The following is a 288,358-nucleotide window of genomic DNA, read 5'->3' on the forward strand; positions in this document are numbered from 1 at the left end:
GTCACCGATTCCTGACTCATCTCGTTAATTGGCAGTGTGGCGCTCAGCCTCGAGGTCCACTTTATACCACGCTAATGATGAACTGAAACAAAGGAGGGAGAAGCTGCGTCTCGTTTCAGTCCAAGGTAATTATTTCAATCACATGAAAGGGCAAACATATATAATAATGGAAATGTTTAAGCTAAATGGTCTATAATTTGTTTCTGAAAGACATGAATAAATAAAATCTCACAGATACAGTTAATTAATAATGATATAAATACGACTCAGTATGTTCTCATATGGTGTATCCGACTGAGATTTAAGGGAAACTGATACATATTCAGCCTTTTGAGTACAGTTGTTTGTTGCCTGATGTTGTTTAAGTTGTCGTATCTTTAAGGTATGATTACAATAAAACAGGAAAATCATCTTGTTTATTTAGTCTTTGCCTTTTATTTTGTGTAGCCAAGCGCCGTTGTTCCAGAATTTTCATCATTTTCATCATTTGCAATAACTCTTTAAGCCACAGAAATAATATCATAGTATATTGAAGTGTCCGTCGCACGCTGACTATATGGCACTCGCGTGTTGATCTTACGTCTAACCTCGTGAGTCAAAATATTTCCTGTGGCAGGAGCATTTTCAGTTAGAAGTTGAAATGACTGGAATAAATTATGAGCTCGTATGAAATCTCAGGTATTTGACACCTGTACAATAAATGAAATGGTTACTGTAACATTTTCCATGTAGTTTACATGTTCATGCTGAGATGTCATGGCAGGTGACTGACTGGTTGTGGGCACACAGTTGACAGATTTGTACTCCACATGGCCGCAGGCACTAAAGGTCACATGATCTCCCAGGGGTGTGTGTGTGTGTAATCATTCACTGTGAGAGCCAAGGGACCTGGATCCCAATACTGCACTGACACTGAGCGACATCCGAGCAGACGCTTCCTGACACTGCAGGATGTACATGGAGCAGATTTTGTGTAATTATGTGATCAGTGATGGTCTTTAATTTAAAGCTTATTTTCAGTGTTTATAAATGTGTGTATTTATGATCAAGGCCGTGGTTCAACACACGGTGCACTCGTGTGTTGATTGTTGCCGTCATGGACACGTGTTCTAACACATTTAATATCTGCTGCTACTTTGTGTCCAGTCGTGTTCAATATGTTCGCACAGCAGCTCGTTGCTGCTCCATGTTAGTGTTTACATTTAAGTGTGAGCAAAATCACAGAGGTTTATGCTTTTTTTACGTTAGATTTCCAGGTTGTCGTAGATAACGACGCAACGCAGGCTTCAAGGCCTTATCCAAGTCCCCCACACTGGAAAGAGTAAAAGAAAAAATGCCCAAGACCTCTATTTGAGTTTGGTAAGTAGCTGACCGGAACTAACCTTTAATATTAACATTTTGGACTGTGGGAGGAAACTGGAGAACCGGGAGAAAAGCCACGCACACACGGGGAGAACATGCAAACTCCATTTGCATGTCGTGAACCTGGGTCTTCTTCTTTTCATATGGACTTTCATATGGTTTTGAAACAAGAGTGGAGTTTTTTTGCAAATGTAACTGTGGAACCCTTTGACGCTTTGTCCATATATATAATATATGCACCGTCTACCTATAAATATGGATGATTGCATGAAAGGTTGTGGTCTTAAGTTTGTATTTCAAGAGCTGTGATTGTGGACTGAACCCAGCAGGCACGGGAGACTCTGCCCCTCAATGAATGATTGTCTTCTCGACATGCCTGGACTTGCCCCGTCGCGTCACTTTTTAGTCACACGCACAAATGGGCCGAGTCGAGTAGTTTCGGGCGTCCTGTTTTCTTTCTCCGTCACTGTTTGAAGCGCGGGTCACAGACCACATGTGAGGCACAACACAGGTCCCAGTCAGCAGCTCTCTAAATGTCTCTTTCATGTCGAGGCACCGGTTCAGCAGCTCTTAAAAACTCCACTAGACTGATGTGGTCACAGGGAGAAAACACAACTGACAGGGTCACTTTATGTTCTTGCAGTGAAGGTGTACACATTTAGGGAACCGGCTCTGGCTGATGACACGGGCATCTTCTTTCCTGCAGACTTTCCAGTCATTCCAGTCATTTTCCAAACACAGCATCATCTATAATTATGCAAGGTACCAGTGAACACCCAAAATCAGAGCACTCTGGTGATGATAACATCAGCGTTACACTAATCTGAAGCAAATGTTTGGCTTTTTATTTATTTATTTTTTTTTTTTTTCAAACCAGCCGAGCATGCAGCACAAACTCTAAAGTAAAAGGCAGCCACTTAAATATCCAGTTTTGTTTAATGAGACACACACCAACTCAGAGCTCGGGATAAGTCGGCCTTTCTCTGTTGACAAAGTGGACAAAGTATTTCAAATTAAGTCCTGAGTGAAGCTAAAATAAACTCTCCCATTACATTAACCTCATAAACACAGGCACAGTCGGGCTCCTTTTAAGGAAGACAGAACCATGTTTGAACATACCAACGTTTCTGACACAGAACGCCCTGAAGGGTTTCTAAACTGACCTCAGACTTCAGGTTGTTAGTCATCAAGGTCATAGTAGTTAGCTGTAGGTGACACTAACAGAGCAATGTGTTTTCTGCAGTGCACTGTCATGAAGACAGTCCTTACTTCCACGTGGGGGAAACCAAACAACCACAGCTCATCTGGACAAGACTCAGCTGTCCACGTACATCTGAAGAAGGACAGGGGACACTCTTTTCATGATGAGACATTCTGGCCAGGGAAGGCACATGATCTGAAAGAGGATTGAAGGAACCCTCATATTACTTATTTGTACAAATTACTTTGTAAAGATGACGATTATTTGTGCTGCAACAACAGAGAACAAGAGAGTCAGTCCTCAGAATTATACCAATATCAAATTCGAAAAATAACTTCCATCTAATTAAGACAGTATGATTTTTGAAGTTGATTTGAAATCTGCATTTCATTTCTCGACAGAGATTAAAGGCTGTAAATCAACAGGATGTCCGTGTGTAATTTCACTACTTACCAACTACACATGGGTTCAGCTACATCTATTATTCATGTGTACGAGCTTTAATGACCACAGCGACCGTGGCCTCGTGTACAAATAGAGATAATACAAAGAGAGACTGGAAACAGATTGGATCTGTGTGTTACTATAAGACAGCCTGCCTGCTCCACCCATGTCTGGACCATTATTCACACAAACCGCTGCAGTCCTTACATACCAGACACTTTTCAACTGCATTTTTTGTCACCAATATAAAACTATTTAGTTTACTGGCCCAGTCGTCCAGGAGTCAATGGAGGACAATCCCAGTGCTCCCAATGGTCCGTCCAGTTATGGATAAAGGATATCTCACATCTCACCGCGTGTGCTGCAGGGGACCAGGCCCTATTAAGCTGTTATGATGTATTTTCTTCTAACGGTGCAGACGGTCAAAGAGCTAGTCCCTGAGCTCAGACAGAGCTCTTGTTTAAGTGCTGATTTTTTGATTTTTTTTTTATTATATCAAATGCAACGGAGACTTCTCAGAGTGTGTGCTATTGTTCTGTGAAATGTCTGATAAATGGACAGTGGAAATTTGCCATGTCCTGGGGCAAAATGTTGATCATGATTCCCCCTCACAGTTCTTCTCTCCCTCCTTCTCATCACCAACCAGCCACTCCCTCCCTCCTCGTCAGCCACTCCCTCCTCATCAGCCACTCCCTCCTCGTCAGCTCAACTCCACTCACCTGTTCACAGCAGCTGCCCCTGATCACTAATCAGCCCACTATATATACTCCTCTCCACCAGATTGTCCATCAGAAGACCCTGTAGCTTTGTCAAAGAAATCGCAAATTAAATATAATCTGAATGGCTAAATTTGCCACCATATGAAGTGGTGCAATTACTCAAACAACTGCATCATGGGTTTAGTTTTTTTGGGGTTTTTTTTATGAGAAATTAGCAGCTGTGGTAAAGACAATTTCAGTAAATTGGTGTGATCTTTTGTTTGTGACGTCGCGTTGTCCAGCAGAACCATGAGCCACAGCCCGTTGAGGGATCTGCAATCAGCTTTTCCATATGATGCTGTAATGGAATAACCTTTGATGTCGAATTTGCAAAACACACCCCTCAAATCTAAGAGTTGGCCTTGGTTTTCCGCTTCCTTCTCATGAGACTCTCTGGCATTTAGTGCCCCGAATGTTTTTTTCTCTCTTTTTTTTCCCTGCTGCCTTTGCTGCTCAAGTTTTTTTAATAAAACTGTCTTTGAAGACTGCTGCTTGAGATAAGATCAAACATTTTAATAGAAAACTGCTACAGAATTATTGAATACAGAACTTATTAAAGAAATTATCCACCTTCTTTTTGTCTGCAAAGGAATCAAAGCCCGACTCCCCCAGGTATTGGCTTGAATATGTTGAGGCAGCATGACAGGACTTGTGCGTCACTGATGTACCACTGCCGTCTAACATGGAGTCGCAGATTTTTTTTTTTACACACAAAACGTTATGTCTGTGTTAATGGCAGTGTGATTCTGAAAATATTTAACCAGTCTGAAGAGCTCGAGGTTAATGAAGTGGACAGAAACAGCGCGGCAACACATTCAAGTTTAATAACAGACAGCACAAAGGGCTTTGGTTTCCATAGAAACAGAACATTTTTTTGACGTGCTCAACCACTCGATAGTCGATAGAAACACTCAACAAATGAAACTGAAGCTCTGACTAATCATCCATCCATTTATCCATCCATCCATCATCTATAGCAGTGGTGTCAAACATACGGCCCGGGGGCCAGATCCGGCCCGCCAGAGGGTCCAATCCGGCCCACAGGATGAATTTGTTAAAATTTCACACTACGCTTACAATCTAAACGTAACGTCAAATACAATATTTTTCTCTTCCAGATACCTGTGACTAAATGTTTGCGCCTTTTTAGATCCAGTGTGATACATTTAGGCACGATATTGTTGAAATTGCACTTATATTTCTCAAGAAATGTCTTGTTTTGTAAAAATATCCTTCATTAAATGTAAAACAAAGGAGAAATTATTATTATTATGCTATTATTTTACTATTTTTACTGGTCCGGCCCACTTGAGATCAAATTGTCCTCTATGTGGCCCCTGAACAAAAATGAGTTTGACACCCCTGATCTATAGGGTCACAGAGAGACAGGGTGTACCTGCAGTTACAGTTTAGCTCACCACGGCACAGTTTGGAACGGTAAACACTGATGTGGTTGTGTGGGATAAATGGTGGCCTTGAATCCTCACAGGAAACCTCTTCATACACAACAAACTCCCCCAGAACTAGTCCGAACGCTGCAGCACATATGCCAGGCCTGCCTGTGGCGCTGTAACACTGCCACAGAACGACACACACAATGGAGGAGGAGAAGAAGAAGACGTGGAGCATGTGCCATAAATCTGGATGGCACTGCTTGGTGAAAATGGGACTATACACAGCACAACAACCACACTTATTCTCCAATAAACCTCACCCCAAATGTCTCGGGACTGTGGGAGGAAGCCGGAGGCACCCAGAGAAAACCCACAGCACAAAAAAGAAAATGCCAGGAGCCTTTTTCTGCTGTGAGGTAACTGTTATTGACCGCCACACTTCTTATTTGCACTGGCACAAAGTTGTTGAATATACTTCTAAAAGGTGACAATGGTGCTTTGAACTGAAAATTGGCATTTACACTTCACTTTAAATTTAACTACGTCTTTGCCCCAGCTTGTGCAGCACTGTATGTGAAACTGATGGAGCGGGGAGACGTCTTTCATCTCGCGCTCACTGCAGAAGATGGAGGCTGTTTTTATTGGCTCTTTAGTGCTTGGCCGAAAGGAGAGTTTGGCTTGAACAGACACAGCACGCAGTGTCTCAAGTAGCTTGTGAGGTCCGGACTTTGCTTTTAACTTCTCCATAGCGACTGGGCCGGGTTGTCATTAGCGAAACCACAAAACAATTATTTACATTCCTCCTAATTAATAATGGCTTGAGCCTCATGTGTGTTTTGGGGTTTTTACAACACTTCATGATGTAGGTTAAAGTGCTACTGACTCACACCAATGAACCAGCGAGGAACGGATCCACTGTGTATCGCCGTGGCAAATGTGATGGAGAGGCTTTATTTTCAGAAGCTGCTTCATATACAACACAGTACATCTGCAGTTACAAGTGTGTTTAATGAAGAAATAGCTTCAGGGAACGTGTCAGATGTTGTTGCTGTATGTGCAAATGATGTGAATGAGGTGCATTCACCGCGCGGCCCTTTCATCTCATACACGAGAGTGAAGTTGTCCAAAGGCAGAGAAGGTTCTTTTCACCTTGTCTCAACGCGTGACTCTCGGGTCGACCTGATAATGATTAATGATGAAGGCTTCTGTTGAGGTGTCTCATACGTGGGACATGTTTATTATACCAGAGGTTTTTTTGGCAGAGTTACATTTCCCTGTCAACAAATGTCTAGTTTAGCAATTCTGATGAGATTTTCTTTGTACTAACAAAACCATCATCGAGGTGCTCGAGGGACTCAGATGAAATCAACGTGTTTATATTGATTCATTAAGGAGAAATCAAAGAAAGGGAATGAAGGAAAGAACAGTGAGTCTTAATAGGGCATGACCAGGATTACTCATGTGTTTTATAAACTAACATTTACAGTTTTCAGCACTGATCCAAAGCTGTACACAAGGTCTCAATCAGCATTTAAAACGAATAATGTATTTTTGATGACTTTTTGACATCCTTATCGATATTATATACAGTGTAAAATGTGAAGAAGGGCCGATATAAGACACGGGAAAATCAGACAAGAGACACAACAGTCATTTGGTAAATAACTAAAGGAAAGTTTGAGTAATTTTATGAAATAATAAAACCTTTCAAATCATAGATCCCCACTAGCATGTGCCAAATATGTACAGAGCATTATGTTACTTCAAGTACAGTTTCAGTGTTATTACCATAATGACCAAAATGCCATAAAATCACAAATCAGAATCAGCTTTTTAAGCATAACCACACGTACAACAACAATGGAACAATATGTTTAAAAATAAAAAAGGATTTTTGAGGATTTTTAATAAAATGGTAGGAGCTGAATGAGTGAGAGAGACGGTTTAGGCTGCACTGTACAGTATGTATATGTATACTGTGTATATATATGTATATATAGATGAACTGTGTGCACTGTGACCTGAATGTTGCTTGGACACACTTATAGGCCTCTGGCTGATGTTGTGCTGTGGTCTGTCTGCTCCCGCCCTCTTCTGATGTTCCTTACTCCACGTGACTGCTCACACACACACACACATGCAGCCCGGTCTCCATGGAGACGACCAGACACTTTCTGTTGTTGGGTTATCTTAGGAAACACTTGTCAGGTTTTTGTGTTTATTACAGCGGAGTGTGGAATATCGTATATTGGATTACTGTGATTCTTTCCACTTGATATGGATTAGTTTATGATGTTTTTATGGTTTTCTTTCATTAATATACATTCATATACATCATGTATATAATATACACAGGCACTAACCCATGTTGTTTTGAAACTGCAGGCTGATGATGGAGCAGAGTTGATGTAAAAATGGACTCTGTGGGAGGGAGAGCATGCAGGCACTGGTCGTCTGCCACTGCTGGCACCAACTCAGAGCATTTCCACTCCAGAATCCAAATGGTCGCAGGCTGTGCCAGGAGAGAGATGGATCAAGGCGACGCGCCGTGGTATTCCCATGATCACAGAAGGTAAACTCTGCAGGGGAACCTGGGAAAATCCGGAGGTGGGAAGGGTTTTCTGATTTGCTCTCCTGTGCAGAGCTCGAACTCGCCCAGGCTGCGAGAAAACCTCTGCGGTGCGTTTTCATTTAGATCAAAGGGCCCAACCCCAATTCCAAGCATGCAAACACAGTGAAACAGCTGCAGCGGAATCAATGATATTTCCCCTGAGGATTTTTTTTCAAGTGGACATATTAAAACAAACCCCCTCCGTGCTGTCAGCCCCACCCCTGACCACTGGAGCTCTGACCACTCCGTGTCCACATCTGTGACAGTTTGAAATGAAAATAACCAAGCGTGGCCGTCTTAGTCGTGAGAAAATGAGCACCGTCGTGGTTTAGTTCATCTGAAATAAGGTAGATGATATAGATTATTATTATACTGCACCATGGAAATGTTAAGATGTGAGTCTTTTCTTCCGTTCAACACGGCAAACATTTGTTTCTCATGTATGTCGAGTGGCTTTTTTTCTCAAAGAATACTTAAGGCATGAGCTCCACTGAGCTGCCATGTGTTCAAATGTGAACCAGACATTGAAACCACTTATTCGGCACACAAACATCTGCAATTGTTTTATTTTTTTTCCCCTCAGATTTTAATTTCACGTTTCATGAAAAATATGCTTTAGATACCGACGGGTGACATCATCTTTTTCTTTCAAATCTGTTTAACCCTCACACACAATTAATATCTGCTGGATAAACATCTCCTGATTTCAACGTCTTAAAGATGAATAATGCATGAATGCGGAATAAAAATCAAAAATATGTTTGTAATCGATACAAAAGCGAGTGGAAGTGCAGCAGCCTGCTTGTCTCTGATCAAAGCTCCCCCCCACTCTGGCTTTCTCTGAGATAGCGTTGCTATGGCAATAGGCACTCCGTCCGTCCGTCCGTCTGTCTTTGTCCACAGGAGACACTTCCTCGATGAGCAGAGTTGCTGTATGCAAACATGTCCCTCGGGTGAGACGTGAATGAGACCGAACTGTCAGAGAGCTAATGAGTGAGTGAATATGAGAAATGATGTTTTTATCTCTAACACAAACACACTATAAATGACATGAAGTGCACACAACATCACTGTACATCCGCCTTACAACCAATTAAATAAGATTTACTTGAATATGATTTGATATAATCACCGTACTGTTTTACATTATTCAGTAAGAGCCTTTGCGGTCGTTAAGTGTGTTTGTGTACGTTTTTAAGCAGCGCCACTTTCTTAAAGGGCTGTTTCACCAATTTTATTCCCCCCATGGTCAAATGAAGGATAAACTAAGATCATTACGATGCTGCTGCCGTGTTTGTTTGGTAAATTTGACCAAATTTGACGTTAAAGTTTTGTAAAAGGTGACAGAATCTTGACCTTAAAGAACAGTGTCGGGGCTTTTAGTTTCTTTGAAGGAAATCACGTTGACATGGACTTTTTCTCAATTTTAGTCAGAGATATTCAATCCCAACTTCTGTTTCTGTAATCAAATAACACATTTATCTCTTGAAATGAGTAAAAAGCTGTATATTTTTTAGGTGAAGTGGCCCTTTAAATCCCACGTAACACCCTCTCTGGTATGTGTAGGCCACCGTAGTCCTCCGTTAATTGCACTCTGCCGTCTCGTTATTAGATGTCATTAATTCTCACACATTTGTCCTTTTATGGCATAAACATGTAATTATACGTACATAAGTAAACACCTGTACGAACAGGCGCCGCCATTTTTGCCCAGCGGCGTTCAAAGGATTACGTCTCGGAGCCGAGGGCCTTACTCTGTCTTGTTATTCAAGGCTGCAGATTAGCAGAAGTACTGTTTTGTAAAGATCAGCAGGTGAAGTCGGTCATTTTACATCAAACGACTCACCAGCACAAAAACACACATTTTGTAAAAAAAGGAATGCGACGGCAAAGGAAACCGATTTCCCCGGGAACCTTCATCACTTTGAAGTTGATAAATAAATAAGAGTACATAAGTATATAAAGTGTGTATAGTGTATAAATTGTAACCTTTTTGAAGTGTAAATTCACAGGGCACCAAAAAATACCAAGCTTTATACAGGTTTTTATTTCAGATTTGTTACGTTATTCACGGGACTGAAATAAGCCTTGGGTGCCAAAGACAGTGGGTGTAGCCATTTGATTGATGTTAGCTTGTAAGCATATTACGTAATATTATGTTGTTGTGTCCCATATGTCTCTCAACAGCTATACATGGAAGACGTGTAACAATGTAACGGCAACATTGGACGCCAGTTTAGTCGAGACAGAGAGAGAGAGAAGTCCCAGTTTGGTCATTTGAAAAAGAGTGGGCTTATTTTTGAGGCTGCAGCTCTGATCTGAGTCGACACAAGTGGTTGCCAGGCAACAGCACGACCAGCTCCTGGAACTGAAGTCTCTTCGGCTACACCGTTCCTGCGACATTAGCAACAAAAACACACAAACACACTTCATTTAACAATTGGCTGGATTTATTATTAAAAGGAGTGTGAGGACGGACAACACAGATATTCACATTTCTCCAGTCGTACAGTATATGATGTCTCGTGACGCCAGAGTGAATTTTACAACACACATGTAAACACCCAGTCATTCAGACACAGATCTGTCTTTGTGCTTCACAGCGACACAGTTCTCCGTTTGAATCCCAATTAAACCGCGGCTCACGTGTCCCCTGTGACCCTCGACGGATGCACAGCAGTCAGTTGTTGTTGTTGTTGTTGTTGTTGTTGTTGTTGTTGTTTGTTTTTCCCGTCTGCACTTGGCTCCGACATTACACACTTTTGTACTTCTGGGTGAATGTTGAGAGCTGGAAAATCTGCCCATTAAACTGCCCGGAGATGTTTCAAGCCTCGATGACGACCTGCCGCTGTCTGGTCAGACGAGGAATTCCACCCACACGCTCTCGTCTCTTTGTAATCACACTCTCACAGAGGTTTGAGCGAAAAGTGGATTATTTGATGGTTCAAAGGAACTTAAGGGTTTTACGTCATTTCTTCTTTGAGGCTGTGCTTGTTTAATATTTACTTATTTATTTTTAAGGTCTCTATTCAGTGCATTCACATTTTTACACAAACCTGTCATTAGTGAGGCTAAAAACAGGAAACGACGATAAAAAGAAATGTTTTATCCCTGCTACTTGGCAGCAAAACTCTGTTTATTAATTATTATTTTGGTTAATTGAAGATATGAAAGTGTATATGGAGGAGGAGGAGGAGGACGGAGAGGTGAAGAGGAGAAAAGATGATTTGCTGCGTGATTTTGACTGAAGTCTAACTGGATTAAACACCCACAGTCAGATAATTAGGAAAAACAGGGAGGTTGAAAGAGAGCGAGCGAGAGCAAGAGAGAGCTTCGTGAAACAAATGAGTCATAAAAATATTTTCTCTGATTGAATTTATGCTAAACTGCATCTATCACAACTAAATTCCACTTCTTTACTTCCTGAGCCACAGTGACAGTGACAGAGAGGGAGAAAAAAATCTGTTTTTCGTAGCGAGTTACGCAGCTCATGACTCAAATGACTCTGATCAAAGACCAGATGAACATTTTAGGCATAAAGAAAATGAAATGGCTTATACTCTCACAGCTTCTGATCTTCCATCTGGAACAACAGCAGCTACAGCTGCCTAAACAAGGAGCTATTTGACCTATTTCAATGCAAATTACAGGTGAAATGAAGGATGCTTGTCAGTGAGGAACAGCGCCGCTAAATGACTGAGGAGGAAGAACTACAATGAAGTTTCTCCATCTGTGTCGGTGGCTTGTAGTCACACTGGGAAAGCACCTGTGTGTGAGACAGAGCCCATTATACAGCAGTTACACAGCCATTGCCACAGAGGGACGACCATAAGTGGCCAATTAGGTAATTAGAGCATCATTTTTCTCCACGTTGTCCACAGTGCTCCTTCCTCCCTCACTATCTCTTTCTCGGAACCTGAAACACACAACATAAACCACGCAGCGCCGAGAAGTGCAGCCATCTTTGGTTTAGGCTGGACGCGCGCGAGGGGAAAAGCGAGCGGAGAGGTTAAGGGGTGAGGGAGGGAGTGTGTCATTTGTCTTTGTCAGCATACCACGGGACTTGTTTACTCTCTTAACCCGAGTCATTATTATTGCAGACTGCGGGGAATAATTACCTCTGGACGCATCTGGAGTGCAGGCCGCCCTCAGAAAATGCCTGTGTGTGTGTGTGTGGAATCAGATCACACATTTCTCTTGATTTCAAGTATTTACGTTCTTGCTTATTTTACCTTCTGTTGTCATGGACGAGAAATAAATCTTTAGCCTGTATGTGAGTACTTTTGCAGGATGTCTAGACTCTGGAGCAAAGGAGGAAATTCATCAGTGGGACGTCTTGTGCCACCTTGTCATCACTGAACGTTAATATTTGCGTCTTTTACAGAGTTCGTTTACTTGTAGAGAATAAATCTTCCTATCAACCCGACGCAGAGCGATACTGCAGGCAGACGACGAGCGACGCTGACACGGGCTTGAAATATGGGACTGTACAGTGCATGTATACACTGTCGCTGTATGTCTATATCAGGGGTGTCAAACATACGGCTGGCGGGCCAGAACCAGCCCGCCAGAGGGTCCAATCTGGCCCGCAGGATGAATTTGTGACATCACTTATTTTTGTCTCACAATTTAATCGTAATGTGTATTTCTCAGTGTCAGATTCCTGCACACATGTGCACATGTGATATTTTTTATGTTAATGTTAATATTGTACATTTTTAGATACCTTACACTTACATTTTTATACACTGGACACTTTATACCAAGGCATTTTAATTGTGAGTATATAATGTTATTTATTCTCTTGGTAGCAGGAACCAATATGACTGCACATTGTACTGTGTATGATCGTGTATGTGACAAATAAAACTACCTTAATCTTGATATTGTTGAAATTGCACTTATTTTTCTAAAGAAATTTCAGGTTGTTCATAGTAAGTTTTTTAAAAAGATAATTCATTAAATGTAAAACATCTGGAGCCCTTGTTGTCTATAGTTTATTATGCTATTATTTTACTGGTCTGGCACACTTGAGATCAAATTGCACTCTATGAATGTGGCCCCTGAACTAAACTGTGTTTGACCCCCTACTGAGTAAACTTCATAACTTCAAACAGAATTGTTTTAGTTCAACTTAAGTTGTTTTTTCCATAAAACAATGGACAATGAAGCCATGGCTTGTAGTGCCGAAGCGATGGCGCCTGCTGAAACAGACCAATTAAAGCACACAGTGACACTGAGCACTGTGTCACTGTGTGTGAGGGGGAGTATCAAAGGATACTGGAAGATGATCCTTATTTTTCCTTCATCTGTCTTTCCCTTCTGGGCGCCCATGACACTCAGTGATAAATAATAATAAATAAAAAAAAAGCCCGGAGGCAGCACAGCGGCTGCCCAAAAAAATAAATAAATTAAAATCAAGGCTTCAGATCCAAAGATTATCTGTGGAAATGTTTGCATTGATTACAATATGATGGCGGATAGACTTCACTCGTGTGTTCTTATCTCCCCACAGAGTGTGAGAGAGAGATGGGGAGATAAAGACCGCCTTTTAAATGGCAAATGGTCAGTGTACCTGTCACACTCGCTGAGTCACGACAACTTTCATTGTGCTGTTGTCAGTCTGTGGTCCTCTTTCATTGTAATGAGCTGATAATGTCCATGTATGATGTGTGTGTGTGTGTGTGTGTGTAATGGTGGAAAGGTCTGTCCCTTGTTTCTTTTTCTTATTCTGTATTTGTAAAGATCAAATACACTTCTAGACTTCTAGATGAATCTTTAGTTTTGTGTTCACTTAAACAATATTTAAGTGAAACGGGACAAGAGAGTGAAATTATTCAAATTTCTGATTTCTTGATCCCTAAAACCACGCCACTATAGTGTTGCTAAGAAATACTTCTCTTCCATTTAACTGCATGGATAACCAGCACATTATAATGTGCTGTGGAACAGCCCCAATTTACGCCTTCCATGATGCAATGAGGCCTAAAAGTGTGATGTATTCTTCTTTGTTTGTGTGCAATTGATGCTTTTTCAGATGCATTTCATTTGTCAAATTTTCATTTTTCGCCCAACATCAGGTTTTTAAATGTGTCATTATAATGCTCATCGACGACAAGTCACACAAAGAAATGTCACATCATTAGGGAAATAAATTCAGCGGATTCTTCAAACATTCAATCGGGAAGGAAGGAAGGTGACATATTTGGTTCTTCTAACTTTATCAGCATAATGCAGTGTCGGGGTATTTAGGTTGCCTAGGTACAGACTGCAATGAGTCACTCGCCTCAAATGAAATGAAAAATGTATTAGAATAATATTGGGTGGGAGGTTTTTCATCTGGTGACTCATGTTTGCTGCCAATGACAGCGAGAATCTGATGTAATCTGAAGTCGCCGTGATGCCAAGTCTCAGTTGAACCGGCATCACAGAGACAGTCCTTTGGATTGGAAACAATATTACAATAAATAACAACACTTCTCTGGTAAAGAGAGGAGCTTGAACTGTAAATGTTCTCGAGCTGAAACATCTTCCACGTCATGTGCTGGATAGATAGATAGATAGATAGATAGATGTCAAGAAACTAACAGAGGAACCGGTGCAACAGTTAACATTGACTCATTTACAATTGCTGAATTTCCCTTTATTCCTGATGATCGCTCCCACATGGTTTGTCAGTGTCTGCTCACAAGCACGAGCAGGACAAGCAACCAAGATGGAGAGAGGGAGATTATTCTTCATCATCTGACCAATCTGTTCGCTGCAGTCGGAAATGAACCGCTGCAAGTGCAAAGCCATGGCTTCCAAATGATTCATAACTAACACTTGTCTATTCATTCCTCTCGCTCCTTTTGTCAGGGAGCAGAAGCAAGGCCATATCAAGAGTTTGTGAAAGAGGCAGAGTTTACAATCAATAAAGATATATATTTTTATATATAGATTGTTAGATTTACTGGCTTTAAAAAAGGAATCAGTGCAGATAAAATATATTCATAAACCTCCATCGATGCCGGTCAGTTTCATACAGTGTGGAAACCCTCCTCTGCCTTGCAAGAGTAGCACTTATTTTAAATTGTAGTGAATCTAACGTTACTTGTAGGCATTAGCCAACACCAGTGCCTCACCAGCACCGCTGAAATCTCTGATGTTTAAAGTGCAAAACAAAGGCGTAACTGGTGAGATGTTCATGCTCCTTTTACATCTGTGTAAAATGGAGCCTCTTTATGGCCCCTGTCGTAAAAACAAATCCAAGATCCATCGCTGCTTAACAAGTCGTTTGCTCATTTGATCATGAAGCTTAACCATTGAGTGCTTCTTATCCAGAGACTTGCTCCCTGCAATGTCCATTACTCCAAGTGCAATAATTTTCATGTAATTAAATGTGCCATTATCTAATTAGTCTAACAGTAGACTGTGCACTATATGTGGGTAATGGAGATTGCACTGATGATGTCAACTGACAATTAAGTTTTTGCCCTGACAGCAGCAGCAGCAGCAGCAGCAGCTTAAAGAGCTGCACGTCTGCATTTAAAGTAATGTATTTATTTTGAGGCCTGATGGTGCACCACTCATCCCAGTAACAAGCATCGCCGGAGAGGGCGAAAACGAGTGCTTTCGATCAATTCCTCAGAAGAGAGTGTCACTAATCAACAAGTGAACACTGCCACCTAGAGGAGAAATATGAAAACACTGATTTTTTTTTTCTTCCTTGCAGCCATTTTGTAAGGAATACATTCTACATGTTGAAAACCAAACCAAAAGTTGGCTAACGTTAACTCGGCTTTGACAGAATTGCTGGGTGTTTACATACCGGCTGTTTTTAGACCCTTTTTTTTTGTAACCTTTCGCCCCTTTACTTCCTCCGCCATCAGCCTTTCAGCATTTCTGTGATGTGAGCTGTTTGTGTAACTGCACAGTGAAGGAGCCTTGTGAGTAGTTTCCTGTTTTGCTGGTCGTTCCATGGTTGACTCAGTGCATGACTTCACAGGTTTGGGCCTGCCCTGTTCAGCTGACCTCTCCATCTCCCAGTAGAGCTCCCACTATGAAAGGTGCTGTGTGTGTGTGTGTGTGTGACTAAGTGCAGAGAGTAAGCTGCTCTCTGGAAAACAATATTCATTATGAGTCATTCTTATCTTCGATTTAGTCTTAAAGCTAAATTCATTTTTAAATATCGAAATCCATGTTGTTTTATTTAAGGTCACGCCAGAAACCAGTTGGAGTTCTTGCCATTTTTGATACAGTATTGTTTAATTTACAACCCTTGGGTTGGGTTTATTCTGGGATTAAGAAGAAAATGATCATTTATGGACTTGTATGTGTTCAGGGTGGAGAAAAGTGATGTCGTCTTTTGGTTAACCTTTGGCCAACGTAATTTCCATCACAGCCATTAGCTTTGTCCTCTCCACCTTCACCAAGTGTTGTCTACTCTACTCTAGTTTACTGTCTGACAAATAGGTCAATAAGATTTTTAAAAACTCAATGAATCATCACATTTTTCCCTTCCATTTAGTTCAAGGTTTATATTATCTTCTTGTCTGGTATAAGCAATAAAAGCAACTGGAGTTACTAAAGTTTAGTTGAAGCCATTTCACCTGAGGCTTATTCTGACGCAGTACAGAGGCTAAATACAGAAGCTAAATAACTGGAGTTGGAATTGAAGAAGAAGCTTCATGCATGAGAGGTGAGACCTCTTCAGCTAAGCTCAAGCAAGTCCAGTTGCTTCTATTTTACACTCTTGACGACATCATCTTCTACTGACAGGAACAGAAATTAATAAATATCCCAGCTGTATTGGCAACGTTCTATGATGGATATCTGAATGTGTGCAGTACCATTAAATATTCCCGCATGGAATAATAATGTATGGTTCAACAATGCAAGATATGACCGGGAAGACAACTTCTTCAATATATATATGTAACAAAAATTAAGCAGTTTACCTCATTTCATTTGCCTAAGAATATAGAAAGTAAAGTGCTTCAAAAATAGCACTCTTAGTAGTCATCAGTTCCTACCAAGCTGGTGGAGACAGACACTGAAATGTGACCCTGGCACTGCAAGTACTTTTGAAATCCCAGTTGCATAGCAACACATCTCCATCTGCAGTTAAGCTTCTCTCCACCAAAGAAGCAACTGTCAAGTTGCTTCACGTAGACTTTTACATAATAAATCTCACATGTAAAGGTATTATTTTACATTAAATACATGCAGCACAAGACATGCCAACTCACCTATAGCTGATAATTTCATAACACAGTTAATTATGCAGCAAGTCAATGGTCAGGTCGTGCCCCATTTCCTAGCAGGTGAACAGGCTTTTTCCATACTCACCTAATGAGTGAAAACAGTTCATGTCAGACCTCATGACTTATTCATCAAACAGTCACATAGGGATCTGTTTTAAAATCCCATACAAACACACTTCATAAATTATAAATGCAGTTCACATGTGTATCCACATGCAGCCACACAATAACATGCAGTTTAATTTACAGTATATCCACCGTTTAGAGCTGATTTAAGTTGTTATTTAACAATCAGGCGTCTCATTCGGAGAACTGAGAGAAGGTTGGTGGGGTCACTGTAAGAATTTAATGATCGTCTCATAACTTTGTAGACTGAAGTACTTCAATTAGCGGGGAGATTTTTTAGCAGCAGACTTCACTTCTTTGTGTTTTCAGTCAGACTCCAACCTGTTTTCAAGGTTGATGTTGCCTCCATCTGCCTTGTACTTTCATTTATCATTAAAGTACAACAGTCTACTGCAGTTTCATTGTACCTGTACGTATGTCACTGGACGATACGAGATCTAAACCCGGGGTCTCAAACTTAAATGACCTAAGTGTTGTCTATTTTTGGGGGAAAATAATAATGAGTTTAAAATAATATTACAATATTCCATCTTATTTTCAATTATGATATTACACATTCCAAAATAAAAGTGTTTGTTTTGACGTGAAACGATATATAGTTCACTTTAAAGAAACATAGTTATGATGCCAAAATGTATCTATAAACTGTTGGCGGGCCGCGCTGGGGGCCGCATGTGGCCCACGGGCCGCATGTTTGAGACCACTGGCCTTGTGGCGCTGGAGCTTAATCTGAATTGTGTGAATCGAACCAAAGTATGTTTACGTTTAAAAGTATCACCCTTCAGTTGTGAATATTACCACGACTTCCCACCTGTCCTGAATATACAGTCAAGTGTTCCTACGTGTACATGTTCTTCTGACCACTAATATCTTTTACAATCAGCAAAAAATAATTTTCAATTATTAAGCGCGAGCGGCAGCAGAGGAGTTGTTACGCTTGGCACGCTGAACGACGACCAGATGTGATTTTATGGAAGCTATCGAATCTCTTACACAAGCACACCATCAATTAGGAAGTTGGCTTAAAGGAAATTGGTACTCATGTGTAATAAAAGTCATTTATTAGTATAACGAATAGTGGATATTGTTGGGGTTTTGTTTTTTTTTGAGATTTAACGATTTTTTTTTTTTCATTCAGTGGTAATAAAAGTCAACCCGCCAAAAAAAACATACTATAAATATATATAATCACAAAATAGTAAGGAAATGGTCATGAAAAAATGTGGGCAATAAGCATCAAGGGAGATTCAGAATCCACTTTATGTTTATGTTTGAGTGTAAAGTGTTTTATGGGCAGATTTCCTTCACCTCTGACCTCTGTACCAATGAAATAGCTGGCTTTTATACACTGTAAGTCACTACTCCCACACACATACATATGTAATGAGTCAATGTAATGGATTCCTGGATTTAGAGGACATACAGAATAGTGGTATAGCACAGCAAAGTTCACACACAAAAAAAGTATTAAACATATGTTGGCATAAAGGGAAGTGAGACTCAGCATTCCACATACAAACACACACAGATTGTGTGGATGCACAAAGTGAAGTTAATGATCCATTTGTTCTGCATGCCTCACCTGAATGTGTGCAATGTGTTTATGTTGACACACCTTGACACATTTACCCCTCCAACGCTCATCCGTGTGTCGGCCACGCCTGGACGATCGCGTAGATCCTGGAATACTGTGCATCTGTTCTGTGGAGGCGACATTTTTAGGCTGACAGAGTGCAGTGTTTGCTTCACTGATTCTGAAAGTTTGAGTTTAGACTCAGAGGTTTTTCTCACGGCAAGCAAAAAAAAAAAAAACCCCAAAAAAAACCAAAAAACAACTAATGTGATTTAAGTGTGTCCTTCCTTGTGCTTACTGAAAACAGATGTCACTGGCGTGATTTTGCAGCAAAACAGAATGAGTAAGGAAAGCCCCTTACTCACATGGCGGCCAATGGCGTCACAACTGAAAGTTTCATAGTTCAAAAGTATGTATATATACTGTGTATATATATATATATATATATATATATATATATTTCCTTTAAGTTAATTCAAAACAGTGCTTCAATGCAGACCGTGTCCATATCTGAGTCCCCTCCGTACAGTTAACTGGTCCTTTTACAGTATGTTCTGTTCATGTTCTGCTGCACTACAACAATTCGAATCAGGGTTTGTGGCCCTGGTCGTGAACAAGGGCCTTTGTGCATGGCGTTTGCATGTTCTCGCCTTGTGTGCGTGGGTTTTCTTCCAGGTTCTCAGGTTTCCTCCCACATTCCAAAAACATGCAGATTTGGAGATTTGAACACTCTAAATTGACTGTAGGTGTGAGAATGGATGGTTTGTCTCTATGTGACCGTGTGATGGACTGTGTACCCCACGACCCTCATGAGGAGGATAAAGCAGTGAAAGAGTGAGAGACCGATCAGAGTAAACGGTGATGACTTAGTGTCCTTTAATCTTTGTCTTATAGTGTGGACAGCGCAGAGACATAGCAGGAAATATATGCTTTTATTCCAGGACATCGTACAACAGGCAGCAGCGAGTTGGAGGACACAATCAGCAAACTTGGATTGAATTACATCATAATTCAGCTCAGCCTCTAAACCCACCATTAAGTGTTGAACTTCCATTAGGGCAGCTTCGGATTTTAATGCACGTTATTGCTGAGTGCTGCTTTTTAAGGGAGGGCATGGCTGCACACTTGGCTGGTCAGAGAACACAGAGTCTTATCTATTTTTATCTGGGCCAACAGAAGGGGTTCCTGGACGGCAAAAAAAGGTGCAGCGCGAACCAGTTGTTGCTATTACACAAGCAAGCCATGCACAAAATTGTTTGACAATAATGCAAATTATAATCCTTTTAATATATATATATATATATATATATATATATATATATATATTCAGCCATATGGAACTAGTTAAACAAACACCTGGGGGTTTATTTCATCTCTCTATCTATCTATCTATCTATCTATCTATCTATCTATCTATCTATCTATCTATCTATCTACCTATCTATCCATCTAAAAATTATTTTTTTTAACTTTCTTCATAAACTGTTCAAATGTACAATGTAACTGTAAAAGACAACTTACTCCAGCAATGTAAAGATGTAATAAAAATGAGGACAATGAATAATAACAGTGGTAGTTATGATCAAATAAAATTAAAGAAAAAACATAAAAATCAATTAGGGGACATTCCTGGAAATGTACATATGTGTATATGGTATGTGCTATTATACAGTGTCAGTATATTAACAACAAAGTGCTTCTCATGCTCAAAGTATAACACATTTTTACATGTAATTTTAATACTCAATCAATTAATTTACTTGTTGAGCCCAGACTTCAAATGAATAAATGCAGCTGTAAATAAAGTGTAAAGTGTACATTTGATGAATATATATTGTGTAAAATCTTAATATCCATACTCTTATCGGTAACACATAAGCACTTAGATATGAAATGTTACTAAGTCACAGATGTGTCTGTAGAGTAATGTGATAGCGCCCTCAAGTGGACAATCAACAAAACTACTCACATATGTGTCACACACATACACTATATACAGTATGTGTGTATATATATATATATATATATATATATATATACAGTATATAGATATCTATATATACATACATGTATATATAGATATATATAGGTATATATGAATAGCTTTGTCGATTATTGTTGGCACCTGCAAGTGATTTTGAAAAGGTTTTGAAAAACATGTCAAAATACAAAATGTGTTATAAAAATAAATATAATAAATATAAATATATACAAATATAATTTATATGATAGACATATTTGACATTATGTGAGGAGATATGAGCTGTGATAAAATCGTATCACAGGGGTCAAATGCCTACAAATATGAAAAAAAAATCTTTATTTGCCTTTTTACAATTCCAATAAAAACATATTTTTGTCTTCTACATTTCTTGATTGTTTGGCGGCTGAAGGGGTGGAATGGAGGGGAGTCAGGTTCAGATGAAGACGAAGATAAAGCGGTTTGACAGAAAGATGAGGAGAGAAAGGAAGTTGAGCCACTACCCTGTACAAAATTGTATACATAAAAAAAAAAAATTATGTTTAAGGGGGAAAAGACATTCTATAGCACTTCAATGAGTAATAGCAAAGGCAATGAAAGAAATGTAATAAAATTTACATAGAACTAAACAATATTACTGTAATGATGGTCAATAAAAATCTAGTAAAATAGTGATACAGACAAACAAAAAAAGAATAAATAAAAAAAAAATAATGATGGTTAAAAAAGATCTGCATATTTACATTTCAATAATATATTTTTCTGTACATGTGTAAGTGCTCTCAGGTCCTTTAGGAGAACATGCTAAATAAAACGAAAAACAACAAACTCATGTAAAGCAACTCCTGCATCGAGAAAGAAAGGTCATGTGCAGCCGTATCACTGGACACCAAAGGTTGTTGAAGTGAAGAAACCTGTTGAATCAGTGAAAGAAATCCTTGAAACCACCTGGTTCACGGTCATGACAATAAGAACCTGTAATATTATCCCAACCTGTGGGGGGCAGCAATGCGCCGCAAGCCACTCCCTTCACCGGAAACACCAGATTACACAACACATACGCAGGGTTGAATTTTGTGGCGCGGAAGCAGAACGTCCACAAACATTTTGCCACCAAAGTTGGATTATAAATTCATAGTTATATTCCAACTGAACTGGAAGATGGTTGAAGGTCCGGGCTGCACATTAAACGGAGAGAAAATACGCTCCAGAGTCCAGAGAGGACAGAAAGTGAAAGAGATAAGAGGCAGTTTGACAAAACCTACGGTAAATTATGGATTTATCTCATACTCACACACACACGTCATTAACTAGACATTAAATACATGTATTTCAGTTAATTCGTATTTGTGACTAAATGTTCAATTTCATATTAATTTTTATACACGCTCAAGTCTCTCACACGAGTAATAAACAACAATATTCTGGTTGCATTGGTAGCTTGTATACATTTGATCAATACCACCTTTGTATCCTGAACTCTACATAACTAAAACGAGATTATGAAAATGTGGTCGCCATTTGTCAGTGTGTGCTTTTGTTGAGTTATCAGTTCAGTGGATTTTATGTAACTATTCTCAGTTACTTTGCATAATTATGTCCAGAGCTGAAACAGTTAATTGATTAATTGATTACTAAATTAATCGACAACTATTCTGATAATCGATTCATCGGTTTGAAGCTTTTTTCATGATTAAATTGATTTCCGATTGTTTAAGCTTCTTAAATGTGAATATTTTCTCTGTATAACAAAGAAACCATTAAACTTTCCAGGTTTGACAAACACCGATCAATATTTTTTAAGGCTTTCTGATATTTTAGGACCAAATGATTCATCGATTAATCGAGAAAATAATCGACAGATTAATCGATTATGAAAAAAGTCGATAGTTGCAGCTCTAATTATGTCACAGTCTGTGCAATACATAATGGGACATATGTATATTATTCTTGTTTATATACATTATGGAAGTCCACTCTGGGTTTGGGATTCTTTTATTCCTCTTTGCTGCTCCCTCATCTCTGAATTATTTGCTAAAACAGTGAAGTTATTACACAGCTGGTCTCACTGCACGTTTTTAAACCTGACATGAATAACTTGGTTGTCATTGTTTTACTGCTGACAATACTCATGATGTGTGTTATGTTCATGTATTCAATTCCATTCATAGATGAATTTGTATGTGTACCATGATGCATATTTCAGTTACTTTTACTCTATTTTACTTATTATTTTATCTGTCTGAAACACTGTTGAATGTATAGTAACAGCCATGATATTTAAAAGCAATAACTATTTTTAATGCTATAGCTGATCTGTGTACAGGGTAAAGTTATGTCACATTACAACCTTTTTTGTACAGTGAGTTATCAGTATTAAACTGTGTTCAATGTCTTCTTTTAAAAAGAAAAGCAACCCTGAAGGACATGGCTTCCACAGTTTTCATGGCTGTCTGTACACTGGTGTACAAACTCTGGGGAAGGAGCTCTTCATGTACTTTGGTACAAGAGCACTGAGGTAATGAAAAATGCATCTACCAGACAGACTCTATATGTATTCAGACAAGTAACTTCTAGTCTCAGTCTTAGGTCTTATGTCAAAGTCTATCATATTGAATCATGTGTTTTTTCCACCCAGGACTGTTACTGTCAGCAGCGACGTCACACCAATTTGTGTGACACTTGACAAAACTGATTCCTTCGCACGTCTTATGTCTTATGTGTTGCCGTCGACAAAATATTCTTGGGAATCCAGACATGCGGTCCAAAAAACAAAACAGGAAACTAATGTTTAAAATAACCCACTGCAAACAGTCTCAGTGTTAGTGCTTTGATATGTATTCATAGAAAATACAGCTGCATAATGTGCTCAACTTAACGTCACATTGCTGCTTGTGTTGTTTGCTGTGGGAGGATTTGATATGATGACTTATGGATAAAATAGTTTAAAATCTTAATTGTGAGTATTGTTATATGTTGTGGTATAGTACCTTTTATGGAACTCAAGGAATTGTTATTGACCCAAATAGCCATGTCAATGTTCTCCTCGGCCGTTCCTTATTATCCATCACATTGATGCAGAAACTTCTGGTGTAGCTATAATTATAGGTATATTTCAGTCGCCAACTTGCAGCAGTGGCCATGATGATCTAATACAGCTACAGACATTAAAGGGAATGTTGCTGCTGTATAAAGGCTATTGTTATTATCTGTAACAGTTAAAACATATATAGATGTATGTTGTTTATTGTGTGTATAATGTATATAAAGTTTATAACACCCACCCCAGTTTTTAGTGTCACTTAAATCAACGTATAAAATCAATACAAGTGTAAAGGAAGGTATTATTGTCAGTGACTTCCATTAGAGTCCTCAAGCAGCACACATGGGGCTCTCACACACACACACACACACACACACACACACACACACACTGCGGGAATGGAGTCTGTGACATTTCTATTAACACAATTGAGTCTCCAACCATTAGGGCATCTTTTTGTCCTTTTACTTGGCAAGTCTTATATGGATTGAAAGACGCTATCTTTAAAGTAAATTTGTCTTCTTTCTTTTATGCTCACATCCTGTAGAGTCCACTTTGGTATGAATGGATCAATGCGTATAAACCCCGCTGAGAGGAACGCTCGTACGGGCTCTGCGCCGGTGCTGGAAATACACCTGACTAACGACATCGTGTGCTTCTTTGACAGCACTGTGGAAATAAGGTAACGGGGACGCCAGCTTGCCTAGATAGATTGAGGTGACAGAAGTTCACCTTGGGGTATGAGTCTCATACCGGGAGTATGTCCTACATTAGGCTGTCTGAAGATAGGCTGCTGTTGCATGAAAAACATCACCTATTTGGCTGGAGATTCTGTCCTGTTCATCGACTGTAAGGTCCTGGTGCACTGTTCAGTAGCTAGACACACATTTATTTCTGCTGTCTGGAAGATTTCACCTATGCTGCTCCGTTTTATCACAAACAAACTGAAAGCAAAAATGTATGAAAGAAACAATTTTGAAGCGCGTAACCTCACAAGTGCACCTGTGACCTTGTGGCACGCATGCAGTAACAGCAGCCATACGTTTTCCAAATTTGTCCTGTTCTGTGAAATTGTGTTCCCGCAGGTTGACGGAGGACTGTGAACAAAGGGTGAGGGCTATGGAGAGTCTGGACGTGTGCTCCTCTAAGTTCAGCTTCTCCCAATCTGAGGACGCAGTGCGGAGTCAAAGGAGCAGGATGCTCTGTGACGTTCTCCTCGACCAGACCATAATGCCGGGCGTCGGCAACATCATTAAAAATGAAGCCCTGTTTGACTCGGGCCTCCACCCAGCAGTGAAGGTATGGAAAGGGTGATGGATTGTGTTCAGCACAGTAACAGAAAGAAAACTTTAAGCCCCTCTATTATTGAGTAATGCATTGTAATGAGGAGGGTGAAATAGGGAAAAAAAAACAAATGCACTCTGGCGGAGATATGCCTTTTCTGTGTGGAGCGGTATTGAAATGGAAATGTTCTTTTGTCTATGAATGTATATAGGGTTTTTTGTTGTTGTTTTTTTTTTAAATGCAAATGGATTTTTTTTCTCCCTCGTTGATTAAAAACCGTCAAACCCACCATGTCATCTGCTGTTTCCAAGCCTCAGGTTTTGCAGTTTGGTCAGCACCAGCTTGGTATTTCTGAAAGTAGAAGAGACCATGGTTTTGTTGCAAATTCACTGGGTCTGAGAGAGTGAGATGAGCTGATGTGTTTCTCAGTTTTTGAGTTAATAAATAATTATAGACTATCTTTTTATTAAATCAAATTTTTAAGATTGTACATTAGCAGAACATAGTAGTAGTAGTACAACGTAGTAGCATCATGGCTGTAGCTTCTCTGTCCTCGGCCTAAGTCTCTGCACTCAAAGGACGCCTCAGCAAGCTTCACATCCAGGTTGATGTCCACCCTCTGCTGATGTACGTTGTAACTACAAAATACGTGAAGTGAAAAACAGACATTGTTCCTTAATTGTTAATCAGTTCAAAATCGGACAATTTATTGACAAAGGGTGAATTATTAACATCTGTATCTACTAATGTTATCAGTCATCATGGGTTTATGTCATCATAAATGATTTTACTGTATCACAATACATAATTATTATTATTATTATTATTATCATTATTGTTGTTGTTGTTGAATTACTGCCCAGTCTTAAGCCCAACTTATCCACAGGCCAAACCATTTAATAACACAGTATTTAGCAGTCCTGAAAGAGAGTGAAAGTCCCATCCAATACTTTACATTGGTTCTAAGAAAACAACAGAATAAAAGTGTCATTTTTCGAGAGACCTAACCATTTTAAGTAAGAGACGCTTTGCAGCTTGAATGCTTCTCCCAGTGACTCTGCTCTGCTCCCTTTCAGAAAATATCAGAGGGGTACAAGAATATAGCACACTGGACCAAAACGTTAATCTGGGACTTTTGCCCCCTTTTCTTCAGGGACTGCTGAATCTTTTCGAACATCTCCACCATTACCAAACCTCCCAGTTTCCTGAAAAGACTACAAGTGGTGTTTTTTTTAATAGCTGTCTGAGTCAGATTCTTGCTCCCTGCCTGGGCTGCTAGACTTGGGAATACCACATATGTAATTATCCTTCCTTCACATCATTCGAAATCCAGTTTTTCTATTTCATGTCTGGGCCTTTTCTTCATTGGTTATATGCTTGTATTATTGATCTCTTGACTGTGAGGCTCTTTTCATCTCTGTTTTGAAATGAAGGTTTAGACAAATATTATTTATTCACTCTGGCTGTGAACTCCATCTCACTGTGCTGTGTCATTCTCAGGTTCAGCAGCTGTCACACGAACAGATTCACCACTTGGTGAAAATGACACGTGATTTTACACTCCTGTTTTATAAGGTTAGACACTTGTTTATCTGTTGAAACTTTTTTAAACTTGCTGTAGATATTTTGTATCGTTCTCTTTACTTTTTGATGTATAGCTAACGCCTAAATCAGTGTAACTATAGAGAAAAGATTGGATTTAAATCCATGACTGCTGAGAACACAATTCAAAACTCCTCTGTGTGCAGACGGAGAGGTGGTGGTGGTGGTGGGGGGGGGGGTAAAACAAATAATCCTTTTTCTCTATTCATAATAGAATGTAAGACAATCTAAATGTTTTGCCTGGTATCTTCATCCCAATCTTTCTATTCACTTTTGTCTGTCCTCCTTGTCTCTATCAGTGTCGCAAATCTGGATCTCCCCTCTACAAACATTACAAAGTCTACAAGCGTCCTCAGTGCGGCCAGTGCTTTCATGTTATCACAGTCTGTCGTCTTGGAGACAACGGCAGGATGACTTACTTGTGCGAGCGCTGCCAGAAGGGAGATCCCAGTGGGGTTGACATCAGGTAAAAATTCTCTTCATAGACGATGGCAGTTTGACTGGAAAGGCAGTGCCTTGCATTGTTGAAAGGGTGGAGCTACTGAAGGCGGTGATGCCAATAATGTCTCAAAAATCATATTAAATGTGTTTTTTGGCAAATTTATTTCATATTTTCTCTGAATATATTTATTATTCATGTTTTTTTTTTATTTAAACTCTTTGTTCATTGAGTTACTTTAACTACGATTTCACTTTCAAAGCTTTTTCAGCTTTTTTTCCAAAAGTCTTTGCAGAAAGTTCTAAAGCCTTTGCAGAAAGCAGGTTCATATTTGGAGAGGCCATGTTTGCAGGCAGATGGGCTTGGCAGGGAGAGTGAGGAGCGTTATGAGGGTGGTGGGTATTAATGCACATGTAAGGCTGTGTTTGCCAGACAGGGCACTGGCTCAACACCTCCTGGGTTGTGTTTGAGCAAAGCTTTGCGCGGGGTTAGAGCCTTAAGCCCTTACAACACATTACTCGGCTGATAAATGCTTTCTGAGGAAAGTTTCCTAAAAGCCACTTTCCTCCTCCGTGACTGTTGGCAGTGCAGATTTGCCTTCTTGTCAAACATAGTTGAGCTAACATGTATGCTTGGAGCAAACAGATCGTCATATAATAGCAGATCTTCATCCTCTGGTTAAACCTGCAAAATGTCTGTCTTGTTAAAGTTTTCTGTTGTTAGGGTAATACCTCCTGTTTCTTATTTTAAAGATTAGTTTAGGGATTATTATGTCTTTGTTTAATATTCAGTACAGAGTGGCATGTCACATAGGGATGGGAGATACCAAGCTGGTGCCGTGGGGGTTGAATGTGCCCTTTAAACATCAGCCATTTTGAAATGTTTTAGCAGAAAAAGCAGAGAAGTCACATTTACAATGACTCTGTTCAGTCGGTTCAGTGACAGTGAACCAACATGCACCCTGAAACTGAGGTAGCTTAATGGAACCCAGACAAAATAAACTGCATCATTTACACCAGACCTGTGATTTTCATACTGTAACCTGCCAAAATGGCTGCTGTGCAAAGGTGTGTTTTACGTTCATTCTAAAAAGTTAAAAAAATGTATTCCAATTTATTAGGAACATTTAGATAACACTAATGTGGTCAAATATAGAGCTGCAACTAATAATTATTTTCATAATCGATTAATCTGTTTGATTATTTTGTCGAATAATCAAGCAATTGTTTGGTCGGAGAATGTAGCTCAGTGTTTTTCAAACCTGGAAATGATGATATTCTCAAATGTTTCTTTTTGTCCAAAAAGAATTATTCAGTTCTAGTGATGTCTTTGTTTTATGAAGCAAAGAAACCAGATAATTCTGAAAAATCTTTTAAAAAAACACTCAAACTGATTAATCAATTATAAAAGTAATTGACGGTGTATTTAGTAATTGAGTATTTGTTTTTCAGCCCTTGTACAGATGTTTTCTGATTAAGTCAATCCTCATGTTAACATAGTATTATTATTATTATTATTATTATTATCATTATTATTATCATAGTCATTTTGTGGCTTATGAAAAGTACTGTGTAATCTGACTATAAGACAGCATCTCGCACACATGAGTTGCTATAATAGAATGTTTCATATTCCTGTTTCCATGTGACTGAATTTACTCACTGCCATGTATACAGCATTTTCTGATTACCTTAACCTGATTAATGTCAAACTCAGAATAATGAATTAAGACATGCAAACATCTTAATGGGATTAAGGTTTCCTGTTGGAGTTTTCACAGCAGTGGATGTAATGTAATGTAATGTAGTCCTGGTGTCATAATCAAATATGAGTGGAATATTCTACTCGTGTGCACATTTTAATGTCTATAACATCTAGATATCTAAACATTTTAATGTTGTAGTATTCAGAATAAGGCCAATAATAATAATCAAATTATTGGTGTCCAAAATAAAGTCTTTCATAATCGGGTTAATACCGCTGTGCTGTAAACACTTTGACAGATAATGTGAGGAATGTAGAGTCTTTCAAAAACATTTTGTGTGTGTGTGTGTGTGTGTTTACAAAGGATCCATAGTTGTGTTTACACAGTAATACGATTCTGCCTCAGCACATGTTTTCAACATTAAAGCCCGTTTCTAGTCGGAAAGATTTATTTTTGTCACTCCTGTTTTCTGTATCCAGTCAGCTCCCCGTCAGAAACAGTCTGATTGACTGGGCCTACAATAAGAGAACCAGTGATGATGTGGCTAAGAAGGAGGAAGAGGACTGGGCCTGTCATCTCTGCACACTCATCAACCAGCCTGCAGCAACAGCCTGTGATGCCTGCCTTACTCCCAGACCTGAGGGTGAGTAAAATATCGTGGCATCACTGTCACTGAATTTAATGGGGCGACAGAACCTTCTTGTAAGAAAACGATGTAACACGAGTAGCTACAGTTTACTACTGTTAAGCTGAACGATGCCACAGAACGCTTGCCGTCGGTGTTCAAGCACTTCTGGAGCGAGGCACCAAGCTGTTGCAGTGACACCGCCGACAAGTGAGCCGATGTTGCTGCAAAAGTAATGAGCGTGTCTGTCAACTGGCCATTTCTCTCTGTTTTCAGGCAACAGTGAAGGAGTGTTTGACGGAAACCTTTGCTTGTCTGTCTGTTTCAACTGCCAAACCGCAGCTAAATGATTTACAGTGGTTTTATTTGTTGTGTTTTAAAGTTTCTGGAGGCTTTTGAGATCGTACTGACTCATTTTCCAATCGTTTTTTTCCAGTATTTCATTGCTGATTGGAAGAAAAGCTAATAGCTACACAAGTGTCACTGACCCCAGTCCAGACTACACTTTGCCCATGGCTCATTATTTATGCTGAGCTTCTCGAGCACTGGTTATTTGCCAAGGATCATATGTCAGATGTCCACTTTGGTGCAAGCTCCTGCAGTTGCTTCAGATGTTCTCAAATAAGCCACATTTTTGGACGTGGTAGAGGGCCATCTGGGTGCATTAAGGGTGCTTAGAAAGAGCCATTTATAATTTACATTTGGAAAAAAAAAACATACTTGTAGAAGTCTTTAAAAGTTTAACATTCAAGCTTCCAAAGGAGACTCATACTTTTGTGAAAGACTTCTTCTAACCGCCTGAGAGTCGACTATATACAAAAGCACAGAGTTCACCTGCATTTTTTTGAACTAACATGAATAAAAGTAAGGACAATATTTGCATGTACACATGAATTATTCCTTAAAAATGTGGTAGTGAATAATAGACTCTAATTTCTCACAGAACAGTGTCCTGATTAGCATTTGCAGGGTTATATATTAGTTGACCACAATGCAGCAACACTAAAGCAGTTGGGGGCTAAGTATTTTTGCTTAAGGGGAAATTGAGAGTAGTCATCTGGACATTGTAGTTTACAATTACTTGAGTCATTTACGTTTTATGGGGTTACATTTCATGTTATTTTGCATACAAGCATTATCAGGATGACAGATATTCTCTGAATACAGAGTGTAGCAGTCTTTTATTGCACGCTAACCATTTAAATGTAACAGCAACCTCCTCCATTGCAGTGCAGCCAGTGTACTTGGAGTAAGCCACAGCTTATTTTGCTTAAATGTTTTTATTTTTTCTCACTGTGGCTTTTGTCTCTACAGTCCATAAAGGCGACGTTACCGCTGAGGCATCGCCCGTCACTACTGATTTGATTAAGTACCCCTGCACTGCCTTCAAGAAACCACAAGAGGAGCTCAAAGTCAACTGGAGGTCTGCATTTGGGACTTCCACGCTTGTTTTCTCTGACTTGAACATGAAGCCAAAGCCTGTAAACTCCCCACTCTCCCCAGCCGGCAGTCATTTGAATTCCTTGGCGGCAGAGGGAAGTTTATATAAATACAGCCCCTGCCAGGGGACAACAAGCCCCAATTATGCCTCTGGTGGCTGGCAGAAGCAAAGTGCCGAGCTCTCCAATGGGAAGTCACTGGCCTCCTACAGTCACCCATCCAAGAAAATGAGAATTGATCACAGTCCTTTTCCCGGTAACAATGCTCAAAATGGAACCCCCAACTCCGGGTGAGTGAATCCCTCGCTTGGCTATTCGGGAATAACTTTATAATAAGAGAAGTTTTTTGCAAATTCAGGGAGATAAGGAGGATAAAAAAGCATCTGACCATGGAATTTTTAATGCAGCATTGTTAAGAAAGCCCAGATTGATGTGAAGCCGTGGGGTTACCATGCAAATACAATTATTACCCTCACATGCCATCACACACTGTTGAGGAGTGGTTGTTTGCTCACTAATAAGAGTTGATGTGACAGGTAGTTCTGTGTGTTATTTAGAATTTATTTCACACTAATAAGACTCTTTCTTCACTTTTGTCAGCGTGCGCAAAATGGGAGCGACAAGCGGCGGCTCCTTTATCTCCCCCGGTCCCAGCGTCCCTCGCTGTACATCCCACCGCCGTCCAGCCGTCCTCAGAGTGGTCCACAAGGACGGGGAGAATAAGGGACGGCAGTTCTACGCCTGCTCGCTGCCCAGAGAGACCAAGTGCAACTTCTTTGAGGTGAAAATGGAAAGCAACTCGCCACCATAGCATTGTTTTGCCTGTAAAATGGATAACTTACAATCTTTCTAAGGATTTTCAGTGTTGGCAGACACACATATCTTTTATTTTTTTGCATCACATTTAAACGACTGAAATAAAGCCTTATTTTCTCTGTTGCAGTGGGCAGACACACACTTCCCCTCTTGTCACCATGGGAAACGCTGTTTAATGAGGACTGTACTGAAAATAGGGCCCAACAATGGTCGGAATTTCTACACCTGCAGTTTTCAAAAGGGTAAACAGTGTGACTTTTTTCAGTGGGCAGAGAATGGACCAGGAATGGCCATCCTTCCTGGGTGTTAATGTGTTGTTTTTTTAACTGTTCACTAACTTTATAAATAAATAATGTAAAACTAATAAATACATAATGTGACCATGTATCAAATATTCAAATATGACTGTCCTGCAGTGTAATTTATACAATAACATCTATCCAATATATTCAGATCATGCCCAATCACTCTTTTATGCAGTGCATCTAATCAAGTGTCTATTTGCATCTGATTTGCCAAGTTCAACATTTAAAGATGTAAATTGAGAAAAAATTATTACAACGCATGTCATGAAATTTAATAAAGTGTAAAAAGAGTAATCAAGGTTGGAGCAATTAAACTTACAAGTGTATTTTACACCAAAATCTTCAGCATTAAAATACAACGTGAAGGCTGTTAATGAATTTTAATATATAATCAATCATAACCTCGTCAGAAGCAGTCCACAGACTTCAGGACTGGTGCGTCCGACTCGGAGTTAGACACCATGTAGTGGAACTGGGAGAAACCGGGGACTTTGTTGCAGGCTGCACCTGGGGATGGCAAAGGCAGACAGATAAAAAAGTTATTCATAAAAATCACATTAAAAACAGATATTTTAATGTGATTTTGAATTTTGTGTTTCTGTTTTAAATCATGGCAAAACACTGGCATCTGTATGTGAGCTGAGGTTTGCAGTTTATACCATTATTTATATGAAAGGGAGGAGCTGGGGAAGAGGTGAGGGGGGGTTGACATTGGCTGTCAATCACACTGTAGCCACGCCTCTAGCCATGGATATCATGCTGTATTGAAGAAGACCTGACTCTAGCAATTATTATTATATGTACATTATAAATTAAGTGAGCATATGCACTCCCCTTTCTTTACTTTTTTTATTCTTTATGGAGTCGGCCCCCCGATGGCCATTCAGGAGAATACAGGTCTCAGGACCTTTCTTCTCTCCAGACTCACAGACAGTAGATTATTTATGTGTTTATGTTTAACCTCTCTTTAACCTCTTGCACGGCTGTTATCAGCGCCATTGATGTGACTTGGTTCGTTAGTGCTCCGAGCTGAGATACGACAGTAACGAGACGGTGAGAAAACTGGCATCCATGGATGTCGTAATGACGGTCATTAGAGTCGGGAATCACCTGAGGCCGCGTATAAACACTGTGTCCTCTTAGAGTCGCGCGAGGCCAAATGTGAGCGCTAGTTAAATCCCTCACACTTGGCCTCGCGTGACACTAACGACCGTGGACAACATCCTTGGACGTCTTCATCTCGCTGCGTTCATCCTCTCATCTTTCATGCCTATGGTGCATACTGTGCTGTGTGCAGGTGGCAACACCAATAGTAGACAGATGCACTGCAACTCTGGTACAACTCTAGCCTTTATGTAAAGGAAAAGGTTACCCAAGGACTTTTCTGAAGGAGGTAAGAAACTGTATGCTGCTGCAGCTGCTACAATTATTTTCAACTCTGTTGTCATGAGAACAAACCTATCACAAGACAGACAGGGTTGTGCTACAGTAAGTGTGGACGATATACTTTTAGAAGATGTCCTTAAAAGGTCTAGCGTGTACCATTTAGTGAAATTATTATTTGACAGCTCAAAGGTAAAATAATACTGAGTTTTTCTTTATAAATGTACCATCACCTCTTTGTATGAATTGTTCTTAATCACCCTAGAATGAGCCTTTTATCTACTGACGCCACCATTTTGGATCACAATGTTTTTATAACAGCCCACAATGGACAAACGAAAAATGTATTTAAATGTCTTGAACTCTTTGCCCCTCAATGTGGAAAGTGACATTAGCAGACACATTCAATATGGAAATAAGGGACGTTTGTGTATGGGTAATTGCTTATGTATTGTGCATATGTTGATATGTATTTATATTTATTTAGATTTCAATTTAATACAGGTCATAGGTCACTGAATGTTAATTTGAAATAGAGGCAAAACATTTCTGATATGTCAGGGACTCCTGGGTGTGGGTGGTGTACTGAGTTTGATTTCAAATGCAGTATAGAATTATATACAATAACTTAAAGCTACACTCGTGTTTGCATTTCTTTAACGGAGAGAAAAGCAGAGCTTTTTGTGTCAATACTGCCACAGTATTAACACAGATAGAAATATGATTTATTTATTCATCTAAATGACAAGATTAGTATAGCTCTGAAGTCAGATCCTGACTCTCCCCTTGTTTTCAGGAGACATATCAGGATATATAAGGTTCAGTATATTGCTTTTCAGCCAAAATATTGCAGGATAAGTTTTTTTATTATCATTTATTTGTCCTTATCGCCCAAATTACATATTTTAAGCATCATTCACACTGGGTTTTGGGAATAGATGAATCATTTTCAAGAATTTATCAGGGAATTTAAATTGTCATCTGTGACATTCAGAATTAGAGAGATTTCTGTCAAATGGGGGTGTCAGCAGGGAGCAGTGGAGTCTGTGTTTGTGAACCCAAACACTCACCATAATGCCCTGTGGTGTTAGCACAGATGATGGCTCCGAAGAACTCTGAGTAATGCCTCTTGATTCTGGAAATGGCCATCTTGCAGGCTGTTGAGGGATCTGCCCCGGTCCTCATCAGCTCCACGGCCAAGTAACTGTTGGCAGAATAAAACGCAGCACACATGAGGAAACCCAGAGCGACTGTCAAGGCCACCAACCAGGATGATGATAGGGATGTGCACTCGCGATTGTGGTGGGAGATGAATCTGATACATAGAAATGTTCAAAAACAGTGATTTGAAAATAGCAGTTGGCAAAAATGGTGGTTGTTTGTATCGTCACTCCATATTAAACTGCAGGTGTTAACAGGTGCACGGAATAGTGCTAATTACTCGCGCTGCAGAAACAAAACGGGTGCCGTTCCCTCCAGCACGTTTATAAAACAAATACTGATGTAATGTAAATTGTAAAAACAAGACTTCATCATTTAAATACACAAATGAAGGAGCACTGTTCTAAAAGAGGTTCTTTACATTCGAATGCACCTAATGACACAGTTTAATGGAAACACTCGGGACGTTGGCGCTGCGGTTTGTAGTAGATATATTTCTCATTTGCGACACAACACGTTTTAAAATGGCCAATCGCTGGCGATGATGCGACACTTCTGAGGCAGCTCTGTAACCACAGTTATCAAGTCAAAACAGACTGCTGTGAAGCTGGTGGGCATGATGAGTAAAATACACACGTCCCTCTGTAGTTGTGAGACCACTCAGACATAATGCAATCCCTTGTCCCCTATTCAGTCCCTACATTAAAAGCCTAAGCCCAGGTTAATTCTAATGTTGAAATCCTTCCATTTCATTTTATTATAATGCAGGAAAACATTAAAAGTAACTGTTTTAAAACAAACAAAACTGATTTGCAGCAGTTTACCTTTCAGCAGCACGTGTAAAACTTTAACACAACCAACAGACAAGTAAACAAGAAAGAAGCTAACTAAACACAGACAAAACACACAAAGACCTAAAGCCAGATTATGGTGCCACGGATCAGATGTGCTCAGAATGTCGCACCAGAACTGAATAGTAAAAAAAAAAAAACGCACATAGATGGACACCACTTTGAAAATGCTGCCTCAATCAACACGGTGGCACGCTGTGTGAGAGATGGGTGTGACGCAGGCATGGGCCGATGACCGGTTTCAAACTCTGTATTTAAAAGTCAAAGTATCAACACCTCTAGAATGTGCAGTCGTACTGTGTCCAAGGCACGAGGAATTTTTAATGAAAGAAAAACAGCAGTGCGGGAATCAATCGGGTAATCTCATACCATCCCATGCCGACTTTACGTTCCTCAAGGGACAAAGAGGACTAGCTACTAACCATAAAATGAAGTCACTCTAAAACCCCTGTGAAGACAAAGGTGTTCTGTGCCTTCCATTCATATAAACAGTTAATGCCAAACCCTAACTACAATTTAAATATTAGCCCTAAACTTCTTAGTTCTGCCTCATCCAGACCAAGTTTTTGGTCTGCCTGACGAATGCTAGTCCTGACAAGGTCGACGTTCATGCCAGAAATGGTCCTGTGTGTGTATATATACACACACAGTAGTTCCAGGATGTGCATCAAACATCCCTCAGGTGTTTCTGTGAATGTACAGCTGAGTGCAACTTGAAAAAGAAAGTGCATGTGTGCTCACCAAGCTACTTCGGGATAAATAAACCCAAAGATAAATAGATAAATTGTCAGCGACTGCCATATTCTCAGGGTTTGAAAACAAACAGCAGCTTAAATGAAATCTTGCCTCTTGTGGAATGAACAAATGACAGTTTGGGGGCAACACAGTCCATTCCTTTATTTATAATGCTATTGTTGCACAAACACCTCAAAGCTCACACCAGGAATTGGCTGTTTAAAATCTGCACATGCCACACATGTCAATATTCTCCAAAACATAATTCTTTTGTCACAAAAACACCAGGCGAGCAGCTCTGTTGAAAGAAAAGGGGAGCAGAGAATAAATCCTTGTTAGGATGTGAGTTGAGATGCAGTACTTTTGCATTGTTTTTACACACTGGAAAACTCAATATTGACTCGCGCATAAAGACGGCTGTAGTAATGAAAGCATTCCTGAGATGAGGTGGAATTTTAGTCTCACTTTTAACTTTCATTAACTGCTGGAAGCAATCTATTAGAAAACGGAGCACACTTCTTTATTCTCTGAAAACACTTTCACATGACTTCCATGCCTTTAACGTCTGAGACGAAAGCAAAAAAATATTTTGTGACCTTCCATTTTTTTAAATGTTCTATTTGATGCCTCTGCGTAATTTGCTTCCATGCAGTGGAACGCACAGTCATGCAAGGTAACTGTTTTCTTTTCTTTTCTCCCTCTTCCTGACATTGCTGTTATCACAGGGGCTGTGGTGCCGTACCTCGGTAGAAAGCGCATCATAATATCTCCATCTCCGGTAGCGGCAGCGCCACCAACTGAGCTGTCTGCATAAGCCCCTGCTCCAGCTATAGGAGAGTCCCCAACACGGCTGCAGGAAAGAAAAGGGACAGGGTTTAAACACAGACTAGTGTCTAGTTGAACTGATTAACTATCAATGCTTATGTTTGTCTTTTCAGATGCGTTCAATGTCTTTAACTGTACTTTAAAATGCAGATTTAGAGCTTCTTTCAGTTTAAGTTTATGAGCAAACTGATTTTGTAACACTGATTGTCTTGAACCCCCAAAGAAAATACTAGTCATCTTCGTACCCCGGAACTTTGTGAGTCATTCCATTGGTCGATGTACCGGCAGCCACGTGGCCATTTTGATCAAGAGCCAGCATCCCTGTTACAAAACAAAGGAAAGAAGGAAGAGGAACCGCTAGAACATCCGGGGCAAACATCAGAGTGAGGAGGTTAGCCAGTTAGCCTACGAGTTAGCCATTCCCCTGATTCCACGCTGCTTCATGACGTCCTCAAACTAGGTCTTATGTCATTATTTTGACTGAGAGACGCCTCGCGGCAGAAATGACTTACTGTGAGTTTAAATGCTAAACTTCTAAACTGCCTGAGGAAAGGTGACTTCACTTTCAGCTGTAACTGATGATACCTACCTATGGTGTCGTGGGAGTGAATATCAGCATGCTGTGCCCTCCTCGTCTCCTTCAGTATCGCCTTGGGCTTGTAGGGTCCACAGGACTTGGAAGGATCTGGAAAAACATTCTTTTGACAAGAGAGAAAGCATCATTAACACTTCCGATGACATTACCCTGAGATTCTGTAGCACACAGAGAAGAAATGCTCACGTGTAGATGTTTAATAACTGAAAAATCGGCACAATTGCTGACGATTGGGTTTTGTACTTTATACTAAACAGATGGCAGTCTTGCTTGGTTTGGAATATCACAAAGGAAACATGTTTCCATTGGCCTGGTACATTACGTGAACAAAAATGTCCCCATTTAAAGTCCTGCTGCTTCTACAAATGTGTCCTTTGGCAGTCAAAAGCCATTTACTTGGATGGGGGGGTCAGCACAGAGCACTAGATGTGAATATTTGTCAGGGTGCACTGTAGTTTGACAAAAGGTTTCTCTATCTCTCTACCTCAAGGCGTCTGCTCTGCTCCTGTGAATGACTGACTGCACCCAGTTGACCTGCAGGGAGCGCGGATGGTTTATTCAGCTTTTTTCTGCTCCTTTGATCTCAAAGGTGAGTGAGATTCCTCTAAAAATATCTTTTTTTTTTCTTTTTTTTTCATGTGAATGAACAGTCCCAAAATGCAGACCTGGGCCCATGAGCAGTTAACTTACAATATGAAAAACAAAGATCATTTTATGTAGAGTACCGCGTCTGTATCGGCGTTACTCTTCTACAGGCTTTTCATCAAGCCATCAGTGGAGGAAAAGTTGGTCTCAGCAGCGTGTCTGTGTTTTGTGAAAGTGCTCGTGCATTATTTATAATACCAAGTCTGTTACGTTCCATTTCATGAAGGCGAAGGTAAAACCCTTGAAAAACTGTCTCTTTAGTTATAAATAATGCAAGTACAGTTGTTCTCCCGTGACCTCAGCAACAATCTGCAACTTTTTCAAAAAAAGGACTGATTTGTTTCCAAGGCAAAGATGGAAAGAGAAATCACACCTTTCTCTGCACACCACACCTCACCACATTTTTACATTGAACTGTCACTGTCTTTTATTATTCAAAAATGACAAGGATTATTCAATGTCTAGTAGCTCTTAACGCATACTGCACAGTTTCCACTGCCTTTACCTTCTTTAGCGATTCACGTTTGCCAAGCTTTGCAGCGAAAGTGTTTATACATTTTTTTTAGTGTGAGTACCTGTTAAACAAAATGATTAATGCTGTGAGTGCATTAAAAAAAGCTTTGGTGACAGAAATAATCTGCTTTCCTCCTTTTCCTCAGCCACTGTTGAGTCACTTATATCTTAAGTTTTGTTGTGAAGCTGCTCAGGGGCCATCAATAAAAGGACTGTACTTGTACTTGGCAGCCCCAAGTGTAAATATTGTAAATTTGATCAATAGGACACCACATAATCTCTCTGGAATGGAAACGGCTGAGTTGAAACGGAAAAACAACTGTTAGTGTTTGAGGTTTGGGCTTGTTATTGGAGGAGTGAAGAGGATGTAGAGATTGTAAACAAGGAGGGCATTACCGCGAGCACAGAAACTGACTGTTATGAACAATGCGCGAATAGACACACACCTTGCGATAATTGGGTTGGCAGTTGCCGCTCAGCCAGCGCGAGAACATGCTCGTGGATTTGTTGGTTGCCAGGTCCTCCGCAGTGAAGCCCATGTTTTCAGCAAACACAGAAGCTATCGGGAGAGAAGTTGTTTTTGTCAGATGCCCGCTCTGGTTTACACTGACCTTGGCTTTCAAAAGGTCACAAACAAAGAAGTGCCCGGAGGCAATCTGATCTTCCACACCACGGCATATACTTGTAGTTTATGTAGCTTGTGGGAGTGGAGGTGCAGTAGCAGTGACCTTACCAGTCCGTGAGAATGATGGTTCAATTTAAGGTGAATGAAGCCATATGAATTGAATTTCCCTTAAATAAAAATAAAATCAGTTGGTGTTGACATATAGGCAAGACACATGTCATGTAGAAGTAAACTGCTTATAATTGACCTTCACTTCATCTGCAGGAAGGTGTGATCCTTGTCTTTTATTCGATTTACGCGTTCTCCATACCTCTCATGAGAAAAGTATAGAAACTTGTTTTTCCGGTCTTCGGCATCATTCAGTTAACATTAAAGGTGTGTGCATTAAAGTGCTAAGTAATGTCCGTAGGTTTCAAATCCCTATAAAAGACCTGTGTGGGAGATATAGGTCCTTTCAAAGATAGTTTCTGATTTTAAAGAGCTCAGACACATTTGTAGTCAAACAAAATCACCAAAGTTACTATTTTGTGGAAAAGCCTCTTTCCAATCAATGTCTGCCTGATGTCTCTGACCCCACAAACACCAGCAGACACTTTGTATCTGCCCTGGTGATGCTCTCTCTTCAGGTTTCAGTGCAACCTGTTTCATCTTTTGCTGCGTTGCGGTAACTCTGCCTCCGGTTGTTGATTTTTGCAACGTTTTTTTTCTGCACCTAAAAGCACTTTGGTTGCTATCTTTAGTATTATATTCCTGCTGAATGTCATCCACTATTTTTTTTTCATGTATTTGGCTCAATCAAAGCTCACAATATGCTCGTGTATACCAGTGCATTCATCCTGCTGCTTCCATTTGCAGTGGAATTATCAAAAATAAATGTCATTTCTGGATGCTTAAGCTCCAAGAGAACTGGCACCACATTGGACAGTTGAGGTGGCAGCTGCAGGTCATGGCCTCTTCCTTTTTCTTCCATCTTTTTGTGTCTTTTTGCAAACAGCACCCTGGCTGTTTGTTTTCCCTTTTGACTGTTGAAGAAAGCAAATTATTTTGCAGTCTACTTGACTCAGGACTTGTGTCCGACTGGTGATTTAGTCAAACAACTGTGGAACGTCTGTCTCTCTGTCTGTCCGTTAATTGCATAACTGTCCAACGGGTCAATCTACAGGCTTCAAACTTGGCAGGTGACACCAGTGTTGGCACGGTTTGTTTGATAAGAAATACAAGACATTACTGCATTAGTGTGTTAAAAGCACATCTCACACCACAGAACAAGAAACAGAACAAACAAATGTATAGCTTTCAATAATATACTTTCAGTATGGAGCATGCGTTGACTTCTTTAGACACCTGAACGTTATACAATCATTCCTCTTATGTTCAGAGCATTATCCTGTAGCTCTGACACACGCATTCATCGCCGACTGCTTATGTTGCTGATGTAGGGATTACAGCGCATTCAAAGTGCTGTAAAAAAAAAACAGTGTGAAAGGCTTTGGCCCTTATGTGACAGCTGCTTGATGGAGATAACTAAAGTGAATTCAACTGCCAATGTCTGCTTAGAAACAAATTTCATTCATTGTTCTTCAAATCCACAAAACCCATTTCAAAGTACTCTGGATAAAAGGCTGGGTCTCTGTTGATGAGTCATTTGAATGTATGGACCCAGTTGTTTGAATAATGACTAGATTTCAAAGTGTCTCCATTACTTTTACAGCAATTCCAGCCATTGCAATTAAAACCATACCCGGTGACATGCAGCCACATGTACCTGACTCTCCCACCAGCAGCGTGTGTTCAGTGCGTTCCATCACGGCCCTTGCTACTCCGATGGCATTCTTGATTCTTCTCAGGTTTGCGACTGAACCCACCTCCATTGTATCCCTGCACAGAGAGGATAGAATTAGAATAAACACTGCTGCTGCTGCTGCTGCTGCGATTCTGTCTGTGGAGACAGAAAACAACCTGTCTAGCCCTCCTGCTACCTCCAAATCCCACAGCCAGGGTGGAACAGTGTCACTCTGAACTGAGCGGGTCAAACTGACCCACACAAGGGAGCAGGAGGGCTAGAAGCTTTATATTCGTGACTCGTACAAATCACGACGGTTGTAATAGAAATAAATGAATAAACTTCAATTACATAACCGTGTTACAATGTGCTTCACGGTTAAATACAAATCAAGTAGTAAAACAAAACTAAACGTGCAATATGTGCAAATCAAGACGTGATATAAAAGAAGCTGGAGATGTAATTTGTCCAAGATCAGCAGGGACAGAGAGACAGAGTGTTGGGCAAAGGCTTGATCTCCTTTTGTCACATATTAAGACTTTGGAATAACCAGCAGGGCTCCATCAGTTGACTTATGATTGCATCAGTTCCACATCTCTGATGCCATCTTCTCCCATCGAACCACCTGCTTCCTGAATCAACTAACTGGCCAGAAAAATAATCACCAAAACGAGAGGTGATTAAGCAAATTAGAACAAAGGTGTGCTCGTCTGTGTATTGATTCCACTAAGCCATTAGCAAAATGAGTGTAAACACTGACACATTTAAGTGTTGCTATCAATTCTTCAAGTAAACTTTCTTGACATATTTTACTTATTATAAGTGATATTTATAAATTGGCTAATTAAAAGGTACTTTGAATGTACATTTAAATACCCAGAAATTATACTGCACTTGAGTAATTTTTGATACTGCAGATTATGGTGGCGATACCTTGATATTGCATTATATCGACTCATGCGACATTTAAATCATCACAACATGCTAAAACCCTTAAGAATTGCCGTAGGGTTGAGTCACCTCCCCCTCGTAACACAATATCAAAAACTGTGACTCGTTCTCTAACATGTATGTTGTATTAGATTGCATGGAAATGTACAGGTATTCCGAATCATTGTCTATGTGTCTGCTAGTGATAAATACTGTGTTTATACTGCAGTTATAATGGATTGTGTGTGGGGAAACTATCACGTTCATTCAAAATGTGTTTTCCTTAAAACAACGTAGGAAGGAGAATTTAACAGAGTAACGACAAACCGCTCGCTGAACACCTGAGTGTGTAAATGTTTAGGGAACCAATTTATGGAAAAGCTTTCAGCTCATAGAGACTCTAAATTAGTAGTTTATTAAAACAAACTTCTCACTAAAAAGGTCAGCCGGTTAATTGTGTAGATGTTAAAGATGCACAGATGGCAGCATATATTGAAACCTGCAGGTGTAAAGCAAGATCATTTAGGATTCATAAAACGCCGCTCTTCTCATTTGGACCTACTTACAACTTACATTTTTTAATATTGTGTCAATGTTATTTCATATGTTAATGAAAGTACAGTTTATGAATGCATTTATTTACCCATTCATTATCATGGCATCCAGCGTGGTCTCTCCAGACTCGTCGGGGCTCCCGCCGTAGCCGACGCTGCCGTCACACTGCTCCACCTCACAGCGGGCGCAGCCCTGCTCCACTGCGTCCAGCACCGAGCCACCTGACTGCAGAGTACGCCACGCTACAGCGGGACACAGAAGACAGTGAGTCACTAAATTTAAAATATACTACGAAATAGAAAAAAAAAAACATTCGCAGATGAGATGATTCCAGTGAAAAGAGAATTTCTACAGTCAGGATAACAAATATTCGAGCATCTTAACCTTAACTATGAGAGTGGAAGGGTCGCTCTGACCTACAAGTCTATTATTTTTACAAACAATAATTGAGTCTGGCATCAACTCAAGGTCGAACGATGCGGGGGTTTTCTATGGCTAGTGCCAAGCTTTATAAATCAACTCAATTGCTAAGATATAATGCAGATTTTTCTGGCCTACATGTTTGGCTCGTTTTCTTTGTACCTCTATCTGATAATAACAGTTAATAACAACAAGTGATAGGCAACAACCCATCTGCACTTTGTGTCTCCACTGCAAGTGCAATCGTACTTGTGTAATAATGTATAAATGTGTGAAACTCTGCAAATTAATCAAAATCAAAATACAAGAAAATGCAATCTCAAAATTCAAAGACATGATTAATAGCATTGCAATATGATTGATTTTACAATACTGTGAAGTGCTACATAAAAAAGGGAAAATGGAAAACCATCAACTTTGTCAAATGAACTTTTGGATGAAATAAAATGTTTGGTGCAGTTAGCAGCATTTATTAACTTCCCGAGAACAAAATTGTGCAACTGAATAATGTTTAGTTGCAGACTTTTTGAAGTAGATCAATCTTTTATAGTCAATTCTTCTGTTGATTATATTTTTGATGGATTGTTTAGTCCATAAAAGGTCAGAAACTGTTGAAAAACGTTAATTGGTGTTTCCCAAAGCTTGTAATGTTAATTTTCTCTAAGACGCCAGAAAATATTCACGTTTAAAAGCTGAAAATAAGAGAGTTGTTTTAATTATTACAAAAAAAACATGCAGTTTGTTGTTGACAAAGACAGTTGACATCCTGCTCTCTCTCCCATTGTTTATCTACAGCAATTTTTTTGATTGTACTGTCTAATAATGGTGCTTTCTTGAGCTGCTTTAAACATTTGCACAGTAAATGACGTTAATTCAATCGAAAGTTCACATGATGCATGATGTGTCCACTCCAGCAAATTTGTAATAAACAAGCATTTGGCCACTGATCCCCACTGATCCACGAGTGCCCATGGGGGATCAAAATACCAACTGCTATCACTGTCACCAGCTTGCCACTAAATTCTCCGTCCATTACTCTGTTCGACGGGATACGACCACAAATTCCGCCTCTTATCAGTGATGATTTCACCATCTATAAATTCTACCGTCTTTGGTAAGTACTCTTGTCTGAGAATGATTGTCGTTTTTGTTTTTTTTTCACAGTAGTAGTACATTCATCATATTCAATCCTTTTTATATAAAAAAAAGAAGTGCGGCAGAGTGGGGGAGAGGAGATTAGCCTGTTATTGTCGGCTGCTTTTGTAAGCCCCCAAAGCATAAGAGATCTGCATGGGTGGATCAATCACAGTGGCTCACAGATGACACCTTCAAATATCCACCTGCAGGATAGATGTGTGTGCACCTTTTCCACTTTCACTGCTGCCTCTGGGAAAAGATGTGACGTACATCTATCTCTTAATTCAAGGAACGTCTGTCCTTCTGTCTGTTAATTACTGCCCGACGGTTCGCTTGACGGGCTTCAAACTTGTCATGTGACTTATGGAGGACGCCAGTGTGTGCAGTGTCAACGTCGATGGTGTTTGGATGAGAAATGCAAGAGATGCTGGTGGAAATGTGACAGATATACGGCTAAACAAACCGCTTCCACCCTGTCTCACATGGAGGAATGAACGGAGACAAGACGCCACCCTCACCTTCCTGTGATCCGTAGCAACCATGGTAGTAAAATTACACACTTGATTGTACTCTGTTAAACTTGGCAGGTGACTTTCTAAGGGCACCAGTGTGTGCAGCGCTGACTTTGACATTGTTAGGATGAGAAACACAACGGGAACGTGTGCTGTTTTACTCGTCTCCCAAATCTTATTTGTTGCTTTGTGAGGACCAAAAAACCTATAAACCATACAGAATGAGGACATTTTGGAAAAGAGAGGACATTTGTGTATCTTTAAAGGGCTTCTTCAGGGTTAAAATCTGGTTTTAGGGTTAATTTGGTTTTAGGTTAAGGTTATAGGGTAAGATGTTTAGTTGTGAAAGTTCAGGTTAGGGTAGGGTGTACTTGTTTTTATATCTTGGCGAGGTCCAAGAAACATAAAAAACAATCTTTGTGGAAACATTTTGTCTGGTGCTCACATCTTGAAAGGGCTTTTTCAGGGTTAAAACCTGGTTTTAGGGTTAAGCACTTAGTTAAAGTTAGGATAAGGAGCTAAGAAACACATTATGTGAATGATGTGTCCTCACTAAGATATAAAGAAAATAGTTTGTGTGTGTTAAGCCATGCATCTGGTGGAAATCCACTTGACTGCTAATTGAAAGCGATGCTGAAATATTTTCAGTTTCAATTTAAACACATCCAATGTGTCATCCTGAAGGAAATCAAATAGAGAAAGGGTAGCGCTGGCAGAGGCAGTTACGAGCTGAGTGGGTTCTGCCAATTTCCTGTTGGCATGTGAGACTCGATGGGCTTACACACCTGTACAGTTAAGCTGCACTGGAGTCACACAAGTAAACTGCTAAAAAAGCATTTTATTACAATGCAGGGAGGCAAATCCTTAAAATTCTGGTTTCGGAGCCTTTGGGGTTTGTGCTAAATTATACATAAGCACACAAAATTGCAGACAAACATACAGTCTGTCCTTTTCTGCCTCCTTTCATGAATTAAAAATGTCAGAGTGAATATTTTTTTCTCCCCCATTGTGAATTAATCCTCTTTCTTTGATGAATAAATTATTTCATCTATGAAATGTCTGAAAATATTGAACACTGCCTTTCACATTTTCCTGAAGCCCAAGGTGATGTTTTGAAATGTTTTTTTCTTTTTTTCCTCTAAACCAGCAATCTAAATCCAAAGGAGATTTAATTTGCTCCCAGTTATGACAGGGATACATCTGAGAGGGAGAACGACTAACATATTTCATTTCATTTTTCTTTTATTACAATCATGCAGTGCACAACTCCATTACATTTCTGAAGCAAAATCAAACATCACTTCTTTTCTTTCTTTTTGCTTTTTTCTGCACACTCCATGATCGAAAAGGTGCAAATAGTTTCCCAACACCATCAAGTGCAGACAGGACATTGTGCACCAAACATGAACTGAATTATTTACTGGTGAAAAAAACAGTTGGCAACCTAAACAATTGTAGCATGTACAGCTACATTTACAGCTTTGTCACAACATCTAATATTTTAATAAATATCTTCAAATACATTGCTCATTTTCCTGCTCACATAAAATAGTTAAGACAGTAGAAAAAAGGTGGAAATATTTTAATATGCACAAATTTGCAATTGCCACAAGCTATGTTTATGTATGTGAATTTGGTTATAATATTAGTCATCTTTTAAAAGCTGTAACACTGTAATAGCACAATATCCTGGAACTGATGTAGGGCTACAGTTGTTTTAATTATGGATCAATCTGTTTATTATTTTCTCGATTAGTCGATTTTATTAAAATGTGAATGTGTTTCTTCCCGAAACCTCAAAAGACAACATACTCAAAATGTCTGTTATTGTCTTTGGAACAAGAGTGTGTATGTTTGTAATATTTTTTTCTCGGTGATCAGTGACCTCAAAAAAAGCAACACTTACTTTTTTTCCACTTCACATTATTTTGTCCACAAACCAACGATACTCAATATAGAGGAAATATTGACATTTAAGAAGCTGAGATCACTGAATCAGCTGTTGTTGTTTTTTTAAAAAAGAATCTCAGAAATAAGTGAGTAGTTGATTAATAATCAATGAATTGATTAAATGTCACTGTTCAGTTAGTGCTGTTACTTCTATAATAGTAGTATAAGTCACAGAAAAATCAAACAGAGGTGCATTTATTTACAGTTTGTCTGCATATTTTGACCACAAATTCACTCTGGACACGAGTATAATAAATAGAACCGTAGCGTAAATCAATGGCCCTGGACTTTGGGAAACTTTTTGAGAGTCGCTTCCGTGTTGTTAAATAATGTAAATATCTACCTGAAGCCGTCGCATCCTTGAATGGCCACGTATTGATGATGAGAGGGAGTGATGTATGAACAGGGGGAAACAGTAGCGTTGACGTGCACACGAGGAACGACGTAAATACTTTGCCCGGACAAACCGTGGCACGGGCGTTGTTATAACTGTGGCGCGGTCCGATATTTCCAGTATTCATGACTCTTTTTAACACGAGAATATGGTGTTAAAACCGGGACACGACAGAGGTTTTACAGCGGTGTAAACGTCCTATTGTTTACCGCGTTCACGCACATAACCAGAGTCTAATAACTACACCGTTAAACTGAAAGGAGCGTTACTTCCTTGTTGTGTCACGTGCATAGTGGGCGGGATTGTAATTAAAGGGCCAGTGACACCATTTTATTTGAGGTCAGCAGGGAATATTATTTTGTGATGTAAAGTTTCAGGAACTGGATTGGAATTCTTATAAATAAAATAATGAATAAAATTTGAATTTGAAAAATGTCAAATAAAACTGAATGCATTGGTTTAAAGGTGTATTGCAATAAATTTGAATTCATCTCTCGAATTCATTCTCTAAGTTTAGAGCTGAAACAATTACTTGATGAATCGATTATTAATCGATAACTAAATTGATTCATTGGTTTAAAGCTTTTTTCATTATTATTTTTTTCCTTTGTTTCTTTGCTCCATATGACAAAGAAATCAGTGAATCATTTTGGTTTGTGGACAAAAACAAGACATTTGAGAATCTCATTATTTCCATTTTTTTACCATCTTCTGACATTTTATGGACCAAACGATTACTCGATTAATGGAGAAAATAATTGGCAGATTAATAGATTATGAAAATAATCCTTAGTTGCAGCTCTGTCTAAGTTTACTTTCATTTCTCTCAATTCAAGGTCAGTTCTTCAAAATCAATTATTGCGCCACATCTGGGTTTGGAAAGAAATGATTTAGAGTTGATTATGCAAGTAAAGAGAATGACTCACACTGTCATCCGTATTGTCCTTATTGTGATGATTTAAAGGTCCAGTGAAGGGTTTATTGACCAATTAAAAATCCATAATTTAAACTAAAATCACAAATAGTACTACTACTACTACTGCTGTTTTTTTTCTGTCCTGCCATTGATACGTGGCAAGGGTATTTTTATTCTCGGTGTAGTTGACATTGATGTGAAGGGTTTGTTTTGATTGTTGCAAATCAGCTGGGTAGGATTATAGGCTGTGTTTGTCTCAAAAGATAAGTAACTGTCTTTATTTCTTTGTGCTTTTGGCTTTGTGTAATATCCTAGATCTTTATAGGTAACTGCTCATTTTTGTGTTTCAGGGAGTACAGATGAACTTCAAGGACACAATGCATAGTGCCTTGTTTTATGCAATCTCATCATTTTCCAGATTTAATTTAGTTGCAGTTACTGAGCCAAATGTTTACATCTTTACTGCTCAGATTGTGTAACAACCCACATGTCTGACTGGACTGATGTTAATAGAATACAGCAATCACAGACGAGAGCTCTTTCAAACACTGTGTTCAACAAAGATTGCTGTTTAAAGAGATGTGAAATTTAGACTGAGCCCACAACTCCTTCCAAAAAATGAAATGGTTTGGCCAGAGAGTCAGAGACCAAAGCAAATGGTGTAGCAGACAGCGGCTCTCACGCACATGCAGGGAAATCTTTGCAGAATAATTAGGACATTATTACATAATATTGTAACAACTTTGATAGGAGAAAAGATGTGCTTTATTGCAATTGTTTGGTCTAAAATATGTGGATCAATTGCTTTGTCAGGAAGTGAAATAAATAAATGAAGCTGCAGCTGAGAGATAATGGGGAATACCAGTGCATTCATTTGCACAGTCCTAAAACACAGCCTGTATGGAGCAAAGATACCAGCTAAATTAGACATTGTGTTAGCACAAGCTTGTTGCACTTTTTTAAAATTCAAATGAATCATAAATGGAAAAAAAAAAAAGAAATCTAAAAGTCTAGTTCGTAAAGTAACTTTCTTTGCATTAATTTGATTCCCAATCATACACTGGCAGGAGCTACTTTAAAATGATTTATATGGACTTTATACGTTACATTTTGTAAAATTTTAAACGCGTGATAAAAAACGTGTTTCAACGCGGCTAGCTATTGAACTTTTTAAGAAAGGAATTATCATTTGACTGCTCTTGTAAATGACTCAAAAACATAAAACACTGAAATATATGGAGGCAAGTATCGCAAAAAAAAGATTTCTCTTATGTCACTTTCAAAGTCCAAAAGGTACATTTACTGTGTGACACATTTCCCGCCAATTTTACATTATGCCTGAATTATATGCATCATCTCCTGGCTAAAATGTCATTTCTGAAGGAGCCATATAGCAAAAGGTTTTGTTTCTTGTAAAGTAATGCAGGAAATGGAATATTCTTCCTTTGCAGTGCATGGAATACAGTATACTGTAGTCCAAATGTAGCAGGATTGATTTCTTTATTTTACATGAGGAACAAACAATCAATACAGAGTCCCAGAAAAGTCTCCCACACTCACATATTGTTTTTTTTCTTCTTCCTGTGAACATATCATACTGTGGCAGTTTAAAAAGCTGTGAGAAAGTGTGTTCTTCTGCTCCCTTTCCTTCTCTTTCTCCCACTGAATGACAATCTTATAGCGTATTCATATTTGCTGCTCTATGGAGATATTATTGGCCCATCAAAGAGCTAACAAATGGTGAATGTAAACCTTTAGATTTTATGGTTTGCAGTTTGATTACAAGCCACATATCAAGCTACAATTCCCTTGGTGAACAGTTTTTGGCATGAAGCCATTCCATCTTTAATCATTTGAGCAGTTAAGTCCTTTCTTTATCTCCTTCCATTCACCCACTGGTAGGAAGTTGTTGATTATGGCAGTGGAGGAAGCTGGTTGTAGTAAAAGGTTTTTGGAATATGCTCCTATAACTCACAGCATACTTGACACATAACCTCATGCTGGGTCTGGATTTCTTTTTCCCTTTCATGTCCCAGGAATAATATGTTGTAGTAGAGGAAGCAACGTGTCCCCGAGAACAGGAAACTTGATAGAACTGGATCCTCTTATTTTACACCAAAGAAGAACAAAGCTCGGGCTAGGCAGGGGAACGAACAATATAGTCTAACCTTGAGACGTGGACACCAACAGGATGCCCCCCTCTTCCATTATTCATATGAAAATACAATTTTCGCTTATATTTTATTCATTGTTTTTTTGTTTTTTTTGCCTTAAACAACGGGACGTCCTGCTGTGATTTTTTTGACAGGGAGATCTCACGGACGGAAAAATGGATGAGATGGAGTGGGGAAGGGAGAGAGAGCGTATCATTACTTTCACCTGTGTTATTGATCAAAATTAAAGGAATAATAACTTCATCCATCAACAATGCCCTTTCAAGTCGTTCAGGTCCTTCGTTACAGAGGGCACGCTCAGTGTGGCGTGGGTGAGAACTATTGAATCCGAAAAGAAGTCCTGCCACAGTCCCGCCAAACCAGAGTCTGACGGTGTTTACTAACTGACAGCTGCTCACAAACTGTGTAGGAGTAGGTGAGTCATATGTTATTCTTTTTATATATGTATGTATTTATACATTTCAGCATATGATTTGCTCGGAAAGTTTCCAGCGGAAAAACAAACTTTGATGAGGAGACACTTCACCTAACTGATGTTTAATGTAACAAAAATATAGAACTTTACTGGTAATGTTTAGTGCCGATTAAGCACATAGTGAGCGGTGAACTAGAAGTGGTAAATGATGATAGCATCCTTCACTGACCTTGATTACATTGCAGGATCATCTAGCCTCACCTTAACCACATGCATGCATGTGTAATTTGTGGGTGTTGTTATAGATTAAATATTAAATATTCCTAATTAATCTTGTTTGTTTTTGCAGATTCATTCAACTGCAGCACAGTATTTCTTCAGTGTTGTTTGACTGGCGCGGCTATTAAGCAAATCTGAGTCGTTAATGAAACAGTAACACATTACTCTGCTTGAATTGGTTTCAGCTCAGACGTAGTTTCTCAAAAATAATAGCTGTTATTGAAGTTTGTCTAATGAATTAGGATAATACTTATGTTTTATACTAAACTGCTTCCGTGTAAGAACTAACATTAGGCAACGTCATCCTTCAGAAATCCCCACTCTTGATTTGTAAAAATGTTGACAATGTCAGCAACATTAGAGACTTTGAAATAGAGGATGTTATTTAGATTTAAGTGCTGAGGAAAACAAAAGTTAATTAATCAAAGTGTTATTCATTTTCCTTTTGCTCTTGAACGTCTTCACAATGAATGGTTCTATTTATTTATTTGATGGAATACATCTCAGCTAAATCATTTCTACAGAACTTATCAAGTCGGCCTTTTTCTTTTTTAAAGTCCATTGAAATTCCAAGTTTTGAATGCCAGCTAAGTCAATTAGCTATTTTTACGTTCTCCTATAGAGTCCAAAACAGATGGTGCGAAGGTTTGTCCTCAGACCTTCCCTTGTACCAAAGTTGCAAATTGGGAAAGTTCAGATGGTGGCATTTATTGGTCTGTTAAAAGACAACTTGACATTCAAAGGCAGTAAATGGGGTAAAATGCCAGCTAGGTAAGCTGCAATACCAGCTGTCAGACCCAAGAACAAAAAAAGAAAAAAGAAAAGGGAAAAACTCTCAGTTGATGGCTGGCACACAGGACAAAATATTCCATGAACAGATTTGTCCTCAGAGAAAACAGCCAAAATCTAGAAACTACATCAATTAATAATGTGCTCCTTCCAGGAAAGTGTTTTTTCTCATGAAGTTAAACCCCCCCCCTCCCAACTCACCTTTAAGGCATAGCCAAGAAATACCAATCACCAAGTTGATTGCTTATGTTCTACAGTATATACACTTTTAACCTCTTTTTGTTGTGTTACAAATTGTGTAACTTCATATGCATTTAAAAAAAACTATTGAGATCAAGGTTAGTTATTACTGCTGGAGTTTTGTGAGTTTATATGCACCATTGTGAACACTCTAGTATGAAATACTATCTTTCTTTCATTTTAGTTTTCTCGAGTTTAAGATGGAAAAAAGACAGATGATATACAGTAGACTTCTCTCGGACAACGTTATTAGGGATTGTGTTGTCACCTTACACAGTCTTGCATATCATTTTCTCTTTTGGTCTTTGTGTGTGGGAATGATGTAACATTAATTGTGTCCTTCCTCTTGAAACTGGCTTTGTCAAGCAATACTATCAGACACGAGGGAGCGTGTGTGTGTATGCAGTGGCAGCACAGGTTGAGGCGGGGTCAAGAATCATTTATCCTGTCAAAGTGCTGAAGGAAATGTTTTCTTCTCAGCAGTTGAATTCTCTGCTGAAACTTCATCGTGGGCACGTTCCTTGAGTTTTATTTTAGTCTTGTCACAACCTGTTTGCAACCGTCTGTCCGTCTCTCTGACAGAACCAATCACTTCCTGTGTGCAGTGCAGGAATGCTGCCAGGCAACAGGAGATCTAAATACAACAACTATGTTGAGAAACGCAGCGAGAGTCACACGGAGCTAATTAATCAGAATTGTGTGAAATTGTTTGAATCTCAGTTTTGTTTATATCTAAAAGTTACATACTGCAGTTTTACATCAGGTAACAAAGGTATGAACTACAAAGGAAACAGTTGGTTTAAATATATATACGTGTGTGTATGTGTATATATATCTATATTCAAATATTGTTGTTTTTTTTAGCAGCAAGTGAAAAAGTGGTCATGAATGTCTTTTACTCAGCAGGGCTGGTTTTATTCTTCAGAATGGTCAAGTTTACAGGCAGCTATGAAACGGCACGTTGCATTTTACTGCATAAAATCACTCTCAATATAGCGTTTTACAGAGTGTTGCATGTCATGCACATATATTATAATGTAATGCCATTCAATGCGAGACTTCATTGGACCAGTCAATTGTATAAACATTGAACCATCCAGTCATGTCAGCTCTTGAGATCATGTTAGCAAATCTGCATACCCAGTCAGCCGTCCACAGAGGCTTCCGGAGCTTAGATACAGCTGTATTATTTGTGATTGAATGTTTGAGTCTCCTGCAAAACTATATAGGATTTGATCCCTTTCAATATTTGCTTTTTCATTTAGAAGAAGCCTGCTCAACAGACTGTCAGACATGCCGGATTAAAGATAAATCCATGCATGTGCTTCTAACTAGCAGTCAGTCTTATACCTTGCAGGAGAATGGTGCCCAGCTGGATGTCATGTGCATTTTGTGCTACAGCTCCAGGGAAGAAATGGGCAAGTTTTTACAGCAGTGAATATCCTACGGTGTGGAACAAACTGTATAATGGATTATTGTCATGATAGTCCAGTGCTGTCTGTATGCGGATGATTGCTGGGGAGAAAACGTAAAAACTGTCCTTCCCATCTGTTACAAAACCTGGACACAGGCACGATATAGAGCTTTGTATCTACTGTAGATCCAAGTTAATTGTAGTATGACATACCCTTGAGTTTCTTTTCTTTGTCGTTCTTCTTGTCCTCAATAATTGGAAGAATTTGAGAAACACTCCGTTAATGGCATGCAGTCCAGCCATATGTCTTACTTACAGTTATTTTTGTGCAAAACATGAGGAATTATTTTCAATAAAATCACCAGAATCCATCTTAGGAAAATAACTATGCTGACTTCCTGAAGTCCTGGCTTGTCTGCTAAATATATGACTGATGGCAACAGGAAAGGAGCGCAAAGGAGCTCCTTCTCTCAGAAATCAGTTTTGAATAAGACCTCCCAACCACATCACTGTGTGGGGGAAAAACTGCACTTCAGGATTAGAAAAATACATTAAAAGAAACAAAAAACTTGCAAAGTTACATCTGGGACAAAGCTCCTCAATTTTATTACCTACATTTCTGTGCTGCACTTTCCATTTATGGCAATCAGTCTTCATTGCCCTTCCCTATTTTGTTGTCACTAGTGATGAATTCAACGACGCTGGTAAAAGGATTCACATGCAGTGCACATATTGCGGGTGTGCTGAAATCACTCTGCTGGGAGGCTGGGTAAAAAATGACTGTTTAGACAAAGGGAAGCAACAGACCTGTGCTCATCAGTAGCTTTAACTAGGTAAGTCAATCACAATGTAATTGTGCCTCTGATCCAGAGGATGGGGCTGAAGCATTAACCACACAGTGTTATTCTGCTCCTCTGTTTATGACACAGCTTGTGTCTAATAATAAAGCTGCCGCCTGGGCTTGCATGATGAGGGGCATTTAAATTGAACTGCTGCGCACAAGAAGAGCACCGTATTTAAAATCATATTTCCAAGTGGCTAAGGTCTAGTTGACAGCTTACTGGTGTATCTGAGTGCTTGGAATAATGGCAAAAGCCGCAGTTTAATAAAAGAGGGGGGGGAAAAAAAGGCGAGACAATGAGGTGAGATGTTAAATTATTCTCCCGATAACGCACTCTTTCCACATGGAAAAGCCCAGGATTCTTCCACTACACTAGAAACAAATGCTGCAACAACCTGATCCCCAAACATCTTCAAACGATGTTTTAAGAGAGTTTGAGATGTGTTGGAGAAAAGAAAAAAAATGTATCACAAAAACCACAGGTATTACTCTGGAGATTTAAACTCCTCTTCACGCATAAGAGAGCAAGAAGAGGCACTTTTTCCAGCAGTTGGCAGTGGCACGTTTTGTCTTTTCTTTTCCTCTCAGTTTTCCCTGCTGCCTGAGAAGTCCTGATAAGACACTCACACACATATCTGGGGAGAAGTAACCTCAGCATGCTGAGGTGGGATTCAAATTGTTTGATGGACTGAGTGATTACCTGTTTTCATTTTTAACTCCCTGATGTTGCTATGGGACACCTTTTTAGCTTTTTCTTTCTTTTTTTTTTCCAGGTGGCAACAGTGGTGCCTGTGTATGCTGGTAGGGATTAAAAAAATAAATAATTCTCTGTCTTTGTATTACACTCAGACAAGTCATTTGCTCTGAAGTGCTACTATAGTGCAAAAGCTAATTTGAGAAAGTATTTCTGTAAAAATCTTGCGTTTATTCCTTATTTGTAATCTGAATGGTGGTAGTGTTTAGTGTTCTATAATAAAAAGGTGTTTTTTTTTGTCTGACACTGTTTCACTGTATATGTTTGTTATTGTCTGCAGAGCCCACACAATGACAGAAACCAACAATGCGATATCGTCTGACTCTTATTACATTCTGACTTCTCACTGTGTGTGACACCCATGCAGCACCAAGCCCATTAGTTCCACTTGGTTTCCATTGGTCACAAATATGTCCTTTTGTTAAAGATTCTTTAAAAAGCACCACCATTTTATGAAAACCGCTGCAGACTGTAATTTCTGTAACAGTGGCTGCTCACGTGGCAGTAAATAGTGCTTTTTTGCTGGGGATTATTGTCAGTCACATATTAGATACACAAGTCAGTACACCAGAATATGGAAAAAATATGTCACTCAGAGCAGCGGTGTGGGTTCACTGATGTATTTTTTAATAGTTTTTTGGGCACCAGTGTAGGCTTGTGTCACAGAGGGATGAGCTCTGCCTGCAATAACAATACTTTGTGAGATGACAGCACAAGAATTTCTTAACAGCCAAAGCCCAAACTTTGATGGCCAGAGATAGTGTAGATACTGTGTTATGCTACCTGGCGTCAGCGCAATGTTCTGACATCACGCGCTTACCCAACCGTAGCCCTGCGTGTAATCATGGTGCATTTCCACTTGCATTCAAAAGCTTTATGCTTAAAGAGTTGGGGGTCAAGGGCCTTTGTCATTGACTTTGTATCAGTGTTGTTAAGAACTAAACACTTCCAAGCCCTCACTCACCGGCACGCAGTGGGAATACAGCCTCCCATTAGGGATTGAGTCAACTACCTTATTAATTAGCCTATGCAGCTTTAGGCCAACCTGTTAACCCATTTAATGAGTAAATAATTGCTTCTCAGGTCTTATGTCATCATGTCTTTTATTATTATGGGACGTTATCTCAGAATTACTCTTGAACCCTCGGAGAGCCAAAACAAATTTGGAGCAGAGGGGAATTTGGCCCCAAGATCTTTCTTTGGGCTATAAATCTTGAAGGATTGGATCCAAAATAAGAAATCCTGATATGATTCCTCCTGGATTTTTTAAATTGTCAAAAGACTTTTTGACAAGGGATTGTTATCAAATAATTGGAAAAGTACATCCAATTTAAATCTTTGTCAAACTAGTACAGAGTAATGAAATATTCAGCTGCTTTACACGTTGTTTGCTGTTATTACCTTGTTTTTTTTGTTTTTTTTAACTCACTTGTACACCACTGAGGGTAATAGTTAATTAATTTCAAAAACAAGTTTACATAATTGTGTTACATGAATAATAATGATCATACAAAGTACAGAAAGTCAATTGCAGAGTGATAAATAGGTGTTTCGATCCCGGGGGCCACACTATCATGAGGAACAGAGGTAATTCTAGTAGCTGGTATCGTTTTACATATCGACTCAACTGTGGACAATTCTCTGAGGCTTCAGTGGCTCCATGCTAAGTGACTAACAGCCATTCCTCTTTCCACTAAAAATCATTAGCCTGTCTTTCTCAGTCTATAGCTTGCTTGTGATTGATATATTACAAATCAATGACGTTTTTCTTTTTTTCTGGAAATTGATATCTTCATTGCATTACGCAGTTATGAATTTATTTAGTACTGTATGTCAGGGCTGAGCTGCATTCATCTATGAAATGAGGCTGCAATATTTTTGCTATGTGGACTTTATATGGGGAAGGTATGTCATTTTAGGAAAGCTATTTATTTATTGTTCATTTCAAAACGTATAAATCAGGGTTTTTTTGCATTGATACAATGACCTATTGTTAATTCTGTAATATTGGTGGTAAGATGTTAAAGCTGCACTGGTTAACGTTTGGTCTTTGGTATTTTTTTGTTGTTATTTGTCCTCCTCTAGTCTCCATGAACATAAATTCTGTAACATTATTTGTATGCTCAGTTGTTCCTGCTCAGGCAAGCAATACTATCAGACCTGACTGTATATATACAGTACGCCGGCAGTGCAGGGGCAGGGTCAAACTGTATAATAACTGTGTATTTTGAGCAGTACTTTTCCCTTTCAAAACTTTTTGTGGACATTTCTTTGCGCTTGCAGTGCGACTGAAAGCGCAAAGAAATTTTGTTTGTGGCCATCTCACTTTACTAGTGTTGCTGTTGCCTCTGTCTGTCTTTCACATAAAACAAATCAATTTTATGTTGCAGCAGAAATGTTGCCGAGCGACATGAGATAATATACTGAAAAAACACAGAGTCCTCACAAGATGGCTGACCTCTGTAAGGCATATAAAAGGATTCTTTTAAGGCTACTAAAAACAAATGATTTTTTATTTTAAACCAATTATACACTTATTACTTGCCAATAAACCCTCCTACATGTTACTCACTAGACCTCTGTTCAACAACAAGCAAATGCCTGATGTGTATATAAGTGTTTCCACTTTACAACTGCAAGTACATAACACCCGTTCTCGAAATAGAAAAAATGCCAGAGGTTATTGAAAGTCCCTCTGTTCCTATACCTTCTCACCTTCTGATGCCTTCTAATGCCCATCAGTGGATTTAACTTCAGCTGCTTCTCGTACTTTATGGTCTGTTCACCAACAACAGACACTACAGAAACATGAATGTAGTTTATGCAATGAATCGCGAGAAAGTTAAACAGCAAGTGCATCTGCTCCACTTAAGTTTCCTTGTGGATTTAATTCAGATGTTAAGATTATGAAAAAAAGAGGGAAAAAAAAGTGTGACAGAGAGTGATGGAATCTATATTTTTAACAAGTCCTGATGTCCTATGGAACAATAGTTCATACATACGTCGAGAGAAAGACACTTTGAAATGTAAATTTTGATCGACTCTGACAGAACTTTTCAGGAGTAGCTCTGTATTCTGACCCCTGTGAACATATGACAGCTTGCAGTTAGTGATAATAATTCAAGGGGAATGCTGTTGGCAAGCTGCAGTGTGTCTGTGGACAGTTCTGAAGCAGTTGAAAAAAGCTCTATTTCTGTGGTCGGTGCTGATGTCTCACAGCTATGACAACAGCTGCTTTTTTGACTGGCTGGTTATGAACCAATTTGTCAAGACTCTTGACAACTTAGACTAGAAATCCTGCGGTGGAGGAATGGAAGTGTCAATGCGGGCTTTGTAACGCAGATAGACAGCAACAAGTCGAGGCGGGTGGCAAAAACAAAAAAAAATGAATTCTTGAATTGTCCTGAAGGGCTGGATCTTGTGAATGTTAAACTGTTTTGCACTTTGCAAGAGCACATGAGTGATGACAATGGAGTGGGTCATTTCTCTTTTAGGAGAGGATTCTCTTGTAGAGCTACATGCTTTCAGACAGCAAGCGAAGTTCATCCAGAGGCTGCGTGTGACATGTTCACAAAAGTCACTCTGGACGTTTTAAAGGCCACATAGACCGGAAGCTCCAATTAACGCTGCGTTTGTGTGTGTGTATCTGCGTCATGACCTCGTTTATGAAACCCTAGAGTTTCAGAACAAACAGTTCAGCCACTGCTGAGAAAATAGCGGCCGTTTCTCAATATCCATACTTATGCGTACTTGTGCGTACTTGCGTACTCCCGTACTTGTGAAAACGTCATCAGCCTCAGTCCAAGTTCTGTTCCAATTCTCAAGTAAGCGAACAGCGAGGACGGTTCTCAAACCCGGAAGTGTTCTCGCTCCGCCCATGTTTACCAAGTATGCATCGGAGGTGACTTAAGCGTACTTGGGATGGCCATGTATCCCAGAATACATTTCGGCGGAGCATAGCAGCAGATAATAGAAATATAAATCTGAAATAAATATTTTTCTGTGTCCCGGAACAAAGTTTTAAGATCATTTGAGGCGAGAAATGAGTCTTTTAGAATTCAAATATGTGGTTTGTGTATGAAGATATGACGTATTTATAGTTTGGCAGCGACGTTTGTCGGAGGTGATCAGCTCCGCCTCTGCGGGCGCTAGGCGCTCACTGTGCCCGGCACTGTCCTGATGAAATGATCCGCTGGCTCAGACGTCGCTGTCATTACATGCTCGGTGTGATCCATAGATTTGTTGTTGACGTGTTATTTTGATTTTAATGGAAACGTTTTGAAAGTTTGTATATTATTAATTTTTTTTAAATTTCAACTTTCAAAGTTAGATTTATATTAAAGTCGCACGGTCATTGTATCTGTACTTATATATCTGTACTATATAATATGTAAATATTAGCTATGTAGAGTAGTATATATTTGTACACGTCATATATATATATATATATATATATATATATATATATATATATATATACACTACACTATTCAATGCTGTACTCTATCTATTTTCCACGTTGTATTATTTGTATTGTATATTTTAATAGAAATAAATTAATAAATGAAGTTAAATATTTAAAATGTAAAATAATAACAACATATATATGCATTTATTAAAAGTATTTCATATGTTCATTGATCAACACCGTAGGTGGCGGTAATGAGGCTGCAGCACTTGGCGCCAGCCACCATTCAAACAGCAGAACAATACATACATACTTGCATACTTGAGTATTGAGAAACAACCACATACTTGTGTACTCCCGTACTTGGCAAGTATATACTCCCAGCGTACTTCTCAAGTAAGCAAGTACATACTTGCTAACTTGAGTATTGAGAAACGGCCAGAGTTTTCCTCACCACTCCTCTCACCACCGTAGCGCCTCCTGGTGCGGGCACTAGTCCGGGCACATCCGGTTGCGTACATTCAACCGCAGAAGAAGAAGAACTACTCTCGTTGTAGCTGCTGAGATGCAGAGCATCCACCGTGCCAGAGGGGGAGCTGTGTATCTGAGAGCTGGCCTATCTATTACTTCACTTCCAGGTACCTGGCCAATCACAGGACAGTGGGAAAGCTCTCGTTGGCTGGCCAATCACAACACAGTCCACGTTCTGGGGTTGTGGTTTTGGTCTGAAACAGCGCGGCTGACGAGAGTGTCAGTGAGGAGATATTTTGATCGGCTCGTTTGCAGCGATTAGGAGGTTTTTAACCATGAAAACAAGTTCATATATGTAAGTAGACCTCCATAACTAACATAAATGTGTGATACAAGCATTCTATGTCGCCTTTAAAGAACTTCTCCTATGTGGTGTATTGTGTAAGTTTTGATGAGGAGTTCTTCACCAGCAGGTGCAGCTGCTGCAGGTGTGGTGGAAATGTCAGTGAGACCTGAAATGTCTTTCAAAGTGTTTTGAATGTTTCTGCAGCACTGGCTGTCATACAGTCAGCACAAGCTGAGAGGATGAGAGTCCCAAACCAAAGGTTCTTAGGACGTATTGAAGCAGCACAAGCATGTGATCATTGAGTCAGGTGTTTCTGGTTATCTGCAATGTGGTGTTGTTCGTGTAGGTGACATTGCACCTGCTCCTGCAGTGAAGCTAAGACTGTGACTTCCTGTTTTCTGCAGAAATGAGATGCCCCTACGGTATGTGCTCTCTGTCATGCAGGCATAGATAGCATTTAAATGAAGTATAGCATTAAGAAGGCATCCCAAGATTTTCCATTACACAGGCATGTTTTGCTTTTGTTGAAGAAGGCGTGGTCCAATGTTACCTCCACACAACATATCCATACATACATACATACATACATATAAAATAGTACAAATATGTAAAAGACAGGAAGCGGCGCTGAAGGTGGCAGAACTGAAGATGCTGACATTTTCATTGTGAGTGACCAGGATGGAGACAGGGTAAGAAATGAGCATATTTGAGGGACAGCTCAGATTGAACTGTCTTCTGAGCTGCAGGACGGAGACCACAGAGAAGGTTCATGGATGTTGTGAGGGAGGACATGAGGACAGAAGAAGACACAAGGGAGAGGGCAAGATGGAGGCAGATGATCCGCTGTGGTGACCCCTAAAAGGAGAAAATTTACAAATATGATACATAATGCATTTTAGAAATGTAGTTTAGTAAAAAAGAACTTGTATTTGTTATTATTTAGTCATATTTAAGTTTAATTACTCACATATTCTCATAACCAGACCATAAAATTACGATAAGACAAAAACTAGGCACCTTTCAAGGTTCCCTCCCGAGATATCAAGGCGCCAGACATCTGGACCGGAGACTGTATCTCAAGGCTTACTAACCATATGCATCAGACCTGGCACACTGCTCGCCAGAATCTGAGATGATGCCTCGCTGTTCACATGTCAGGCATTGTCTCAGTTCTCCCCGGATCTGAGCTGTCTTCAATAAAATCTTCCAATTTAACTCATCCCTGACTCCAGAGGTTCCATCATAACTCATCTCACCTGATAATAAAGCAATCTCTGAAACAATCATAAGTAAATAGTACACAAAAGTAACTCCTCGTTAAGTACAGATACGTGAACAATGTAGTTATACAATAGCAAATGTAATCTGTTACATTCCACCACTGCCTAACAGCTCTCTTGTCAAAGTTCTGGATAATGTCTTAGTAAAAAAACTCATTCAAACACAGTAGGAAGTTCCAATAATTCACAGTGAGCAGGTGGGCAAGTGTTGTCAATTAATCAAGAGACACTTGAACGAAGCAATTATGTATCAGACCTTCTGTTCTCTACCTTCCTGTTTAAATAAACAAAGTGACTTTCATCATATGCTTTTGCTTTTTAAAAGCAGTACCAGTATTGTAAAGTGTAATGTCCGTAGAGCAGATGTATGTATACTGTATATAGCTGGCTAAATGTGCACAACGGCAATGCTGCCTGTGTATGAATGTAAACTGCTATAAACACTGTTAAAGGTCACTGATTTAACTATTTACATCTCATTTGTTTTAATGTGAACAAATACCAAGACATAAAAATGGCATTAATTCGCTTCCCGTTTGCGTTTATGAGACACTTTCAGTGGAAAATCGAGCTGCCTCCTTGGCTTTGCAGAGAGTTCAATTTCAATGAACTTTGATGCATGAAATAGCAAGGGTTATCAATGCAACGCTTTACTGGTTGTTTATATTCTGGAATTACACCTGCAGGTAAAATAAAGAGTGTGAGAGAGGTTGTTAAGTTGTCTCTGGGAAAACAACTGTATACTTCCCACTTGAAATATAATACCAGTTATCCATTGCCTGAGGAGTTGATGTTCTCAATCACTAGTTTCAGGTCCTCCTCAGTATTGCATGTTGTTCAATTTGTAAATTATGTTCCCATTTGAAAAGAAATGTGATGACTGATGAAGTGCGGCACATGTGAGAGGACACCAGTGTGACTGACAGCTGGTGTCGTCCAATAGAAGCCTGGTTGCAGGTGACCCCTGTGAACTTCTGTGGGCAAAATGTCAGAAATACACAAATAATAAAAAATTCCACTTTATGTCCAACAAGGAAATTTACAGTTTTGTATTTGGAAAATTGAAGGTCCGAAATTACTAGACTAATTTCTCTGCATTTTTGTTTTACTCACTATCTCTGTGCACCTGGCAAATAGAAGCATCGATAAAATGATGGTAACGGTTGATATTACAGTACAGTACAGTAATGACACTATAGTTGTGTGTTACTTGTATTGTAATAATTGGGAGGTAATATTAATGTAATAATATAATATTGCAGTAATATAATTTTCCTGTTTATGCAATTTGCAACTTGTAATAGTCGTGACAAGGAGATAGTAACTGTTCTTTTGCTATTTGCGTCATATCACTGACCTACTGACCTGAGTTCAAGTCAATTTATTCACTGTGCCGTTTATATCCACTTGCAAGTTAACACTTTGCTTCTGTTCTGGGCATTTTCTCATTTTATAAATGTTTAAAACTGCTTTTTATTGTATGTTGTATCATTTTAAAGCTTGTGGGTGTTGTAAAGGCCTATATAAATAAACACCGATTTAATAATATATGTTTTTGGTAGATCATCTTGGCCGACAGTACCGTGTGCCACTTTCCTCTTTTATTTAAAGAAAGTGTTACTTTCATCCCCAAGTCTCTTAGATTAGATTCATTAAGTTTGCGTTGTGGATATTTTTTGGTTTACTAATGCCATTTGACCGTGAAGAACCACTCAGAGAAAAGAGGAAGGACAAATAGATGTTGCTGTGATGAACACTAAACTCTGGATATTTCAACGCTACTTACACATAATGAGTCAAATGCCATATTTTGCCAAAAGTAATTTTTCACTTTGGATGGTAAATGAAATACAATCAGCCTCCGTATCGTTTGAGTGCTGACCACTGTTACCGCAGCTTCCTAGAACACAGCCGGTTCAATTGAAGGTAATTAGAATCAATGAAGGAGGGAATTATTTGGAAGATTAAGACAAACAGCTAATCTGCGCACCACAATTGAATTGTTTTGTTGGCAATAGACCATCCAATCAGGGGCGGACACCTCTTCTCTCTGTGCTGCCTTCAGGTACCAAAAAGACAATGCATGCTCATTTACTTAGTAAAGATTTTTTTTTAGCCATGTTGATTTTCAAATTCAATTTAAGGCCAATTTCTTGCCTAGAGAAAGAAAAGGTCTTCGGAGTGCCAAGTGCCTGTTTTGAGCATTGTTTTCTTTCAGGTTGGAGAGAGAATTATTGATTTGGATTCAAATGAAGCTGTTGTGAAGGCAGGAGGTCCATTTGTCGAAACCCGCTGGCGTGCATCACTCCAGATAATGAGGAAGCATAATGAGGCATGTTAACTCTGTGTTGCATCACCATCAAAGTTGTCAGTGGCAACAATTTGATTGGCACCTGTCGCGGGAATCGATGGCATCGACGACCATTTGTACTCCTCCGTCTGTTTTGTTGTCGCGTGCAGTGATCGTTTTCTTCCTTTTTGTCATTTTTTCCTGACAGTGGGGAAGTCCACAAAGGTGAAATATTGTATGATATCAAGTTGTGGCATGTACAGAATCGTCTGCTGCGCTTTAATCTCATTTACACTATAGTGGGAGTGTCCGCCCGTCAACCTGCCAAATATAGAAACGCTCCATGATCAAACCGTAGTGCGTTCGGTTACACAAAGGCTCCATAAGCACGTACATCTATAGGTAAAAAGAGGAGGTGTGCTGTTGTTGCATGAAACGGGATGACGTCGCATGGAGATGAAACAGATGAGTTAGTCCTCCCATGAGGAACTATCCCTTAGATCTTTAATTAGGCCAAGAGAAGACCGGAAAATGTAATCAATCCTCTTACCTCTGAGGATTCTGTAATGGGAATATGCAATAATATATATTCTCAGGGGGCAGTATTTTCATCAATATTCTGTTTAATAAAGATCCTTTGTAATCATTAATATTAGTGGCAATTTAAAAGCTCATCACCAAATGTGAAATTTCTATGTGAAAAGTCTATCTGCAGCTACGCGACTGCTTAATTACTGTTAATTGTGAGCAAAGTGATGATGATAGCGCACAATAATAGTCATGTAACGGCTTTGACCTACAAGCGGCAGATCTCTTTTGTTCCGCACATTTTTTCGTACAGTTCAACTGAGGTTGACACATTTTTTTTGGTAAAAAAGAAAAAAAAAAAAGAATCCAAAGTTGTCACAAAACCTCTTACAGTTTATGAGGATACGTCAAGGTTGTGTTGTAGTCCTAATGAATGCATTCCGGGGGAATGAAGCCTCCATTTGTGCCACAAGACATTTGGGATATCTTTAATTTATGGAGTACAGAGAGAACTGGTGCTCTGACACAAGCAGCAGGGGGTCTTTGAAAACGGGAGGCATTTTGCTGTGGAAGAGCTTTGAACATCTCTCCCTGAAGCGGGACAGGAATCAAAAGCAAAGGCTAATGCGCCTCCTGCAACACAGTGTTCCACATCCAAATTTGTCTCCAACTTTTATTATCCATAACAAATCCTTGTTAGGTGAGATGCACATCTTGCTCGGCAATAGGTGGCTCTTTGTGGTTCCCTTGTAAAAAAATCTGCGTTATTTATTACAGGGAGAAATGTCATTCCACGACTGAAGTCCTTCAGATTTGCATGAATTAAGCTGTGAAGTTAATCTTGTCTGTTAAGCCCGTGAGTGTTGCTGTTGTGCTGTTTTCAGCTCGGTGCAGTTTGACCCCCCCCGCTGCCCCCCCGCAGTGCAACAAAGATGTTGTTGTTCTTGTCAGATGCTCACAACAGCTAATTAGAGGGGAACTAAAATTGGTGATACCAATGCCATAGGTAGTTAAATGTGTGGGGGGAGAATTGGTTTTGCTTCCAGTCGACATGTAAACAATATGCACTTCAAAGGATTTCCACAAGTATAAACCAAAGAAGCTGACGTGCGAGGCGCAGTGTGTGCAGCAGAACTTTGTGCGAAGGTGGGGTAATTTGATAGAGATGGAGGATTGCGATGCTGAGCTATTTCTGCTAATGTCAATACTGATTGAGGGAGCAGCAACTTGGAGGATAAAAGTTTGGATTACTCATGTAAACACTTGGCTAACTGAACTATCAGGGACTGCATCTCCAGTAATTGCTCTGGAACAAGATGTAATGAAGAAGGACACACACACACACACACACACACACACAGACCCTCTGTTTGGGTGCCAAATGCTGTGTTTTGACACTGCAGGCAGTACAACGGCTGTTATTAATGGGGGCCAGTGCTGCTTGCAGCACATCCATTCAGCTTGTAATTACATGAACTTAAGACAAAACCTGTGTCATCATTCTTTCTCATCACACGAAGGACAAAATGACCGCTGATGGCATCAGCTCCAGTTATCTGCGTGGTTTTGTAATGGAGAGAAACAAATTGAATGGCTGTGTAAATGAAACTGCAAGCAAACCTTATGATCTGTGAAATTTCAAATGTATCCTTGTGGGGTGCAGCTGGTAACTGTTTTCATCTCGATAAGCCCGAGGAGTTAAACACATTTCATTATGCCTTTTTTTACTTCTACTAGAGTTGAATACAACCAAATGCTGCTCTGTCTTTCTGCATTTTACCCCGTCCATAAAAAACAGTGCCTCAGCTGATGTAAAACAACCCCAGTCTTTATTAAAAATGTGTTTTCCCCATGGCCCATTTCAGTTCTGTTTGGACGGCGTGAGGATAAGTCTGGATAAAATGGGAATAAAACAGAAATCCACCTTTGATATGAGGGGTTCGGCGCTGTGTCTGGCAGCCGCGCGCCGTCCTCTGTGGCGTTACCTTTTGTTGAGCTTTGTGTTGTTTTCGGGAAAACAATAACATATGTATTGTCTGTTAGCTAATGAATGTCACCGAGGTCATCCGTTACTGTTCATTAAATTTCTAATTAAGCATGACGTCTTTTGAGACTTGCACCAGATCATACCGTGCTATAGATTATTAATAGAGCACAGCAGGTGTTTAGGAGTTAATTAATGGACCTCTCTAATAACTGTATATATCATGTTTTTTTTTCTACTGTAGAACATTTTCGAGGTGATCTCAATAAACCACAACAAAGGTATAGAAATCCATTGATGTGGAATTAAAGCTGTATATGTCATATACAGTATATAGTTTTGATGTTGAATGAAATGTCATGATACTGTTAGATAGTTATGGGCTCATCATTAAAAGAACAGCTGTGCATCGTCAAGTTGCACAACCTATTTAAGACGATAACAAAGAAATGATTGTGCTGTTCTTGTCCGTACTTGAAACGTATTATTCACAGCGTAGGTCGGAGAGATTGCGCGACTCCCTTGGGCTAATGAACTCCACATAAACTAATTGTAGGCAGGAATTGGCAAAGCTGGAGTCCAATCAATGAGAGAGGGTTGGAATTGTTGATTAGTGGTACTGGTGACTTAAAAACATCTCGAGTTTGTCATTCACAAAAAGTGCGCCGGCATGAAACACGCCTGCTAAAAACAAAGATGTTTAAAGTCTAGATTGTGAATAATATGCATCCCTATGTTGTGGAATGACCTGAAATATACTTTCTATGTGCTATTCACGTATTAATTCTGTTACTGGAGTATTCCTCTTGAGCATAATTATTTGTTGACCTCCAAAAAAAATCTGCTCACCACTCATCTTTGGCTCTCTATCCAGTCTACGACGACACTAGAGAGCATCACACTGGGCTCGGACCGCAACGACTCGAGTTGCTGTTTGTAAAACAGAAAATGGCAGCAGTGATTAGCTTTACTGAGGCTCTGCCATCGACTGTATGACGGTCCCTTAAATCAGCAACGTTATCCTCCCTCTTTACTGCCCCAACCGTTCATGGGAGTATTGCATTCAGCAGATGTGTGTCATTAATATCTGAGGACGAGCACTCCAAGGATAAAGGAGGCAGCCGTGATGCATATGTGTAGTTAAAAAAAGGTATATTACTCGCCCTAAGGAGGAATAATCCATAATTACCCCTGAATGCTGGACAGTAAGCTCCTGCTTGAGGTGAGAACAATAGGAGTTATGAGCAGGTATTTAGGGGTCGCCAGCACTGTGGATGTTTAATGGCCGAGTTCAACGACAAAAATAAGTTTGTTATTTTTGTTCTGTACTTGTAACTTAATTACACATCTAATCATGTTGTAATTGATGCAGGAAAAACAGGGATTTTTAATGACCTTTCTACTACATAACTGTGTTTATGTATCACATGTTTGACTTTGGCAGAGCAGTGTTCAAAAAACTACAATGCACCATGAAACCTGTACATTTGGAATTGTTGATTTCTCTTCCACCTACAGTCACATGGGGAGGCTCCTTGTTAGATATGCTGCAGTGGAAGTGTGTACCTTTGGGATAAAGTATTTCATGTTCACAGAAATAACTACAGTTTCTTCTTGGCTGTGGAAATAGAAAATATGCGTACACTCAAATAAAGCATCATTTCCTCCCCTCCTATCTCCTAAAGATACGTCTCACCACCAAACATATTGCACATACACTGCAACTCCTTTGGCATCTATGAGTCGTTTTGAGTATTTATATCTGAATGCAGTTCTCCAGGGAAGTGAGACTCTGCTCCACACCCACACAGCCTCGCTGACAGGCTTCAAGCTAAGCACTGAAGCCAAGATGCACTTCCTCTGTTTGTGTCATTGCGATGTGCCTGCTTTGACAGTCTTATAGGAAATGGATGACCACCTCTACACCCTCCCCTCCACCTCCACCACACACACACACACACACACACTCAAGTGCTGATGGTGCGAGTGCAACCCAAAAAAAAAAACTGCTGAAAAGTGACCCGAGCTGTGCCCTTGTCACCAACTTGAGGTAACAAGTGAATGGAAATTGGTTTTACCTGAGTCAGGTAATCATTACTAAATGAATTTGCTCCGGAGCCAAGGGTATAAGTGGGATAAATATATATCTCTGAGATGAATACAGATTTCACTTATGTAATGAAAGGCAGGCTGGCTATTGATTTTGGAGGTTACACTCGGCATGCCTTTCATCACGGGCCTGTTGTACGTTTAGAACGATGGGTTTTCAATTTGGCAGGTGTTTACATGGAGCTGTCAACAGTTACAGCTACGAGGATTTTAATGTTTTGTTGTTGTTTTTGTTTTTTTCTCCCGTCCTCCAGGTCCCTCGGTCCGGCACAGATATGCAAATCGTTTTTTTTTGTTTTTTTTGCTTCATGCATGCATGCATAATGATCATAAATGTGAACGTTGTCACCATGTTGATTTTTCCCCATCCCGCGGTTTTGTGCACCGTCATCATCATAGCAGACACACATCATCATCATCATCATCATCATCATCAACATCTCCACTGCCATTGTTTGCCTCGTAATCATCATTATAATCAGAAATGTCACAATTATTACCATTGCGACTGTATGGATGGCACAATTATTGCTATTTTCGCATGTTAATAATGTGGCAGTGATTTATTTCTCCGCGGTTCTGACTGTGTTCATTATGCCTCAATAACAGATGGACCCTGTTAACTGCACACGTCTGACGACTGCTGAAGTGTCGGCTTCAGCACATGGAGCAGCTGGGAGGACATGGCCCGGGTTTCGGAGCTGGTCCGTGCTCTTCAATAATTCAACCCTTCCAGCTGTCTCATATCAGGCCCAAAGCTCCATGGCCTCCATGCTCACATAACAGTTATACCAGGCGCTGTAGTAGTCTCCAACTATAAATGGACCACAGAGTTGTTAGTTTAAATAAAAAAACACACACAGAAAATCAGGATAGGATGTTGTGTGAGGCCTCATGTTTCGCACAGTTTGACATCAACCTTTATTTAAAAGAAATTGCCCATGTTCCCTTTTCAGTTTAACCAATTTCCTTTAAGAATTTAAAATATTAGTCTCTCTCTCTCTCTTTTTTCCCCTCAAGGACTTTTTGTAACACAAGATATCTTTAATTATTGACTGGTGCCCTCAAGGCGAGTGGTTAAAGACCCTTGAATTTATTTTTTCTCCTATAGGCTTCCTGGAAGAGGAGAATGGATCTATGGATGTGGCATCCTGGTGAGATGAAAGTCTAATTATCTCACAAGAAAGCGAGTGGAAAGGCTTTTTAATTAGGACCTGACCAAATCCGCGCACTGAGAATTTGTACATTGTGATGGATGGTGTGTGCATCTCCTCGGTGACTGCAGACAGAATAATAATCTGACGAAGAGGGGTGGACCGTGCAGACACACGGTGGCCAGTGGAAGAGAGACCAGGGGGAAAATCAAAGTGCTTAGGAGCAGAGAATGAGATGAAGTGAAGCCTCTTTCACATTTGTGCACGTACCAGAGTTTTTGAACCTTGGTGAAGCCACTAAAAAAAAGGTGTTTTACACCATTCCCATCACAAGTGGTCTGTATTTATTTATTTCTTTTCCATCTCAGCATGTGCACAAAGTGTAAAGTAAATAAAGGAAAAAAGAAAATCTGAGGAAGAAAAAAAAAAAACAACACCATAGAGCTCAAATACTGCAAGATGTTATTTGGCTATACAGGTTAAGGGTTAACAGCTGTGCTAACGGCCTTTGAGATTTGTGCAAATGGTCATTTACGGCTGTCAACTGCAAGAAATGCACTAGTATTGGACAATGCTAATCACACTGGTGTCCACTCATATGTCCCTTTACCTAGTCAATGCAAAATTGACTTTATGTGCTTTTGCAGAAGACTTCAACCTAGTGATTGAGACCATTAACTCCTTAAAATGTACTTATGTTGTAAATTATAAAATAAAATGAAAAGAAAAGAAGTATTCTCATTTTTAGACTTCCATTCAAACTTTGTTCCTTTTGCAACCAGCACAATCGCCATGTGGTGGCTATTAAATGTTGTATTCTTATTTCTTGGTTGCTTTAACCCTTTAACACCTAAAGTGCCTAAAGTGCTAAATATTTTGCTTATTTTAACCATAAAAGGACCAGAGAATGTTCTGTGACAAAGTGCTTTTGCCCATTTTTCCTTTCAAAATCTGGCGGTTATTTTCAATTTACTGCATGTTAAAGTAAATAGTGTATTAACAATTAATAATGAAAGAAAAACAAAAAAAAAACACTACACAGTTGTACACCACCTTTTGCAAATTTGAACAGTATAACACATTTAAAGTTACATTTTGTTTGAGTTTTTGTCTCTATATCCAAAAACAGGCCAAGAAATGGAGACTATGTACAGGCGTTTTTTTTCTTTTCTTTCTGAAATTACCGTAATGACCCCATATCGGTGTTTGACTTGCAACTTCTCAGCTTTCAGAAACCGTTGGATTTTTTTGGCCGATTGCAGAAACCGTCGTGCAAATTGCGCTTGAGCAAACGCGTCGTCTGCGATGTGCTCAGTGTTAACACGTGAAGAGGAAACTCCCACGAATGCCGATCGCCGCCAAAGATGTAGTAAACACGGGTGAGGAACCCCATTCTGGATTAAACCTGGGGTTTTTTTTTTTGTACCAATGGGAATGAGGGTATACGTGAGACCTGAGCTCAGGATTTATGAGGCAAACAGCAGTGAACGAGAACAGCTACGAAAGAGTGACAAACAAGGCTAGAAGTAAGTAAGATAGACATGTATCAGAAAAAGGAAAAATGTTGAGAAAGAGGGGAGCAACAGAGCCGCGAGCAGGAGCCATGATTGGTCTCAATCCCAGCGCTCAGCCGATTGGTTAGCCTTCTCCACACTCCCATCTCCTTGGCTCTTACCTTCCCTCTCATCTCAGCAGGGGGCTCCACAGTCGCCAAGCCCCTTAATGCTCCCCTCCACTCATCTGCTATGTGGCTGGCATGCAGAATACAAAATCACTATGTAATCATAATCAATGTCTGTGCCTGTGTCGGAGAGCTATAATTAAGGCTGGATTGAAAGAGTTTTTTTTTTCCATGTTTTTTTTTTTTTGTTTTTTTATAGTTCAATAAGAAGAAGAAGAAGAAGAAAAAAGGCCGGATATCTGTATATGTGATGCACCTATGCAACAGCAGCCTCGCATGTAAATTTACCAGTTAAAAAGGGAACACATGATGATGTGATTATGTCTGTGCTAACTCGATTATAGGCTTCAAAGTGTGGATGTGAGCTCTGGGTACATTAGGTGTTCCTCAGAATTTGAATGCTTTTAGAATCCAGCCTCCCTTTTCTGTATTCAGAGCGGCTCGGTGAGGGGGGGGGCGGGGGGGGGGAGAAGGTGATATTCATTTATTCATAAATAAACATGCTGTTTTGTCACAGGTTCACTGTCAAAACCAGCAGCTTATTGAGTCCACCTCGGTGTGTTCGGACACTTTTCATAATAGCTCTCGGATTCTTTTTGTGGTTGTTGTTTGTTTTGCTCGCCCCTCGTCTGACTCATTAACAACCTCGACACAACGAAACCCCTCACCTGTGTATCGGGGGCGAATCGCCTTGATGGAAAAAACATTTCAGTTTTTACATTTCACGTTAATGCCACAGGTAAACAAGAAAGAAAACAAATCTCTTTGTTATTTGTTGGCATGGATTTGGGTTAATTGTCCCCTAAAAATGTGCCATTTGGAGGAGAATCTGTGTGTAAAAGATGTACAGGTGTGTCTCCTGTAACCGCTGGCCAACTGTGGGCCGACATTTAGGGATAACTGCGTCTTTGGAAAGTGTGAATGATTAACAGAACATGGAAATCTCTCTTGATGGCATCATAAGATCTAATTGTTCTGTGCTTTCCTTCCTTTCTTATTTTGAACTAATGATAATTGTTCAGCCCGAAGGCTTCGTTTGATAAGTAATTAAACAAAAACAGCCTGAAACTGATATAACACATGTTAATGGGATGTCAGGGAATCACGTTGGAATCTTACATTTATTTTTGTCTCCATCCAAAACCACCCCGAGTTCCACATTTACTGTGGGAGCAGACGAGGAGGTTGTTTACGTAGTCTTTCTCTCTTCTCTGTAATTCCCTGCTGAGGGACAAGGTGACCTGCGTATGGCTGCACAGCCCACTTAGATCTCCTCAACATACATGAGCAAAAATGAAAATAAGGCTGGTGTCACAGTGAAGCTCAAGTGCACGTTGATGATGGTTTTCGGAGAGGAACCTCTTTGTATTTGAATGGGAATCCGGTTGAAAGGAAGAATCTAGATCAGTCATCTATTCAGCTTCTTTGGAAGCGACCTACGAGAGCGATATTGTCTGAGTTTGTACAACGTTGTACAGCCTATTATTCTTTTTGCATGTACTTTCTATCATACCATCATTCAGTAAATAGACAGACAGGATTGTTTGGCCTTGGACGAAGTTTGCACTCTAATGAGCGCGTGAGAGTTTTGTTTGATTGCATCTTAGGGCTTATCACTGCGCGTCCGTTCACTCAAGTATGCTCTGTGACCTGCTCGAATCAAGAAATGAGCAAAGAAAAGAACAGTATGGAGTCTAGAAATTCAACCAAGGTCTGCTACAAATGCACTGACTTTCTTTCAAATGTACATGAGCATTTTTATACATTAAGAGCTCAGAGGGAAATATGCTTTTTCAGACGAGAACGTTAGAGAACATGTAGGATGTCTTATACCCAAAACAGCAGTGTTAGGGTTAAATGTCTGCCTTTTTGAAGCTAAATTACATGACTTATTTAAACGTCTGTCTTTTGACCACTTGTGGTGCACTTTGGCTGAGATTAGGACATTAATACAACATTGGAAATGTTTAAGCACTTGTTTGGGAGAGACATGTCACTCCCCATGATACATACCCTCACTTACCCCTCCAGCTCTGTTGTGCACGTCAGACGTGTTGATGTGACACATACAGTGGGACAGGATTTGCCAAAAATCGAACATGGAAACATTTCCCTTTGTTACCGAATGTAGTAATGCAACATTTCCCATGTGTTGCAGAATGTTGTGAAATAGCAGACTGCACAAACATATGTCTCGCTTATGTTCAACTGTCAAGTTCTGTTTATGGAGTGGTCAAGAGTTTTATTTTTTATTTTCTTCTAGCTATCTAACCCCGGAGGCTTAGAGACTAGTGTCTGCTATCGCTCTAACACATTCCTCTGGGAGGCGACTTCGTACTCGGACAACCACTCGGATTAAGCCCTCAGTGCTCTTAAAGTGGGAGGTGAGATACGTAGTGATGTAACACGTGGCGTATGGCGGCGGGAGCATGGGGCAATACACCGTAGGTGTCCAGCTTGAGCAAAGACGGCATCAATCTGATGCCTGTGTTTACAGCTGGTGGTGGTTAATTGAGAACAAGCGGGAGACCTGGTACACTTCAGTGGTTTTCAGTTTCTTTTTCTGGTTAAGATGAGTGGGCTGAGCAATCATGCATCTCCCCCGAAAGCGAACCCTGTGACACTTCCAACCTGTGCTTTATGGATTGCGAATTGTCTCTTGATGATCGATTTATTGACCGGTCGCTCTCCTCAAAGCCTCTGCGTCATGATTCGATCGGACACAGCCGAAACAAGCCCGACTATAAATGTAGCGATTGCACCATTTAAACCATTACTGTCTCCCACCTGCTTGAATGCTTTGTTACTGTTGGAGGGTCACTGGTAACAAACAGCTCATCGGGTGCAAGGAACATTATGGAGTATGTGCTATGCACTTGTGGTTGCCAAGCAACTAAATGGGGAAAATGTTCAAAGTAAAAAAAATAGGCAACACAAAGTATGGCTGTTTTCTTGTACTTTACTTTAAGAGAGACTGAATAGATGATGACACAACATAATGGTGCTTTTCAAGAGCAATTTCCAGCTAATACTCTTCCCACACAGGTAAAGACACATATATGTACCTAATGGCATCTTTAACTGAGGACACATGCCATGCTCTTTTCCATTAGCATAGATGCTCACGGTCAATGTATCTTGATCTATCAAATGAGGCTAAAGCATCTTTTGCTTCTTGTTACAGCGATGGGGAGAACAGTGTGACATATATCTGTCTATTATGTAATTAGGAACAAGTCATATTTATATTTATTGAGAAACTACAATGGCGAAAAGAAAAGTATTTATTTTAAGCGACGACGACATGAAAGTAAAACTGACAGAGCTTTTCAGTTGTGGCCCAGATCACTCAGGAACGTCCAAATGTCTTCTTTTTGTCTGGACCTTTGAAGCTAAAACAGAATCAAAAGTATTTCCTTTCGGGCCTCTAAAACTCCAGGGTATTGTGGATGTTTTAAAACAAAAATGGAATCATATACAGTAGATCAGTGGTTCCCAAACTTTTCACAGTCCGTACCCCTTCAGACATTTGACCTCCCGCCATGGACCCCCTGCTCTCATGCACTTATAGCAGTATGAGTATTAAATAATATATACATATATATATATATATATATATGTATATATTTAAAAAAATACATGTAATTTAATTAAATACAATACATTTAATACTTTTTCTCTCATGTATGTTCTAAGGTTAAGTTTACTGTCAAGTTCCCATCAGCAATGAAAGGGTTACTGTCCCGAAACATGTTATCCAATCAGAATCGTCCGTCTCTGTTAGGCCCGGTCAGTTTGGTTTTAAATGGGTGGGCCAAAAACAAAAGATCCTACGTCAAAATTTTTAACATTCCCCATGTTAGAGAATAGTAACAGTATGTAAAAGAAAAGGAGAAAAAAGCTAATTCAAAAGTGAAAATGTTTCCTCTCAAAGTTAAAAGCAGAATCGCTAGTAGTTGCAGCAGGTCATCATCATGTTTTAAGATTAAGGCTCCTTCTCACAAGGCCCCTCCCACCAGTTGAGCACAAACAGATGACTGGAGACGGAACTCTCCACCCATACTGTACTGACACCCAAGTCTTTACATTCATTATCTAACTCTCTTTTAGACTCTTTTCACCTTTTTTACGTGGCTTTACGGGCAGTCATGTCCAATTGGAGTGGCAACCCAGTTTCTATTAAAATAGAAGTGTATGCTCAGCTGCTTAGAAGAACAGCATCTCCCATCACGGGCCAGGTTTCCCCAAGGCTGGAAACAGAGTCTTGAGTGCATGTAAATGTCTACTTCTCTCTCATTTACATTATGCTGAAAAGTGATTATGGATTTATTGCTCAATAACCCAAAACATATATTGTCTACACCAGTTTATGGGTAATTTAGCTAATAATGTTTATATTCAGTTGTACACACGGGTTCGGATTTCCCTCTGAAATGAAATTGCATAAAAAAGAAATAGTCAAGTTATGTTGATTTGTGCGTTAATTCAGCATTTAAGCAAAAAATACCTGTAGGTAACTTCTTCAATTGTGGGCAGGAACACACACACACACAACTGAAAAGTGTACAAGGAGGTCAGCTGAAAGTGGATTTAGATGAACCCAACACCGTGCCGCGTGAGACACGGCTAGGTGAGCATGGCACATCTCTAGTATCATGTATATACCGGTCCAAAAGCATTTCACGGCCTATTTCTCTCCCTCTCTACCACAACGGAATGATGACATTCTGCCTTGTAACTGTGTCACCGCTCATAGCTCAGCAGGCCTCTCGACAAATGAACCCGTAACCCCCGAGAGTCACTCGGCCTTGTCACTGCCATGAATTTATCATTAGAAATGTCAGTCTGTCAAGTGACACACTCAGCATAAAAGTTGGCGCGTTACTTTTTTTGGGACTGTTTTGTCTTGTCTTTAAAGCCCTGGAAACCTCCTGTGACATCATACAAACTTGGATCTTTGTTTTAAACCATCAGTGAGTAATAAAATAGTAAAATAGATGGGGCGAACTTGAACTTGTATGATGTAGTTATTGTGAATACAGGGGGTATGTGGGAGTCTTTTTTATATATATATGACTGTACATCCAATATGTTTTTTTTTTTTACCCTTTTATAATTATATAAGGAGCCAGATTAGCTCTACAGATGTCAAAAGGCAAGGTTTTTTCCTTGTCCTCCTCCCATGGTGTCCCTTGGTTTGCACGAAAGCACAATAGCAACTAGTGTAAACCAAAATCATCTCCTGATTTCTGGAAAAACTGTAGTCTTAGACCCTTTCTTCAGACTTCCAGGAACGCGCAACGAACATGGATTCACGAGCACTGTAGCAGCATCGCTAACTTTTGGTACGTTTTGGTGACGCTAACTTTTTGGGATATTTATTCAAATGACAACGTGATGCCGAAAAACAACATAAATGCTTGTTCACGCTAGTCTTGCGCGATTAGCGCACAAAGAGGGGTAGATGGCAGTTTGATTGATGCATCATGATCCAATTCATTTGTTCAGGCCATTCAATGTGATAGGAGGGTGTTTTTACAGGCCTGTCCGTTCCACAGGTGACTCATTTATTAATTAATTGGTTACAATCTGGGAGTGAAGAGGATTTTAAGCATCTCCCACCCCACCTTAAAGGCAGAAATGAGGGCAAATTATGTCAACGCCATTAGAACAAATGCTTCCGTTGAAAAAGAAACAATTAAATCAGCACTTAGTTCGTCAGGTGTCTCTAAATGGCAGCGACAAAGCATCTGCATGGTGCTGCTTTATCAACTAATAACTCTCACTCAAACTGACCCTATTACACTGATTACAAACACGATATGTCAGCGTGCATCATAAACGGAATATCACGGCGCAACGCTCGGATTTAATTGACTCGACTAATGATAACGGTGCGACATGTTTAATCGCTGGATTATCAATCCTCCTTTAAATCCCGATTATGACACTAATCACAGCGATGATGTCTCTGTTTTATATTCACACAACTGCATTTGTCACTCTGGCTGAAAATAGCAGCCTCCTAATATAGTCATTTCCTGTTACTCGATGCAGTGTTCACTGCTGATAAATGTCAAGTCAAACTATATGCCGGGACGTTTGATACTGAAAGAAGAAGAAAGTTTATCTCGACATTTATAACAGTTACCTTTTTCTGGCCATTCATGTGCCTTATACTTCTAAATATGTACACCGTAAAGAGCCGTAATCAAATGCGCCGTCTCCTTCACGCGAGCCCTGCGAGCTCCACTCTCCTCTCACACGTGTAAATATTGATCCAAGAGGAGATGCAGGAGATATCGATTATTCTATTCAAACTGTGGCTCAGGTCAGAAAAATAAACAAGTTTGATTTTCAGCTCCACCGCGGAACATTAGGCTCGCTTCGGCGTGACACGCCGCACAATGAATGTAACAGAAATGATATGTTCGGCGTGTGAACGGCATGCCTAATTATGCGTTAATAACTGCATCTTTGCGACTTTGTGCCGCGCATTTACCGCGCGGAGCGTAAGCGTCAGGCCAAGAGTGAAAGGGCTCGGTCCATAAATACGTAACGACTTGTTGAGACGCGGCTGCATCAGATCATTTTCAAAGCATTAAAGTCTGCGTCTCGTCGATAAAAAACATCTCGTTATTCCTTAAGGCTGGAATTAAGTCTTCTATCAAAGATTTGATGGTAGGCAACCTTATACATGGGCCTCTTTTCAACCTCTTTTCAAGAGAACGAATGAGAGAGCCTGTCGTCCAATCACCACAGAGCATTAGATTGAACAAAGTATCTTTGCCATGGGAGACCAATTTCAGCTCAATTATATCCACTCCCTGCTGCTCATGCCCTCTGTAGTGCTCAGCCAAGCTGCTGTGAAAGTTCCTCTCATCTTTGAAAGATGTTGAGGTAATTATTTTTCCCCTCATAATAGTAAACTTAAGTTCCACTTGCACTACTATTATTTTTAATTGGCGTGTTGATTTGTCAACCCCCGTGACTGTCCGTCACTTTTCCAAAAACTTGTCCATCACCGCCGCATCCCATCACGCCTCACCATTCCGGAGGCATTCGTATTGACAGTTTGTCTTGAGATTTGGAGAGACGAGTCAATACCATGTCAGTCAAGTGTTGGTGTGAACGCGTAAGCCTTGGGGGAAGATATTATGTACACACATCGACTCTCACTGAATACCCAATGAAAGACTCCAAAAAAGAGGCTTCTGCGGGGGTTAGGACAGGCAGGCGATCGTTTGAAATTCCAGGAGTGTTTGGGGATTTTTTTTTTTTTTCTTTGCTATGGAAGGTCTTGCAATAATGAATTCTATTCAGTCCAAGAGGGGGAAAAACACAGCCATACAGCTTGGATGAGATTTACAGACACTCGGAGAGAGAGAAAGAAAGATCTGATCTTTCCTGTTCTGCAAATGACCCTACAGCTAAACCAGAACATTCTACTGAACTCAGACTATAAGTGGGGGGGGTGAAAGAAATTGAAGAGAAGTGTTTTTTGTGTAACAGCATAGACAGGGAGTGGGAAAGAATAGGTCACGCAACAGTCTACGAGAGCTGAGAGAAACTAAAAACCATACTGAAGTTGAGTCAGCGAACCTGTCGTCGTCTGAGGTGGAGTTGCATTTTAAGGAGGTACAGGCTTTGTCGTCTGTGCACACACACCCACAAATCAGCGACTGTCCAACAAATATCTCCTTCTTGTTGCTTTACATGTGGAGTTTTCCTTTATCTCCTCTGATCGTGAACTTTATGTGAAAGAACTGATCGAACAGGTAAATGAGGTCTTTCTGAAAATGGCACCGCAGGTGTTTGGGAAATTATGATAATGCTTCACTTCTTTAGATTTTATAAACCAAGCAAAAGAACAATCAATAATGGAAATATGCGCTTCTCCAGACTGTATAATAAGACTGGAATTAATAATTAAACAGTGTTTGAGACATCAATATTAGAAAGCAGCTGATAAATCAGCTCCACCAGTCGGCATGGCATGGCATGCACTACTGTATATGTTAATTTCAATATATGCGGCAGCACAGAAATCCCAAAGATACACTATATTTAAAAGTTACTTGGGGACTTTTTCATTAAATAAAACATCCACCAACAGACAGCTGTTTGAATTTATTTATGTCCCTCTCAGCACATATTTTATTACATCTAGGAGCTCCATGCAGTCTGAAATCCCACAAGATAATGTTTTCAGACTCTGTCTGCACATCATTAAAAACAATTAAACCGATCATTGTACATTGCTGTTGAAATTAACACTCCAATATTCATGTAAAAGGAGAAAAGGGATGGATTTGAATTTTACTGGACTTGAAATATGTCTGGTGCTCTTTGGATAGGGATTATTATAAACTTGAAAACCATAAGATGTCAAATTCTGTCAGACGTTTGTTTGCTTTAAGGTCTAAGTTACTACGTCGTGTCAATAAAGTACAATAAGTGTCATTACATTGCCTCAATATGAGGCAATAAGTTAACAAAGTTATTTTTATGTGGGGACATTACACGATATGCATCCGCTGAATTATTGTCAAGTCAATTTTATTTCTAGAGCACGTTTAGTCCTGCTCCACTTTGAAAACTTAAAGGCCACATTTATTTATACATACAGTTTATACACAGAGTTGCACCTGGCTACGTTTAGGCCAATTAGACAAAAGTGTACGTTTGTAAAGTTTTTAGCCGGGAGTTTGGCACATCTGTTGCTATGAAAACAGAAAACTGTACAACTCTACACTCAACTCTACAACTCCAGTTAGTTCCACTCATCTAAACGCACCAAAAGAGAAAAGAAACTTCGTACAGCGGCTCAATTAATCCGAGATTAAGTCAGCGATTTCAATTAGGCTTCTCATAATACAAGTATAATTACACCCAGATTATTCCGCTTCACTGAAATTGTTTGGCGGCGTCAGACACGATGCTTTCGACTTGGCCGTGCGCGCTTAATATAAAGGAACACTGGTGATTGCTGGGTTCATGATTAATGCTCTCCTTCTTCGTCTTTGAATGCAGGCCGCGATGTCACAGTTATTGGCAGACTGACTCACTGTGGCTCCGCGGCTCCAACTTTGTCAATTTAACGACCGCGTTGCAAAAACACACGGGCGGGAGTGTTTTCACAAACGAGCAGGAGCGCTGCGGCGCGCGTTGCCGTCGTATGGAAACCGCGGCCCTCCGAGTTCTCAGACCATGGATACCGCTCCCGGTGAATGGGGCTGTTTTTTTCCCGTCAAGGTGCGCTGACTGTACACGTGTGTAGTGATTTGAATCACATGGAGGCCAGGAAATTAATCGTGAATGACTGCGTCGGTAATTGAATCACAGCGTTCGTCCGCTACGTCGCTATCGTGTGCCAATAGCAACAAATAATTGTCAAAGAGAAACTATGTCATTAATGAGTGGAGCGGTGGGGGGGCAGGAGAAGGAGATGAGAGCCGTGGTAATGATGAATCTTGATGTGCTCCAGAGAGCCAGGAAGTGGAGGTTTCTTTCTTTCTCTCCTCTCTTTCTCTCTCACTCTCTCTCTCTCTCTCTCTCCTCCCTCTGTTTCCGAAATGGTGCCAGAGCTGAACTGTAATGGCCTCCTGTTTGCCCGTCACAGGGGGAGAGAGAGAGGGAGGAAGTTGAATGAATGGAATTAGATTGCATTTCCCATCCCCTTCATTGTTATTTTTGGTCAAATAACACATTGCTCTTCCACTCACAAGCAGGAGCAAAAAGCAGTTGGTGTGTAATCAATCCTTTTGGATAGAGGAGGGGAGGGGGGTTAGCGAGGCCCGCTCGGTGCCTGCCGCTGTGCACAAAATGGAATAAATGTGACATTAGGGACATGGGTATCATTACCTTGATGAATTACGGAAGGTATAACGATTATGGAAATTGTCATCGACTGATCATTCGTCTCAATTTATTGCAGCTCAGTGCCACTGTGGCCTGGCAGGCTGAAATGTTATCATGTCAATAGTTCTACGGGCCGTTATCAATGCTTGCACCGCTCTCACAATGGCCCCGCACTGTAGCTCTGTTGTACGCCATCCATCGCTATCCGGAGCTCGCGCGCAGAACGCTCCTCCGCTGATAGTTTATGAGGTGAAGGGGTGGTGGGACTAATTGATAAATTGACCGGTCACTTTTTGCAGTGTAGTCGCAGACGTAGCGCCGTCCATGGCCGTGTTTGTGTTGATTTCAATGACACTAAAACCGTCTCTGAATCCTGAATTGAAACGGCCCCATTAAAGCTGTAGTTTGTACATTTTAAACATAAACAAATGTCTCTTACACAAACGCTGATTAGGTTGAAGAAGCGCACAGCGCTAATAAAGCGAGACACTTTCACACACACACACGAGGACGTGCCCCCTAAATATATTCCAGTAATGGATTCTAATGCTCCTAAAAATAACATTTTGTGTTTTAAAATCACGCTTTTTGGCTCCTCGCAAACGTGATCGTGGGATATTGGAAATGTGTGATGTGCCAACAGCAATCAAGCCCCAACAGCTGCCTGACTGCATGCCCGCACGGTTTCCTTTACCATACAAACTAATTATATTAAAAATAGGTGACACGTAACTTGCCAAAATGCCATAGAAACACACATCACACCACTTTCTTTTCCTCTTCTTCTCACCCTCTTTATCTATGTGTGTGTGTGTGAGAGAGAGAGAGCGAGAGTGAGGAAAAGAAAACTAGGTCATACACGGCACGTTTTTAGTTTTTTTTGATAACTACGCAGAAATCAATAGGCGGAGCTTTAACGCACACAGGAAATGCGATAAAGACATTGGCCTCTGGGGGAACAGATGTACCTAATAAAATGGATTGTGAGTGTTCATTTAATTTCTTCATACTCAGCTATTACAAAACACACGTTTGGTTATTTAAAGCTTAATACCATTTCTGTGAAAGGTCAAGTGTGTAACACTGATGAAGTTTTATTGGCAGAAATCTAGCATCCCACTCATAATTATGTGAACAGAACTTCTTTAAATTAAAATGAGTTTGGTTTCTGTGGCCTTAAAACAAACCTTTTAAATGTTCTGTGAGAAAAGGACCTCGTTTCACAGAAGCTGTTATCTTGCACTCCGAGTTCATTCTGTGTTTTGAAGCAGAAAATGCATGAAAATGAACCTTGTAAGTGCTTGAATTTGACCTTGGGAAAAAAAGTGTAAGAGCGCTGATCTATGTCCAAAAAAATGGATTTCCACGCGAAAAACAAAACCACTCTTCATTATCTCTCTCTGTCTTTATCAGTTAATAACGTAAGCCAATCTACCTTCGGCGTTTGGAAAAAGAATTAAAAATCAATCGCCAAATGAAAATGTCAATAGTAAACTGCAAATTATGCACAGAGCATTATGAATGCTATTATGCTAATTACATCTTTGAAGACAAAGCAGTTGTAATATAGCAGCATGCGGCAACACGCCGAAGTGTGTCCCAGTGAGATGCCTGCGAAAGATATTGCTCTGAGCTCTCCGTCAACAATATCACGCCACCTCAGGGAGCTTGTTAATGCTCTGCGTGTTTGCAAGCGTTATCACAACGCACCTACAATAAAAAAAAAGCAGAGTGACATTTAGGCCCCTTTTACTCACGTGACACATCATGTTCCCCTTGTTGGGAATACATATGAATATGATTAAACCCTCGACATTCATAATTTGCAGTGCCGTGGTGAAATTGGTAAGCCTCTGAGACAATAAATCATAGTTATGTCAACTGTGCTCATTAGACTTCAATTTATGAAAATTGTGCAGGATATGAAGATTTGCAAAGGTCCAGACTCAATGAAAGCCTGTGATAGAGCCCCTCTGGAGAGTTTTCTAATCGCTGCAGCAGGAATATGGCCCCGTAATGGAGGACATATCTCTTCATTAGCCCTGTGTTGGAGTACAGTAGCGTTCACTCAGGGTTTGATAAACGCAGTGCTGTTTTCTTACCCTGGCACTTTTAGCACACGAAAGTTGCCTGCGTTTAACCAAGTCCTCTCTGAGTGGATGTTATTGCTTATTGCTCTAAGAGCAATAACCAGCTAGGGAGCGCATAATGGCGTACTTAGCTAACATTAGATCAGAATCACTTCTACATGCGCAGCTCAAGGAATTCAGCCGTGCAGCCGCTGTTTGGGTCAGGCAGGATTTTTTATTTCAAACGTGTCTGCTTAAACTTTCATTTCTATTGTCTAAATACTGCTTTTATTCCTCCCACTGGTTCAGAGGGGAGGAGGGGGAGGGGATTCAGTATCTGCGTATGACACCAGATACTGAATTCTTCATTCCAGCACCACAGAGGGATTTTGATGGACGCTGGGATGTACAACACAGAGCGGACAGTCGTGTTAAGTCGACACAGCCGCATCTCAAGTGCGCGGGCTGGGAAAATAATAGCAGGAGAAGCTGGTGGGACGCGGTCATGCTTCAAATCAGTGAAATTGCAGGTTGTTGTATCCGCGCTGCTGCTCACCTGTATTGTCTTACTACCGAGCCATTTGTTCCACAGTGTGACAGTTACAGGCTAATCCCCCATAGGCCAATCTCAAGCTCATTAAGGAGCTGTACAGAAATTATTAGGGCAGGGGGAGGTTCAGAGATGGGACAGGATTATGATTTTTTTTCCTTCTTTCTCTTTTTAAAAGGAGGGAAGTCTGTTTTGTGCACACGTGTGTGTGTGTGTGTGTGTGTGTGGTGGGTCTTTAATGATTGACTATCTCTCTGAAGAGCCTATCATTTGTCACTGATCTTCGTTCTCCATCTTGAAATTAAACGCCTCAGAGCAACAAGGAATACTCTGTGCGTGCGCTACATACTGTAGAGCATCAAGTGCAATCCATACATATATACTGTATGTATAGATTTAGATATATCTATATATATATGTTCATATGTATATATATATACATATATATATATGGTAACACTATTTTATAGTAATACCATCGTTATGTTATGAATACTTAATGATTAGTAATGATTGGATAATGTGATTAATCAGCTGATTGTGTTGCTGATTAGATTATTGTTCACTAAATGAAATTATTACTTTAGTATTACTTTATTGTAGGATGTCATTCTCTTATTAGGATTGGTTCGGTACTTCTTTTTTCTTTTTTAAGGGTTTCTTGGCCATGTCTCCCTCATTAGAAGATATTTCTCTGGCTAGTTTAAGAGATAGGTGAGACTAAATGAAGCTATAGTAACGACTAAAGTCCAAACTTGTGCAAACGTGTCCTTAAAAACACATTTTTAGACTAACATTTGGCTTCATAACAACACCTATTTTGTGATATAATCAATAACCTTGGTGTGAATAATATGGAGAAATCCTCCCTCGTTTTTTTAACCTACTGTATGTCCGTGTTATTTTGTAACCACATGCTCGCAGTTGTAAAAGCAACACCTTCTGTCAGGTTTCACACGAGCCACTAATAGAAAAATACATCCATCCACATTTTCCAGGTTGAAACGTGATATACATTTTTGTGCAACCGCTGTTAAACGAATTGCACCAGAGAAGAAAAGCGAAGGCTGTGCGAGTGGAGTGAAACATGACAGTGACCGTGTTCTCGCCACTGCAGCGGGTCACAAGGTGCGAGACTAATTTGAGAGCGTGTGAGATATCTCTTGGTGAAGTCAAGGTTGTGTCAAGTGGAAAAAGAAAGAGACTCCACTGAATCAAACAGACGAATTGTACAAGTTGGAAAACTCCATTGTGATGTTATTGACGAAATGATTTACACACAGAAACAACTTCACCTGTTTATTCTTTCATTTGTACTTACCAGATTCTCTCAATCCAATCTAGAAACTCATTTCATACTGCTTAAAAAAAGAGGGGATTTTGATGGAAAATGGGGGGAGAAAAACAGACACCCCCAAGAGTTATTTTCTTTATCTTATACCAAAGTGTTGCAGTCTTGTCCCATTTCCAATATTATGTTCCGTTCAGCAATTACTCAAAAATCTTTCTTAAACGAATGAATTAAGTCATTGCGTTGCAGCCTGAATATTTTTGCTTTGTAACTTAAAATTCACCCCTCAGAAAGAGAAATACTTGTAATTTCTCATTTTCGGAGAGACTCCATGCAATACGTTGCAAGGGAACAGACATCTGCACGCCTTATTGCCTATTTCAGCGTTGAATAGGACTTAAGTATAGGTCCTCAGTCTCGAAATTGACTTGAACTCATCTGAGATGTGCTTGAAACTGCCGCAGGTACAATTCAACAGCAGGAGAGTGGAAGTATACACTGAGCACACAGTGCACACAAGGACACGGAGGATCTCACCTGCAGTGCAGGAATAGGCAGCACACAGTTGCCACTGAAATGAGAGACTGCTCCGACATCTTCCTACCAGCAGTGTATCTCCAGGTGTGTAGCGAGTGGAGTTTGTATTTGAGGTTACAGACTTGAGCACCATTAAAGTGGTTAACCCTAACCCTGGTCAGTTGGTCGGTCTGTTTGTCTTGAACCCTTAAACTCTGCTTCCACATTACTATGTTAAAATGTACAGAGGCTATAAGATATGTTTAATATAGAGTGTCTCATAGATTTTTTTTTTCAGCACAACCTAAGCAATCTGATTTTTTTTATTATTGTTATTTTTTATTATTATTATTATTATTATTATTATTATTATTATTATTATTATTATTATTATTATTATTATCTATTATTATTATCATTATTATTATTATTATTATCATATTATTATTATCATTATTATTATTATTATTATTATTATTATTATTATTATTATTATTATTATTATTTTTCATCAACTATATAAATACCCCTGAGCAAAAAGTACTCAATTAAAAAAATAAATAAAAAAGTTTAAAGCCAAGTTTAAAGTTCACTTGGCTCGTTTTTATGAACCTATTTTGTGACTTCTGCACAATTATTGCAACACAAAACCGATTCTAACTTTGACTCGACAACACATAAGTAAAAAAAACACATTTGTGAAGCCTGAAGATGTGACCGACGAACACACACACTGCCAGGATGTCCATATAAGGAGTTGTGTGTTATTCCCAGATTTGTGAACGGCGTTGACAATTTGCAGACAGACATTTGCAAACATGCTTCTCAAACTCACATTTATCATCCCATTTTCCTCTCAACGGGAACATGGTTTACAAAACTGGCATCACATTCCGTTGAAGGAGACCACAAATTTCCAACTAAACTGACAAATGTCTTTTTTAAACAGTTTTTTTGTCACATGCAGAGTCTTGTGCTTAAGTGAGAGAACACTGACGCATGTGCTTGATATTACTGTAGCATTCAAGGCTAATTCAGTCGAGTAATGCAGAAAATGTGAAAGTATAATGACGGGAGCAAATGTCAGGCTGTTGCAAACTATCTACATTTTCCCAAGTCGTGTCGTAACAAAGACGTGTCGCTATAGTATGTGACAACAATCGTAATCATATCTAGGAAAAAATGAAAGTCCAAGGCCTCCACTGTCTCTGAAAACATCAGCGAACCGATCACAACACATGAATGTGAAGCTTTCAGAAAACTTTTTTTTTGAGGTCGCCGTGTTCAAGCAGCCTGCTCTAATGAACACGATAAACATGAACCTATTCGAAGGCAGCATTAGTACGAGCAGCGAGACGCAGCCTGCCTGAGCAGACAAAGACAAGAGGGTCAGCCGCAGACAGACGTACTTTATCAACAAAGTGGTCGGGATAATAGATGAGCAGAACGGCCCTTCTTTGACAGACGAACGCGGCGCTTTCGGCGCTTCATACCCTGCTTTAAAACTCGATATGTTAGAGGTGAGGACGTGTGCTAGATTCAGTCTTCAACGTGAGCGACCAAGATCTACTTTAAACTCATCGTGTGGATTGTATGAGGCGGATTCATAAGATGTACAGTGCTGCGCTATTAGATGTGTGTTAATGACTGTACAGTATAATTATTTCCTGATCACTTTATTGGAGCACATCCAGAAAATATGGGAAACGTGTAGGCTGTTCAAAAAAAAAACAAATTTTTCAGAATAAAAGTGTCAAGTATTTGCTGTGACTCACGCGGTGGTCTAATGATAAATTAGATACTAATACTAAATACTGATAATCACATGATTTGACAGACATAAAAACAACGAAATAGGTCCGACATGTGCACAGTACTGTATATAAAGATAAGAGGAAACAGTTTGTTTATGTTCCTGTAAATGAGAACATTATTTATTTGACATCATGTTCTATTGATAAAGATTTTTTGGGCAAAGTGGGGGAAAAAAAAATCAAGTTCAAGCTCATTTTCTCACAGATTTCTCTTCAAAAGCATGGAGTCAGGGCACACATGCAGTACGTACTTGGCCCACCAGGCGTCTGTGGCACACACTCACTGGTCTAATTTGTGCATGGTTGCAGGTGTAGGTGGATTGTTTGGTGTCAAAATGCTAAAACGGAGGCTTAAAAAAACCCATTGGTGAAGTCACGGCGCGTCGACCACTTGATGGAGACGCAGCGATCGTGATGTCTCGTAGCAGAACAGGTCTGAATTCAAACCTGCCAGTTGTCTGACACTCGGCTCTGTCGAGTCAGCATGTTCTCGGTGTTTCCTGCAGCCACTCCTGCTCCGTCCTATAGAGTCTGCGGATCAATGGGCGACTCTAAATTGCTCGTAGGTGTGACTGTTTGTGTGACTGCTTGTTTATTTGTGTCCACCCTGTGATAGATTGGGGGACCTGTCCAGATTGCACCGCGTCTCATGCCCAGTCAGTGGGGATTGGCTCCAGCTCACAACCCTCAAAGTATAACTGATGTATAGTTGGAATAAATAATAATAATAATAATAATAACAATACAAATAATAATAATAATGATAATAATAATAATATTTTTTAAAAAAAAGACAAATAGGGACAAATTAAAAGATTATTTCCCTATGACTGATCATCATTTTAGGTTTTGTTTCAGCATCACTCCTGTAGTGTCACATAAACGTTAATAGTGGAATGCTGCTGCTCCATCAGTGTGTTATCACCGTGTTCTCTAAACTGTATTTCCTCAGTGATATACTGTGTCCCTGTATAAGTGTGAAGTCATTTAAAATGGAAAGAGAATGTGCCCTCCTTTCTCTGTGCGCTGCCTGTTATGTCACTTAAACTGAGAGAGTTTTATCTGTGGACGCTCCTTCAAATTCACAAGGATATATGTATATATAAAAAAGAAAGATAAAATGACACTCGGCCTTTTTGATATTTTAATTTCCCCCCATTTCACACTTCGTTTTTTGCCACATAATGAAATTAATTACATGTTTTTATACTGGAAGCAGAAACTTTTACTACATAAACATCCAAGGTTTTCTTTTTTTTTTCATTTTAATGAGGTCTATTTGACCTTGTTCTATGAGACCATGTGTACACAGTGTACACTATCACCACAGCAATTCCAAAATGATAAAAGCTCTGTTTGTGATCTACCGGGTTGCTGCTTTTCTTTTTTTTTTAATTACCTTTCACTGGCCTGAAAAATTAGTTTTTTTGCTGTCTGGTGTTTCAGGGTTTTCTCTCCGTAGACTCGGTGGAGATGCGGCGTCCCACTACAATCAATAGACATGTTCAGCAAAATGGTGTCAGAAGGAAACCAAGGCCCTCCCATCTCGCTTCCAGGGTGTCCTCCGAGATTTGAAAGCCTGGCAGAGAGGCATCCATCCCTGTCCTCCTTTACACGAGGCGCCTGTGAAAGATTTCAGGTGTCTCAACAAACCGAGACTTGTTTGCCAAAGTGTGGACTTCCTGTATATATTATCAACAGTATAATAGTATGAAAGTATTTGTGTTTACCTTTGAACTTATTCGTATTCAAGTGATGTTTATGTTCTACAGGTGCAACGGGGTAAAGACGGGGTGGGGGGGCGGTTGAGGGTGCTTCACTAAAATCCTGGCCGGATAACTGAGGGTGAAGGCTGTTTTGTGCCTTTGGAAAGGGATTCATTTCCACATGAAAAGGTGAAGTTCTGTCCGATCCCTTTCTACATGTCATTTCGGTTTGCCGAGCACAATGCTTGACTCGAAAAGGCAATAGTGTTTTAACGTGTGCATATAATACACTGCACATTTACTGAGCACACAGCTATTGTCGCCCCCTGCTTTTTAGCAGACACTGGACAAGACGAGGCGCAGCTTTGGACGCATCACACTCGCTGTCTGACCCCTCGGGGACACATTCCTGCATACAGAGGAAAAGTAAGGGAGCGTATGCATAATTTGTCTCTGCCTCTCTCCTTTTTCTTTTTTTTTTATTACAATGTCCACAGGTCTCTCTGTCCCCATGGTGTGGCCCATCTGTTTTCTCTACTGATGCCATACATGTGTAAAACATAAGGAGCTGACGAGCGATATGGCCTTTTATTCTATGCTCTAGGGCTTCAGCGGTGAAGTTTCTGGTTCATGTTTTGTATATTCAGACACGCTCCCTGCAAGTGCGGCAAATAATAGGGTGTATGTCCCTGCATTTTAAATTTAAGTGACTAGCCCCGATGATAATCTACGAGGCTAAACAAAGGTGTTGCACTGCGGGATGTGTGAAGCGAGCGTCGCGTGGCCCAGCTGATAAAACAGTATCCTGTGAAAATCTGTCATTAGCCCATAATCTGTCTGCGGGCCATTTTGTTTGATATTTAACACATTTTTTCAAATCTCTCTCCATCTCATTTAAGTTTCCTTGATTTTTTTCATCTTCTTTTCATCATGTAAAACACAGTTGTTTACTTGGTGCAGCCACAACACACTCGCTGCTGTATAGTCTTTGAATTTAGATGTTGAAAGTGTCTGCTCTCCATTAGGGGGCACAGTTGACCTCATGGACAGGACCTGAGCGTGACTGGGAGAGACTGAAAGCCTCATTGAAGCTCGCACAAAAGCACGGAAATTTGCATCGAGGGTGAAAACTAAAGTCTAAAGAGTTGATGATTTATTTTTTTTCCCTTAAAAAGAATGAGGTAGTTTCTTTGGTTCAAGAAAGTGAAGGACAGCTAATTTGTCATTAACCCCCTGGTGGAGCAAACCTGAAAGAACCTTTGGCGTTAGAATATGTTGCTTAGTAACTAACTTCCACGACTCTGAAAAGCCTCCAACAATATTTCAGACAAGGGAAGAAAGTAGTTTGACTTGAAGAAGAGGGGAGCCGAGTGTTGGCTTCAGTAGCCCTTACATAGGAATTCATCTGGTTTTTTCATGTCCTTTCTTTCTTTCCCTCTCTTTTTTCATTGCCCTTGACGGAACATTGAATGGCAGAGCCGCAGATAGATTTTTGGGCAGTTGCCTTTCATGCAGATAATGCCATTTGATGGAGGCAAGTGTTTGATGTGCTGCGGGTACAATAAAAGAATCAGGCATCGAAGGCCAGCGCTGATTTTCGCTTGGAGAAAAGCTGTCGTCGGTGATAACTTCATCGCTGCATGTGGTCGGACGTGGGGTAAATTCAGGAAAGGGATTTAAAAAAAATAAAATAAAAAAAATTTGCCCAGTCAGAGCTGCATAGTTGGCCCCCTATTGAGCCATGGAGCCTGCAGACCATGGCTTGGAGGTCTGTGATCTACCACTGGCATTGTTAGACTTTCTCTCTTCTCTCTCCCTCAGAACCGAAATGACCCGGCCTTTCTAGCAGGATTAGTGGGCAGTTGCTTTTTCTAATTAATGGATTTTCTCTCTCTCTCTCTCTCTTCTAAATGCTGTCATTTGAAGCCTATCAGATATAGAGTCTCGTATGTTGTCTTCAATCACAAAGCTAATTCAGAGTAGATATAGTTCTGGTTTGAGGCCAAGAACGGTCCTAAGAGGTGCATGTGTACGGACTTATCTCTGGAGCTGGAGCTCGTCAAGATGGAGCTTTTTGCACTTAAAGAAATGAATCACTTTTGTCAGTAAATCAATCAATCAAACCCTTCAAAGTCTGCATGCACTTTGTCAGATATAACATTTCTTTTATGTACAGTGTGTAAGAATTAGTGACATCTAATGGCGTGAATGCAGATTGCAAACGGGAACTACGGTGGCCTTCGTATACCAGAAACTACTTAAAACAATGTGAGTGACAAGACACTATAGTTACAGTTTGGTTATGGTCAGAAAACTGTTGCTCCTTGTCCTGCTACAGCCACCAGGTGCGGACCTACAACATATGAGGCCCAATGAGGGAAAAACACAGTTTACCTCAATTAATTGTACATCATACAATAGCAGGCCAATTTAAGGAGCCATTTAAACCATATTAACGACAATAACACAGAAAATAAGTGCTAAATATGACCAGTGAAGTGAATTATATATCACTTTACATATAATAATAATAATAATAATAATAAACACCATCTCTGTGATCATACACTGAACCTTTAGGGGTTGATTGAACTGAAATTCTTTGCATACACGGCTGCACTGGCTCGAGTCCACTGCAGATGGCAAAAACAATACGACTCGAGCTTTATTCACTTGCCACTTTTTTGAGGCAGCGTTTTCATACCAACACTCGGGCCCATCTTGTTTATCAAACAGCTTAATTAACAGCTTGAGTAACCCTTAGCAGCGAGTGTTCTGCGAGAAATAACACATTTGTTTTGCATCAGTCTGCCTTCACATTTCCTTCCCCTTTGTCAGACTGGAGGTGAGAAAACTGGAGATTTCAGAGGTGGCCAATTATATGGCAGCAGAGGAGAAGAGGGAAACAGGCAGGAGGATGTTGTGCTTCACAGTAAATCCACCTCCACCTTATTTTATGTTTAAGGGGATAGTTCCTGTAGTATTATTATTATTTTTTTTACATTGTATACAGTAGAAAGCAGATGGAAGGCAGCAGGACACAATTTACACGTTGTTTTTATACGAATGGGGACAGCTGAGAACATTTGATGTAGCCCCATTAAAGAAGGCCTAACTGAAAAAAAACAAACCCTTAACTATGTAATTGTTCACAGCTTTTGCTTTACTATGCTGTCAGACACCTTTTTTTTAAAGTATAACAGCTGAGCTGCCGCTTCTTAACACAGTTAATAACAGTCTGTGCATGTAGGTAAAAGTGTATGTCGGAACAAATGCGGTGCAAATGAGAACGTTGCTGTCTGACAGCAAATGGAAATGTTCATGATGTAAAGTACGGTTTAAAAGCTAGTGATGTTTTTATTTTAGTTAGGCCTCCTAAAACATTGTGTTCTCTGTCCCTGTTCTTATCAGAAACCCACAGGAAAGTCGTGTTATATCTTTTTTTCTTTTCGTTTAAGAGACGGAATTTTATCTTTATTTTATGTGTTAAAGTAAAGGTTTATAATTTACTTATGCAGAGCTGGACCCAATCGCCGTTCTTAAGTGGACACCCCTTTAAAACGTGAAAAGACGTTTCTGCCCGGGCTTTAGTACGCAGTCCCATTTATCGTCTTTAATAAAGTGGATCCCAGTGTAGAAAGTTTGGAAATCACTGAAAAAAACGATGTGTAAATGAATGTTGGATATTATTTGTAATATTTGTTATTGTATATTTTTTCCAACGATATACAAACATATTCAATACAATTCAATTCCCATGATCCCTCGCTGCTTTCTGACATCATCTTTTGTGATGGTATTGATTGAGAGCCCCCTAGAGGAAGGAATTGCATGCTGTGGATTATTTATTTATATATATATATACATATCACTTTGACTTACTGAGTTATTTTCTTAATTTTAAGAATGAATTTTAAGAATGAGTTATTTCAGTTAAATTGGTCAAATAAGTTCATTCAAACTAAAGTTCTTGCTTGCTTTAATTGGTAATAAGTAATTAAGTAATAAAGTAAGTCATTCTTTAGTTTGTCAGCCATTTTTTTTTTTTAGTGAGCAAAAAAATAAAATAAAATAAAATTGTGCTCACACGTGCAGATGTTGCATGGGTGGAGGTCATCATTGACCCCTGATGATTTTCTTTTTATTTAATTGACCATCGCACCCTCTCTCTCTCTCTCTCTCTCTCTCTCTCTCTCGCTCTCTCGCTCTCTCTCTCTCACACACACACACACACAGGCAGAGGCGCTGATAGGCAGAGCAGTGGCGACGCTGAGGGAAGGAAGCGGCGGGATGCGCAGTTTATCAGCTGACAAGTGCGGCTCGGACAAAAGAGCAGCTGAGCGGCTGCTGAGCCTCCGCATCCTTTAAGCGCGTGACTTTTCTGTGACAAAACACTCACTCGCGCACACGCACATCCCGCAGAGGGGGAAGCATGTTATCATCAGTGGTGTTTTCCTCCTGGAAGAAGACAACTGTAGCCTACTGCTGTTGGAAGTATCCTGTGTGAGAGAGGAGGAGGAGAGGAAGAGGAAGAGGAGCCGCTGACTGGGAAGGAGACACGTTTTCCCCTTGTTTCCACACGGAGCTGGAAGCTGCAGCTCTCTGTCCACGACTGTTGCTCAACTGAGGGCTTTAGTGACACATGCGTGTGTGACAGTGTGTCCAGCTGCACGTGCGGTGATTGTCAGAGAGGAAGACGCGCGCGCTCTCCTGCTGCCCCGCTGCTGCTGCAGCAGCCTCCCGCAAGTTTGGACTAAAAAAACCACGCACCGCTGGAAGTTTATGTGTCGCTGAGAGGCTTCGAACAGGTCAGTTCCACGCTTTCATCATTCTGCATCTAAATGTGTGTCTCAGTCATTTAAAGATACTGCAGAATCAGAGGGTATTTTATTCAGTAGTGTGGGTCTGACATGGTTCGGCACGCTCTGTGGGTTAATATCCTGCAGGACTACACCTGGAGCCCCGCTTCCGTCCTCTCTCCCTCGCTTTCACCACATTTTGAGTCATGCACCCTGTGGATTTGGATGTCAAATTCCGTTTTTTAATGAGTACAAGTGCAGAACAAGATGTTAACACATCCAATACTGAGCAAGTATTGGGATAAGTTCAACACCCCGCCTCCCAAGATTTGGTTTGCAATCGTCTCTCATTATGTGCTGTGCACGGGATCATTTGTCATAACTTTGTGCATTCAAAGGTCTTTTTAAATGTCATCTGAGGAGGGAAATGTAGAAAAATGTCATCCACAGGGAAGATTTTTATTTTTTTCTACAGAAGTTCAATCTCCCTCTATGAATTTTTTTTCATAAATAAGTGATGACAATAAGAACCTAATCTGCCAAACCAGTCTCCATCACCTCTCACCATAATGTCCTCCTCTAGACCTCTGACCACCTGACACGGTGGGACGGGCTTTGCTCCAGAAGAGTGAATTTATCTTCACATAAAAGAGCATATAAAAACCCTGAAAGCCTTACATGGGCTGTGAATCACCTGCAGAGATGACCAGCTCACTCCAGTAATAATTCAAGTGCCGATGAGCTTACACACACACACACACACACACACATCTGCAGCCTCAGGTGCAGAAGGTGGTGAAACTTCATCAGAGCCTCTCAATGAATTTGTAAGAGGCCTCCAGGAAGGTTGTGTTTATACGTAGAATTTCGAAACCTCTCGAGTCTCATGAGCAGCCTGCAGAAACTTTTACCGCCACATTTTCTGCATACAGGCACAAACGCAGGTGCCCGAAAACCCGTAGATGTATAAAGCGATGTATAATATATGATTTGGAGGATTTTAGAAGCGATAATGTAGTAGGAAGTGCTGATTTCTTTTCTGATGTTCAGACGTCAGGTGGTGTAGGTGGTGGTGGTGTGTCTCCTCCTCTCTTTATTGTGTCTCTCAGCTACGACATGGTGCCTCGGAGTGATGTGATTTGTGACATACATCAGGCTAAACACAATCAGGCAAACAAGCATGTCCCTCGTCCCACAGTCGCCCATGAGGACATGTGTGTCGTTTATCCGGCTAAAGTGATGGATGGCTATTGTCCTTGCAGTGCTGGTGAGGAACTGCAGCATGTTGAGGCCATTTTCTGATTTATTTATTTATTTGTTTTCCTTCCATTTGGCTCAGACTTTAGATCTTCACCCCCCCATCTGTGTCTGAAATCATTACGCGCACTTCTATTATCGTATGAGCGTTTGAGATGTTGCTCAGCGTGAAGTGGCGAGTGTATTGTGGGGGAAAAAATATCTTCTTTCTTTTTTTTTTTTTAACAGAGATCAATATTCTCATCTCCAATCTTTAGCCTTTGGCTGTGTCTCGGGCCTCAGAAGGACATCAGCAACAAAAAAAAACAAAAAAAAAAAACCCAAAAATAAAATAAAGGACTTCCCATTAGAAGGGAAACAGTCTGTCTTCCTTGTGCCAGCCTGTAAAAGCATTACAGTGACACTTATTGGGTGATATTGAACATGTGGTTTTTCTAATAGGGCACAAGTGCTGTTTGCATTATCCTTGTTTTCCGAGACACTGATAATAATTTAATTTGACCGTGCTGAATGAGACGTCACAATCTGTGACGCTGACTCCTCTGGCGACTGCGGCACAATCCTGATAAATGAAGTGAGTCGTGTTCAGACTGTGGAGAAACACACCTGGAGTGAGATAGGACCCTGGTGAATGCTCACGTTTCTCTCAAGAAAAATAAATGTGTGTGTTCCATACACTGTGACCCTGTCGTGGTGCCTTAAACCTCACTGCCCTTTAATCCCACTAATCAAAGCAATAGACTACAATTTCTGATGCTGCAGGCGGCGTGAAATTCCCGAGATGATTTTTTTTCTCCTTCATTTTAACTACGTCTGCGGCTTAAAAGTCGTCAAAATTAATTCCAAAATATTTGAAGAACTGTGTACACAACGCCGCCACCGCTCGCTCCAATCCTTAAGTAATTTCCCCTTTCATTATTCCTGTGGAGAGTTTAATATTCTGTGTGATGAGAACTGCCTCCTTCAGGGATAATGTCGGCTCCAATACTGGCCCCCAAACACTTTTATAGATTGTTGGGGGACAATCAAGATGACTCGGTCTACCCTCGGTAAGAATGGCTCCTCTCAGATATCTCGCAGATATGGAGTGAGAGTCGATGCACAGACCGCGCGTGCCTTTATAATACAGTGTCGTATCACTTGTGGACGCCGACAGCCGCTCAGACGATGACCTTATGAATTAAAACAATTGATGTGGCAAACAGAACAGTGGCGCTGCCTGTGCCAACATGTCAGAGCAAACATGTGAAGGTTAATTCAGCCTGACAAACTACGCTCAGTTCCCCCGGCGCTCAACGGATCGGTTCCATGTCATATTTACTTTACATAATTACTGGCCCTCTAATCTGTTACTATTAACACACAGCCTGCCTGGCTATTGTCTGCCGCACTCTCCCTTCACCCGTGTTTCGCACCCGCTCTCGCTACATGTTCCCGTCTCCTCCCCCGAGACAAGCCAGACATCATGATAAATAGTTGCCATGGAAGTAAAGCATGCAGCGATGTGTTGAGGGTCGAGTTTTTTCATTTTTTTTTTTTAAAGAAATCTAAAGAAACCTGGATTTCAAAACCTCCATCAGACAACATGCTTGTTCACTGGCTTTCAATGACCCTGAGGTCAGAGGATTATTCGGGTTTGGTGCAGCAATGTAATACTTACAGCTAAGTTAACCCTCATGGCAATATGAAGAAGAAAAAAAGTTGCCAATTATTGCTGAAAGTCACCCTATAGGATTTTGGGGGGGGAAGGAGATTGCATGTTCTTGAAATGTGCTTAGTGTCGGAATATTTAGTGACAGGACTTGATGCATTACCATTGTAGTCCTTAACTACATTGTACCATGCATGAGGAAGAGAGCGAGGGGAGATGTGTATGGATGTGAGCACTTTGAGACTCTTCTTTTGAACCCTCACCTTTTTTGTTTTTCTTCCCAGTGTCTACATGTATAACAGGTTCATGTTTTTATTTCCTTATCCCCCACACCGATTGAATTAAAACACGGTTGCTTCAAAGAGTTTGAGTCACAGCTAAGATTGCAAATGGAGTTTTACATTAGGATGAAAATTGATACACATGGCATTTTCCATCTCGACTATCTACTCAGTATAATGTGATACCTGTCATTGCATGTTGATTGGAAGGGAGAGACGTGTCCTCGAGGGACCGGGTACTGGGCCCGCTCCGTGGCTGCTGCTGCAGACTCCCTGCGTGACCCCCATGTGTCGTGCATAACATAAAACGAGTCCTGCATCTCATCGCGTGCAAATGTGCTGCTGGATATGTGCAGCACATGCGTGGGAGTTCACGGACAAAACAGCCCAGCCGGTAATTGTTTATGATTAACTGGGAGCCATACTTCAGTGCATGAGTACGTTGGAATAACATAAAAATATAAAAAAAAGCTGACTTTCAAGCTTTGTCGGCTCTTGGTTTTTACTTCAAATAATTTACTGCTGCTGCTCTACGGCCAAAGGAGGCTGAGATGAAAGCCACCTGCGATTAGCCACAGGATGCTGTCCTGCTGGTCCGGCTCTGGGAGCAGCACCACTTCACACTGTTGTAACCTACAGATTAACATTTATGGCTCAGCGTGCACTGGCGGACTTTCTGGGTCAAGACCAAGTGGCAAGATTGAGGAGTCGGCCTGACTTTGTAATAGTACATCTCTCCACTGCGCTCCGGGCTGAGTGTGTTGCGATGAGAGCCAAACAGAAATGTGCTTAGCTCTGTCACAGGGAGAACAAAATAGAAATGCATTGTGCTCTCTGCTTGTGTAAATTGCCTTGAGTGAATTCCTGCGCGGTGTCGAGGTTCAGGCCCAGTGAAATACAGACAATATATCAGGAAATGTTACATATTTAAAGAGCGGTCCCTGGCAAACACTTTGTCACTAGCTACCATACACATGACCAAGTCTGCCACATAAATCATCATTATATACTGGTTTTTATGTCAGTTTATATTAAAATATTGATGGGAGGTAGTTTTCAGTTTGGCGTTGAAACACTTCTTCTTCCCTTTCATGTGCTTTAACTCACCAAAACTCTTTTTTTTGTGTGATTTCTTTGGCTATATTTGCAACAAAGCACTATTAGCCCAGCAGGAGGTTTCCTAGAATAGTGTCAACCTGCCAACAGCCTCGGATTTGGTCTTTTGTGGCCCTCGGACAGCCCAGTGGGAAGTTGGGCGTCAGCTAGGCTTGATGATGGAGCTTCTTGACGGCCTCAATAATTCAGTTGATGCAAGCTCTGTCGTGCTGAAAGCTGCAGGTCTTAGGGGGGCGACCGAGATGGAGGCGAGGAGGAGAGGCTGGTTCACATGGAAACCCAGTCAGCAACACTTCCTCTTTCTGTTTATTTTCAGCAGGGTGCAGAAGGGGGAAAAAAAAAGAAAAGAAATATTGAATATCAGACCATCGAGGAGTGTAAAACTGGCGCCTCGGAGTCACGGTAATGCTATACAGGTCAGCAATCTTTGACTTCCAGTGGAGAGTGGTGTACATTGCGGTCAGTTGCTACAGGGTACACGCTCTGGAAGTTTTACCTCTGGAAGTCAAGAAAGCAACGCGATGTTGGTGGATTTTCAGATTGATGTTTCTTTAATAAGGCTTGCAGTCGCTCAGTATTCTGATCGTGTGCCATCATGACCTACATACTCCTCAAAACGCTGACACCTAAAGAATGAAACCCTCCCGTTTGCGTATGCATTGTGTGGTTTGTGCGGCGCCACGTGAAACAGTGGATTATTCCGTATTATCAAGTGCAAAAAAAAATGGTCACATTCTTCTGATTTGATAGCATTAAAGAATTATTTTCCAGTCAGTAAAAAAGTTATGTGGCTGCATAGCAGTGAGAGCAAGCCAAAGTCACTGTCTGGTCAGACTTGATATTTTCTGGCAGCCACAGCAGCGCAGTAGTGTTGCATTCCAAATACAGTGTGGAAGCGTTCACTGATACCCACCGTAGCGCGTTTGCCGTGTCTCCTCCTGCACACGCTGAAATGGGGCGTGTTAGTTTGTTGTGCGCTTATGTGAGATGCATTCCAATGATACAACTGTGTCAGCACTTTTTCTGCATTCGATTTTGTATTATTTTATTTCTTTATCGTGCAGCCAGGTTTGTCCGCTCCCAGCATTTCAAATGTAGTTTGAGTGAGTAATGACTCTCACTCTTGCTCTCAGTGCTCTGGTGATTCACCCTCATCGTCGTGACACAATGACATCTCCAGATATCTGCATTAGACTGTTACGCAACACTTGCTTTTAATTGAGAGTGTGTAATTCTCCATAAAAAGGGCATTATTATTATTTCCTGATGCAAATAAATGCAGTTACCTGCAGTGCCTTAGCCTCAGGATTAGCTTATATTTCCCTTTGTTTACCAGAGTCATTGTGGATAGATATGATGCGAGTTTGGCTCTTCCGCTCGTCCTCCATGGCGTCGTGATTGCTCTGTAGCTTCATTACCATGCAGCGGTGGCATGCTTCAATTTAATTTATTTCCGTAACAATGGGTCCATCGTGGCTATGGCTGTAAATTGCCACAGGTCCGTGGAGCCGATTTTATTTCTGCACACCATGGAGTCGATTCATTATGAGTGAGCATTAGATGACGATTGTTGACACCGTCTTGCAAGATTCTCAATTAGCGCGATTGTGCATGCACATCAATACTTCCTTGGATCCCTCGTGCGAAATAGCGGCGCGGTGATACCAATTTGTGAAAGCTGCAAACTGTGGCCCTTTGAATTAAGAGCGCGTGGTGTAATCGGGAGTGTGATTTGGGAGGGAGCGCCTATTTTCGATAAGAGCTGGGTTCAATACCAGTAGCCTTGGATGGACTGCATGTGTGTGTGTGTGTGTGTGTGTGTGTGAAAGCGGTGAATAACCTGCTATTACCATTCGAGATAGAGGGAGATACTGCAGAAAGAAACAGCTTATGTTATATTCCAGTTGTCCATACCTTACAATTACATTTTAAAAAATGAATTTGGCTGTGTTTGCAGGTTTTTTTTCCTTCTTCTTCTTCTGCTTCTTCTTCCCTCGCGCTAAGGATTCAATGAATATATAACTCATACTGTCACTGGTGAAGGGTTATTTGTGGGATTTGTAAACACCCCTGCTCAGCTTATTATGTTGTATCCTGGCACTGGCAGTTGCTGTTTTTCATTATTCAATCCACACAGACAAAAAAAAAAAAAAGGAACAATAAAATGGTGAGGATTAGACGCTGACCGCTAAGATTTACCAGCGTCAGACGAGGAAAAGTGAAAAAAACAAAAGACAACAAATGAAAACACTGAGTCGAACGCAGCTTTTTGGAGATTTGCTTTATACACAGTCACATTAGCTGTATTTGTCGTCTAAAAGTGCTGAAACTATGAGGGATAAAGGCTCCGAGCTTAGTGAATAATCTGAAGTGGCTCTATCAGAGATTTTCATCACTTTAACTTGTGAATATTGTGCATCATACACGAAGACAAGGGACTTAGTGTGGTGCAGGATTTCATCATCCTCTCCCTGCTTGCAGTAAGCTCATCCGTCACTAAGTTTGCTAAGGATATAGCTGCCACTGAAATTTAATTGCTGGTAAATGCTGTGGTGATTTTGTTTGCTCCTTTCTCCCCCAACTCACTCGCTTCCTTTCTCTTTATCTTTACCCAACAGGCTCTTCAAAGGTCTGTTATTGCACACCATTTTAGAATTAAGAAAAATCCAGTTTTAGTTTTATGCAAAAAAAAAAGAAAAAAAAAAGAAAAAGACGTCCTGTACTCATTTAGGATCAAAGTAACTGACAAGAAAACAAAGCAGTCGTTGATCAGATCTTCTGGAAACTGATACATGAATAGAGCGGCTAATCACAAACAATCATTTTGACTTTGATTGTCGCTTATTTTTAGGTAATCGTACCCCGAGTTCCTGTTACAGTTCAGGCACCGAGCCCGTGTAAAGAACGGAACACAATCTGGTTCAGATGGCATTCAGAATTCATAGAGTCTGGGCAACGTGATACAGACAAACATTTCTGTGTCTCCAAAATCTCTGGTGTCGAGGAGAGGGAGGGGAGACAGGCAGCATCTGATGGAGCACTGCACTGGTTCCCCCTCTCCCCTTCTCCAAGCGCCGGGAGGCAGAAATAAAAAGAAGAACTGAAGAGAAACTGAAAGAGGAGAGGGAGAGGGAGAGAGAGCGAGAGGGAGGAAAGGGAGAGAGAGACTCGACAAGATGAATTATGCAAAGCTGTCAGAGGCGGCTATTGTTGGAGGTGCTGGCTGTGTTAAAGAGAGCCAGCCCTGATCTCCACCAGCTCCATCAACCACTCTCTCCACTCCCCATGGCTGATAGTCTGATCTGTGCTCCGGCAAATGGCCAACAACAAGATGAGAGGAGGATGGGATGGGGGGGGGGGAGAGACCAGCCAGGCCCACATGGTGACAGGTGGATTGTCTTGGAGGGACACAGCAATGACGACAAGTACAATCTTTATTATGGTTATTTACAGAGGTCAGCGACGGGGAGATCGGAGCTGATACGTACGACGGCCCCGCAGAAATATAATTATCGAACAAAGGCTTAGTCGAGAGTTGCCATTTCAGCATTCTGGTCAGCTGTGGCTACTCCTGTGTTGTAAAATGCTTTGTCTGCTGAAGTCTGGCATGTGTGCCAACGCAGTCAAACTGCTGTGTTTGTTTCTTTCATTAGTCTCGTCAGTTCCAGCGTGGAAGTTAAAACAATGTTCATTAACACTTGTTTAAATTGCTTGGATAAGATGCTGCTAATGGGCTAATTTATTGTTGCCATGAGTGATTATTATGATCTTTACTTCCAAAGTTTAACTTTTCTATTGACAATGTCCAGTCTGTGGCTCAAATATCACCAATATCGACACTGTTAAATGTTATATTTTGTTGTATTGATGTATTTGACGTGTGTGATACATAAACACTCTTCCATCCTAGTCGTGTGTGTAGGACCACAGCTGATTTGCAGTCGTCGTCCCTGGTTCGTACCACTCGCCACCAAACGTAGTGCAGTTACTTTCACAGTTCATTTAATGGCACCAAATCCTTATTGCATTTTCAATTGCTCTGATGCTTTAATCAATGGTAACTGTTTGTGTTTGGGACTTTCTGAGACGCAGATGATTAGTGTCCCGCCAGCCTGAACCAAATGACCTCCACTCGTTTCATCAGATGCTTCTTTTTTCTTTTCTTTCTTTTTTTAGTCCATAATGTAAGAATCTGAAGTGTTTAAAGTGAGACTGAAGGGTGAAACTTTTCTTACCCAGAGAAGAGGATGTCTTCCTTCCTTCATTCATTCATTCATGCATTCATTGTAAATTCTGCTTCAAAATCCACACACTAGCTGGTTTGTTTCATCTGCTGGAGAAACATGGCGGCAGCTTCCATAATGCAAAGATCCTTGCCTGTGTAAGGCTTGTTTTATAAGGACAGTTTTCATTGTAAAGCAATTATACAAACAGAGTTATGGGCAGTCTGTTCAGAATCTGCCCTTCTAATTGTTCCTTTAAGTGGATCTGTTGATTTATTAAAGAAAGTTTACTGCTGTATAATTGCCTCAGTGATGATGCTGGGTCATTTTTTTGGAAAGATTTGACTCCGCGATGCAGACGCAGTTCATAATTGGCTAATCAGGACAGTCATCCACCAGGCAGTGGCTCTGCATGTAGCATGGATCCACTTTCTAAGGGGAGACTGAATGTAAATGTCACCGTCTCTGCGAGGTTACACTGTGGGCGTCTTCACAGATTGATGACTACATAAAATCACCACCTCACCCCGCCCCCTATTTAAAACCATTAAAAACTTATTTTCCGCTAACCATGAGTAATGGTTTTGAAGTGTTTTGTTTATTTCATGAGGGAATGATTGTGCTCTGCTCTGCACTTTGAAAGGGGGGTGGGGCTAAGGTGTAAAACCAAAAAAAAAAAAACCCAACAAAAAACAGTTTTTCTGTGATTGGTGAGAGCAAATGTTAGAAATGTCACACTCCTTACCCAGGGGCTCCTTGATCAGCTGTTAACACCCCCCTTCTCTATTTATGTCGTACCAATTTGAGCCAAACTAGCCAGTAGGCGGGCATGTAGAATACTAACGAGACATTTCATGCTCTCCAGGAGAAGTGTTTTCTGTGGGAGAGATGGAGGCTCGTTGCTGTGTGTGTGTTCATGTATGTTACATGAACACAATGTCCTAGAAATAAAGGGTGAATGCCGTGCATCCAGTGCAATTCTTTTGCTCATGTAGACTTAAATTTCCAATTAGAAATTAGCATAAACTAAATCTATCACTGCTTACTTGAGAGGGGAAAAAGATGTTTCATAAAAAGACTTGAGAATCTTGCATTTTATGACACATTGTTGAATTATGTCACGGTGTTTGCTTAGTCACAGATGAACAAGAGTTAATGAATATTGAACTTACATGACGGTATAAGATACTTTATGAAAGTGTATCAGCTTCAAAAACCATTATGTTTACCAGGACTTTCCTGCACACAATTCAAAACCAACACCACAACATTGATTTTCTAATAATTCACATTATAGTTAGTGTGTAATTGTCACAAATTCATCCTGCCGGACCCGATCGGACCCTGTTGTGGTCTGATTCTGGCCCACGGGCCATACATTTGACATTCCGGTAATATGCACTTAATTTTGGGTTTACAGAATAATATCATATTTAATTTGTTTCTTTTTCCCGATATTCAATACAGTGATTTTGTATATGTATGTAACATATAAATATGTTTTTTTTAAAATAAATATTACCACATTTTATTTATTTATTTCCCTATTATTGTTAATTATTTAGCCTTAGTTTGTGTGATAGAGATTAGTGAATTAGTTCGCTGACGCAAGTCGATGCAATTGCAGCACTTGCATCACTTCATTATCCTGAATTTGTCTGTAATGGATATTATATATATACATCACATCCAGTTCCCCGAGTTTGCTCGAATTGTTTGACCAACAGTTCAGAACTATAGGACGCTGCGTTAATGATGATGTAAAACTGATTAATGCTCTGTCTACTGGCTGATCAATTATTTGACTGTTGTGTTGCAGCGCCAGTTAATTAACTTATCAGACCGGCAGCGCTTCAAAAAAAGTTGCTTCATTCTGCTTAAAGCATCAAAAAAAAACTCATTTTGCTTTTGTGGTTTTTGATGAATATCATATTGAATTCCATTTGATATAATGAACTGTGTAATGTGAACCAATAACGGCATTTATAAGGTTTTCTATTTGGTTGTTTCCTTAAAAATATCCTCAAGTTGGACGCATGAAATACTCATGTTCTAGTTTTGGATGGATAGCATACGTGTCCGACATGAAACAAGTAAATCTCACTTAGGTCCTTAAAAGTTCTCCGGCTTCGCCGAGAGCCAATTGACTTGGACGCGTTCGGCTACAGCATATTATACAGATGGTTTATAGTTTATGCCTCGAAGAAGTGCAGAGGTGTAGGACGGCACCGGGCGTCGGGGGGACTGTTCTCAACCGGCATGGGAGTCGTTTGGAACGCGTGGGGCAGCGCTGCGTAGATCATGAACTGTCTTTTTTCCCCCCTCTGCCTCGCCGGCTCACCAGAGGACCTCTGTATGACACTAATTCTGCAGTGTCGACTGTTCCACTGAGCGTTCACGGGTGACCGACTGTCTTGATTCAGCCGCATGATCAAGACTAAAAGGCGAGCGGTGTAGAAGTGAGCGGTGGGCGGAAAAGTTACGAAGAAACATGGATCGGTGGAAGATTTTGTGCTTCTGATGAGCTGTGGTAAAAAAGAGGGCAGGTCCGTAGAGGAAAGTGGGGATGTTTATACGGGGGACATGTCTGTCCACTTAAGGGCTTATAACCGATTATGGCACCAATCTAATTTCTCCTGTAGTGGAGGCTTGTGGCTCGGTGGGCAGTGTGAGCCCTTCTTTCTGCCCGGGGGGGGAATCTCTTTACAAGTCCATAAAGACGAGGGCATCGTAATCAGGGAGGCTTCTGGGCGTGTCCGCCTGTACTCATCCTGTACATGAATCTGCCAGTCTAGACGTGTGTGTACAATCCTAAAAGGATGAGATACGAGCGCGATGCAGCGCGTGTGTGGTTGGAGGGAGTGTTTGGAGTCATCTGTCAGGGTTACAAGAGAGTGTGTCACTGATTGCATCTCAGCCCATCGGGGGAAACAGAATGATAACTAGCAACTCTGTGAGAAACTTAAAGTTAAAGAACAGCTCACTATTTTCATTATCCCCAAAAAAGCCTTTATCCCTGAATTCTTGCCACAACTGCTCTTAGTTTTTTGGGGAGACTCTCTCCGGGGGCCCGGTGCTATCTTGCACTTCTTACACTATCCTGGCTTCATTGCGAGGTTTTGATGCTTGATGTGAAATGAAGTGGATGTCATTTGGGGAAACCAGGAGTCGGATACTCTGTAGTCTTGTGTGTGTGTGTGTGTGTGTGCGTGTCGGGAGGTAGTGGAAAATGGCTGGTAATAAACACTTCTGACACACCGGGGCTCTCATCCACATTCCACTCAAGGTTTTTTTTTTTTGCCGTGTTTTTCTTTTTCTTTCAGCAGATTAGTCACATTCTCGTACGCCTCGTCCACATTTGAATGCACCGTCTCCACCTGCGACAGTCAAGGATTCGAACGCTCGCATATCTAATGTGTTCGGCGAGCACGCGGCCAAATCGCTGTTTTCCAATGCGAGGCACATCGCTCACCGCTGCGGTCGGAGAGGGTGAGAGAGACAGCACAGGGTCACGGGCAGTGTTATTGACTGATAAATCAAAAGGTGATGTACAGGTTTGTGTCTGTGATAGAAATACTGTGTCATATCATTGTTATTTTATGTCGGAGTTCTCCAATACCCTCTGAACCCACATGAATCAGACAAATGTATATGCCCCGGTTGAGGTATCGAGACAAGTATTGATCGCACTGTACGTACGATACCACACATGAACATGCATTTGTTTTATTGAATTATCCTCTCCTCATTATCTATTACTGGGAAATACAACATTATATCATTGTTATTTTGTGTTGAAGTTCTCAACTTCATACAGGAGAAAACTGAATAATTACAGTAGTTTTGTAATTAACTTCACCTTAAAAATGATTGAGCACCTTGATTTTTGAGGTTCCAATCACCTCCATTGTGTTTGAATGGAGGAAGAAATGTGACACTCTCAAATAAATGAATATCTTTTACATCAATTAGCTGCTGTGTGCTGTTTTATTTTTCAAATGTGTGTTCAGCAGGGTAAAAAAAAAAGAAAGAAAGATGATTGACTCCTTTCCCATTTTGAATAATGAGTTACTGTTTTTTTGCCCCTGCACTGAATCATGCCCAACATCACAAATGCACCATTAACTGTCAAACAAGTGACAATGTGGCGATGGTTCCACTTTTCCACCGTCTTTCACGTCACTCCCTCTCTCCCAAACCTGGCGGTGACTAATCGATTTTTACAGCATCACGTTGGGAAAAGCTGCAGCGTCAGTGGGCTGTAATGCGGGCTGCCAAAATAAAGTAGGAGAAGAAATATAATTGTATAATTAATTTATACACCTGGGTGCCATGTATCCATCACTGCCAATTGGAGCTTGAGCCATTAAAATCCTGCATCTATTGCAGAGACATTTGACCTGGAAGTGAATGCAGTTTGTGTCCATTCCCATTTAAAAAAGTGCTTTAGATTTTGCTTTAGATGCCAGAGAGGCTTAATTCCTCTCCAGGTATTGAGTCACTAAAGTATTTCTTATTTATTTTTAATATCATCATTTAAATTCTTTGTACATGATCTGACTCTGGGTCAAAATTACAATTCCATCTGAGCTAGCGTGATATGATTGTGTCCAAAAAGGAGCCCACCACTGTGATGTGTTGTCTAATTGATTGCTAATTTCAGGGTCATGCTCCAACCTGTGAATGTCTCACTGAAAGAGTAGTTGGAGTTTTTTTTGTGCTTTTGTCTGATGTGAAAATCGTGCGATTCAAAATCGACTCACTGCAGATGAACTTGATTCTGAGGCTAAAACAGGCGAAAAAAAAAGTCTTCTTTAAAGAGAAGTCGTGTATGGCAAGAGTTCACGGGTGAGGTTTCAGAGATGGGGTGGAGGTGGGGTGGAGCGGCGGGGAGGGGATAAGTGTGTGCTTTTGAAGATGAAGCAGATGGATTAGTGTTATCTGAGCTCCTTGCTTCCTTTCCTCTTCTCTCTTTCTCCAGGTAGAGTGGGTGGAGGACTGAATGGACTGAAGAAGTGACCCGCAAAGGTTCAGAAGAGGGGAGGGGAGTTTCAGGAGAAGGGAGTCGGTACAAGACAAGGATTCACAACCAGAGGAGGAGGAGAAAGAAGTGGGTTGGAAGGGGGGGGAAAAAAATAATCCACTAGCGAGTGTCTTAGGAGAGCAACGGTGGTGAAGGGGAGGGAGGTGGATACCCAGCATGCGGGCAGCATGGAACGGGTGAGGGAGCAGCGGCCTTTCTGCTCGCTGTCCAAGAACCAGAGAGACAGAGAGAGGGACTACGAGAGAGACCGGGACCGGGAGCGCCGCTACACTGCCTCCTCGACTGAGCAGGAGGAGGGATCGTGCCGTGTGCCCACTCAGAAATCCTACAGCTCCAGCGAGACGCTCCAGGCCTTTGACCATGACCCGACGCGAATGCTGTTTGGAGGCCGAGTCAAGGAGATGGTGCACAAGGAAAGTGCAGAGTACAGCAGGCCAGGTCAGTACGAGTGACGATATGTGTCCTTCAGTGTGAGGTGGTTATTCAAACGTCGTCAGGAAAGGTCATTAAAACAGCTTTAAAACAGAGCAAAGATATCATATTTATCACATACTTTTGCATATTTTTAAAAATAATAATCACAATTAAAAAACACTACAGGTAAGAGTTGCTCCTTCTGCTCCTTCAAAACATTGTTTATGTTTAAAGTCTGAACGTTATATTATCTGTACAGCTGCATATTATGGTATGGTATTTATAAATGGTTAAAAAAAAAAAGGGGTCATTTTGCGACACGATTCATAATTGGTGTGACTGATCAGTTTTGCATCTCTGCTGTTATTTCCATGAGGAAACTCAGTGATCCGATCACAATGCTTTGACATTTTTCAGGTGTCTGTCATCAAACGAGACATTTTATTTTTTTTTCTCCTCAAAGGAGCAAGATTTTCTCAGCAGGTGAATTCCTGCAGCACTGCAGAATTTCATCACCGTGGTGTTTTGCCACACGTTTAAACCCACGTGAACAACTGCAGTGTCTCTTGTTTTGGATATTGCACTTGGTCCTATTGCAATGTTGATTATTTTTGTAATTAATTGTGCTGCCCTTGTACCCCGACAATAGAACTGTTTAGTTCTCAGTTATATATATGAAAATAAAGAAGCTTATAGTCTTATTTCCCAAAAGGGGAAACGTTTGGTAATAAATTAACTTTGGCAGACCTCAGTATTTACAATAAACAAGTACATTATTGGACAGTGAATTGTGGAACGTTGTTAGTAAATGACCAAGGATTCTGCAGTCTTATACTTCACCTTATACCAGTGTGTCAAACACAGTTGAATAATGGGATAAACAAAAGCATGTGATCCCAAATTCTCTGGTAGAACCTCACATTGAGCTTAAACAAATCATGCCCTGCTGGACTGTGTTAGAATAAGTTCAGCAAATAACTCTGGGCTCAAAATGGCTGCTGCAAAGTGCTCTGATTCCTGTAATTAAAAAAAGTTTGAGTCGTTTGTTCCGTTTTTATGGCACTCCTCTGGCTCATAAGATTGCAATTAGAAAATCTATCCGTTACTCCCCTTACATTTTCTTGGTGCTAATTGGTGCCCGTTTTAGAATTAATGGGCTCGTGATGAAGTCATTGGAAGAATGCTACGCTTTCTCCATGTCATTTATTTATTTATTTATTTATTTATTTTATCGTATTCAAATCTGGACATTTTAATGTTAACGACTGTTTCTCTAATCATCACAGTGGATGTTGGATGTCGACGTGTGATCACGTGGAAATGGAACAGGAGCAGACGTTTGCACAGATAATCAGAGATAATCTGCTCTGTCTGTGCCTGTGTGCTTGTGGGATGTATTGAAAATATCAGCATTTAAATATCATTTTAATATATGGTGTTTATATATGTGTGTATATATATATATATATATATATATATATATATATATATATATATATATATATATATATATATATATGAATGCACAATACAACACTTGAATGCAAAAAAAATGCACTACAAAGGGACAAATAACAAATAACTGGAAACTAGTATTAAAAGTAAAGTAAAGAGATAAAGATTAACTTATTTATGTTGTTTTTTTTAGCTCAAATGACTAAAAAGTATGTCTTTTGACCAGATGTCTTAATTGCTTTGGCATTTTAAATCAATAAAGATATAAAAAGAAGAGGTTGGAAGGGTTTTATTTCAGGTTAATTACAGAAGAAGCACAATTGTTGTGGTTCTATTGTTACATATCTCATCCACCAGTCAATAAAACTGGATCTTCTGAAAAACTAAGAATAATATTTTTAATATTAAAAAAAAAACTTGTGAATTTTAATTAGATGTTTGTGTTTATAAGTGTAAAAAAACAAAAACGAAAAGAAGATAAATAATTAAATTTGCTTTAGTGTCTTTGAAGGCATGGCAGGCTGTTATTTTTTATTTCCAGTCAACACCCGAGCCTTAAGTAATGAGCCTTGACAAACAAAAATAAAACAAAATTATGTTGATGATTTACTGCGACGCAGCGTGTGTCTGATTCACTTCATGAAAAATAAAAAAAATAAAAAAGAGGCATTGGTTTTTTTTTATGTGTAGTTAAACTCAGCATGCTTCTGTTGGTTCTAAATGTCTCACAGACCTGGGAAATGTTCAAATCTTCTCTTTTTTTATTACTCAGGAGCTTCTTTTATGAGTTGAGTTAAAGAAAACACTCTTTGGCATCTTGATATAAGATGAGTTGATGAGTATTAAGCAGCATTGGGAGGATGTTGTAATGGCTTCGGTTTAACAACCTCCCCCCCATGTCCCACAGGCTCATAGGTTAAGTGTTTTTTTAAGCGGCCCCGATCTCGGCCATTAACCGCGTTGTTGCTTGGTTTGTTAACTTTACAACTTCTGTCATTCACAGGGCAGACATTTTCACTGAGGCAGCTCGGGATATGTGAGCCCTCGTCTCGCAGAGGCCTGGCGCTGTGCCCTGAAACGGGCCTCTCTCACCCACTCAGCAGCTACTCCAGAGGACCGCTCGCCACCGAAAACCATGAACCTGTATCACCGGAACGTACCATGACTCTTTGGGGAACGGGGGCCAAGTCTGGGCAGAATTCATGCCTCTCCAGCCGCTCTAACTCGGCGCTCACGCTCACTGACACGGAAATGGACAATAAATCGGACAATGAGATGGGTGAGTAGGGCACACTTACCCCCGTCTTTTATCTTTAAAAAGCTGACTTGTTTGCGTCCTCATGCTTCCGTCGCTTTTCAAAGGGGAGAAATCACTATGTGGTAAAAAGGGCTAGATTATGTGCTAGTGCTGGAGACAGGCTCCCGATTGGCTGGCGAGAGTGGGTGTGCGGCGATTGGTGGAGCCGGTATCTGGAGAGGCATTTTGCAGCTGCCTTTCTGTGGATCAAAGGCGTAAGTCCTTGCCGCATGCGGAAAAGAATTTGGCCTTCCAATTGAGTGGTTGCTAGTCACCTGGTCCCTCTCCACAGGAAGCAGAGGAGTTTGATAAAGTTTCCCCATGGGCTTGCGCCTATAGTCAAAGATAGCTTTGTGTGAGATTGTGCTTAGAAATTCTTCAGTGGTTGACTGGACATGGACAATAGCTGATTAAATTGTTTGAAGTGCAAATTTGATCACGCTGGAAACCTAAGATGGAGGACTGAGGGTTTCTTTCTTTTTATTTTTTTTTTTAAAAGGGCAAACCTTTTGAGGCGATGTGTATATACAGCCGCTGCATATGTGCATTGTTGTTAAACTCTCTGCGTACCACGGCTTCCTGAAAGCTCACTCTGTAAACATCTTCTTTAAAGCGGCATTCATCCCTGCTTTTCAACAGTATTCCTTCTTTCAGCCCCTCTGTAATTAAAAGCATTTAATCTTTTCAGCCTCGTTTCATTCACCACTACGTTCCACCCTTTATAGATTTTATCCTCTCGGCTTCATACGTTTTGAGCACAAATCTTTAAAAAAAACATTGCTTTCCGACAGTGAGGGCCCCTGACGTTGTACATCACTCACTTACATCTCAGTGTGAGTCAACACATGTCCAATTCAAACCCTTCCGATGTATGCTTGTAATTATGTTTTTAATTTTTTTTTTTTTAAGAAAGTGATGATCTCAGAGTGGCAGGCAGTTAAAATAATTAGCTTTGATTACACTTTCCTGGGAAGAACATTTAAGGGAAAAAACAGTCTTCGCGTTCATGTGCTATCAATTCTTATTCTGACAACATTTGCTACGTTCTGACATTTGAGACAAGTCATTTTCTTAATGGCAGCATTCATCACAGCGAGCTGTCCCCGGGTGGCGTTTGAGTTTGGGTGGCGGCGGCGGCGGCCGAGTTAGTCTTTCTCGCCTTTTTTTCAAAATGCCAGCCCGAAATTCAAACTCATGTGTTTGCTCCAGCGTCTGGCCTTTTCCTTTAGTCCGACACACTGTGTACATTTTATGAGTCACTAAAAGCTGGGCCCAACCACAGGGGGGGGTGGCAGTAAACATGACCCTCACCTCCTTAGTGCTCATCTCCAGTCACATTTCTTGCTCCACATACCGAGCATGAATCCGAATCACGGGTCACCGCTCCATTCTGCCGGACACAAGGCGTCTGTGTGCCGTGTGGTTTTCTATTAAGTCTTGATTTTACCTGAACTCCACCGCTTCAGCTGCATGGACACACACACACACACACACACACACACACACACACAGTCTGGTTACCATGACTTCAGAAGACTTTCATTTCCTGGAGACTTATTCTACCTTTAACCATAACTACTACTGAACTAACCCACAGATAAGACATTCCCTAGCCAATTCTCTTACTCTTAACTCTAACCCTTTAACGCGAGCGCATAGCAGACGACGCGTTTGCGCAATTTGCATTACCGTAATTACGCGACGGTTTGTGCTATGGGAAAAATTCCAACGGTTTCTGAAAGCTGAGAAGTTGCAAACCGATGCCAACGTGTGGTCATTACGGTAATTTCACTCACACCGGCAAATCAGCGTCTTTGCGAGGAGAGAGTTGGACATTGACACAAAAATTCAAACAAATGTTATTTTAAATACGTTTCATACCGTTCAGATTTCAAATTTAACACGCACAATCTGGTCTTCATGTACAACTATAGTGATTTTTCTAAATAAATAATTAAATTGTTAATACAATATTTCAATGTGCAGTGAATTGTAAATAACGGCTAGATATTGGAAGTTATTCTGGGAAAAACGGGCAAAAGCACTTTTCATTTTCTGGCCCTTAGTCCAGACAGGCATTTTGAGGCTGTTAAAGGGTTAACCATCTCAGATAAATGCCAAACCCTAACCTAAAACCAATTCTACCCCTGAAACTAAGTCTTAACCCTCAAAAAGCAGCTTAAATGGGTGACAGAGCGAAACATCCCCACATGTCTCTGATTGGCTGCCTTTAGTCCTCACTTTCATTGTCTCACTTTCATTCATTACAGAGAAAAGAAAAACCTGCCAGGTCTTTATCCCAGAGGCTAGAAATGTAACTGCTACAACCCAAATTCTTTTTTTAAAGAGTACATTTCTGACTTTTAATTGCACATCATTTTTATCAAACTGCTCTGGAGCGGAAATTTAAAATGTGCTTTTCTGAAGTCATTTTCCCCATCCTTCACATCCAGAACCGGAGAGCAAAGAAAAACCCTCGCCACCGTTCCGCCGATACACATTACCAGATCTTCTGGATGTCGTATTTTTGTGAGGAGGCATTGCACTTTTGACTTTCACTATTTAATGAAGCCGTTAAGAGAAATGACCCATCCAAAGGTTTCCATCAGCTGAATATGCATGCAGAGGCTGCGACAAGGGGCCGTTCAGCCCCACTTATTCATAAATGAACTCAATATTTCATTCTAATTCGCTGTGTTCTACAGTGTTCGACATAGACAAGTACCAAAGCCTCAGCACGTGTGCAGAGCGCGCCGTCTGCAAACGTTAATCTCCCGTGATCTGAGAGAGAGAGAGAGAGAGAGAGAGAGAGAGAGGTCCGACCTTGTTGGAGATGAAACCTGAGTGGTCATCTCGTAGGTGTCGCAGCTGTGAATGATCCACTTGGGTTCGCGGCACACGCGGTGCCGAGCAGCTTCCTGAAGTGATGCATTTGCATTTTTTGTAAACAGCACGCCGGCGTGTATTTTTCACAAGAGAGGGCTCATCCAGTCAAAGTGTTGTCACTTGAGCTCCTTTTATCATGATACACTTTTTAAAAAAAAACAATTTTTTTACGTCTCTCGCGGGCAGAATAATCACATTTTAGAAAGAAAAACAAACCGGGGCGAATGCATTAAAGGCCGCCACACAGCGAATACATGACGTATTTATTGCTGTATCGATGATAGCGGATTGTTTATGACACAAACATGAAGTTATGTGGGAAAAAAGAGGAAAGATGAAATGTATGAAGCAGCCGTCATTGATTTTGCTCTTTAGATAATCCCCCCCGCCACTGATAGAATCCCTCGAAAACAAAATTGATTGATTCACGTGTCTGTTTTATTGGTTTTCTAGTTGGGAGGACTCAGCAGTCAGTGCATCTCAGCAGATGCCACCGTCCCGTCTGTGTGTGTGTGTGTGTGTGTGTGTCTGCACGCTATTGATTACATGTTCAATTAATACTTGTCATGTTTGGAATGCACACACTTCTTTTGTTCTTCTATTTTCTGTCTATACCTGACAGTGATAGCTTACCGTACGCACACACACACACTTAGTGCTCATGGTACATATATGTTCCCTCGATGTCTCATGTTACATTAGTGCCTTTGTGACATGGAGCAGCTGCGTGTCTGCGAAGACGACTACTGTTTTAGTTTTGATGAAAAGAAATAAAGAAATATTTGCATTCAGCGGCTAAAGTGAGGCAAAATTGAACTTTAAAGCATTCATTGCCTTGTAAGTGAAATTGATTACCTTTCCTATATTTAGTCAAGATCTTATAAAGCTATAACAACCACATTCTGTTCAAAGCATATGAAGGAAATTCTTCCTGTCTGCTGCACTGCATTTGTCTTTGCAATATTTTAATGTCGCAGCCTAATGACTTAAATTTGCCTTGAGATAAAGTATGTTGTGAAACTAACATCTCGTTTGATTTAGTTGAATTGAATTCGTCATCGTCGACTTTTATGGACGAGAGGATAAGACACACTGAGAGGCGACGAACGCAGAGGCAGCTGCTTTTTAAACATGTGCTGGTGACCTTGTACATTGTTTTTTTAAGAAAATATACACATACTGAATTTGCATGGGTTAGAATATAGGTCACTTGATGTTTTTTCAGACGATGCACACAAAGGAGCCGCCGTCACTGAAATGTGTGCAGTCGTTGAAAAACATGACCCCTTATTTTCCAAAGGTTCCCATTGAATGTAATATTATCTTAAAATAAGATTTCCACTCAATGCATCGTTGTTAATGTGTCACTGCTATTTCTTGCAGCAACAATCCAATTGAGTTTGAAAAGAATAATTGCAAAAATTTCATTTGTATGCTAAAAATGACTCCTCGGTGATGGGAAGCCAGCTCGAATAACCTTTATCACTGACATAAGGGACAATTAAGAAATACATAAGGAGCAGAAGCACTGTTCTGCACTTACCTGGCTGCTGCAGTGTATTCAAATTGAATTGAATATGAAATTATTACAGGTAGGTTACAGGTTCAGTTGTTGCTGTGTAGAAATATTCATAGTGCAGGTTGCCGGGCCAATGTAAAGCTGCATACAGATGAACACAACAATAGAGAATATTATTTATTTTTTTTTTTCCCCTCTTCCACCCTAATGTTGACTGCGCTCACTCCAGAATCAATATTATACCCCTCATAAAACATGAATGACTGCACGAAACAGAAACAGCATGGCCCACTTGAGTTGTATTCTTAATAGGGTGTGAACAACCTCGCGCTGACTTGTTAGGTGCTGCAGCTACAGCACTGCAGCACCTCCTCATGGCTCTCCTCCTCGCTGTAAAACCAACACGCGCGGGGTCTGTCGTTAGCGGGAGAGGCTTGAAGCTCGTTGACCTCCGGGTAGGAGAAAGAGACTTCCTCTGCGACGCCTGTCATCCTTTGTGAGGAGGTATCACTTCACTCTGGCCTGCACCTTCTCCTCCATGCAATTTTAAGGACAAATAATTGATGTTTTCACAGTGAAGGGAGATGTTCACTCATGTCCGCGGCTGCTGATATGAGGACGCGTATCAGAAAGATAATTTCAATTTTGTCAAAGCGAGGGCTCTACGTGTTATAGCCGAGTGTAGCTCGCAGATTCATTGTGTGAGCAGTGCCAGTAAAAGGTTAATTAAATCAGTAGCGGAGTCACAGCAAAGTGTGCTGTAGCACAGCAAGCACCAAAGGCTTTTTGGGTGGGAGTATGAAAGTGTATCAGAAAGCCTCTAACATGCGTCTCCGTGTGCATGTTCTCTCACTCGGCGCCTCTCCTGTCTCACACACACACACACACGGGCGCGTATCACACTTTGTTTCTCACACTTTATCTCTCCAAGATTAGAAAAATCAAGCAAGAGCTCAGACGTTTATACACACACACACACACACACACACATGCGGGACGTCACGCTGACGAAGGTGGCACGCCATCTGTCAAACTCCTGCCTCAGATCTTGCATTGTGACAGTGGAATCAGCGTATTGATCGTAGCAGGCAGAAATCCTCCCTTCGCCACTTTCATAACTCAATATGGCACAAGCAGGCCACGCGCACACACACACAAAAAGAAGAATAAATAATATCAGACACTTTTTTTGTCAAACGGACCGGCCATCTGTGATGTTTTGGGGGTTTTTTTTGAAGAAAACACTAATGCTGGCAGAGAAAACATTTTCATCATTTCCTAACGGGAGCGAGGACTCTGTCTCATGCCTCGTCAAAAGAGAAGGCGGGCTTTGATTGCCATCATTTATTGTCATCACCTCCCTGCTTGCTTTCGCTGTCGCCAGTCAAGTGCTCACATTGTTAGTGCACAGAGTGACGGGGGGGGCGGGGGGGACATGGAATATGGCGGCGACGTGATGTGTCATGGTGTCAGCAGGTGTCATGCTGATTAAGAGCTCTGTCTGGGAGACCCTTTTTTTCATTTTTGTGAAGGTCGGTGACATTTGAAGCTCTGACAGACTGACCGGTGACAGTGTGCGAACAGTTTTTGAATCATCCATGTTGTTTTGGCGTGGGACGCACACACATACACACACGTGTTTGTGAACGCATTAACATGACAGTAGCACATGGTGGAAAAACTTAATTCTCACACCACAGCTACCCCCCACAGAGTGGATGATCTGATTAGACTTTGGAGTGTCTTGCTGTATAAATTTGCATATTAATATGGCAAAAACAGACTTTCTTCAAGCTGCAATGTCCCTTTGATATACAAAGATAGCGCTCCAAATAACAACAACATCAGTGTTATGACCAGGACGTTTATTTTACATATTTGTCGAGTATTAAACAGTAAGTGATCGCGACTGTTATGTGTTTTTTTGCATTTATTTTTGATTTATTTGTCGTTTTTCATTTCGTTTTTACAAAATAACGTGTGTCTGTTGACTATATTGTTATCATGCAAGATGTTGATAGCATAGGATGGGTACATATAGGTTTATTTCAATGAATAATTCATAAACTAAAATAAGATCTCTTTCTATCTGACTCACTCTCCGAAAACCCAAACAGATTTGACGGAAGTTGATAGTTCTGATTCAGATTTTGATATAAAACATAACAAATAAATAGGTTTTAAGAAGTTGTAACCTCAAAATACCTTTTCAAAACGCTTAATCTATTATCAAATAAGTTTCATGTTTCATGTGGGACACAAAGTCACCAGGAGGCATTTAGTATTTGGGTTAATCTCCAAGAGATCGAGCTGCAGCTGCATCCACAAAAAAAAAGGCAGTTTACTCCGTCCAACGTCTCCTGTCTGTCTTGTAAATGTTAAGCATTGATATTTGCCTCAAAGTACTTAGGTTTTAAATGGTTTTGCCAAGCAACACCGCTAACACGGCCTTAGCCCGCACTCGACTGGCTCTAATCACTTGCGGGTGCCATTCTGCAGGACATGCTATCATGATTAGCAATCACTCTGCTGTTGTCAATTACCAGGGCCACTATTTACCATCCTCAAGAGAAAATGGCTCATTTCATTTCATCACACGGCTTAATTGAGTGATTGTGTTACCAAGCAATACGGAAATAGTCTGGAAGTCATTTCATACTCTATGAATATCAATGCAAGATTAGCATGTAGCTCCAAGGGTGCTGTTCGTAATTACAGGTGCGTGTGTGCGTGTGCGTGCGCGGTATTTTCTTTGTATTTTTCTTTGTAATGTTTTTTAACACAGAAATCCACATTTAATCTTCCGAGAAGACGGGATAGGCTAAGTTAAACGGATCTTGTGAAGCTACGCTTTTAGCTTGACCACGCCGTTCAATTGAACCACTGCCTTTGTCCCAGTATACAAGGACGAGTGGGGTATTTATTTATTGAGAAAAGCGTGTTTGCCTCGGCTCCACTAGGGGGCAGAATTCCCCCTTTTCAGCTTTGTTAGTATTAGGCAATTTCCGGTTTAGCATGCGGCTAATTGTTAGCATGTCAAGCACCATACTGGACCTTCGACCGTCTAAACTAAAAAATATCGAATTCTTTACGCTGACAGATCATTAAAGACGTCCCCTCGTCTGTCCAAACATATAGTTTGCCATGTTTTTGTCTATATTATTCTTATAATTTTGCGTATTATTCTGGGATGGAAACTGGCACCGCAATATAAGTAGACTAACATGTTTACATGTATTTTAAATGTCTCGTTTTAGTCAGACTTACACAATAATTGTTTTTTTCTAATGTCACGTACTGAAAGAAAACTCGTACAAAGTGAAAAATAGCTGTCATCTTAAAAAGACAGATGGAAGTTCAGGACATTCTGGATAGAATAGTTTTTTTTATTACATATTGGATAAAAATAAATGTTCTCTCTCTTTCGTGAGCACTGCTGGCTTCTTGAACGACGTCCCCAGACTAGTGCCAGCCCATCCATCCATTTTGTTTGCCATCTTCTTCCCTTTACAATCTCCTTTCTCTCCTTTATCTTGGGACACAGGAATATTTGTTATATCTATTGTCATGGTGCTGTGGCTTTGACCTTTGCGCTCTTTAGCGTTGGATGTCGGCAATCAAAAAGTTGTAAGTCAAGGTGATTCTTCTTTTGTCGCCTCATCTGAATGTAAACGCGTCCCTGCTTTGTTTGCCGTTTGCTCGTAAGATCATCTCGTGTCACGCTTGCTTGTCTTTTTTTTTCCTCCTGTACCGTGACTTTAAAATGTGTCTTTTGTTGGTCCATTGTTTTCTTTTTTTTTTTATGTGTCCTTGATGGTGACACTGAGCCTAAAATGGCTGCATTCAGAGAGTGCTTGTGAATTCACGTCAACACAAACCTATACAATACAAACCACTTAATACACTATAGTATGATAACACTGCGGTGTTGTTATAATAGGCAACCTTAGGAATGGATTGATTTGCAATCAACCCACATCTTAACGCAGCATTTTAACAAAGTCCAATTAAGTGACCAAGTGTATAATGAGTAAAAATATGGACAGAAATGTATTGTCTTAATTGTGTTGGGCTGCTTTCATTTTCTTTTTGACATACACAATGAAGAGCACAGTGTAACTGCACATTACACTACTGGATCTTTTCATTGACAGTGGAAATTAGTCCTTTTATACAACCACCCACCCACCCACACACACACAGACACACACACACAGATAAATGTTTCATTAAAAGGCTCGACTTCAATCACGATTTCAGGGAGTTTTCGTCATTCCAGCCTCAAACAATGCCACAAATCATAGGGTTTCTGTCTCTATTTATTGTTAAGTGTTTCAAAAAACATTTAATATATTTGCTCAGCTTAATAAGGTGGAAGATGCCGGAGACTTGACACAAAATGGAGTCTGTTGGGTGTTGTTTTATTCAGAGGATCGAGCTATAAAATGTAAATGTTTTTATATATGTATATATATATATATATATATATATATATATATATATATATATATATATATATATATATATATATATATATATATATATATATATATACTATATATATATATATATATATATATATATATATATATATATATATATATATATATATATATATATATACACATATATATATATATAAATACATATATACATATATATGTATATATGTAAATATATACCTATATTTTTATATATATATATGTGTATATATATACATACATATAGATATATGTGCCCTTTACATTTTGAAATGTTTTACATTTTTGTTATACCTTCTAGATTATATACAGTTTATATGCAGCCTTAGAAAGGAAGAACTGCAGACTACGACTTGGGGCATAAAAACACCCGTCCTCCTCCATGCTCCAGATGTTTAATAACCATAAAAAAAAAATCAATTTTCAACCTCAAACTATGATACAAAACTTAAAATGGGTGTTTCATAATTTACAGCAGCATAGGAAGTGTATCTGCGATGCATACACAAACATATATATCATTTATTTTGTGTTATTAGATCAATATCGACAGCAGGGCAGGTTCCTTCCATGCATGTGTCCTTTTATATTACAGTTAATCATTATAATTTTTTTTTAAGCATAACAGCAGTCTCGCAGTGGCAAGCACACACACACACACTCAATCAATAGTATTGATTTTGTGTTCCTCATTTATTTATTTTCTTAATTATTTACACAATTTATTTAATCCAGAATTCTATTCAGGTTTATTAACATTATATTAACACGGATGTAACAGCCAATAAATTAGAGTCGTAAATGTAAAATTCACATCTGCAGTCCGAAATGAGCAACCTTTTCTTCAAAGATTTGTTCGTTTGAGTCACTGTACAACAACGTCCCAAGTGGCCAGATTTTTATGCAATGTTCCTTTAAAGACATAAACAGTGTACATTATGTCTGTGGCGGAGATAAAACAATAATTAAAAGTGGCATTTAAAAGTGGTTATAAAACCTCGTCTAGACGCCTTATTGCCGACAGGGGACATCTGTGTCTGAAGCATAAGAAGATGAAGTTTGATAGTCCGAATATTTTCTAATTCAGCTTTTTAATGTATCACATAAGTCGTCACACACACACACACACACACACTCCACTGAGAAACACAGTAAGTAGGCCACTGATGAGATGTCCCGGTGTCTGTTCCAGGAGAGAAGAGTGGGGGGTGGAGCCATAGCACACCCTATAGAATGTATACACGCTCACGTCATTCCTGTGTCTGTCACTTTTTCAGTTTTACGGGGAAACGAGAGAAACTGACAAAAATAATCTCACCGGTGAATATTTGCATGAAATGGAATTCTGACGCTCTTCTCCTCACCGGTCTAACGGCATCAAATCATCGCGTAGGCTGTTCAGGCGACGCTCCCAAAATTTAAGTGTCTTATCCATGCTTAAAATAGTTTATGCAACACAATTAAGTCGACCAGGGCATTCATGCTAAAGGGCATTCTCGTGGCTGTATAGAAGGACTCTAAGATTGGAAAGAAGTTAATGGCACAATGAAATCCAGGGGAACACACACACACACACACACACACACACACCAACACTCCTTTCCTTAAGGGAGAAAGGTCAGTATCTAGAGGAGGAAATGGTGAGCCATTGTTTTGATTGAGCACACGGCAAGGTCCAGGGAGGACACAGTGTCACTTTCATTGTCAAACTCATTATACCACCGTAGAAGATTCCACCCCCTCTCGGCTCACACGTCCTTTCTCCTCAGCAGTCATGTCGGGAAAACCTTTCGACCGCACGTTCGGGCGAGTTGTGCTTGTCAAAATGGGAAAGCCAAGTAAAATATGCTGAACACACTATAGTTTCTACGCTACTATATATGTGTGTGTGTGTGTGTGCTATAATTCTCCTGCAGAAACAGAAACAACTGAAGACACGGGGACGAAAAAAAAGAAAAAAGTGTTTTTAAGGTGCAGCAGGAGCATTAACGATCGACTTATAGTCGACAAGCATGCAGGAAAACTGCCAAATCAATTAAAATATAACAAAATTGAAGTCCTCTAGCCAAAGGAAGCTTGCAAGAGGTTTGGAAGGATATTCTAGTCCTGATTAAAAATGAATGGTATCAGAATACATAAAGCTTTCTGGCCAAGGGCCCAGAGCAGAGCATCCTGAAACTGTGGTCACTTCAGAGGCAGAGGGGAAGGCATTAGGTATCCGTGCGATGAGGGGGATGCTCAAGTAACAGACTGTTCTCAGGTCAATTCATCTAATCACCAATGCAAACCTAAGCACTTTGCAGATATAGATTTGAGGCCAACGATTGATATCGTATACCATGTAAACTGATTCATTCTCAAAGAAAGGGAACGCATTCTGGTGTAAAAGGGTCTCCTCTTTGTGCCCTGTCTCGATCTAAATGATCCGGGGGCCTTTTATCTTTTGGTTGAACACAACCCAACACCAACAAACAGAACATGAAACAGAATCCTTAATTTAGTTCACAAAATCTTATTTTCCCTTAAAAATGCACTTCTCCATATTACTGTGTCCCGGGCCCTGGAAGAGCCACGATTGTGGTTTGCATAACAAAGTTACTGATGAATCAGTATGGAGCTGACAACATTTTTTTTTTACTCTACTCATCTTACTTTACGTTAGCAATTTGTGATTGCGATTGGGTTATGGGTGATTTAACATTTTTAGGTTTGAATAAAACTCGATTTAATCACAAATTACATTACGCGTGTTGTTTCAACAATAGAAATTGCATTTATTTTTCTGGGTGCATGTCATCTGACCTTAACCTAACCCTCGGAACACAATCAAATTATGTAAAACAATATAAGAAATGTTACTAAATGCATAATCCGGGGGTCAAAGGGAGGCGATGAGCTGTCGCTTCTCAACTTCCAGAGGCAGATGATGTTGTTGTTTTGGATTGTTTTGCTTCAGTGCTATTGATCCTGCCCAAAAGGCTTCTCAGAGAGGTGAGGGCCGCGTCTGCCAAGAGTAGAGGTCACTCAGATAAATTGGCCAGGTTGGCTTTTAGCAGCTTCAGGGTCAAAGCCCATTCATCTTATTAGGCCGATGTATCCTTTTAGAAGCCTCAGCAGTAGGATTAGACAATGGAGCAGCACTGGGGCATTAGATGACAGACCATTTGGCAAATAGGTTAGAGCAGTTTCCACCTATTGTCTTTTTTTTCTGCATTACCCGAAGGAGCTGTCTGCAGAGTTTTGCATGGCAGCTCTAAAGGTTGGAGTCATGGAGAGAGTGACTCACAGCGGATGAGGAAAGGCTGAGTGATTTTGTGAAAAATGCCCTTTTTTCAAAGAGGATAGAGTAGAGTGTAGACTAGGTGATATACATACTGTAATATGCAACGCTCTTTTCAGTCTCAGAGATGTTCTTCAACGGAAACAATCAGGGTTGTTAAGGATTTTACCGGGTAGTTGGTGTGGTGTATAGATTAATTAGCATGTCGTTGTGTCATTTCTTCAGAAAATTCTGATTTCAACTTCAATTTCAACCACATTGTAGATCTTCAGCATCATAAAACATGGTAAAACCGCAAAATAAAACATAAAAACAGCGGTAGATGGAGAACTTTTAAGATTAAAATGAATAGAAATGGAAATAAAAAAAATATACGGTGACACCACATCATATCATCTCAGGTGTTATCGTAATTAGTGGGAGAAAAAGTCACAGTGCAGGGCGAGATGACATGACCTCGGAGCTGCTCCTGCACCGGGGCAGATCGTTGCGACTCGGTCGAAGGACACGGGGAGGCCACAGCCGCGGCGGTGCCGTTCCACGGGGACCGCTGCTTTTCTATCATCTCACAGTGGCGCTGAAACGGAAGTGAAAAAAAAAAAGTGCCTCCCCTCTGGATAAAAATGCCTCCGACTGGTGGAAAATGAAGGCTCCTCGCTTCCCAAGGTTAGTCGGGTAATATCTGTGTTTCCCAAGGACATATCGCCATCAGAGAGTGTTTCCTCTGCAGCTGTACGACAGGCCGACGCAATCACCTCTCTTTTTTTATTAGACTATTATTATTATTATTATTATTATTATTATTATTATTGTTGTTGTTGTTGTTGTTATTATTATTAGCGGTCATGATCTATTACATTAATGTCACAAACAAGTTATTGTTATATGAACGCTGCAGTGTGTAACTTTGGGTGATGTATCAAGCAAATGAGACACTACAGAGGGAGCGTTTTGTGTATCCAGCAGCAGCGCAGGGGCGGGTGGGGGCAAGGCAAATTTATCCCATCAAACTGCTGAGTGACCTGGGTTTTTATTGAGCAGTAGACTTTGCTTGTGGAACTTTTTGTGGGCGCTTCTTTGTTGTGTTTTCAGTCAAACTCCAACCTGTTTTGAAGAGAATGGCGCCGGGTGACACGAGAATGTCACCGGGTGACACGAGCTTTGATTGTACTGAGCATTTGTTGTTTCTTTGTTTGTTTGTTTTTTTATTTTATTACAAAATATGAAAGTCTATTAGCCCAAATAATTGAATTTCTCACTTTTTATTTTTCTGTTTAACTTATGTATTTATTTATTTTTATTTATTTTGTCAGCTTTAACAGTTTCTAAACCAAATAGCATAAAATGTCATGCACATTACAAAAAACTGAGCTTTTACAGTGGATCATAGTACGTCCACATGCAAAAATATTTATTCCGTGTAGCTTTTTTTTGTTGAGCGTCTCGGTGTTTGTGCAAACTTTAATATCCTGTTTACAAACTTATGTGAGCAGGCTTCTTTCTGACGCAGATTTGATCTGACGCGTCGTTGTTTTCTTTGATATCAGCAACAGCAACGAAATGCAAGGGGACGCGAGTTGTCAAAACAGACAAACGCTGCTCACATGATTTCCAACAGTGGGTTCCAGTCTCTCCGTCAGTGCAGTCCCCTCCATGTGGCACATTTAATACGTCGTTGAAGAAAACCAAACGTGGCGTGGAGACGACACGCGCTCCTCCAGTAATTGGATGCCCGCCCTCCCTGCGTCCTCGCTCACCCGCTCCTTGCTATTGTTGAGGGGGAAAATGTGTTGGCTCTAATTTAAGCTCAGTCTCTTATATATTTTTTTTTTTTTCCCGCTACACTTACTGAAAACACTGAATTACGGTGACATTTCTCACTATAATGGTGTTACTGGGAAATCTCGTTTTCTATTAGCCATATTGTAAAGATGTTGTGGTAGAGACACACAGAGAGAGAGAGAGAGAGAGAGAGGCGCCATTTGAAATGAATCATAAATGGGTGATGATTAAAATAATTTTCCGGCCAGATTATTCTTTTACTTAACTACTTTTTCAGGACAAAAGACTCAACAGCTGCCTCAACAATTCCTGCGCCATTTCCAGTCAGAATAACACACACGGATGGACCGAGCCACCTGCGTATTGACCATGTCTGCGTTGTATACATGCACATCATTGTTGTTTTCCTTTCACTGGCGCATCACTTGAAGACACACTGTGAGGGACAGTCGAGCCTCTAGAAGAGTTTCTCCGAGTTTGCTCTTGAAAGAAAGAAGTATGGGGATGACATTTGGGACTTCATTAAAAAAGCTTGAGAGAAAATCTTTCTTCCACCCTCCGCTGCATGACACAATATATTTACCAAGGCAAAGGAATATTACTCACAAATAATGCCCCGCCTCAGTCTGCCTCACGCAGAAGCCATTTTGCATCTTAGATAACGCAGTGGTTGATGTGACTGATGACTCGCTCGGTAGCATATTAAATCATCTTGTCATCCTGTCTGGCTCTATCATATTTCCTTTAGAACACAACGTTCTTTGTCATTCATGTTTTGAAGTGATGCTACATGGTTGGATTACATGGGGGATCTCTCGATTGCTTTGAGGAATTTGATGAGGATGTTTGCGGTCAGGAATAAATATGAAGTTGGCGTGTGCTGTACACCCCGTCGGAGACGAGATAACTCGTTTCCTCCTTTAATTTTTGATAAACCAGTTTATTTTCGGCGAGCCGGTCTCATCCGTAGCTTCTTAAACTGCGAGATAAAGAGAATTTTGTAAAATGAGACGACGCGTCGGCTCTTCCCTCACATCACGCGATCTCCGAGGTAGCTTAGGGTAACGCGGAAGTAAAGCACATGCTAGATAATTGATTATGCCGGTACAAGTTTGGCGCGTGGGCGAAGAGCTCTTAGATTATCGAGTACCTTCTACTCTCCATTATACTTCATGAAGAGTGTTCATTCTCTCCACTGGCTGCCTATCAGGGTGGGACATATTCTCTCCATCATTTAGTTTGTAGATGTTAGTGTTACATGCGCCAGGTGCTGCTTGACAACTAAATGAATAATGTGTCTGGTAAAGGCGAAACTCAGTCATGGGAAGCCCATTCCCTGGACTCTCCATTAATATCACAGTCCACTCTTTCAGGGGATACTGCTGACATTTTGCTCTCTGTGTAATAGAGACCTAACCTTTAAGCACAGGAAGGAAGAAGTCATTTTTCATAATCCGCTGTCCATTTTGGAGGATTCACACCTTCTGCCCTCTTTGCATCTGTCCTCATTTTCCTCCTATTGTTTTAAACTAAACTTTACTTTTAAAAAAAAAAAAAAAGGAAAAATAATTTAGGAATGTGCCGCCATCATCAGTTGCTGTCAGGCTACAAATCCTGAAAATGACATTTCCTCAACGGAAGCTGCAGCTCCTTCACATACTGTATCCCCCCCCCATTCTTACTGTCAAATTTAGTCCAATTCATGAGACAAATATTTCCAGTGTGAGAGAGGCGATAGTTGATGACTTGGCCATGTGATCAGAGTGCACATTTTGTTGCGTCCGAGTCTGGCTTAGCTCCCTAAATCCGGACTCAAGTGTTAAGCCACCATAAGACAAAAAAAAAAACAAAAAAAGACCGTCAGATCCCCTGTGTCCTTCTTGAAGCTGAGCGGGCTGAGGGAAAGTCATTGTTTAAGCAGCTGGTAATGATGATTAGCCACAATCTGGGAGATCGACTGCACATCGGTCAAATGAGTCGACATCCTCAAAGGGAGAGATGGCCCACTGTTGCCGCTGCGCATACTGAGCAGATTGATTGTGTTTCCTGCAGAGATACAGCGGAAATCTTTGATGTGTGCGTGGCAGTAATGTCGACGTCGCCGTGAAATTCACAGTAAAAGCGCCCTCTGCAGAGTTCAAGAGCTGGAAGAGCCTTTTTAACATATTTTTGATAGAAATCACAACACAAACGTCGTTCATTTTGCTCCCACTCGTAGAAAGAGTATTCATTCCTTAAAAGAGCTTTTTTTCTTTTTTTTCGTTATTCAAGAAAGTGCAAACCAGATGTGTCTTTTTTCAGATATTTACACTTATTTCATTAAGATAAACACGGAATCCTTCCTGTCTGTTCCAGACAGCTTACTTATAGGATCTATATTACATCTCGACTATTTTTAAATAGCCTGGGCAGACGATCTATGATGAGCTACTGCTGAGGAGCTGTGGAAAAAAAAAAAATATTATATAATATATATACTTATATTCCCTAATGTTAACCCTGCTTGTGATCACTGGAGTCCCCAGGAATTCTACCCTACTATCATCCGCTCACTGTCAGACATTATGTGTAGACCTATTGATCCTAATCCTTTTGGGGTTCAACAACCTGGTCTTTTGTGATGCTGTTAGTTTAGTACCCAGACCAATATTAGTAATAAGTATTAAGTGGACGCAAACACAGGCTCTCTGCTCTCACAAAGGATGTCATTTACTCTGAGAGGACGTGAAGTTTTACCATAATTTGCCAACAATATAACACGGTAACAGGGACAAGCTATTCTCCTACATTTATATTTGTATATATATATATGTACTGTATATACATATATGTATATTCAACATGTATACATATATATATATATATACATATATATATATATATATATATATATATATATATATATATATATATATATATATATATATATATATATATATATGTATGTATATGTATATATATATATATATATATGTATATATATATATATATATATATATATATATATATATATATATATATATAAATCTAGTGCGTATGTGTTTGAGTATACTGTACATATATATGTATCCATGTGTGTGGTTACTTTATTTCATTATGTATCTATCAATGTGTTTACATAATAATTTTGTTTTCCTTCTATCGCCTTTGAACCTCCTCCCACAAGGACTGCACTATTATTAGTATGTCTTCAAATGTCACCGTTATTATCGTATTTGATATTATTAAATCCACCTCCACATGCTTTTTGTGTGGTTTATGTTGGTTGTCTATTTAATTTTACTTTATAAAGTATATATATACTGCATGGTGATATCATTATACATTTTTTTTTTAACTTCATATAAAAAGGTAATTTAGCATTGTAGAGACAATGTAAGGCTATAAATAACCGTGCTGCTGGTGGTGGTGGTGTGTCTTTTCATAGCTTTAACTTATCTGTCTCTATACATCACGTTACTCCTGTAAAAGTTCTTGGCCCATTTCACATTACAAGATGAAACACATTTTCAGGAGAGCCCTAATCACACGGAAAGCATAATAATGGCTGTGTGTGTTGTTGGAGTTCAGCCTGTGTCCCTCACTCCCTCTTACATAAAACAAAAATGGGCGACAGCGTGGTGTAAATGGGGCAGAGAGTCATTCACAGACTTAACATTTATTTTTGAGAATGTTGTGCTTTTAAACATCACACCCACCATTAGATAATTGGGAACTGCTGATGGGAAATTTGTCAGAGAAGCGGCGGTAATTGGATCGCTCGTTTATTTCACTTAGGTAAAAGTGGAGGTCTCCACACTAAAGTTAATTTTGCATGGAAGCCTACCTTTGACATGATTAATGACTGGCATGACGGCTTCAGGTTTTGCCGTGTGTGTTAGGGCAAGGGCACACACACACACACACACACACATACCGGGAGGTTTCACCTCACACAATCTTTCATTTTAGTAACGCAATAACATTTGTGCATGTTGTGATTTGTTTTGCTGAAGCCAATTGAAAAAAAACCAAAAATAAACAAATAAATATTCCAATTCAAGAAGCACGCGCGCTGGCACCATGCTTGGAAATATTCCACTCATTTGCTATGACTTTACTGGAAATAGCCTTTATTATAGAAACAATGATAGAATCCAGTAAATCAGGGAAAAGTATAGGGTGTAGTGTTGCCATCAATAATAGATTGGAAACAAGTCGGCACTGATGGAACCTGAGGCCTTTCCTTTGTGGAGGTCTTAGTGCCGTAGCGGTGCATGTGAATAATGCATGGTCCCAGATAGACTCCAGCTCCCTCGTCCTCGCCCATCCACTCACCGGCTGCCTTGCTTGCAGGCTGGGGCACCACTTTTTTTCCCCAGCAGTGATTGGCTGTGCCTTGAGGGCAATGGAGGAGATGGGGAAATCACCTGCCCCATTTAGCCATGCTGTGCTAGCTGCCTCGGCTCCCCACTGCCCAGACCTTTGTGTCCGCTGCTGGCACTCGACATTAGGACCTCTGGTTAACTTTAGTCCGGGATGCAGCGGCACAGAGCTGTCATTTGGATACTTATTATGAAGCCCGACTCGTTTTTTTCAAAGGTAAATCTACTGCACAGCTGCACTCCCAAGATTCTTTTTCTATTTTTTGCCCCCTTTTCTTTTTCCCCCGACAGAGCAGGCATTGTTTTTGGCAGTGATGCAGTGTTGCAGTTCTGACACAATAACGCTTGCAGCTTCTGCTTTGTCGACGAATGCCCCCTCCGTCCCCCTTTTCGCTGTCTTTTATTTCATTTTTTTTTTTTTTGCATTTCGCTGGTTTTCTTTCACACACTGATGTGTGGTGCCGGTGTGGGAATCCTCGGCTGCATTCTCAATGATCTGGCCTTGAGAACCGAGGGGGCTCTCGGCGTCCTCTCACCCAGGGGTCTCGGCGGGGAGTCCGCTGAAGCTGGGCACCCAATCCAGCCCCCCCATGGAGCGCGAGCCCGAGTATGGCACCACATAATCCATACTCCTAAAGGCCAGCTGGACTAAGACCATGAGGCACAAGGAGAGCAACGAGACCTACCACCCCCCGCCCACATCCCACTCCCCAGTTCCTAAGTACTTCAGACAGCTTTGGCATGTCAAAACTGAAACTGGGCTGAATGGCCCTCTTTTAGCAGCAGCTCTTTGGTGAAAATAAGAGTCCATTTCTGCCCCGTTAGCTGTGAAGAATTAAGCATATTATGAGAAGATGATCCTGGCCTGCTTCCCATATTGTTTGTCGGAGAAAATTTACTGCAGCATCTTTGCCAGTGTGCATACCACCCCCCTCTCCCCCTCTCCCCCTCTCTCCCTGTCTCGCTCACTCTCTTTGTTTGTACACAGTGCTGTAGTGAAAATTAGCTACTTGGCTGTAGGTGCTTCAGTATCCAGGCAGCGCGGCTTCTGGGCTAATCCCGCTCTGACAATGGAGGGAAACATTCGTACGGGGTGACTGTCCAGAGAAAGGTATTTCAGAACGATATTTATTCCCTGAACAGACCACAGCGAAGTCCACTACTTCTTCAGCTGCCACTGTTTCCTCTTCCAGACCCCAATTACTGAGTTCCTTATAAGCCCCTCTGTACACTGTATTCCCACCGTGCCCCGCTGACCATTACCAACACGGCAAAGTTCTCTTTCTCTTTTCATTAGGAAAAGAGTAAAAAAAATCTGGTAAACGGACGTTTGTCTTTGCAGTGTGATGTTGCAGATAAGGCAGGAACTTTCCCATTTGACTCTGCCTAGTTCTACTTCGACTACCTCACCGGGAAACACCCTGTGGGAATTATAATGAGGCCGGTCGTCGTTCCCAGAAGGATAGAAATTGACATCATCTCCGAGGTGTTTTAAAGTGACTAATGTAGAAATGCTTCCATCTTAAAATAGCGTGTCCTACACTGGGTGTGAAATACTGTTTCTTCACGACGGATGACAAATATAACAATTTGGGCCACTCGATATGAATTTGACTCAAGTTGAACAGAACTGGGGCACTCCTGGATTACAAGGACCACAGTCCAAACTTGTAGCTTATTTTCTCCACATGCGTGACCGAGCTCTTTGCGTCCATGTGTGGCTGCGCTGCGTGGGAGACGTTTTAAAGCCGCGTGCCTCCTTGTTCTCAACCCCAGAGGCTTCACTTTTGATGTCCACCTTCAAAGGAGTCTTATCGGCGCGCTGCTGTTTTAGTTGTTGGCCTTTAATGAAAGTGGATTATCACAGAGCGATGCATGATAAATTATAAAAAAAAAAAAAATGAAATGCCTCATTGATTTGGCAATAAGATATGACGCACTGCAGCGCCGTGTGATTTATTAGACGTTATGAGATGAGTGCATGCATGTACGTGACATGACATTCGAAATATGATGCCTAATATAGCCGCGTGTTTGTTTATTTAAGGGAATGCATATACAGGAAGATGCAAACACCACATACAGTATGTTCTATTTTATTTATAGCACATTTTTACACCCAGAGGCAAAAAGAAAGTTCCTCGCACAAAACACGAGCAGAGGTAACTCAAAGTGCAAATGTGTTCACGGCACAAATATTATACATGCATTCACAATTTAACAGAAAACATGAAGATGAAAGAACACAAGATGAAGATCCGTAATGTGGTCATCATTTTATCTTCACCTGCAAATAGGATGCGAAACAGATATCAATTTAGTCGGCATTAGAGGTCCTTTTAGTATGTCTCACAAATTACCACTGGTGCTAGAGTGCACTACTGTTTCGTCGGCTCAATCGAGAGGACGGGGAGTTTCATCTTCCCACTAACATATCTGCTGGCACAATCAGCGATATATTCAGCTACTTACCTGAAACAAATTCTCTGTGGTTAAAGTGGCACCGCTGAGTGTACACATTCACACAATCTGTGGGAAAAAGCAGCTCTTCCCGGGAGCTTTAAAGTGAGTCAAAAAAGCCTTTTCTTGTTTCTCGTCTCTCAGACATAACACCTGTAAAAGCGTGTGTGTTACAGGTCAGGAGTTGAGAAGACAAAGAGGATGAAATGTAACACACGGGACTTAAAGTCAGGTTATCTCGTGAAGGTTTGACCAATACGGTGTGAAACATGTAGGACGGTTAATTAGCAGGAATGGAATATTCGAACCCATACGTGTGTTTGTATAAGCGTTGAAATACTGTTTCCTCAAACCAAACAGAGGATGTGTTTCACATTTGCAGCAGGAGCTTTGTTTGCAAACTCTAAGAAGAACAACATCCTTTCTGATGTGTGTGCTAAATGCCACTGTGGTTCCGTGACGCTCTTGGGAAAGAGATAGATAAGCAGTGGAGTTACAGTCTGCAGCCTCCACATTTGATGCCACTAATATTCACACGCAGCATCTTAAAAGCTGCGGTTGCAAACATGGGTTTGGTGTTATTCAGCAATAATCCCACAATAACCTTTCAGCGTAATGTTAATGAAGTGATCCAGGAGAGACTCTTGTACTTCCTCTAGTCTCTGTTTCCAGCTTTGGGGGAAATCTAGCCCAGGATAGGAGACTTTGACCAATCGTAGAGCAGTTCAGAGTGAGGCCGCTCCGATTGGCTGTAGAAGAAGCGACCAAGGCGACATAGTAGGAAGCGTGTGTGAGGAAGTCCAGTTAACTTGAATTAGTATTCTATAATAATCTGATATAATCATTTATTTTTTATTTTTATGAGGTTTCTGTTTGTCCATATCTGGAGCATCATATATAAATTCTCATGCCTCGTCTCAGCGCCGTCAGACAGATTTCGGAGTCGCTAATAGAGGGCAGAGTTTGACAAAAATGTGCCGAGCTGGAAGTGAGTTAAATTACCTCATTCACAGGAAATGCAAAAAAATGTAATCATCATTCAGGCAAATAGAAAAGGTAACAGACACACACGCCGATTGCTGATACTATATTAATCAATCAGTGTATTAATTTGTGATATTTGGTGGCAGCGACGGTATTATTCACGTCAAGATCTGTGAAAGGCTGCAGACGCTTCCCTGATGGCAGCAAATGATGGGAAAGTGATGAAACTGTAAATAACCGGCTCTATATTTGGGCAACTTTTTTAAAAAGAAATATCCAACACTATAATTTTTTAATTCACAGAGAGACGAAAAGTTTTATTTCGGTTAGATTTTTTGGAGAATAAAACCAACAAACCAATGAGATAAGATGAAAACGAATATGAGGTGGTTTCTGGTCTCATTTCTGTCGTCATTGTTGTGACAAAAGTCTTGGTCCTGCAGCTGTATTTATACTTTATGACCTATAGGACACCTACTAAAGAGATGAGAAGGTCATCTGCAAACACGGGTTGTTACAAGTGTCGGGAAAATACCACTTTATTGTGTCCAACAACGATATCATGACCTTTCATTTCTACCAACGCCGATATCCGTCCAACATAGACTTTTACCGCTTCTACAACAACTTAGCTGCTGTGACCATCAGCCATTCCAACAGCATGGCAGACGTGTGCACACCCTCGCTTACATCCTGCGACCAAATGTCACTAAATGTCAAACTGAACGAGAGACGTCGCAAGGTCTCAGTAACTCGGTGACAGTCCTGTGAATTCAAATCAAGGTGTTGTGTCAAAGCCTGTCACCTGGCACGATAATCTTTTCCAGATACCTCACCAGATTGTTGTTTTCTTAGGGGAGTGAGCCCACCTTCTCCCTTCTCTCTCCCTCCCTTTCTCGCTCTCTCTTGTCTCCTCTCCTCTCGGCTCGGCTCTTCTTTTCTCCCGCTACTTCTTTTTGAGGGGTAAACACACACACACACACACACACACACACACGCAGACGCTCCTCAGCCTATCATGTGTGACCGCCCCGCTACAGCCAGACAGTGTAACACGATCCATGATAGAGTGGTGCAAATCGCCCGGTGCTTTTTCGTCTACCGTCTCACACAAGGAGGGGGTGAGGAGCCTGTGAGTGAGGTTGAATTAAAAAAAAAAAAAAAAAAAAGGAAAAGAGGGAGGAAAGAAGAAGAAGAAGGAGGAGGAGGAGGAGGAGGAGGTGGTGGTGGTGGTGAGGAGCCGGCGGAGAGTGCGGCAGCGGTAGCTGGCAAGTAGAACTGCTGGTGTGACTTTCCGGTCCACTAGGTTTTAACCCCTTTGACATCGCTTGAGTGCCATCCATGTGTCAGTGCTGTAGTGTTCTCGTGCAGCGTGAGGCTCGCGTAGCAGCAGTAGAAAGAGGAGGAGGAGGAGGAGGAGATCCGAAGCGTTTGTAAATCCAATACAAAGCAGCATCGCAGCCTAAGAAGTGGGATCTTGATACAGTGAAGGATCAGTGGTGGAATTGCTACAAGCATTCTTTGAAGGTAACACGTCAACTTCTTTGTCATCATATCCTGATAAGCCGATGAAATGAGCCCACGTTCTCTTGTCTGTGTCGGACTTGATTGAATACTATTAGTGCTGTTTGTCTGTGCCGGACATTTGTGCTGACAAATGTGGAGTTAAACATAATACTGCATGTGTCCACAACTTGGACGTGGTGGAATAATGTTGAATGCATTATGAGGGCTGTGCACTGTCAGTTCCTCTGTCGGGGCTGGCCCTTATTGTTACTGCAGAAATCCAGTCTTTTGTATTCCCTTCCAATCCCCTTGTGGACCTTGTTCTTCTTGTTATGAGGGGGCGGTATGTGCCGTGTTTAAAACGGTACTGCAGCCCAACACGTGCAAAAAAACCAAACCACGATACAGTGTCTTGAATGAAGCAGTTACCAGGTGGAGCGCATTTTGGTCGGGATGATTTGCGGCCACTTGAATAGGTTTTTAATGAGGTGTCCTGCGATTGTTTTACATAAACACACAAGTTTTAATGATTATAGTTTCTCTCACATCATCAGAGGCACTGCTTGAGTGTCGGGAACAAATGGAGGACGAGGGGGTTTTAATATTGCATGAAATACAATATTAGAGTATATCGCCCTAAGCCTTCTAAACTGCATCAGAGAGATATGACATTACACTTGTATTTCTTTGCTTGTGTTCTGAAAGAGGCTGCATTCAGTATTTAGCATGACATCCATGAAGCATTATGGGTAACGCATGCAAACCGGGGGGTACCCGAGGTGTTGCTTTTGGGTGTTGACTTCCTTTTGATTAATCATTTCGGGTTGACGTCATGGTCTCGGAGACAGAGATGGATTGAAGTGCTTAGCGGACCAATGGCTACAAAGACAGAGAGTAATTGGTATGTAGTGAGTGGTGGCCAATGTAAGCAGAGCAGATGCATCAACACAGGAATAAGTCTGTGTGCTCGCAGAGGGTCATACACTGGCTTTCCCACATACATTTACAGGTGACAGGTAAAAACAAGCCGGTAAATGCTACGCGCCGGTCCCCGTGTGTGTGCATTGCACCTTATGAAGCATCAACATGAGTTATTCTCCAAGCCATGAGGCGCACTGTTGAGCGAGGGAGTTACATTTTTAGCTGTCTTCATGAGTGGGGTATGATTAATTATGTTTTGCATTTATTTATTCATTTAAACATCCATCAGTTGTGTGATTTTTAAAGCCGCAGTCTAGCCGACTTTTGCCTGCAGTGGTTGCCTGTGCGGCAGCGTGTGTGTGTGTGTGGGGGTAATTGAGGGGGTGGGCTCGCTGCTGAGGGGGTGGGTATATTGTGATTCAGCCATCTTTATGTGTGTCAGTGGTAATTACATTGAAAAAGTAGGTTTGCGTCCCTGGAGGGAAAGGGCGAATGTACCTTCCTACGTGCTGAGTGGTGCGGAATGTGCTGTACGTAGGAGAGGCAAAGTTTTTAATGGTGGCATTTAGTAAATGTGCAATCAAAATAGCATTAATGACTTTTAGCGTCATAAATCACAGCGGGCTGATGGACTATCAATACGGTGCGCAGACTCCCCTTTTGATTCATAGTTTTCTCGATGGACTGCAGCTGCTCGGCATTCACATTAACGGAGAGAGAGGTCTGAGCGGTTTCTGTTTTAATTTTCTTATCTCGTGTTTCACCGGGCGGGCAGCGCTGCCAGTCGCACTCTCCTCGCAGTCTTACTGGCAAACACACTTGAGGACGCCGGGGCCAACAAGAGCATTTAGACAACAAAGGCTTTTGTGCACCATGATGTGGTTTCTGGATCAATCCTTCCATAATTTATGTAATGAAAGGATGAACTGTTGTTTAATTTATGTAATGTCTGAATGAGGACTGCATCTGTTTATTGGACAGAGCTCAATCTCTCCTTGCGGACCTGTGAATATACTCTGTGCCGTGTTCAACGCGGGATCCGGTAATGAGCCACATCAGCAGCTTTGATTCCCAACAACCTGAAAACTCCCTCAATATCCCATTAGTTCTCCAGTCATCCAAAAAAATACCATCAAGGCAAAGTTAATTCATTTTAGTTCCTGGTCGTCTGCTCGCGCGTGCAAACGTGCATCTGCGCCGTTCTTTTTAAAGCGATATCTCAAGAACGTCTTGACGGAATCCCTTCACATTTGGCTCAGATGTTCCCTCGGACTTAAGGTAAAATATCCCCATTACCAAATTTAAAAATCAATTTTTTTAGGTTTAAAAGTTGTCTGTATTGCTGTATTTCCACCGGCTCTACGCCAATACAGTGCCAATAGCACAATTCTGTGCTAGTGGAAACACTACTTAAACCGTGCCGTGCCATGGCGAGGCGGGGCGAGTAGAGCCAGTGGAAATACGCCATATGTCTCATAATATGCAAGATTTGCCTTGTGGTTGAATTTAAATAAATAAAAATGATTATTAATTTGGTTTGTCCTGTTATTTTTAATGCAACATTTGGACTAAATCCTTTCAAACGTGGCACAAATATTACCATGAGCTGAATCAGTTTCAGTTTTCAAAGATCAAGGTTGCTTTGACCTCACAGACTCTTTGTGCTTTGTGAATGCATTATGTCAAGAACGCCCCGGGAGAATGCTTTCAAATTTGGCACAAAAATATTGGACTCTCGGGCTCACGGGCTATTGCTAAGATTTGGACGGCCAAAAGATTAAATGTCAAGGTTGCAGCCTCACAACACATGTTTTGGGGGCCTCTTGAATATTAAATGCATTCAAATTACACTCAGTATGTGCATGTTAAATGAAAACTGTTGGTCATCGTAGGCGTATTCCTGGTTTTATTTACATATTAATTCCAAGTAAACATTCATACATGAATACACAAATACTGTAAGCAACCGGAATACAAATAGCCAACTATTTCATTTACATGCGGTACAGTTGTGCACATTCACTCATTAGATTACAACAGGTAGACTGCCACATTAATAATTTAAAGGCAGACATTGCCCCCACCCCCCCCTCACCTGCTTCCTCAGCAGAGAGAAAGAAAAGGACAGTTTTTCATTTTTTAATACATTATCTTCATATCCACATCTAAAATAATCTTAATAAGGTTTTTTGAAAAGCATGTGAGTGTGAAATTGTCCACAGAGTGATGTCATCTGGGAGACACTGAACCCTTGTTTTTAATTAAAACTCCAGTCAAATAATGTGGATGTGAAATCAGCCCACCTTAAAGCTTTAACCACTGTCTTTCGGGAGCAGTTAATTAAAATAGGAAAGATAATTACAATGAAAAAACTACAATGTGACAATTAATTGATTATTTAGAGTTATATAAATCAAGCCATTCAATGGACACTGTGTGTGGAAAAAGCAGGGACCGTGGTTAAATGAGGCTCGTCGGTCCAGTTCCCTTAAATAAATACTTTAGATTAAGTTTTTGGTCACCTCGTCAAACTCAAGTAGATTCAGACTGAAGTGTATTTTCCAAATGAACTCTAATTTCTGTCTGGGTAAATCTAGTGATAGCTGAAATAAGGCATATTTGATGTATGGATGAACTGAGCTGATATTTAAAGGAATATCATGTCGAAAAAGTTGAATCTATTCTAAGTAATTTGTAGTTTCAGATTGAAGTAGTGGATAAAAGTATGATATGAAGTAGCAACGGGTGAATCCATGGATTTTTATTGATCCTAAAAGTGAGAAATTCATATTAAAGTGGACAAAATATCAAAATACTATATGTAATATAATATACGGTCTGATACTGTCACTGGTCGCCTGCAGACTATAGTGCACACGGCTTAAAATATGATTATTGATGTTTTTTATATATATATGTGTATATATATACACATATATACATATATATACATATATACACATATATATGTATATATATATATATACATACATATATATACATACATATATATATATATATATATATATATATATATATATATATGTATATATATGTATATGTACATATATATATATGTACATATATATATATATTTACACACACACATATATATATATACACACACACATATATATATATAAAACATCTTTGACCGGTAAGCTTATGCAGGGTTTAAAGCAGACTTATATACTTAGCAGAATGGCTGCACTAAAAAAAACTTTCCTGAAGATACTAAAAGTTTCTTAAATGCACTGAACATTAGACCGGCCGTTTAGTGTTTGTTTTTATTTGCAAAGCTTAGTTGAGTGTGTGGCTGTGCCTGGACCAGAGTTCACTAGGTAATGATCACCCCTGCCTCTTGTAATGATGATAAGGAAGGGGCCAGAGCGGCTGTTCCTCAGCTGTTTACTGCGGACATTTATGGGCATCATTATCAAAACATTGATGCCGGTGGGTGGCAACAAGAGCTGGAGGTGAAATAAGCCATTTGGCTGCTTTATTATAGCAATCCCCAGCCCTTGCTGTTTTCAAATCCAGGGTTAAAGCTTAGCGGGCCATCTAATCTCCCTCAGTCTTGCAGCTTTCATTAGCACACCACTTGATCAATCAGCGTTGCGGCATGCTCCAAAGTTTGCCACATCATTAGATGAAAGTGCATCGCCGAAACACCTGCTCGGATGATCATAGTTATTTGCAACTGCCGTTTCCTTGCATGTCTAATTTAAGTGACACATTAGGGTGATGTATGTAAAATAGGTGCAACAGCAACCGTCAGTGTTTAAAATGGTGACTAGAATCCCAGTTGAAAAGAGTAGCTGAGTAAGATGCCGCACTTTTGCCAAAGCCACATATTTTACTCCACTACATTGACTCCAACTGTCTTTGTTACTTGTTTCTACCGAATATAATCAGCTCAATTGATGAGCGTCTTTACACGTTCACACATTCATACATCTGTCACACGCTGCAACATGGGGTTAAGTGTCTTTGCTCAAGGACACACATAGACGAGCAGAGCCAGGAATCTAACCCACAGCCTTCCAGTTGAGAGACAACTCTCCCTACCACTGAGCTACCATGGCTCAATCCTAACTCCTTTAGTACATTTTATATCAGAAAATACTTTTGATACTTAAGTACAGTAAAAGCCATATACTTTAAGACTTATATACTGTATATATATATATATATATATATATATATATATATATATATATATATATATACACATAAAGGAGACTGTATTTTTATAAGTACCCATTTTAATTACTTTATACAAGACAGTGGGCAGAAATTGAAAGATAAAGTGTGTCTTTAGAGCACCAGTGGAGAATCATTACGTGATGGGAGGAGCTGTCAAGACAACACAAGCAGACAGTGAAAACTTTATAGAAGAAAACAAAGAAATTTCCATCATCGATTAATCTGTGGATTATTTTTCCCGATGAATCGAGTACTTGTTCGGTTCATAAAATGTCAGAAAACGTTAATCGTTGTTTACCAAACCTGGAAATGATGCTGTTCTCAAATGTGTTGTTTTGTCCACAAACCAAAAATGATTCAGTTTTAGTGATTTCTTCTTTATGTGGAGCAAAGAAAGCAGAACATGTTCACATTTAAGGGTCAAGATGTTTGTTCAGAGAGGCACTGAGGCTCTTCAGGTTTGGTATTGTTCTGTATTTATTACACTTTTCTCTCTCCTCGCTCTGCCAGCATCCTGTGTGTTGAATTGCTACTAGTGTCTGTGTTATTGGGTGTTTTTCAGTGTCTGCCAAACACATTTTATGTTTTGTTTTTTTAAAAAAAAAAATACATTTATTTTGTGAATATACTGTCTGCACCATTGTTATTAGTGAAGCAAGATACATTTCTTACATATATTACATTTAATATGGCTTCAACAGATGTCCTTGCTGCATAATTGGCAGTGCTGAATGTATAATGACAAAAAAAACGGAGAGAATTCTGCTTCGTAGTGTTGTTTTTTCCTCCAATGCGAATAAAGCATAAAACGTGCATAACCTTGTCATGGAATAACACGTAACATACATTTTTATTCATATACGACAATACTTAAATGCACGTTTGTTGCATTTTTGAATTTGGCAGAACATAGAACAATCAACACTATTAAAATAAATGAGTTACAAGTATATATTAATAAATAAGTGAATAAAAAAGGTGTTTTCCTTCTCCCTTTGTTTTTTCCCTCCGTCATATTTGGCCGCGGCCACTGAAAGACACTTCATAGGTCTCATCTGCTAAATGCCAGGCCTGTCGTCCCATCTGCATACACCAGGACACATCAGAAATCCTTGGCCCCTCCTGTCATTCGCCTCCACGTCTTCCATAATCGCGGGTGGTGGATGGGAACAGACGCAAAGAGGAGCTTTTTATTCCTCAATAAAAGGCCACTTAGGCAGATAGTTCTCCCCAGACTCATCAGCTTTGGTCTTTTTTTCCCTGGCACCACATAAAGAAATTTGCGGAAGAGGGCAAACATTCCATCTAATTAAGGATACCTTTAATATAAGCTCACCTCTCTCCCCCTGTAATTTCTCTTTGTACCCATCTCGCCGACCGTGCTCTTTCCCCCTGCATCCCTCCTCCCTTCTGTCTTTTTTCCCTCCTTATCATCCATCATACGAGGCCCAAAGGTGCCCTTCGTAGTTACTGTACCATTCTGGTTACCTCTTGATGCCTTTTGAAACCACCGGCTTACCTAAGGCTTTGATGTTGCCTTCAAATGGTCACTAAGCAAAAGCTTCATGTCATGACCTAGATCTGTGGGCAGTTATGTGTCCGAGAACTCGACACTTTACCTCACACAGCAGCGTTAAGTCCTTAATGTGAATGAATGTCATTAAGTCATTAGAGTGGTAGAGATTTACATGTTTTGCTCACGCTTTAAAATACAGTTCTGTAACAGTGCGATAAAATATGGTAATAATTGTGTAATATTATGATAATATGATCTTATGTCAATAAAAGCACAGGGAGCCACATGTAGCTTTGAAAAAAAACAGTTTTTTTCAGAGATCACTATGATAAATACAAGTGTTTTAATATTTTGTGCATCACATCCAATGTCTATGTTGAATACAATATTAAAAAGCCTTGACAGACTTTATGGGAAGCCATTCCCGTCACTTAAATGCAGTACGTGTGCAGTACATGAAGAAATATGGAGTCGTGTCGTGTATGGCAGGCAGCATGAACTGCATACAATCCAAATATTGCTTCATTTATTTGACAGTGGGTTTATTTTAATTGCCACAGACATTGAATGGAATAATACAAAATTCTGTGTTTTGTTTCTTTCTCCACTTTATAAGAGATTGGGTTTAAACAGCAATGAAATGTCAACGGTTGTCTTTTTTCAGAAATACAACAAACTGTCGTTCTTTTATATATTTATATATATGTATATCTATATATATATAGATATACATATATATGTAGTATATCTGTATAAGATAAGATAAGATAAGGTCCTTTATTTGTCCCACAGTGGGGAAATTTACATTGTTACAGCAGCAAAGAGAGTAAAGATAAAGATAATAAATAACAAACATGCATTACCAAAAAAAGGACAATATATAAAGATATTAGTGTTAAGACTATTAAAAAAGGTCGAAATAAAATGTACATTATAGACAGTTTACAGAATATACACAGTATGGTCTTGATATTTGCTTCATAAACAAAGATTGAACATTATAACAGTATTTTGCACATGGTAGGGAGGAGTGAGTAGCCTGGTGATGTGTGGTCTACTGTGAGCATTGCTTGTTGTACACACGTCATTTTCTTCATTTTATGCGTCAAAAGTAGCTTTTGCGGCTCCATATTAATTTTTATTTGGGTGGAGAGGCGACAAAAGTGTCTCTTTTTCATCCTGAAGGTTGCTGACCCCCTGCCCTAGCAGGAGTACTAAATAAACAAATAAATAAATAACAGCAGTCCGGTACCTTCGGGTTGCTTGGATGTGGTTTGCTTTGTACTTTGGTGTGATCGACACAGGTTTTACTCCCACATTAGACTTTTACACACACGACATATGTCTGTAACTTACTGCAACCTCACTAACGCTTATATGTCGAGTAGAAACTTACCCATGGGTCGTGTTCAGGGTTTGACCAAAATGACCCATAGTTAAAGCTGCATTGTGTAACTGCTGGCGAGTTTTCCTGCTGATATTATTCTCCCTCTGTTTGGCCTTTGTAAACAGAAACAATGTAACAGCATTTGTTTGCTGCGTCCGTCATCCAAAAATGGGTTATGTCAAGGAAAAAATATCGGCCTTGACCGAGGGAGCACTTGGACAAGGAGTGTTTATTCAGTCAACCTGCCGAGGTTGAAACGTGGTTTTCCCGAGCAGCGGCGTTCACTTGTGAAACTTTTAATGGCTGCTTTTTTTTTTTTTTTTTATGTGTGTGTTTCCACTCATACTTTAACCTCTTTCAGCCTTCCCAGCTTTACTCGTGCCGTGTTGCTGTTGCCTCCGTGTCTTGACATCAATAAATCACTTCCTGTGTGCGGCGCGGGAAACGTTGACGGCTGACACGAGATCTAAATACAGATATTCTGAGAAACACCGGGAGCGTCGCGTGAGCTCGTTGCACAATGGTTTGAATGACGCGTGTTTATTATATTTCAAAGTGGCACGCTGCAGTATTTAAGGTGTTATTCTCAGTACCAAGCTAATATCGTTCAGAAAACTTATCCCCACTTTATTACCATTGTTATTACCAAGGTGACATTTGCGTCAGAAATAATGTGCTATTACCGTAATATTAACCTCCTCCCCCCCCCCATTAAAAATTCTCCATGACTATTTAAGAATGAGTATTTGTTTTGAAAAGTGAAAGGTAGAGGATGAGTGTCCTGTCTGACTTTGTTCTATTTTTGGGGCGATGGCAGCAGGAGGATTGCTGCAAGTGGCACAGTATTCATTATTTAGATGGCAGTAGCGGAATAGGGAATGGCTGTTTCATAAACCACTTGACATGTGTGCTGCTATATTAGATGGAAAGACTTTTTAAAAAAAAAAAGAAAAGAAAAAGCACTCCCCATTTTTTTATTTTTTTTGTGCCAGCACTTGTAGCAGCAGCTCAGAGACAGTCACACTAATTGAAACTGATGGAGCAAACTCAGATTGATGGAGTTAATGTTTAAAAACGTCGCGAGTTCTCAGGGATTACTCTTCATATAGACTCTGAAAACTCCAGCTGTGCCGCGGTGCATGTCTGATGTGATGTGTTTTTGGTACACAGTATGTTTTTTTGTTTTTTTTTACTTGTTATTATAATTCGGAAAGATTTAGTTGAGCGTATGCGGCGTGAGATATTTTGTCGAGCCCGGCTGATTATAAAATAACGACGACTCTGTCGCCGCGCCGGCTTCCGCATCCGCTCCACCAAAAGATGATGGAAGATATCAGCAGCAACGCGTTTGAAAATGGCCTCAGAGGAAATAATGTGAATCTGAAATGAGAAAGCTGTGACAGTTCTGTGTTGCAAAGAGAAAGCTGGCACTTTTCACCAGCGTGGTGGAACACAAGCAAAGAATTTCCCTCTCTTTTTCCTGATGTAGTGGTGGCATCTCGTTTGGCTCATGTTTATACCCTGACAGTTTTCAGCCTGGACACAGAGAGGGTCCCGACCACGGTGATTAATGCACTGCCACACCGCCATGGAGGAGGATGTCTCTCGGCGGTCTCCTTTCCCCTTTCCAGTACTCCTCACTGATATTCCACTAATGTGACTCGACACTGAAGAGATTGATAGAGATCATTATGCTGCTCTCAAAGAGTAATGTCACTTCCCAGCATGATCCAGCCAGCCTCTAATTCTACCGCTCCTGTGGGGGAAGCATATGAGCTGTGGCAGTGCATATTCTTACTGTACATCCAGAGTAGAGCCGGTGACATTTGCGAATCGCCGTTATCACAAACTCCTTAAGCCCCTGTTTGCATATTTAGCATTGGAGAGGGCCTCAGGTTGGGTCATTTCAACCACATTGGAAGGTATTATCACTCCAAATGAGGGAGTCAGGCGCTCACCTCTGCTCTTTGCGAGCTATATCATCGTTTTCACAGTATTCCCTGTACAAATAAAGGTGTTCAGGTCACTCATTTGTTTTCCTTTGCTCCCAAGTCCTTACAACTAGGCCGATTTGTTTATCTGTGTGTTTAGCCCTTGGCCCCAATCTTCTGAGAGTGAGAGAGAGAGAGAGAGAGAGAGAGGGGAAAAAAAAAAGGTTTAGCATTTAAATTGGTTGATCCACCACACATTTTGCTAAACCTGTTTTTTAACGCATTACATTGATGAAAAGCACACGCTAATCCCGCCGAGGTGTGTGACCTTATCTGACTAAGCACCTGACAATGGGATTCTATTGTCACTTTAGGAACACGGGCACTCTCAGTACTCACCCGCATCCGTTTGCACGAGTGCTACTGTAACCGCGGGTGTGATTCCCAGGTGTGAAGTGGGAACGGTTGTGTTTTTTGACCGGCAGCCACTGACAGTCCCTCCAACTCCTGGGGAAACTCTGCACGCTGCTGTTAACTTGTCTGCCAAACCTCTGCTCCAGTAAGTCCTCAGTGTCAGCCGGGGTGTCCCGGCCTGACTGAAGACACTCTGTTAGCATACTAGCTCTCAGGGCTAATCCCAGAATCTCCTGTATGCATTTCCCCTTCCGCTTTATATGCACACAAACTGATCCTCTTGTTCCACACTTGCCATTGTATACTTAGCCAGACAAGACATTTAGTCAATATTGCTGCGTATGAATATGTAGGAGACAAAGTGGCCTTCGCCTGAATGTGGCAGAACTAAATCATGGGGATTATATTATTGACATTGCCTTGAATAAACATCAGGATGAGGTGTAAAAAAATAAATAAATAAAAGATCCACTGTCTCGCGCTCCTGCACTGCACAGCGTCGCGGACATGCGGAGGGTTTTAGAGCTCACGTCCATGTGTGTCGTGTAAGGATTCAGCCGTTGTGATGTCTGTTTAAACTCGGCACACGTTAGCCCAGATGCCATCTGGTTCAACTTTCTAAACTATCAGACACAGCTTCGTCTTTTTCAAATGATTCAAACGTAACTGTGATAAAAATGGATCTTGTCATGATAGAGCGTCGTACCGGGCTCTGCGGGGCCGAGAGCGAGGACACAAAAGGGAAACGCTTGTGAGCAAAATAGTTCCAGTGCACCGTGTTTATGTTACGGCTGCAGACTGCGGTGCCAACTGTGGCTTTGAGCCGTATCAATACGCCTAAGCTTCCTTTTCATCTGGTCAAGAGTGAAGAAAACACCATGTAGTCATACAATATTAATTCCACGCAGGAAACTTAACCAGCTGTTGCCTTTTTTTTCTCAAGTGCCAACGTATGGTTTCGCTCAGCCATATGCCGCCCGCTGCCGTCTCGTCTCTCGGATTTCACTCCTCAGTTCCCATTGTCAATCTCGTCTTGGCATTTTTATGATCATAATTCTGACGGATGTGTTCCGTGTGAAGTGACTCAGCTGGGTGCGAATGAGGATCCGTCCTTTGCCTCCTACTGCTGCCATTTGGTGAGCAGGAGGGAAAGCAGGGGCCATCAGAGGAGAAATGAGAACGCTCGTGTTGACGGCAGCCCTCCCGATCTAATTGGGGCAAAGCAAACATGATTAGGCCCAATCTGAAAGATGATCAGTGTCTTCCACCGAGTAGATGTTTCACGCGTTCTGCTGCGTGAGCCGCGGAGAGGCGGAGCAGCGTCGTTTGATGACGGTAGCAAGCTGCTGTTTTTGACAAATAACATGATGGAAAAACACATTTAACAACTGTGTAACAAGTCTATTTCTGAAGCACCTTTCAAAACAGCCATTACATGTTGTGTGCTCCTATCTTCAGCCTCCGAGGTGGTTGTGTGAGTTTTGTACAACAACTGTAAGTACGTAGAAAAGTTTGAGTCAGTTGAACCCATTGGATTTTGTCTCTTATTTGTCTTCATTATCAAACATCTTCTCTCGCTGCTTTAACACAATTTACATGTCATTTTAAACATTTTTAAGCCTTTTTTTTTCTATATATTTTCTAATAGTAATGTCCCTAAGTATCTTTTTTTTGTCCACAAAGCAGAACTAACTCATTTCCAAACCAGAAAATGTTCACATTTAAGAAGATTTCAAATCTGGAGAGCTTGTTTTAATGATTTAAAAATCGATCGATCGAACCAATGAATTCATGATCAGAATAGTTGACGATTCATTTGAAAACCCAATTCATGAACTGCAGCCCTAATTTGAAGCGATGTATAAATCGGTAGGCACATCTCGCGTAACGCAAGTGAAATAGTGAAATAAAAAGAAGCTGGAGCTCCACGCCACAAATAACAAGAGGTGCAGAAAATGCCCGGTCGGCCGCACCGTGCTGGTGTCCCCGCGTTACCCTCCCAGCTAAAAATGAAACAGTCACAACACAAAGAAAACTGGTCTAATCTTAACTAAAAATAAAAAATAAACAAACAAACGCTGACATGAGTCGAGGTAACAAACAAACAAAGTAGGGAAGAAGGCTCTGAGCGGCTGTGGCCAAGGGAGAGAGAGAGAACCAGACACTTCCCTCTTCTCGTCTGCTCCTCCAGCCTCATTTACCCACCAGATTGGGCAGATCATTCCAGGTATGACTCACCTGTGAAAGATATAGTGTGGGTGGAAAGAGTCAGAGATGGAGAGAGGGAGAAAGCACATAGAGAAAGCACACGACGCACCACCGGCACATAAGAACCTCCAGTCATATATTGGTAAATAGAGACGTCCCTGATCCAATAACATCTATAATATACCATGTTATTATCATAGGTATTTAAAGATTTAAGGTGTGCATGTGAAATCTTGACCGTTCGGCTATTGTGTCAGGGGTTTATGTGATATGAACACGTTTCATTATCTTTTTGCTGCCCTTTTTTTTTCCTGCAGGTGTAATTAATTCTGCATTCAGTGGCACGATAAGTGGGGGCTTTGCATTACACATGTCGTGTAATTTAGATGCGTCCCAGACAAAGTGCCTTTTATCTCCTTCCATACCTCTTGCAGATAATCCGGCGCAGCACAGTGATGAATGCCATTTCATTCTGTAATCAAGAAGCGCGATATCTGAGCAGGTGAGCGGTAAACAAGCTCCCCAGTGTTAAACATTTCCTCTCTTTCAATCTCGTCAGGAATGAATTTTACATCCTGCGCCGAGCGGCGCCGCGCACACACAACAAAATCTGATGCATTTCATATGAAGAGGCGTGAGCGAGGTGCTAACTGACGCCTGCTGTGGCATGAAACACAAATTGCATAGTTCATAACAACAACACTGCAGATTTGCACAGCCCCGCCGAGTCGTATGAAAGAGGCTAAATGAAGAAACAAGATGGATGCTCTTGTCGCGCGACTTTTACCTCTTCCCTGCTATTCACCACGCGACTTACCCACTCGCATATCCTCACATCACATTTTTACAAAAGATCATTTACTCGCCGTATCTGTACAGTTTTGGAGCTTCAAAAATAAACAATGATATCACAGAGCTGCAGTAGATAGAGACTCAGTCTCGCATCCATTAAGGAGCTAAGTTTTTTCTTAGCGTGCTGCACATATACTCATCAAAGCCATTAAATAGCAATGATTGCATTTGCATCCATTAGCCCAAATGATAGTTTTTGTCACTTATGCTAATAGCTGCAGTAAAAATACATTTTGCTTATGAAAGATTCACTTAATGTTCTTTGAGAATGAGTAACAGTAAGTACTCGTGTAACAAATAAGCTCCTTGCGCAGAAAAAAAAAGATTAAAGAATATTAAGTTGTTGCAGGAACTAGAACTTCTAAATCCTTTAACCTATTATACTCTATTTGAGCTTGAAAAGAGGGAGGGATGAAATAAAGTCTGGATATTTATCGGGGTTTAAGGGCTTGAAATCACAAATAATAGTAAGTTAGGGAGCTGATGTAATGTAATAGTCCGAATCAAAACAACTCCATTTTGGCAGGAAGCTGCGCTGCTCATGTTCGTACCGTCGGCAGTTTGTCAGGCGACACGCCTCTTCACCAGCTGCATCCAAGATGGCAGCTGTATTATAAGATGGTGGAGAAGGGAAAGCGAACAGTGATCGCTTCATATCCGGTACCGAGTACGCCGCGTGGTAACTTTAGCTTTTATTGCAATGTCAGAGGAAGTTTTATCAGAAGGAGTCTGGAATAATCTGCGACTGTTACCGCACTCGTGAAAAGCACTGCGGGGGGGCCGTTACGGGGGTCAAATTTATTCAGTCTGTCAAATTCCGTGCTATGTTTCTCAATCCTGGTGGATTTAAAGTGCACAGTGAACTCTGACGGCTTGAAATCGGCACTGGCAGCGTTGGCTCCGGCGTTTGCCTGCCAACATGGCAGCAACAACAAACGTCTGGAGTTCTGCTGCCAAATCCTGTTTGGGCTTCTTTTGTCTTGCAAATTTATGGTTTCGTAATGAAACTGAATATTTAATGTCATCCCTCTTAAAGTTTTTTTTTTTCTCTTGTAAACGTATTACTTTAGTCTTTATTATTGTTATTATTCCCTCTCTCCCTGGCTCTGATGAGTGCTGACTTGCTGTGCATCTCCATAATGAAGTCGTTCTGTTTGCTCGTTTTCATTTTCATAAATTATCAACATGTTTACCATATGTTTTTTAAAAACACAACAGATTCATACTTGTTGCTTTAAGCAAGATGCAAAGCCTCTGTCTCTCTCTCTCTCTGTCTCTCTCTCTGTCTCTCTCTCACACTGTTGTTAGAGCTTATTTTTTTCACTTCAAAATGGAGCTGAAATTGGACCCAGGCTCCACACTCATGGGCGGCTGCACTGAAAAGAAAGCAGAATTTTCCATTTGCCAGAGTTGTTTTCTGACGTCTTTCTACAGAAAATGACTGTGGACTTTAATGTTTGTTTGTCTTTTCATCCACGGTGGTCAAGAAACTCGTAAATATCACAGGATTTTGACTTAAACGCGGCGTCAAATTTGCTCAAGTACAACCTTGTAGTCGCGTATAAGATGTCCGCCTCATCAGCGTACCTTGTTGTGAAAGTGCTTAGCAAGTGTGCTGCATTATAATTAGGCTTTGTTGTCGTTTATGCTGTTATCAAATTTTGTAAGGATGCTACTCTCGGGGGCTACGCCATAAATCACGTCTCTTTGGTGTCAAATCATTTTTAAACAAGATGTACGGTTGCTCTTTTACGCTAACATTTCATTCTGACATTTAATGAATATAAAGTATTGTTCAACTATGCTGCAAATGTGTGTGTGTGTGTGTGTGAGCACATGTTCGGGTGGAGGTTGTGTCTGGTAAGACGGTTGATAAACTGCTGTTATCTGATTTCCCGCGTTGGAAAACACCGCTAACATATGGATGGGGGATTGGATAAATCCTCTGAAGTAGATTCAAGGCAATTTAGTGATGTCTGGTGTCCAGAGAGTGTTTTTGTCTGCGAGTATAGAATCACCGGCAGCACCTGCGGAATCTCAACAGCTCCTCACTTACACATCTGATATCCTTTGGTGACCCTCCGTCCTATCGGCGCGCATCTCCATGCGTATTTAGAACGTATATTTGAATCTGGATTAAAATCCCTCTCAGGTGATTTTCAGCGCGGTTTGAATATGCTATGAGAGCGACAATTGCTTTGATAATCCGTGTCTTATCATTCACACATTTCATCCCGATCAGTGTCCTCCGTTGAGCAGATTTAGCTTTGGTATTTTAAGCTACTGACAAATATATTCACTTCTCTTATAGCTACCCTTTGTGTGTGTGTGTGTGTGTGCGGGTGTGTTCTTGCAATTCCTTTTAAAGCTGCCTCCAGAGAGACAACAGAGGAGGTATGTATGTATGAGCTGGATGCCTCCTTGACAACACCTTGGAGGTAAAAAAAATCAATGTCTGCCAAACAAAGTGAAATGTTTGGCGGCAGCCGATACATGACAGATGAGGCTTAGGGTGGTATTTTCTGAGGTGGATGAAGACTGGAACGCAGGCAGCGCTGTCTGCTCTCGTCAGGCAAAGAGCATTAGGAGAGATTTTGAAGGACAGTGGGTCTGACTCTACTGACTGCTTTTATTATTGATTAACATGCCGCGGACACGTGTGCGAGCCACTCCCGCTGCGGAAGGGGGGGGGGCTATGCCGTTCAAAATTAACAATGACTGCACAGTAGATTAAACTTTAAAGGCCAGCTCCGCTAATGAATTGTGATGCCGGGCCACTTAAGAGACCTCGCTTTCAGGTGTGGGGGGGGGGTTGCACGAAAAGTAGAGCCATCTTGATTAGAGTGGCTTGGTCCTCAGATCCGAACGCTGTCTTTTTGTTTCGCAGCGTGATTTGTTCAAATGGTCGACAGCTTGCATGGAAGAGTTCTGGTCTTGGAGCTGAAATAGTAGCGGTTGAGGCAGCTCGGGTAGGTTTTGGCACATTGTTGGGTTGGAACACTGTGTTGCTACCTCACGCATGATCAGTCTTCAGGACTCCAGCGGTGACCTCAGCGCTGAGCCCTGGGCAATATCATGTTGCTGAGTGAGCATGCACCGAGCCTCAGAGGGCAGGCAGGTTGCATCTCAGTTCTTCTTGTGAAGAGAAGCGCAGGGTGTTCTGATGGAAAATCACGGAACACCACTAGCGCTCGGAGGCTGAGCTTTAAAGTGTGCGCATGTACGGGGGGAAATGTGTGTATATTCAAACATGTGCTCGCACACATAGAGTTCACCTTATGCCCGCTGAGGTTATTGACAGCATAAGAAGAAAACCAACAATTGGTCCCGTTGTTATTCCTGTCTCGTGCTCTGCTCTGTGGCCATGAGTAATGCAACAGTGGGGTATGAATTGATAGCCTTAGCCTCAGGAAAGCTCCTTTGGAAAGCAGGAGGATTTTCAGCCTGTGTGCTGTAACTGCAGCGCTGGAGTCGGACACGGCGAGAAGTCGGGAGGAAATTCCAAACCCTCGTCTGTGGGTTGTTTGTTCATCGGAGTTCATTTGTTAAGAGACTTGGGTGGCAACGCACAAGTGAGGAATAATACGTAGTCGCGGCCGTATACGTTACACGTCACATACGACTTCATTAGTGTTGTTGTTGCACTGGAGAATTCAAAAACATTTTTTAAGCCCCCTTGTTTTGAGGACCTGAAATAATTGCCAATCCATTGTCAAAGAGGTGGGATTGGAAGAATTATTCAAACAATAATTTGTTATTGTGTGAATAAGTATTCTTTGGTCATGACTTATTTATCTTTTGACTGGCTCATTTATCAACTTAACGTTGTCAAAACCGCATGTTTAATTAACTGTTGCACTTGCAGCCCTTTTGCTTGGTCAGAATAAACAAGCATTTGGATCATTTTACATTCAACTGTGGGAAACGCTGTCATTTAACCGGCAAAGTGATGGCTACGTTAGAGACAGCCAATATTAGTCGTTCATCTGGCAGAGTACAGTTATGACTTTATTGGTTAATGAAGCAATCGATCAGAATTCTTTTTTTGCAAACCAACTTTCAGTCGATTTTTTAATGGGTGTCGTGGTTAGCACTCTTGCCTTTGCAGCAGTTGGAACAAGGGCCTTTCTACATGGAGCTTGCATGTTCTCCAAGTGTGTGTGTGTGTGTGGGTTCTCCGGTTGCCTCCCACTGTCCAAAAACATGCAGATTTGGGCAAATTGGACACTCTAAATTGACCGTTGGTGTGACCCCGCTTTATGCCCTATGTCGGCTGGGATTGGCACCAGTGGTAGAACCAGAAGATTCTTTTTAATATCTAAATAATACCGACATTTACTGACACTTAACTCATAAAAACATCAACCACAATAGCATATTGTATAGTTTTTTTTTTTTTATCATCTTGTATTGTGACATCTCAATGTGGTGTACGCGGTCTAATTTGTGTCCTCAAGTTTTGCGACAAAGGAAATTAAAATCTGTCGTCTGTGTGAGTGGAGTGCATCCAGTAGAGAACAATATGGCAACAATTAATCAGGAAAAGATAGACTTTCACCCTCTGTAGATGGATTCTGCTTCCTTTGTCTGGCCTCCCCACAAACTGAATGATTTTCACAGGAAATGCAATTATAGCAGCAATTGGAAGAGTCTATGCCACTACAACCATGAGTGGTTTGTTTTTTTTCCTGCAACCATTTTCTCAAGTGATTAGGGAAGCAAGCTGTAAATGAATAGGGAGGCACATGAATAGTTCTCCCCGAGTACACATGTCACATTTCTGTGACCCCTAAGATGATGCAGGCAACAATTTTTTATTTGTTGACTAATTCAAATCTATATTGCCATGGACAGCTATGTTACTCACACTTCAGCAGCACTGCTCTGTTGTTATTCCTGACACTCAGAAGTTGGGTGAGCCCACAAATCACTTAAAATCTGTCAGATTGCTTTTTGAATATTAAAAAAAAAAAAAAAAAAAAGGGAGAAAAAAGGCGGTCCAAAACAAACCGGGGATTCATGTCGTCTGCTTCACATTCCGACACCACAACAAACCCGACTGTTACTGGAGGCAAAAGCCATTCCAGCCACCGCGGCAATTTAGACGGAATGAATGACTCCCTTTCAAAGCCGGTTCGGTTCAAACACGGAACAGGAGAAGGATCCAAAGCCGGTGACACATTTTCAAAAGGAAGCCAAAACAACCTTTCAAAACAGATTCAAGTGCTGAGTGGAGACACATTTGTGTGTCTGTATTTCCCACCGTCTGCTTGGTGACTTGTTTGGATTGTACAGTTTCTGAGATATTGATGCTTATACTGTGTTGCTCAGTGATCAAAAAAGGTGACAGAAGGAGGCCGGTGGCTGCTGTTAGAGTGATTATAACGGCACATCGAGGGCGCAAACAAACTGGGAGGCCAAGAATTCCGAGCAGCATGACTGATGCAACAGGGACTGCAGGGAGGGATTGTATATTTATTCATGCCGCTGACAGCAGACTGGGGAGGTTCATTATTTTTTTGCAGTATTATGAGCCATGTAATTGACAGTAGCCACAGTGATAAATCAGTGCATTTTTTTAAAGCTGCTGTAATGAAAATTTAAATTAACAGTAGGTCAGATGAGCAATTTCATAGGGATTGCTAATGAACCAATAGACATGACTGTGCACTTCACCTCTGTTCAGCTTTTTAGCCATTCACTCTTCTCACACCTCATATTATCGTATAATTCTGTAGTCGAATCAAACCGGTGACGAGAAACCGCAACTTCAGCTGAATCCTAATGTTGCTGCGTGTCTGAATATGGTCACGATATATCCGATCCAATCCATTTTATTTATATAGCACATTGTTGGTTGTACACGTGGTTGTACGTAAGTGCTGTACATGGATAAAACGTTTAATACACCAACAGAGATTCGAAGCACAAAGTTAAAATACATAAAAAGAACTCTAGCAATGACTAAAATTAAATTGAATTAACATTAAAAGACATAAAAAAGACTAAAAGACACCAGAGACCACACAATTGTCAGGCTGGGTTAAAAGCCAAGGATTTAATAGTTTCCAGGGTGGTGGCCTGTTTGACAGTATATATATATATATACGTATATATATATATATACGTATATATATATATGTATATATACTGTATGTATATATACATATATATGATATATTCTACTTAAAATGGCCTCAATTTAAATGAAAACATTGTCACGTGCAACAGGCTGTGTGGCATTTTTAGCCTTTTGACAAAATCATCTTTTATTGACAGTGAAAGTTATTGTACTCACTTTAAATATCAATTCATCGCAAAGCGCGGCGGGAAATTAACTTAGGGTGAGTGTCTGGTGAAGTTAATGACTGTGGGAACACAAATCAAATGTGAAATGTGCCTCAGAAAAGTGAGAACTGGCACACCTCCCCGTGGACCGAGACAAGTTTTTAGCTCTGCTATTAAAAAATTAAAAAAAAGATACACTCTACCATGTATTTTTCAGTGCTGGGCTGCAGCAAGTACAGTTTTATCTAGGTGTGTTATCATAACAAACAAAGAGGCCAAAGCTGTCTACACATGAATAAATACGACCAAGTGTTTTGTCAGCAGGCTAATTGTCAAAGCAGCTTTTGAGAAGGAGTCTAATTGCTATGCAATCGGAGAGCTGTCAGAAAGAACTGCTAAGCAGTCATCATCTGTATGATGATCTGCCATCTGTAGCAATGTCTGGGTGTGATGAAGCTACAGAGGGAGAGAGATAGATGGACAAACAGTGATGTGAGTCTGCCTACAATCACATCTTTAACTGTGCAAGTGTCTCACAAATCACACAATGTAAATGAAAGCCAGAGATGTGAGTTGATCGAATGCCGGTTGTGTACAAGGGAGGAGGAGCACTTAAAGTACGAGGGCAAATGGAAAGATGTCAGTCTCTGTAACGCAATGATTATGTAACCTCTTGAAATATTGGTTACATCCCTGTTACCCCGCAGAGAGACGTCTCGGGAGAAACGTCTGTCTTTTGATCTGATAGAAAATCGGGAGGAGAGTGGGCAATGCTGTGAGAGCGGTGAAAGTAGACTCTGGCTGGAAGTTTGATGGGATTCACACAGTTTCTTCTTCTTCTCTTCCTTCTTCTTCTTCTCTCTCTCTCTCTCTTTTTCATTTTTATTTTTTATTTTTTAAACCCCAAGCCCCTGAAAATTGCCAACTCTCTTTGCAGAGTAAATCCTCAAAACTCACCCCGGGCATTGGGTTTTCTATTGGTCCCCAATTCCACCTGTCACAGTTGCCCCCCACCTCCTCAGCTTCCCTCCTCACACCACTTTCAAGGCTTTCACCGAGGAGCTCCTCTTCTCCTGAGGAACACTGCCTCTGCCTCCAGAGCTGCGGTGAATAGAAAACCAGAAGCTTATATAGGAATTCTTTTATTGATTTGACATATATAAACATCCAAATGGCACGTTTTACTCGGGAGTTCCATCCGTTATTCATTTCATATAAAATCAAATGGTGGGATTTGGGTCGTGGGTCGTGTCTTTTTGTTTCAATATATCTTCGGACATTTGAGCTCTTGCATTTTGAATAGTGTTCGTTTAAAAAGAAGGAAACTGTAGCTCTGTGATCTTCTTTTGATAGAATCCTCTGCGATGCACAGACACCACAGTTTACCTATTGATGAAGGGCAGGCCAGTCAAAGCAAATGCCCTTTTTCGATTCCATTAGCACTTGCATCAGTCTCTTAATGGAGAGTAAAATGGCACAAGACTTTCTGCTGCACTACTTACACAATGAATATGAAAAGGCTTTCACCGAGCTTGCCAAGTTTAGTGAGTGCAAAACGGCTTTTAATTGTGTCCTGACTCAGTGTTGGAACATTGTGCGCGGTATTCAAGGATTGTCAGCGCTTTAATCGAAAAAATATGTATTTCTCACAAGGGGTGAATATCACAGGGAACTCATTTTCACATCAGGAAAGCTGGAGATGTCATTTGAATTTTGCAGAGAAAGCCTGTGCCCAGTTATGTCAAAAAAAAAACATCCATACACAAATGTGTTTTTTTAAATTTGAATTTTTTTAAAATAATGTTCTCTCAGGATATTGCATATTAATACTTATACCCGTGGGTATTTTTGGTCCACAAACTCTGCACATCCCAGTGCTCTTGTCTCTTGTAAAGAGGAACCTCTTAGTGCGACTGAAACATTGAACATACGTCTTCTCCTGGAAGTGTTTCTGCAAAAACACAGAGGCGTCATAAAGCATCATTTGATAGATATTGCAAGCATCATTAAGACGGGAATGAGTCTGTCATTTTAGCGCCGGCATGCAGTATTAATCACAGAGGTCCTTTTAAAGCATGTTGCTGATGGAGATGATGACAAGCTGATGTTGAGGAATTATGCAAAGGAGGCATCCGTCTTGATCTGATTTCAAAGCAGGGCCCCATAAACCACACAGCTGTTTTATCTGCCTTCCCAGTCACTGAGCCTGCACTTTAAAGGCCATCTTAATTCCCCGTGTGCCTCCATGGAAGACAGTGCCAGGCATTCTTAACGGCGCATTGTTTAGCGGGCTTATTTACAGAAACACGCGCGCGATCCGACGCACGTGATTCTGTGGATAATCGAATTCAAAGTACCACAAAGAAAAACCAAAAAAGTGCACATTTTAGCTTGGTTTGCCCCCCCCCAGTGGCTTTTAAACCTCAACTTAAAGGAAGCACTCTGTGCTGCCGCACTAATCTACGATTTACTGATTATTGTGCATGACATGTTCAGAGTGTTGGTCAGGAATTTCAAACCCACTGTGCCGTGACATTATTCAGACATCTACTGTGTGCAGGGGGAATTGAGATGCTTGAAAAACGAATGGCGTCATATTTTAAGGGGTCTATACATTTACTTTTTTGGGGGGGGGGTGGCTTTTACAAATGAATTGAGCATGCAATTTATGCAATTAAGAGTTGAACACTTCTGACAGGGAAAGTCAAACCTTTATTGTTTGTTTGGGAGAATAGTTAACAAGTCCAATTTAACAAAAATCAATTACGGCACCATTCGATCTTGACCTCGTGATGACAAAGATAAAGGGGGCGATAAAAGAAAAGAAGAAAAAAAACCCTCTGAATGTTGCATAATTAATCACTCAAAGTCCAAAAGTCGGGTTTCAGATATGAATATTTAAAAGGACATTTTTTGTGCGTTGAAAGATTTTTAAAGGCTGAGGTGATTTTGTGATGTGGCTGATATTTGGAGCTAAGTGGGTTTATCTATTGTTCTCATAGATGTTACTCCTTTCTCTGCATACGCTGAAGTTGCTCCAGCCGCTGGATGCTGTACCGTTATATGTCAACAGTATGAGATCGAAACAAGAGCAAGAATTAAATATTGCCATTTGTGTCCTGCTGAAGCCAGTGAAGTGTCGCATAGCAACCTTTCCACAGAGCACAAAGAGCTGCACATAAAAGCATCAGAGAGCATCGAGACAAATATTAGCTTCAACTCATGTTTTGGGGGGGGTGTAAACATGTTTTTGTTCTCAGACAGAAAACTACAACTTACTGCATTTATCGTTATGTTCATTAAAATGGAATAAATGGTGAGCTTAAGTTTTCTTGAAGAGGAAATAGATCTGTTTGAATTGATGAGTTGGCGTGTTGTTGTTTGTAAATGAGGTGGAAGATATTGGGTCCCAATTCAAAGCTGATTGCTTCCATTTCTTATGTTAATTCTCTGGTATCTTACGTCTTTGCTCATGCAATTGTATGTATTTCTATTGACTCACTGGCCTCTGGTTCCTTTCCAGACGGCTGTTAAAGTGCTATATTACAGAAACCTATCTTGGAGTCTTCAAACTCTCCGTCTTTATAATGTTTTGGAGAGAGGGATCTCAAAACAAGGTTGGTGTAGTGGTTAGCACTCTTGCCTGCTTTTCTGCATGTTCTCCCTTGTGTGTGTGTGGGTTTCATCCCACGGTCCAAAAACATGCAGTATGGGGATTAGGTGAAATGGACACTCTAAATTGACTGTCGGTGTGAGAGTGAGAGTGGATGGTTGTTTGCCTTTGTGTGTGTGGCCCTGTGATGGACTGGCAATCTGTGCAGGGTGTCCCCCTTCTCTCGCCCTGTGTCAGCTGAGATTGGTGAACCCCCCCCGCGCGCGTGATGAAGCGGTAGAAGATGGATGGATGGATGGATGGATGGATGGGTTAGGGTTAGGGTGGGTTAGGGTTATGAGAATCAGCACTTAAAGTTAACGTTTCAGTGACCTGTTGCTGACTGCATTAACATTTACTTTTAAGACTGAAGTTGGAATACGTCTTTGTAGTTACTCCCTCAATGACCGTGCATTGGTGTCCCTCAAGGCTCAGTTCTTGTCCTCCTTCTGTTTTCTACACAAGTGCTGCATCTTGGCTAGATTACTATCAGTTTTATTGTGGCAATGCTAATATTAAACGCTGTGTGCCCCTCACATTTAACAACAGTAAGTCTGCGGTCGCGCTATGATAGCGGCCATTTAAGGTCCTTGTGTAACTGATTTTTATGTCACTTCTATAATGCACGTGGTTATTAATTAAAAAAGGACCATCTTTAGTTGTTCATATTACCTGGACAACCAGACATGATCACATCACTCCTGTACTTCCTCCCCGCTCTCTGTTAGATTTCATATTGATTTTTGAAATTGTATTGCGCTCTTTCTTTTTTTCTGTCTTAATTGTATTGCTCACTCTTGTTCCTACCTCTCAGATTTATTGACCTGGTGTGCGCCTCGTGGCCGTTCAGATGTGCAGATAAAAGCCTCCTCGTTACTGCTGAGGTCACACACAGCTTGCTGAACTTATCACTGTGTCTCAAAGTTAGTTTAAATCCCTTTTTCGAAAAACTTTCCCTTGTGGAGAGGTTTGACGTTGTCGTTATATTTTTCTACTTTAAAGTGCCTCTTCAACTCTCAATAACCAACCTGACTCACCATGTCATGTCATCGCCTTTCAGCTGACACAGAGCATTTCTAGTATTAGGTTCTTATTTATATCCATAAGCTTTGTGTGCTTCTTTTTTTTATTTTTTGCAAAATTTGCAAACGGTGAGTTTGATTCTGTTCAGGGAGTTTTTTTTTTTTGTTCCCTCAGTTCATTGTGGGAGTCAGATTTGCTGCATGACAAATCCCACTCCTTTGAAGATTTTTCTTGGAGGGGGAGGGAGATTTTGTGTATTGAGAACATTGTGTTCATGCACTTTCACCTAAAACATCATTCATTTCTTGTCACAGTTCAGTCATTCCTGTTTTACACATTAATTCATCTGAAATTGAATTCAAAATTGACCTTAAAGCTGTGGTTCTGTGGGCTTAGACTCGTCTCTGCCGACCATTATTCACCTGCACCAAACACTATACTTTCATGGGTTTGAGGTCGGTCGTTTGCGCTGCGTTTTTGAGCTCTCGTTAGAATAAGCGGTGCAGCAGTGGCAAATCTAAACAAGGGCAATCAAGACAATATGCCACTCGATCAATACGAAAACATGAAGACGAATGATTCAGGCTGGTGCAATATGTGTCGTGTATCCTTGTTTGTGATGTGTAATGGTACGGCTAATTGTTTATAGGCATCGAGTGTATGCAGCAGAATACATATACACATATAGTCTTTCTGTGTTCTCTGAAAGATGGATTTAGTATGTTTTTAAGAGACTGCTTCACTTATTTCAAATTAAATCTCATTTCATTTACTTGAAACCTTTTTTTTTTTCATTAGTGTTTTATAATATGGAAATATTTCCTCTCAAAACACTGTTTTCTGGCCATCAACAGTCCACTTACCTGAATGTTATATCATTCTCTGTAGGAGAGTGTGCTGATTATTTGAAAGAGAAAAATCCCTCTGCTGGGAAGTGAAGTGGAGCTTGTGGCTGTTGTGGGCTCATAGAGTGGAACAAGGCCCAGAGGTGAAGTAAAAACCCGCTCGTGTCGGTAGATAATCCACATTTCTATTAGCCTATTTAGCACTTTTCTAACAGGGCTCACAGTCTCGCCTAGGATGTGAGTGCGATGCCTTGTATTCATTATCAGTATGGCACGGCAGACGTATCATTTTCGAATCTCAGGAAATCCACGCGTTCGACGTCTGACAGGCTGACTTTCAATCATTTTGGTTTATGAGTGAATTGTTCTTGATTGGGTTTGATCCAAGTCTAATAACGGTCCACAAAAAAAGAAGAAGAAGAAGGAGAAGAAGAAACAAAAAAAAAACAGCCTTCCTTTGCTCCTGGTGATTTTGCTTTTATGGTATTTATAGCCACATGCTGCTGCTGTGTAATTGCAGTCGGGAATCAGTTAATCTCAGATTGGTTTTCTGCACCAGCAGTGTGCACTCTTGTAACGCCTCAATCTGCACCACATCGCTCACATCCTCATGTGTCAACAGTATTGTGTCAACAGTATCTCTGTCTGTTTGTCTGCCTGTCACTGTTGTGATGAAACAGATGTTGTAAAATCCATTATGTTGCATTTAAAAGAAACACTGAAGTAATCAGTCACAGCGAATGATTGATGCAATCTCCCCCCACTGCTAGAAAAAGAAAAAAGAAAAAATGTAGTACAGCTTCAACTTGTGAAGTGCAGTGCAGGTTTTATTATCTCTGTTTACTCTTGTGACAGTATTTCTTATAGTGCGCTGTATATTTCTTATGCATTGCAGTTTAAATATGAGAGACATAATCTTCAGCTGTGCCCTAAAGGCTGCATGCACAGTAGCCTAAAGGTTTTTGCCCCAAAGCGGTGGAAATGATGTCCTAGCAGTGAATGGCATATACGTTTCCTCCCCGCTTGGCCGAATCAAATTCAAGGCTCATTTTTATGCACTGAACATCTTCTTCCATGCACAGAAGGGCACAGTGTAAAGTGGAACCGCACAGACAAGGACAAAACATGCATGGTCATTAGAGGCTCTTTTGAAAATACTAAAATATTGTCCTTTCAATGAAGGCAAACACCAGTGAGCATGTGTTGATCCTCGGCTTTAAGTCCACACGACGGTCTTGATGCAAGGTTGAGAAAGACAAATTTAAACCATGCGCCAGAAACCACGACAGCCAGTGTCCATATGGTCGGAATTTAACTCCTTTAGGGCTTTAAAAAAAAAAAAATCATGCTGTCAATGCAAAAAAAACCAAAAACCCAACAACAGCTCCCTACAAGACAAATCTCCCATGTTTCACAATCCTCTCCATGCCTCTGTGGAGGAAAGAAAGACGATACCCATTTGGGGCTCATTGGAGCAAATCAGAATTGTCAGCACTGTGGATTTTTACCTTTTTAAACAGGGAAGATGGATAGATAATCACCACATGCCATTCTGGGGGCCAATTACACAGCTTTGTGTGAAATTGGAAAACCTGTTCTCTCAGAGCTCTAATGGATGTTCTGGTCATTAGTTATTTGAGAGTCTTCACTGGCTGTAATCAAACGTGAAACATTGCGTTAAGCGCCCATAAAAGAACAGCTGCCTCTCTAAGTGACCTTCTGTTTAAGAGAACCCAACTGTCAGCCGTTTGGCGTTTTGCGACAATTATTATGTGTGTCGCCATAAAAGCAACACTTATTCCCCCTTCTTTTTGCAGTGGTTGCATCTCATTTTAATGTCTTGCTCGTGGTTGTATTTACTTTTGCGGGTCTGGTGGGTGCGTGCGTGTTGTGCACAGATGCCTATTCTTACCCATCTGCTCAGCAATCCGCTTTCCTCACTCTGGCTGTATATAATCTGCAATCTATATTCTTACACGTTCACCTGTGCCTCTCTTTAGGTGATCATCTGTCGAGTCCACAAGGCCCGCCACCGCTCCCGCCAGCCCCGCCCCCACACAAGCAGCATCCGTCCATCACGTCCTTGAGCCGCAGCTCACTGGCCAATCAGAGGATCCCGAGCCCGCCGCCCACAGCCGGCCTGGCGGCCGACTTGCAGAGTACGGCAGAATGCGTCCAGCTGCAGGACAGCTGGGTCCTGGGCAGCAATGTGGCCCTGGAGAGCAGGTGAGTGACCCACAATGACCTACAACAAAACGAGGAAATTCAGGTGCAGGTGTTTCCATCTTCACTGACACGGAAAGCAAAAGGATGTGAAAGGGAGGGGAAAAAAAATCGAGCAGGGGGCCTTTTTATGAGTTTAAAGGGCAAGCTGCTGTTTGAAATTTTAATTAAATCTCAGTTCAGTACAAGGATGAAACTTTTGATTCCGAAAAGTTGTCAAATGTCAAAGCGTTTTACAGGGCTTTTCACACAGACACGGAGAAGCCAGCCAGTGGGAAAGAATAAACGGTGAGAGGCTCATAGAAAGCGCTCTTTAATTGTATTATAACGTGTAATCTTCAATTTCATTTAGGCACACTGTGTAAAATTTGCATGTCGCGGCTGAATATCCCTCATCTCATTCTCGTGAGTGTTCAGTTTGCAGTAAATATAAAATTATAGTAAATATAAAAGGTTCATTTTGGGTTAATGGAGAAACAACACTTCAATCAGGTGATTTCGTATTTATAATATAAAAACAATGATGACATGATTGTTTTATCATCAATTTATGCCAGATTTTAAAAAAGTCCACCGACATTTTACACACGGGCCCTTTAATCAGTTGGTCTTGCGTTGTTATTGTTCTGTCTGTTTGATCCATTAACACGGTTAATGTGTTTTTCCAGCATCACATTATATTGACCTTTATTCATACAACTGATTAAATTGTCTTGCTTTCTTTTTATCTGTAATGGACAATTTATATCTCCGCGATCACCTGGCGCTCTTAGCAGGTGGTGGATCTACACCTTTGTCAAGTAACAACGGGGGTGCCAAACATGAAAGCATTTAAAAAGTAACAGAATTATCATAATAACAATCACCTTAGAGCCTGATGGTTTAATTAATGGTGTTTAACCAAACGTGGATGAATAATGAAGTCATTCAGGGTTCAAAACACTAAAGCATCTACATGTCAGGCCTATTGCTAGGAGGACTACACCTGATCACGGTAGATTATTATGCTGCATATTAATGTGGTTACTGCTGAGCTCGATACATTTACTTGTGCTCCCACAATTAAGAGCCGTTCGCGAAATTAGACGGAGCCAGAGACGTACACATGATCAGAGTGAACCCCGTGCTTATCAAAGAGCTCGGCAGTTCACGTCAGCGCGGCTATAACTTCACAAGAAACTTGGTAAGCGCGCCGTGTGTTGGAGCAAAATATGCTGCGCAAGATACTCGGTGGTGGAGAGAAGCCGCTGCCAAGTTTTCCTCCTGAAACATCAGTTACATCTTTCTTAATCAGCGAGCTCAGAATAACCTGGCAAATGAAGTGTGGTACATTGCGCCCTGACTCAGAAATGGCCTTGAGTAGATGACTGCGTTTGAGTCTGATATTTCCCTGGCACGGTGGCAACGACCCCCTCGGAGTTTAAGATGAATGTAAAAGTGTGTGGAGTCTGTCTGTGGCATGGCGGGAAGTAACAACTTCTTAAGATCTGATGGAATCAGTCGGGATGTGTTGCATTGTTTCTTGTTGTTGTTGTTGTTGTTGTTGTTGTTGTTTTTTCTACAGATACAGAGATTGAATACTAACCGCACAATGACCTTGAGCTGTCATAGCTGCATAGACAGAACAAAAATGTACACACCTATGATCAAGTGAGGCATAAATCACTATCTGCCCGGTGGACTCTAAATCAAGTGCTCGTCAGTGGGTGGGAACAGGGAAGTGCTACAAACCGGTGGGGCCAAAAGGGAAGACCCAGTTCATATAATTGCACATGTCAAGAAAAGTACCAGGTTAGCAAATATAAGCAGAAGCTCGAGAATGTGTTTTGCTGCGCTGCCTTCAGGGGAGGTCATCCTGGCAAAGCACACACAATAGACAAGTGGCCTTAGGTGCAGTAAAAGTCTGATTTTCTCCTATATCAACACTGTTGCATGTGTATGAAATAAATAATTCTGCACAAGGCAGGTGGTCTTTAAAGAAAAAGACCGGAACACAATGTTATTTTCTGTGACATGACCTCCGTGAATGAACCACTCAATCAGTGGCTTTACCAAACTAATGAATTATACGAATTACGTGAGTGCGTCCTCCCGTGAAAGTGTTGGGTTTTCAAAGCGCAAGTACATTCATTTGACCTAATGCTAACAACAGGCTTTGGTGGTGAATGAGTGAAGTGTTGGCCTCCATTATAACCTCCATTATAATTACTATTCAACACTATACTGCGCGGCGGGGCAAGTGATTTAATGGTTGATTCCGCTGTGATTATGCCTCCTGTAAAATGAAATAGAAAAAAATTGTGTTGACACGTTTGAATTATGTACAGTGAGTTACCGTGGAACACAAAGTTAGACACTCGGACTATAAATGCAATAAAACGGGCTGAGCATCTCAGAGACACTCACATTGCCTCATGGTCATCTGTTGCTGATTAAGTGGATGAACCCCACTTCTAATACATTACCATTTAAGGAGACGTGGATGAGAATCAAGAACCAGGCTTTTTTTTTTCTCCATGATCCCGCCTAACGTTACATTTTTCAATTTTTGCTTTACGCCAACTAAGACCACTCCACTTAGAGGACTCAACAAAGCAGCTCTGCTGCTCAACAGTGCAGAGAGAGACATTTAGATCCACTCAAAGTGTGTGGAATATTCTAATAAACCCCTCAGGATGTCCTTATTAACCACACAGCTTCACTTCAATTGCATTTTTCCAATATTTTCAATTAAAAATATTCCATTCCATTTTCTTATGAAATGAATCTCTTAAGAGGCCCCTGCATGGACATTGTAATTATTCTCGAGTGGTGCTTAAATGTTTAAGTAAAATAGACTGAATCAGTTTGTGTGGATTGTGATTTGTATTATTGATGCCTGTAGAGCACACGCTATACGTTCTATAAGTGCTCCGGTGGATCAGATAGGGTTAGGTGTCTGCTTTTACATATGTATGTCCTTTCAAGCCCACTTTAGCGTTTTCTTTCTCCCCACTCGGATCCAGAGAGGTTCAACGAGACATCTCAGAATGAGTCTTTTGAAGGCCTGCCCAGCCACACGTTGCAGTTATAAATGTACTGTCAATCCTCATTGGATTCATGCGTCAAGGGAGTCCTTTGGTGAAATGAAATTATGTCTCGGCTCTAAAGTCATCATGCGGTGCAGTGTCCCTCAGACGGTACATTTTCCTGATGGAAAATGTGCTGGAATTGTTCTCACGGGTGAAAAAGAATAGCAGAGGTAATCCTACTGGGATTTGGTGTGTGTGTGTGTGTGTGTGTGTGTGCAGTTGCTCGAGTGGGATGTGCATGTAAATCATGAGTCAGAAAGTCATGCTTCACACCAGAGGAGGGGAAGAAAAAAAAGATGAACTTTTCTTTTGTACTGTAGCCACAGTGTCAGGATCGCACGAGGACTGATTAGTCATGTGTAAGACACCATCCAAATAGCTGATTGGAATAGAAAGGAGCAGTGATGCGGCAATGACTGGGTTACCTGCCAAAATGGATGGCGGTGTAGACAAAGTGGTAATCCTCGAGATGTATTTTTATTTTCCCTTTTTCTCTCCTCTCTTTTATTTTGCCAACATATTTAGCGCCAGGCACACATTTCAGCTTGATTCCAGAGTTCTGCAATATTTTCACTCTTATTTTAGAATACTGTATTAAATTGTTGCTGCTGCTGGCAATGTGAGGTGCATCTGTTCCAGATGATTTTTGGCAGCAAATGTGAAAAAAAAAAAAATCTTTCATAAACACAGCGTGTATATAGTGAGAGGTAATCCAAGCAGTTCAATAAAAAACACATTAAACATTACAATTTTAACCTGCAGCAGGTTAAGTACGCGTTTTGCTTGTAGCGGGAAAACGTTCCCGTCAAATTGTCCCTCAAGGTTTAGCTACAGGAAAAACAGTCTCGTTCCTGCTCGGATTCACACTCCAGAAACTCTCTCGAGCATATTTGCAAAACAGCTGAGGTTTTCTTTTGCCAATCCTGATCAAATACGTTTAATATAATAAATGACATGTTCAAACAATCTAAGCACCCAGGACGGCAACATGTTCGTCTCCGTTGGCAGTGCGGCGGCAACTGAAATATCATCGCACGCGTGCGGCAGTGGCGATTGCTGTCTTGCTGTCTTGTATTTACAGTTCAACACTGGACTTGCGAGTACAACGTGTCACGAGTTAGATTTTCGTATTCCCGTAGCAGCCTCTGCATTAAAACCACCAACGCTGACCTTGGCGGTGATCGGACAAACTTCCAGGGAAGCTGTGCTTCCACGACGCCGAACCTCTGCACAGTGATTGGAGGAACTGTCTAAAAGGCGGAACCGCTTTTGGATTGACAGCGTTGCAGAAACATGCACGACAGTCCTGTGTGGATCTTTTTCTTTTGTGTGTACACTGTAAATAAAAAACACTGTTATAGCATTTCAGTTGTACATAATTATCCTTGTTGTAGTTGTTTGTTTGCAGAATTTATGTATCAATAGCTGGGCGTGAAATTAGCTGTTTCAAAAATCTGCATCCACCACTGGTGTGCGGCGTTAGCCGTACCAGAATAGCACATGTTAGCAGGCGCCCCCCGTTGACAGGGCAGGTGGTGATCTGGGAAAGAGCAATGGCAACAGCAGCTATAGCGTGAAAAACGAGTCGCAGAGGTGCCTCGCCACATCTGTAGTCCTTTACTTTTTTTCTTTTTTTTTGCGGCCTGATTATTCCTGCTCTCACCTTGAAATGCTAATGCTAACACACAGCTAATAGGCAGATTACGTGTTCCGTTTGCATTTGCATTGTTTCTAGCATGCGCGCTGTCTCTCTCTCTCTCTCTCTCTCAACCCCTGCAGCTGGAGCTTAGCTGTAGACAAATCCACCCACTCAGTGTTTAGTGTTTTGTCCTCCGTGAGGATGTTTTCAAATGTCATTCTGATGACAAGCACCGTTGTGAGACCGGGCTGGCTGCTGCTTTTGTGTTACAGGCTTCTCAATGGGACGGACAGGCGTGCACACAAACACAGCGCCATCACACTGACACACCGCCATTCATTTGCTTGCTTTGCCTCACAGTCTCACACTCTCTTGATTGTCTCTTTCCCTTCTGCCTCTTGCTCAGTCGCAGCTACCGTACGACATTGGTATCGCCCGGGCAGACTGGATTAGCATAGTAATGTGGCCTTGTTGCATCACACTGGCTGCAATCAATTACAGCCCATCTACCTGTGCATAGAGCTGCAGACATTTACATTGGTCCGTCACATTTCCGTCTTTAAACTTCATTCTGCGCTTTAGAAAAAACATTTTAAAACATCAACACCAGCACTTTAGAGTCCAGTAAATGTCTGGTGTAGGACTGTGTCTACGTGACACTGGAACACAGAGATTCTGACATTTACTTTGTACATTTTGGACAAAATAGGAGGAAACAAATGACTGGAATAACAGGGATATATATAAAGGTCACTTGATTAAGTACAGGACACCTAATTGAGTGGTTGAAGCCCATGTACTTCAAGCTTTGACGTGTTAAGTAACTGTTGCCTTCTATCAATTCAAACCAGTCTGGCCATTCCCTCGTGACCTCTACCGTCAACAAGAGAACTGCTGCTCGCTGGATATTTTCTCGTTTTCGGACCGTTCTCTGTAATCCCCAGAGATGGTTGCGCGTGGAAATTCCTGTAGATCAGCAGTTTCTTAAACACTCAGGCCGGCCCGTCTGGCACCAACAATCATTCCACGTTCAAAGTCGCTTAAATAATTTTTTTTTTTTTTCCATCCCATTCTGATACTCTATTTGAACTGCAGCAGGACATACTGACCATGTCTGAATGCAGCATGTGATTGGCTGAACTGGTGTGCCTAATAAAGTGGCTGAACTGTATGTTTTCCAGACTGTTTAGTCGGTTACACAGTGCAAAGAAACAGAATTTTATTTATTTTAAATATTATGTAAATATGTATAATACCGTTTTTTGTTTTTGGTTGAATCATTTTCTAAAAGACCAAATGTTCTGTGCTGTTTTACAAATTGCCTTTGGTGTTTTCGATCCAGGCATCGCTGCCTTTGAGGCCTTGAGAACATAATGTTCCCCCATCATTGGATAAATGAGTGTGAAGGAAGATCGGAGACACTTATTTACAGACAAAACTGTTTACAGATCATCGCCGCAACTCGCGATAGCTATTCAGCATCCTCAAATGGAGTGCGTACCCCTGCCAGCACACACGTAAACAAACTCACATCCCCGGTCCCTTCCTGTCCACCTCATCAGCCTGCATCCACTTACACTTAACTCCCCAGATAGCTGTGTCTATTTGCCTTTGTGTCTGACTACACGTCTGCCACCTCCTCCGCTGTGCAAGTTCTGACCTCAATTCATATCCGACTGCATATTACCACAGCTACGGTACAGATTGTTCCAGACTGAGGAATCCAAGTTTCTTGCTGTGTTGCAGACACCCGTAACATTGTCATTCCAGCAGTGGCACGCCGTAACCTTTAAATGGAGCCGCCCGTCTGTCCGTGGCAGCATGTGTCAATCGGGCCATCAAAGAGCCAGACAATCCAAATTTGACATTTGTTCTTTTGGTCTAGAATTGATCAGAGGAGGTTTTACCTCAGAGATATCCTCACAGGAGATGGGGAGCTGCCGAATTATCAGCGACAGGGCTGGAATCTGAGCAATGCCTTGTGCTTTTTCTGATTCATCTTTCTTTCAAATTAAACTTGTGAATTCACCTGGAAACCGTCATTTGTTCAAACTGTTTTAACCGTACCTGCTTCCTAAAAGCGTGTTGACCCTCTGCAACGACACGGATTTCTAGCCCTTAATACTCTGCTTCAAATTATGCTCAACTTATTTGACTAATGAGCTCTCCTCAAGCTCTTTTGGTGCAGATCCAGAATCAGGATTAAAAAACGCAAGAAAGAAAAAAAAAAAAAACCCTTATGAATCTTACACAGAGACTTCACAGATGCTTCACAAATAATTGATGGGCAAACATGCTTTATCAGTTTATCTGTGTATTAAAAGTACCCGCCACCATGGCAACCCACTCCTGCTGGGATCTATAGAACACATGAAGCTCGACTTGAGCGAGGAGGATGCAACAAACAACGACACTGGCATTTATTTCTGTTTTTACTTTCAAGTGTTACTGCTAGATTGTTTTCCAAACGTGTGTTCAATTGTTGTTTTTAGTGCTTGTTTTAAACCCCTTGCCTCATTTTAACCTTTGTTCTTGATAATGAGGATCGTTGGAGCATATGCAATTCATTTCAAAAGACAACTCATCCGAAACCTGAATCACCTGCACATCTGAAATACCGACAGACACAGATACACAAATGTGTTGCACTTTGTTTAACCTCCTGACAAAGAACTTCAGGAGTAACACACATCCCCGGAAAAAGCACATACACACAATAAAAGTGTACTTTCCACAACCGATATAAAAGGAGAAATATTGTGACATTCTACAGTACCAGACTGAACGAGCATTTACAGTGCATGGTTCAATCTGTCCAATTTCCCTGGCTGTCCCCATAAGCCTAGAGGCGTTTGGGTATTAATCTATAAGTAGTGGCAAGAGTGGCAACAAGGCTTAATTCATTTACTTAAGAGCTTTTCACGTGGGGTTTAAAAGTTAATAGGACGATCACTCCGTAGTGCATTTGATTAAACCCTCTTAATTACCCCAGGTATAATGGGCTATTAGCAAAGGCCCAGTTGTAAAAGGGCAAGTGGGAGATGATTGTTTTTATGAGGTACTTTTTGTTAACCTCGTCCAATGTCAGGATTATGCTGGATGATAGAACATAACCTGGTGTCTCTCGAAGTCCGATACACACTAGGAGTGGCACTCAGGCAGAGTCGATTGTATTTTGATCGTCTGTGGTGCTTTTTTGTTGTTGACGTGTGTTACAGCAGACCACAGTGTTGTCAGAGAGCAACAATACACACAACCTTTTCATGACAATGTTAAGCTTCAAGAAGGTATGTGACGTTTGTTTATTCAATACGTTTCTTTTCCTCATTTTTTCCCCTTCCCATTCGCAGGCACTTTCTTTTTAAAACGGGCACAGGGACGACACCTTTCTTCGGTGCAGCAGCCCCTGGTTACACCATGGCAACAGGGACCGTCTACTCCACTCCAGCACGCCCTCTGCCCAGGAACAGCCTGTCCAGAGGGGCTTTCAAGTTCAAGAAGTCACCCAAACATTGCTCCTGGAAGTGCACCGCCCTGATTGCTGTGGGCATAGCTGTGGTACTGTCCATCATTCTCTGCTACTGCATAGGTAAGGCTCGGCTCAGACTCTAAAAGCTCTGGAGTGCAACAGATTTTGAAATGTGTGTTTCATTGTGGACATCGTGGAATGATTGTGGCTGACGATTATAGCCACTCCAAACACAAACACACACACAGCGAGTTTACAGGATGAGAGGAGACCGCGCATGAGCAATTATGGGACAACATCATTTTCATGTAAATGAGTTACATAAAATGCCTTGTTGACTCCGGAGACTTAACGAACTTGAGAACAGTTTTGATCTGACACGTGAGACTTGGGAGCATTGAACCTGCATGTTGTAATACAGCACAATTAAATGCAATTAAAACAGCTTTGATGAAGAAAGGCTGAAATGAAAACGTGCAATTTCACGTTACAATTCAGATGTGAGAGTCTGTCATGTTGACTTTCAAAGCAGTCATTTGAATTTGACCGCTGTGTCAATGATTTTGAGGCGGACGCCTCCCCCTTCATACATGTCTTCCCGAGAGATCTTGACCTTGACAAGAACGCTGATATTTGAATACATGAATACAAGTGATATCATGCAATAAAACACATGTGATAAATATCAGAGGAAACTTGACTGCTGACAAGATGCTTATGCTCATTTGAGTGAGTGCAAAAAACCTGTCAAAATTGACATACGACATACTGTTTGATTTACTAGATTTTACAGAAAAATTCAGATTTTTAACCATAAACCAGCATGACTACAAAACAATGGAGACTCCCAACCGATGAAGTGCTCGCGAAACGTGATCGCCTGTCACGCGGCACGATCATTCAAACTCCTTGTGTCCTTCATTGTCCTCGTATCAAAAGAATGAGAATCAGGCTTTTCATGAAAGTAATACCATGAATATTTTTGTTAATGTGTGGACTGTTAAAAACAAAACTGCGTGGAAGTTCCAGCCGCAGCTGCAGCCCTTTATTCTCTCATCAACGGCTGGAAGTTTGGAAGTAAGGCTTGTGTGAAAATTACATTTAAAAAAAGGGTGAATTTTAAGAGGTTTAATCCGATTTTCTTGCGGGGATTGTCTGGTGCACGTCTGAGTATAGTCGGATATCTGCATTTATTTTAAGTTTCTATACATATTTTACAATAATATCATGATTGTGAATTCCTTCAGCCATTCTAATTCTGCTGTGAAAATCTCACACACAAACCAGGGTCTTCCTTTCTTTTATTAAAAATAAATACACCTCTTAATCTCACCACTTCAAAACCAAATTCCTGCTATTTTTTTCCGACTCTTGCGATCCCACCTTTGCACATTTTCTAGAGAGAGGTGCGTGTCGTTTTATGACTGTGACTTTGAAACAAATCAACCACGAGGCCCGGACAAAATGAAGTATACACGCAGGCTTTGGAGTAAATATCACACCACCTTATACTCGTGGTGTTATTGCTTGTCGTGGAGATGCAGCACCAGCTGTCACTCGAGCGCATGAGAACCAATAGTCTTTGTGCCAGACGCACAAGCATCTCTTTCGACGTTAGTGAAAGAAAACGCGACTCCATCATCTCCGTTGTCATCAGACAATCTATAGAGTCGCCTTTCAATGACTCCGAACAAATAATAGACGAGCTGTGTGGAGTGAATGGAGCCAACGCACCTCCTAATCTGTATGAAGTTTGTGCTCGGCAAGGAGAATTCCTACTCCACTGCCCTTTTTCCTTTGTGCAGAAATTGCAGATGTCCTGATAGCATTTAGTCGTGTCTGTCTGACTAAACCTTCAGTCAGATATGCAGACATGGCCCGAGCACAGTTTCCAACAAGACATTCCTGTCTGTTTCCCTCCGACGGGGCATGTGCATCACTCCCACACGTTCTGATCGCAGTACGCACGACGACAGCCAAATTCTCGTCCTCGGGGGGTGCCTGTTAAAACACAGCCAGCAAGGTTGAAATGGCCAGCACAGATGGCGACGTCAAAATGAAACACAAGTCGAGGAGCTGAACTCTAATAACAGGGGGGGGAAACTGTCCACTTCACTTCAACTGTGCAGGAGATCTGGGTCCACAAAGGCTTTTGTTGTATTAGAACCAAAAACTTGATCATTCTGTCAAACAGGAAATGCTTTTATCTCCCCTTTGGGCATTATTTCCTATGAGAGATATTTTGAGCATTTTTTACAGCATGTGTCAAAGCTGACTTCTTGCTAACCTTTAGAATCTTGACCACAGCAATAAACCCGTTACAGATTCATCTTTCCTTATGCCCTCCCTTGTCATCCGAGCCCTTAATCTTTACACTGTGCCTTTCTCCCTGCGCGGATATATAAGTATTCATCCAGCTTGGAGGCAGGGAAAATGTGACACAGTAGTATAAGGAGAAATATGGCGTTGTTGGGAAGATCCTATAACCCGTGTTTTATTGGTGAATTGAGAGGGTATCGCTCTCTTTGGAGGAGAGGTCATAAACGCGCTATATCAATATCAATATTCACATTCCCTTTATTGACTTAACTGTTTTGTCACTTGTTGTTGTTCATGATCTTGTGTCGTAAAATTAGTGTGGATATAGAGGACCGCGTGCGCGCGTTTTATGGCTTTAACTGCTCCTCTGCGCGCGGGAATCAGTTCCTATTTCTCGCGCGTCTGCTCGTGGCAGGTGTACGGTGTGCTTACACAGGGAAAACAGAAACAGAAGCGCTTCTTTGTGCAGTTTCTTTCACCAACCGATTCGTTCACGACTTCCCTTCAAACTGCGACGTTTAATTGCAGACATTGCCGATGGGTTGGGGTTTGTATTTTTGGACCGGTGTGAGGGCAACGCGTGTGCGTGCGTGTGTGTGTGTGTGTGTGTGTGTGTTTAACAGATGCAGCCCTCTGACACTTGCCTCGGGTGTCTGAGTGTTTCCACCACTTCCTCGCTCTTTCATCTGCCGCCAGTTCACCTGCCAGGTGCAGTGACTCAAGTGACTACAAGGCACATGCACTTTCATACTTCCCCTCTGTCACAGTCCCATTAGTGCAAAGACAAACACAAAGGCAAAATGGTAGTTACTGATGTTTACTCAGCCATAATAGTCTCTCTCTCTCTCTCTGTCTCTCTCTCTGTCTCTCTCTCTAGCTCCGATCGGGACTAACATACACAAGGATTGTTTTTTTTGTTTAAGTTGTTCATTCTGTAGCATGAATTACTGTCACAGAGCCGAAACCCTGGCTTACCCGACAACAGCAGCTCCTGTAATTCAAATGAGGCAAACGTGCTGAGGGGATGCTTTCCACTTCCACTCGCGCAAACGCACTGATTGGAAGGATTTCAGCGATTGTGCAGATATATAGCGAGGACAGTGGAGGGCCAAGTCCAGCGTTGATGTTCTGATGAGATGCAGAAACAGGATGTGGATGTATTTATTCATTCATTTATTATCTTTATTTTTTGTTTGTTTATTTATGGCACAGCGTAGTAGACGAGGCACGCTTGAATATCGGGCACATTTAGATGTGTTTGTAAAGGTTACACGTTTGTTTATTGAGAGTAAAGGAGAGACTCTGTACTACTACCACGCACAACAACATCAACATGACTTGCTGGTGTTAAAAAAAGGCTTCACCGGTTCAGCTGTGATTGTCAATTACTAACAGCTTTAAAAAAAAAAAAATGTACATCATAAACAAGACAACCGATGCCTGACCACACATTTGACATTTAAACAAACAATTTCCTCTGTGGACTTCACTTCATAGCTCACTGAAAGCTTTCATTCCACACCACTAGAACCAAATGTTCCGATTATGATTGGGAAAGCGGAGCCGCTCCAAGCCGCTCAGTGACACAGTGATTGTGTCTGTGAACCCCCCGATCACTACAGGACCATTTGGCCTGTTAATCTTTTCACATCGGCGCCATCAGGCCCACGATTGTCAACACGGATGAATCGGGCCATGCTGTGGCCCAATTATCCTTTAGCATGTGGCCAACTTTACCAGACGTCACTTACCACTGATGCATACAGCGTAATCTGTAGGAATCCAGCAGAGACTTAACAAAGGAGACAACGCGAGCTCGTCTAATCGCTACATGGCCCGACGGAATGAACTCAGTCTCGCAATCTTGGGTTTGTCTGAGGAAACGCTGTGTCCCACAGAACAGGAACATTTAAGTCGTGCTCTCAGCTGCAGCCCCCGGGGGAAGTTCCTGGCGACATGTGCAGCCAGGTTTCAGAACGAAAAACAATGTTTATCTCAATAATTTTGAGGCGGTAGTGCTCCAAGTTGTTGTTGGCACACTCCGACTCCAGATGGGCCACCTCTCTATCTGTTAAGTGGACCAATTATTCTTGGTGACGGTGCCCATCAGAAGAGTGTCATCAGCATATTTTATCAGGAAAACACTTTCTTACCTGTCAATGGTTTTAATGCCCCCGCAGGTTTCTTGGCCGACTGTATTCGCCGCAGTTATCTGTCACATAATTACGCCGTGTTTCTTCGGGTAAAAACACAACCAAGAAAGATGTGAACAAGATATGAGAGCAGCCAGGGGGATTATCTGGGGCAGAAGTGTTTGTGCCTCTGTTCACTAAATACCATGTAGATGTCAGAGCTCAGACGAGTGTGTTGTGAACTTACAAATGCAGCCTCCCATTCACCGTCAGTGGAGGTGTTCCACGAGGCAAGTTTTGACATTTTGAGACGGTAGTCCAGCTTTTCCACTGTTTTGCCCTAGAAGAGAGCTCCTCGCAGCCCATAAATATTAATTGAACTGGCCCGTGCTGCCGGAATAACTTATGCTAATTCATAAATTGAGAGCTTTTCACCTCAAAGCAATTTGTTGATGAGATAAGTGGGGATTCAAGACCCGGTGTACAAAGCACAATGAATGATAGGAAGAGTCTCTGTGGTTCTGCGGTGTGTCAAGATACATGAGAGCCCGCTGCCACACACAATTAGCTTCCTATCGTAGACCTGGGAAGGTGATGATACTTGAAGACGGCAAAGCACAGTAAAAAGCTGTGGGGAGTCTCTGCATTTGTCATGTTAAATGAACCGGAGTCTTAAACAAGGACTCAAGCGGGTTAAGGTGTTTTTAGACAAGGAAAAAGGTGCCAAGTCATTTATTTTCTGCAATTGCTGAGAATAAATGTTCCAGTCAGCCCATAATTCTGGTCCACACTCACATATCTACTGTTGAGCCTGGTAAATATTATCCACTGAACACGTGCACTGCAACACGGCTGTCAGCATCTAGAGGTATTTCACAATTTTAACAAAGTAAATCACTCTCAGTAGCTGCAAAATAGGCCAACGAGAGTGCACAGTGTATATTTTTATAGACCATTTGCGGCGTATTTCCTTCTTGTCTGTCTGCGTCAGACGTACATACAGTAAGTACGTTTTGTCTGAAAATGATCCGGCGTTGACGGACAAAGACGGGTAATTCTTTCTGACCTGTTATCAACAGCAACAGGAAAAGAAAAGAAAAAAAAAAAAGATATTGATGCCCAAACAAATACTACCAATAAGTGCACTGATGTTTGCAGGTTTTCACATTTGGGAGTCCTGTCAGAACGGTGCTCTCACAGAGAAGCCAGACTTGTCAGGGAAAAGAAAAAAAGAAAAATATTGATGGACCAGTCACTATTCGCCTCTTTTGCCGGTGGTGCTGCTCGTTTGCTTCACCAGCCACAATAATTGCTGCTGACAGTGATGTTGAGGCCGTCTCTGGATCTAGTGAGTAGCCAAAACCTTGTCACTCAATAGTCAAACTTGTATTATTATTATTTTTTTTATTATTTGTTTGGAATTCAAGGCGACGGAGTCTTTGATGCACCAACGTAGGGTTAGATCATGTATATGTTCATCATCATCTGCAGGATTTCCTGCAAACACTGGTTTTCCGTCGTTCCTCTAGTCTCTATATTTGATTTTCTCCCTGGCCCCACGTTCACATTCTCAAGTTATTTGCCACAGTCAATATCCATCTTCCCAGAGAGCGACAGGTGCTATAGAGAAAAGTTCCTCCCACAGATCAAATAGTTGGAAATCAAGATGCCTCCTCAGCACGTTCCCTGGCTGGTGACTTTGAAGGAGATTGGTCCTCTCGCTACACACACACACACACACAGCTTCATTTCCCAAAACAACAAAACAGAGCTTGATTGAATCCAGTGCTGTGACAATAAAGCAGGTCAGCTGAATGAAAGCTGCACACGGTTTAGTTACATAAGACAACTAAAGAAACCAGCATCCACTTCTTCTTGTGTCAATACACTTCCTTTATTCGGTTCTTTTAAGTCTATCACTTTCCATATCTTTTCACACTCATGCAGCTCAATCACTGTGTCCGTCCTTTTCTTATTTATCTTCTTTCTTTCTTTTTCGACTTTGCAAGTTTGAGACTTTGCATCTTGTCTGTTTTCTCTGAAGTGAAGGCAGTGTGTCAAAAAAACCAACAACAAATCCCTGCCTGCTATTCTCTTTGATGCAGCGACTGATTGTGTGGCACATTTAATGAACATGCAAGAGCAACATGGTTCCTCAGTATTGATTGAAGTGGCTTTGAATGGTCTCTGTCAGTGTTGTTTTTACACAAAAGCCACCCGTGACAGCGTAGCTGTAAAAATACAAAACCTGAACACAAATGTTGGAAGTTAAAGTGTTTTTTTTTTTTGTGCCTACGTTGGATCTATCCAACGTTGCTCACCCCCACTGGTCTTTTGAGCTTAAGTGGCTTGATTATTTTTGTGCAACTATTTGCTTATTTGTTCACCCATTTTTACAAAACCCACACAGATTTTTTTTTGTGTGTGTGTGTGTGTGTATTTCACAGCAATGCACCTTTTCGGCCTCAACTGGCAGCTCCAAGAGTTGGACAACCAGCTGGCTTTTGAAAATGGAGGAATTGGGAAGATGGGGCCCACTCAGTCGAGCACGGTGACAGCTCTGGCTGCTGATGGTGAGGATATAAAGAATCTGAATATATCAGTTAAAGCTGCTGTCAGTCTTTTGGCTAATGTCCTGTCAGTCGCTGTCATAGGCGTTGTCCTTTCTCCTCCCATTTGTCGTCTCATAACCGGCATTTATCACAAATAAATGGCCTAACCTTATGACCACATAGGACCGCCTCTTTGTGAGGTTCTGCCTCCTGACTGGTTAAATAATATTTTAGTCATTGTTTTGTAAACTGAAACTGACAAAATTGTGATAGTTTCACATTTTACAATACTGGCATGACGTCTCCATGGTGCTGATGTAGATGTTAGGAAGTGAAAATAAATCAAATGGAACAAACACATATAGACCTGTGAATTTCATTTCATTTTGACTTCATTTTCATGTGTAAAGGAACGGAACTCTGTAGCAGTTCTTTTTTTAACAGTGAACTGGCACAAAACTGCCTGAGACTCATATCGCTGACCAAACACTAACTCAACTATTTTCTCTACTGTCTACAGTCCAGGATTTTACCGTGGTTTATTTTGCCTCAGGGTTCCATTTTTCCCTTTCAGAAAATGAAAAATAATTGGTGTTGAATGTTTGTCTGACGACGTTTAGAGAAAGGATGGCAAAGTGAAATGTTCAATGCTTGATTCTCAGTCAGGCTTTACACTTTATTAAGACCATTCGCCCTGCAAATACTAATTGACTGATTCCAGACAGCTTTGTATTGCCGAAACATAATTTTGGGACCATTGTGTATTTAACAACAAGCAGCCTCCCTCTCCCGGCTCACCTTTACCGCAAAAGCCACCTAAATTAATCTTTAAGCACACTGCTGTGTTTATAATGCACAGCCACGGGAGCATTAATTGAGTTGAGTGGGCCGGGCAAACGTTCAATTGTTTAAACTCGGCTAGATTTAAATCCTCATAAGTACTGCTAATTAAGATAGCATGAGGCAGGTTTTGGACTGTTTAAAGGCAATCAATAGCTGGCTATTATTCTCCCCAGAGGTAAACTTGGCTTCCAGTCGTCACTTTGACTGAAGCTAAAGTGACAGGTAATGGCCTCATTACACACACACACACACACACACACAACACTGAGGCATGCAAATAATTGAGGTCTGGCACAAACAGATACACTCACGGCCACGGTAATAACAAGTCCACGTGCTGAAATACGTCTTACAAGACGCAGGAGCAAAGGTTGATTTGTTATTGTGTCGCTGGACGACTCTGCATCTTCCAGCTAACGAGTTTAAAGTAATTTCCACAGTAAAAAACATAAAGCACGGCGTTGCCTCTACAGTAGAGCTTTGGACAGCAGTGCCTTTAAAGCTCCTTACTTTTTTTCTTTTTAACAATGAAATCTGTTCTTGTAATAACACCCTGCAGGCGACAGTTTTTCATGTGAGCGTGAGTCATATTAAAACTGGCCGTTTCTCCATCTTTGGCAGAGTAAGGACACAGTTTAAGGACATCATTGGCCAAATTGTTTTGATTTGCTGTTATTGCTCTGGAATGGTAGCACTCAGTATATCTGACAGATTCCATTTAGGTCTTATCTGATATGAAGCCTTACCATATGAGTCACCAGGACCAGAGAAAAGATGGGAGATGCTGCCTGCTCAAGTCTTATAAAAAGGCAATTATATGTGGTCATTTTTTTTCCGTGAGCAGTGCATCATGGACCACTGGGAACCATTACTTTTAATCCTGTCTTGCTCAGTCACTACTCATTTGGAAAAGATATGACTATCGTATTGTAAGGTCCCCGCTAGAATAAAGGAATCAGATTACAGTGAAAAGCAGAAGATAGAATGCAGCATTTACAGATAACCCAGAGATCAAACACTTGCACAAACACCAAGATTGTATTTTAGATGAATGTGAAGGCTTTTAACTGATGGCATGAGAAGCTCTGAGATGACTGATTTGGAACATTACCTTACATGATATGTATTTTTTATTTTTTTGGTCTTCCAGGAAGAACCCCGATGCTTCATCAGGAGAACAACTCCATCGATACGGGACAGGTCGACGTTGGGAAGAGGGTGGGCCAGAGCGTCCCACCGGGTGTGTTCTGGCGTTCTCAGCTCAACATGGACCAACCGCGTTTTCTCAAGTTCAACATCTCGGTACAGAAGAACGCACTGATTGGAGTTTATGGGCGCAAGGGTCTCGCTCCGTCTCACACTCAGGTACAGCTTTTTGTAATGACGTTGCAACACATTTCCACTGTTTTATCACCAAAGTAGAAACAAAACCTTTGAGATGATGCAAGTTGAAGTTTCAAAGAAGCCACCACAATGTGCTTTTGTTGTTTTTTTCGGCCAATCAGCTGCTCCTCACAGAGGAAACACATGGCTACTTAGCATGTAGCTGCTGCTGTGAGGCTCCTCACTGCTACTGCTGCTTATTACTGTTACTGCTGCTTTGAGAAGCTGCATGTGTTCACCTTTGGCTGTACTTCTTAACGAAGACAGAGACTTCTGGTCATGCTGACACCAATATCACTTCTGCTATGCTCGCGGACTTTATCAGTAACACGTTAGCGTTTAAGCTAGCGGACTTTGTCGCTAATGTGTTAGCTTTTAAGCTAGCGGACTTTATCGCTAATGTGTTAGCATGTAAGCTAGCGGACTTTATCGCTAATGTGTTAGCATGTAAGCTAGCGGAATTTATCGCTAATGTGTTAGCATTTAAGCTAGCGGACTTTATCACTAATGTGTTAGCATGTAAGCTAGCTGACCTTATCGCTAATGTGTTAGCATTTAAGCTAGTGGACTATCATAGCAAACTTTCTCCAGAGCTTATGAACAACAAACAGAAACAGATAGGGTTTCATTAACGTTGTTAATCTATGTTACATTAGTGTTCATTCAAAGTCACATACAGGGATTAAAAAACGTGCTGGACGCTGTCTTAATAATCCACTGTGCGTTTCAAACTGGTTCAGATAGAAACAACGGCCACTGCACCGGTGACAATAAACAGGTGGCCGGGGCACTTCAGGAGCATTATTGAGTGATGAGCTGACATTTTTCCCTCACTCATTCTCCTCAATGTGCCTTGACGTCGTATTATATGTGACACAAGCATACAAACTAGTAATGAGCAAAGCAGTTATTTTCGGTTTACTGAACATTATAATCAGTTAAATAAAAAGATTTGTTCAGTACTTCCTGCATGACTGGAGCATGCAGACTCTGTCTGACACAGTCACTGCATGCAGTCGCTAAAAACACCAGACTCCTCTGTTAAATATTGATATTTTAGAAATGTTGGGGCTAAATGTTGGAGATTAACACATGTTTTCAGGATTTTCAAGTCTTTTAAACTGATCTACGTTTCGGTTTTGATCTATTGTTCAGTTTGATTCTTTGTTTGTCGGGTTAGGGTTAGGGCTAACCCACCACGTCACATTTTAGTACCGGCTCTGCTTGCTTGGAACCTCACCAGAGCAGGTACCAAAAAAAGCACCAGGTACCAGGTACTTTCGCTAATGGAAAAGCTAAATTAAAAAAACAAGTACAGTCAAGCCGAGCCAAGTGGTACTAGAACTGTATTTAAAAGTGGAAAAGTGCCATACAGTATGTGTCACTTCCTCTCTCACTGGTGTTGCGCTGTATCTACCACTGCTCTCTACAAGTCAACTCATTTTGCTGTGGCTATCAATCTGCTGGACATACAGCCAAGTAGATGGGGGGACACGACAACAGGGTTGATCTCTGCTGCTTCTGAGGCTTGTGTGTAAGGGGGTTGTGGTAACGCTGCACGCTCACTGCGTTGTTGAGCCACTTTAATTAACCACTATGAAAATTCATTAACTGTGACACCCCTAAAGATAATAGGACCTCATCTGCTCTTCATCTTTAACTTCATGTATAATAATGATTTCTGCCATATGCCTCGCAGAATAACAGTATAACAAGGAAATGCATCATTATGAAGGAGCTTGGGTAACTTCAGAGCTCTGGTAACTCCCCTGAGCTCTGTTTTGGTCTCTACCTGGCATTCTGGCTCAAATGAATCCTTGTTTTTAATAACAGTTGGACAATAACCGCAATCAAATGTATGTCAATATCAGCAGAGAGTTGAGATCTGTTGCTCATAAACCTAATGACTGTGTTCACGCTTATTTGGTGAGAGGAGTGAATGAGATTCAACATTCACCTGCAGCCCTGCCCTCTATAGCTATAAGAGACCCCTTATTTAAATTCTGTTCATGTAAGCACTGTAACCAGGCACTAGTTTAATTTAGATATTCACCCACTGGCTTCGATTTGCCCGTGTGTGAGCATGCACTCTCCTTGGCTTCCACTTAAATGTCTGCCATTTGCAAACTGAAGTGTTTCCAAAACGCGTGATGTGTCACTTGCATGACATTTCTCCGGATCTGAATGTCCAATGCTGGGTGATGGTGATGGAGGCACTCAGACAATGGCTATTTTCCCCCCACACTTGACTGCGAAAGCTCTTAGCTTCACCCCCTTGACATTCTCTTTCAGTGAGGATGGGCTTCACTCAAGTGCAGACAGTGAGGGCCACTCTTTGATAGAAGAAAGTCCAATGCCAGTGACAATAGGTGAGCTGGACGGCACTTTCAAGTTAGAGAAAAGGAAGGCCTACAAAATCAAAGACCAAAGGGTACTAATTAACAAGACACCACTTTTATGTCTGGGGTAATTGTTACACAGACACTCAAACTTGTCAATGGTGGTCTCTGTGTCCGTTGCGGCTCCCTCTAAATTACATTCTGTTCAGGTACCGCAGGCACAAATCAATGCATTTACTTAAGTGAGCATGAAAGACCCCAATGAGAGAAATTGACTGTTTGTCTTATTCACAGCTTGACAAGAAAAGAGTGTTTCCACCTTTCTCAAATATAGACTTCTTCCATCTAGCTATTGAGTGTTTGCCTGTGCTGATTCAAACCAAACAACTTAGAGAGGGGAAGAAAACTTTTGTCATGTTTTCTTCGTGGGGAATTTGTACTCAGTTGTTATCAAGTAAAAGGCTCAGTCCACTCAGTCTAAAAGCTGGAGAATTTGCAGGCTCTGAGTGTTCCTCCTCTCTCCACGAGGCATCCGGGAGTCTCTCCACGCTTGGTCTCTTGCCTGTTATTCAGCGGTATTGTTGGATTGAGATGAGTTGGGGGTGCTTTCACACCAGCTAATCGAGATGTATGCACTTGGCCTGGAGGTTCAGGGCTTGTGGGATGAACTGTTTTATTGCTTCTCTCTCAAGCCGACAACACAAAGAAGTCAACTTCCGCCAGGTTAATATCCCTCCTCTGCCCCCTGATCTACTCAAAAGGGTTTAAATCACAGCGTTGACTTCTCTCTGCCCTCGCCTAATGTGCTCTCTCCTGTTGTTTGCAATCAGCTGAAAGATTGCTTGAGTCCATGTTTGTTACATTCCAGACATTTCAAACTAAATCCTGTTTTATTTTATTTTCCTTCTTTCTTTCTTTCTTTCTTTCTTTTTTTTTGGTCGTGCTCTCTCAACAGTCTCTCAGTCCTTTGTGCTCCTGTGAAGCTGAATGTTGTGCACACACTGATTTAGAACTCCATTACTTGATGTATGGCCACTCGGGAGCAGAGCACCTCAATAACAAGATGTGAGATACAAAGCACTGATGTATGGCCAAGCAGCTTTTAAATTTGTGTTAGCAAATTGTTGCCAAATGTATACATCATTCATTTGAAGTTGAAGAATGCCGCTCCGATGTTCTATAGCACTTGTTTACAGCTCCCCACAGCTTTTGTGAAGTTATCTGCTATAGTTGCCAACCCTCTGTCTTTGTCTTGTTTTGTTTTGTTTTGTTTTTACTGACAGCAGCCGGTCGAAATCAGATTGACAGGAGCTGCCATGCTTTGCAATAATTTAAGAGGCAAAAAGGCTACACAAGGCTGCAGATTAGGGATGAGATTGATGAAGTGAAAAAAATGTGTATATAATTTCACACAATGATTTTATTCAGAATTAGATATGTTTTGTAATGCAGTTATTGCTATTTTTATATGGAGAGTTCTATTTTCTGCTGTTTAACATGTTTTATTTACATTTTTTTTTTCAAAATAACGTCTTTTCCCACATCACTCGGAACATGAAAAATTAAACTTTTTCTGTTGGGGGGTTGATATTACACTCAGGTAAAGAACAATCACTCTCAATTGCCTCTAAAAAGGCAAGGCGTTTCAAATTTTATTCCAAATGAATATATTCAATATACGAATAATTAGAAAACTCAATAGTCTCAAATTGAGAAATGAAGACGTGTGTCAGTCAAAAATCGATGGCTAATTAATCGTAGCTCTCTGCAAACAACAGTCACATCATTGGATTTAAATCTGTTTTCAGAAAGCAGCTTCGTGCCAGTTGCTATGCATCACTCTCTTAAGCAGCTCGCTCTCCACTGCAGGCTCAGTGCATCTGTGTAACTAACAACAGCCTCAGCCAGGGGATCTGTCTGCATCTGCTGTGCTGCACTCCACCCGATTGCTTGTTTGGGGATTGCCAGTGTGTGTGTGTGTTGCACAGTTTTTTCCTGCTGCAGTGCTCTGTACCCTACAGCTTCACTCAGAAACGAGGTTCAGGTGTTGAGCAGGTGCAGCGAGAGCAGATGTGCCGCTTTATTAACAAGTGGGTACTGGTTTTTACCCCGTAAATCAATGTTTGTTTGAAGAAATATATTTCTAGGCAGCGGCCCTCTGCGTGTATCCAGTAAGAAACACTGGAGTGGAAAATACTATAATACCATGTAATATCAATTTTATTCTGTGTATGCAGTGTGTGTCCACTGTATATCTGTAAAACATGAGCTTAGCAACTGGCATTTGCTTTGATTCCATTGAAGATCTACCAATTCTGTTCAGTTAATTAATTTTTACCAGAAGAAAACCATTAAACACCACTAATTAAAAAAGATAGTAGCAGCCTGTCACAACATAGGTTTAACGTGTTTTTATGTTTTGTTCTTTGTGTTCTCTTGCTTGTATTTCCTGGATTTAGCTTCCTTGAATTATGCAAACAGTCAAACATCACAGGGTACATTTAGATTTACCAGGATGAAGCGACTCGTTTCCTGACTTTCCATGATTTTTCACAGACGATCCAATTTTTAAATCAGAATTGTGTCACTTCACTATGTGGTCCTAGTTCAGATATGTGATCACGCGTGAGCACAATCATATCAGGATCCATGCGGCTTTTTTGAGCTTGCATAAGAACCGAAGCCAGTGAACACCGGAGGAGCGTGTCGTCTTACGGAGTTAAATGCACGTGTGTCATTTGAGGAGACAGTCACGCTCGCGTGAAAGTCAGACGCGAGACACTTGTAGATATGAACCTGAGCCGTCAAGTCTGATCTACAATGCAGTCAGATTATCACAATGCGGCAGATAATCTAAAGGTAGCTGTAGTTTCAGCTGCTTGTAGCTGAAAAAGCGGCACACAATGCAGTTCCCTCTCACAAGGACTTTTCTTTCCCCTCTCCACGTGATGGACCTGTCACTCTGTTGTGCACGTGTGTGTGTGTGTGCGTGTGTGAATTTCTTCTGTGGACAACACTGAAACACAGTTTTCACAGCCCTTCGTCACAAGTGCAAAAAAGATCAATAGAAATCTGTATGTATAAGAGATTCTCCATCTTTTCACTGCTTATTTTGTGCACTTTCATCAGCAGTGAACAACACGGAATTTGAAGTGTCTGCATTATGCACCTTATTAGCAATGTTAATTCAACAAATTCTCATAAACACATTTAGTTATTTTTGTGTGCATTTGCCCCTGAGCTGCATCGGCTCTATCAGTGTACAAACAACTCTCCTATCACCGTCTATCAACTTCAAAAATCTGCCACCGACTAAAAAAAACAAAAAAAAAAACAATTATTTTACTCAAAAATGTGCTGCATGCACAACCTGTGGTTCTGCCTTGAATCATGACTGTGAAGAATTCCTTTCAGGCCGTTTGTGCAAAAGCCAAATAAAGTATTAACATTTTGAACTCTTTACTGTGTGATTTAATCACACCCACGTTCAAAAAAAGCGCCGTCTACATCTGCTGGAATCTCCTCTGGTGTTGTTTTCACAGTACGACTTTGTGGAGCTGTTGGACGGCAGCCGACTCATCGCCAAGGAGCACAGGAGTCTGACCGAACCGGAGACGAGGGCGCGGCTGGATCATCCGGTCACCGTCCACCAAGCCGGATTCATCCAGTACCTAGATTCGGGCGTGTGGCACCTGGCTTTTTATAACGACGGGCGCAGCGTGGAGGCGGTGTCCTATAACACCATCATACAAGGTACGGGCACACTATGTGATGACACAATTTCAGTTTGATTTGAATCAGCTGTGCCTGAGTGACCAAACAGTGAGGTTGCCTCACAAAGAAGCTGAGCTTTTTCAAAGTTGGAGACCTCCCTCCCCCACAAGGAGGCAGATGTAGTTTTTCCATTGGAGGGCTGGGGATTATTGTGACCATACACAGCATTGATCCTTCCCTTTTTTTTTTACCAGCCTCTTCAATGTTCTGAAGTCTGTGAAATCTCCTTGTGGGTTTTTGAGGTAGCAGAATCACTAAGGTTTTTCTGTTTCCTTCTGGGAGCGCCATTGATCCGCCTCTACAAATATGAAGTTATCGATGTGTGGAGGTCAAAATTGCCTGGGTCCGACTCTGGCTCAATGAACATCCAATGCAAGCCTGAGCAATAACAAAAAGGAAAGTTTGCCCTCAAAGTGCTGATCAAAGCAAGGGCCCCCCCCCCCAGTCTTTTGAGGGTGCCCTTTATGAGCAATGGTCTGTTGAATGGACACAAGTTCTATGTGTAGGATATGTCAGATTAACTTCAACTCTGAGAGGATTTTGGCTGTAAACACTTGGGAGATTGCGAGGCTTGTGTGGGCATGATCAGTCATTCAAGGGGTTGTGGATGGGGTTGTGTCAAGGAAATGGAATTATTTGGTGTAATATAAAATGTCTGAGTGGGTTTTGCTTAACATGGCTGAGACGAATAGAGTCAGGCACCATCATACGTGTTATGGAAGCTTAGACCTTAGTGCGACGTGGACATGCCGCGTCTGATGCGTGTATTACAGACAGGCAATTCATGGAGGAAGCTGAGATTCATCATGCAGGGGGAGAGAAGAAGAAGAAAAGTTTGTATCCTAGTTCTCTCGCAGAATGTCTGTAACTTTACAGTTGTCAAATGTTCCGTTAAGTAAGGACTTTTCCGATTTGGTGTAAAAGTGATGATGATCTGATGGGTTATTAATAGTTGGAGTCTCATAATCCCTCCCCCGTCTTCTCAGAATCTGTCATGGAGTGCACTCACAACTGTTACGGAAATGGAGAGTGTGTCGCGGGATCCTGTCACTGCTTCCCAGGATTCATCGGGCCATACTGTTCCAGAGGTGTGTATTATGTTTGTATAATAACTCTTATTCTGTATGTCCAGGGTGCGATGTGAAAGGTTTGGTTGGTTGGTTGCTTGGTTTAGACGATAACATCAGTTAAACATTTCCCCTGACAAGTTAATCATCTCTATACCTAGTTTCAAGTCTTCTTCAATAGCACACAATGCAAATTCTGTGAATTATGTCCTTATTTTGAGGGAAATAGAAGATAAAACATGGCACATAATGTAGTTACCAGTGTGATTGACAGCTGGTATTGACCAATAAAAGCTTGGTCGGAAAAAAAAGAATATGGCATCAGCAGAACTGCGAACATCCAAAAGATCTCAAGGCAGTCGGCCCTGAAATATCACAGTTTTGTCTGAGCAGCAGTCGTGTCCAGCATAGTTCACACCTTTTCTTTTACAAAAGACTGTTATTACAATTTTTCTGTGTCAATATCTTCGTCGCGTCCCTGAAAGTTCAGTATGTGCTATGAACAAAAAAATGCTCTCGCTTTGTCTCACTTCTCTTTTTTTGGTTGAAAGTACTTTAAATAAAAAAAAAAAAAAGAGAGTGAGAAATGGGTGAAAGCTGCCAAATGGGTTGTTGCTTTCAAAATGTGTTGAGAAGCAAAAGAAGAAATTCCTTTTAAGAATTAATCTCCATTATACGGCTATGTCAAGTGTGGGTGAGGAGGCATTTTAAAACCAATCCAGTCAACGCAGCTGAGAGAACGCGGTTGCCACCTTCACACATGTAATTTGCCATGAAAGCAAAGCGCGGACATTCCCAAGGGTTTAATTATTTAAACAGCTGCGTTTGACCTCTGTAAACTTGCCTTTCCTCAGCCTCCTGTCCAGTGCTTTGCAGCGGTAATGGCCAGTACACCAGGGGGCGCTGTCAGTGCTACAGTGGCTGGAAGGGCACCGAGTGTGACGTCCCCGCCTCCCAGTGTATCGATCCACAGTGTGGGGGACATGGACTCTGTGTAGCGGGCAACTGTGTGTGCAACACTGGCCACAAAGGAACCAACTGTGAACAAGGTAAAGAGGGGGGGGAAAAAAAAGTTTCTTCCCCTCGGATTTGAGGCAATAAGATGCAACGTAGCTGTGTGTGAATCTCGGGGGGGAGGCGACACAGTCCATTGGTGAAGCAATTGGTGTTTTCAACTCCATTGAGCAGATAATGCTTTGGATGTTGTTATTGATGCCATGTGTATCAATTAACTCCCTCTTGGTGTTTAGGCCACATGAGGAGGATGCAAAGTGGAACAGATTGTTCAGTGCCCATTGATGCAGTCACCTCCACAGTTGAAGACACCTGTTAAAATCAATTCATCAGTGACATCTGTTCCTCCGTTTATTGAGGAAAGGGCCCCGCTTCCTCTTCCTCTCTCTCGTCCCCCTCCTCCACTTTCACTTCAGTGCATTTAAACGTATCGATTCCCATGCAGGCAAAAAAGCAATTATCAGCTCAGATTTACATGTGCGGGGTCGCTGACCTCACATGTAAGAGGATATCGAGTCCGTCGGTGAACGTATCACAGGTATTTCTTTTCACACAGACGGGGGAAACACGGGTGGAGGGTGAATTTGTTGTTTCACACATGTAACGGCTCGGATGTGACAAATTGGCTCGCGTCAATAATCAATATCTGTGTCCGGGCACGTATGGAAATGCGCACAGCGATCGAATCCAGAGAAAACACAATTGTCCCTTGTTAGTAATGGGCAGATTATATTGGTCATAATTGCCAATTATGAACCCAGTTCATTTGTTGATCTGTAAATTGTTAATAGTAATTGATTATATCTGTCTAGACACTAATTGTACTCCCTTTTCTGGAGCCAGTAATGGGGTACAATTATGCTTTCAGTGTATTGGTGGTACACTATAATGTGCTGTAGAGGAGATGGTTGAACATAGGGTAGAAAATTACTACCATCCGCCACTGATCACTGTGAAATTGCCAGGCATCGTCTGGCACTGGAGCACTTCCTCTCCAGAAGTGATTTTTTGGCTCCTAACTGAGTGGAAACAGCCAGAGTGAATAAGGAGGTTTGATATCCTGTTTGAAAGTGGTAAAAGTTGACATCGCTGTCACGCTCGCTTTTGTTTGCTCCTCAGTGGACTGCATGGACCCGGCATGCTCCGGGCACGGCGCCTGTCACCACGGTGAGTGTCACTGTAACCCAGGCTGGGGCGGGATCAACTGCGAGATCCTGAAGAGCACTTGTCCCGAGCAGTGCTCCAGTCACGGCACGTTCAGCACCGACTCTGGAACCTGCGTCTGCGAGGCCAACTGGACGGGAGCCGACTGCTCCATAGGTAAGCACGTAACTCACTTCCTTTTCATCACTGGAAGCAGCTGTTTGTCGAGAACTGATGACTTTATTTGCTTGATTCATTAAATACAAAAATAAATGGTTTGTTTTGTAAAAACAACATTTACGTATAAATTGAATCAATCAAATAAGAGAAAGAGAACTTCAAATTCCTGAAAGAAGTCACCTTTGGCTTGTTAACTCCAAAAACTAGATTAATGAACTGAATTAGTTTTTGGCTCTAATATGATTACAAGTATCCTGATTTGTTCTTGTTGATTTAACAGGGTGAAAAGAGAAAATCACACATTACACAGTGGCTATATGAGAATTAAAAGAACACATTTAGACAATTCCATTTGTTTATTTTTTCATTGACTGCTGCTATTAAGGGAGCTGTGCTGTTTGTTCCGCGCTAAATCATTTCAATGTCTTCAGTTATATAATGTGAAGTTTGAGTTTCTCCATTCATTACAAGGCCAAGGGAACATCTGCACCTCTTTACACATGCAGTCACGTTCATGAAATATAAAGTTCCCCCCCCCGGCTAAATTATCACAATATTAGAATTTGTAACAAAGCTCTGACTAATACAGATGTTTAAATGTGTGATTTTCAGCGTGTGCAGGTGCGACCGAAGGAAAGCGGTTAATTTGCGATGTCTTGGTGTTTTCATAGTCGTGCGCATGATGATGAATGAGAGCCTGACATCTCCTGCTAATGAGCTGTGTACCGCATGTTACACGAGTGCCAGCACTGTGCCTCGTGAATGCAAGGTTACACGTCTCCCACGTCACAATTACACAAGACAAAGCATTTCCACAAACGCAGAACGCACAATGGGCGAGAAAGTATTCTTATTGTAATCCTAATAGGCACATTTTTGGAGCACTTAAATAAAAACTGTCACCTCTTTAGCAATTTGCTTCACCCGTCCTGATGAGAGCACAGAGATCAAATGTGTCGTGTTCTTTTTCCCCCCAAGTAGGAGGAAAGTAAGTAATGTGAGCCGATGCCAGGAAATAAAACGAAAAACAGAAGCTTTCACATGTGAGGAGACAGATGTTGACATCTGATAGCCAGCAGTCACTCGTGCCCAGGGAGTGATGTTGAACTAAATAAAAGACAGTCTGGTTTTCAGCTGTACCCACTTCATGTATCATTTTCTTTTATTTTTTTTCCCTTTTTATGAGCTAAATATTTACTAGAGGAGATAAATTAGAGAAGAAAGTACCCGGCAAAGCCCGAACCAAAGAAAGGATGATCCTCAACTTTTCCTTTTAAGAATCACCTAAGGAGTTGCAGTAAACAGGATCAATGTAAAAAAAAATGTTTGTTTAGTCTCATCGCTAGCTCATTAAAGGTTCAGTTAGGAAGGTTTATTTGCAGGAAATGAATAAACAGTTGGTAATCACTTTTAAATAAAGATCTTAGCCTTAGCATAAGCCACTTTTTTTTATTTTCCTTTGGGCCACCGTGTTTCCACAGCAGCTTAAACATAAAAACTAGCCAGATTTTGCACATTTGCAATCCCACTGCACACACAAAGAAGAATAATGTTGACCCCTTTTCCACTACGACACAGTTATTTTCCATTAGCGATAGTACCTGGTAACTGTGAGTGATGTCGTCAGACTGCCGGCCACTGATTGGTCAGAGAGTGCAGTCACAGGAAGAGGCATGAGCCCGATGTCCGACACAAGAATCAAGCCGAACAATGCCGAACTGTAGATCAGTTAAAAAGACTTCACAATCCTAAAAATCTGGATTAATCTCCAACAACTACCAATGAAATGTCTAAAATCTCATTATTTAACAGCGGAGTCTGGTGTAGTTAGCAACAGCAACCGGCGAACCGCATCACACGCCCTGCCGCTGCATTTCAGTTCAGTGAACGTGTCAGACGAAGTACAGAGCAACTCTTTTTTAATTAACTGATTCTAGTGATTCCGTTACACTGAAAACAACCGCTTTACACGTCACTAGCCACTCGTTTGTGTTGTGTGTGAAAAACAAAGTCACGGCAGTTTCGCTGGGGACGTGTTGTGGAAACAAGGCATTTGTTGCAATCTGCAGTCTCACCATTAGATGTCAGTCATTCTGACAATTTGGGCCTTTTTTTGAAAAACATGTTAGTTTTGTTTCTGGTTGGAACACGGGCCTTTCTGCATGGAGTTTGCATGTGCAGCCCCGTGACCCTCACTCATATGGAGGATAAAGAAGTTAGATGACGATGAGAACAAATGGAATGTGACTTTTGTGACATTTGTCTCAAACATGCCTTGGCTTCGTTGTGTTTTTTAAAAAATGAATAAAATCATACTGTGAGTGTGATCGCACCCAAAGAGCTTTGCAATCAACACTTGTAGCATGTGTTGGTTTGAGGAAGAGAATATGTTCACGACAGTGACTTAACTCCTCATGTGATGTTGCACCTTGATGACACAACCTTTAAAATTAGACATTTGTTAATATATCTTTTCTAAATAAGCGACCGTAAATGTGTATATTTAGAACACGCTCCCAGGTTCTGGCAGAAGAGTCTCTTCATCTGTTGCCTGCTTTGTATTCGACACGAGTAGATGACATGTTGGTTCAAAGGCCGACCCCTCCCATCTGTTATCTGTAGCTTTTATTTATGCACCGTTTTCCTCCTCACGCTATAGATTCATTGTGCATGAGAAACACTTGTTGAGTCCAACATTTTAAAAGCAATAGTTGCAGTTTGTTTCCGTCAGTTTAAAGGCTGTGGAATATATTTCTCTTGGCTGGAATTCAATTGAAAAATTAAAGCATAAGGAGGCTGGATGGTATTTTTTTGTTGTCGTTGATGTGATAGATGCGAGTGCAGACCTTTCAAAGCAGCATGTTTGGTCGGAACCCAGGAAGAAAGAATGATTGTTTGGGTGTTTTTGTGTGTGTTGTGTGTTGCATCTCACATTTTTCTTCTTTTTAAAGGGAGGCAATTTGTTATTCAGTCAAAGTTTTTTTTTTTTTAAATTCCAGACACAGTGCCCTCACTCAGCAAGACATCTCAGGCCTGTCAATAGCACAACTGATGAAGGCCAGCCTTGATGCATTCCAAAAGTTGGGGAGTTTACCCACCTGGGCGGTTGGAGGTTTCCTTCTTAATTAATGTTGTTCTTCTTCTCCAATTAAATAAACTTTAATTAACAAGCGCATAGCATGGATCGACCACCCACAACCCCTATCCAGCTCAAGTCAGGGGCATGTTAAAGGCAGATAAACACTTTTGCACTAATGAAAAATTGATTGCATAGATTCTATGGGAAGGAGGTAACCCTTTGGAATCTAATGACTCCCCTCCAGAGGCTTGCTTAATATTCTACAGTGTCGGCTTGACTTAATCAGAACCATCCAAGGTCTCTCAATCGAAGAAAAACTCTCTTCAGAGAGCTGGAAATGGACAGCGAAAAGAACCTCGATAAAAGAAAGGAGCGTGAGTAAAGCAGTGGTTTGAGGACTGGCTTTAAAAAAAAAAGATCAGAAATAAAAACATTAGTTTAATCCATGGCAGAATCCTGTCTCCTGGCTAATCTGGGTTTCCTGTGGGCTACACCAAGTTTTTTAAAAGAGCCCCAAACTTTTCAATAAAATAATAAAAATAATAATAATAATTTGCAGCATCTTGTCACGTAACATCTGAGGACAGAAGCACAGTCGATCTGCTTTCCTGCAGCAGCACACTGACTGCTATTGTCACAGTGGAAAGCTTTGTGGCTCCTCTGTTCAGAGGCTTTGAGAGAAGCTCTCGGTTCCAGTAAATGAACATTTCTTATTCTCACACAAGAGCAGCCCCAGCTTGTTGAGCGACAGTTTTAGCCCAGCACAGGCTGATTTACTTACCACCCATGGTTTCAATCATCCATGCTCCCCATCCATTTTTTTTTTTTTGAAGATAACACAGATTCACAGCTGCTCTGTACTTGATGAAAACATGTCGATCCAACATCTCTCTGAGTCCAGATATATGAGAACTTGCTCAAATCCTCAACCCCTCGCCTCGGCATGCCCGGCACTCTAAGCTTCCAGGATGTGTTAGATATAAAAAAAAAAATATGAAGTTTTCAGATGACAGTAATTGCAGCTGCTTGTTATTCTTCGGCATTAACTTTAATTTCGCTTAATTTTTTACGGCCTCTGCACTCGTGAGAAAATAAACGGACTTTTGACATTATGAGCTAAAAAATATTAGTTAAAGTGCATGCAGAAGAAAAATGACACATCTCGCTTGTGTCATTTGTGCATGTGCATGAAAAGTACCTCCTCTATTACTCCAGGGTGTTTGTTCGTAGTACATTTGCAGTACGTGCTGTGTCGTGTGACGATTCAGAGGCTGAAATGTTAGTTTCAAAGAAAGTAAAAGCAAAAGTGAAGTTGTTGCTGATGAAATTTGGTTTGAAACAGATGTAAAGTCAAACAGATGTCTTCCATCTGCCTTCGTAAAAATCACACATCGGTGAGCACAGGTTTTTTGTTTGATGCCGTTTTATATCCTCGACATGCATCCCACACCTAAACTGTCTTTTACAGATTTAATATCAAGCACTTTATTATTATTGTTATAACCCATAAAATTGATGCCACTATATATCATGATTATGTGATACTTTTTTAGAGGAAGTTATTGCATTCCTATTTTCTTCTATTTGCATTGTTTTTGGGTCAAAGTGGCAGCTGATTGAACATTAATTGGGAATTCAGTTTCAGTTTTGTGTGTCAGCCGCGTCCCAGTCAACAATTATTTATAACAAGAATTGTGATACAAGAAAAAAAACGCTGAGAGGAGATAAATCTGTGAATGCATGAGGTTTTCTATGTGAAAATGATGCCACACAAAGGTTGTTTTTAATAGATTCTGATGAAATATTATCATATAATGCAACTGTATCCTTAAAAATGACTGGCTAACAGGAACGAAAAAACATGTTTGGTTCACAATTAAACACAGTGACCTACTTTAACAGAGGCAACCAGGGCATGTTTCTTTCTTGAGTAGGAAATGCAGCTTTTGTAAAAACACAAAGATAAACCAGAAGGAGAAGAGGGCTTTTCACAAAATCAGAATCTTCATGTCTCCATGGATTTTCTTCTTTTTTTTTCTTCTTCTTCTTCTTCTTCCTCCTCGTCTTCTTCTGCAACAGAGGTGTGTGTGGTGGACTGTGGTCCCCACGGCTCATGCATCAGCGGCATGTGTCAGTGTGAGGAAGGCTGGACAGGACCAGAATGTGAGCAGAGGGACTGTCACCCACGCTGCATCGACCACGGAATCTGCCGAGAGGGCAAGTGTGACTGTCACCAAGGCTGGACGGGTGAACACTGCACCATCGGTGAGCCACTGTGACACACACACACACACACACTGTACACCTACACACACACACACATGACAAGAGAGCACAGATGACAGGAAATGATTGCATGGACAGGCTTAAAATGGGACTTTTGGAAAGTGAGTGTCAGGAGTTTGCAAACTGATGTTTCTTGAGATCAAATACAGAGTCTTTTTGTTTTTTGTTGAAGTGAATCATTTCCCTTCAGTGATTAAATTTTTTCTCCAGATTTGACCTCCAGCTTGAGCAGATGCAACATTCAAACCCCGAAAATAATATTTCACATTGAATTTTGAATATAATGAATCATAACATGATTCATTATAACAGGGACTATGAAACATAATTATGTGTGTGTGTGTAATATGTAACATTTTCTTCATAAAAAGGGGACACTAATGTCATATATAGTTGATTTTTGTTTGCCATAACACTTCCAACATTCTTTAAATCTATTGGAATTGTTATTTTTTCATCATTTTGTTTTCCTTTTTTATTTTATGTATTTCTCTTTTGTATATTTTTGTACAAAACGATCACAACTGCTCGCTATTTCCTGCACGTTCTGCTTTCACGGAAAGCTCCAGAGCACAGGGGGAATCAAGTAGGACAAAAAAGACAGCATTACCCATGATCCCATGCTGCTTCCCATTATCATAGATCTAAGTCTTTTATGACAAGTGTTTAGATTAAGAGACTTCTAGCATTCTGTGCATTTCAATTTGTACTTGCAAGGGGAATATTTTTGAATTGTTATACTTGTAAAGTCTTTGATCATGATTCCTACATCACCAGCCATGATTTATATTACTTATAGTTATTTTTGTGAGCAAATGCTCTTAGAAGTCCACCTTCACTTTTTTGTGGGCAAGAGCTCCGCAGCATGTGCAAATGTTCAAATTAAATAGATCTGGGAGTATAGTATTCAATTCGGTCAATGGGGGTCAGCTGAATGAAAATTAATTTGCTATGAAAATGCTGTCAATTAACATTTAAAAGCATCTTTTCCAGTGAAAAGAAGAGAGACAAGGTGAAATATCCTTGGTTTTGGGGCGGCCAGCCTTCAGTGTTTCTATGGTCTATTCAAAAATCCCGTCCTTTATGCAACACCTCACAGCAATTTTATAATTTCTCTTTCATCCATTTAGATATTCAACCTTTTAGAATGCTGGAGTGATGCCTCTATATGAGCCAGTCAAGGGCAGGTACATAGGGAGCTGAAAAGCCACGGTTCGGTTATCTTTTTTTTTTCTAGTGGAATGGGAGCTCTTCACCTGGCATTAATGAGGATAATGAGTTCTGAGATGTCACTTACCGTTGACCTCTAACTCAAACCCCTCAACACTTTGCCCCCGTCAAAGGTCCTGCAGTTAAACCCTGACACGCCGCGTCCAACAGCATTTCTCCAAGTGTCATCTCCAAACCGCTCAATGACGACTTATTCTCGGAGAAAACGAAGATGTCACACTCCGCAAAAACTATTGCACAGCAATTATGCAGTTACAAGTTCTCTCATCAGCGGCCGTGGGTCTGTCACTGAGGGCGAGACGATGTCGGGAGTGAGGGTGTCGTCGGCGCGGGGGTCACGTTCCCGATCATATTAACCTTCTCCTTCTCTTGGCAGGCTGCGCAAAGATCAGTTTCTCCTCTTCTTCTCCTCCTCCTCCTCCTCCTCCAGGCTCCTGTGACGTAAAGTAACTCCTTGCTGTGGAGGCAGCAGAGATGAATAGGCGATGCGTTACCTTCTCCCCGAGAAGAGGGAGCGTCTTTTGTCCTTCAAACCCTGAATAACTGCCATTTGCACAAAGCGCCTTTTAATCACATTACATGGCCAAAGCTTGAATGGAGCACTTCCTCGGCCTTTCTTTTGTCACACGCATCAAGATCCTGTTTTATATGCAAGTCTTAACCCATTGTCCCTGCTTTCTCAGCACTGCTATTTACCACTAAGGTGTTTTTGATTCGTTTTAGTGCGCCGCTGCTTCGCCGCCGCGCAGTTGTTGAAGTCACTGGAGTGGAGACGACAGCAAAATTGAAAATAAAACAAAAAGGGGAAGACGAAGACGAAGAAGAAGAAGAAAAGAGAGAGGGAGAGAACTTTAGCATTCTGCTTTGTGATGCGTTCGTATTAGAGTGAGGGTGAGACAACATACCTCCTGACAGTTAGACAGTAAAATGTTTGGAAGAAGGCGCCGCATGAAAGTGGCTCATATAGTTTTTTTTAAAAAAGGGCCTTTTAGCACTCAGACGTGTTCTCTCTGCATTAGCCCGACTCGCTTTGGCAAACCAAGCAGATGCAGAGAGTGTTAACAGTGAATATTTTACAAAGCTCAAGATGCTGGATTTATTTATTTATTAATTTACTTCCTATGGAGATAACTGTAATCACCATCCAGGAGGAAAAGAAACACTGAAGGGAAAAAAACAAAAACCCAGATGATGCTTTATTATTCTGATTAATCACTTGCTGCTTTAATTAACATCCGCACTCGTTTCTTTGCTCCCCAAACTGTGAATCTAATCTCTTCAATCTTTTTCCCTTATTTTTGTCTGTCTTTCTTTGTCAAAATCGACTTTCTACTTGTACTTTCTCGTTTGCATTTCTCCACCTAACCCTCTTTTTCTCTATTTTATGTCTGTATTCCTGTCTGCCCACCTATCCGTCTCTCTCCGACTTCCTCTCGGCTTACATGTTTAGCCCTGGATTCCAGAGTATCAGGTAAAAAAAATAAGAAAAAAACACCTCTCACTTTGCTCGATTATTTATACGCTTCATACAAGATGTTTCCTATTTTCTTATTATTTTTTATTATTAACACTTTTATTTTTGCTTTAAAATGTTGACTTTGTTTTTTTAACAATGAACAGATAATGGGGCTAGCGTGCAGCTTTCCTTAAAGTCAGTCATATCCTGTCACTCATGCTTAGCGTTAGCAATTCGCCATAACGCCTGTGATTTGCATACACGGCTGAGAGATTGAAATTAGGGCAGGAACTAAAACGTGGGCAAAGGCAACAGTCATTTTATTTTTGCGGGGACAGCTTCCTGCTCAGCTTCTTTTTCCCTCAGATATAAACAAGTTTGGCAGGTGCATCAACTTTATGTCACCAGACGTTTCCACTTTTCTGTGCTTCCCTGCAACTTACAATAAAGTAAATGTGTTTGTCAGTCTTAGGTCTCTGCCAACACAGAGATAAGTAATTTTTCTTTTCCAAATGTTTCCCTCTTCCTCGGTCGTGTAATAGGAGCAGTCAAGATAGGATATAAAGGTAAACTGAACCACTACCACCACCACCACCCCCCCTCCTCCCAGGGAGATTGTCACAAACAATCCCTCCCTTTTCTTTGTCTTCCCTAGCACGGCGTTTATACACCTGTTCTATGTCCGAGTCGATCATAATGTTCCTGCTGTGATCCCGCTCCCCCACCGATATGTCCCCTCATCTCCTGTCCGTCTTAACCAGACTCCACGGTCTCCTCCACCCTCACCCTTAACTCCCCCTTCCCCGTTTGTCTTAATTAAATGTGTCTGCCAGATTAAACGCCCCAAAACTGGTGTGGTTTAGTCATTTCTCAGCTCCCCTGTCTTCACCCTCCACTAGCAGGAATGCGATCTGGCAGCAAGTGCTCTGTTTTCTGTAAATGTAGAGATTCTTGATCCTCCCTCCTCTTCCCACACTTCTCCCCCTATTTACATATACTGTACACTCCTCTGTTCCCCCTTTGATGTTGCTGTTACTTCACATGAGTGTTTTCCAACATCTGCAGTGGGCTATACTCCTACTTTTTCGTTATTTACAGGCAAGACATGATTAAAAAGGCAGCCACTGATTTGCACCCTCTTTGAGCTCACAGAAATGTTGTTCTTCTCAGTCTGAAAACATTGTCGTGAATTTGACCACAAGGCAGAAGCTTAATTCAAAAATTACAAGCAAACTTAAAAAGAATGACTCAAACTTTGATTTGCACATCAAAAATAAAAACCCCGAGTTGCCACGAGGGTTTGACTCAGCATGCATATTTGGTTTTCTTCCATTGGCCTATTAATTTCTCATGAACAGCTCAGCAGGTTTTCCTCATTTTCTGTTATCTTTTTTGACTCATTTCACTTTTCAGCGTAGCCAAACGTGCTCCTGAAACTCATGTGAAACGACTGTATCTCCTCACGCCTTCCTCCACATCACCAGTCCTGTCAGAGATGTATCGTTCTCTATGTTCACTCAGTACTGTCTTTTTTATCACTTTTGCCCCCTCCCTCCCTCCCTCCCTCCCTCGCTCTTGTCTTCTACCCCCACCCCCGTCCACTCTCTGCTCCTCATTATCCGGCTCTTAATTTGTGCGGCTGTTTGACTCGTTTGTCATGTGTTGACAGACGGCTGCCCCGGACTGTGCAACAACAACGGGAGGTGCGTCCTGGATCAGAATGTGTGGCACTGCATCTGCCAGTCAGGCTGGCGAGGGCTGGGATGCGATGTCGCCACAGAAACGCTCTGCTCAGACGGCAAAGATAACGAGGGAGGTAAGAAGGAATGAAAAGCCCTTTTACAAATCGTCTTTTAGCGCCACAGTGAGACTTTGTGTGTGTGTGCGTGTGTGTGTTTGGCTTTGATGTGGCTCCTCAGTGGCGGTGCAAACAAACAAAACAAATCAATCATACATAAAACATCAGTGGGAAGAATATGCAGATGTTTCAGGAGAACAGATTGTTAAACACTTGTGCGTTTAATATAAACCAAACAAGTGCAAAACCCCCATTTCCATAAAAGTTGGGGCTGAAAATACAGTAAAAAAAAATCCTGTTACATTTACTGTAAGAAGTAAACTTTAAAAAAGAAGAAAATGATCATAAAGGAGTTGGAAGGTTCCATAATTAGCATCTTAGCACATTACCATCCCTCCATTTTCTACCACTTTATCCTCCACAGGAGGGTTACAAAGGTGCTGTGCCAATCTCAGCTGACATAGGGTCGAAAGGCGGGGTTCACACCCTGGACAGTTTGCCAGTTCATCGCAGGGATAGAGACAAACAACCATTCACTCTCACACCTGTGGTTAATTTAGAGCGTCCAATTTACCTAAACCCCATATTGCATGTTTTTGGACTGTGGGAGGAAGCCGGAGAACCCGGAGAAAACTCAAAAACTGGACTGGCGATCCGGCCAGGGTGTGACCCCCGCCTGTCGCCCTATGTCAGCTAAGTTTGGAACAGCATCCCCTCACCGTGATTGGTAACCAGTAGAAGAGGGATGGATGAATACTGGAAAGGAGTTCTGCGGAACGACAAGATTCACCAGCACTCCAGGCGTCCTGATAATCATGATGGTCATAAGAGGGTTAACCCTGTAAAGCCTGACAAATGAAAAAATTATGTTTATGAAAAAAAATGCCATATAATTTTATTTATGAGATATTTTGTGTTTTTGGCAACGGTTTGCTCACAACAATGTTCATTTTAATAATAAAAAAAAGTGTTAAATGTATTTTCAATTTATTTATTTTTTTTAAGGAAATAATTGATCACAAGATATGTTGATAAGATATAGGTCTCAGAAAACCATGTAGCAAATATGATTCAAACGGTTTTATATGGTTAAAGACAATGTTTCTAAGCACAAGAATTCAAAATGACACCGTAAACTTTGCTGTTTTAAAGTGACACTGAAAGAGTGATTAGGACCAAATACACTCGGCAGCAGTGTGAAATTAAACTGTTTAAGTTTCCAATTTCATTTTTTAACACTTGTTCAGAGTGTATTTGGTCCTTGATTGGTGTTAAATGGACTGGTGAAGTATTACTTTAACACTGCAAAATTAAAGTCAGGGTAAATCTCAGCGTGTAAAGGCCAAGGATTGGCTGCTGAATGTGTGTGAACGGCAAGAATTGGGCAAACAATCGCACCTGCAAAGCCGCAAGAATCAACATCTACAATTACAATTAGAAAAAGGTGATGTGGTGAAGAATTGTTCGGTGAAAGTGAAGTGTGTTGTTTCTCAATTTAATCACGTTTAACAAATACAACAACATTAAAAGAGTGAAAATCTTTTTTCTCTGACCTTTCTTTGGCCTGTTTCAACAAATGTTTTTATCTTTCTTTCTTTTCTTAATGTAAATTGAGTTTTTTAAACAGTGTATATTACGATCCCACAAAATAGATTTGTGATTCATTGATCCTCAGTCTGATAAACAAAACATTTGGAGTTTCATATTAGGTGTCATCAGGCCCAGTGGTTCTCCAGTTTCTTCCCAAAACACGCAGAGGTTAAATGGACGCTATAAATTGACTGCCTCTCGCCGTATGTCAGCTGGGATCGGCTCCAGCAGCCCCCGCGACGCTCGTGTGGAGAATAAAGCGTTAGACGATATCATGTGACAGCGCTTTTCAATCGAAAACACTTCCTATGTGAGCTCGGGATCTCTGCGGCCTCGTCAATGAACTGAAGTTCATGTTAGGAGTCACACCTGTGTGCATAGAGTAATGGAGTTGCTCACCCATCTCCGCTGACACATTTTAACACATCCAGGTCAACACAGCTTCCCCTCCCTGTCTCCACTGACCACCTCACCCCCTCACCCCCCGCCTTCCTCTTGTTCTCCAGATGGACTCGTCGATTGCATGGATCCAGACTGCTGCACTCAAATGTCCTGCCAGGGTCAGACCTACTGTCGCGGCTCACCTGACCCCACTGCCATCGCAGGCCAGGGCCAGAGTTCGGCCGCCCAGCTCACGTCGAAGAGCTTTTATGACCGTGTCAGTTTTTTGATTGGTCCCAGCGGCAGTCACGTGATACCCTGGGATAATCCGTTCAACAGCAGGTAAGCAGCCTAATGAAACGCCGACAGCTCTTTAAACATTTGGATCACGTCGACGTGTTTGCTGTCTCATTACCAGTTGGGGGAGAGGCACCTTTGTTTGTGCAGCTACTTTGACAGTCTCACATCTCTTTGTCTTTGCAGTTACACTGGCAAGTGGGTTCAAAAAAACTCATTCACTGCTGCAAGCTTTTTTATTATTATTATTATTATTATTGTTGTTGTTGTTGTTGTTTCCTCTGCAGTGGAAACAGCTGGAGCCCGGAGGCATTGTGTTTTCAGATTGTCTGTCTGCCCTACTCTTGTCAACAGAGTATTTCACAAACACCCCAAGGGAATCCTTTCAAAATTTGGTGGAAACTTTTCCTTGGCCTTCAGGAGGAATTGATTGGATTGTGGTGGTCAAAGGTCGAGTCGTCTTTCTTGTGGCCTCTTTAACGTGACATCTCAAATTGGCTTTGACTGGAATCCTCCACGTTTGGCTCCAACCTTTAATTGGACTCTAACTAAAAGTGATGAGCTTTTCGTGATCAAACGTCCAAAAAAACATGATGTTTTTATTTACACTATTTGCCGGGAAGCCCTTGAGATAATGTGATCATGTCCTGCAGTATCTTTCACTTTGAGCCAGAGATGGCATGATTCATAATTGGTCAAATACCAAGGTCACTGTGCACGTGTTCTGCCTCATTGATCCAGAATCCTTGAGCAGATTCCCTTAAATTTGACAGAATCTCTCACTTGCATTAAAGATGATCTGATAACAACATGGTGGTTAAAAATCACAGCGACCTCATTATGACAAAATAGACTTAATATCTTTGTATTATCGTCTCTGGATCTAACAGAGCGGTCTCTTTAATTTAAGACAGTTCAACACAAGTCAACACAAACCGAGTCACACAAAATGTGAGTCTGAAAGATGACATTAACAATAAATTAAACACTTAAGCTGACGCACTAAATGCTAATCCGCCCATAATATTTAACCAAAACTCTTTAAATTTTTATTGTTTAATTTACAACAATTGCTTCACGTTGGTGGCGAAAGCTGGGATTAACAATATTCTACCCTTTGTACTGTAGCTCTATGCTGGCCGTCTAAAGGCATTATGGGATGTGTGATCCTGCTACTAAAATGAATTTCAGGGGGGAGATTGAAGTTAATATAATTCACTCACGGTGGCAGCATATACTGTACATCTGGACCAAATTTGGTGTCAATCATCAAGAGGCTGTTGAGACGTTTCCCTCAAAACCCACAAGAAAAGTCAGACCTTGTAGTTTAAAGGGGAACAATGAACGTCAGTGCAATTTATTGACAGGCTGTTGGGATATTTCAGTCGGGAACAGTGGTGGTAGATCAACCCGACACACTGACATTGTCAAAAAGCTCTTACACCTGTTTAAATTACCATTTTAAGGGACACAGTACAAGTAGAGTTTGAAGCGTGTACCTTTCTTCACAGCCCACAAAACGACCAAACCTGCACCTTAAATGCACTCACACCACGTTATTGTGTGTTACTGAAATGTTCCTTTTGTCGCCGTCTTCTACATGCGGCTCCACAAACATTAAAACATCAGATTCTCGGGAAGATAATTTCACCCAGCGACGGACGACGTGCAAACTAATACGACGTTATTTTCACACAAGTTCACGCCGTTCACATTTTGTTCAGAATCACAAGCAGGTTTGCTCTGTGACTGATGGAGAGGAAAAATGATTGCCAACTGTGTGCAGAAGGCTTTGGGAATATTTTTTCCTCCAATAGTTTAAAGTAATCCTTATGTAAATAGCATGCTTTACTGGAAATATAGAATGAGGCAATTCCTCCTCCCAAGCCAGGTTCTCGGTAATCCCCGTCCTCATTGTCTTCAGCTTACTGTCGATTTCATGTCTGGCACAGGCATTAGCTGCCTTGTTCAAAAATATTCATTTGCTTTTTAAACTCTTCCTGTAGATTTGTAGTTTGCTTGTTAAAACATTTTGGTCCCCGTGTTTTTCAAAGCTCTGCAAACATGGTGCAGAACTAAAATGTGGAGGAAAAAAATTAACATCTCATCGGCACAAACGTGCATGGAACTGTTTTTGTTTTTCTTCCCTTTTTTTGCCAGAATAAACGACATAATGAAGAAGCATTCAGGAGTGGCGGAGCTTCTTCTTCTTTCCTTTTTCTTTTTTTGGAGACCCGTATTTTTTTCAAACGTTCATTTGAGAGTGTAAGGTGAATAATTTATGACAGCCTTTGCTTTGCAGAGTATACATTATAAAGAAAAAGTCTTTGAAGCGCTGGAACTATGCCAGCAGAGCATCAAGACTTCCAACAGCAGCGGTGACTGTTATGCCTCGTTGTTGAGTGTCTGATGTCTAACGGTGCAGAGATGGGAAACACTTAGAGGTCATTCCTCTCCTTCTGTTTCTAAGAAGACAATGTGTGTGTGGATGTGTGAGAGGGAGGGAGAGAGAGCGCCAGGAAAAAGCCGGCCTATTTTAGCATGTGGTCAGATTTCAGAACTTGGCCGTAAACTTGTCCCTCGAACTGTGTGGAGAATAAAACATGTGTTGTGGTTTACATCACCTCTCGTGTGTCACCTCCCACCGTATCGCATGTCCCCAACGCGAGTCTCCCATCGGGGGTTTTCAGACGGTGTTTTTTCTTTTTTCTGCCCCCGAAACAACGACAGGAAAGAATGCAGGATCCGTATGATTAATTTCTGGGTCCGGGCAGGTGCTTTGACTCGCCGTTTGTTTTCGGGAGGTTTCTGCTTCCTGTTGCATGTGTCTGCCTCTCAAAAGATTAATAGAGACGCTCGGAAGAGAAGAGGAGAGCGGTGGACCTTCACCAGAACGTCTTAAGTGGCCTTGTACCCTGAGCTGGTACATTATGGATGGAAGATGAGATGGTTTTTCCCGGCGCGGAGTGCGAGGGAAACGAGAGACGCTGAAGGTGTTGATCATCCTTGTCTCGTATATTACGAAACAACGCGGAGATTAAAAAAAAAAATTGGCAAAATGAGACATGTTCTTACCAAGCGGTGACGAGACGCAGAGGTGACACAACTTTTGTAGTCTGTGGTTTAAAAGTGCGCGATGATTAAATGGCGATGAAGTAATTTTGCTTTTACTTTGCTTTCAAACAAAGGGCTGCGAATGACCTCACACTTATGAATTCTGAAAGGAAAAAAAAGCACTGTTGGGTATGTTTTACCTTAAGGGCCAGCAGTCATGTTGAATAATCGCAGCTGATATCTGAGGCTTTAATCATGTATGAACCCCCTTTCATGTCTGTGATTTATGAAGCAAAAACTGTCAGAGAAAATACAGCTTTTTAGGTGGAAGCAGTGGAAAGAAGGGGAGGGGGATGCTGGAGGTGGAGAGGCTTTTGACCAGAAGCAAATCCATTTGGCAGAATGAGAAGTCTGGGTGGGTGGGTGGGTGGTTGGGGAAACGTGAATGAGTAATGCGTTGCAATGCTGAAGTGTAGCATAGAGGATCCCTTAAGTGAAGTATTTAACCTGCTCCCACCGGTTGTGGTGGCACTGCTCTTTGGCCAGTCGTAGGAGGTGAGTTATGTAAGTGTGAACGTACGAAAACAAGGTCAAATATATCAACTTTTTACCATTTATTGTGCTCAGTGTTGAATAAGTTACTGTTCATGATTTAGCATCAAAATGAGTATCTTTTTGGGACAGAATCCAGTTAGATTGCAGAAGTGCAAACATGGCAGCCTCTCAAAGCAAATAAATTAGTTTCTACCAACTGTCACTGTTTTCCCTTAAAGGACAGAAAACAAATAATGATCCAGTGATGCTCTGTTACTTTGCTCAGGGATGGTAATGTTATTACTGTCGGGTAAAATGTAAACAGGGGTGTCAAACTCAAAATGTCCTGGAGGCCAATGAGCAACACAATATTCCATTTGTGATGATATTTCACAGATTTCAAACTAAAGTTTGTTTTGATTTGGACTGATAAATACCAGGGGTGTCCAAATCTTTCTTAACAACGGCCAGATTTGATAATGTGAAGAAGTTTTGTTTTTTTTAACAGTAAATTCTACATACAAATGTACAAACATTTAATTAAAATGATTCAATCATTTTTAATGGCTGTGTAACCACATCTTTGGACATGCCTGATATATACACTTCATAATAAAAATGAAAATTAAACGTAAAATGATTTAAACAAGGTGGACAACTGTAATTAAAACACTAATGAAGCATTTGTAACGTTCAATGTAATACATAATGTCTTATGATTAATATAATAAAAAATATAGCTCACAGACATAGTTAGTATTACATTCCTGGCAGCTGTGCCTCAGCCACACAGGCTGTGTTTAAAGGAAGAGGCCGGTTGCGAGCCATGTTTTTGTTGTACTACGATATGGCCCGTGGGCCTTGAGTTTGACACCTCTGCACTATCACGTTACTGGGTGAAGTAACAAACTAATCTAATGTTATATTCTTGACTACACCCTTTCAAACGGATGTGGCACTTTTGTTCCTGCCTGTTTTGAATGTTCCTTCGATGACAGTCTGCCTCCAGCGTTGCACTCTGTTGCTCCGAATTGCCACAAAGTGCCCGTTCAAACGTCGGCCGCCGAGCTCTGCAAACTTCCTCGTGTCAACGGGACATTTGTAACCCGAGCTTGTCCTCGCTCAATTCCTGATGTTGATGTATTATCTTTCTTCACCGTTTTCTACCACAGATATTTATCAAACTGCTGAGCTCCAGACTGGATGATGACACTGAGAAAAGGCTGAAAGTTAAAGCACTTGTAATGAATAATCGTCGTCATCATAACACCTGCATGACAACCTCTCAAAAATTCAACTTAGGGGGAGAAATGTCTTACTTCAGCGAGGTCAGAATGATGATGCTGTGAATATTTCACTCATTAACCTGATTTGATTATGCTTACTGCTGAATATATTGTGCACTTCATTTACCAAAATGACTTTACTCAGCAAACTGTGTGTGTGTGTTCTAATGTGAGTGACTTTGTGAGGGCCAAAAAGTGTCGAAACCGCGTGGAGTGAGGACATTTTGGCAAAGGGAGGACATTTTGGGCTGGACCTCATGTTCTGTCACTCCTGAGGAGTGTTTTTTTTGAGAGTTAGTGGTTGAGGTTAGGGTTAGAGTGAAGGGAAAGGGAATGAACTATGCCTGATTTGCATGTTGAAGCTAATCAGGAAGTATAAGTTTTATATTTTTGAATGAATATCTTATTGCGATTATTTTGACAGGAATTGCGATTGCGATATGATTCGCGATATCATAATGATCGGAATGATCATTGTTTACGTCCTTATTCTCAACATTATGTAAAATAATTACTGTGCAATATTTGTGCAGACCTGTGAGAAAGAATAAGATGTGCATAGATCTATAATTATATTTTGACACATTAATATAATATATATAATAATAATATTTAAAACATATTGCCCCTCTTGTGATTTGAAAATTGCATTTTGATAAAATTTCAATTAATATTATTGTTCAACTCAAATAAGAATGTGCTGGAAAAGCACCACGGGTAATTCTGCTTGTTGTGAAAAGAACTGCATTTGAATGGAAGTCGTCGTCACTTCATTTACAGTATACACTGTCACTGAATAGAATCTTCCTGAGGAGTTTTGTTTCTTCCATAGAACGTGATGTCTATTTTCTACATTTTGAAAATGGACGATAAAGTGCGGCGCGTATGAGAGGACACCAGTGTGTACAGCTGTACAGCTTTGGTTAAATCTTGAGGATTTAAAAAGGGAATTTAGATTCTTTCTAAAGGCGTCACGGTTGGTTGCCACTTTGTGTGTAACCTCTTTCACACTGAAATCAGCAGGTATAGCAGGGGAAAAGATGACTCCACCATTCCCTAAGCGGTTGGTTTGTTTGTTTTCTGTCTTTCTATTTCTGCGTCACCTGTGTGTGTGAATGTGATGTCACAAAGTGCATCAGACACTTTTGAGGAAGAGGGAAACAACAACAACAACAACAACATGTAGCTCAGTGTCATATTATATTCTTCTTTTGTATTCCATTTCTCTCTTCCAGTTGAAATACAAAATATTGGATGCTGCCATAAGATTACAAACCATTACAAACATGCATAGCGTTTCACCTGCTAATGAGTAGAACATGACAAGATGACATCATGGTGTTGTGCCATAAGTGATGCTGCCAAGATGATGAAGAAATCGGTGTGTTCAACACAATCTTGCATATTTAAATTCGGCTGCATACGCTGTGTGTTTTTGTACTCGCAGCTTTCAAGTGTCTGGCCTCACAAATTGAAAATGCCCCAACAGCCATACATACTTCTCATGTGAAATCTCATGTTTACATAACAGTTTTTTAATAGAACTAGGATGCGGGCAAGAAAAAAAGAAGTTGCATTCACGTCTTGGCACTTGTGCGATATAAATGGTGCAATACATGTGCAAGATTATTCAATCCTTCATGTCTCGAAAAACCTCATCTCTCTGAATTACTGGCTTTTAACAGCGATAAACAGATGCAGGGAGTTGCTCTGCGAGGTGGCATTTTCATGAATAACAGCCCCACCCCCCACACCCCACCCTCCCGACATGTGTGTGCGTCTGTAATGGTCAATAAATCATACCTCCCTGCTCCCGCCGCTGGCAGAGGAATGGCTGTTGTTAGCAGCGTCCATGCCTTGGCCTCCTGCTCGCCGGTGCCGGCTGGCGCTGTTTGTTTACTCAGCCCTTTCTGTGTTTGTTTGCCCACACAGCCTGGCATCCGTCATCCGGGGTCAGGTCCTCACGGGAGATGGGACGCCGCTGATTGGAGTCAACGTGTCGTTCCTGCACTACCGGCAGTACGGCTACACGGTCACGCGGCAAGACGGCATGTAAGCGAGCCTCGACGTGCACACATCTGCATCCACCAACATTCATGTCCAAATAAACACAAGCAGCCTTCTATCCCTCGAGGGAATCAACCTCTGCCCTTGCAGCGTTATATATACTGTATATTTATTTATCGCATGTAATGCTCTGCTGTCTCGTGAGTGGGATGGAACAATATTATAGAGGAAAAAAGAGAAAGTATGTCCAGTAAAGGGGAGAGTCGTGCTGGCTGCTCTCCAAAAAAACATTCAGAGCAAATCGAAACAGCAGCACATTTTACCCTGGAACAATTCCTCATGCAAATGTCACAGTGGTGGAGGCCATTTTGAACCAGGCTGTTTAAAATGCATTGAATCAGCGAGGGTAGAATCAATCTGCCCGCAGTGTAGTAAAACACGGGATTACTGTCTGACCTTCTCGTGCTATTACCACAGACAGGTCCTTAATAATGGGAGTGCAAACACATACAAGGCAAACGTATGTCACATATTTTACTGGAGATATTCACGTCAGGCCCCGTCAGCGTCAGATGTTTTGCCCGAGATTGTAAAAGCACGTTTAGATTCCGTCGCGCACAGAGGTCGTGTTCATGCGCCGATGGAGGAAAAGGAAATAAAAGGCTTGTGAGTGGCAGTGGAAATGCTCAGCTGTTGTTACGAGGCGCAATCCTTCGGTGCAGAGAAAGCCGCGGATTAGCTGATTTCTTCAGATATTCTGCCCTGTAACTCTTCTGAGGAGAAATGTGATAAATGGTCAAGGATAATCACACTTGGTTCAGCCAACAGATCTGCTCAGAGTGCTCAGAGAGAGAAAGGGGGGAGGTGGGCAGCATCAAAGCCGAGGCCTCTTGCAGCTGTGATCTCCCCACTGCCCAAAGTGGAGGGAGCTTGAGAAAGGAAGCTGTTTTAGGTCAGCTGCACAGCTTGTGTGTGTTTGTGTGAGTGTGTGTGTCATTCGGGGTGCATGTGTGAGAAAGCCTTCATATCAGTTGGGGTGTGAGTGTGTGTGTGTGTGTGTGTGTGTTATCGCTGCAGTGTCACCGCCACACAGATGCTTTACCCCCTGGGTAGTGGAGCCCGCCGAATATATAGAGCAGCACTTCAAAGACTCGCCCTTCATTTCCAAGCCAGTAACTTTTCCCTGAGTAACGTTGTACTAATTAAAACCATTTCACCAGAGAAATCTCCCAAGATTCAAGACCCTGAACCAAATTCCAGCCAGAAAGTGTCTCCTTAATGCCATGCCTGGTCGAACAAAAGGCATAAATTGGCCTCAGTGAATGACAATAATATAGGGAAGCTCAACAGAGGGAACGCACTTGAAAAGTTCTGCTTTCAATCGGCAAGAAAAAAGAAAAGAAAAGAAACTCTACTTGAAATAAATACTTACACTGCTGCTTTGCTCTTTAAGTGAAATTAATAGAAAAAAACATTAATAATTGTAATAATCATAACAGTGGAGGCTCTGGAACAGCTTAGTTAAATGTAATAATAACATATTACACGAGTTAATTGCAGAGATCTTGAAATGTGACAGCCTTGTTTAAGCTAAGTCCTGCGGGGGCAAAGAAGCAGAAGTACAACTTTCAAACAAACCCTCGCCAGAGTTCACTAATCATCTCCCCGAATTAACTTTGACCCACTTTTTCTTGCCGTAGTTCTGTGTGCACCCACGTTCATTTCCTTTTTGCAAATGTATAATTCCCAGCCTTTTGGGTGAGGTTGTGAACAAATTGCTCATACATTTTAATACACTGGATTTAGTGCAGTGATGTTCCCTGATCTGAGTGTTCTGTAAGTTGTCATTTGCGCTGCAATTAATGATCATTTTCATAATCAATCAATCTGTCGATTATTTAATCGATCAATTGGATTATTGTTTGTTTTGTAAAATCTTGAAAAACTTTGACCTTGAATGATTTCTGACCAGAAAATATTCACATTTAAGAAGCTGAAAATTCAGAGCGCAATCTGAATGTTGAGAGTAATCTATTGATAATTTATTCAATAAGCTCAAATCAGGCTAATATATAAACAGTTTATTTAATACTTCTGTTCATTTTTTCATTCACATTGTTTCTCCATGTCGTGACACTCAAAGGTTTGACCTCTTGGCCAATGGCGGCGCTTCTCTGACGCTGAGTTATGAGCGCGCCCCGTTCCCCACGCTGTACCGCACCGTGTGGCTGCCCTGGAACGTCTTCCACGTGATGGACACGGTGGTGATGAAGCGGGAAGAGAACGAGATCCCCAGCTGCTACCTGACCGGCTTGCTCAGACCCAACCCCATTATTGTGGCCACGCCCCTCTCCACGTTGTACAAGACCTCCCCCGAGGACAGTCCCATCATCCCTGAAACGCAGGTGAGAGCACAGTGGGGGGGGTGGAAAAAAACACAACAACAACAAAACACAGGTGACACAGGGACACCACACACATGGCCTTTGTAGTCAATTCCAGATTTCTCCTTTTGAGTGATTTACTTAAATAATTCAACCAGCGTTTGATCCCAACATTTGAAACTGCACTGTCAAAAAAAATAAAAAATATATATGAATAAAGAATAACGATAATGCTGTTATCTTCCTTTTACCATGGCTTCTCTCTCTTTGTTTGCCTTTGAGCTGTGATTGAATTCAGGCATCTCCCCAAATACTAAGCCGTAAATTGTCTCACAGCAACACAGATAAATTCTGAGGACACATCACATTGAGGTTACATGCCCCAGGATTTGGTTTGTATCCATTTGGCTCAAGTCATGTGAATGTGCAACTTTTGATTAAACGGAACAGTTTAAAACTAATAAAAAAAAAAAGAAAAAAGGAAGAAACAGACTCAAATAACAAAACATGATGTAGTTTTTTTTGTTTGTTACTTCAATTTGCATGTAGTCAATGTAGTTTGTGGTCTAACTTTACAACGAGAAGGTTCTCAGTTTGAATTTCATTTTGACAGCACACATGTTCTCCGTGTGTGTCTGCCGCTGTTTTCAGACACGAAACTCCAGGTCATTTCCAGACATTCTCTGGTGTTTTCTGTTCATATACTGTAGGACAAAATGAAGCAACAGCAGGACTGTTGAGGAGACAGGTGAGGAGGTGACACAGGACACTTGCTCATTCACTTATTGTTGATCCACTGGAGTTTAGGGCTGATCAATTTGTGGAAAATATCAAATTTCACATTCAAACTCTCACAATGTTAATAGATTTAAAACAAGCAAAGTCGATTACTGTATGAATTACTTTGTATTTACTGAAACAACTGTGTTAAAGGACCATTGTCTAAAATATAGATGAAGTTGTTTTATGCAGAAATTGAAGATAAAATAGCTTGACTTGTTTTTTGTAGCATGAAGCACTTCATGGAAGCCAACGTTTTGGACCACCATGATTTTACAGTAGCCCAGTTGCTAACTGAAAGCTAATAATTACATTGAAAAAGTCAATGCCACTCACTTGTGGCACAATATCTAATCAACGGCAGCCTTCGGGATTTGCTAACTTGCGTGTCTTCACGTTACAATTTAGATTTGTAAAATGATTAATAATTGCTAAGTCCTACCGGAATTTCTCCTGCCACGCTCTCATACGATCTCACTCAGACATGAGCTGGATATTTTACCAAAGACCTGGCAGCGGAGTCTTCACAAGGACTTCTGTGTGTGTGTGTGTGTGACATTTTCGGAGAATCCCTGGTGTTCGGTGCAACGTCTGAAAGCAGCTTGTGTGGGTTTTCTGTGGGGGATTTTTCGTCCACCACATTGTAAAGACATGCTGTTGTGGGGCGAGGTTAACAGGAGACTCTCAGGTGCCTGCAGGTGTGGATGTGGATGGAGTGTGAATGCATGTTTTTTTTTTTTGCCCTGTGATACCATTGGGATTGGCTCCAGCTTGACCTTATAGATAATGGATGCATGACTCTATAGAATATAGAGCAGCCTATATGTCTCCATGCATAAATACAAAAGGAAGTTTCTGTTACATGACAGTATTGAATTCTCGTGGGGGATCGGACGTTATCCGTTGCATCGCTTCAATATTTTACACAAGTCGTGCTCCACATTAAATACCGGGATAAGTCGTGCTGTTCCTGTTACTTGAGTGTGTACTTCACACTGTGTGTACTTGGCACCAGACTGACTGCTAATTAAAATCATCAGGTCCTTCATGAGCAAGTGGCCATACCAGGCAGCGACCTCAACCTGGTCTACCTGAGCTCCAGGGCAGCTGGCTACAAGCCCATCCTCAAGGTGCTCCTGACCCCGGACCGTCTGCCCTTCGGCCTGATGAAGGTGCACCTGATGGTGGCCGTCATGGGCCGTCAGTTCCAGAAGTCTTTCCCTGCTTTCCCTGACCTCTCCTACACCTTCATCTGGGATAAAACAGACGCCTACAACCAGAAGGTCTTTGGCCTGGCAGAGGCGATGGGTGAGTTTCCCACTGTGAGGCGCCGACTTAAGACGATGCATAAGCATAGGTACTTCACAGGATACTTGCACTACCTTCAGGCAATGAACCTGGGCTGAACTTTAGAAGATTGATTTTAGATTTTTTGATTTTAGCTGAGGATTACTTAGTCTGGTACTTTTTATTACCATGTGAAATAAATAATAAGTGAGCGGTGTGAAATCCTGAAACTGCGATACTTCTTTTTACTTTATTTTACTTTTTAGGGCCTTTGCATTTTTGCTGACTTCTGTGTTTCCCTCATATGCCATTTTAGTTGCAGCACACTGAATGAACTACTACTACTTACAAGGCTGTGGTCCTAAAGAAAAATCCATGTAGATCAAATCTTAGTTTATTAAAAATGTCTTACAGATTTGTTAAATCATTTAAATTGGTCAGGTGACGTCTGAAGGATTACACTGTGTATACATTTTTGCACACAAGTCGGAAAAGGCTGTGCGAGTTTGTTAAGACAGATGAGCGGTAGAGCACTGGCGCTGGCCCATTACGGAGGAGAATTTCATGACCCTGACAGTAAAACAAGATTCTCTCATGGCTTATGGTTGTAACTATATCACACTGTTTATTATATTTACTATAATGTTCTCCATCTGAGCTTTTATTGTTTAAATAATTCATGCCACTTTGCACACTGTTACGCACCGTGGTTTATTTGCATTTACACAATATAAAACAGAGCAATGAGAGGGGGGGGCACATAAAACACAAACTGCGCAGGTGAAACACAGAAACCCCACAGGTCCTCTGAAATCATCCCAGCTGGAGAAAATTACAGAGTCAATGAGAAAGAAGAACTGGCGAATACAGAACACAGTCGCCCCCACGTGTGCCGAATGTCTCGTAGAGCGCAAATCTCACTGCTGCAATAAGTGTCAGGTAAGGATGTCGTAACCTGGCTCAGCGTAAGCCTCTGCTGTCGTTACTTTCAGTGTCGGTGGGGTACGAATACGAGTCCTGCCTTGATGTGGTGCTCTGGGAGAAGAGGACGGTGATGTTGCAGGGCTTTGAACTGGATGCCTCCAACATGGGAGGATGGATGTTAGACAAACACCACATACTGGATATCCAGAACGGTAAGAAAACATTATATATTATTATTAGTTTGAAACCCTCCATTCCCAAAGGAGAAAACCCTCCGAAATAAAAAACTATTTCCATATTCTCCAATGATCTAATGACTACCTGAATGGTTGTGCATCTGTTACCACAAGGTGGCAGCAGCGACGCGTGTTTAATGGACTGCGGAAATAATGAAATTTTCACGCTTTCTTGAATGCATCAGCAGCAGGCATTAGTTTAGTGGCCTGCATGTCTGTTTGCAGAAGTAATTTACAAGGTTCATTGGATGCGTCTCGTAGCTCAACATGCTATAAACATGCACTAGCTCTCGCAGCAGTCCTCAAAATAACATATATATGCAGGAAAATTGGCCCATAAGATACAAATACAGCCATTGTTCCATACTTTGTACTAACCAGTAGCAACAGTGGCTGAGAAGCTTCCATGCACAGAGGTCAGGAATACCAGGCAAATGCTTGGGGCCCCAAAGACAGGGGTTACGTTGTCAATGACAATCACAAAGCCCCCTAATGTGCAGCTTGGCCGAGTGCCGGTCCGGAGAAAAGGTCTCACCTCTCAAAACACACTAACCCACATGACCTGTGAGTGGCAGTAATGAGCCCCTCACTATTACTCCTGCTGGAGTAAAATGAGAAGTGTGGGCCTGATAGGTAAGGGAATTAGCTTATTGGCCTGGGGGCCCCCCAGAGTCTAGGATCGCCTCTGTTACATCAGAGCAACTGTCCACCGATACCAATAGGTTGTAAAATATATCTATAGTCTATTAATTGGCTAAAACAGTCAGTCAGTCAACCTCGATGCGATTTATGAGTGTGCATATGTGGACTAGGATTACAGTGGGACACTTTTTTACCCTGAATCACCTTTATAAATATCTGAATCAGAATGAATTATGGTTCATCATCCCATCTGGAGATAATAGAGGAGAGTTTTGAAGGGCTGATCATTCACAGTAATGATGGAATAAATCAGTGAGTAAGTCACCAGGGCGCAGGGCTCGCCACGATTCCACACCACTCAGCTATTTCAGGAAGACAGCCTGTTGGCTGCTCGTGAAAGCTTCTGATGAACAGACATCATGTTTAATTCTTGCATTAATTCAACAAACTAAATTAAATTTCTTGCTCTGTCATCGGCCAGAAGTGCTTCAATCGCCGAGTACAACAAATGGACAAGAGAGAGTGTCTATTTCGTGCTGGTGCAGCTACGTGAGAAAGTGGATTCTGCATAATGAAACTGTGATGTGCACGCTGCACTGAGTCACTGCTGAGTTACTGTACGAGGAGGTCACACTATAATCTGGAGAATTCAGCGCTATATTTTTAACTGTGCCGGCAGTAATGTGACCGCAATTATAAGAAGTAGGCCTCGGGGTAGTGTGCACTGTCAGTTTGCCAGGCCGTTGTTTTGACTTGAAACCCACTCCAGCTCGCAATTGTTGTTCCAGTTGTCCGACGCAATTTGTGTCCCTTTCATCTTGAGGATAGTCGAGGTTACAGTCATGGCCTTCAGCAAAGTTATTTGTCTTATGCTGTCAGTTGGGACTTCCATGCTGGATGTTGCTTTCAGGGGATTTTCTCGCACGTTTGTTTTTGTGGCCAATTATTGTTAGTCTTTGCTAATTCAAGTGCAAGTTTGATGGATGGATGGATGAATTGATTTATAGACAAATGATTGTGTCTTTGGTGCCCATTTCTTGTTTGTCTCAGCTAATTTGTGTAAAAATGTAGATTAAATGTTAAAGGAAATGTTTCAAAATACACTGTACATTTGTGGATAAATGGATGGATGGATTAAGCTAGATTGTCCTCTTAAAGGCAATTTTCTTTGCGTTTCTTTAGGTCATAGATTTATTAAATGAAGTGTGTCGTCCTCTTTTCTACTAGGGGAGATGTGTGCTTGTTAGTATTTGGTGCTTTTGCTTTTGTTAGCATGTCACACGCCATTTTGAGTCTCGCTACCATCATTTGACTGAAACATTTCCAACCGAGCAGAGTATAAAGTCCAAAAAAAAAAGTACTGGCCAAAATTTCACTGAATTTCATTTTTGTTGCTGTTGTCTAATTCTTCTGTGTACCGGCTTATTTATGAGTTTAAGCCAGCATAAACGTGCTCAGGCCAACTTGAGTCTGACTCTGACCTGACTGAAGGTATACAGTACATGCAGTGGTAATTGACCAGTTGTCGCTAAGGAGAAACTTAGCTTATCTGTTTACATTGCCTTTTAGTAGTTTGTGCATAGAGTCAATTTGACTACCAATCGCATTATGTGGGCGTGTTAGTCCGACATTGAGAAATTAGATTTAATACAAAAGTCTGCTTTTAGTTGGCCTTGTTTAGAATGCAGCTCAAATAGGATTTTTAAGCATATCCAGATTGTATCTAGCTTGATTTTGTCGGTCTGGAAAGTTAAAACAAATATGAGATCCGATGAGGATTCAAACCACACACGGAGGTGGTTCTGAATGCGATTCTGATCGGATTCTTACAGATCTGTTTCAATCTGAACGTCACAGTCGCAGTGCAGCTCGAACAACAACAGCAACAATGACATAGATCCGGAGATATGGAAGTTAATTGGTAGTGCAGTAAATGATCAACACAGTGGAAGACAATATAGTAGTTGGGAAAAATGGAATAAAAGCATGGAAGCCAACAGCAGACCATGGGCAGACGAGGAGATTAGTGCCTGATAGGTATCTGGGGGGATTCGTCTGTTCAGAAGAAATGAAATAAATCTATATATCAGGAGAACGCGGCTTCAATGCCAGCGGAAAATAAAAAGACATCAAGGATGGGAACAGTAGTATTTTGGCCTCTAACTATAGAAATCCATGTGGGAGACTAGACTAGACTAGACAGTTGGTCAGGAAGATCATATTCTGATCGGATATGCTTACGAAATCTGTTTTGGGCTGCAGTCTAAACAAGGCCTAATTAGTTCGGTTTCTTTCTAATGTCATGTAAATTTAAAGAGATAAAGAACCAAACTCAGTCTCCCTGTGAGGAAGAGGAAGATATGACATGTTCATTTAAATGTGAAGATGAAAAGCGCAAAATGATGAAATATTCCTTAATGCCATCGTTAGTGCAGAAGATAAAACAACCCAGTACATGTTTAAGCACGAGCTATTTATTTGCCTTTGCGCTTGTTATGTCTCATAAGAGTGGTTTTGTGCACCTACAGGTCACATTATTCACAATGCAGGTTCTTTTTCTGGTTCGCTCCCTTTCGCTGTGTTTTGTAAAAAAAAACAAAAAAAATAAAGTCAATGTCTGAAGAAGCAGCTGCAGTAAACTCAGCCATGGGTGAGCATTTTATCAGGCAACACTTTGGCCCTCAGCAGCTGTGAACACCCCAGTGTGCATCGACATGAAGCCGCCTCACAGTAAAAAGCTTTTGCCAGTAATTACTGTGTCACTGATGCATTTCACTTCTGTGCAACTGATGGATAAATAACTTTAAATTGGTATTTCATTTATTTTCCTTTTTTACGACAAAGACAAACTTTATTTATAAAATCCTGGCACTGTTTCACCTCGGCTTGGGATTAAGTCGTTCACGAGGCACCACCGGTAGTTCTGGTGAGGTTGGGGAGGTTAATGAGGTTTACTGCTTTAATAGCAAACTATTCAAGTGTCCGCGGGGCTAATTGTGCATGAGAGCAGCACTGCACTGTGCTTTTATACGCACACGCGGCAATGATATTGAATTTGAATTGCTTTTAATATATTCTCTCAATCAAAACAAATTAGAGAACATAAAGTCCAGTCACAATTTCTGAACTGACCCGCAGAAAAGTTCATTATGAAGGGGTTTACATATGTTCTAGAGCTATCCGCGTGTCCTTCTCTGTAACTGCCTGACAGCAAGTATAAATCTGGCCCGGCTCCCAGTGTCTTTATGACCTGGTCCATCGAGTTTCACGAGGAGCCGGTTTTATTACGAGGGATGTTTGTGCATCGAGACGTCAGCCTACATCTGTATTGTGTTATTTTATAGGCATCCACATGCACAAATTGGCATGATCCATGCATTCTGCATGTAAATGTCCTGCCACATCTCTGGGATTGTACAAACTCCCTTTTGTCAAATATGGTTGTTGGAAAAAACTGTCAGAGAACCAGTTTCTGGAAGAAGCAGAAAGGAAAAAAAGGAGTCTTCCTTTACTTTGTTCAGACCTTGACGCTACTTTGTCCTGCTTCTTTGTTGAACATTAAAGGAGCAGACATACTGTAGGGGCCCATTGCCGAACCCAATCTGTCAAGGCATCCAGAACAGGAAGTTTGTGAAGTGTGCAAAAGAACACAGAAATGTGCCTCTAGCTTGACTGCTGTTCGCACTCTGCGTTTCATCCCACCTGTCTCAAAGCATCGCACACCCAATTTCTAAAGACTTGACTGTGGCAGCATCACTGCTGGAGTTGTAGCAGTGAGATGTGTTTTTTTGATCAACAAATACATGCAGCATGTGTGATATGCTAAAATGATGCATCATATATACGACTGAGCTGAGCTGTGTGACTGCTTTTTGGGTTTTTTTAAATCAAAAAATGACAACATGAAAGGGAGCATCACTTACAACTTTTGCTAAAATATGAGCCTTAGTTTGTGGTCAGTTGGTGCTGAGGGGAAACTTGGACTGTTGGGAAAGTTTAGCGATTAAAACTTCTGATAAAAAGTGTTTTTATTGTCTTTTAGTAGTAGTTTTTTTAGTTTTATTAGTTAGTCGTCAGGGATTCAACGTGGCATTTAAATGTCTACGTTGTAAGCAGCCTCGGCTAAATTCTATAATTTGTCTCTAAATATTCCGCAGACACCGACTCCAGATCCTCTCTGCCTCTTTTTGACTGACCAGAAATAGCCAGTCTGGCTTATTGAAAACCAGGAAGTGACCGGGCACACAGTCAGTTGGATATCGCTGTGCAGGGAAAACTTATCATGTGTTCATCAAGTTCTTTTACATGGACACAGGGAGGACGGAAATAAATCCTCAACCAGATGGCGTAGAGTTTTTTCCCTTTTGCTGCAAATGCTGTAGCCTCCCAAAGGCTGTTCACTCCCCTCCCCCAAAAAATAAATAGCAAAGCCTGACAAAATTAAAATGAAATAAATAAAGAAATAAGCAAAAATAGTTCGGCAAACTTGTGTTGCCCCGTCTCATTTAGCCATGTCTGACAGGAGCTTAATCAATTTGCCAAAAGGGCTTCATGCTAAAATCCTATTAGCTCAAGTGAAAGACAGTAAGCTGTCTAAAGGCGCCTGCAGAACGACGTTTGTGGAATTCTCAAAGTTTATGACAAGCAGCATGGAACTAATAAAGTTGGCTGTACCAGTGATAAAAACCTGAGTGAAGTCGGCATAAAAGAATTAAGTGTATCGCAGGTGCAGTTGTAAACAGTTAAGCTGAGACTGAATTAAGCTTTTAAATTTTTGTTTGAATCATAAAAAGGAAATGATTCAAATTTTGATCCTGATTTTGACTTTTTTCATGAAATTCCCACTTGGGTTCTTGTCATTGCAATACAAAGACAATTTAATTCCTATAGCAAATTGCTTTTTTCTCCCTTATAACTATGTGTCTGAAAATATTAATTGTTATTGTATAACTCTATTCATGTTTTTAGGGACATAAAGTCAGAGGTAATTAAAATGATACAGAATCAGAGAAAATATGGCTGTATATATACATTTGAGCAACACATTGGCACTATTACATAATGAGGAAATAATCTGTTGGACTTTAATATTAAACCTTTTTAGGGATGGAAATCATTCACCAACTGAGGAATGTATGAACAAATTCTATGCAAAATTATTTTTATCCAACTCTTAGAAAACCAACAAGGTTTTTTTTTTTACTAATAAGTAAATAATAATACATACACTCTGATTGACAATATATTGACACATTCAGAATTCAGGACATGTCAAACCCTGGACTATTACAGATATTTTAGACCATTTTCTAATCTTCTAACTGAAGCTGTCACAGTACGATATATAAAATGTAATGGTGTACAATTTATTTATGACAAATGTCTGATTCAGTATTCTCCAAAGGTTTTCCATTGGACACAGACAACATTAATAATGCTCTGTGCCTGTACACATGGCTTTCAATATGGCCATATGATTTATTACGACTGCAAACTGAAGTGGCACGAGTCTGATTGTGTTTCTACAAAGCCCTGAAAAAAACATCAGATCTGATTGACATCTGTGGGAAAAAACTCATTTTAAATACTGTGACACTGTCAGAATTTTGTCCCTGGTCTGTGGCCACAAAGCTGTGACAAGCGCTATCTCTGAACCTCTCTCACAGCTCACAGTTTCGGAGCCAGGACCAAAGATGCCATCAAATGTCTTTTTTTACGTCGGTCATCTTTTTGTCCAAACCACAGTGTATGTCTGTCATAAGTCTGTGAAATTGTTTTGGCACTGACTTTTGTGTGCTCGGTTATGTTCATATTGAAGTTTCATAGCCCCAATCTGTAATCTTAACTGTGTTTCCCTCCACACATTTCCATTTTTACTACAGAGTTTGTGCAAAAGCGCTTGGTTTTTATCTGCTCGCATTTTCTCAGTCCGAACTGAATAATTCAGTCTTGCATACTGCCACTTTTTGACATTTGAGATTTATGGCCCATGTGGGCTTTTTGGGCAACAAATGCAGTTCGATATCCTCGGTCGGCATGAAGATGAATCCAAATATCACTGCTTGCCCTCGCTGCTGCTCGCCCTCGCTGCTGCTCTGCTATTGATTCTCCAATGCTGTAAACCTTGACTAATGCCTTCATTCAACGTGTTACCAAGTATTGGTCCTCTGCAGATGCACACAAGTTGAGCTCCAGATGTTTGCTATCACTCCTTGTTGTGACGTGTGCTTTATTTTCGCATCGCTTCGAACATCTGAGGATTTCCTCCTCTCATCGCTTGTGGCCAGAGACGCGAGCAAAAGCATCCGCCTTCTCTGTACCGCCACAGTCCAGAGCCTGTCAAACCAGATAAGACAAATTGCTGGTATCTGTGCTCCGGACATGTCTTCGGACGTCTGCAGCTCGTCTCTATCTCGTGTAACATAAGAGATTCTCACTGGAAGCAGCTTTGAGTTCAGAAACATGGTATCTCAGAGTGTGTTTACTGTAGAGTTCACACACATGCTGCATTTAAAGAGCCATGTTTCCTGCCCACTTAGCCTCTATCATGGAGAATCAGTGAGAACCTGTGTGGTAGCTGGGAGAGTGACACGGTGCGGGAGAACAAAGAAGGACCGGGTGCAATTAAGACACTGGCACTCCTCCTCTACCAATCTCTGTACTCTCAATGTGTCACCAAGGTGACATTGCTCAGGGCGCTGCAGTTCTTTTTTTCATGTGTTGAGTCTCAGCCTTGCATTTGTACCATTAATCATCAGGGAAGCTGTGATGTCGGCGTTAAAGTTTTTATTTATTTTTTTACTTACCCACTACATGACTCAAATTAGCCTTTTATCAAAAGAAACCATTACCTTCTGTCATGATTCTGGGGAAGGAATCAATTATCGCCAAAAACAGTCGCCAATGAGCGAATCTGCATATTTATGTGGAGCAGGAAGTGAAGCTTCCTCAGTTGTGCTGAAATGAGTTTCATACACAAGAAGTAGGTATGTGAATTATGTCATTGCAACACAAAAAAGTCAATGGTTACTATGTCGTCCAAAATGTGACAAAAAAAGTCATGCTCAAGTATATCATCCAAAATGTGACAAATATGTCATAGTATAGTATGTCATCCAAAATCGGTCAAAAAAATCATAGTTTAATATGTTGTCAAAAATCAGTCAAAAAAGTCATAGTATAGTATGTCGTCCAAAATGAGTCAAAAATGTCATAGTATAGTATGTCCTCCAAAATGAGTCAATAATGTCATAGTATAGTATGTGGTCCAAAATTTGACAAAAAAGTCATACTTTAGTATGTCGTCAAAAATTGGTCAAAAACATCATAGTATAGTATGTCGTCCAAAATCTGTCAAAAATGTCATAGTATAGTATGTCGTCCAAAATCAGTCCAAAAAGTCATAGTATAGTATGTTGTCCAAAATGAAAAAGTCATAGTATGTCGTCCAAAAAGTCATAGTATAGTATGTCTTTCCTAAATGTGACCAAAAGGTCATAGTATAGTATGTCGTTCAAAATCAGTCTAAAATGTCATAGTATAGTATGTTGTCCAAAATCAGTCAAAAAAGTCATAGTATAGTATGTCGTCCAAAATCAAAAAAGTCATAGTATAGTATGTCGTCCAAAATCAGTCAAAAAAGTCATAGTATAGTATGTCGTCCAAAATCACATAAATAAGTCATAGTGTAGTATGTCTTGTCAACCTGAAATTGTCTTACATGTCAGGGAAGGGATTCAAACCAGTGTCTCTTAAGGGCTGGTTCTGAATGGGAGCATCACAAACCACTCAGCCAACGGAAGAACATAAATGTATTCCACAATCACCAGAAATGTCATAGTGACATATGTCGTCCAAAATCAATCAAAGGTGTCATATTATAGTATGTCGTCCAAAATCAGTCAAAAATGTCATAGTATAGTATGTCGTCCAAATTCAGTCAAAAAAATCATAGTTTGGTATGTTGTCAAAAATCTGTCAAAAAAATCATAGTGTAGTATGTGAGTGTAGTATGTGGTCCAAAATCGGTCAAAATGTCATGAACAGTATGTGGTCAAGGAAAATAGTCAAAAAATAATAGTATAGTATAATAGGTCAAAATAAGTCAAAGTCATATGTTGTCAAAAATAAGTCAAAAAAAAGAGTCATAGTATGGTATAATAGATCCAAAATCAGTCCATGTAGTATGGTATGTAGGTCCAAATTCAGTCAAAAGTCATAGTTTGGTATGTTATTAAAAATCAGTCAAAAAATCATAGTAGTATAGTATATGAGTCAGTCAAAAAAGTCATAGTATATTATGTCCGTCCAAAAATAGGTCAAAATGTCATAGTATAGTATGTCGTCCAAAATCGGTCATGAAAGTCATAGTATAGTATGTCGTCCAAAATCAGTCAAAAATGTCATAGTATAGTATGTCGTCCAAAATTAGTCAAAAATGTCATAGTATAGTATGTGGTCCAAAATTTGTCAAAAATGTCATAGTATGGTATGTTGTCCAAAATCAGTGTCGCCCAAAAACTGGGGCCAAAATGTCATAGTATAGTATGTCGCCCAAAATCAGCCAAAATAAAGTTGGTAGTACAGTATGTCGTCCAAAATCAGTCAAAAAAGTCATAGTTTAGTATGTTGTCAAAAATCAGTCAAAAAAGTCGTAGTATAGTATGTCGTCCAAAATCAGTCAAAAATGTCATAGTATAGTATGTCGTCCAAAATCACCTAAATAAGTCATAGTGTAGTATGTCTTGTCAACCTGAAATTGTCAGGGAAGGGATTCGAACCAGTTTCTCTTAAGGGCTGGTTCTGAATGGGAGCGTCACAAACCACTCAGCCAACGGAAGAACATAAATGTATTCCACAATCACCAGAAATGTCATAGTGACATATGTCGTCCAAAATCGGTCAAAAAAATCATAGTTTAATATGTTGTCAAAAATCAGTCAAAAAAGTCATAGTATAGTATGTCGTCCAAAATGAGTCAAAAATGTCATAGTATAGTATGTCCTCCAAAATGAGTCAATAATGTCATAGTATAGTATGTCGTCCAAAATCACCTAAATAAGTCATAGTGTAGTATGTCTTGTCAACCTGAAATTGTCAGGGAAGGGATTCGAACCAGTTTCTCTTAAGGGCTGGTTCTGAATGGGAGCGTCACAAACCACTCAGCCAACGGAAGAACATAAATGTATTCCACAATCACCAGAAATGTCATAGTGACATATGTCGTCCAAAATCAATCAAAAGTGTCATAGTATAGTATGTCGTCCAAAATGTGACAAAAAAGTCATAGTATAGTATGTCATCCAAAATCGGTCAAAAACTTCATAGTATAGTATGTCGTCCAAAATCAGTCAAAAATGTCATAGTATAGTATGTCGTCCAAAATTAGTCAAAAATGTCATAGTATAGTATGTGGTCCAAAATTTGTCAAAAATGTCATAGTATAGTATGTGGTCCAAAATCAGTCAAAAAGTCATAACATACTATAATATGACATTTTTATCAAATTTTGGACGACATACTATACTATGGCATTTTTGTCAATTTTGGACCACATACTATACTATGACTTTTTCGAGTGATTTTGGACCACATACTATACTATGACTTTTTTTACTTATTTTGGATGACATACTATACTATGACTTTTTTGTCCATTTTGGACGACATACTATACTATGACTTTTTTGTCACATTTTGGACGACATACTATACTATGACTTTTTTGACTGATTTTGATACTATAGTGATTTTTGGAGTGACCCACATACTATACTATGACATTTTTGAGTGATTTTGGACGACATACTATACTATGACATTTTTGAGTGATTTTGGACCACATACTATACTATGACGTTTTTGAGTGATTTTGGACCACATACTATACTATGACATTTTTGAGTGGTTTTGGACGACATACTAAAGTCTGGCTTTTTTTGTCAAATTTTGGACAACATACTAAAGCAGTGGTTCCCAACCTTTTTTCCTTGAACCCCCCCCGCTTGTGTCCAGGACAAACCAGGCCCCCCCGACCCGAACACCTGTCCAGGGAACGCATACAAAAAAGAATAAAGTAAAATGTTTATATGCAAAACCAAACAGCAGTTTTAGATTTGTGTTCCTATTCTCACAGTGTATATATACAAAATAGCTCAATAAATTGAAAGGTGGATCAAAAAAAAAAAATAGTTTTTAATAATTATCTTCGACTTCTAATTGACTTCTAATTATCCAGTACAGTGTCTGATTGGGATGCACAAATATAATTATATCAACCTCAGAAATTTAGATCAGTCAAAAATCTGCGCCCCCCATGTGATCACTCATTATTTCACAACACTCTGTGGTGTGAAATAATAAGTGAGTGTACAAGTGGAATAATGTCATCAGTCAAGATGGTAATCAGAGCACAATGCACTGCATATATTTATTCAACACATTTGTACATTCACTGCTCAGAAAGATGCAGCAGGGTGTTGCATTCAAGGCACGGTTAAATCTCTCCAAAAAAATGTACTTGTTTTTATGTCATATTACATATAACAAAATCTGAAAACTAAATTATTCTATTTTATTCTTTTTTTTATCATCAAAACTTGAATTGAAAGAAAGAACTCGCAGACTTAAGTAAACATCTTTCTTACGTCATGTGACCCGTGTGGTTAAAAAAATATGTATTTAGCATGCGCATTTAGAAAATATCCTCATAAATACTGTGGTACAAATGATTCATATATAATAATATTATAATAATAATATTCATGTACTATAAAGCTAGTAGTAGTTTAGTTTCAGTGCAAGTCTTCTTTACTTGTGTGGCAAAGAACTCAAATTCAAAAACGTTTCTGAACACATTCTCCACTTGTCATTCAAATCCTGAACATTTAAATTTTAATTAGTTCACATTTTGAACAAGCTGACAAGAAGCAAGAGTTCAAACTGAGGCCTCTTGCTCACAACTAGGTTTGAAGAGGCAATAAAGTGGCTTAATTATGTTAAACTGCCAACCCAAAAATTACAAAATATTCTTTCAATTACTATTCTTTGAAAATAGGATCTATAGTTAAATCATGTTCACATTCAACGTTTTTTTAATGCTAAAGGATTTTTTTTTTTTGCTGTTTGTTTTTTCTCTTTAATGTTTTATGACTGAAAAATTATTTATATACACTACCGGCGGAATAAATCAACGCACCAGAGTACAAAACGGAACACACTCAGCCCACCACCACAAAAAAAAAAAAAACTGCTTGTACTCTTCACCATAAACAAAGCTTTGGTCAAATGGCGAGTAGGCAAACCAAAGAATAATTTTTTATCTTAAATTTCAAAACATTTCACAGAAATAGTGCTTTACATTTGTGGGTTGGAAAAAAAACAAACAAACAGAAAACCTGTGCTTGGTGCCAGGGGAAAGAAAAAAAGAAAAAAAAAAAGACAATTCGGTGAACAATCCTCAGGCAACAAACTTGTTCTTGGTTGTGGAGCCGCTCTTTGTGGCCGTGTCGGCGTGTGACTGGTATCCGATGATCACCTTCTGCGGAACACCTAATCTCTCCTTATACACACGCCTAGACAGGAAAAACACAAGATTAATATGTGCTATATTATATAAAATCTAAAAACGTATAATTCAATAAACAATAAATAACATAACAAACATAAAATCCACACATTTAACCCTTTAATACCAAGCACATTGCAGACGACACGTTTGCGCAAGCGCGCTTTGCATTACTGTAATTACGCGACTCTTTGTGTGGAAAAATTCCAACGGTTTCTGAAAGCTGATAAGTTGCACGTCAAATAATCAACAATTACTAGGGTAATTTCACTCACGCTGTTGCAGGAAGCCGGCGAATCGGCGTTTTTGTCACCAGAGAGAAGAGAGTTGTAAAAACGCCTGTACATCGTTTCCATTTTTGGCAAAGACTCAAACAAATGTTATTTTAAATATGTTTTATACTGTCCAAATTTCAGTGTTCATGTACAACTACAGTGTTTTTTGTTTTTCTTCATTTTAAAGTGTTAATAAATTAGTTTAACATGCAGTAAATTGTAAATAACTACCAGATATTTAAAGTTATTCTGGAAAAATGGGCAAAGGCACTTACTCACTGGACATTTTCTGGCCCTTTTATGATTAAAAAAAACATTTTGAGGATTAGGTGTTAAAGGGTTAATAACTGGGGATAAGAATCTTTACCCGTCATAATAAAATCTATTCATTTTCCCCCTTGAAATGTATGAACAGATGCGATATATACACAACACTAAACACCCAAACAACAGAATTACTCTTTTTGGACGGGAAAATTAAGCATTCGAGCCAATATTATGAATTATTATTACTGTTTTGGTATCATCTCATTGTTCTAGAGCATGCTCATGAATGTTGTTTACATTACGGTTGACGAGCTGCTAATTTTCCATCAATAACTGAAGCCTCCCGCTCTCACCCTATGTGCGTAATGGCCTCTTTGTTCTCGAAGTCTGTGGTCCATATTGCTATTTTATCTCCTTTGGCTCGCACGTTGATGACGGCGCCGCACACGTCGTCGCTGTGGTCGTCAAATGCTTCGCCCACGAGACACAAAAGCTGCAGGAATAAGAAAGCGGGTCGTTATTTTACAAGGTCTCGTCCATTGTAGAGCAGTTGATAGCCGGTGATCTCTTCAGAACACACAGATTCTGACTTGGCACAGCTGGCAACGAACAGGTGTTACCAAGAACATTTAACAATGCTCCATTCATTTCAAGCATCCCAGTGAGCCATCACAGTGTGGCAGTGAGCCAGCACATACACAATACCAGAACCCTGACACCAAACCAGCCAAATGGAATCCAGCCAACATTTGTGTTTCTCCTGTTGCAATGTGTCAAGAAGTCTTTGTCCTACAGATAAAGTAATAATGGCAAAGTCAAAGTCACTGATACACAAAGGGACCATGCATTGTATACCGTCTCCAACCAGAACCGGTCCAGGTCTGCTCTGCGCTGCTGTTTGGACAGCGTTATCAGCCAGCGGCCGCCTCGTCGGTTCCGCTCGTCTTCCCACATGGGCTCGATTCCATCCTGTGGCACGGACATTTTACAACGTATGGACAAAATGCCAGTCGCCATTTACAATGTCAATTACACGTTAATAAACTACAGAGTGAATAAGAAATATTGCCGATTTAATGCACGTAGATTGGCGTTGACACACACACACATATATATACACACATACATATATATGTATATACATACACATATATATACATATACATACACATATGTATATACATACATATACATATATACATATACATATACATATATACACACACACACACACATACATATATACACACACACACACATATACATATATACACACACATACATATATGTATACATATATATATACATATATGTATACACATATATATATACACATATACACACACACACACGTGTATGTATGTATGTATGTATATATATATATATATATATATATATCACGCTAAATACTTGACACCTGGATGTGTTCCAGTAAAGTGAAATAGAAAATATTATCCTCCATTGTCGTTATAGCATTGCTAAAACAACAAATCTAATGGTGGCCTAAGACTTCTGCACAGTACTAATATATATCTCCTTACCTTAAACAGTGAGTAGTCACAGCCAGACATCAGGTTACTTGATAGCTGAATATGGTTGTATAACCTGGGACAGAAGAAAGATAGATGTTCAACAACATGAGCTTTGATAAAAACATGGTGGAATACGACTTTTAAGCTCTCGCACACACAGACAATTACACAGCAATACTGTCTTGTGTATACTTGATTCAGTATAAAAAACTAGAGCTGCACGATACTAGCAATAATATTGCGATGACCATATCCCTTGCTATAAGAGATACAAGTGTTCTTTTTATTTATTAATATTCAGTAAATAACAGGATGAAATATAAATATAACAGAAACACAAACTAGATTGTACGCCATTTTTATTGCCAAGGGCAAAAAGGTTTATACAGGAAGCTGATGTGATTAGCTCTTATTTTGAAGGCCAGGGTGAAAGGAAGTGATGATGGGTATGCATGTGAAGAATAATAAAGTCTGGTCGGCTGACATTCATGCATATTTTCAGCTGCACGGTATAGATGCTCATAACCATTTGGTTACTTTAAAGTCATGTTTATTGAAGTTTGTCGCCCACAGCCTCGGCGTGGACGCAGTTCTCTGCTTCAGCAAGGCTACGTCACCCGGTACAAGCCGATATTTCAGTCTGATTTTAACGTTTTGAGAAGCCTTTGTGTGTCTGTGCTCACGCATGAGATTAGAACTGGGCAGGAGAAAAGGAGAGGAGAGAAATGATGAAGAAGAAACAGGCTAAAAACACACACAACGACACACAAGAGTTGCACCAAATGAATGGGAGAGGAAACTCTGCGCCCGTTGACGTTAGCGGCAGTGTGAGAGTTGAGATGCAACCGCAGCACGGTGTTCGCTGCAGGGGGCGCACAAGGCCTGGCACTAGCAGCAGGAGCACGCTGCTGTGGAGACTCAGCATGGGGGACACGTTTATCGCAGTTCAAGCGTTTGTTTGCAATATGTATGTTGATATAATCGCAGTGATGATAGAGTTACGCCACATTACGCAGCCCTGCTCAGTACATTATCACACAGCTCTTAGTGTAGTCATGTGCAATAATATATACTCACGCCCAGAAGTCTTCCACCGTGTCAAATTTTGAGATGAGACGAAGGTTGGCCTGCCATGTTTTGCTTTTATCGTTCTTGAAAAACCAAAGAGCCCACCTGCAAATCAGAGGAGTTACTTCAGACAGTTCTTCTGTGCATCCATCTACAGTACTTCATAAGATAAACACTTTTATCTTGATTACAGCAATATCATATTTGATCTAAACTAAACAACTTTAACGTCTCAATTGTGTTTTCCTGACACCAGGTTTAACAAACTATATGAATAAGAATATTATTATTATTATCATTATCATTACGTGTTGAAAACTGAGCAGTGATCTTACTTGTTTTGTAGTGGGTGCTTGATGTAAGCTTCAGGATTCACAACCTTTTGAATGGATGTTGCACATTTTTCCTTCTCAGGATTGACAGGAAGAGAAGTTGACACCTTTAAGAACAAAAGGGCATAAAAAAAACATTTCCTGTATTTTCTACCATCTGTGATGGCAGCTGTTGTTCATTTTAAACTTCAAGCCATAGATCTGAATCTTTGTAATTGTATGTGTGACAGAGTGGGAGTTGTAGCTGGCTGCTGGAGTTCAAGTTGTTACGTAGACTGGCACAGCAGGAGTGTTGCAGGATTATTTTTGAAGCTGTACAAATCTCAGTTACTTCAGTTACACAGATCTTCACATTGATGGCGTGGATTTAACTTAGATGTCTGCTAGATGTGTGTTGAGATCATTAATGATATAGTGTGTGTGTGTGCATATATATATATATATATATACATATACATATAGATACACACATATACACACGTGTGTGTGTGTGTGTGTGTGTGTGTGTATGTATGTATGTATGTATGTATGTATGTATGTATATACATACATACATACACACACACACACACACACATACATACATACATACATACACAGTTTTATGTTGTTTTTTTATTGTTATATATATAGTACGTGATATCGAACACAAACGTTTTCCCAGACAAATTCGAACTTAAGTCATACATTCAAACACCAGCGTTCATCAGGGCCAGAGAGAGTCAGGTGCACACACTCGGTCAACAATGCTTCACTTAGCCATCGTCTCTATCTCTGTGTTCAGTAAACTTAAACTACAATCACTAAAATGCAGCAATGTTGATTTTAAAAAAATAAAAAATTAAAAACTTTAAGGAAGAAGCGGGTAACGTTTATCTTCTGTGTTGATATCGTAATGTTTTAGCTAACCCGGCGTCTTCGGTTCCCCGCAGTGCAGAACGCAGTTTGACATGAAAGTTTACATAAAAACACCGACGCTGACTGTTTTCCATTCAAAACTGTCGATATGTGTACGTTATTATCTGTGTTTGAGTTTGAATGTTGGAGTCACTCACCACAAGAGCCGTCGCCATCTTCAAGGAACCATTCGGTTTGTTTTTGGGCGTGAGTTAAAATAGCTGATTGGGCCATCTGGTGCTCCGTAGGGCGCGTGCGCAGGAAGACCACAGGTTAAAAAGCAGTGGAGTGTCTTTTCACCTCAGTAAATAAATCATGGAAAGGCTGCATATATTGCTCGAGATTTACTTCTCCTACATCTTAATTTTAGTGTCCTGAATATTCGACATTTTACTATTTATCATGAATGACGTTGCTTTGATCAATTTGAGACTTTCAACAAAGTGCATTTGACAAACAAAACTTGACTTTTGCCTTCAATAAAAGTACATTATCTACCAAATTCACTTTAATTTATCAAAACTTAAAGAATGTTAGCATTTTAATGTTATGTCGTTTGAACAATTCGAGCACTGGTGGGTGGATAAATCTATTAATTATAATTTATGTTTCATAAACATTACTTAATGTTTCACATATAAAGCTTAATCTTAAACACTACAGGAACTACTTACAGGGATAGTGCAGATAAGTGATATATATATATATATATATTATTTAATGAGTGATAAATAAACAGCAGCAAATATTTGACTGTGTGATTGTCAGTCATTTTTACTCAAGAAACTAAGCTGAATGTATTGATCTCCTGATAGTTTGCACATGTTAGTCTATTTCAGTTTCTGCAAAGCCTTCTTGAGTTCTGTGTGCCGTATTATTACATCCAGGTTCATGTGAAAATAGATTCAACAATAGATACAACAATAATGAAAAGCTTGGAGCAAATTCATTTTCCCACAAAAAGTTTAATACCACTATTTTTGTTCTAAACAGGTATTCTGCTGTTCATAGAAAAGATGTTCCAATACGAAATGTTATGTTTCGAACAAGTGCAGAGAAAAGCATCAAGTGCTGCAACTAAGGAAGGAGATTGTTTGAAGGCTGGATATGAAGGACGTCAATGCTGTGGGCACTTCAAAAGGTCAGCACTGTGCGGATACTGCAGTAATAGAAAAGTAAATGTTATTTTGGTAGATAAAAGAACTGCAACAGACAACGACAGCAGAGTAAGACGATCAAATAACTGTCCTCCTCACCTCTTTCCTGCATGCATGAGGTCAAATCCCTCATTGATTTGCTCAAAGGGCAAAGTGTGGGTAACAAACTCATCCACCTTCAGCTTCTTGTTCATGTAGTCGTCCACCAGTTTGGGAACACTCTCCACACTCTTCCAGCCTGCGGGCGAATATAAATACTAATGTGAACTTGAATATAAATTAATTTTCATTTAGCCGACACTAAACAGTATAAATAATCTAAAAAAAAAAGGGCCTAAGGCAACAAGATTATTCCCCTGAAAACTAAATTAAATAGTTTGTCAAAATTTGTAGTAGGTTTGCTGACCATCTCAAGGCAAGGACAATTCTATGCCTACACTTAAAATAAAAATGTTAGCTCCATTCTAAATTCAGCTAAATGGAAGTAAATACAAAAAAAGCCCATTGATTTTACATCAGTCTGCTCCTGCCTCAGATTATATTATGCAAAGGGATTTTGAACTCGTTGGCATTGGCAACTGCTACCAGATCACATTACGCCCTTAATAAAAAAAAAAAAACTCCCTAACACTCACCACCAAAGGCTGTCCCCCTCCACACTCGGCCCGTCACCAGCTGGAATGGTCTGGTCGAGATCTCTTGTCCAGCTCCGGCTACACCAATGATGACACTTTCACCCCATCCTTTGTGGCACGCCTCCAGAGCGGCTCTCTGAAATAATGATCAAGTCATTTTGTGTTTTCTTTGCTCTGCCAACTTGGGAGTGGATGCTGCTTGTGCCATCTTTCAATTACACAGAAACAAATGCACATCTGCTCTGGCTCTCTGGCTCTATGGGCACCAATTATGATGATACATGGACACTAACAACATTTTACATGTTGCCTCTTGTTGTAGTTCATTTTTTTTGTGTGTCGAAGCTGTTCCAAATTAATTACCCCCTGTGGAATTAATAAATGATTTGATGCTTTTGCAAATAACACCAAAATTAATCTCACCATAATTTGCACATTTCCAATGCACTCAAAGGAATAGTCCACGCCTCCGTCAGTCATCTCCACCAGAACCTCCTGGATGGGCTTGCTGTGGTCTTTGGGGTTCACAAACTCGGTGGCACCAAACTCCTTTGCTTTCTCAAACTTGGAAGGATTGATGTCCACGCCAATGATCCTGGTTGCCCCAGCAACCTTGCAGCCCATTATAACGGCCAAGCCGACGGCTCCAAGGCCAAACACGGCACACGTGGAACCAGGCTCAACCTGAGTGTGTGTGACAGATTGGAAACGATTACAACAAAGCTATACTGAGTTCAACAAGATCCTGTCAATGTTGAATTTAAAGCTCTTTGAATCTGAAATTCAAAAAAATAAAATGCTTCAACATTTTTCAGTGGCGTCATCTCTCTTTGGAGACAGATGTAGGTTTTTACAAAAGCAAAGAGGCATTATAGTCTTACAGTCCGTGGTACCTTACCTTGGCAGTGTTAAGCGCAGCACCGTACCCTGTAGAAATGCCACATCCAAGAAGGCACACTTTGTCCAGTGGTGCGCTCTCGCTCACCTTGGCCAGAGAGATATCGGCCACCACGGTGTACTCGGAGAAGGTGCTGGTGCCCATGAAGTGAAACACTTGCTTTCCCTTGCAAGTGAAGCGTGAGGTCTTGTCAGGGAGCAAACCCTGGCCCTGGGTCACCCTGTAATGTGGAGGCACAGGGAAAAAAATATGTATAATTTCATGATTAAATACTTTTGCAGTGTAGCTTGATGTAGGGCAAAACAAAAGTTAAGAGTTGTGAGGCTAACTAATGAGCCGCAGAGGAATACAGTTTAAAATTGCAGTCTTATCAGTCTTTAGAATGCAATAACTGTGTCAGAAAAAGTTACCTTATTTTCTGGCAAAGGTTGGTCTTGGGATTTTTGCAGAATTTGCATTCGCCACACTGTGGCACATACAAGGGAATCACAGTATCACCTTTATGAAAAGAGAATTGTTTAAAAAAATGATCCAAGTAGTTCTTTTTGGGCCCATAAAAGGTGTCAGTATTATGGCAGGTGGTTTCCTACCTGGCTTGAATTTGGTGACACCCTCACCAACACTCTCAACAGTCCCAGCACCTTCATGGCCCAAGATGACAGGAAAAAGTCCCTCAGGGTCACTGCCACTCAGAGTGTAGGCATCTGTGTGACACACTCCAGTGGCAAAAAGCTGAAGGGGAGAGTTTAGTTACACAAGTTAGTATAAATGTCTTACTAATGAGTCTAAAATCAGAAAACATGTTGTAATCTGATTAGCACCAATTGTCATTCTGAGTTTAATGACATTTAAGGTCCAGTGTGAGACATCCAGGAGGGTTATTATTAAAATTAAAAATGGTTTGTTTTTATAACCTTAGAGTAACCATTCTAGAAGTACTTCAGACAAGGGCCATGCATTACAAAGGCTGCCATCTTCATACAGCAGCAGTGTAGGGGTGACAGCACATACTTGTTTACGACCCCCTCCCCTGGTGCAAGTGGTCACATACCTACAGTATAGCTATGAGAGCTACCAATGCATTTGATACTGAGTATACTTAGTACAACTCTGGATTAAAACATTCCATGATTCCACTGATTTTGTATAAACACAAAATACTACTACTACTGCTACTGTAATGGCACTACAGTGCAATACCATAAAACCATGATATTTTTGTTAAAGGGTATCACACTATAATAATTTCAAACCAACACTGCTTGTTGATTTTTCCAGTAAGAAGCCTTCGTTCTGCATTAGTGGATGAAACACTTCAATTTTGTTTTCTCCATTTGTTACAATCACTAATTACTACACACTGGACATTTAAAGGGAATCATGTAATGGTAAGTACAGACCCTTGCCTTAATGTGGTTATATCAGAATTTTGCTTTGTCAATTATCTTCTTCTCAATCAAAAACCTGGACACCATTGGACAAAAAGCCTCTTTTTTAATAGATGAGACACTTATGAATTGCAGCCAGTGGTTGAAGTTACCTTGATACGGACTTCATTGGCATGAGGTGGTGCAACCTCCACCTCTTCAATGGAAAGAGGCTTCCCGGGTTCCCAGGCAACAGCAGCCTTGCACTTGATCACCTGGAAAGAAAAGCAAAGGCAATAAAACCACTAACTGCAGCTGTTCGTTCCCGAATGCAGAGTTACACACCATGCTAGTTGTTCAGTAACCATAGTTGGAACCATATCAAAAGCTTACGTGAGTGCTGCAAACTTTCACCGCTGTAGTAGCTGCTAAATGTGAAACGCCTCTCTAATGTTTATGCAGCTAAACAAAAAAACCTGGCAGCCATTTCCATTCACTAAATTGTATTAAATGTGGTCCGTTACAACATTTTAGGGACACGTGAACTTGCAAACACCAGCTGCAACCAGATTTAACTGAACACGGATTCGTTATACTTGTGTTTTTCAACGCAACGCGGGTGGTTTTACATTAATTCAAAGAGCCGTGAGGGTTATTTGCGCTAAAAAAGAGCCGGGAACGACAAATACACGAAGGGGCAGTACATTTTAAAGGAGTTATTGAATATTCAGAGGGAAACCTGCTTACTTTTCCAGCTGTCTCCATGTTCTTCGCCTGTGCACGAGAGGACGGGGAGGCGCGCGACCGTAAAGGAGTCACAGTCTGGACCAATCAGAGAGCAGATCGCACTGAGTGACGCAGCGGAAACAGGAAGTGTTGATTCAATCGATAGTAAATAACCTTTTGATTATTTATGAAAATAAACAGTACATATACAGTGCTTAACGAATTAAATATTTTAGTAATACTTCTGTTCAGGGATGCAAGTAAATGAACATAATAGTACATATTAATCAATAAATAATGTGATTTACTTTTCTTTTTTGTGTGAAACTAATTTCGGGTAAAGAACGTCTACATACTGGTGAATTAACCATTATAGAAACATTCTGATTATTACCAATGCTATTGCAGCTTTGGGTAAATAAACGTGTTAAGCACTAGATCTAGATCTATATATACTGTGTGTGTATATATATATATATATATATATATATATATATATATATATAAAGTGGTATTTCTACTAAGCTTTGTGTTCTTGTTCGTGTACATTCAATGTTATAATACAAAGAACACAAAAACAGTGAAGTTACATTAGCACCCAACGTGTTTTTTTCCATATGAACGTATAGAATTTCTCATTAACTCTCCAAAAATGTGTCCCGTCCTACATCTAACAGAGCAGCTAATAGTTGTACTAACACCGTAAGTTTTGTTTTTTTCATCTCTCATGTTTACCATTACATAACTGTGCGTAGGAAGTTTCATCATCCATGTTACACCTTTACATGGAACAACGCTCACTTCATAACTTAGTATTTGAAATTTACTACTACAAATTTAAATTCAGCAAGAAAGGAATCCAGCAAACAAATGTGAAAAACAAGTGGACTTGAGTTCTTATTCTGAGCAACATATTGCAGTCACAAAGATATGTTTAAAACTAGAGAATTTAAGAAAGACACGGTTACAAAACACCTTTTAATCAAGGCATTTAACAAAAGAATGTGCTTTTACAAATTATAAGCATTAAAAATGTTTTAAACTAACATTGAATAAAGCCTGCATACCTACACATCTGATAGGATTAATGCACAGAAATGTGTGAATGTGTCCCCTGAATTTTTTTTTTCCAATAAACACAAAAAATCTGTCATGGCCAAACATTTTAACACAATGAGCACAGGATAATGGCATTCCTGTTTGTGAAGAGAGCCTAGAATCATTCATTACAGGCAGAAACTGTCCCTGTTATGTTACACCTTTTAAATAACAAGCACAATCATAAATTGCACCTTCAAAACTGGTACAAAAATAAAATGAGAAGTCAAGTTCTACAAAGAAGAGGCAAAGTCTGTATTCTGAGTCCGACAGGCGACTCACTGGAATGGAACCCAGTGATTCTGCTGCATGAGGTGTGGACAGAAATGAGAAGATCCACCAGTACATTACTGTCAGATCATCTCCCACCTACAAGTTAAGACAAGAAAAAAAATTAATGAACATTTATAAACTTACCACACAGCAATATTGCTACATCAGGAAAGCTAGAATAATTGTTATCAGGTTGAACAAAAAAAAAACAACCAACCTCTGAATCCACGTCCACCACCTCCAAATCCTCCACCACGGCCGCCGCCACCTCTGCCACCTCGAAATCCACCTGGGGAAAAAAACAATAGATTTAATTACAACATTCAGGTTTTAATTTTCACACTAAAACCACACAGCAACAATGGCTGACAGATAGGCCTTAAGGGCCTGTTCCTCTATACAACAATCTACATATTAAACAACAACAACAACAACAACAGGAGATAGGATTTATTAAAAATGAAACAGGATTTTTGGTGCCTTACCTCCACGACCACCACCTCTTCCTCCACCTCGGCCTCTTGGTGGCCCCTTCTCTCCTGGAGGCCTAGGGAGGAATCTCTGCAGTGGGAGCAGCTTCATTGGATCTATGTAAAACTGAAAAAGAAAACAGTGCATATAACAACTACTAGACAGAAAGGATGTTTAATATGCCAATGCACTACAAAAACAGGTTTTTTGAATGTATACCTTCTGTAGTTTCTTGAATGACGACGCCTTCATATTGTCAGAAAGTTTGACTGAAAAATACTACAGGGATGGGTCAAGGAATAAGCAACAATAATTGTATTTAACTCACAGAAGTTTACTTGTTCCTGAAGTTAACAGTAAAAAAAGAAAAAAGGATACAAAGTCCCGGAGCTGGCCAAATATCTCGTCCACCTTCCCAATTTGCTCCTTGTTTTCCAAGTACACAGGGGCATTGAAGTAGGGAACTTTGCTTTCTTCTGTTGTACATTTGCACACAATTTCATCTTCACATGGATGCATGAACTCCCCCAGTGCTGCAGAGTAGAGATTGAAACATGTTTGGTTCTGTATAATAGTGTGTATTCATTACCGCAATGGCCCAGTTACATTTTGTCTTTTCTTCTTTAGATTTTAGGAAGTGCTTGAGAGCCTTATCGCACATTTTATTAAAATAAAAATCAGATAAAAACCACAGAATTAAAACGGACTCTCTATACATACATCACTGCAACACACTTTGGTGCACTTACCTTGGGAACATGTCACACGAAGATAACTAAACACATCCAGCTTTTTGCACAAAAACTTTCTATTACTTTCAATGACCCATGTCTATTTTCAAATTCAAACTTTCAAGGATTTCAAGGACCCGTGGGAACCCTGGCAACAGTTCTTTTTACCTCTGTCAAGTAGGTTAAGTTTTTGGACACGTTTTTCTGCTTGAGAGCAGCATGACCTAACAAATAAAGGACATAGTTGTATGAAACTGGATGTGGGATTGCAAAATAGGGGGAAGCAGTGACTAAATTTTAAATGTCAAGCAGATGCAACCTTATATTATTTCTAAACACCAAACCAAATTTCCTGTGCGTAAAAACTTCGTGACAAATAATCTGGTGCTACTTAGATCCCACAATCTTAAAAAAACTTTCAATTGATTGAATTATTATCATAACATCACCCAACTACGTGCCTCAGATATAGATTAGCCTCTACAACGTGTTTCCAACACAATAACTTTGTGATTTGAACTTACCGACGACATATTCTGGAGGACCGTAGTCTTGCTGTCTGAAGCCCCCTCTTCCACCACCACGTCCAAATCCTCCACCGCCTCGGTTAAAGCCTCCTCCGCCTCGGTTAAAACCTCCACCTCTGCCGCCGCCACCTCGTCCTCCACCTCCTCTGTAAGACATGTCCTCTTCAAAGTTCTCTGAGGCACAAAAAGACGACGTTTAACAAGCGAAGTGTCGGCGAACTATCACAGCTACAACTGAGGAGTTACAGAAGCACTACATAGCATCATCTTAGCATGCTAGCTCAAGCGGTCTTTCAAAGTACACAACAAAACCCACATCAACATTGTTCGCATCGATGCGCGAACAACTTGCATCCAAATTAGATCTAAATAGTGCATTAACAATAACGTGATAAAGAAAGAAAGAAAAAGGCACACACAACTTACTAACTCACAGCTACTATTTACCCCGGGGTACCACCACGCGATGACAACACGTGTGATTACAGGCTGCCGTAAAGCGATTCACTACTGTCGGAAATTGTCGGAAATACGCAACCCTGCAAATTTAAAAGAACAGTAGTACTAATTTCGGTCATCAGCCAAATGGAGCTGGTGAAGGTGTTTCTACTGCAGTACACTTTGTGAAAGCCAATGTTTTAGTTGTCTTTTTGTTGGATAGGTAATTGATTTATTTAAAAAAAATAAAAAAAACATGTTATATTTGCAAAACACACAGTATTTGCCAGTTAGCCTCTGTAGGATAATGCAGTCCAGATTTGAGAAGTCGAGGTACATTGGTTTTTGATCTATCTGGACCTGGTCCAAATATGTCAATAGTGGGTGTTAGGCAAAGTTAATGTCTTACCTAACAGGTTCAATTAGTGTCACAAAAAAACGGACAATCAGTGGACAAACAGTTAATTTCCCCTTAACTTTCCCCTTAAGTGCCGAAATGGCACCCCATAAGCGCCAGCCCTAACCCTAACCCGTCATAAGTCAAGTTAATTGATTTATAACCCGTTTCTTAGACCGTGCCGTGTAAGGGTTCGGTCACTCCTAGCCACTCCTAGAATCCTAGCTCGTTTGCTCAGAAAGTCCGGTTCGTTTGGGTTGATGTGTACACGCAACCGAACTCTGGTCCGCGTAAAAATGTAAGTTTCGGTTCGCTTCAAGTGAACCAAATGCAGGAAGCGGACTACAGCGCAGGGCATTGTGGGTAAGAAAAAAACCACAACATACACGCGTGTAAAGCGATAGCCGTCTGAGCTCATCGTGTCGCATGTTCGCATAGAAACGGTAGGATATTTTACTTTATTTAGACAAATACACTTACAACAGTAATTACCCTTCAAACAATACAAATATAAACATTTATTGTAAAATAATGACGTGTCAGTAACCATTTAAGATGTTGAAGATTCTGTATAGCTTATGTTATAGGAGCAGCTTAGCGTTTAAAAAGCAGGCGATGCGTGATGACGTCAGTGTGGTGTGTGTGTGTGAGAGTGTATTTTGATATGAAGCAAGATAAATGTGGATTAGCCGACAAAAGTTTAAACCTGTACCGGAAGAAGTGTTCGGTTTGTTTGATTGTTGTAATAAATACTCAAAATAAGAAGGCAAGAGGTGTCCGTCCATATGTTTACCTAAACTTCCGTCACACCAAAGTACTTCCGTCACGCCAAGGTGTTTTCGTCACGCCAGCGTGTTCTCCCGAGCTGCATCTGGATGCTAATCGCCTCAGGTTGCAAATGTGGGTGGATCCAGAGCCACTGCTATGAGTCACAAACTCCGTGGATGGCACTGTTTGCGGTTTTGTGACTTTTTTTGACTTTGGTACAAAACACGACGGATAATTGTTTTTCTCCGCTATCCAGAAGTGAATACTCCGACATAATTTTCAAATTAATTAATAATTTGGTCAAATTAAGTCGCAGACGAACATGTCAACGAAAGGTCACGTAAGTGGAAAATAAAAATAAGACTATTCTACTCTTTATTCACAGTTTTACTTTAAGAAGAAGAAGACAGTTTCGCTAGTGTCTTATCAAGTTTTGACAGTCACTGACAGCTGGGTTTCGTGCATTTCTTTGTCATGTTTCAGACAGTGTTTATTAATTTTTAAACAAAGGGAGACCGCGCCCAGACGAGGGAGAGTTGTGAGTCACCTTTCTACTCATAGGTGACACGCACGTTCTCTCTTCCAGGTGATCAAGTGCAAGGCAGCTATCGCATGGGAACATGGCAAACCTCTGGTCATTGAAGATGTCGAGGTGGCTCCACCTCAGGCCCACGAAGTCCGAGTCAAGGTCTCATAAAATCTTCCTCCTACACAAACACTTTCATTCATTCATTTCGTCAGACTTTTAATCAGAGATGGAAAACAAAAGTAAAAAATAGCTACCAAGTACAAGTAAAAGTACTGGTCTAAAATTTACTCAAATTAAAGTAAAAAAAAAGTAGCTTGTTTAAAATGTATTCAGAGTTAAAGTTACTAAGTTCCTTATTTTGCAATACATGTTGGGGATATAAATCTTACATGTATTGCTTAAGCAAGCCTTGTGACAAAATAAAACTTGTAAACACACAACGTGTCAGTCAAAACGGCTCAAAGGTCACAAATGTTTATACTTTCTCACTCAGTCAGGGACCTTATTTGGTGCCAATTCACCTCAAAAAAATATCTTACTAATTTTGACTCAGTCATGGATGTGATTTAAAATGTAGTTAAAGTACAGTACTGTATGACCAGGAAGTGCAGTGAGGGCATCACTTCCAGTTTTTGCTTTGATTATAAGTCATCATTTCTGTCTTTTCTGCTGTTGTCACATGAACACAGATTGTTGCCACAGGCGTGTGCCACACAGACTGGGAATACTTGCATGGAAGAGGGAAAGGGATGAAGTTCAGAAAGTTCCCGCTGGTTCTAGGCCATGAAGCCTCCGGAGAAGTGGAGAGCGTTGGTGCGGGGGTCACCAAATTCTCACCAGGTAAACTGTCAAACTCAAACTGAAAAAAAAAAAAAAGAAATACACATGTGGTTGGATTCAGTTCTCCATGTCATAAACCAAGGTCTCCTTTTTTCTCTTGCTTACACTTTCAGGTGATAAAGTTATTCCTCTTTTTCTGCCTCAGTGTGGGGAGTGTGAGCGATGTAAGAGCACCAAAACAAATCAGTGCAGGAAAAACTGGTAACTTAACACACACGCACACACACACACACACACACACACTGCCCCACAATATGTTTTACTTCACACTGTCTCTTTTATTGTGGCTTTTAGGGCAAACACTCAGATGGGTGTTTTGGCCGATGGCACGAGCAGGATTTCTTATCAGGGACAGCAAGTGTACCAGTTCATCGGTGTGGGTTCTTTCTCCCAGTACACGGTGGTTCCTGACACGTCGCTTGCAAAGATAAGAAGCGACGCGCCGCTGGACAAAGTGTGTCTGCTCGGCTGTGGCGTCTCCACTGGTTATGGTGCCGCTCTCAATACAGGCAAGGTGAGAGATGACAGATATTATCAAATATTGACTCTCACCACTAGATGGCACTGTTTCATCACATGAAAGTTTCATAATAGAGCCACATGTAAACAGTCTCACTTATTTCTGCCCCCCTGACTGTAATTATCTATTTTCCCCACTAGATGTCAGCATATGACATGAAAGCCACACTGTGTAAGGCAGAGAGCTCAACTCACCCATTCATTTCACTTAATATCAAGTTATAATGAGTTATTTCTGCATTTTGCATCATTTTGTGAACTCTTCATCGTTCTATATAAAAACACAACACTTTTATTTTGAAATTAGGTCAAACGTCTTAATAAATATTATTTTTTTTATACCTTTTTCTCAATAAGTTTGACGTCTATATTAATTATTCCATTTACAAACAACATAAAAAGTTTCATATTCCACACCCTCACTTACTACGTTTGTTCAAGAAAGATAAACATAAAATATGAATGATCAAACCTTTAAAATGTTCATTGGACAAAACAACGTGATAGTGTGACATTAAGCATCCAACTAGTAATATGTAAGAGTTATGTACTTTTGTTATGACAGAATACGAGTATGTATTAATTACACGTTTCAAACTTAAAGTCCATGGCAATGTAACACAAGAAGACAAAAGGCCGTTAGTCCACGTGTGTAATTCACAGCTTTCCCACACTCTGTCCGTCCAGGTTGAGGAAAATTCCACGTGTGCCGTGTTTGGGCTCGGAGCAGTTGGACTGGCAGCCGTCATGGGCTGCCATGCTGCCGGGGCAAAAAGGATCATCGGTGTCGACATCAACCCGGACAAGTTTGCTAAAGCCGTAGCATTTGGAGCCACAGACTGTGTCAACCCCAAAGATCACTGCAAGCCCATCCAGGAGGTGTTGATGGAGATGACAGGCGGAGGGGTGGACTACGCTCTGGAGTGTGTTGGACAGCCAGCTGTCATGGTGGGTGTGGGTTCATTTATTCACATTCTAGTGTCACCGCTGTCCGTGAATATGGAATTGTATTAGGAAAAGCGGCACTGTCTGTGTGAATGTGTGTCCTAGAGTTCTGCGTTTGAGTCTACAAGCGACGCCTGCGGCACCTGCGTGATTGCTGGGTGGACGGAGACGGAGGGTTTGACGCTTCAGATTGAAAAGCTCCTGCTGGGACGCACCCTGAAGGGGACTTACTTTGGAGGTAAAGCTTACACAAGTCACCTCACGTGGCATTTTAGTTCATATGACGCAGCGATGACAAGCTTTCTGATTTGACAGCGTCTTAAATGTGAATATTTTCTGCTTTCTTTGCGCCTTTTATCAAAGAAAATCATTAAAATGGAATCATTCGAGAACACCATCATTCCCAGGTTTGGTAAACACTGACTGATCAACATTTTACGGACTGAAAATGTAGACGAGTAATTGAGAAAATAATCGAACATGAAAACGAGCATTAGCTGCAGCCCCAATTAGGACTGAACATTTTTTAATATATTTAACATATCTAGTTGCGATTATTTTGACTGAATATATTCAGCATAAGTAATATGCAGAGTATTGTGCAGATCTATGAGAAACAGAGATGTTTTCTTCAGGCTGTAGAATGTGATGTGTGTAGGTCACGATATATAATATTTAATGTAAATTGGTAATTTGACACACATTTTGGCTTTAAAAAATATAATTTCAATTAATTTTTATGCCTTAGCCCTAATTATTTGGTAAATAATTTGGACATGCCATTTATTTTTCCTGTAATTACATTCAGAAATGTATTGATCTATAGTTTTAAAACTAAATGTTGTATCATTTTGAAAATCCAGTTTAAAATTCATAAGAAAAAGATTAAAAAAATAAGATAAAGTGTCATTTTCAACATCTCATCATGGCCATAGTATTGTGATCGTATTTTTAAGGTTGGAAAAGCGCGCACGACGTTCCCAAACTAGTGGACGCCTACATGAACCAGAAGCTGAAGCTGGACGAGTTCATCACACACACTCTCCCACTGGATCGAGTCAACTCGGCCTTTGACTTTATAAGTCGTGGGGAGAGGTAAGACCAAGTAAAATCAACATCTGATGAGTTTTCTGTATGTATTTATAATTCTGTGACTTCAGTTATTCTGATATATTTTCCTTTTATTTGATCTCTTAGCATTCGCACCGTCATCGGTCTGTGGTCCAGATCCGAAGGACCCACTGAATTCAGAGCCCCCGTGGCCCCAGTGGACGATGTGAATGAGTTTTCGACTACTGGAGAGTGCGAGGGCTCAAAGTGATATAACGTTACGCTCTGTTATAAATGTTGCTAAACTTGGTGAGTTTGGACATTGTTATTTTAGAGTGGATGCCATTGTAATGAAATGATGTGAATAAATTGTCGATTGATAAAGTTCAAAGCCTATTCTGACATTTTTTACGTCTGCCATGATCTGTGGGTCATTTCCTCAGGCAAATGTGGTTATAATGGCCACTAGAGGGCATTCACACACAGCTTTACGCCCTCACTGATTAACCATGAACATCAGGACGAGGCAGAAAAGACTCTAAAGAGGAGGCTAACGCTAAAGACATTTTAGAAAACAAGCAGGAAAATCATTCTCACGTGTTAGTTCAGTAATATTTTACAATAAAAAGAACCCTGCTGTGTATTTGTGATATTAGGCACTAGATGGCAGTGTTGTCACAGAAAAACTTGCCCTTAAAAAAAGCCAACATTATAAAGGCATTGCTACTAGTATTATAAATCTATATTTCTATCTTGCTGACCACACAATCGGCACAGGAAGTTTGTGCACTGAATTATTGTGTGTTTATTTGGACTACTCTGTGATTTTTGATATAATTTATAGGTGAGAGCTGGCATTGAATGAACTTGTACAGAAGATAAAAGACACAGGAAACAAACAGCTGATGTCAGCAGCCACGCTGAAGTATCTCCTTCATGTGGTGCCGGCCCGCACGACTTTTTTGTCCTTGGTAATGTTATATATTGATTTAATGGGGAGTCGGGCGAGAAAAGGGACTAAAATAACAGTTGAGGTCTGTTGGAACATAAAGACGAGAGGTTGCTTTGTGAAGGTTGAAGACCTGAAATAGCTGCCAAAGGAATTTGTTTTATTGAAGTTGCACTCAAATGCCCTTGGCAGTTTCCTCACTACTTTTCCTTCTTTATTTTAATAAGTTGGTTCCCTTTTATTTTCCCTCTAATGTTGGTCTCCACTTGACCCCACCATCACCATCACCATCACTTTCCTCCCAAGGAATCTCAAAGTATAGGAAGCAGAATAATTGAGAAAGAAGATCCAAAGCAAAGGGAAGACGAGACTTGACAGGTGGTTATGTGAGTGGTCACCGCGTCTATGCTCACACAGATTTATAAGGGTTTCTTGGGGACATGTCATCTAATTTATAAGGAAGCGATCCAAAGTGACGGCCATAAGTCTCCTGTCCTTCTTTTCCCCCTCTCTCTCTCGTGCAACTGATACAAGGGAGGACAAGCGAATTTGAAATGAATTACAACCACAGCATTGTACACATGTCAGGAACTGACTGGCCACGTCTTACATGCATCTGTGCTGCGTTTCTGCAGATATCCCCGGGACGGGAAGACAAAAACAGAGCATATTTACATTTATCGCTGGCATTACTTTGCTGCGACAACTTTTACCGACATGAGTCTCCGTGAGGACAAACAACAGAAATGCCAGACGACTTAAATGTCATCGGAAATATAAGGGCATGTCTGATAAAAAAAACAACAACAACAACTGCTGCCTTTCACAATATTTAAATTGGAACCAAGAGATCCTTTGATAACATAATGGGCGGAGCAACACCCCGTTCCAACAAACAGTATTTAAATAGTCAAAAACTAAAAAGATAAGTGCCTTTTTATTTATTCACTACAATTACATTTAAATAAACGGGATTTGGTGCCTCTGCATCACGCTTTACTAAGTGTGATGACAGAAACACATAAAACACCAAATATCTTTATAAATAAAAAAATATGGGTGTGAATCTATGGGCCTTATCTATATCTATCTATATATCTATCTATACATAGATAGATAGATATACACTCAATCCCAGCGGTTCATACGGTTTTGTTCATTCAGACAGAAAAATAAGATTTTTTGATTACCCTCACATGTTTCAACCTCAGAGGGGTCATGTGATGTCACATCCTTCCTGGTTTATATATATATATATGTATATATATATATATATGTATATATATATATATATATATATATATACACATATAAGGTAGAACACGGGAAGTGGTTGAAACATGTCAAGGCTCTACAGTACCATGTATACCATAGATCTACCATAGACAACAAGAGTTGTCTGCAAGAATAATGACTCACAGTATGCTCATCTAGATGTCCATTTATGCCCATTTTTGATTTATTTAGCCTTACTGTATGTGACTTATATGTGAAAAGACATGTTCAAAAGCATTTTTTGACAGTTTTCTATGGCAGGTCTATATAAAACCTGTCGTCTAGAGTTTGTGATAAGTTGTTCTTCTTCTTATCTTTTGTTTTTACAGAAGACATTTGCTTCAGCTGCAGGTGTCACTTGTAAAAAAAATAAATTATGGCCAGATTCCATTTGACTGCTTCTGTATTGTGCAGTATTGTCGGGTCAGTGTCACGTGAATGGCCTGTAACTGTATCGTGAAATTCGAAGGCGCTTTTAAATCAACGTCACAAGATCAACCACTTTAATAGGTCACAGAAAACTACAGTGCGAACATATGAAGAGAAGTGAAATCTGAGTTAAAGCCCATCTGAAAGAGACATCATCAGTTAGGCAGAGAGACAGAGAGATGGATACACTGTACAGCCCCAATGGCTATGGAAGAATGGCCCACTTAAGTCACTAAAGACTGTCAATGTGAGGCCCCTGTTTTATCCACAAATCCAGGCCATTACACGGCTAATGTCAGGCATCGCCTGTGACATCCCCAGCCTTTCTTTGACACAGTTGGCTTTAGCTCCTGTGTCGGTGGAATACACTCGCCCTGCAGTCGAGGGCAGCGTTATGCAGTCATTCATCTGACTTTAAGACATATTGAAATAACAATAACAATGCATTTTATATAAGACGACAGCACTTTAAATGTGAAATGTACAGTAAAGTGGGACACTAGTGTAACACCAAAACCACTACACCGCACGACGGTGAACATCGCTGAGTCACGTGAGACCGTGTGTGCAGCGCGTTTTGTAATCTGCCACTCACACATTATCATGTCAGTGTTTTATAGTTAAGTTGCGACAGAAATACACAACAAGGCGTCGGATCAGACAGACACGTACATGGCTATTACCAAAGAGACACACACAAGCGCGTGCACACACACACACACACACACACACATAAGGAGTTATATGCGTGACAGCTCTAAGCTTTTGTTGTGTTTTGTCTGACAGCGGCAGTAAAGTAGTAATTGAGAGATTAACGCAAAGGTGCTATCATGGCGCTCCTTTGTTTGTTTGTTTTTCTCCCTTATTGGTCACACACAATGTGTGGGGAGGAGTCACACACACACACACACACACACACAGTGCAGAGATTGTTGGAAGTCCTGATTTATTTTTGACTTAATTTGAGTTTGTCTGCGAGGAGAATGCATTGATTTGACTGCAGATAAAATATCACACCGTGATTTTCTCAAAATGCCAGGATCACACACACACACACACACACTGTATGTGTCAATAATCTCACCTTTAATCACCGTTGTCATCACAACTTTGTCTCAAATCATTTGGGTCTGACAGAACTCATCCAACACTCACTTGGACCGAGCCTTATCCTCCGTCTGCCACAAAGCTTTTTCTTTTTCTTTTATGTGCCAACACTGAGTCACATTTCATGTGGTTATGGGCTGGAGATGGGGGGAGATATTTCTCTCAGACCCAGTGTGTTTACCCCCTAATCCCTGAGAAGAAGTTCACAAGCATGAGGAAAGTACTGGGAGATTTATCTATCTCCCTAACCTGCTCAGCTTGCATCTCCCCCCTGTTTTACACAGCTACACAGGGCTTGGGTATAGTTCGTGGGAATATTTATGAGAGTTTTTTTTTGTGATTGTGAGAACTGATTGTGTTTTTTTGTGTGTGTGTGGCACAATCTACAGTATTGTGTACACATTTAAAAAAAAAAAAAACAGTGGTACACAAGCTTCCTCTGGTGGTACTCAGAGGAAAATCAGAAATACTGTTCTATTGTATATTGATGTGTTATCGGAATGGAGCTGAGGAACTTTGACGAAACAAATAGCAAGAAATTCAGCTTTATTTGCTCCATCTTAATCTAACTTCACTATACTAATGTGTGAAGTATATGTGAGGAAGCGGAGGATCATGAGAGAGCAAATGATCTCAGTGGGAATGAATCTGCCTCCTGTGAAAAGTCTGTATAACTGACTTTGCTCAGTCTATATTTACACCACTGTATTTTAACCTTGGCTATAACGGTGTGACTTTGAGAGGTGAATATTTTCTCAGGTGGTACTCAGGTGTAAAAAGTTTCAGAAGTACTGCTACTGTAGAGGCAAACAGTTTTTACTGACAGAATTAGTTAGATCAGAATAATAACTCGAAACTAACATGTCCTGTATTAAATATGTATTAAATAACACATGCACTTTTGATTTTAAACTCTATTTTTGAAACAGTTTAAAGTCAAAAGTCAAAAATATTGGAGAATGCATTCTCACTTACTTCCAGTTAAACTAATTATAGTTGAAAGTAATGTGTTTTTTGACATAATTGTCAAAATCTTAGGTCACAGTCATGAAATTGTCTTAGTCAACGGCAGACACCTATTAATATAATGATGATCTTAAATTAATCCAGAGATAAATGTGTCATGTGATCATCATATTGTGGCTCTGACACACAGTACATGTCCCAATTCCAAAACAACAGCGGAAGTTGGGATTGTCAAAATAAATGAATAAATAAATAAATAGAATTGACAAGATGTCAAAGTCAAAGTCACTTCCTTCAAAGAAAATAAAAGCCTTACACTGCTCTTCACTGTGTTTCTGTAAATTATAAGAAGTGCTATGAGTAAAACAAAATACATTTCAAATTTAATCCAAGAGAATGTGAACTCATCACAAGGATCTTAAGTTTATTCTTCACTTGACCAAGTGGGGAAAAAATGGGTGTAACCCAGTACAGTATGTTGTATATGAACAATATTTAAAACAACTAAACTATTATTAATATTTTTTTATAATAATGATAATTAATTGAATTGATTAAGAAAATATGTTGTTTTTTTTGCATTTGCTGAGCTTGGCCTCCACGATGACAGTAATCAATATATATTATATTTATATAATTTAATTATTTTCATTCATCCCTGTCTTACTTGAAATATGGTATTTTCCAGCTTGGCTTCATGAGACCCTCAAGGTTGTGGTATAGGTCAAGACAAATCAAAAATCAGTGTGTGGTGGTGTGTGAGTCATCGTTGCTATGCTATATCACCATGGTAAAGAACATCATTCTGTTTTTCTTTTTTTTTGCTTTGACAACTCACTGTTGTCCAAAGATGAGACTCCCAAATCACTGCTCACTGGCAGGCGGCCAGGCCACAAAAGGATTGGGCCGATCCCAAAAACTACACATCCAACTGAACACAGTTGAAACGCTTTACTTTAGCTGGTAATTGTGGTGAATAGAAGAGAAACCTGAAATGATCTATCGTAGGTGCCTGGGCCCATTACTCATTCTCAAACATCCCACAGTTTTCAATTATACATTGGCAGGCAGAGCAGCGTGAGTCATGGCGAATTTACATTTAAGTATATTTTAAGTATATAGCTGGCCGTGGGATGTACGAACGTTGAAGAGTGATTCAATTACTCTGCTCTGCTTTGGTGTTGTCTTTCTACATAATCAGCAAAAACAACTTTTAGTTCATCTTAATGTGTTTTAAATAAAAGTTTATAATGAATTTACCTAACATCTGTTGGGAAGGATTTGTTTACCAATTCAAAATGATATTAGGTGTTACAGATAACTATGGGCAGCCCATGGCCAGGAGGAGAGGAAACTGGGCTTGTAAAACGGAGGGTCACTGGGTCAAATCCTGGGACGAGTCAAGGGCTGGGGTGCGCCTGAGCCAAGAACCCAATCCCCAGAGTTGCCCACAGCTCCCGTTCACTACTGCTGTGTAAAAAGGACAGGTTAAATTTACCCTCACTAATTAATGTGTTTGCAAAAATAACTAATTCTAACTAACTCTAAATTACATTATGTACAAATTTGCTCCAGTCAAGATTTACAGCATATTGTGATTTGGGTCATGATAGTTTGCCACCTTTAAAAAGTGGGTCCCCCTTCAAGAAAGTTAGGTAAACACTATACTATACTATACTATACTATACTATACTATACTATACTTATTTGTTACCTGTTCTGTTTTCAGCTATCTTTGTCTGTCAGATTTTGAGCAGCGTAAACAAAAACTAACTGATGGAATTTGATGAAAAATTCTGGGGATGTAGGATTTGGCTGAAGGAAGAAAAACTAAAGGCTCACCTTGTGAAATAAGGAAGTGTAATAATTCTGAGTGGCCTCGTTTTTGTGTTCTACCACATAAATTGGTGTCCAATAGTTATCAAATAAATTTTATTCATATGGCCCAAATTCATAAATCACAGGTTTCCTCAGTAGGATTTACAATCTGTTCACATAGCAACATCCTCTGTCCTTAGACCCTCAGTTTGGGTAAAGAACACATAGGTCCAGTGCCAGGACTGGCTGCTTCCCAGAATGCAGAATGTCACCATACTGCCTTCGTATTGCTGAATGTATACAGTAAAATTAAACACTTTAAACCAGTCAACCTTTTTTTCTTATTTTCCATTTTGTGATCCGTGTATCCATGTTGAAAAAGCACACTGCCACCCCTCCCTGTGATCTTTTAGGAAAGTTCACATTGTAAGGACAACTTTGCTGCCAGCAAAACACACAGATATATATGTAAAAAAAACTTCAGCAATGGATTTAACATCAAATATGTAATCCTACACGAGGGGCATTTGGACATGGCCAATATTCAATATTCAGTCTCACACTGCGAGAGCCAACAGTTCACCTCAGCATCATTGCTTTACCAAAAAAATCTGTTGCCTCACCCCCCCGTCATCTCAGCGAGACTCTCTGTGTGCTTCATGTTTGCCTATACTTCCCAAATCCCTGAGAGCAAACAGGAGCATGGGCAGATTAGCTTAATATCATCCTTGGCACAAAATACACAAAAATTAAATGTCATCCATGTCCCAGGGTAGAGTCAAAATAGGAAAGTCAAACTCGGGCTGTCCTTTCAGAGAGAGCGCTAAGGGCAATATGACATTTCTATACAAAAATAATTACCCACACTGTCTGTCTCTCTATCTATCTGTCTATCTATCTGTCTATCTATCTATCTATCTATCTATCTATCTATCTATCTATCTATCTATCTATCTATCTAGCGATTGATCTAGCTAGCGAGCATCATTTTAGCTAGCAAGCTATAATTCCCGACAAGAAACCACAGCTAGCTAGCAGGTATCTATCTATCTATCTATCTATCTATCTATCTATCTATCTAGCGATTGATCTAGCTAGCGAGCAACATTTTAGCTAGCAAGCTATAATTCCCACAAGAAAACACAGCTAGCTAGCAGGTATCTATCTATCTATCTATCTATCTATCTATCTATCTATCTATCTATCTATCTATCTATCTATCTAGCGATTGATCTAGCTAGCGAGCAACATTTTAGCTAGCAAGCTATAATTCCCGACAAGAAAACACAGCTAGCTAGCAAGTATCTATCTATCTATCTATCTATCTATCTATCTATCTATCTATCTATCTATCTATCTATCCAAAATGGATTTAAATCAATAATCTGGATAGTTTTTTTTTATTTGATGGTATGGGAGTCTTGAAGAATCAGCAAATGACTGCAGATGTGAGCTAAAGCTAATAAGCAGGCCAGCACTAATCTGTTAAACAAACCCTCCCTCTATGTGGCCTTCTTTCTTGCATTATAAATAATGTATATTTTGCCAGCACCCTTCACAAATAGCGCGCAAACACACACACACACACACACACCCTCAGTGTCTCTTTTGACTTCTGAGTTGCCAGTAGAGTTCAATCTGGTCTTCAAACACTTCTTATTTTCTGCCCTTCCTCCCCAACCTCCCCTCCCCAACCTTATTGGTTTACTTTAATTAGTGCTATTGAAGGCAGGGGCAAGTGAGGAGGGGGTGATGGCAGCAGTGGTGATGAGTATATGGAGGGTTGTGGGGTGTGTTTGGGGGAGTTGTGGTGGTGTAAATACTGAAAACAAACAAGAGAACTGAATGGGAGGATGGTGGCGGGCGCAGTCCCGATGCCCCTGCGCAGACGGAAGGGGACACATGGTGTAAGCAAACACTCATAATTGCATTAGATTCCCCTGGCACATGGGTAATCTAGCCTCCCCCATCCCAGAACACAACGGGACACATCTTCTCCTCGTCGCACTTGTTTCTCTCGCTATCCTTGAAAAAAATGGATTCACGAAAAGCTCCACAGCGCCGGCTTCACTAATCACAATATAGACGTCTGATTACCATTTAGGAAGTGATATATGTGGTGTGGGTGGTGTTCAAGTGCTTGTGAGAAAGCAGCAGGAGTGTGTGTGTGTCATTCTGTGTGTGTGTGTGCCATTAAACAGTTGTCCTGTTTGATATTTCATTCCTCAGCCCACATGTCGAGAGAGTACGAGCAAACACATTTGCTTGAATGGCGTGTTCCCTGAGCAAACGAGGAAAATCTGGCCTTGATATGAATATCCGCGGCAGTCCAGGATAATTGGGACGGGATGTTCTGCTCCTTATTGAGATGTCCAGCGTTAGGAAACTGCGTAAAGTGACATCTTTTTGAAAATAGATTTGTGGGTGCCACTTTTTCACCCCGCTCTCTTCAGTGATGCCATACCGCTTGGGTTTCTCTTCTCTCTATTGAATATTGCACGGTCTCTGAGATAATGTATGTTGTGATTTGGCGGTACACACACACACACAAATAAAATTTGATTTCATTTCATTTGCAGTGGAATAGCATCTGCTGCTGCTGCTGCTGCTGCAAAACCAGCAAACTCCACTAGGTGGTGATGTGATATCCACAATCAACCGAGATCCACACGAGCACATCATAAATACTCCAAGCTAATACTATCAAATCTTTTTTAAAACATTTGTTCACGACGGCAAACACGCAGGACTTTAGAGTTAGTACAACAACCACAAAAAAAGGGCCCAGATTGCCATGTTTACTTGCAAAAAAAACACTATATTTTGTCTTTTATTTAAATGCTTATGTCCTCTGCATTGTGCAATCACAGTTTTGAGACAATTATCACACATCTTCCCGCTCTTAATCAGAGTAGAAGTACAAACATCTACACACATTAAAAAAAGAATACGTGTCCCTTTTAGAATAAACTCTGAAATGATGGAGAAAACACTGCCAATTCAGTATTAATGGACAAATCCATTGCCAGCGAGGCCAAGTCAGGTCACCGGATGAGAGAGGGACAATTGAGGGAGAAGTCTCTGATCTCTGCTGGTATTTAGTGGATATGTGAGGCTTTGAAACAAAAGCCACAGTGCCAGAGGGTTTAAATTTGTGTGGCCTCGGGGCCAGTGTAACAGAAAATAAACAATGCTTCCCAGTGATTAGGACTTTATTAAGACACACAAAGTCCCCAACCTGGACAGGCTTTATATTTGAGAAGTGGGCCTATAGTAACAACACTCGTTTTCCACTTGGATCAAAATGAATATATAGACGACTCTCCGTCACGTGCTGCGCTTTAACTCGCGAGGTGTAAGCGAAGCAAGCGCCACACAAGATGTCTTCATCACGCCGAGTGATTGCAGCGGTGTTATTAACTCCGCAGTGCACACAATTAGCTTCTATTTACCATCCCTGTAATCGCTACCACTCGGATTAAGAACCCACGACCAGCGCAAAATGCTCCGTCTCTAATGACTGACAAACAAACAAACCAAGAGTGGAGAGAGGGTAGAGAGCACCGGGGGGGGGGAACACCCACCAAGTTGCTTTCAAAAGTAAGATCCCTTAAGTCCTGGACACCCCAACAAAGTCTGTCATGTCTAACCTGGCTCCTCACCTGTTTGGAAACAGCCAAATAACCCCGGGTAATCCCTCATCCCTGGGGCACTGGAAGCAGATTTACCCACCCCAGAGTTCCGTCCTGCCCCGACAAGTTATAACGTACTGGAAAGAGGCCTTTGGAACACCCACAGCCACCACTTTATATATGTTTTTGGGGAATTAAGCTTGACAAGCATTATTACAATGAGAATACGCTTTCAATTGAGAAATATCACGTGTCATAAAGGACAACTCTTTTAAGAGCAAAGTATAATTAGTATATCGCGGATCTCTGCTTTCACATGGCAACGTATGTCATTATTGGACTGATTTACCACTAATTTGAGGGTGGCATGGTCGGGGGGGTGAAGAAAAAGAATGTGGCTTTATGGAACCATTTGTTTGATCGTCCATATCTCAGCAGCAGATGAGTTGGAAGCTGTTATGAGCCATTTGTGTTTGAAATGACAGTGGGAGAGAATTGTTAATGAGACATTTGTGCAAAAATCTCACACATTTCTACAGTATGTGATGACTTGTCTTTCCTTGCAGTGCACTTGCAGCGCCACTTGGGGGAGCAGTGCTGCACAAAATGGTGTCACTGTGCACACTGAGTTTCAGAGACTGATCACTATCACTGCTGCCAGAGGGAAATCCATACAAAGATTAATAAACAATGAGGCGTTTTAATATTCTAATACGCCATTTTCAGAATAAATTGTTAATTTCTCACTACATTAGCAATGACTTTGAGCAGTTATTATTACATGTTTAAATGAATGTTATAAATACATATGTCATCATCTCTTTTGCTAGTTTCAAACAGCCGTACACATACATCATGTAATGCCCTTTCTTTACATACTTTTATTGACATATTACTATATTTATACAGTATTTTAAGCATTCCTCTGGATGATATAAGAAATAATATGGTAAGGTGTGTGTGAAGCAAAGTATTTAACCATCTTGTCTGCGATTTAATAACAGCATTTATTTAAGCATTTACCTTGGCATATTTCTTCTATATTATAGAGGTCATACAATATACCATATGCATTTTACAATGTAAAATAAAAGGTAAAACATATTAAGGGATAGAGCTTTACACAGACATTCTTCTCCTTAACATCAGCAGTCATTAAAATGTTAATTTATCAGCTTGTGGGGAAAAAAAAAGAGGCCATAGTTTGCTTTTATATTCTCTTAATATATAATATTATTATAATAATAATAATAATAATACATAAGCACAGCTTTTTCTGGTTTTACACAAACAAATCTAATTAAATGTATTATGTTTGAAGAGGTAATTTGACATGGGATGTGTCGAGGGAGCAGGTCACAAAGTCACTGGGTTGACGTGAAAGTGTCACGGCGCTGTAAAAACTGGCAGCCTCTCAGAGCCGTTAGTCTTATCCGTCTTATCCGTCGACTGTAACCACATTAATCATGTGGCTGCCTCGAGCGTTTTCCAATATCATCCAAAAACCTTCATGTTCACAGTTTGTCCTAATGGCATGCCTGCGCTCGGATAAGAAAGGAAAATTAGAGCAGCATTAAATGGAGTCTGTTCAATTTGCTACAGTAGAAGCTATTTATCTTGATGAACATGACGCGGTGGTGGGCTCCTTCATAATGTTTTTCTTTTTTTTGTGTGTGTGCGTAAACACAACTAAAGCAGATATTTCAGCTGCATCTCAACTTTATTCTGCTCGTACAACGTGCAATATTGATTTCCTTTTTCGAGGCTCCTGTCCTTGCTCTCCAGTTCTTTTTGGACATTTGTTTGTTTATATCTGAATCCCTAAAATCCCCCCTTTTTCCTTCGGCAAAGAGTAAAACAACTTATTAAGTTATAAACAATAATTTCCCCGGAGAGTCTCCCCCGATGGCTTTTTCTGCCAAGATGTTTCGTCGCACCCACGGTGTTTCTCTGCGCCTTAATGAACAGAATGAAGATTTACTGTCCTGCAGCCACATCACTCAGAGGACACTCTCGAAGCTTTACAGTTGTCCAAATGAAAATTTGTTTAAACTGGGATCCAGAAAGTCTAAGCTTAATTAAAAAAGAGTTCACTGCCAAAAGTCTCTCTGGTGTAACATTTTTTGAAAAATGAAGACTTCACACATGTCTGTGTCTGAGGTGTGTGTGTGTGTGTATTGTATTTATTTAAAACCACATTTGTCGGTGTGTCGTCATATTTGCTCCATTCTCCATAAAAGTTGCTTGAATTAATTTTATCTCTTCAAGGCAAAGTTGTGACCCCAAAATAACAGAGTTTTGACTATACTCCACTGTCTTCAGTAAAAGATATTTGTGCCAGTTAATAATAATTACGTTTGTAGTTTCAAACATATGGTTTCATATGGTAGTTCATGGAAAATCTGAGCGTTGCACAGAATTAATTATTGTATATTATTATTTTTTGCTGTTTGTTTTCAGTTGCAACAGAGTGGTTTTAGACATTGTGGTGTGGATTTTGGTCTACTATAAGAACTGAATGTTCCCTAAATAAGTAAAATATAGAAACAACTGAATATTTTACAGACTTAAATCGTCGTGACTGGAGGGTCTCATCCTTGAGTTTTGTTTTGCTGCAATCAAAAAAAATGTAATTTAACAGCACACTGACTGTAGGTAAGACAATGATGATCATCTGATATCTGTGAAAAAAGCTATGGCTCCCACTTTACATAAAGATAGTAAATTATCACAACACCGACAATTTAAATTGCATTTTCTATAACAATATTATTTTGTGCACGTTATTCACTAAATCTTAAGCAAAATACCTGAACCATGCCATGTGACTTTTGTCCCACATGCACTTTAGATCCAAACAGATGAGTTTTAGACTAAGCTATATTGTCTAAAATATGGGCACAAGTGAATTATATGAGATATGTCAGGTGAAGACGTGCTTAAAAACGAAAACACGTCATAAAATTTTATGTACGGGTGCAAAGAAAGCGCCATAAATCTTTGACCTCCTTTACTCCTGAGTCCTGTACAGGCGGAGGACGTCTCACTATAGCGTCACATGACCTCACGGCGGGTGTGTGAATTCATTTAGATTATTATTGTGTTACTTTGGTGTTCTAAGGAGGCTGTTTTTAAAAGATTATTTACAGGGGAAGTGAAGCAGCTCGTAGTTTTTAAGATTTAATTTCCTTATTGTTGTCTTTTTCATTTATAGAAAGAGGAGCCGGCAAAATTACAGTCAAAATCACAGGAGCACCAAGCGGTAGAAAAAGAATGAATGACATGAGATGAGATACTTAATTGTCATCCAACACAACTCACTGATGGACAAGGAGCAGCACAAACATATATATGGTAAAAAAAAAAGGAACAGAAATAAAGATAAAACTATAAATGATGTCTGCACAATCCTGGTTATTCACATGAAATCATGTTATTTCACAGAAAGCACAGCAACAGCCCTAATGCCTGTTTTCTACATGTACACACGGTTCCTGTGCAAACAGAAGATTTTGTGCGTGTTCGTACCTACACCGGGGGGGTTTCCAATCGTCTTTTTTACTTTTTCTTTTCTTTGCAACGGGGGCTTAACTTTCAAAGAACCCAGTCTGAGTATTATGTATAATTAGGATAATCTGAGGGGTTTACAGTTAAAAAAAAAAATCATTCCCTTTAGTGTTTCTCATGTTGTCATGTGGAGGTGGCGTCTGAGTCAACAGGCAACAACTCCATCAATTACATTCCCAGTTCATCTAAAGCTGCGCTAAGACAACGGAGCAATTTAAAGATTTCACATTTAAACAGAGGCTCACAGTCGGGGTGTTTCAGGTAATCTGCCGAATACGACATAAATCAGACTGAAGCGCTCTGCGTCTGTTAATTGCACTAAGTGGTAAAATGGCACAATGGATCAAAGGCTGACTGAAATGACAACACAAAGAGAAACGTAGCTTGTCGAATATTCTGGCGTAACACTGACAATTATGTGTTTTATTTCTTTATTTTCTGGTGATGTAATGCACTCTCGTCACATTATTTCAGCACTAACTAACTAAGTTGACTAACTATAAACCCCCATAAACTCTATCATTGGTTGACCTCATGTGACCTTACACCACCCACTTGTTAGTAGAAGCTTCGTAACACCAGAGGGCAACAGAGAAAACAGACAACAGACTGTTATCTTATTTTAAATTTATACATAGTCATAGTTTCTGAAAAAAATGTAAACAACATTTCTTATTCTTATTTTATTGTTAATATTTCTATTTTCTCTTTTAAAATTGTTATTTATATATTTGTATTTTGCACCAAGGGAGTGGCACCCAAATTTCGTTGTCCACAAAATAACGACAATAAAGGCTATTCTGATTCTGATTCTTCTGACATGGTGAAGGTCTAAAATCACGGGTGTCAAAACATATGGGCCGAGGGCCAGATCCGGCCCACCACAGGGTCCAATCTGGCCCCTAAGGTGAATTTGTCGTGACATACTATAGTTTTGCACTTCTATTGTGACACTTCTGTGTCAAATTTAGGGTTAATATTTCTGAAATTGCACTTAGTTTTCTCAAGAAATGTCACGTTTTGTAAAGAGATCATTAAAATCATTAAATGTAAAACAAAGGGAGACATTTGGAGTTCTTGTATTTTATCTTGTATATATATGCGATTATTTTACTGATCTGGCCCACTTGAATTCAAATTGTGTTATATTAAATAGTGTTTTTTCTAGTCTTGATGATCAACAACAGGCTCTGTCAAGCAATACTATCACACCAGGACTAGTGTTTGAGTGTACACGCCGGCAGCGCAGGGGTGGAAGTGTTTATACCCCTCAATGATCTTTATTTTGAGCAGTAGAATTCATTTTTTGGGGGGAAATTCTGTGTATTTTCAGTCACACTTGCAGCCTGCATTGTTCTGAATTAGGCCCTAATGTTCAACAGTGCTCAATCTGCCCACACAGTCATGGCTGCTTGGTGATTTGCCATCCATGAAGGCCTTTACTGCTGACTAAACATGGTGCCACGCTCAGTCACTCACTCACTCACTCACTCACTCACTCACTCACTGCTATTTCAGCGTGTAAGAATATACAACTGTCAGAGCGACAGCCTCTGCACTCAGCTGTTGATTGAGGGATCACAAGCAAAATGGGGACGGTGCCAGCTTCCAAAAAGGTGCAGAGATTCAGATAAATAGCTGTCGGGCCAACAAGGAGAAAGTGGGTGAAAGGAGAAAAAGTTGCCCCCAGAGCAGAGCAGGGCAGGGCAGAGCAGAGCAGGGCAGAGCAGGGCAGAGCGGGCCCCTCCTTGACGACAGGTAAAAGACGCAGCTGACACAAACTGTCACCCGGCTCCCAGGGTGCGCCGGAGATAAAGATCTGCAGAGTGCCATTTTGGCACCGGGCGTGAGCTTGAGCAGCAGAACGAGGGCATCTACGAAAAGCCCTGGATTGCTGAGAGGGGGAAATATGTGCGGCTATAATTAAGTCAACTCAGGGAAAATGTTAATGGCTATCGACATGTTCCTCACACTTCCAAGCAACACAAAGCCTGTGTCCTTGTGAGATTTTCTGTCAGCGGCCAAAGCTTTGCCAGAAACGGCCTCGCTGTACCGCACACCTGCCAGGTTTTTGTTGTTTTCATGACACGATGTTTTTACTTTGTTTTCCTTCTGCCAAACATTTAACTTTCAAATGTGATGATGTGCACAGAGTGGACTGGACCGAGCTCTGGCTGACGACCAGCCGTTGTTGCGGCGTCCGTTTTGGCATTTGTTTGTTAACTGCCACCCTCTTTCAACGCGGCACTTCATCAACCGTAGATCCCCAAGAACAATAGCATTGCTGACGTCCCTCTCCTCGCCAGCCGCGGACTAAGTGACCCTGGTGTCACTCCAGCGGAGATTAGATGACACAGCGGAGGCTGCAGGTATGCAGCTTTCATGCACAGCACACGTCTGCGCCTCGTCGTGTGTCACATTTTCTCCTGGATTCGATGTTTATCGAATCAAATTTTAAAAAAAGTTGATCAAATTCTTGTGTGACCGCATGATTTTTGTTGTTGACGAAGTCATGGGAGGAGGAAGACGACCCATTCCATCTGTGTGTGTGTGTGTGAGATATTTGTGTATATGAATGTGTGTGTTCATAAACATGCACACGATCATTTTAAACAACATGACGTAGTATGTGGTTTCTACTATTTCGAGTTTATATAGAAGCACTGATGATGTGTAGTATTTTGTAGTATGTTAATTATAAATTAATGTGAAATCCATATTAAATAAATAAACAAATGCAAAATTGTCAGCCTGATAAATGGCAGGTACAGGGCCCCAAAAATCTTCAATAAAACATATTTGTTTAATACAGAAACTGTGTGTTTTAGTTTTTATACGCAGTGTGGACTGAAATCAGTGGACTTTCCTTACTTTTCCTGCCAATGTGACTTTAAAAACAAGTCTAACTATTACAGAGAAGGGCTATAAGGTCAAATACTAACTCTGTGCTATAAAACAGAAGTTAAAAAAGGTAGGTAGGTTAAAATGTAAAATGTAAATAATTCACATCGAGAGCTAATTCTTACTGTTTTGTGAGTGTTTTCTCTGTGACATTCATTTCTGTGAGATTCCACAGTTGGTGACGACTCGTAAACTTTGGACTTATGACAAATTGTGTCACTTTTAAATGAATTGCCGATGCCAAACATACAGCGATGGTAAATGTTTGGCTCCCGCCGACTGAAACAAAATGGCTTCTCGCATCCCTCACAGTAAACACAGCAAAGAAACCCTCAAAACAAAACAGTCGAGAGGATAACCATTGATCCCCGTCTAAGCCACGCTCAATCACACTTAAACGGGGCGGCTCTTCCTACCAGAAGAACCAGCACAAACCTTTAAGTCTGCAGCTAATGCCCGGTTTAGTCCTCCCTCTCTCTCTCTCTCCCTCTCTCTCTCTCACACACTTTCTTTCCCCTTCTCAAAATCGCGACGCTACAACTTAATAGAGACGAGCTCCCGCTGTGCGGCAGGGAGGCGCTACACGAAGGCCTGACTCTGCACAGCCTTTGCTTTCCATTTTGTCGCCGCTATTCTTTGTCCCCTCCAATTTCTCTTTTGCGGGTCACCAAACCCTGGGACAAAGTGTGTCTGCCCCACCTCCTGGTTCTCAGTTGCCAACACTGAGACCACACCACCACACACAATGTCTGGAGATGACATTTCCTCACCCCGAGTTGCCCTCCCCCCCCCGCCCCCCTTTTCGTCTCCCCTAATCCAATCAGCAAGGCCTGAGTTTTTCTAATAAACTGGTGGTCTCATACTCTGACTTTATCCCTGCAGCTGTGCCGGACCGCTCATTGGCAAGATTAAGGCCTCTGCAGCTCCTCTGATCATGTATTTCAATATGAATGGGACCAATAAGGGGGTGGATTATGGCTTAGTTACTTTGGAAATCCAAGGCCCCCCTTTGATGCCCCCGAGTTTGAACAGCAATGGCAGAACTCCGCCTGGTCGGCATGGCGTGGCGGCGTCGCCACCTGGCAGTCAAATGTTTGCTCATATGTGCTCATTAAACAACACCACACTGGCACTGTGGGTACTGACTGCGGGCCCGATAGTGAGCCTTGGCCGCGTCCAGATGGCGCCGTCGCCGGTTTGCCAGGTGGGGATCGTCTTGTGCGACGCCTCGCGGACGGAGAGCCGGGAGTGTGAGAGACAGAGGAGTGTGGACAGAGCGTGCTGCCAAGTAGGATGAGAGGGAATAAACACACACACACACACACACACTTCACGTTACCTTTAGTGTTCTACACGACCGTCCTCCAAACACATGAAACACACGTTCACACACTGAGGTCTGGCCGCAGCCCCTGTGTGGGCTTTTTCATTAGTTATTTGAGGCCTGTGTCGTCTTCTCTGTCGGCCCCTCCTGCCCTCGCATCTCGGGGCCCTTTCTGTGTGAAGTGCTAGAGGTGATTAATATTTGTTTTCCCTCCTCTGTGGGAGAGGAAGACCCAGCTGATCCACTGTGACCCCGCTGTAATCCCCCAGCGCGCCCGACCCGGTCTCCATGTTTCCTTGCCTCTTCGTGTACCAAAATCGGTGAGAGTCACGACGACAAGTTTCTGTACAAGGGGCAGTGACTTTTTTTTTCACTGTCTTCTCTCTTCTCTGTGAAAAGACACGATCATGAATGTGACACGCAACCTTTGCCGGATCAGAAGCTTTAGCGTCGACAAAGAATAAGATCAGATGTCCCACATTTGGAGAGCACTGCCTTGCTTCTGCATGTGTAAAACGTTTTGGACGGTCCACACAGGTGAAGGAAGTATCTTCCGTCGAGAGAAAACGGAGAATATCCTGTATGGATTGGGCCGGGATGAACAGGTTGAGGAGTTTTCAGGCTTTGTTGATGCCAAAGAAGGGGTTGGTGTCTTGAAGGATTGAGTGGCTTGCGGGGTCTATTGAGGACTTGATCCTGTTGACAGATATACAGCTCGCTTTGTGGCCACATGGCTGTGATGGAAATGGCAGGTGCTGTACGGGCAGTCGATAGAAAAAGAAAAAAAGGAAAAAGAGAGCTCCTTTCTCGCGTTGTGTTTCAGCGGTTGTAAAAACACAGCTGTTTTCGGCTCTCTGAAGCGGCTGCGTGCTCGGTTTCCAGTACTCCGTCTCGCTCCTTGTTGCCTTGTTGGCGTCGCCGCTGAACTCGCAAACACAGTCTTATGGTCTTATCTCTTTATAAGAGCGCCGCGTGGTAAAAAATGTAAAGATCACCATTAACGATCAACACTCTTAGCGAGTGGCTCGGGACCTGGAACTCGGAGTAATTGACAGTAATGGGAAGCTGTCTGTCCGTTTAACACACGAGTGCGTCTTAACACGAGGCGACAGACGAACTCTGCAGGAATTAACAGAGATCAAGTGTTTTGTATACATTAATAATTGATATTTGACATGTACTCAATGGAAAATTGAACATAATTGGATAAAAGTGGTTTTGATTGAAGGGTAAAAACAGAAATATTGTTTAATTGCTTGGTGTATATATATATATATATATACATATATATGTATATACAGTACATATAGTTTTAAATTCTTAAATTCCGTGGTAATAATGCAGGTCGTAGGTATCTCAATAACACTCTTTGGCTTTCGACCCAGTATGAGACGTTGGTTTTATCTTTTTGTTTTTTGTGTGCGACTTTTTGTGTTTTTATACTTTCTACAGTATTTTATTATGTTATTTTGTGTTTTACTGTTTGTTCTCAGGTCTATTTTATTTTATTTATCTCTGACGTACAGCACTTTTTTAAATTTCATTAATAGTACTGATGATGATAATAATAATAATAATATAATAATGATAAGTCTTACTAAAATAATTCTTTAGTGAATGAAAAAATATGTTGAAAGTCACTGAAAGTCAACAGTTTAACTGTTTTATAAAAACAATTGTATATATATGTATATATATATATATATATATATATATATATATATATATATATATACATACATACATACAGTATGTATATGCAGATTTCTGATGCTGGTCTCTGACATGGTCCAGCCAGCGCTGCACTGTGTGGGAGTGTTGTTCAGAGGGAGAAGCAAAGCTTTTAGTGTCTATTAAGTTGTCTAATGAGCGGCGCCAGGTGTCACAACTCCTCCATAAATTACTTTTCTCTGCTGCCAGTCAATTATTTTTGTTTACTTCATGTCAACACACTTGACAAGGCATGCACTGTCATCTCCAAAGGCAACTCATTTTCAACATTTTCTGTTCCAAACTTTACATCTTCTGAACTGCCAGGATCACGTGTTGAATTATTATTATTATTATTATTATTATTATTATTATTATTATTATTGTTATTATTATTATTATTATTATTATTATTAACAGCGTGGTTTGTGGTATGGGACTTGTAGGCCACCATAGTTTTCTGATGTTTTCGTCATTGTCTTCTGTCTGATACAAGAGTGAGAGTCAAAATGTCCAGAAAAGAAAAATGAAGATGATGAAGAAGGAGACTGTACTTTGTACAAACAAATTATGCTTGTTGGTTTTATTTTATTGTGTTTGCTTGGAGGATTGCTCAAAGGAGACACTAAAAAACGATTAGTGAAAAACATCTTGAGGTTTGTACATCTCAAACCTTTGATGGAGACAATACATAAAACCAACACTGGCTCAGACAGGGGGAGATTGCCCAAATGTAAGAAATACAAGTAGCAGGTTCATAACGGCTGCAGTGTATAGAGAGTGTAAAGAGTGTCTGCGAAAGACATTTGTATTGAACAGGCTTTTGTCTTTGAAGATTTATGACCATTGTCGCAGAGCAATAAGCTTAAAATCCTCATTGACCGACAAACCAGCACCAGCACCAGTAACAGAGGTATCGACATCTGCCCGCGAGAAACAGATGCACATCACTCTGTGTGGATTCAACACTGTGACATGCGAGTCACACGTTTGATCGAACAAAAACCCGACTCCAGAGCCGTGATCTACGCCGCCACGGCCACGCGCTGTCACGTCCCAGCTCCTCGCTCTGAGGTTCAGCTGATGAATGACACCGCGGTGGTGCTGCGTCTCACCGCGAGGCCATTTGTGGGGAGATAAGAGAGACTTCCTGGATTAGGGAGGTGGTTGAGGTACATCTCCAGAGAGCCTGTTTGTTTGGGTAAGACATCTCCTTCATTACTGCAAGACTGTGGGAGGCTGGGAAGCCAACGTGTCTCCAAGATAGCACCGGACTGCTGCCAGAATGTACTTAAGCAGAGTGAAAATGCAGCCCACTTACCCCCCATGCCTCTGATGTATTATCATGAATGGCACAACGGGTGGAATACAGTTTGTGACATGACTTTTAGATGCAGAAATTAGCGTTTTTAACTATTTTACAATGTTCTATAACTATGTGCTTCAATTATATAGCAGGTAAGATTGTACATGTTTTTATTCTCATCGTGCGTGCTATTGTTTGAAATCCTGATATCTTGGAGTTGTCATGGGTTGTACTTTGTTCATTTGCATTGATTCATCAATAAAATACAATAATAAAGACTGCGTATGCAAGGCCACGCGATGTCAAACTGCACTGTCTCAGTGGCGTAGTCTGGTTACGTCATTGGTAAGTCATTGTTTCAAACCCCACAGCATGCAGCACAACAGGGAGGACAGTAATAATCAGTAACATTATTTAAGCCAAACTGTCTCATGTTTTCTCCATATTTTTTATTTATCAAATGATTCTTTCTTTTGCTTCAACCTGCACAAACCACAGCTGAACACCCCAACTGTAATCTATTTTTACTTTCATTAGTAAGTAGGGGATTTTCTTACAGCCAGCAGCTTTTGTTCCTTGTCAAACCCCCTCCTCTAATATATCTTCTGTCTAATACTAATAGTATCCATTTCAATTTCCCAGTGCTCAAGATAACAGGTGTTTTTTCGTTTTTTCCCCCCCTGTATTAATGCACAAAGGCATTTGATTTATCCACCATATGAGGCTGACAGAGGTGGAAGGCAGGGTACAGCCCGGACAGGTCGCCGGCCCATTGCAATTTAGCGTGTCCAGTTAAAGGAATACTTCACCGATTAGCATTTAGCTTTGTATTACTAGAATAGGGGGTAGTATTTTTGAAAAACGGTCCTTCCCAACCTCAGTTTCCCCTGAGTTGAGAAATATCTTCCTTCTTTTCTTTGTTATACGCGCTCCTGTTAGCGTAACTGTTAGCAAAGATGGCGGACACTGTTTACATCGCGCGGAATTAGCGTTGCAGTCTCGAGACTCGGAAAAAAAGAAGAATGAAGATATTTCTCTACTCAGGGAAAACTGAGGTTGGAAAGCACAACTTTTCAAAAATACTACCACTAGTAATACACAGCTAAATGCTAATCGGTGAAGCATTCCTTTAACCACTGCATGTTTTTGGACGTGGAAGCAAAATCCACACAGAAAGGCCCTCACTCCACAAACTGATCTGAACCACATGCAGAACTTCTGTCTTCATTAATTGTGAGTGAAAAAGCAGTTAAACACAATTTAAGACTAGAAACTATATGTTTATCCTTGAAATCGAGTGAAAATCTATTTCACGTGTGAGTGATATGCAAAGCCTGCGTCCACATGCATAGTGATCAGTCCAGTGCCGTGTGCTGTAGTGCTGCGCGGGGGCCTCTTGTTGCCCTATAGTGGCGGTGAAGGGGGAATTAGATGTAGTGTTGTCTGAGTCCCTGTTAATCCTCAGCTGATTAGTGGAATTCTCATCAGGGCTTCTTGAGAGCCTGCGAGCGAGAGAAAGTGCACGGAAGAGAGAGAGAGAGAGAGAGAGAAAAGAGAGAGAGAAAAAGAGAAAATGGGAGAAAGAACCCCCCCTCCCCCCCGCCTTCTTACTTTCCTCTGTAGCCCACCTCCTCCCTCCTGCCGTGGACCACAGGCCTACATCTCCTCCGGCCAATAAGATCCAGGGCCCTCAGGTCACCTGGCTCACCAGACTAATCCCGAATCTGCCTTGTAGATTAGCACTTTCCCACTCAGAGCCACTGTAGCCCAAGCCCCGGCAAATCCAGAGGTAAATGTCGAAGCTTCCGGTAAGTGGGTGAGCACAGCGTTGTGCAGTGGATTAAGGAGAAAAGGATAATATTTACAAGCCCATCGCCAGTAGTGATAAGGCTGAGGATAAACAGTAATGGTCCGTCTTTAGCCTTTTTTCTTTTTTCTCTCCCCTCCTCACATCGAGGCAAGTGGTTAAATCACTGAATCCCCGTGTATAGTCTCTGACACTGATGAGCTAAATTAGTCAGCTGTGAATTTGTTCATGTCACTCACCGGGCCTTATTCCTGCTTAAATGATTAAAGTGGTAAACAGTTACTGAAGAATATTCTAACAAAGAGAGGCGGTGGAGAGGGAATAAAGTGAGGGAGGAAGTGGATTTCCGTGTCAGTCAAATCAAATCTGTCCCGTGAAACAACTGGAACACACTTTGAGTTTGGTTCTGACAACGTTAGATTATCACAGCAATAGAAACGTGTGATCTGTGATTCTAGGGTATCGTGAAGTAACTATTAAAGTGCAAGACCCACGATGAAAATCCTAAATATTTATGCTACGTCTTTACAGAAACTGTGAATTATTGAAATCCTGTGGAAACAGCACATCGGTTTCAAATGGAACTCAAATGGATTTTGGTAAAAGTGGGACAAAGACGTCTTATGACGGCACATCCCAACACTTTACCCTCTCCTTTTTTTGTAATATTACAAAATAAGAGCTGTTTAGTAAAAAATGGAGAATGGAATTGAAAATTTAGCAAATAATGACAAGGATAATTGTGATTAAAACAGCTTAAATATATGTAATTTCATGTTGAGTGTAATACTTTTAATAAAGCAATGATTACAACCGAATGTCTTATTATTATTATAAAAATATTGCCGCATGTAATCGTTAGGAGGGCCACATGTGGCCCCTGGGCCACCAGTTTGACACATGTGCTATAAATGAATATATGGCATTTTTTGAAGCCGAATGGATTACCTTTCAAAATGAAATTATAATCCCAATTTCAAGGTTCAACAGAGATATTGGAACTTGATGATACAAAAATGTTCTAATTTACAGATATTTTTTATAAATAATTCAAATATTACATTCCGCAGATACTTTTATTAATCCCCTTAGGGAAATTATTCTCTGCATTTTGACCCATACCAGAATTAGGAGCAGTGGGCTGCCACGCTGAGTAGCGCCTGGGGAGTGGTACCTTGCTCAGGGGTACCCCAGCCCTTTCGAACTGGCGGGGACTTGAACCGGCGACTTTCCAGTTACAAGCCAAGTTCCCTTTCCACTTGGCCACAGGCTGCCCATAAAGGACAGGATTTTAAACAGTGATGGTAAAAAGACTTCCATTGAAAACATCAAAAGAAAACCAGTAGAAGACGGCTGACACCTCTAATCCATGTCACCGTACCTCTGTCGTCACCCGAGCACATGATGGACCACTGTTCTCTCTACTGTAGATGGCACTGTTAACTTGCACTTGCTCGGGATTGCAGTGTTGCAGGAGTCGACTGGGCCAGAAACAGCCAGCGTCTGCTCCTCATTACTGCCCTGAGCCTCGGGGAGAAATTAATTAAAGTGAGGGGATAATAATAACCATAATCATAACAAAGATTATCTTTGTCATCACAGTTGTGCTAACAGCAGAAATGGGGTTTTTCAAGGGGCGAGAGTGGCGGAGCTTTTATCTTACAGAATACTATACGTAACCGCGGTGTTTCTGTTTTCTGTCCTGTGTTTTTCAGAGGAGTGGAGTATTAGTGGTGGTGGGTGGAGGTTCGGGGGGGTTAGGGCCAGAGTGAAAGGCAAGTGTGTTATTGTAACAGAGCTTATGAGGGAGTCAAGAGGAGGGCAGTGTGCCGATCGCACGCTAGGCTGCATGATTCACAGGAGAGGCCTGAACACGAACCCTCTGGACCCCCCACTTCACCTCCCCTGCTTCTGAAAACAACCACTGTCAGCTCGCATTTGGGGAGTAACGCCGACGTGACGGTGAATCACCTCATGTCACCTCAGCTGTGGACGATTTCCATCCACGGACAGGTCAAAACAAACAAAGGTCATCTCACTTTGGCCGCTTCTACTTTGAGGGGAAACATTGCTGTAAAATAAAATAAAATAAAATAAAATAAAATCTCAGATTACAGTTTAATGTTGGCGGGGAAACTTATCCGTGAATTTATCACCTCATGAGCCCATTTACGAATATTAACGCTTGAAAGTCATCGCGTGCAATACAGAATGACATCACGCGTCGCGTTAGCAGTGTCCCACAGCAGCAGCCACGTCACTCTGAACTGATGAACCTGCAGACAAAAGGGTCCCGCCCTGTCTCGTGACCGCCACTCGAACCTCTTTTCATGTTGCCTGTTTAAAAAAGAAAAAAAGAAAAGGTCTGGCTGACCTCATGTGCTGCTGGGATATTACTTTACATCTTCATCAGACCGCGCCCTCGGTGTCGGCCCGTGAATGATTCCAGACTGTCGCCGCATCACTTCCTGTGCACTCTGTGAGTCAAAAGCTGGTCACCAGACACTAATGGAAGACAGGTGTCTGAAAGAAAGAAAGAAAGAAAGAAAGAAAGAAAGAGTCAGGATATAAAGATAAGGCTGAAAAAGGTAAAAATTCACTGGAGATTTTTCAAAAACCTTCTCTAATATCCAAGATCACAGTAATCTATGAGCTTTTAAGGCTGAAAATGATATTGGTTTCTGCAGCTCATTAATAGTTAATTCCGTGCGATGGTAATGTAAGACGGCAAATTTGCCCAAGACAGGAATTTCTGATAATCGCGAAAGATAAATGTTCATTGTCCTCTTCACTTCTCCACAATCCAATTAGGATTCGATGGCGAGGAAATAAGATGACTGTATGCTCTGGAGCAAGAGAACGTTAGCTTAGCAGCTCATTAGCTATTTCCTTGAGCCCTCTTGTAATATTGTCCTACCAAAGTTGGCTTTGGTCTGAATTGCTAATCAAGAGCACACATTCCGGTGTTTGATGACATTTTTTACCAATTCCCAAAGCTGTTTTTCCCTTCGCCTGCAGAAATTCATTAGTTTCAGCTCAAAAAAAGCAAAAAACGGTGGAGACTTCCCCGTCGTCTTTTTGTGGTCATGTCATTCCCGCAGTTCTTTTCTCAGGGAAACATCAGTGCACTCAGGACCCTACTGAAAAAACATAAAAAAAAGAAATACTGTAAGTGTCTTGTCTGACCTGTGGACACACTCAGTTTTTGAAATGGATCCCCATGTGGGAATAAGGTGGGAGGAACATTATAGGCAGACTTCCACTTCCACTGCAAGAAATATCCACGTTACAGCGACTCTGACATTGATCATCTTAAGTTAGCAGTTTCAGTGGAGCCTGATTCATCACAAGACCCACAACAAAATCAAGACAAACTGGATTAGGCTGGATTATGAACGCAAAACCACTGCTTTTTATAGTTCGTCTTATTTCTTTTTTATGTTTCTTCACCCTGGCTTTTCCAAGCAGTTTTTTTAAGCATCCATGAGTCTTCTGACACGATCAGCCTCTAAAAATTGATCAGCATCTCCAGTAAATGTTACATCATGTTGATCTACAGCAGAATTTCTCAAACTGTGGGGCCAGCCCCCCTGAGGGGGCGTGGAGACTTTCCAGGGGGGCGTGAGTTCCTTTTTTTTTTTTTTTTGAAGTCCTAACTAAAGTTTAGCAGGTGGAACTTTTGGTCTTGCGGTAACCCGGACTCATTTTAGTGACGTACCACAACAAAATCTATACTGGTGACAAGGTTTGGATAATGGAGAAGTTTGTGACAAAAAGAAAACAACGTTTCAGAAACTAACAACAAGCCAACATCAGATTTACGACGACCAAAACCCACGAAAAATCGAAATGTATTTATTGTGATGACTTTGTTTCATATTTTTATTTGAAAATTGCTTTCTCGGGAAGTAATACTGCGGTTATTTGTATTGCTAAAGCAAAAATGTTATTTGCACAGCCAATTATTGAAAGAAAAGTGTAACGTTTGTTGTAATGTTGACGTTTCTTTCAATAAATGTTATACTTGACACATTGTTACAATTTTGTGAGAGTCCAGAAAAGGTTTGAGAACCATAATCTACAGTAATTCAAATCCACACCCTTTTGTGTTAGGGAGATATAATGAATCCTGACTCTGCAGCATGTCAGGTTTATATTTGTTTTATTTTACAGTCATGAATCAAACAGTGTTACACACAAGGTTAAAAGTATATTTTCTGAAATTTCGATTGGAATTTATGAGCGATTTTTGATTTTTGAGACATATCATTTACAAACACAAACACATTTTGTCTCCGCTGGTAAACTTTCTGTGTGACCAGAACCTGACGTGATATCTGCCCCTACACATAATAAACTAATACAGAAATTGCCCAAATTCAATGTACTAAAACAAGTGCTTTTAGAATGCCTGTGCCATTCTTTGCAGTGGAGGGACAGCAGCGTATCCTGGTATGTACACAGCAATTACATCCCAGTGTCCTGTGCAGAGTACACACGAATCACACTCAGCAGGGTCACAGCCCGGGGGATCGAGGTTTGCCCATTAAAACATCATCAGACAATGCCGTTTATTTAAAGAGACATATGACTCTGTGCCGCTACTGTTTACTCTCCTGCCACTGGAGAGCAAAGATAATACGGTTCGGGAGCGACAGAGAAAATGGAAACTGTAATTTTCAGCGAGTGAAGTTACCACGGGTCAAGAGTTGCGTGCGGGGATGGAGGCTGATTTATTTATCTGCAGAGGGAACTCAGAGAGGATCAGCTGGGAATACATTCAACTTGCTCTCGGGGGTTTTGGCCTCCTTTCACAATGCTTTATGTTCACCCTGGAAACTATTTTGGTCTTTTTGAAGCTTATCTCCACAGATTTTTCTAAACATGGACAGATTATTATCTATTTTTTGAGCAAACGCTCGCAGATTTAAATGTTCTTATCTTGTACGGTTGTGAATACTTTTGTGTCGAAAACCATACACAGCCGCGACTTCATCCATTGTTATTCCTCACTGTTTGGATCACAATAACAGAAATAGTGAGTGCCTCCCGTCTGTGCTGTGACGCCGCACCTAAAAATCTGAGGTCCCGTTTTGAAGCCTTGAGATTTGCGATTCAGCCAGTGCTGCGTGGAAGTTCATCCCCAGCAATTAATTATACTAGGGTCTACTCTACACTAAAATGTGTACGGAAATAAATCAGGTGAGTGGTAAGTAAAGTTTCATATAAACCTAACATTTTTTGCAACCAAAGGAGTCGCCCCCTTGTGGCTATTTAATATATTCTTACTTCCATGTTGCCCTCAGCCAGAAAACCTGGAAATTAAATCCACATTTTATATCCAGTCTATGGATGAATCTGATGGAGGACGTGTCAACCTTCTGCATGGAATATAGTTTTCATTGATGGACAATTACTTAGTTAAGTTTTAATAAGTCAAGGATGTAGCTTGACTTTTAATTGGATTACTGCCCTTGTTGCAGTATACAGTACAGACACTAGCAGGTAATCAGCTGTGTCCAACTCCTCTATGCTAGCTTATTAGTATGCTAATGTTTTCTGGTTAATGTATGATGTCACAGCTTTAGCTAGAAGCTAGTTAGCTAGTAGCATGCTGAGTGCCATTGTGTGTCTTTCTGCCATCGATAACAACTTCAAAACATTTCGACCTTTAAACTGACAGACTAATCCTAACCCATAAATTCAGGTTTGCACAGAACGCAGATTGGGTCCAGTACAACATAGAAAACCAGACTTCCAATCTACAGTTTCAGTCAGACGAATATGTTTTTTTTTGTGTTTTAAAAGCCCGATTTTAGTTAAATAAACACAATATTTTGTTTTTTTTCTCATGTCATGTATTCAACACGAGTGAGATCATGTAAATTCAACATCACATATACCGTGTCCTGCTATTCAATAGCCATTGATTGACGTAGGTAAGTGTTTGCTTTGGTAACACCAGACTACATCTCAGTCTGAGATTTGAGATCGAGTCTCCTCCCACTTTCAAGAGGCGTGACCAACGGATGTAAATGAAAATGTCTTCTGTATGCAATTTGTGATTGGTTCCCTTTTTAAGGACGTGTCTGAAGTTGACCAAAACGGATGATACAGAGCAGATGTTGTAAATAACCACCAATGTCTTATTAACTGGTCAGAGGACCTAAATTCATACAAGTTATTGTGCACATTGATCGACATATATGGTAAAGACTTGCTTATTGTATCCTGTAAAGCAGAATTTTTACAGAATAACTTCATCACTGTGCTTACCTTATCTTGACATAACCCCTATACACATTCCTGTTCCTAATGCCACATCAATCAGTTGCGTGAGAGGCACTGTGGTAATTTGTTAACCTTTATCCAGTGACCTCTGCTGACCTCCAGCTCACCCTCAGTCTGACTGTGCGACTGTTGGGACGACGGGACTGGATTTGGAAGCAGAATAGTTCAGTTTATTGTGACCTGCTGAACAATATGCTTTATGTTGAATCACCGGGGAAACGGCATAATTTTTCCTCTACATTTAATGCTCTCGCGTTCAACTATGCAACAGTATGATACTTTATTATCTGGCCAATGTCACCGCGTGTGAATAATTCCCTTCATCAAGGCATCGTTTGAGTTCTGCGATGAAATAAAGATGAAATGTTTTTCAATTACAAACGTAAAGCAAAGAAAATGCAGTGCATTTCGTCGCCCGGATTATTATTCAAGGCACAACACTGGCTCTCTGCTACCAACACTGAGAGCAAATGCTCTATGCCGATGCATATTCATATGTTTAACATACAGACATGCATTCGTAATGACGCGGGAGAGAGAGAGAGGACAGAATGCGATAAAGCTCATTAATACCCTTTGCCATGCCAGTCAGTGCTCGGCACAAGAAAGCTGCTGCACGGCATCGAATCGAGCTAATTCATTTAGCCAATAAAGGACGAAACGGGTGAAATGTAGCTGTTACGCCGTGTTTACTTGCTCAGTGGGAAAATTGGTCGCGTTTTCTCAAGAGGTGCTACCAGGGTTAGCTGGTAGCAAATACACTTCCCATTTGGGCATTAATATATTTTTGTAATCTAATGCAATTTTTCACTTTCCATGGACATGAATGTATATTTAATCCCAGCCAATTTCTAAAATTATATCAAAAGATTACAGCACTGCCCCGCGATCGTCTTTAATTTTAAATGTAGGGAAACTCCTTTCTTTGTTCTACTATTTCCTCGTGTGTAAATCTCTACTTGATTGTGACATATGAGGACATTTCACCACTCGACTATAAAATAAGTCCAAATATTGCAAAAGAAGACACAAGCCAGCGCTGCACGGAAGCTATACGACTTGTAAAGTGGAGTTAATGGACCACAAACACGGGGCTTTGTCGAGAATCCCAGGCTTCATAAAAGCCCCCTCAAGTATTTTACATGGATTCACTAAAAGCACATTCTGAAGTGGAAGCTTACGGCGAGAACCGTTAAGGTAACAACATATTTATTTGACTGCCACGCAGAGATGGAGCTCTAGACTCCGTCTGCACCTCTATCAGAAATAGGATGATTGACTCTAATTCACGGCGAGTAGCCAGTGCATTTTAGGAACTTAACCAGCGCTAATCTTCATGCATGTCCTGTCACTTTAAGTTTGAAGATTTAACACGAACCAGCTCCTGATGTTTCGGGGGCCAGACAAGCCGACGTCTTGTCCGGCCACAGTGAGCTGACATCAGTAACGGCCGAGGCCTTTTGTTTATAAATTATTAATGATTTTCTTCCCTCCCTGTCATTTTGGACAGGCTGTGAGACAAGCCCGTGGCTCTTGTGTTTGCGTGGCAGCGTGCTCCTCAAACAGATTGCAATTTATTCCTCTGCAGTTTGTCCATCAAGGCTAACTCTGACAACATAATCCCGAGCTAATCCGCCATGTTCAGTTTTTCGTGTTGGCTCTCATGCAAAGTGCTCTGCCAAATCCCGCTACCTGTCAGCCTGGCCTTGCAACGGGGAGCCCAGATGAGCTGCCAGCCCTGCCGCAGTGGCTCCCGTGGGTGGGAGAGAGAGAGAGAGAGGGAGGGAGGGAGGGAGGTGGGGGAGGCATGGTGCCTGGGTAGACTTAACCCCTGCCTCCCTCCCTGTAATCCACTGTAAACAGCCAGAGCCTTAGAAGGGCTAACTGCACTAATCAAGCCCCAAGCTCGCCCAGTCACTATCATACACAGTACCCTAAGAACTACAGATTTGAGCAGCTACTGCAGCGTGTGTGTGTGTGTGTGTGTGTGTGTGTGTGTGCAGCAGAGGGACCCACTGACAGCTCGCAATCACCAACGGAAGCAAAATGTGCCAACATGAAGATGATGGGTGTCCCTTGATAAAAGTTTTCCAGTCGTGTTGATATCTTAAAACAAACATGTACCAAATTACAATTCAAAAAAAAAAAAAAAAAAATCTGATTATTGCTGAACATAAAACTCACATTTTCCTGAAGCGCCAGTTTCTGGGTTGAACAGTGACTCGATATTCTCTTCAAGCCTTTTGAGGAGAAAAAAGAGAAAAAAGAAACCACATTTAAATTTCCCTCACACAATCTTGCAGTCTCACTGACAGTGACCCAAAAAAGAGAAAAACATAAAAGGCCTGAGTGTAGTTGAAAGTGAAGGAAGGAAGAGGAGAGTAAGTAAGCCAACTCCCACCAACGTCCACGAAAACAAAACTTCCTGAAACGTCTGAGTGGACGTGACAAAACAAGTGCAGGAAAACTTTCTTTTACCCCCTGCTTTTCTATTATTGTTCCCATGTAGTGAGCAGATTCAGTGGGGTGTCTGTGGTGAGTGAGTGTGTGTGTGTGTGTGTGTGTGTGTGTGGGGGTGGCACAGGTTGTAGCTGTCAGCAGAGAGAGTTAAAGAGTCCGAGACCCACTTTGTCATTGTCCATCAAGCCTTTATCAGCACATGAAAAAAAACAAACAAATCAATTCACCAGTTTGTTTTAAGGAGAGATCTTAAAAATAAAAATCTAATTTAAACTTAATGTCATTGATTAAAACTATGCATAAAAACATAAGATGCATGATCTGATCAAACTGGGGCACTTTCGTCGCTGCCGTTGCCTCGTTCGCCTCCCAATGACAGGGACTGTGGGAAAACTCTGGACAAACTAAGTTCACCACCTTTGTGCTTCAGATAAATGTAGCCTCGGAGGGCGGAGACTCTCGTCCGGAGAGTGTTGAGATGATGGCGAGAGGCTTGGCAGAACCGCAGGGGGAAAATGTGAACATGACATGTAGCTGATAAGAGTCCTCCAGTGGGTTAACACCACAGCTTGGAACTGGGATTGCCCAGAGAAGCCTCTCTCTTAGGAAGTCCTGGCATCTGCATGAGAGCAAAAGCCCAGGCACTCACGCGACAGCATATACACCACACCTCTGAAGATGAGCACAAGTGGAATACCAGATACTACACAGTATTGACTCAATTACTTGCCTCACTCAAAATGCAGTCGCGGCCCAAAATACCTTTTTCTGAGTTTTTCTGAATCATATTTAGATAAGAACACTACATGATTGCTCATAGGATAATTCACAGTACTTTTTTTTAGAAAAGACATAAGTCACGTATTACAAATATAATGAGAATATGGGACCAATAGGTATAAATGTTCCGTCTACTTTCGTCAACATTTAAAAATAGACAAAATAACAAAAGAAACTGTTGCAAATTATATCAGAATATGTAATTGACAATATCTATAACCTTTGATGATGAATTTGATGAACAACTGCAGTGCTCTTGTAAATGTGCATGTTAGTTCTCTGCAACAGGTATCAGAGGTCAGCCTGAGGTCAGCCTGAGGTCAGCCTGAGGTGAATCACATTTAGTCATGTTCAGGAATCGGTAAAGTTTTTAAAATTGTGCTTTTGAATCAAAACTCTATGTTAATTCAAATTCAGTTTTCAAACTAAGTGAGTGAATGCACAGTGAACACAACTTTACGGGATAAAAGAGTTGTTGACAACCAAACCCTAATACTGCGAGCAGTTGTTTGACCTCTTTGTGTTCAAATAACACAATAACAAGAAAAAGAGGAATTGTGCTCGTAACCAAAGGATTGCCAATTCAAATCCTGGGGTAGGTCAAGGGCTGGGGTGCCCCTGAGCAAGGTCCCTAATCCCCCATATTTGTAAATAAAATGGATATGGGTTAAATGCAGAGGTCAATTTCACAAGTTCACAAAAACAGACCGATAGGAATTCCTCCACCTGTAGTTTAATATGCAAGCACATACATTCCACAGCGTTTGGTCCATATCCAATATTACATCTCGCCCTCAACACGCCCCAGAACAAATGCCACGAGACCAGAAAGGACAACAAAAAAAAAAAAAGCAATAAAAAGTGAGTGATGGCCATTGATATTTCAGGCTGAAAGAAATCCCACGTCAGGAGACTTTGCTTGGCTTTACATAAACAGGGTAATAAATAGATCGATCACACGCAGCAAGGGAGATTTGTGTCACATTAAGCGATGGGACGTTGAACATAGTCCCAGTTATGTCTCATTACTCAGGCGACGTTTCCCTGGGGACTGTGTGTGTGTGTGTGTGTGTGTGTGTGTGTGTGTGTGAGATTGAGATTGAGAAGAACAGTGCATGGGGGCCAACACATCAGGAATTCAGGAATACAGACAAAAAGCAGCAGCACTGACTGACTAAATCTTATAAATCTGAATAAAAATGATCTGATAAAGAGCAGTTATAAGGTAATGCTACTACTCTAAACAGAAAACATTCAATTAATATTGCTTTACTGTCTGATCTTTTCTTGTAAATTCAATATATGGGTTATATTCTGGTTTTGAAACCAAAGAAAATGTTTATCTCTGCTCACCCCTCCGTTTACTAATGATGGTACATTACATTTCTGCCAATAAATCCCTTAACAAATGCTACACACTAAGAGAGTGACTATATATAAACTATTCTATCACGATGTTGACATCGTAATTCATATATAACAACTTACTACTAATAAGCAATAATTCTGAGGTTATTGAGGGAAAACTCTTAATTATTGGCTTACTGGTTGTGTAATAAGGCCATGCAGAATAAGGCATTAATAAGAACTTAATAATGACTAATTAAGAGCCAATACGTTACTAATTTGCATGCTAATAAGCGACTAATTAATAGTGAATGTGTTCCCTAATCTAAAGTATCTTAATCAACTGTAAAACTCAAACATTAAACCTTTGCCATTATTATCCTCACAGAAGTATCCAGTATTCTGGAGAGACGCTGGCATGTGTTGGAGCCAAAGTGGAGAACAGAGCTATCGCCTCCAGACACAAAAATGCATTGATGTAATTTATAGACAGTGGTTTCCATCAGGGTAAACCGTCACATGACCAGAACACAAAGTGGACACTCCTTTCACACGTTTTCATCCCTTTTTGGAGTATTTCTATTTTCAAACAACGTATTTACAATATGATTTTCTGGCCATAACGTGTAAATGCCTTAATCTCTGCATAACACACACATACAATGTTCAATGAGCTTTTATTTTCCTGTTGGCTGGGGCTACTTATCAGTTCAACTTCTATTGGATTAAGAGCTCTGAGCACACTTCATTCTCAGGTCAAGCAATTTCACAGGCATGATCAGAATTTGAATTTCTGATATACTTGGGTTTATTCCCAGTTAAACCCAATACTCATTTACACAGCCGATTGGCTTTCAATTATTTAAACTCTGTCAACAAGACTTCTTGCTGAAGAGGACCTGGCACTGGGCGTCCTCTCCCCTCGCACACCATGTAACAAAAATCCAAGCACAGTTTGCCAAGTGACGCTTGTGACCCTTAATGGTCTTTTCTGGACATCCAGTGGTGTATTGCAGCGATGGGACTTCCCATATGTCACTTTTCCAGAGCCGAAAGGCTGAGTCCTTGCTGCTTTAGATAGCAGTTTGATTTACAGTCAAGAGGGAGATGGCTGGTGTCGCGGGTGGGATTCTGCCATAAGCCAGCAATGGAAGTGGTCAGAGGCGCGTAAGATAGAGTTTACAGTTCTGAGAAAGGGCTCCGGGGCGTAAAAGGTTGTGCACGCAGGTGACATTTTCAGCCCCCGGTCTCATTTAGTCCTGGTGCGCTGGCCTCTTGTGAATGGTGACGGCAATCCAAGGATCCGAGCAGGCATTAGCAGGTCGTCAATCGTGGCCCCCTCCTGTCTCGTAAATCATAATCTCCAATGACCTGAGAGGTGCCGCATAGTTGTCTTGCAGGAGATCTTATCAACGCGGACATGCAAAACATTGACTTGATGCTCCCGGAGACAGGGTTAAGGACGTTTAATTTTGGGTGTAGCTCGATATGACCCGATCACACGGCGCTTTTTCCATTCTGTCATTATCAAAACATCGAGTCGTTTGGACTGTACCAAGTAGGAAATGCGGAATTTTGAAAAAAATGTGGGGTAACAGCAAGTTTTCAGATGGCAAAAAAAGAAAGTGTCCCCATACATATGGTACGATTGCTGAAGGGGTTTCACATCCACTTTTAGAAGCCCTGGTGACTCACTAACAGCTGCTGTGAAACAGAAATTCATCAGATAATCCACCCCCCAGCGGTCAAGCCAAGGAATTCTGGGTCTTGAGCGCGCTCGTAAATGAAATAGCACCTGCACCAGTCATTTCAAACCTGCAATGGAGTAAAGTTATATTTAGGCAAGAACATGAAGGACCTTGATCCCTTAACAAAATAAAAGCTTGACAGCTAATCTCCGCAACAGAAGTCAATATTGTTGAAGTCTGATGATGTACAATGGGGAGGGTGGAGCAGCGGGGGCGTGAGGGCTACGGCTAAGACAAACAACTATCAGTTGTGTTTTGTTTCAAAGACCAGACAGTGGGCAATTTCAGGAGGATCAGTCCATCTCCCCGCTGTGGTGTGACTTTGACAGAGTGCCAATACTCCTGCCACACCACATGTCTGTTTGGTATAATGGAAATGACGCTATTTGGCTATTTCAGAAACCCTTTTAAATCCACACACAGGCCAGAGTGCTTACATGATGCGCTGTTATTTTAGTCGGGTGAGATTCACACGGCGCAGAGACGCCGCCATTTATCGACTCGAGTGTTGTGTCAATCCTTCACGTGCGCCGTTACAGCGGTTGTGTGCTCATTTAGCACAGCTGTGGCCTTGAGAACGAGCCAATCGACTCGAGTGAGATGTCCCCCCTCTCCAGAATATTGTAATGCACGAGTATTACCAGGGGCTCTGCAGACATGCTAACAAGTGAGCCTCAGGGACACACACTGAATCTTCTCCATTCTCATCCAGAGATTACGGTCAAGTACAGTCAACCCGCTTAGCACTTCATCTTCCGCCGTGTCGTCGGCGTGCAGCCTCTTGCCGACGCGCTGGATGCATGTGTGTGTGTTAAAACGGGGGGGCGAGAGCACGATTCTGTGCGTGTGAGATTTACATGGCACCAGCAGAGAGAGAGCTGCTAGCACTCACTCCCCTCCATCTCTGCGTTTCCTCAAGGAGTGACCTCCGGCAGACTTTGAACAGATTCCTCTTGTACTTTAAACAAGACTCCCATTGCAGTTCCTGCGAGTGCAGGTAACAGGTTTCCACGGCTTGCGCCGCGCAGTTGCCTGGTGTTTGAACGCGCCTCAGTGTATATGACTGTGGAAGAGCGAGTGTGTGTCCATCCCTGCCCCTGTGTATAAATCACTTGACCTAGACTGACTGTTGACCATGGATCTGTGCCAGCATGAGAGGCTCCCGATGACAATGTATCTGCCCTAGCTGTAATGGATGGTACACAGAGCACGCTGTCATCTGGCAAATATGCTCTTTGAATGGAACTCAAGTGGGCCGGCGCTCTGCAGAGGGGGCGGTGGCGGCTGAGAGATGGATGGTGCTCAGCCCAGGGTGGAGCCATCGGCCCCAGACTCTCCCCCACAGCTTTATGGAAACTCAAAATATTGCTTGAATTCGCCGGGGGCCTTCAGTCGAGTCGATGAGCTGCACGGACAGAGCGCGATCAAAACCGATGCCCACTGTGCGCTAAGCTTGGGGGGGGGAACTCAATGCTCAGTGTTATTATCTGTGAAAATGACGAATGTCTTCTCATGTGGCGAGGACAAAAAAGGAGCAGTCAGCGGAGCCAGAATGTGTCACAACATCCAACCCCACAGCCGCATGCACTCGGCTGGACGTCGACCACTTATGTCATCTGTTGTTACTTTGATAATGCATAGAATAATAGCATTTGCACCGTTTGACAGTGATCAAGAGGAATGAAAGCGAGAGGATCAAATTGAAACCACATGGCCGCTAGAACCCGATACACTGCACAGGTTCCAAGTGCTCCGAGGAGACGCATCCATGATTCTGACAGACTATCACAAAGCGTGACCTACTCCAGACAGACTGGAGCTATCAGTGGGGGCCAGCGCTGAGACCCGTCCACAAACCAGCGTGATGAGGTGTCCTATCGCGAGCCTGTCTCCCAAAATCTAGTCCTACAGCGCTCATGGGCAGCCCCCGAAATGTAAGCGAGGCGTCTTATCTGCGCGGCGTGAGTGTTACTGTTTCTGCCGGTGACGTGTGCAAGTATTTGTCACATTACTGCGCGTCTAGTACTTTCAAATATCACAATGATAGTGTGTTTATTTGACTAATGGCAGCCTTAACTGGTTTGATATGAACACATCCATCGAGGGAAGGTGAGAGAAAGATTTTGAAGGGGACCAGAAAAGGTCACATGGTCGTCTGCATGAAAGCCATGTGACATAAGTTTATAGCAGTTCTATAGCACAAACTTTTACAGAGTTTCTTGCTCCACCAGGAACTACGAGTGCATAAATCTGACTTGAGGCCATGAGAAGTGAATCTTCTTCCATGAGATACATTTAGCATAGAAAAGATAAGGTTTTTAAGTGTAGAAGAGCCAGCGATGGCAGGCAACCAATCTTTTCCATCCCCCCTGCCATCAGTCTCAGTCCTCCTGTCAAAACGCCGCTCCCAAAAACATCAAAAAAATGATTGCCTGAAGTGGAAGTCGGGGGATTTTTGGCTGCACTTTCTCTGCCATTTTTGCCATCACGACTTACTTGCCAACATCTGGCTAACATCTTAGTTTCTACTATGTTATTACGCCTCTTAATTGTTGTGAAGACTGCGATCACGCGGCGCAAAGGGCTACAGACAACTTAAAAATACTGATGGAAAGGATTTCATTGAATAAGATTGAAAAACAAAAGGCCTTTAGAAATAAATTACAAACCCAAACTTTAAGAATTGCTTAAAAAAAAACCTATAAAACTGATACTTTGCTTTGAATGGACTTCACTCTTCACTGAGGCAACTTCAGTTTTGCACAGAAAAAAGTCCATATCAGGAAAGAGAAAGTAGTTAATCAGTTAAATTCAGAGTTTAAGAGGTCAGACCTATCACAGCTCGCGCAATTTATAGACTCTCTCCTTAAGGCAGTACAGTCGAGTATGAAGGCGTTCCTTAACACATTGCAGTGGGGCTCTGACCTTTTTTGAGATCATTGCTATGCGATCGCAATCGTTCAACAACTCTTGAGGCATTTATTGAAAGGTGGGAGTCTATAGTTTATGTGCGCGTAGATAAAGTGTAATAAACGATAAATTAAAGCGAGAATTCATAGACGCCGTCGCCTCGCTGGTGCGCTACATGCCTCACATGCTTCCAGTCCGTTTACAGACTGTTACTTGGCCCAACGGTGTGTAAAGTGAACACAAACCCACAGTAAAGGACCATCATCAGTTTGTCACAATGCATTGCTCGCAAAGTGGGTGAAGATCCCGCCCCCAACTGCACACACACACACACACACACTATAATCCTCTCATGCACCCTTGTCTTTTACACCACCCTGCCTCCTCTGCTGGCGCGAAGCACGGACACTCGTAAATTCCCCTGCCTTGATTTTGTTAACCTTCTCCGTGACCCCGGCACTTCTCTGCTCGGCGTTCTAGCACCCACTCAGTCACGGCGAGGCCCCGCTCGCCTCTGCGGGGATGAGCCTTTGGCGCTCGTGCAGCTCATTTACTCAGAGCTCGGCGGGACATTATACACTGCACTGTGTGGCCCCCACAGTTCCAAAAACACCCAGTTATGGGCCACGTTTAGACTGAACGGTCGATGTTTGAACCACAGCTGTTCACGTCGGGGGAATCACTGTCCGACACAACACTTTCGTTGGGGGTTTATGAGGAGTTCAGACGAGAAGCAACTGTTTTTGTGTCAGTATAAGAAGATTCAGTCAGGTAAAGTGTTAGCAGTCTTGTATAAAGTACTAGAAAGCGATACTTAAGCAAAAGTATCTTACCGGAAAATTACTTTGGTAGAAGTGAAAATCACCTTTTAGAATATTACTTGAGTAAAAGTTTTAAAGTACCTTACATTTAAATATCATAAGTAATTTTCTGATATAAAATGTACTTGAGTATTAGAAGTAAAAGTATTTAAACAAAGTGAGCAATTACAATTTTGAATATGACATTTATTGTGGCTTCTTAAATATAAAAGAAGGCAAATAACTTCAAACAACATTACTAACTGTGTTTTAATTCAACTTGGAAAAACAAAATCTGCGGGTTCATCAGCGTGAGCTCACTATCTGAGACCTGAAACTCGGCGTCCGGAGTGTACAACAGAAACCCAGAGACAGGAGACCAGAAACCCGGAGACCATTGCCTCGGTGTCGGACACATAAACTATGAGCCACTGGTGTGTTTTAAGTCCACTTGGAGCCAAAAACCTGCGGCTAACAGCTGAGCGGCTAACAGCTGCTGCCACTAAAAGCAACTAGCGTCAACAAACAGGCATTATGTCACCGACTTAACTTTTATTTTGTAGTAACGAGTAACAAAGACGGTTAAGGGAAATGTATCACAGTAAAAGTACACGTTTTATTTCGGAAATGTATCGGAGTAAAAGTAAAAGTTGTTGAAATATAAATAACAAAATTCTACTTAAGTACAGTAACAAAGTATTTGTACTCTGTTACATTAAAACGCTGAGTGTTAGAGAAGGTTTTAAACTTATTTACTCCATCACAAACGTAAATTCCCCCGTTTGAAAACCATTTGCGAGAACATTTGTTTTTAACACAAAGTTTCAGTTTTAACACACGACGCTTCATAAGCATCGTTTGAGCCTAATTTATCTCCGTAATGGTCCTTGGACTCGGGGAGAATGTGTGCGCCTGTGTTTCTAATATACACAGCTCTCTGCCTGTTTAGATGTTCTGTCTCTCGAGGTCAGCCGGGCGGCAATTTGTTTGGAGTGATGCTGATGGGTCTTGTTGTCTGGCGTGATTTGTTGTCTGTGACTTGAGAACGACACAGATTGTAATGGATAACGCGTAAGCATGTGCAGCGCAGTCACATAGAAATGATATGTGTGTATATTCGCTGCATAATTTAAAGCGTGTGACTTGGTTAGTGGCTCGGTAAATTGTAAAAAGGAGCACTTAACACTTAACAGACATTTAAGTGATGATAAAAATGCCAGATTTCAGCACAGGAAACAGTAGCTTGTGTGTTTGCTTCTGAAAATGGTCAGAAATAAAATTTTAAAATAATTATACGCATTGTATGTGACACTATGCAGTGACAGCTGAATAAACCACTCTGGTACCGTCGCTAAATCACACAAGAGAGAATGTTTTTCATCAAATCCCCAACAACCAGTTGAAGGTTTAAGTGTACGCCATTGTCACACATGTATGTACAGTCAAGCCAATTTATTAGGTACACATCACACCTAATAAAGTGAAAGGAGTGCGGTCTTCTGCTCTGTTGTAGCCACCTGGATGTGCCATGACTTAAGATAATTTGATTTTCTTTTAATTATTATTATTATTATTATTTTTGTTATTGTTATTATTATTATTATTATTATTATAATGTTGTTTTTCTGGTAACACTTTATATTAAAGAACACATATATGTATATATATGTATATACATATATATATGTATATACATATATTTATATATATATATACTTACTAACCTAATTAGGCACGTATTAACACCTTATTCTACCACTATTACGACATGAATTAACCTTATTTCTCTTAAATAAGGTTTTAATTCATGCTTAACAATGACTAATAAAGGGCTAGTATGCTACTTATATGCACGTTATTAAGCCCTAAATGCTACCGTTTTTCCTGATTTGGACACTAGTACACGATAAAAGCCTGTTTAATATGATGGTTATACAATCTTATAATCTAATGCAGTTGTGAAAAACAATAGTAATAGTGTGCTAATAATTAGATAATATTATCTTGTATATTACCATGTTTAAGTAATATCCAGGGTAAAAGCTAGGAAATGAAAGTCAGTGTGCTATATTAAAATGAAACAGATTGATATGATCATATTCATTCTCCCTTATGTCCAACACATGTTTAAGCTATTAGTATCAGGTATTAGCATAATTGTTCATTATTTCCTTTAGAACTTGAGGTCCGATGAGTCAAAACTTGGGGATGAAAGCGGTTTCCGCTCCCGACTTATGTTCCAGTGTTATTTTTTTGTTTAGCTCAGCAGGAGCGCTGTTTAAACATGTTAAGCAGGCATCCGGAGGGTACGACCTCTTTTTGTTGCCGAGCAGTCAAAGCTGTGAAGCTCGTTTCCTCTGGAGATTCCACGCCGGGTCACACCAGTGTGTGGCTGCAGCAGAGCAGGTTCTGGTGGCGGTGGTGGCGGTGGTGGTGGCGGTGGCGGCGGTGGCGGGTGTGGCACGGCGTTTACTTCATAAACTTCTGTCCACAATCGCACATGGCCCCTGTTTTGATTCCAGCGATGACTTTAAATAAGGGCCCAGATTGAGTCTATATATATAAGTCTGCTCTCTGTGAGCTGAGGGATTTACTTTTGGTTTGTCACCCTCTCAGCGCCATGGAGACGGAGGTCACGACCATTCAGCAGCATCGTCCTTTAACAATGCAAATCTGCCGGTCAGCTCAGTGTGAGAGGGGTTTCCTTTACCTCCTGTTTTTTATGAGGTTCACATGGAGGTGTTGCTCCCCCATCTTGAGGGGGGGTCACAGCCCCCCCGGCCGCGTTGGCCCTTGTGCCTGTTTGCCGCGGGCGCTAATCCACCAGCGCTCACTTCCAACTGAGCAACAAGTCTGCGACTTAGTGACTTGGCTGTTTGTTGGGGAGGGTTTCAGTCGTCGCCACGGTAATTGGTTCATGCCACCCCCCATCACTCACCGCTTTGCGCTCTTTGATTGGCCAGTCTCGCCAAAGGAGGCGAAGAGGAGAAAGAGCGAGGGATTATGGGATGAGGAATGACCCAAGAGGGAGAGGCAACTTCACAGCTGACGAAAATCCTGCTGAATTTTCAGGAAAACAGTCAACAAGAAAGTTTTTCTGTTGATTGAACGGCATTATAACACATAAATACACGTAAATAAAGAATACATTTATAGAAACTAGCGATTATTTTACACATACATAAAGAGCTGAATCGATTATTAATCGATTACTAAATGAATCAGCTTATCGAAACAGCTATTTTGATCATCGATTCATCGGTTTGAAGCTTTATTTATGAGTAAAACAAGATTTACGATTGTTTAAGCTTCTGAAATGTGAACATTTTCATTTTGGTTTGTGGACAAAACGAGACATTTGAGAACCTCATCATTTCCAGGTCTGACGAAAACCGATCAACATTTTTCTGATATTTTATGGACCCAACGATTAATCGAGAATATAATCGACAGATGAATCAATTATGAAAATAATCGTTTGTTGCAGCTCTACATACGCAGCACTGGCTGTTTTATTTATGTCGAGACACAGCGTGTCGGCTGAGAGAGAAAGAAAGAGAGATAATACATTTCTCTCTGCTTTCAGCCGTCCATATTTGTCACAAAGCAGCTCCGGTGCTTCTGGAAACAAAGACTTTTATATTATGGTAACATTCATTCAGCATTTCTGACCCATAGCTGCAGCTCAGACAAAGAATAGGTTCAGAATATCTTATCAATGAAGCCAGAATTTCAATTTAGCACTTTTCCTTAACTGTAGTTTGACTTTATGACTTATGTGCAGTGAATTTATTATAAATATGTAAGAAAAAATCATTGACAATTCATGCGTGATTGTGTCGAGTCGAAACACAGTTTTCAGTGGTTTGCAGAAAAGTGATGGACAAACATCTATTTTTCACATCTGGACAAACCGATATCACAAACCTTGAACATCGACGGATATCAGTCATCTACAGCATCTCTCAAAAAAACTGTGCTAGCAGAAACTGAATTTGAATCGTTTAGATTTGAATTTAAATCGCTAAACTTGAATAATTGCATTCAAAAACTGAATTTGAATCAGTGTCGTTTCATTTAATTGTCTATATTTTCACATTCAGTTCTGACGATTCAATTTCAATTTATTGTGACAGACATCCGGGTACTAGTAAAGGAAGAGCAATCGAGCGCAGATACACAAGTGTCCTCCTTCAAATTCAGTTTTTTTAATGCAATTATTCGAGTTTAGCAATTTGAATTCAAATATAAATGATTCAAAGTTTCAGTTTCTGGTGGCACATCATTTCAGCACGTACAGTTACCACACAGCCATAACCAGACACTGTGTTCAATGAAACATGTGACATTTAGGATTTTTGGATCATATTCGATGTATCGATGTATCAACTCATTCCAAATAACATCAACTTTTTCCCAGACCAGATCAAAAGACCCAGAATTAAGCTTTAAGTCCATGCAGCTACTGTCTTGGTCACTGAACCGTCAGCATAACCAGTGTGTTTTATAAATCTATCAAAATATTAAGAGAAAAGGAGGTGAAGGGATGAAAAAAAGGGAAACGTGTCCTAAATCTTTGGCCCCATGACAGCCGGAGTCACTTGGTATCTGCACCGCAGCTTTAAATCTGCCAGCCAGAGCGAGGCCGGACAAGACAAATTCCCCGCAGGAACCAATCTGCGTCTCCCGACGGAGACGTTTGCTTTTCTTTCAGAGAGCCGAGGGCTCCTTTACCACTGATAAGACGGCTGCATTCCTGCTGACCCCACCTGACAGTGTCCAGTCACGAAAAGGTTCCAGTGCCCGCACACAACTCAGCGCAGAACCCCCCTCCCCTACTCCGCAGCTCCACTCGTCTCGCCTCCACCAAACACTCACCCACACTGAAGAGAGCCGAGATAAGGAGCAGAGGGCCGAGTGTTCTTTGACTGTGCTCCACACTGGGGCCTCTGATAGCAGCATTTTTGGAGCTACCTTTGAGTAATGTCAGACACTTTGTGCGGATTAGCCCGCGCGTGAATACGTATAAAAAAAACGTCGGAAACGTCTGTCGTGTCGTGTTTTCGTCTGGAAAACTTCGATCTTCCAAGCAGAAGCGTCTCCTTGGATGCGAGTTGCGCACAGATCGTCCGCCTCGCGTTCAGTTATTCTGGAGGGAAACTGGCACATGACGGATTCAGCTTTAAAACTTTTCCCCTTGATCAAAATAGACCGATAAACAAACTGGTATTTCAAAAAAAGATTAGGGAAGCCTTTTATTGCTATGCCCCAGAGATCACTGCCGAAAGTTTGAGTGTTTGTGGCGCTTCTTCTTTTAATCCTTTGGCTTAGCGACGTGATATCTGTTGTCTTTACTTCAAACTCCTCTTCTCCACTGTTTGTCTTGGAATGGTTACAGAAAAGAAATTTCACCACAAGAAAGCCCCAACGCTATTTGACAGGGAGATCATTTCATAAACGGTTCTGTTCTATCATTCAGATGTTGCTACATATCTGCAGTCCATGTACACACGTCAATAGATGTTGCCACGGCTTTAACCTCTCAGAGGCGAGTCCTTCCAAACATCACACTGTGCAGACAGATGCTGATAAGTCCAATCTCCCACTGCAGCAAACACCACAGGGCCTGAATCTGAGAGAATTCCCGGTGACAGGTTTTCATCGCAACACACACACACACACACACACACACACCAGATTAGTTTGCAGTGTCAATCTGGAAATCTTCAAACGTTTATCAACGTTGCTTGTAAAACACAGATTATTACTGCAGACGTGAGTCAATTGTTGAGTCATTAAAGAAAGTACTCACTGGAAAAAAAAAAGGCCAAAAAAATATATAATAAAAGATATTTTTTGACTGTAATAAGCAAAAAAAAATGAAAATTCTCTTGGTAGAAGAGTGATCTTGTAATTAGCTGGGAAAACTCATTTTTAGCATTATTTTACTCGTATCATACTCAAAAGCAGCATCTTTTTTTGTCATCCTGTTTGTTTCAAGTGTATTTAACTCACATTGGAGACAGCATGAAGTTAGCATTCCTGAAGCGACTGTACTGTGCACCGTGAGTTGAGAGTTGAGATGTTGACCGTGCACTTTTCAATAAAGCTATTTCTTGAAATCTCATCTTTTACAAATAACACAGCAGCTTAAAAACCTTATGACATGTCAAAAAAGCTTGTTTCATTGGAGATACGATGTTTTCAAGCCTGTTCCACAAGATATTCAAGATGCACGGTCCTTTATCTCACTTAAGTCTTACTCTTTAGGTGATTTTGTCTTATATTCTGAAGTGTGATGAGATATTTTGACTAGAAATGAGAAAAATATACTTGGCAAGATTTGGAGTTTTTGCAGTGGCTTAAATAATTGAATTGTTTTCTGTCTTTTCTCCTTTTTTTGTAAGAAGTTAAGTTAAGTAGTCGTTCATTTATCAAAGACTGATTCTAAAATGGTTTGGCTCCTTAAAGGAGATAATAAACTGGTTTATTCTTGAAGGATTCATTTTAATTATGGGCGTATATTCTTCGATCGTGTCGGAAACAAAGCATGTGGCAACTTTTTATGGTTGCCGTGTGTGAGCGTGTGTGTGTGTGTGTGTGTGTGAGTGTGTGTGTGTGCGCGCGTCCTTATCTT

At 40.8% G+C, this 288,358-nt stretch overlaps 7 protein-coding genes and 1 long non-coding RNA gene across 12 annotated transcripts; 4 read left to right on the forward strand and 4 right to left on the reverse strand.

Annotated features, from left to right (window-relative positions):
* Nucleotides 1–5,531: 5,531 nt before the first annotated feature.
* On the forward strand, nt 5,532–12,654 carry LOC122778209. Its single transcript, XR_006361411.1, has 2 exons — nt 5,532–5,575; nt 7,545–12,654. It is a non-coding gene; the product is annotated as an uncharacterized LOC122778209 (long non-coding RNA).
* A 9,098-nt stretch (nt 12,655–21,752) lies between these two features.
* neil3 (nei-like DNA glycosylase 3) lies at nt 21,753–32,005 on the forward strand. Its single transcript, XM_044040137.1, has 10 exons — nt 21,753–21,961; nt 23,104–23,213; nt 24,286–24,420; nt 24,824–25,037; nt 26,523–26,597; nt 26,924–27,090; nt 29,248–29,411; nt 30,708–31,122; nt 31,433–31,613; nt 31,776–32,005. Exons 1-10 carry the CDS (start codon nt 21,857–21,859, stop codon nt 31,956–31,958), a joined length of 1,749 nt encoding a protein of 582 aa, XP_043896072.1. The 5' UTR covers nt 21,753–21,856; the 3' UTR covers nt 31,959–32,005.
* aga (aspartylglucosaminidase) lies at nt 29,385–47,237 on the reverse strand. 4 transcript variants are annotated; one of them, XM_044040142.1, is made up of 10 exons: nt 46,917–47,237; nt 42,643–42,796; nt 41,052–41,164; nt 39,108–39,220; nt 37,498–37,606; nt 37,154–37,229; nt 36,826–36,933; nt 34,407–34,540; nt 32,356–32,460; nt 29,385–29,405 (listed from the first exon to the last, which is right to left on the reverse strand). In XM_044040142.1, exons 1-9 carry the CDS (start codon nt 47,092–47,094, stop codon nt 32,360–32,362), a joined length of 1,086 nt encoding a protein of 361 aa, XP_043896077.1. In that variant the 5' UTR covers nt 47,095–47,237; the 3' UTR covers nt 29,385–29,405; nt 32,356–32,359. The 4 variants fall into 4 exon arrangements, with proteins under 4 accessions (XP_043896077.1, XP_043896075.1, XP_043896074.1 ...); XM_044040140.1 differs by lacking the exon at nt 29,385–29,405 and adding an exon at nt 31,519–31,580; XM_044040139.1 differs by lacking the exon at nt 29,385–29,405 and adding an exon at nt 31,574–31,654.
* Nucleotides 47,238–89,225: 41,988 nt separating this feature from the next.
* Nucleotides 89,226–217,483, forward strand: LOC122778750 (teneurin-3-like). Its single transcript, XM_044040847.1, has 22 exons — nt 89,226–89,273; nt 93,084–93,655; nt 107,156–107,656; nt 110,091–110,366; nt 160,890–161,115; nt 169,173–169,411; nt 176,190–176,315; nt 178,288–178,502; nt 184,402–184,612; nt 185,620–185,721; nt 186,555–186,749; nt 187,834–188,034; nt 193,196–193,381; nt 196,083–196,103; nt 196,631–196,654; nt 197,758–197,904; nt 199,983–200,199; nt 206,961–207,080; nt 209,179–209,440; nt 211,240–211,507; nt 212,479–212,622; nt 217,446–217,483. Exons 3-22 carry the CDS (start codon nt 107,386–107,388, stop codon nt 217,481–217,483), a joined length of 3,489 nt encoding a protein of 1,162 aa, XP_043896782.1. The 5' UTR covers nt 89,226–89,273; nt 93,084–93,655; nt 107,156–107,385.
* Nucleotides 217,484–224,164: 6,681 nt separating this feature from the next.
* LOC122778175 (eukaryotic translation initiation factor 4E-1A-like) lies at nt 224,165–229,515 on the reverse strand. Its single transcript, XM_044039803.1, has 7 exons — nt 229,384–229,515; nt 228,332–228,435; nt 228,006–228,101; nt 226,938–227,001; nt 226,252–226,365; nt 225,750–225,889; nt 224,165–224,861 (listed from the first exon to the last, which is right to left on the reverse strand). Exons 1-7 carry the CDS (start codon nt 229,399–229,401, stop codon nt 224,747–224,749), a joined length of 651 nt encoding a protein of 216 aa, XP_043895738.1. The 5' UTR covers nt 229,402–229,515; the 3' UTR covers nt 224,165–224,746.
* A 655-nt stretch (nt 229,516–230,170) lies between these two features.
* Nucleotides 230,171–234,108, reverse strand: LOC122778002 (alcohol dehydrogenase class-3). The gene is made up of 9 exons (XM_044039504.1): nt 234,030–234,108; nt 233,456–233,557; nt 232,506–232,647; nt 232,326–232,413; nt 231,916–232,135; nt 231,441–231,701; nt 231,018–231,153; nt 230,482–230,620; nt 230,171–230,384 (listed from the first exon to the last, which is right to left on the reverse strand). The coding sequence occupies exons 1-9, from the start codon at nt 234,045–234,047 to the stop codon at nt 230,360–230,362; spliced, it is 1,131 nt and encodes a 376-aa protein (XP_043895439.1). The 5' UTR covers nt 234,048–234,108; the 3' UTR covers nt 230,171–230,359.
* Nucleotides 234,109–234,972: 864 nt separating this feature from the next.
* gar1 (GAR1 homolog, ribonucleoprotein) lies at nt 234,973–238,249 on the reverse strand. Of its 2 annotated transcripts, none has more exons than XM_044040958.1 (7): nt 237,956–238,249; nt 237,106–237,282; nt 236,229–236,383; nt 236,070–236,129; nt 235,865–235,976; nt 235,597–235,668; nt 234,973–235,475 (listed from the first exon to the last, which is right to left on the reverse strand). In XM_044040958.1, exons 2-7 carry the CDS (start codon nt 237,263–237,265, stop codon nt 235,465–235,467), a joined length of 570 nt encoding a protein of 189 aa, XP_043896893.1. In that variant the 5' UTR covers nt 237,266–237,282; nt 237,956–238,249; the 3' UTR covers nt 234,973–235,464. The 2 variants fall into 2 exon arrangements, with proteins under 2 accessions (XP_043896893.1, XP_043896892.1); XM_044040957.1 differs by lacking the exon at nt 237,956–238,249 and adding an exon at nt 237,535–237,620.
* A 505-nt stretch (nt 238,250–238,754) lies between these two features.
* LOC122778852 (alcohol dehydrogenase class-3-like) lies at nt 238,755–242,985 on the forward strand. Its single transcript, XM_044040956.1, has 9 exons — nt 238,755–239,051; nt 239,298–239,399; nt 239,930–240,080; nt 240,194–240,281; nt 240,375–240,594; nt 241,287–241,547; nt 241,650–241,782; nt 242,501–242,639; nt 242,742–242,985. Exons 1-9 carry the CDS (start codon nt 239,034–239,036, stop codon nt 242,863–242,865), a joined length of 1,236 nt encoding a protein of 411 aa, XP_043896891.1. The 5' UTR covers nt 238,755–239,033; the 3' UTR covers nt 242,866–242,985.
* The last annotated feature ends 45,373 nt before the right edge of the window (nt 242,986–288,358 follow it).

Source organism: Solea senegalensis, linkage group LG12 (assembly GCF_019176455.1).
Source record: "Solea senegalensis isolate Sse05_10M linkage group LG12, IFAPA_SoseM_1, whole genome shotgun sequence".
Taxonomy (NCBI): Eukaryota; Metazoa; Chordata; class Actinopteri; order Pleuronectiformes; family Soleidae; genus Solea; species Solea senegalensis.

What these genes read in the sequence shown, in the direction of transcription:
- aga (XM_044040142.1), bottom strand. Translation starts at nt 47,094, where the DNA reads ATGAATACTGGAAATATCGGACCGCGCCACAGTTATAACAACGCCCGT. An exon ending in GCTGCTGGTGGGAGAGTCAG is followed by an intron (nt 39,221 to 41,051) that starts GTACATGTGGCT and finishes CTCTCCCGATAG; the next exon opens with CTTCTGTGTTTGCTGAAAAC. An exon ending in ATGACTCACAAAGTTCCGGG is followed by an intron (nt 36,934 to 37,153) that starts GTACGAAGATGA and finishes TCTTTCCTGCAG; the next exon opens with CCGTGTTGGGGACTCTCCTA.
- LOC122778852 (XM_044040956.1), top strand. An exon ending in GGTCACCAAATTCTCACCAG is followed by an intron (nt 240,081 to 240,193) that starts GTAAACTGTCAA and finishes TTACACTTTCAG; the next exon opens with GTGATAAAGTTATTCCTCTT. An exon ending in TTGGACAGCCAGCTGTCATG is followed by an intron (nt 241,548 to 241,649) that starts GTGGGTGTGGGT and finishes TGTGTGTCCTAG; the next exon opens with AGTTCTGCGTTTGAGTCTAC.
- LOC122778002 (XM_044039504.1), bottom strand. An exon ending in CCAATGAAGTCCGTATCAAG is followed by an intron (nt 232,648 to 233,455) that starts GTAACTTCAACC and finishes TCTCCCCTTCAG; the next exon opens with CTTTTTGCCACTGGAGTGTG. An exon ending in TTGGAAATGTGCAAATTATG is followed by an intron (nt 231,154 to 231,440) that starts GTGAGATTAATT and finishes TCATTATTTCAG; the next exon opens with AGAGCCGCTCTGGAGGCGTG.
- gar1 (XM_044040958.1), bottom strand. Translation starts at nt 237,265, where the DNA reads ATGTCTTACAGAGGAGGTGGAGGACGAGGTGGCGGCGGCAGAGGTGGA. An exon ending in TCCTCCAGAATATGTCGTCG is followed by an intron (nt 236,384 to 237,105) that starts GTAAGTTCAAAT and finishes TCTACTCTGCAG; the next exon opens with CACTGGGGGAGTTCATGCAT. An exon ending in TTGGCCAGCTCCGGGACTTT is followed by an intron (nt 236,130 to 236,228) that starts GTATCCTTTTTT and finishes CCATCCCTGTAG; the next exon opens with TATTTTTCAGTCAAACTTTC.
- LOC122778750 (XM_044040847.1), top strand. Translation starts at nt 107,386, where the DNA reads ATGGAACGGGTGAGGGAGCAGCGGCCTTTCTGCTCGCTGTCCAAGAAC. An exon ending in GGGAGCCGACTGCTCCATAG is followed by an intron (nt 188,035 to 193,195) that starts GTAAGCACGTAA and finishes CTTCTGCAACAG; the next exon opens with AGGTGTGTGTGGTGGACTGT. An exon ending in TGGCCTGGCAGAGGCGATGG is followed by an intron (nt 211,508 to 212,478) that starts GTGAGTTTCCCA and finishes CGTTACTTTCAG; the next exon opens with TGTCGGTGGGGTACGAATAC.
- neil3 (XM_044040137.1), top strand. Translation starts at nt 21,857, where the DNA reads ATGGTTGAAGGTCCGGGCTGCACATTAAACGGAGAGAAAATACGCTCC. An exon ending in CCCAGTGGGGTTGACATCAG is followed by an intron (nt 27,091 to 29,247) that starts GTAAAAATTCTC and finishes TTCTGTATCCAG; the next exon opens with TCAGCTCCCCGTCAGAAACA. An exon ending in AATGGAACCCCCAACTCCGG is followed by an intron (nt 31,123 to 31,432) that starts GTGAGTGAATCC and finishes CACTTTTGTCAG; the next exon opens with CGTGCGCAAAATGGGAGCGA.
- LOC122778175 (XM_044039803.1), bottom strand. An exon ending in ACGGTGGAAGACTTCTGGGC is followed by an intron (nt 227,002 to 228,005) that starts GTGAGTATATAT and finishes CTTCTGTCCCAG; the next exon opens with GTTATACAACCATATTCAGC. An exon ending in ACCGGTTCTGGTTGGAGACG is followed by an intron (nt 225,890 to 226,251) that starts GTATACAATGCA and finishes TTATTCCTGCAG; the next exon opens with CTTTTGTGTCTCGTGGGCGA.